Genomic DNA, 283,737 nt, shown 5'->3' on the forward strand with positions numbered 1-283,737 from the left:
GCAGGTAGAGCTGTCTGGAAAATGAGAGATTTCCTCCCCCATGTTTTCAGTAAAAAACAAACATTTGAAATACTTTGATTTGGAAATGCTGTTGTGGTGTTTGATGGGAGTTGTGGTTTAGATGCTTTGTAATCCCATTCTCCTCTATAGGCTGGGCTCCCTTATCAGACCACGTCTCCCATGATGCACCATGGTCTCATCTCTTGGAAAGAAGAGGCAGTGTGCATCCTGGGAGATGTTCAGCTGTAGAGCCAGAGCTACAGAGAAAGGGACCACGTGGAATCTGAATTCCTGTGTGGCAGTCTGGAGACATTTCAGAATCAAAATACTATTATTTATTTTAAAAAACCCTAAATTTTCTATAGAAAGCAGATGCATTTTGCAAAAAACAATTAGTTTTTGTCAAAAATCAAATTTTTCATGAAAATAAGATTTGACAATTTTTACACCCATCCTAATTCTGCACTCAGTGGGGTTCTATGAGAGAATAGAGGCCTGGTCCTGAGAAACTAGTTACAGGATTGGGGCGTATATAATTCCTCTCGCCCCTTGGTTTCAATAACCTTGAAATATTTATGGATTGTTATTGTGTCCCTTCCCTCCTTCCTTTACATTTTTCCTTTCAGATGAAGCCCTCTGATCATTTTTGTTACTATTCTTTGAACACTCCCCAGTTTGTCAATATTATTTTGGTGACGCAATTTCTGGAATGGAATGCAACATCCCAGCTACAGTTGCACCAAAGCCATTTATACCAAGGATACTCGGTGCGTCGTAACTTTGAATACACAGCTTAAAATTGCATTAGCCTGTTTTGCCGCAAACCCCTGTGCTCACATTTTCTAGGACTGGGGCCTTAGAGTGGTACATAGGAATTATGGGCCAAAATCGAGACAAAGAAACTTAGATTAAATATTGGGAAGAACCTCTTGAGAGTGAGATGTATTAGGCTGGGACTCATCTCTCAAGGAAGTGGTAGGAGCCCCATTCTGTGTTGAAATCTGGGGAGGGTTTTGTAGGAAAACCCTTTTTCTCCCCCTTCATTTATAATCTCTCTGTATGTTTCTGCCATACACACACACCTTCTGACAGGTCTCCTGAGGTGATGAGATGGGCTTGTCCTAGTGTAGTCTCTATCTTGCTTTTTTATTCCGCTACTCTTAGACTGGATACTTTCCAAATTTTGTTCCTCTTCCTTTTGTTTCTCTCTTCCATACTACAGGAACAGCAATCCGTGCAGAGGGAGATCCCCATCCACTCTGCTTTCCTGCCTGCACTTCTGTCCAACCCAGGAAGTGGCCTTTCCTCCAAAATATCAAACCCAGGAAACAACCACTTACTTTGTCCTGAAAGGAAAGTGGGACATCCATAGATCCTTATCTCAGACAAAAACTCCTTAAGTTCCTTGTAGTTCAACTACCACCTGCCCCTTTTCTGTGCATGTTGCAAGGTGGAGACCATAAATTATATATAGAGAGAACATAATTACCGAAGTTGGAATTTGACCAGGACACTACGTTTAAACACTTCTGACAAGAAGTGGTATCAGATCTTTAAATAGTGGAAGTACGCTGGTCTTTAGTTTTGTCTAAGGACAAGTCTACGTTACAAAATTAAGTTGACCTATGTTACGTCGACATACAGCCACCACAAAGTTGAATCGGTTTTACACGTCCTCCCTACATTCCTTGTGTCCTCAACCACGAGACTTCCACCAATTTAACTGCCTGTGTGGAGCACTGGGGGGATGGTTTCTGAAAGGCAGCAACACAATGTATACTGACACTGGGTTGACCTAACCACATTGACTTAAGAGCTATGCCTCTTGCGAAGGCGGAGTTAAATCAGTGTAGTGGATAAGTTACATCGGTGAGAAACTACATTTTAGTGTAGATCGGGATGGCCAACCAAAAGGGGGCTCTTTAGAAGTTAATATTCAGCTCCTTGTATAGGCACCAACTCTGGGGCTGGAGCTGCAAGCATCAACTTTCCAATGTGCTGGGAGTGCTCACTGCTCAACCCCTGGCTATGCCATAGGCCCTTCCCCCACTCCACCCCCTTCTCTGAGCCTGCAGTGCCCTCGCTCCTCCCCCCTTTCCTCCAGAGGCTCCTGCATGCCACAAAACAGCTGATCAGGAGGTGCAGGGAGGGAGGGGGAGGCGCTGATTGACGGGACTGCCGGTGTGTGGCAGGCGCTGGGAGCCAGGGGAGTGGGGGCTGCTGACATATTACTGTGGCTCTTTAACAATGTACACTGGTAAATTCTGGCTCCTTCTCAGGCTCAGGTTGGCCACCCCTGGTGTAGATGCTTAAGAGTTTGGTACCATAAGCTGCTTTGCGGCAGCCTAACTCTGTAGAGTAGACCAGGCCCAAGACATCCCCCTACAACAGCTCTTTGTTACTGCTTTAGTACTGCTGCCATAGAACCCATGACCCCTACCTCAACACCACCACTTCTTGGAGCACGCTGGGTTTTTCCTTGGTGGTCTTCTATTGTGAGCACTGACCAGCACTTGTGTGATTTAACAAGATCAGTTAAAGAGATAACTTCAAGGGCAGCACAGGGAATTACAGAAAAATTCAGAATGAGTGGAAGTTATACCCCAACTTAGTCAATATATGCTTATTGCAAATGTTCTCTTTAGTTTCTTTGCACTGTTCACTTAGTACTGTGTTCTGGGAGCTGTGAAACACCATAGTAGAAAGAGTTATTGTTAAATGTTCACTGTTCCTGTAAGCAAGGCATCACGTCTTTTTATGACAACAGATCCAACTTATACAGTGGGGGACACAAGGCACAAAAGCAAACCCCCAATTTTATTGGAATGGATAGATAGTGGATTGTCAAAAGCCTTAGAGCCCTATTCCTCCCTATTAAGTGCATAGTGTTCTTCACAGAGCAGCTGAAGTGGTCAGATATAGGGCTGTTTTTTGTCCTTCTTTGCTCACCTGCTCTGCTACGCCCACAGAAATGTACAAACAGCTAGTTTAGGTGGCTGGTGATGGCAGAGCATTCTACAGTTAATCATCAATGAGGATTCCTTCACTTTCCTCATTTGTTCACCAGAGACCGAGTTTATTAACCTTTTGGTCATGCTGCAAGGGCTATTTGCTTACCCAAGTTTTGGTTTAGTGGGATGCGTGGTTAGGAGAAATAGAATGGGCAAGTTTATAGTCCAAAGGGAATCCAACTGAAGACACTAGCTGTGAGAGGTTGGTCCTAGCTGTGCAAGTACAAGAACAGCAACTACTTCCATTTTTAATCTCACTAAGGCCTCATTTTATAAGCACTTTCTAGAGAAAATAGAGTGGAAATTACTGACCACTCGGTTTTTGAGTAAGATGACCTTCAAAACAGCACAAGCCATTTGAACATGGCACAACCTTGCACAATTAAGATTCTTAACCTATCTTAATTCTTGTATTTGTTTATAATAAACATAGTGCAACAAAAACATTAAAAACAAGTAAAAAACATTGTTTATTAAAAAAAAAAAAAACATTCCTTCCAAGTTCCGGCAGCGAAACAGGTGCTGGGAGAATTTTCTTATCGGGATTTGTGGGGTCTAAATCTCAACCTAACCATAAACCCTACTCTACGTCCCACTGTATTTTACTGCTATTTGAAAAGGCAGGAGACAGAAGTTAAAGAAAAAATTAGAGTGTCAGCTATCAGAATACTCCTGAAATTGATTTGCCAATCATTTAAGCAGCCGCATAGTCCCCCTGCCCCCGATAAGTAATGCAAGTGCAGCACATGAAGATTTCTAGACTCTCTATTTTTAGGATTGCAGTTTGAAAGCAGTTATGTCTCAGCTAACTAATGACAGGGACAAGGAAAAGGCAATTAGCCAATGGTTTTGGGGAGGAAAAGAAGAAAGGAGCTAACTACTCATGAGTAAAGTTACACTTGACTGTAAATGGATTGGGGCCTTAGACTGTAAGCCCTTCGGGTCTCTTCCCACATGACTGAAATGCCTAGCGTATTTTGGCTGCTATATAAACAAACAGAGCAAATTAAAGTTGCCAGTTATGAGCATCAGTCAAAGTTGCTGTTGGTAACACATCAAACATGGCTACCAGCTTAAGTACGATTTTGAAAAGTTACACGGATCATTTAAAAAAATATATGTGAAATCTGCTCCAAATTAATCAATTGCACTGATCACTGAAACCTGTTCATCTCTGGCTTTCCAATTTCCCACATTGTCCCTCTCTTGTCTATCCGAACATTTCAGTTAAGATCTTCCTCTGCCACTCAGTAGCATCTTGCTCTTCAAGTCTCTTTGGCTTCCTCTCCTGCCTTTTTGCCTCAGCCCTGGTCTACACTGGGCAGCAAGGGGTGGGGGGGGAGCGGGGAACGGACAGACCTAAGATATGCACTTCAGCTATGCAAATACCATAGCTGAAGTCGGCATATCTTAGGTAGACTTACCTGGCCGTGAGGATGGTGGCGAGTAGACTGCTGCCACTCCCCAGTCGACTCCGCTTCCGCCTCTCGCGAGCTGGAGTTCCGGAGTTGATGTGGAGCGCTTTCGGGGATCATAAATCGATCCCTGATGGATTGATCACGACCCGATCCAGTGGGTAGTGAAGACCTGCCCTCAGATTCAATTCTAATGGTCAAGGCTTTGCTCCTGTCGACAGTTCTGCTGTCATTTCTTTCTGATCTTCTTGCACGGTCACTGCTGTTTCCTTCTCTTTCTTTTCCTTGTTCCTTCTTCCATGCCACCCCACACATATAGACCTCCTTTTCCCAGTACATCAAACTACAATCCTTTCAAAATTCCTTCTTACAAGAACTCTCCTTTCAGAGTGACCCTATTGACTAATCAAATGTAGAAATACATAGCTCAAGACAAAAAGAAAAGGAGTACTTGTGGCACCTTAGAGACTAACCAATTTATTTGAGCATGAGCTTTCATGAGCTACAGCTCACTTCATCGGATGCATACCGTGGAAACTGCCCGATGCATCCGATGAAGTGAGCTGTAGCTCACGAAAGCTCATGCGCAAATAAATTGGTTAGTCTCTAAGGTGCCACAAGTACTCCTTTTCTTTTTGCGAATACAGACTAACACGGCTGTTACTCTGAAACCTGTCATAGCTCAAGACAGTATTTTAAAGTAATTAAAAAACCACCACTGAGATAATACATCTGCCACTCATAACTGTTTTAGAATATAAGATGCAAAGGACAGTATCGGTTATGCACCTTACTGGAAAAAGAACAAAACCCAAAATTTTGTAGTATATGATGCAAAGTGAATTGCATGTTCTCTTACAGCACCAGACTAGTGAACAGATGCATTACATGGGTTTTACACCTTCTTTTGAAACATGAGGCATTGAATATTCGCTGTGAATGCCAGATTATATAGACAACTTGTTCTCTGAGGCCTTGGCTAAACTAGAGCGGAAATTCGATCTAAGCTACGCAATTTGAGTTATGTGAATAGCGTAACTCAAATCAACGTAGCTTAGATCTACTTACTGCGGCGTCCACACTACACAATGTTGACGGGAGACACTCTTTCTCTTCACTAGACCCACTAAATCAACCACCAATGCATCGATCACTGCTCGTGGATCCCCCGGTAAGTGTAGACAAGCCCTGAATAATATTTCCTGTACTTCTCTAAGGAAAACCTACCTACACACTATGTACACCATAAACAGATTAAAAGCAGTAAACAGCTGTTTTCAAAAAGTAAGTGATTCTCTTTGATCTAGATATTCACACATGAAAAAACAAGAATATTTGTTTCATGTAGGTGGTTTATTGTAAGATAATTTACAAATATTTTCAGGTTTTCACCATGAATTCTTCACAGAATGATGGACAAACAGTTTTATCAATATGGATATAAGCAGGTTAAACCAACTCTCTAGAATAGCTCCTCGTTTCTTTACCTATAAAAATACAAGAAATATTTAAAGTTTACACATATATCAAGAGTATCTTTAAGTGTGCATATTAAATTATCTCCACTGTCTTTTCATGCTGCTCCACAAGCTTTGAACAGTTTTCTCACTTCAAATGCCCTCTGTCCTCCTAATTCCTCTTTAAACCCACTTCTTTCATGATCCTTTTAATACCAATCTCTGCACTCCTGCATTTTAACTACTGTAAATTCTTCAGGGGGTAGGACAGTGTCTTGTCTGTGTCTTTGTAAAATGTTGTGTATGCTTATGGTGCTATAACATTTAAAACGAATGATTATTTAAGAGAGTTCAGTGGCTCAAGGATATTGGATTAAACCAGAAATAGGGGCTGAGTATTTGTGGACTTGTATACATTGTGTGAAGTATGGACTACTTTTAATTCCTTCCCTTTCCCCGCACATTAAAGCTCTCTAGAACCATAAGGCACAATATTATAAGCCTGTTATATAAGTGGCAGTGTAGAGCAATACTGATATTTAAAAACAATTTTCCATGGTACCACTGTTGACAAGATGCTATCTACGCTCAAATTACAGATGGGCCCATGCCAGTCACTCCCCAAACGATTGCTCCAAAGATTTAGGAGAAGACGGCATTTAAAATTCAGATTTCAATGTTGCAATTCAGACATATTTCTCATTTAACTGCTTCAGGATCATCAGTGCTGAACCATTTTTTGGAAGAATCTAGTTTCTATTTCATCACTTTACCTCTTGACTTTGGCTGAAACTTGCATTCCGATTATCCCCTGGTAATGTTGTTATGGGAAAAAACAGAACAAGCAGGTTAAGAAGCAACTCATGCAAACTAAGGCAAAGTTATTCTTGTGATTTAACCAAGAATGGGTCACTGAGTAGCCAAATTAAATACAAAATAAAAAGCTCATTAAAAACGCGCACACATGCAGTTGTGGCACATGCTGTTTTCTGCCATTTCTGTACACACATTAGTTATGAATGCATTGATTTATATCTTTAATTAGAACAGAAGTCTAATCTGCTGATTAGATGCAATATAAATTAATTCTGGGCAAGTAAACCAATTATATGGGTTTAAGCACAACCACCTCTTATCACCCATAGTGCACAGTATTCTGCAGTTCCTAGCAGAGTGGCAAAGTTTGGTATTTGTCAGCAAAACACACAAGATCTAAACTTGTTTTATTTAATTAAAATGCACATTTACATTCAACAAGCTAAAGTTCCATCCAACAGAAGTTATCCCTCACCTTCCAATCTACATAGCAGGCTGATCTATACAGAAGAAAGGCCAATCTGCTATTAAGCCCCCCAAAAACAAGAATCTACACTACACCACAGAGAGAGATTTGGGGCTGTTTGAGCCAAGTGTGGATGAAAAAAAGCCCAGGTAATTACATCTATAGAATGGGGAAGGGCAGCGAAAAGAGCCACTTTCCATGAACATGATGCAGCTTCATGGCTACAGAAGCTTCTCCACCTGCCAGCAGTTGTTGAGGCAAAATTTGAGCTGAATGCAGGCTTTAAGCATCATACCAGTCATTGGAATTTATTAAAGCAGAATAAAGAACGCTTCAAGTATCAATGCATCATTTTTTCCTTTAGTTTTAGGACAGCTGTTCCTCCACCCTACCTATTAATACAATGTAAACAGCAGGACATTTGAACATTAAAACGATCTGAGTAAAAAGCCTTGTTGCACATTTACACATACTTACAGAGCAGCAGCACCAGAAATGATCTCAATAAGCTCCTTGGTGATGACAGCTTGACGGGTACGGTTGAATGTCAAGGTCAATTTGTCAATAATCTCAGCTACAAATAAAAATGTTTTAAAAAAATTGAAATTTAGATGGTTGAATCTGGAAATGGAAAAAATTAGATACACTTCCTTCTGATTATTTGAGCAGATCACAGTACAACATGATTAAAATCACACCACCACCAACTGGGTGACCCATTGCAATTTACTAAATATTGTTAACCACCAAGGAATGGAAAAATAAAGGGTACTACATGCCAAGATGTATTCTGGTAACTTATTTTGTCAGCTGAAGGTCGGCTTTAATTATAATACCTCAAACTAGCGAATGCAATGTGGTGTAATTTGTTAAAGCAATCAAGTATTTACCGTATGAGACCTCACTACCTGCTGTTAAGTCTCCCGTAGCTGTGCTGCAATGTGCTCCACCATGGGCAGCTACACTGAAACGTCTTCTCAAAGGGAAAAGCTGCAGTTGTATAAGCAAGTTACCACTGTTCTGACCAGCAGAAATATCCAATTGGGAATCTACCTGGTCTCCCATTAATTCCTTTTTGGAGCTGGAGAGGGACCTCCCTCATGTGTTGAGGGAAGGAGGCCAGCAAGGAAATGTACCCAAACTCCTGTTACCCACTCCCTCACATAATAGGGGCTTTCTGAATTCATTGTGCTATTCTCCACACAATGTGACTGCATATTTAAAAACATCCTTATCTCTAAGTACTAAAACTGAAAGCAATTTGCTTTCCCTCATTGGCGGCAATTGCTCACTTTTTGCTTTGCACTAAGCTTAGACAATAAACATGGACACAGGAGTCATTTCTGATTGATGCACCATCATAATGACGAAATGTTTGGGCTGTAAACACTGAAAGGGAGATGTTTGGATTTAAACAGTAATTTCCCCTTCAATTTAAAAAAAAAGAAAAAAGGATAGAAGCTCTTGATCTTAGGCTGTGCAAAACCATTTTGTTTTACACACACACAAAAACACTTACGTTTTGGGTCTAAATTATAGCTAATCAAATAATATTTACCTGAATATTTTAGTTAGCATTTTGGGTTTTTTTTAAATCAAGTCATCCAAAAAGTACCTTTGGCTTCAAGTTCCATCCCCTTTGCCACACTGCAGTACCTTAGTCCAAAAATTTGGTGGCTGTGGCCAGAGGAGGAAAAAAAATTGATTCAACTCCTAAATTTGATTGCTTGTCCACCAACCTGCTGTGTGATCTTGGGTAAGATATTTAAAAATTTGCTTCAGTTTCCCCATCTACAAAATTGAGGCAACAGTAATTGCAATGGGTTTGAGAGGCTTAAATAAAAGTTTACGGAGCTTTTCAAAATCTCAAATCAATAGACACTGAAAAAGCGTGAAGTACTCATGGTAGTCACAGGGCCAGCCCAGTACTTTTCACTGTTACATAGGAATCCTGCATTCCACTTCTAGCCAGAGCCTCTTGCTTTTCATATCAGGAGAACTGGGTACCAAGAATATGATGTAACTGAACAGCGGCCCCCCTTTTCTTAGGCACTGAGTAAGGCTGGTGTGTGTAGAAGGGCTGTATTGGCTGAAGAGACAGCAACTAGGATTGTGGGACATGAACAGCAGGGGTATGGGCTAGAACAGCGAACACTGAAAATGTACAAGAAAGATGGTGAACTTCTGCTTAATCCTGCTAGACACCCCCAAGAATATTCTTACAAGCATTTTTGCTAGCGTTGTCCATAGCAGTCATTCTGGCACTCTGCTCGCTGGTGGTGGATTCCTTCAGAGAGTAGAAGAGGATGTTTGCTAATATAAACTCCTGGTAGTTTCGCAGCACATCAGCATCAATATCATCATAGATACTAATGCTTTCTGTAAGAATAGGTAAGAGTGGAGATTAAAAAACAACAAAAACTACTGACGTGCTTTTGCTTCCTAGCACCCAACCTTGCTCAAACTGACATCAAAATTTTAACAACTTCTTGTTTGACATAAAACAAGCAAAATCAAGTCCCTGTCAACAGAGGCCAAATCCCAAACTAATGTTAATGTGGTAGATGTTGCAAGACATTTCAGTACGTAACCCTGTTTTGCTTACATCTGCCTGTTTGTGTTATGACAACTAACTGACAGACCATGAAAGACATGGTCTTTTAAAAGAGTTTTATTCACTGAATTGGACTGCATAGTTAATTTTACTACTTACCAGCACCAGCAACTGCATCAAGAGAGTAGAAAGGTTTTTCATCTGTCTTGTAGGAGATGACAGACCTACATGAGACAAATGATTTTTAAAGATCTTTATTTATTACTGTAAAAAAGAAGTCTCCACTGTAATCCTAATCTAAAAATTGGTGAAAAACACTTTTGTTTTCCAAAACCTGAGATTAGCGTTCTGTGGTGCTGTTGTGAACAGCTGACACCTCAAACAACCGAGAACAGTGCACTTCTTGTACTACTTTTGTTGTAAAACCATCGACTATAACAGGAATAAAGAACAGAACACAGAATATAGCTCTTGGCAGGTATGTGCTTTCCAGTAATTGTTAAAGCACATCTAAGCTTACCCATGTATTATGATGGTTAGAAATCTTGACCTTTTTAAACCAAAAAAAAAAAAAAAAAAAAAAAAAGCGCATGTAAGATCCCATGTTTTTCAGATGATTTCACTGGACCAACATAATTCCACTTCCATATATTGTATGAGTCTACATAAAACATTCCATTCCACTACTTTCTGTACACTCTTAAAACAAATGAAAGACATTTGAAGACCAGTCTCAGTTTCTCTTGCCTGAATCGATTGTAGATGACAGATCCTTCATCAAATTCGTATCCAGAGTTTAGCAGCTCTGAGGCAATCAATGAAGCATCTCCAAAGCTGGGAGGTTTTCTTCCCACTTCTTTGAATGTCACCAGGAAATGTTTATTGTGTGTCCTAAAATAAAACCAAGCCTGTGTAAAAACCGAGCCAATGTGCTGTTGTAGAACCCAATTATAGGCCTTGATTTAGGTAAACACTTAAGCCAATGCTTAACTTTAAGCACACAAGTAGACCCACTGACTTTAAATGGGACTACTGGTGTGCTTAAGGTTAAGCATCAGTGCTTTTCTGGATCGGGGCCTAGGTGAAAGGAATTTTTAGTTATTTAAAGTTTTGCTCGCTGGAATAGCTTCATGAGACGTACCTCTAACTTTTACAATAGCGAGAGTCTAGTCAGCAATCACACTCATTCCAACATAGTTCAATACAGTGCAACAATTAACATAGAACACAATTCAGCAAAAAGAACTTCAGCATAATTGCAGGAATTTGTTTTACAGAAACTTGATTTTTTTTTACAGCCATTTTAAAATACATTAGCCTACGCATTCCAGGCTGTTTATTAAAGGATAACCTGAAGTTTCTACTATAGAAATTTAAAGCAGTTGTCACCAAACCATCGATCGTGATCGACTGGTTGATCCTGGAGACTCTCCCAGTCGATCACGATCTTCAGCCGCAGCAACACAGCAGCCCCATGCTGCTCCCCAAAGTGGCCAGCACACCCCCATAGGCTCGCACGGGGGAGGGAGGGAGAGGTCTCTGCGCACTGCTCCTGCCTGCAAGCACCACCCCCGCAGCTCCATTGGTTGGGAACGGGGAACTGTGGCCAATGGGAGGTCCAGGGGCGGTGCCTGCAGGGCGGGGCAGCGCGCAGAGTCATGTGTCCCCACCAGGAGCCGCAGGGGTGCGTTGGCCCCTTCCGGGAGCAGCATAGCCACGCAGTGCACTACTGGATGGCAGGGTGGCCCGGCTTGTGATGGGGAGGAGGTGCCGATGTGCCTGAGTGGGGCCGAGGCAGGCAGGGAGCCTGCCTTAGCCCCACTGTGCCACCGACCGGGAGCTACCCAAGGTAAGTGGCCCCCAGTGGGAGCCTGCACACCAACCCCCAGCCCCGAGCCTGCTCCCGGAGCCAGCACCCCATACCCTTTCCTGCATCCTGAACCCCCTCCCAGAGCCATCAGCCCACAACCCCCCTGCACCGCAGCACTCTGCCCCAGCCCGGAGCCCCCTCCTACACCCCTACTCCTTCCCAGAGCTTGCACCCCTCACCCCCTCCTGCACCCCAACCCCCTGCCCCAGCCTCAGCCCGGTGCCCTCTCCCACACTGTGAATGCCTCGGCCCCAGTCCAGAGTCCATACCCCAGCCTGAACCTTAACCCCCTGCCCCAGCCTGGTGAAAGTGAGTGAGGGTGGGGCACAGCGAGCGACTTGGGGGGATGGGAGGAATGGAGTAAGCGGGGCGGGGTAGATCCTGAGTTGCCCTTAAATTCAAAAAGTGATCTTGGGCATAAAAAGGTTGGAGACCACTGATTTAAAGCATTACTACTCAAAGATTACCTTTGAAGCAGGCCTCTTAATTTGTCACCCACTCCAACCACCATGACCTCTTTCCCCGCATCTGAGAGGGTGCTAATTTCAGTTTTCATGGCTTTAGCAACAGAGGTATGGATAGCACCACAGAGACCACGATCAGAGGACACACCAATAATGAGGTGTTTCTTCTTGTCTTCGGGGACCTTAATTTCTGCTTTCTCATAGAGAGCTGGGGGAAGAAGAAAAGAGAGAGTAGGAAAAGTTGCATTCAAGTGTATTCATATCTAGCAATCTCTTAAGAGACATTTTGACATTGACTAAAAATAATATCACCTATTCTGACTAGAACCATTTCTAAAGGGACCCCATACACATTTTTGTCTGGTTTTTTGTCTGCCTATTAATGATATAATTAAGATACTTTCAGTTTCACTGTTGTGTTGACGCATTAGTCTTGTACATCATACTAAAGGTGGCTCAGGTGCATGCTCTTCCCCACGCTTTGCAATTGCATGTTTACCAGTAAAAGCAAAATTTAAACTGAAGATGTACCAAACAGGCAGACAGGAATGCAGAAAAAGGACAAGAGAGGAAGTGGGCCCCAAATTATTAGGTGTTGTTTCCAAGCTAACCCAAAAGACCATTATAAACATAGAAAGGGAGCAGAAATTCCCTTATGTTTTCTAAAAAGATTTTAAAAGGTAGGACGTAATATTTAAGGAAAGCTAACAGAAAATGAATTTAAAAATATTTGAAGTTCACATCATCTCCAAGATATGGATTCTCCTTTTGAAAGTCTCCCTCAGAAAGTTTGATAAGCACATAGGGGATTTAGGAGCACAAGTCTTATTGAAATTCTCCCCCTCTATTCTGATGTCAGATACCACACAGAATTTCTCTTACCCAAGGCTCCCACTCCATACACTCTAGCTGGTTTCAGTTCCCTCTCGGCTCTGGCATACTTCGCTGCAGCAACCATCTTCATGGACTTTGTAATTTTCTGGATGTTCTTGATGGACTTTAAACGCCTGGTAACTACAAGCATTTGAGGGTTAAAATTGGGCTAAAGTTTCTAGCAGTCACAAATTAATCAGCTTCTATAAGAGAGAGAGAGAGAGAGGACAACATAAAAAAATCAAATGAGATTACAGATTACATTTAAACTAGCAAAACAATAAGAGCAGTAATCTAGACAGAATGTGAGCTCCACTTTTTGCTATAAATGGAATAGATGGTCAGTTTTCAGAACAGAGAGAGATAAATAACAGTGTCCCCCAAGGATCTGTACCAGGTCCAATGATGTTCAACATATTCATAAATAATCTGGAAAAAGGGGTAAACAGTGAAGAGGCAAAGTTTGCAAATGCAAAATTACTCAAGATAGTTCAGTCCAAAGCAGATTGTGAAGAGTTACAAAGGGATCTCTCAAAATTAGGTGACTGGGAAACAAAACAGCAGATGAAATTCAATGTTGATAAATGCAAAGTAATGTATATTGGGGGAAAACATAATCCCAACTACACCTAAAAACAATGGCATCTAAATTAGCTGTTACAACTCAAGAAAGATCTTGGAGTCGTTATGAATAGTTCTCTGAAAACATCCGCTCAATGTGCAGAGGCAGTCAAAAAAGCTAACAGAATGTTAGGAACCATTACGAGAGGGATAGATAATAAAACCGAAAATATCATAATGCCACTATATAAATCCATGGTACGCTCACACCTTGAATACTGCATTCAGTTTTGGTCACCCCATCTCAAAAAAAACAAACAAAAAAAAAAAAAACCCGATATATTAGAAATGAAAAGGGACAGAGAAGGGCAAAAAAATGATTAGGGGTATGAAACAGCTTCCACATGAGAGATTAAAAAGAGTGGGACTACGCAGCATGGAAAAGAGGAGTGTAAGGGTGGGTATGAGAGAGGTCTATAAAATCATCAATGGGGTGGAGAAAGTGAATAAGAAAGTGTTATTTACTTCTTCATATAACACAAGAACTAGGGTCACCCAATCAAATTAATAGGCAGCAGGTATAAAAAAAACAAAAGGAAGTACTTCTTCACACAACACACAGTCAACTGGTGGAACTCATTGCCAGAGGATGTTGTGAAGGCCAAAACTATAGCTGGATTTAAAAAAGAATTACATAAGTTCATGGAGACTAGGTCCATAATAGCTATTAGCCAAGATGGTCAGGGATGCAACCCCATGCTTTGGGTATCCCTAAACCTCTGAGTGCCAGATGCTGAGACTGGATGACTGGGGATGGATCACTTGAAGATTGGCTTGTTCTTTCATTCCCTCTTAAGCATCCGGCACCGGTCACGGGGCTAGATGAACCATTGGTCTCACCCAGTATGGGTATTCGTATGTTCCTAAATACACGTGTATGGCACTAACCTTGTAGTGCAGTGGTACCCAAACTTGTTCCGCCACTTGTGCAGGGAAAGCCCCTGGTGGGCCGGGCCAGTTGGTTTACCTGCCGCATCCGCAGCTCCGGCCGATCGCAGCTCCCAGCGGCCACAGTTCGCTGCTCCAGGCCAATGGGAGCTTCTGGAAGCGGCGGCCAGTATGTCCCACGGACCGCGCCGCTTCCCGCAGCTCCCATTGGCCTGGAGCAGCAAACCACGGTCACTGGGAGCTGCGATCAGCCGAACCTGCGGACGCGGCAGGTAAACAAACTGCCAGGGGCTTTCCCTGCACAAGAGGCGGAACAAGTTTGGGAACCACTGCTATAGTGCATTTACCTGAAAAACAGACTCTTTCTACAGAGGAGAAATTTTTCATATCTCCAGAAACAGAGACTGATGCAGCCAGGGTTTAAGCTAAAGCTCGATATTTATGTAGGCCTTACATTTCCCCTTCTGTCTCTACCTTTTTCATGAATGCACCTCTCAAGTCATCATGCCTATTCCCTGTAGTAAATGCAGCTCAATATTTTAAAGACACACAGTCCGGTCAAATTTGGTCCCAAGTTTAGATTTTGGCAAAGCAGGCATATTTTTATACAAGGCAGGACTTTTAGAAATGTTACTATGAATAAATAAACCAACAGAAAGAAATGGAAAAGGATTTCAAAAAGATAAAGACTAACTAAATTCCCCTGCAGTATTTGTGATGGAGATTGGAACACTTTACTAGTGCATGAAAACCTAAAAGAGCGATCTGATAAGACTAGAAACAAGTAAAGCTGACAGGTTTGTTTTTATTGTCCAAAGTGAGAGAAATACACAAAGTCTACTAAAAGAAACATAGCAAAAAGTAAATTCGATTTTTAAAATTGTTTTAATAAGCAAAAACGTCAGCAGGGATTTTTTTGAAGTTACGCTTTTAACTTAACAACGGCTATAAAACAAATCAGTTTCCTTAAAAAACATTTACCTTTTATTGAATGATGTCTTTTTTGAAGGAAGACTGATAAATTATGGGTAAATTCATGCTTATGAAAACGAGAAGCTGACAGCACTGAATAGAAATGGTCACAGGGTAAGCAGCTTCTCTTTACAATTTAATCAGTGGCTGCCGGGTTATTCTCCCAAACACAGATCAGCCAGCAAGTGATTTTGTGATTACAAGTTACAAGGAGCGCTGATCTTCCAGAATCAGGTCGTGGCTGAAACCAATTTACCCTTGTTTATCAAGCCTATATTTAAACCTTGCTTATTTGGAGGGTTGGAGTATGAGTTTATTAATGCATTGTGCCACTTAGTCCCAATATTATTATGATGCTAATTTTGCCATTTTCAAAAAGAAGCTCAGCACTAAATGACTAAAATGAGTAACTACAATATTAAGGTTTGGAAAATAGAATAAAGTTAAAAGCAGGCACAGCAGCCTTCTCTCAAAGTCCTTGGTTTTTGTAAATATGCATATGAAAAATAACTTATTTCTTATATTTAGTTCAAAACTACTCATGCAGTTGCCTTTTTAAATTTCAGTTACATACCCTTATTCTGGTCTACCCACACCACCAATAGTTGCCATTAATGGAGATTTTCTGTTTAAGTACCTTCTGCAAACACAGGACTGTGAAGACCCTCTTATGACTGTCATTTTAGACAATTTATCACCGAGTCTCCCATCGGGCAGAGCTGGTCTACTGACCAACACAACTTCAAAACCTCAAAGTCCACATTTTTTAATTTAAAAACAGACATTTTCTTTCATAATCAATTTACTGAACTGAGACCGTTACAGTTTGAGTTAATATTGCATTTTAAGAATGCTCCTCTGCAACACATCCCATTCCTCCCATCTCCTACCATATTATAAACAAATCAGAAGTACTTACTGTCCTTTAAAGTGGCCATATTCCTGACTTGGCCCCTGAAAATTAACAGAAACATTGTGTGTTAAGTGCTACTCCAACAAGTCACCACAGTTTCCTATCTTCCAGAGATGAGAGAATTGTATTTACCAATGTAAAAGTGGGTTGTTGCTTCTTAATGAAGCTACTACAGAAAACACACTTCATTCTATGTGGATTCATATCCTGCACCTTATTCATATCTTCTCTTTTTCTTTTCTTCCCATGCAGAGCACATCTTTGTTTAATACTTTATTGCTATGGAATGCTGATTAAATGTATCTTACAGCATTGCACAGTACCCACTATCCTGAAGAAGAGGGTTTTTACCCACAAAAGCTTATGCCCAAATAAATCTGTTAGTCTTTAAGGTGCCACTGGACTCCTTGTGGCTTTTGTGGACACAGACTAACAAGGCTACCCCCGATACTATCCTATAAACGGGGTAGAGCAGGGGAGGAAATCTCAGAAAAATGAGTAAACCGACATCCATAACTTCAAAAGATACAAGGGCATCTATGATAATTAATGAGTAACTAGATGGTATCTCCCTTCAGGATCTGACAAGATCACTGTGATGTTCGCAGTATCTATCACCTACAAGAGTAGGTTAGCTTTTCTCTTTGTTGCCAGGCATTGTTCATCTAACCCTAAAATTTATAACCCCCCCCCCCCCCCGCTCCTAAAAACTCACTTCTTTCAGCTGACCTCCCACCACTATCTGTCCACCCGCTCACATGCTTCACCTGACAGACCTGTAATTTAATGCATATAATTTCACATTACAATTTAAAAGAAAAACATCTAAAATAAAATGTCAGACAAATTGGACTAGACTTAGCATTCCCTCTCCGCACCTTCCTTAATCTGCATTTCATCTATCAAGTATGCATGATCTTTGGGGCAGTGCACTGGTAGGTTAAGGCAGCAGCAACGTCCAGATAAGCAATCCTTCATTCAAGCTACATTACGGTGAAATCCTCCTTATCGGAGCAGCCCCCCCCTAAGCTTTCCGGAACAGCCCTGCGAACCCCTCCCCTTAACCTTGCGCATTGCTCCTGTCCCCGATCAATCCCCAGCAGCGGGGCCGGGCCTGACCGAGGCTCAGTGCATCGCCCCGATACTCCAGCTCCCCGGGAGGTGACTGCGCTGGGGGGAAAGGAGCCAGGGGAGCTCCCGGGGGCCGGAGCTGGGCCACTCCTGGTGCAGCCCTGCCTGCCCTGTTCACTGACCGAGCAAGAGCCAGGTACTGGGGTGTTCGGGTGCCCCCCTAGCCCGGGGCCAGCCCCGCCCGCTGCAGCAGCACCCCCCGCACCCCTACACGGACCCCTCCCCCCTTATCCTCAGCCCCCCGCCTTGAACCCCCACCCCATCCCATCCCGGCCGCCCTCCGCTCGTCCCCAGGCCCGATGCTCCCTGGGCCGCCGCGCCTCCCTCGCCGCCCCTCAGCCCCGCGGTGCCGCTCCGCCCCGGCACCCGTAGACCCGGCTCGCGCCCCGGCACCCGTTACCATTGCGGCTGGCAGATCAGGACCGCGGCGCCTCGGGAGAACATGGCGACGCCGCTCCCCGCTGCTGGCTGCTGCCGCCCGGCTGAAGGTCAGCGCCTCCGCACGGCGCAGGCGCCGCGACCGACAGGGGCGGGGCGAAGGGCGTCCTCGTGGCCGGCCGGCGGAAGGCGTTCCGGGGTCGTGTCCTTCCGCTTCCGGTCGGGGCTGAGGGGGTCGGGAGGCCGCCGCCGCCGCCATGGGGAAGTCGGATTTCCTGAGCCCCAAGGCCATCGCCAACCGCATCAAGTCCAAGGGGCTGCAGAAGCTGCGCTGGTACTGCCAGATGTGCCAGAAGCAGTGCCGGGATGAGGTGAGCCGGGGCTGCGGGGCCGGGCAGGGGAGCTGGGGTGCAGCGGGCGGGGAGGCGAGACCGGGGGCTGGGCCTGGGCCTGGGCCGTAGCTAGGGTAGCGGCCCCTGGCTGGGGTAGGGGGCTGTGCCGAGGGGAGGCTGGCTCGGAGACCCATGAGGGCGGCGCAGGGCCAGGGCGCGCCCCCCCCACGCCTGGGGCGGGCAGGGCTCGGCTCGTCGCTGTCCCCAGCGAAGCGCTAATGGGAGCTCGGTGCCGTCGAGCACGGGAAGGGGGCGTCGCTTTGCGCAGCAGCCTCGTGCAAACACGACCCCTGTCGAACGGGGGGTGCTCAAACCCGGGGTCGCAAGGTGGTTACATGCGGGTCGCCAGCTCCCCTTAAATTAAATCCCTTAATTTATAAGTTTCAGAGTAACAGCCGTGTTAGTCTGTATTCCCAGAAAGAAAAGGAGTACTTGTGGCACCTTAGAGACGAACCAATTTATCTGAGCATAAGCGTTCCTGAGCTACAGCTCACTTCATCGGTAGCTCACGAAAGCTTATGCTCAAATAAATTGGTTAGTCTCTAAGGTGCCACAAGTACTCCTTTCCTTAATTTATAAGGGGGGTTACAGTCAGAGGCTTCCTTTGTGAAAGGGGTCACCAGTGTAAAAAAAAAGGTTTGAAACCCACTGCGGTTGAAAGACTAGTAATAAAGACTTACATGTATCTATAGCAAAGGAAGAGTCTTTTACATAACTAATCTTTTTTTTCTTTTGCCTAAATCATTGCTAATCCATATCAGAGGAGGCTATACATTCAAATACAATTCAGTGAACTAAACAAGATCCATTTTAAGTCAATTCGCTGCATTATAATAATCCAAACAAAACAAATTAATAAAGTACACTGGATAAGATTTAATTCTTTTGCTTGACATTTGTTTCACATGCCTTTGAAAAACAACTGTAAGTGTATTCATACACAGAGTGAAAGGCTGATTTCTGCTGCAGCTTTTGCAAGTATTACTGTCCTCTGATGAGATGTGTTTATTAACTTCTTCTAGTAATAATCTTGACAATTTCATAATAACATACTAGTGCACTAGATTTTCTCTCTTCTTTCTTTCTCTCTTCAAATCTGTTAGAACTTGTAATGAGCTTTTTCTTCACTTTTGACACTTTTCAGAGTAGCAGCCGTGTTAGTCTGTATCTGCAAAAAGAAAAGGACTACTTATGACACCTTAGAGGCTAACAGATTTATTTGAGCATAAGCTTTCGTGAGCTACAGCGACACTGACATTCTGCCTGTGTGTTCTGCCCCAAACGTACAAGTCCCATATCACTTTGTTTATTGAACGCAGACCATGTGCTTAATGCTGAACAGAACACAGGGTGATAACCCCTGCCCGTACATGCTTTCAGGCTGCTATGGACACTCAGTACCTTATGATCAAGCTCTTCGGTCCCAAAGTGACACATACTTATACATATACTCAGTAGGACTAATCAGGTGAGGAAGGTAACCACTTTGTTGTTATATCTTCAGAATTGGGACCTAAAGGCTTGATCCTAACGTGCTGAGTGCCCAACTTACATTGAAATCAAGGGAAAATGCAGGCTCTCGACCTGCCCCTCAGGACCAGACCATAAAAATATATCAGGATAATAAGCATCAGCTGACTGGGAAATAGAATAATCAAATAGCAGCGCAGCATTATTAAAAAATAACATCTCTTATGCAAGAGGAGAGTTAAAACTAGGTAGGCATCACAGAAGAATTGTTTTAAGCAATTTAAAAGAGAAGAGCATAGATTCTTGCTGCGTTGGAATGGAGAGGGCATTCTGGGCATAAAGGACCATTTGAAAAAAGGGAGTGGCTGGTGTGCAGGCGATATGTTGGTAAAGCCAAGGGAATCTCCTTTCACTGTAACAGTAATAAGGCTTATGACAAACATTTCACACTCCAGAAGCAGGAGTCATACAGTTGCTGCCTTAGCTCTGTTCTCCCACATTAGCTGCACTATGCGATGATGGTATTACCAGGGGTGAGTCAGTTTTATTTTTTAAAACTCTAACTTAGGTTTTTTTGGTGTTTAAAATGTCAGTTTACTGACTTCTGTAAGTGAAGATAATGTTTATCTTTTATTTTACAGAATGGCTTCAAATGTCATTGTATGTCCGAATCCCACCAGAGACAGCTGCTACTTGCTTCTGAAGATCCTCAACAATTCATGGATTATTTTTCAGAGTTAGTTTCTCAAAATTCCCCACATAGGCCTTGATCCTGCAGTCGAATCTGGGAGGTTGCATCCTTGTGCCCTCTTGGAGTCCCACTGAAGCAACTGAATTTTGATGAATTTTAAAATTTTACTGTAGTGTTACTTGGTAGATATTTTTAAAACAGCAGTATGAAAAGGGAGCAGTGCAGAAGTAAGGGTGGCAATACTGCAACTCCCCCCTGCCTCCTTTTGGGTCAGACCCCTGCAACTCCCCCCCTCCTCCTTTTGGGTCAGACCCCTACAGTTGTAACATAGTGAAATTATGTTTTCAGATATTTAAATCTGAAAATTTATGATTTTAAAAATCCTATGATCGTGAAATTGACCAAAATGGACCATGAATTTGTAAGGGCCCTGGTTATATAGTAAGAAAATGTCACTTGGTAGAAGTTACTCTTATTATGAATTTGTATTATCGCAGTGCCTGGGAGTCATAGTCATGGACCAGGACCCAATTGTGCTAGGTGCTGTGGAAACACAGAACAAAAAGACAGTCCCTATCCCAAAGAGCTTACAATTTAAGATAAGAGATGACAGGTAGCTACAGACAGACAGGGAAGTACAAGGAAACAAGGGGACAGTGTTTGTCAGCATGATAGGCAGTGCTTTCAGCACGTGAGCTGTGTAATTGTCAAGGTTTTTTTAGTCATCATAGCAAAGGAGAGTTTTGAGGAGTGATTTGGAAGTGGATAATAGGGTAGCTTTGCTGATGTTTATGGGAAGTGCCTCCCATTTGTGAAGGACAGCATGGGAGAAAGCACAGAAGTACTTATTTGAAAACTTAAGTGTGTGATGGAGGTTGGCATCATAGGCTGATTGGAGGTGAGTGTCAAAAGCTCAACAGAGAATGAGAGATGATGGAGATTGATTGTAAAGGGCCTAGAAAGTGACAACAAGTAGCGTATGTTTGATGCAGTGGAGAAGGGGAGATAGTGGAAAGATCCAAACAGAGATGTGACGTGGGCAAAGGGACGGGTTAGGGAAATTATCTTAGCAACAGCATTCTGAACGGTTACAAATGGGGGAAGAGTGCCTCTGTCAAGACCAGTGAAAAGGATGTAGCAGTAATGAGACGTGAGATAATGAGAGTTTGAATGAGTGTTTTAGTTGTGTGGGTGGATAGGAAAAGCCATATCTTAGACAAGTTATGTAGAAAGAATCAGCCATATAAGGACATAACCTGGATGTGAGTACACAGAGTGAGCTCCAAATCCAGGATGACATTCAGGTTATGGGCTTGAGTGGCTAGCAGAATGGTGGTGGTGTCCACAGTGATCAAGAAAGGAGGTAGAAGGGAGGGCTTGCAGAGGGGAAGATTATGAGCTCTGTTTTAGCCAAGTTGAGCTGTCAGCTAGGCAGCCAAAGGAATTGTCAGAGAGAGATTTTAGTTGAGACAGAAGGAGGCAGGTCTGGAGCAGAGAGGTAGATCTGTGAGTTGTTGGCATAGAAATGGTAGCTGAATTTGTGTTACTGATGAGATTGTCCAGAGATAAGATGGAGAAGAGGACCAGCGACACAGCACTGTGGAAAAGTTGGAGGGAGGATGAGGAGGATCCTCTGAAGCATGCACTGAAGGAGCAATAAGTGAGGTTGGAGGAGAACCCTGCAAGGTACAGAGTCACAGAAACCAAGGAAGGACAAGATTTCAAAAAGAAGAGCGTAGTTGATGTCAAAGGCAGCTGACAGGTCAAGGAGGATAAAGGGTATGTCTACACTGCACACGCCTTATGGTGGCATATAAAGTATATACACTGCACTCCCATCACCCCCAGCACAGACAGAAATAGCATTGTAGATGGTGAGGAACTGATTAGGTGAGTGGAGTAAAGTCATGCCTGAACCCTTTGGGTATGTACCCTACGTGGCTATCTACACACCCAAGTAGCGCCTCTCCTGTTTTCACTGCTATTTTTAGTAGTATAGTGTCCTGCTAGAGTCGCTGGCAGGGGGAGGCAGCTGGGAAAGCTCTGGCAGCTCCCCATTGCCAGAGCCTTTCTTTGTTGCAGGGAGCTGTTGGAGCCTTCCACTGACGCATGTAGCTACACTTCTCAGTGTACTGCATTGTGTAGTTCCGTATACCTTGCACGCCACCACCCGTGGTGTGCAGAGTAGACATAGCCAAAGTGTATGTGAGTACACTGACACGTTTGCACAATTGTATAAATACAGGCACGCACACTGTGCATATAGACTTTTGTAGGTGTGTAGGGTGATACACATATGATACCATATTTTAAAATGTTCCAGTGAAAGAGGAAATGGATTATCTGAATCTGGTGATGTTCTTTTGAACTGAATACACCTCTTTATTTTGTAAATATTTTTCCGTTGTCATTTATAAATGCAAATGCTACGCAACTGTAAAAGCATTATTTAAATAGTCTCCTTTGTATTCCATCAGGGAATTCCGAAATGATTTCTTAGAACTGCTCAGGAGACGATTTGGTAAATATTTTGATTATTTTTGTTAATAACCCTGTATAGTTCAAAAACAAAAATTCACATCAGTTTCTCCCCAGTAATGGACTTGTATTTAACAGTAATATATTTTCATTTTAGGAACGAAAAGAGTCCACAATAATATTGTATACAATGAATATATCAGCCATCGAGAGCACATCCACATGAATGCCACGCAGTGGGAAACCCTAACTGACTTTACTAAATGGTTAGGGAGAGAAGGTAATTTTATTTCCTATAAGAAATGATTAATTACTGGCAGTGCAGTCACTCAATAATCAATAAAACCTGCTGATTAGTCCAAAATACTGAAAATCCATAAGAAGTATGCATATACATTTATTGTACTCCCATCAGTGCCACATAAATAGTGATACATGTGATAAATTTCAAACCTTATGCTAACTTCTGAGGCTTTTCCTGCTTCATCTGCGCTCTGCCCACTAATCCACATCCACTGGAACTACTACTGAACTCAGATCAACTTTCAACGGCTGCCATTTAAAACAACAACGAACTATTAAAGAAATATTCCTTCCAAATATAGAATTGCTCCACAAATTAAGATGGCTTGAGGCCCTGAGTAGTCAATATTAATTACTGAACTTCTGAAAGGTTTAAGGCTTGATATCTACAATAATAGATTTTCTGGTAAATGTGCATATAGAGAAAATATGGCCTGGTGTGAAGGTTTGAGTGGCACTCATTGTAATGACCTGTGTGATTAATGTGGCCAAAGCAAACTCATTCTAATAAAATTACACGTGTGATTAATTAGAACTCATTCTAGTAAAATTTATGCTATGGCACACCATTCTGTATGTGTAGTTATATGTGTATGGATTTTTGTTTTGTCCTTGTTGAAAAAAGCATTTCCATTCCCATATTTTATTAAACAAAGGGAGCTTATGTACTTATGTCACTGTTAGCTACACTGACCTATTTCAAAGTAAATCTGATTAGCTGAAAGAAAAGATTATGCGTAAGATAGTTTAAAAGCAGTAATTCAAGAATAGTACATGGAGAAATTGTGTGCTACAGGTAATCAATACATCGATACACTAAATACAGTCTATGATGCATGTCTTGGCATTTACTTATTCCATAAACATAATTTCTTAAATGTAAGCATTTTTTTTTTTTTTAGTTTGGTTTTGGTAGTAACTGTTGAAACATGATCTATGCTTGTTTTTTTAAGGCTTCTGCAAAGTGGATGAGACTCCTAAAGGCTGGTATATCCAGTATATTGATCGGGACCCAGAAACTATCCGTAGACAACAAGAACAAGAGAAGAAGAAGAAACAAGATCTTGATGATGAAGAAAAAACTGCTAAATTCATTGAAGAGCAAGTTAGGAGAGGCTTGGAGGGGAAAGAACAGGTGAGAAGATATTATATATACCAATCTTCACATTCAGAAGTGCTCTTATTAAATATTTAATTTAATCCACATAGGACTGCTCTGTCAAATCTTCCAATGGACTCACATCTGCAGTTACTTAGCTATGATACAAATGGTCAGTCTTCACGCTCCAGGTTACAGGTCAATCACCAGCTCGGGTTAGGGAGGAATTTTCCCCAGGTAACTAATGCTGGATTGGTAACATGTATCATGGGTTCTTTGCTTTTGCATTTTTTTTTTTTTTTTTTTTGTCTCCTCTGAGCCATGAGGGATAGGCCAGGGGTTCTCAACCTTTTTCTTGCTGATGCCCCTAGGGCCCGGCAGGGGAAGAGCGGGAGCCTGGGTGGGGGGGAACCCTTGAGCATAGGCATAGTTTTACCTCTATTTTGGGGGGGGGGGGGCAAGGGCTGACTGGGCTCGAGCCAGCTCCGCACAGCAAGGTCCAAAGAGGGAGCAGTTATATGGAAGACCAAGATGTTTCATTCATTGGCCAAATTTACATTTCTGGTGTGAGGGGAAACAGAAACAGCTCTTTGGGGGCAGGGATTGCCACTTTATGCAGCGCCCAGCACCATGGGACCTGACCTAGATGCTGTTGTGATACAAATATTCTAGTAATCCGAAACTTCTAATGATCTCAACTACACTAGAGTTTCTTCAGAAGGTTCAGTTGGGGTCCTACAACCAACCAGCTACAGCAGCATTTTGTAGCCTACCACATGGATCCTCCATTTGAGTATCAGGTGCTGTGTTCAATCGCACTGGCAAATTAGGTAGGTAGGTGGGTGGCTGGCCCTTCTAGTCTCCATTCCCTCCGAAAGGCAAGTTTTGGAATTAGTTCCTATGTCCATACAAGAAGCATTCTACCTTTAATGAGGAAAATGTTATTCTTATAGCTCCAGAAACCTTTCTGTTCAAGGTAAGTCCCTCTTTCCACAATTCCTGGAAAATAGTTCTCCCTTCATTTAGCTCTAACCCTTGGAAGATTGTGTCATTACTAGAGCTCTAAAGACATATCTCCAACATATACAATTTTACCCTGTTCATCTTTTTCTATCCAAAATGCCAATCCCTTAGGACCTCAGGTTGCTGCAGGCAAGTCGTAAAAATCCCAAACCAGTTAGCCTCCTCGGCTTCTGGGAGACTATTCACAGAAGTCCCTAGAGGCATTGTGGGGATGGGGGGAATGTATGAGTCTTATCTGAGGAAGACTTGCACAATAAGTTTCCATTCCTCTTCATTCCATTCCTTCCTTTTGATAGGAGGGTGTCTGTGATTGGGTGTCTGCACCACACTGGCAGAAAAGGGGTTAAAAGGAGCCCTAGGGAGGGTGCGCAGGAGGTAGCCAATCACAGAAGGGCTTATGGGAGCAGCCAGTCAGGGCCGGGCTGGCCCATATAAGAAGGACTGCAGAACAGAGCAGGGTCAGTCACTCCCTGGAGCTTGAGAAGGGAGGAGGAGTGGCTGCCTTGCAGGCAGAGGACAGCAAGCACCCTGGACCACGTAGTGCTGCAGGCAGGGACCCAGAGAACTAAAGGCAGCTCCTGGCAGGCTGCAGGGATCTGCAGATTGAGGCCCTGATGCAAGGGCAAAGAGGAGTCACTGAAGGAAGTGGCTAGATAGTGGACTGCAGGTCCCCCCGAAAGGAGGGGAACATGGAGAGTGTCACTGAAGAGGACGCTGCGGTCATGGGAGTGACGTGGGACCAGGAACAGAGGTGACAGCAGTCAAGACACCACCAGAAGAGGGTACAGCACTAATTTCCTGGACAGCTAGCAGGCACTGCAGTGGTGAGGCATGCCCCGTCACAGTGTCCTATCAAGGTCCCTCACCAAAGGCTCTTAAGCAAAGCAAGCTGTCATGGGATAAGAGGGAAGGTCCTCTCCTGGATTTGTAACTGGTTAAAAGATAGGAAACAAAGGGTAGGAATAAATGGTCAGTTTTCAGAATGGAGAGCGGTAAACACTGGTGTCCCCCAGGGTTCTGTACTGCGACCAGTTCTATTCAACATATTCATAAATGATCTGGAAAAACAGGTAAACAGTGAGGTGGCAAAATTTGCAGATGATCCAAAACTACTCAAGAAAGTTAAGTCCCAGGCAAACTGCGAAGAGCTACAAAAGGATCTCTCAGAACCGTGCGACTGAGCAACAAAATGGCAGATGAAATTCAATGTTGATAAATGCAAAGCAATGCACATTGGAAAACATAATCCCAACTATACATATAAAATAATGGGGTCTAAATTAGCTTTTACCACTCAAGAAAGAGATCTTGGAGTCCTTGTGGATAGTTTTCTGAAAACATCCACTCAGTGTGCAGCGGCAGTCAAAAAAGAGAACAGAATGTTGGGAATCGTTAAGAAAGGGATAGATAATAAGACCGAAAATATCATATTGCCTTTGTATATATCAATGGTATGCCTACATCTTGAATACTGCATGCATATGTGGTCGCCCCAGCTCAAAAAAGATATATTGGAATTGGAAAAGGTTCAGAAAAGGGCAACAAAAATGATTAATAAGACTGGGACTTTTCAGCTTGGAAAAGAGACGACTAAGGGGGGATATGATAGAGGTCTATAAAATCATGACTGGTGTGGAGAAAGTAAATAAGGAAGTGTTATTTACTCCTCATTACTCAAGAATGAGGGGTCACCAAATGAAATTAATAGGCAGCAGGTTTAAAATAGACAAAAGGAAATATTTCTTCACACAACGCACAGTCAATCTTTGGAACTCTTTGTCAAAGGATGTTGTGAAGTCCAAGACTATACCAGGGTTCAAAAACTAGATAAATTCATGGAGGATAGGTCCATCAATGGCTCTTAGTCAGGATGGGCAGGGACGGTGTCCCTAGCTTCTGTTTGCCCGAAGCTGGGAGTGGGCGACAGGGAGTGGATCACTTGATGATTACCTGTTCATTCCCTTGAGGGCACCTGGTATTGGCCACTGTTGGAAGACAAGATACTGGGCTAGATGGACCTTTGGTCTGACCCCGTATGGCTGTTCTTATGTCACTGGGTTGGTTCCCAGGTAACTCTTTAGTTTATAAATATCTCACTTTCTATTGGGGATTTTCTATTTCTGCCTATTATTGTACTGTAATAATTGAACTTCTGATGGTTTGAGTTGAAGGACAGAGCTCAGCCCTGGAGCCTCCAGCAACAGCATCTGAATTCCACTTGTGGGAGGCATTAGCCCACGAGTACTGGAAGGAAGTTGCTAACCGAAGGAAAATTATCATGTAAACATTTCTCATTCTCAAGAAATTAGCTACTAAAATCTTCTTTGAATTTAAATGGGAGGGAAAAGCAAGATGGTGATCAAAGTGACAGGACTTTTAAGGCCCGATCTTACATGACCTTCTAATTCCAAAATAACAAATGTTTTAGATCATCAAAAGTTTGGGAAACTAAATTCCAGAGATGAAAAGTAATTTTCTTTAGTACAGTGCTGTATTCTAGAGGACTTTTTCTTTGGCGTGGTTCCAGGACTCATTAACCTATTGATGCATGGGATTGAAACTTGCAGTTTTAATTCCAGGTATCCATAGGTAAATTTTAAGCAGCATTAAAATAAGTATTTTTCCTAGTTTAATATTCGAGTATACTGGCTTATTGTATGGGGGAAGCAGTAGATATGATATATTTTGATTTAGTAAGGCTTTTAACACAGTCCCACATGACATTCTCATAAGCAAACTAGGGAAATGTGATCTAGATGAAATTACTATAAAGTGGGAATTTGAAAGATTGAAAACTGATTGAAAACTGATTGAAAGACTGTACTCCAGTGGTCCCAAAATGTGGGGCACCCCCCCTCCCCCCAGTGGGCATGGAGGAATGTTTGGGGGGGGCGGGGCTTGGATTAGCCTCCATGAGGGTTAGGAAGGGAGCAGCACCATGCCCCAGACCAGCTCTGCCCTCAGCCTTGCTCCTCCACCAGGTTCCATTCAGCCCCCAGTCCTGCTCTGCCTCCAGGCTGAGCTCCACCTTTCACTCGCTCTCCACCCCCAGCCCAGTTCTACCCTCATTCCCTCTCTGCCCTCGACAAGTTCCGTCTCTAACCCCAGCCCCAGTTCACCTTCAGCACACACTCCGCTGCTGAGGAAGCCATGGCTATGCAGTAATGGAGGGGGGTCCCGGACACATTCCGGTTTTGGTAAGGTGGTGGTGGAGGGCGGGGGGGTGTGACTGAAAACATTTGAGCGCCCTTGCTGTACTCAAAGCATAGTTATCAGTGGTTTGCTGTGAAACTGGGGGTGTGTATCTAGTGGGGTCCCACAGGGGTCTGTCCTGGGTCTGGTACTATTCAATATTTTCATTAATGAGTTGGATAATGGAGTGTAAAGTATTCTTATAAAATTTACAGTTGACACCAAGCTGGGAGGGGTTGAAGTACTTTGGAGGGCAGGATTAGAATTCAAAATGACCATGGCAAATCAGAGAATTGATCTGAAATCAGCAAGATGAAATTCAATAAAGACAAAGGCAAAGCACTAAGGAAGGAAAAATCAAATGTACAAGTACAAAATGGGGAATAACTGGCTAAATGGTAGTACTACAGAAAAGGATCTGGCAATAAAAGGGATCACAAATGGAATATGAGTCAACAATATGATACACTTGAGAAAAAGGTAAATATAATTCTGGGGTGTATTAACAGGGATGTTATATAGAAGACACAATCATTCACTCGATATGGCACTGGGGAGGCCTCAGCTGGAATATTGTGTTCAGTTTTGGTTGATTTGGAAGATTTAGATTAGATATTAGGAAAACCTTTCTAATTACAAGAATAGTTAAGTACTGGACTAGATTACCAAGGGAGGTTGTGGAAACCCGATCATGGGAGAACATAGTCAGGGATGGCCTCGATTCTTGCCTCATCACAGGTGGATGGACTAGATGGCTTCTTGAGGTCCTTTCCGTCCCTACGATTCATTGAACCTGCAGTGCCTCAAAATAGGGAAGAGTCTCATCATTTCTGTATCATTTGGAAAGCCTGTCTCTCTGTTATAGCCGTGTTGGCTCAGGAAGAAATAGGGCTATTAATAAAAGGCAACTTTCCTTTCCTATTGGAGCCAGTCTGTTTCAGATGATATCTATATAGAGAATCTTCATTGGAGAATTCTGCACAGGGGTCTATAACAAGATGTCTTCTAGTCCTGATCCTCCTAACTTGTCAGGCCAGAGTGGCTAGTTTGATAACTGTAGCTCACGAAAGCTCATGCTCAAATAAATTGGTTAGTCTCTAAGGTGCCACAAGTACTCCTTTTCTTTTTGCGAATACAGACTAACACGGCTGTTACTCTGAAACCTTTGATAACCTTATAATAGTTGTAAAAATTGAGCTAATTAAAGATCCCCAGCAATGATATCACGTCAGTTGTTCATTCAACCCTTGAAGTTCGTTTTATTTTTCTTTTGCAGGAAAGGCCTGTCTATACTGAACTAAACAGAGAAAATGATGAAGAGAAAGGTAGCTGGACTTTTAATATACATGTTTAGAATTTATGGAGGATATTTGTGATCTAGGATTAAAGCAGTGGACTGAGCATTGAGGCTTAGCATTGGTAAAGTGCTTTAAGATCACAGATGAAAATCACTATAGAAGAGCGAAGTATTCTTCTTGTACTGTATAAAGCAGTTCATTTTAAAGGATGAGCCAAAACATTTGAATAGTAAATCTTTCTGTATTTGTGTTGCTTCTAATTTGCAATTCTTCGCTGTAACACCCTTAAATACAGTTAGATGTGAAGGATAGAAATAGAGTAACATCTCTTTACTTTTTTAGTTGCATTTAATTTAAACAAAGGAGCCAGTACTTCAGTAGCAGCATCGTCTAAAACAAGGTGAGGAAAAGACACCAAGCATCCCATGCTGTTTGTGTCCTATCTTATTGTTTGTATTATGGTAGCACCCACAATGCGCTAAGTGTTGTTCACGTGTACAGCGAGACAGTTCTTGCCCTAAAGAGCATGCAGTCTATTTCCTGATCCTGCTGTGTTATACAGAAGGCCAGACTAGATTATCTAGTGGTCCCTTCTGGCTTTAAACTCTATGAATCTATTGGCCTGGTAGGTGGAGCCCCATGGAAATCAGTGGGCTTCCTCGCATCCACTGACTAGGAGCCAGATGCAGGATCAGCTCCTAAGAAGACAAGCAACATATGAAAAGTCAGATAAAGGGCTAAAATATACAATCAGAAATATTTAAATGAGCATCCGATATCCCAGCTGCCTTTCTACTTATCCACTACTAGTTGACTAGTTTAGTCTTGTAAACCCATGTTTGACTACTGTGGCCAATTGTCTTCAATGCATTTTCCTGATCAGCATTCAGGAAGGTGAATCCAAATAAATCTTTTTAAACTTCATTGAGTTTCGGTGTAACCACAAGCAGTGCAAGACAAAGGGATCAATAATATAAGCAATGTTAATAAGAAGTTACAGCAGTCTGTGAAAACATTTGGCTAGCAAGAAACCATCCTTTCTCATAGGACAATATTGTAATTAAACATATTACAGGTAAAATGAAAGCTCTCTTCTCATCACAGGGGAAGCTTCTAGATAAGATATCTGATGTGAGATATGTGAGATGGAAAATTAGACTATAAACTGATTCAATATAATAGAGGGATTTTAAGCTTTGAGGTATATTATAAATTACACCTAAAGATTCCACTCCCAGGTAGTGCTCAAGGTGATTACAGGATTTAAAATACAAACTTCCCTGAATAGATCTCCTGCAAGTAAGAAGTACTGTTCTGAGTGTTCTCCAGCTATTTGCTGAAATTAGTCTGTCTAGACCTCTGTGGAACTAGTAGGCCAAGTGACCTAAATTTCTCATGCCAAGTTAGAGATGCTCCCAGGCACAAGATTTCTGTAACATTAATGCAGAAGTAAAAGAGACTTGTAGAGAGTGTATCTAGATCATGATAACCTGCACTATTTTATTTTTAATTATCCTTAGCACTTATATAGCACTTTACATCTACAAAACACTATTTGAACACAAGACAATAAACATTGTTACCAAAGCAAACAAACTGACTTCCTGCAAAATCAGAAATGATCTTTCTTAAAATAGGTCAAAAAAACGAAAAATTGCAGATTCAAAATAAACAAGAACGAATCCATATCCAGGTATAGGATCTTGATCACTTTGCTCACTGTCTGTAAACGCAGCAGCTTCCTACAGAGAAGCAAGAACATATGGCCCAATTCAATCTGAGAGGTTTTGTTAATGAACAGGCTTTTGTCCACCTATTGTACCTCTGCCCACAGATAAATTTCTCCGTAATGTGTGCTAGAAGAAACATTTTTGTACTAAAATGGTTGAAGCATCCATCTAAGTCTTGGACCAGTGGGTTGGTTGGACCATCAGATTGTTTGCCTCTTGGAGTTCCTGCAATCCAAACGCAAAAGTTGGTACAATTCGTGCCCCAGAGATTATAATCCAATGCCTCGATCCTGCAAATTGATCTGCTCCTGTGTCCATACAGGTCCCCATTGAAATCTGGTGCAGGATTCATGTAGATTAAGTGGCAGGATTGAGGTCTAAAAGATCAGCTGCACCTCTGCACAGCCTGTTCTCTGGGGGCATCTCTGTAAAGGTGTAAGTTTAAGACTTCCCTGATAACCTGAAACTTCTATGCTTACGGTTTGTACTGTTCGCTTTTTTAAAACATCATCTTAATCTAAACCCTCTTCCAGCAGTGTCCTTGGACCAAGTGCATTGAAGATGGTGGGAGGAGCAGGATCAGTTAAACGGAAAGAATCTGCTCACAGCTCAGGCCAATCAAAAGAGAAAAAGAAGAAATCTGCACTGGATGAGATCATGGAGGTACAGTGAGAATGTTACCTAGAGATCCATGCCTTTGTAATCCAAGTCTAAATCACTAAGTGCACTCTACTTGGGGCTACCTTTGAAAAGAACTTGAAGCTCCAGGTTGGGTGGAATTCAGCAGCTCACCACTTTACACGATCATCGTGGCTTATCCCACGTAATACCAATGCCTCCTATTCTACCCATGCTCTATTTAATTCTGGATGCAGATCAAGGGGTCTGGATTTTTCAAGTGACCTAGCTTAGTACATCTTTTATAAAAAAAGTTTTTTTTATTCTAGACAAAATTTTATAAATGTCTAAAGAGAATTGCCTTTCATCTTAATGAAAAAGAGTCCTATTCAATTAGATCACATAATGGCAGAGAGCTAAAAAGCGACAAATTTTAAAAGTGCTTATATACTAATGCTAGAAGTCTGAATACTAAGATGGGTGAACGTAAGTGCCTGGTATTAAATGAGGATATTGATATAATAGGCATCTCAGAAACATGGTGGAATGGTGATCATCAATGGGGGACACAAATATTTTGTACTCTTGTATTAAGGAATGACAGAATAGGTCATGCTGGTTGGGGAGTGGCACTGTATGGGAAAGAAAGCATAAAGTTAAATATAGTACAAATCTTAAATGAACCAAACTATACTATAGAATTTCTATGGATAGAAATTCCATGATTGAATAATAAGAATGTAGCAATGGGGATATATTTCTGACCAGGATGGTGCTGGTGACTGTGAAATGCTCAGGGAGATCAGAGAGGTTATGCAAATAGAAAACTCAATAGTAACGGGGGATTTCAACTATCCCCATATTAACTGGGTACATGTCACCTCAGGATGGAATGCAGAGATAAAATTTCTGGACATCATAAATGACTGCTTCTTGGAACAGCTAGTCCTGAAACCCACAAGAGGAGAGGCAATTCTTGATTTAGTACTAAGTGGAGCACAGGTTCTGGTCCGAGAGGTGGATATAGCTGAACCAATTGGTAACAGCAACCATAATATAATTATATTTAACGTCCCTGTATATGTGTGTGTCGGGGGTGGGGAGGGGGTGTGCGCGAAATACCAAAGAAGCCCACCACAGAAGCATTTAATTTCAGAAAGGGGAACTACACAAAAATGAGGAAGCTAATTAAACAGAAATTTTAAAGTACAGTTCCAAAAGTGAAATGCCTACAAACCGCATGGAAACTTAAAAACCCCCCACCATAATAAAGGTTCAACTTAAATATATACCCCAAATTAAGAAAATATAGTAAGAGGACCAAAACAGTGCCACCACAGCTGAACAACAAAGTAGAAGAAGTTAAATTCTACTGAGGAAAATAGGAAGGAGTATAAACTTTGGCAAGTCAAGTGTAAAAGTATAATTAGATGGGCCAAAAAAGAATTTGAAGAGCAACTAGCCAAAGACTCAAAAACTAACAGCAAAAAAGTTAAGTACATCAGAAGCAGAAAGCCTGCCAAATAATCAGTGGGGCCACTGGATGATCAAGGTGCTAAAGGAGCACTCAAGGAAGATCAGGCCATTACAGAGAAACTAAATGAATTTTTTGCATCAGTCTTGACCGCAGAAGAAGGATGTAAGGGAGATTCCCACACCTGAGCCATTCTTTTTCGGGGACAAATCCCAGATTGTAGTGTCATTAGAGAAGGTTTTGGAAGAAATTGATGATAACTTATTACTATTTAATTTAAGACCAGATGGTATAATACCTACTGTGCTAGATGGACCATTGGTGTAGTAAACACCTTCACTATTCTGTTTTGGTTTGATACCTAAGTGCATGGAACTTGTTCAGGTTTTTAGGGGGAGGTGGGAACCTTGCACTGATATGAAAGGCCAAAAAAAAATTTGACTTTTTTTCTTCTGTAGTTTGAAGAAGAAAAGAAAAAAACAGCCCGAACAGATTACTGGTTGCAGCCTGTAAGTATCTGAATAACTACATAGTTATCAGGCCAAATTCTGCCTTTGGGAACATGCACACAGCCCCTGCTGGTTTGCAACATGTATAGATCCAAGAGCAGAATATGACCAAAAGTACATTTTTATTTTCCAAACAGAGATATTATCATAAGTTAATTTCTCTCAGTTTGCAAATATTTCACTTTTCCTGGCTGCTGTGCAATATTTACTATGCTGGAACATTATACTTCAAATATTTAAGCTCCTTTATATAGTGATGGCTTACTTTGTAGTTAAAGGACAGTTGCATCTAGAGGTTATCTACATGCACTTTTAACAGGGTGTCTTTTCCCCACTCTAGTGGTCAGACCATATAGAGATTTAGTAGTAAGATACAGCCTTTGAACTAACCCAACTATGTCTCCCAGCTCAGGAAAGAGGGTTAGGCTGTTAGATCCAAATGTCCTGGTCAGGCCTTGCTGCCAGTGATCCAGGAGGGCTGCCTTGTAACACACTGAATTCAAATTTAAGTATATTTTGAGTCAGTGAGGGCAGGAGATGCCTTTGTGGTGGGGTTCCTGCCACAATGAAAGTTCTATAATGTCTTGTCTTAGAAGTGGCACTGCCTGCTGACACTACACAGCATAACATAAGTGTCTGCTTGTGGGGACAACTGGAGTTAAAAGCTACTTGTGATATAAACACTGAGTTGAGAGTAAGTTGTTTTTGTTTGTGTATTTAGCTTTTTCCTCTTTCCTTTTTCCCCTTCTCCAGGAAATTGTTGTAAAAATTGTAACAAAAAAGCTTGGTGAGAAGTATCATAAGAAGAAAGCAGTTGTTAAGGTGAATCTACAGCATTTTATCCGATAAAAGTTTGTGAATAAAGTGATTGGACACAACCTAGTCCACAACAATTAGAAAACATCTGTTTATTTTGTTGCTTATGGTGGTAGTGGTTGAACCCCAACTATCAGAATGAGGGCTTCCCTTTAACTTTCTCAGAGTTTACCAGATTCTCAGTTCCTTCTGGGCAGTGAGTGACTTGGGATTTATTGCAAATCAAAATAGACGCTTGTGGGCATCCACTCACCTCTTCATTCTTGATGACCATTTTTCCCTATTAAGTTTACTCTTGTTACTGTTTTCTTCAGACTCTGATTTCATCGATGAGTCTTTTTAGGCCATACAGTCATCTTAAAGCTGTGTTGCTGGGGAGTGACCAAGAGCAGTGCATGGTATTTCAGTCCTTGAGACTGAGTCAGTAATCTCTGTCCAGCATTGAAGTGTAAAAATCCCAGATGATCTTTGAAGGAGGGTCCCCTAAATTCACAAGTTCTTCAGTCTCGTGGGCCTTGCCTAATGGTCTGAAGTATCTCATCATCCTCTGAAGTAGCTAGCACTGTCCACTGTCAGAGACAGGATACTGCACTAGATAAACCATGGATCTGATCTAGCATGACAAAACCGATGGCCTACATTTTCAAAACTGAATAGTGATTTTGGATGCCCAATCTGAGACTCTTTAAAGTGGTCTGATTTTCAGAAAATCATTGTGCAGCATTTTCTAAAAATCAGGTCCATTTCAGACTTCTCAAGTTGGGCACCTGAAAACACTTGCCACTTTTGAAAATTTAGACCTATGTTCCTGAATCTACTTGCTATTAAGACTACTTAAAAAAAAAAAAAAAAAAGCAGAAAATCAAAGAATGATTCTGTTTTGTAATTACCCCGATGTATTTGCATCATTCATGTTACATGGCCATTTGCTTTTAAACCTCTTACCTGTATTTTTTTAATAAGAAAATAATCAAGTTATAGGTATCTTTCCCTTTTTAAAATAAATATATTTAATTTTCCATGACAGGAGGTAATTGACAAGTACACAGCAGTTGTAAAGATGATTGATTCTGGAGACAAACTGAAACTTGACCAGACACATCTAGAGACAGTAATACCGGCACCAGGTAAATTTATTTGCAAACTAGCTAGCAAAGCTGCATCTGATGGACTGACTTTCATTCTTTTGAGCTATAACTCATCAATTGTCACCTGAGGGTTATGATGACAAGTGTCATTTTACTACTTTTGTTCCTGGCCAGCATTTCTTATCCACATTGTATTAAGATATTCCTGTCATGTACCAAGTATCCTCTGGTTGCTGTTGGTGCAAATATTGCATTTATTCTTTTTGGTGATTTCACAGAGCTTTCCAAGAGGAATTATGCTCCTTCTAAGAAGGATAGGAAGCATTTTTTGGTTTGACTAGATGAAAGCATCTCTCTTCAGCTGCCAGGAAGTATCTGTAGGAGTCTGCCAAAGAGCTTTACTGGTTGTCCTCAATGGTTCTTAGCATGCATTTTCCCTCCATGTAATACATATTATAAATGTAAGTGTATTGTTGAGGTATTTGTCACTTTAAAGTTTCCTCCATTGTCTGGAGTTCGTGATTGTAAGGTTATTTCTGGATATTGGGTTTTTGGCATTGATTTATTTATTTAGGAATAGTTTTATGATGGATGAGGGAGAAATTACAAGGATTTTGAAAAAACAAAATAAAAATGAAGACGTAAATATTGTAAGGTAATTGAAGCTTGCAGGGCCCCCTAGAGATCCCTGTTAGTCATAAAGTGCTGGATTGTGGTGGTTCCTTCACAGGCTCTCCCCAAGATGGAGAGGATTCAAGGAAACTCTCCCCTCCTCTTGTGTACCTGCGCAGAGAGGTGCCCACAGTCAGTGCTGGGCTCCTGGATATTCAAGGACCAGGAAAGTCTGTCAGCAACAGTGAGGTACCCCAGAAGGGGAGTGATCCTAGAAGGAAGGTGATTCCTGCCCAAACAGCAGGCCTAGCTGGAGAAGGAGGGTGAATGCTGCATTCTTTCAGAGGGTGTCAGAGCTCCCATTGCTACATACCTCACATGTGCACTTCTAGTGAATTATGACAAGCTTCTCTGTGCTGCTTTTCAGCCTATTAGATAAACAGGCATCGGCAGCTTCCTAAAAGCAAAACAACCTTCATCTGTATCACTCAGGCATTTTAGGATCAAGCAGTCCCTGAAGAAAGGCTGAGCATTGCTTCCAAGGGAACAATGTCTTCTATAGTTCTTTTAGATACAGACTTCCCAAAGTGACTCTGGCCTGTGTTTTCAGGAGAGAGGGGCTTGATCAAAAGACACTAAGAGTTCCCTATGGGTAAAGTTCTTCCTGTTTACTGTTTCAGGAAAGAAAGTTCTGGTTTTAAATGGAGGTTACAGAGGAAATGAAGGCATCTTGGAATCTATAAATGAGAAGAACTTCTCAGCAGCAATAATCATTGAATCTGTATGTACATTTTCAATATATGTAATATTCTTTCATTTATAGCACTTTTCATCAGTAGATCTCAAAGCCCTTTACAAAGGGTGAATATCATTATTGCCCCTTTGCAAATGGGGAATCTGGGACGCAGATTGGTGCTCAGGGTCACCCAGCCGGCCAATAGGAATAGAACCCAAATCCTTTTAGGTTCTAATCCACTGCCCTATCTACTGGGCCTCCTTACCTTTAAAAGACAATGGGATACTGAATTTACAAATTGAACTTTAAAGATAAATTTGTAAAATATTTAATAGCTTTAATTTAAATGTGGTCTATTAATGATACAATAACTTTTCAACTGAGAAAGCAATACACTTAAAATGTATGTATGTATGAAATAAGAGAATTATCTTACTGTATTTATCAAGCTGGCTTTGTAGTTTGATGGATTTTGAATCCTTGCTGTTCATGCTACTTATAGTTAAGACTGTGTTTGCATTTTTGTTACAAACCACCTTTCTCAATGGAAAATATTCTCTGGGCTGAGCCTTAGTGTAAAAGGCCTTTTTTCTTTTGTATGAGTCCTATAAATCTCTAAAGAGAGATTTAAGGTTAAAGTCTGGCCCCACTGAAGTCAGTAAGAGTAGCTGTTGATTTCATGGGGCCAGAATTTCACTCAGGTTACTAAGTAAGTTAGAGACCTTTTTTTCTAGAGGTGTTTACTTGGCTTCTTGTTTCAGAGCTCCTGCCAGCATCAGCACAGAAATAAGGATGGCAGGGTTCGGTATTGCCACCTTTCTGTGCTGCTGCGTGCAGAGCTGGGCCCTCAGTCAGCAGCCACCTCTCTCCAGCCGCCCAGCTCTGCAGACAGCAGCGCAGAGGTAAGGGTGGCAGGGTACGGTATTGCCACCCTTACTTTTGTGCTGCTGCTGGCAGGGCGCTGCCTTCAGAGCTGGGCACCCAGCCAGCAGCCACCGCTCTTTGGCTGCCCAGCTCTGAAGGCAGCTCAGAAGTAAGGGTGGCAATACTGCGACCCCTACCCCCCGCGACTCCCTTTTGGATCAGGACCCCCAATTTGAGAAATGCTGGTCTCCCCTGTGAATGCTGTATGGTACAGGGTAAAAGCACACACAAGACCAGATTTCATGCGGGGAGACCAGATTTCACAGCACGTGACACGTTTTTCGTGGCCGTGAATTTAGTAGGGCCCTACATATAACTTTTGTATGCAGTTACTGCTCTTGAACAGACAACCAGCGTAACTGCCCGTGCATTTGGTCACTTTAACATATAACATAGGACCTGACATATTGAATCAAACCCTTGGTTCATCTAGTCCAGTATCCTGTCTCCAACTGGCCAGCGCCAGATGCTTCAGAGGAAAGGTACAAGAAGCTTACAGTTGCCAGATGTGGAATAATCTTTTCCCCCCAGGCAGATCTCATTCTAATTCCTAATGGTTAGGGAGTGAAGCATGTAATTGTATATCCCTTCCAAAATTTACCATTAACTATTAAAACTGTGAATATTTCTGCCCATATAAATGTCCAATTCCTCTTTAAATCTTGCTAACTAGTAAGTAATTCCATAATAATAATAATGTGCAGTCTTCTCAAAACCTGGCCTTTCATCCTTCAGAGACTGTGGACAATGCATTAATGTGAAAGTTGTACATTAGGTAAAAATCAATAAACAAATGAATACAGCAATGTGTAAAAATGCCAAAGTTTCTTTCATTTCCTGTGTGCTATTCACTTAATAGCTATCATTTTCTTAAACATGGCTAAGTGTGGACAGGTTTGATTTGATTCAGTTCAGCTATATTGTAATTTTAACTATTTATTATGAGATTCAACAAACATAGTTCTCCCTGCCCCCCACCCCAATCTTTCTTGCAATTTATTCATCTGCAGGGGCCTTTAAAAGGACGGAGAATTGAAGGCATCCAATATGAAGACATTTCCAAACTCCTTTGAGACTCAAAGCAATGGGTCAAAGCTGACTCCTGGAAACATCAAATTGGTGTCCACTATGCAGACACAGGAGACTCTACTATGTCAGAGTTTTTAATTTGTGTATATAGAAAAAACAACCTAGATTTATGTAAAGACCACTATAAATCTGTTAACATTTGTGAAAATCTTGTCTAATCTTTGATTCTGTATCAAAGTTGTATTATGTTGTAATATTTTAATTTGTTTTTCTTTTCTAAGATTAGGGGATACCTGTGTGCCGGAATATTTTACTTACTGAACTATGTTAAACGTTTTATAAAATATCACCAGCTAGAAAGGGCCACTTGAGGCAGGTACTGTATGTAACGTAGCCTATAGTTTGCATAACATACTTCTGGATCTGCCGCCAAAACCAAAATTCTGGCTTTAGAACAAGCAAAGAGATTAAAAGAAAAGCAGGAAGGCAGCAGTGCTGTAGGGGATTATTTTTCTGGGTTTTGATGATGTACATAAGAATGGTTTGGTTTATTAGTTTTAAAGTGAGTGCAATAAATTACAGCAAAACCTGCTTAATCAGTACTCTGCTAAACCGCACACCCAGTCAGGACCTGATCCTGGCATCCTCTGTGTTCCCATTAACTATCATGGTTGTACTTGCCTCTGTAGTGACTCCAAGATTTAACCCTTAATTGGCATGATTTATGGGGCAGTGCAGTTCTGTGAATGTGAGCAGTAAAGAAATGGCACATCTGGTTGTCTGCTCGGTTAATAGAAATGAACTGATGGTTGTGCTGGCATAGATTCCCCAGGGCCTAGTCTTTTGTTCACTTTAATGCTGCTTTCCTGCTCTATTGTGGATCCTAAATGAGTCACTTTTCTTTGAATAATTTTTAAAACGTGTAGCATTCTGTACAACATTTTTTTATTTTTAAAGCAATTTGTGGAATAAAAGCACATCTCTCTCAGCACAATGTATCCCTTAAAAGCCTCTGGATAATCAGTATTATTGTCAACTGGTTCTCCCTAGTGGAATCAAGCCAAGAGTCCAGATGCATGTCTTGCTTTATTTGTTGAAATAGCTAAACTGCATAAACTACCATGGGAAGAGGATGAAACATTACATTTGGGCTGATAGGTCTCTGATTAAATCTCATGTGTTCTTGGAACATGAGATGGAAACGATCTTGACCCAGCTAAAATAGTTATGGAGAGCAAATCCACCTATTGGATACAACTGGGTTTTTAGATGCACTTGAGTCTGTGCTGATCCTCTCTTAGTAGTAGTTCTTTTGTAACACCTAGTCAGGACTGAGGCGCTGTTCTGCCAGGCACTGTACAGACCTAGGAAGACACAGCCCCCTAACTAGAAGAGCTTAAAATCAACTGAAGACAAGAAGGGAGGGAGGCGAGCAATAGGGGGTGAATGGAGAGGGTGGATGAGGGTAACTGGTAATAGTTACGTGGCTTTGTTTTGTCATAACTTGATGGAGCTGAATCATTGAAGTGACTGGGGATACCGGAGGGAGAGAGGCGGTGGATAGGAGGGAGAGAGGCATTTACATGAGTTTGGCTCAGGCTGGAGGGGAGGTTTTGGGTGTGGGGAGAGGCTGTGTAATTGGGTGAGAGGATGGAAGTGAGGAGGTGAAGGTGTGACTGGCTGGGCAGAAGGATGGGGATGCAGTGGGGGAATAATAAGAAGTAGAGCAGCAATCTGTTTCCTAATGATGTTACAGACAGGAAAATAAGGGGGGCTGGTGCCCAGAGCACATCTCATTGGTTTGGAGAGGGATGGGGCGACAGTACCAGATTCTCCTTGGCTTGTGCTGGAGCTGCTGCTGGTAGCATATTCTGGGGGGTCAGAGGCTGCCAGGGCTCTCCTCTGGGAGAGTCTTAGTTTTTAGCGGAGAACACTGGGGATTGTATCCAGAGGGGGTTGAGGTAGGTTGGCTGGAGAGCCCAGAGTTAGTCTTGATTTAAAAAAAATACAATAAAAAATCTCTAACCTTCTGCTCTTTTCTTGCCTCAGTAGTTTTAGGCTGAGCAAGTTTCCTTGAGAAGATCTGACTGTGGTGTTCCTGATTAACAGGCAAATCTCCTCCTTCCTCTGGTCTAATGGCTGGACCGCGCAGGATGCTATGCCGATGCGTGCGTTAGCTGTGCCTCAGTCTGAGCAAGCTGCAAGTTCATGTCACCGTGTCAGTGAAAGAGGCACACGCACTGTCTGGCCTGCTGTTGAATTTATGGTCTCAAGGGGACCCCTGCTGGTGAAATAGTAGATTGCAGGATTTTTCATATGCCCACCGCACTGAATTGTTTCTGAGATCGCATTTCATTGCAGATAAAATGGCTCCTTTTGACTCCCAGAACAGATGTGATGCGCTGCAGAGCAGTAACAAAGTGGCTTTAAAAAACCATCCGTTGCAGCTGAGTTTGTTTTAGGAAAGTTTTCCCACTTGTTCAAAACTCTTGATTCCTCCCAGCATGGCGGAGAGGAGGTGGCATCCCTGTTGTAGAGCCAGAGGAAGCTAAAGTACAGAAAGAAAAATGACTTGCTCAAGGCCACGTGCTAGAATGGAGTAAAGCAAGGAGTAATTTCAAGATAACCTTGCCAAGACTGGGAAGAGGTGGAGAGACGGGGACCTGAAGTTGGGCTTCAGGCATCTAATTACGTGAACCGATTTCAAAAGCACTGAGCTTTCTCATTAACCTCGATGGAAGCTATTGGAGGCTCAGCACTTTTGCAGGTCAGGTCATCTGTTTAGGTGCTTAAATACCAATTCAGGAACCTAACTTTGGGTACCCATTTTAAATAATCTTGCACTCCCTACCCTCATTCCTTGAGCCCAAATGGTCCACTCCTGCATTTGGAGGCTGGACTTGCACATTTACTGAATAATATTATACATATTTAAGAGGATTTTCAAAGCTGGCTTTTGAAATACTTGATGCCATTACAGCATTTCCATTTACTGAATTGTGGCATTTCTTTTTTGTGTTGGGCGCTCCCCTCTTGCTACCTTCTAGAAGGAAGTCCAGTTTATATTTCTGTGCAACCTGACATCTTCACTGTGAATTTTAATTGGTTAATATTGCAGAGCAGGTGTGAATTTAGGTTTGTTTCTGTAGTTCCTATATTTTGCATGCATTAAATAAAACTGGTTTTGCCTATGCTGATTTCCGTGTTGAAATGAAAGCCCAGCCCAGCCATTGCACTTCATGCACCGGGTTCCATTGCCCAGGAGTAGTTTATTTCTTTAGTCAGGAAGCACATTGAGAAGTAGCTGTGCTTCAGTTAACGGGAAAGGATGACTATGGTGATAGGAGTCGTCCCATTGATAGAAGTGAAGCTTTCTGGGTTGGTGATTTTCTGTAGTTGGAGCACAAACCTTCTCCCTCACCGTTACCTGATATATATTCTTGTGTAAGTTATATGAAAATTGATATTGACATATAATTCTCCAATGGTGGCTACGTTGGTGTGTTTAGCTGATGTGAAGTGGTATGGAAGCACTAAATATTGTTCTGCATTTGATTGCCTTAAACTATGAGACAGAGAATACCGTTGCGTCACTTTTACAAGCCTTCTGAAAAATCTTAGTTGAAATATTCAATCCAGTGATAGCAACCCAAATCAGACCTTGCAGGGAGGAGACAATACTTGATTCCAACAAGTAGCTTTATTATAATAAACTTTTAAACATGTTTATATTCATTACATACAGAAAAGCTACCCACTGTGTTTTACCACAGCGTGCTTCACTTTGAAACACTTTCATTGAGCGATGGCCCCTTAAGTTAGATACGTGCTAGCCACCTTTCATTACATTCACCTGCTGTGTTACCCTGAGAACAGCTAGGAGTCTGAACATTTGTCTGGGTGTGGAGGGGAGGGGGGAGATTTTTTTTTTCTTTACAGATTGGTTGAGCTTGTAGCCTTTCAGGGGTTCTTCAGAAAGCTGTACAGGAGGGGAACAAGATAATCTTTATAGTGGCCATCAATGAAACCCTTCCCGCTGTTGTGGACAAACCAGCAGTGCACATTGGTTCCAAACACTTGGTCTGTCCTGTAGTCCTTCTGCAACCCGCTGCAATAAAGAGAGCAACAAAGATAATGGGTGGTGATGGGACAAGTAGAAAAGATAATGCAGCAATCGGGCCTGAACAGCAATAGTCTGACTTTAGCAGGAGTCGTCTGCGTGCGCCTATGGGCTGATCATCCGGTCTTAAATGACAGAAGATTCCTACCTCCATAAAAGCCTAACACAAACCCTACGGCAAGCTGTAGTAACCAAAGCTGTGTGATTGTACCTGCCTCCCTGGGAGATGCCTTCCAGCTGCCATTTGGGGCTGAGCATGGAGGCAACAGATGTTTCTGATGCCACCTCACCCACTTAAAAGAATAATGAGAAAAATCAAATGAACTGTGGCTTCTGGAAGTGAAGCTGCAGTAAGCCATGCTGCTCATGGGTAGCCAGAGCACGACAGCCTTCCATTCGGTACTTCCTCTCTCCACAAGTAGCTCCGCTGACTCCAGAGGGACTGTTTGCAGAGTATGATGCTACATGAGTGTCAGAATCAGGCCCTGACAAAGTAGACCACCTGTGCGGAGGAGCACTGTCTATGCTAGCTGGAAGAGACTCAACCTGAAGGATCCGACAGAGCAAGGTTTCCATATTTGCTTCCCCTCTGCTATATGCTACATGGAGAGAGTCCTTGCTGTCCTTTTATGTTTCATTCTCATGAAAAATAAGCCTCAAACCCCAGTGTAATGTATGTGCTGCTAACAAAGCTTCAGAAGCGTTGAGTGGCAAGAGCAGGGAGAATGTAGGAAAACAACTGGCCAGGTGTGTTCTACCATTAGGTGAAGTCCGTATCTTTGACAGTGGAGTAAGGACCCAGTTATGCCACCTTGGCGCACATTGAATAGTACTTTACTACACCCACACTCCAGCTGATTGCAACAAATAAGGTTGGCACAACTGGGTGCTAAATGAATAAGCTAGGGCCAAAATTTGTGTGTCTCTGCATAGGACAACTCTGCCATCACCTGTATGGGGCGGAGATCTCTGCATCCAACTGCCTAGGATGGTAACAGTATGGACCTAACCAGTGGATTTCCATGTGGTGTTGGATCTCCTAGGATCTGGCCCTTTGTTGTGTGTTCCTGCTCTGTAGGGACTGTGTTCCATTTTGCTTCCCTTGCTGGATTTGGGATACCTTGTTCAGAGTACATTTATTCTCACTTGCAAGCGAGGTATAAAGCTGTACTAATTGGGAGAACTGCAGGTATTTCTGACTCCTGAAGAGACATGCTACTGTCTTGTTTCTCAGGGGGAGGTAAAGGATGTAACTGACGCGCTTTGCGATGTGTGTAGGTTTATGCCAGTGCCGCTTTCCTCTGTTTGAAAAAGACTGCACCACATACAGGGTTTCCACAGGAAGCTCCGGAGAGCAAAGTGCAGGGGCCGCCTTGCCTGGGAAAACCCCCCACAAAGCCAAGTCGTCTTGATCTTCAAGCTGAAACCTGCAGGTTTCCCACCATGCTTCCTCCTAAAAGCTGGGGAGAGGTTTCCTGCTAAGTTGGCGAAGCCTAAAAACAGCGGATTCATAAGGAAATCCTGCTCTATTTTTACTGTTGAGAAGTCCCGGGCCTCCCTATTTGCAACACAGGCCACTGAGGAGTCATGCTGCCATTCGCTCCCCCACTGGGCTGATCCCCTCCTGAGACCAGCATTACTTTCTGAACTAATACTGAGGGTGAAATCCACTGCATAGAGTAGCTGCTCCTGGCCTCCCACCCAGCCCCTTCTCCTGCCACAGCCATGTATTCGCAGCAACACAGAGGGGTTTCCATGGACCCCTAGTGCAGAGAGTACACCAGGTAGCGGACTGCCCAACCAAGACATAGGCAATGGAGATTCTGTAGTTGTAACAAAGGGCAGAATTTAGCCAGTGGGTTTTTTATTACTAGTGGTGGTCCACAAACAGGAAAAAACCTAGCTTGACTTTCAGTGCTGTGTTGGGTCTGCTGTGCTGACAGTTAGGAAAAAAAACAAAATATGCTTTACTTGTAAGCAGAGAAAATTGGGGTGGAGGGTGGGGATCACAGAGCAAAGAAGTCATTGTTAGAGAATGACTATGTAATTAAAGAAAAGGAGTACTTGTGGCACCTTAGAGACTAACCAATTTATTTGAGCACAAGCTTTCGTGAGCTACAGCTCACTTCATCGGATGCAGTGATCCGATGAAGTGAGCTGTAGCTCACGAAAGCTTATGCTCAAATAAATTGGTTAGTCTCTAAGGTGCCACAAGTACTCCTTTTCTTTTTGCGAATACAGACTAACATGGCTGTTACTCTGAAATATGTAATTAAAGATATTTTCATTGACTACATTCAGAAGGGAGGTTACTAAACATTTTAGGGCCTCATCTTTTTCTTGGCTGAGTTTGCTCAGAATTCCTACCTGGTGACAGTAAGTTTGTGTCCTTTCACTTCCATGGTTGCTTCTGGTTTCTCTGGATCCCGACCGGGTCTTTCATTGTAGATGTGCACGGCTGGTTCAGACATGAATTGGCCTGGCCAAAGAGAAGGTTAAAACTGCTTGCAAGTCACGGCCTTCAGCTATCAGATTATAAAAATCACAATCCCAAGCATGCAAATTGGTCTCTGTAATGCCTTAGGACCTTCTACATTGTGGAGGTTGGCGCTCTGCTTTAGAGCCAGCTGACTGTTTCCGCTTAAGCAGAGCGGGGCTGGGAAGATCAGTCAGGCAAGCTCATGCTGACTAGTTCTGTTCTGCTGTGGAACTTTCCTAGGGATTCCTGAATTTTAAAAGGGTGAGGGTGTTTTTGTTTTGTTTTTAAAGGTGACCTGCACAGGAAAGAACCATCCATCTCAGGGTATCCCCCATTACTGTGGTATGGAAATGGTTGTCAGGTAAATTAGATTTGTAGAGGGCAAGATCTCCAGGAGATATCAGGAGTCTTCTACTCTTCCCCCTTCCCTGAGAAAGGGGACTCTGCTGGGGAAAAACATAGATGTGAGGTGGGGAGGGAGAGTCATTAATTCTTCTTCTCCTCTTCCCCTAACCAATTGGCTATGGTGGGGAGGCTTGGTCACAGAGCAGATGCCCTGCAAGTGGTCAGACTCCAGATCAGTCTGACTTATTCTATAAATTCATTCCACAGTTGAACCCCAGGGACTGAGAATGATTTCTCTTTGGTTTTCACGTGCTTCATGCTGGGTTTGGTAAGTTGCATAGTCACACGGAAGCACCGAACTGGAGTTGTGACAGTCTGCTGATGTACAAAGTCTAAGTCCATCCAGCGGTGTCTTATATTAAGTGGCAGCATGTAAATAATTAAATCACCTTGGAACTAACATACCTAACTGCTCTATTACTTTCCTTTTTTCTGTCCTCTGTTCGGATCATAATGTCTTTGGGGAAGGGGCCTTATCTTATTTCATGCCCTGTGACTATTAATGCATTATCATAAAACTGAGCTTTGAGCTCTGGAAGTCAAGTAGATATGAAAGGGCACCTGCTGAACACACTGTTGGTCTTGCCATAAATGAGGACAGAATTTGGCTAAAATACAGGGGGCCAATCCTCTGCACCTGTAAATCAGCTTAGCTCCATTGACTTGAATGGAGCTACCCCAACGAACACCAGTGGAGGATCTGGCCCAGTGGTTGATAAAGAAAGATTTATCACGGGAAAGCCAATTAATTATTTTGATGGAAAGTTAAACAACACTATGCTAGATATGGGATTTTTTTCTCCTCTTGTTGATGATTTCCTTCTTCCCCAGCACACTGAGTTCTAGCCAAAACCAACAGAATCGTATCCCTCCTCCTGCCACCCGACCATAAGGCTTTACCTATCAGACCATGTGCGCTGGGTGAGAACCGGTTTGTAGGGGGAATGTAGATCCCTAAGAAATCAACGTTGACCGGGTGATTCTTCCACACACGGTGAAGCAAAACCATGAAGGACATTTCCGTGTCCATGGCGATAGTGACAGTGCGCTCTTTCTTCACAGACACAAGCAGCCTAGCGGAAGCATAAAACAGAAATGAGAGCCGCGTCCCTGGTTCTGCTGAGGCACTTCGCTTGTTGTGTACAATGAGGTGTGAAGAATGCAGCACCCAATCAGTCCCGGTTTTTAATGAGGATTTACAGAGCTTTTGTTACCACCCAACAAATCCGTGCAAGGGTATGATCACATTTGGAAAACCGAGGCAGAGAAGTTCACTAACTTGCCCAGCTCTACATAGCAAAGTCAGTGGCAGAGTCAAGATTAGAACTCACAAGTTCCTATTGCCTAACACCGGGCTCATTCACTATGGCAATGTAGGGTCAATACAAAAAAATCAAGGTGCCTTTATCATTCATAATCATAAACCGTTCATAATGGCTTCATTGTTGAGACCATTGCTTATCATGCTGATTTCTTGGTGCTGTCCCCATTAGTTTGTTGTATCCATCCATTTCCCCCTATGTTATACTTAGACTGTAAGTTGTTTGGGGGCAGGGACTGTCCTTTTGTTTTGTGGTTGTACAGCACCTAGCACACTGGGGGCTTGATCCCTGATTGGACCCTGAATTCTGCTACAGAACAAATAAGAAATATTAGCGTCTATAGCCACAGGGATAACTGAGCTACTCAGACACATGCAGCTGCTCAGTGGGTGAACCAGGACTTTGTTCTCTTCATTTTGAGGAAGGATTAGAAAGCCAAGCCAGGCTCATTTCCCCACGGAAAGTTCAGGTGTAATTCTTGCCCTTGGATCAACAGGGATCAACACATTCCAAATAGTTTCCACAAAGTACATTGGAAATGCGCCTCCTCTTACCTTTTCCGAATGATACTTCCTGTGTCGGACCAGGACAGAGCGGTGCTGTAAGATCCGTCTTTCAGGATGATTGTCTCTGTGCTGATCTCTACTTTCAAGCCTTTGTTTTTGAAATAGAATCCAATTTTGCCAAAATAGGTGCTCAGTTTTTTATTCTCTTGCTTCTTGGCCCCAGTGAGCTGCCCATTGATCACGATCCCTATGAAAAGTAGAGTATGTGGTGTTTCCCAGGAGTTTTTGACATGTAATCCAGAGACTTATTCAAGTAATAGGAGACAAACAAATCATAAGACCTAAAGCACTCTAAGCAGAGAGGGCCACTTCCCAATGCACAGTTTTGGGACTTAGTTATTTATTTAATTTCCTGCTCGGCCCCAAAGACGACATTTATTTTCTTCCTTTCTCTCTCTCCCGCTGCTTTCTTCTTTGTGCTCAACTGAAAGTGCAAATGGAAGAAATGCAGCCCCACAGTGGCAGGTTTCCAGTGGAATGGATAAGATATTGTTGGTGTATCTGCAGAAGTCTATCCATGTATAGCCTATAGATCAGAGTTAACGGAACACATTAGATACCATTAATTCTAGTGTCTGCAAGTGATCCAAAGTGTGTGCTTGTGTAATCGCTGCAATTTACCTGCTGATCACGACTTTGTAGGCATGTTATGATGCTCGTTTTGAATTTCCTAAGATCATAGCAGCCAGGGTTGTAAGAAGGTGTGAGCTTTTTCTATTTTACATCTAAGTACATTTCATCTAACTGCCCAGGCTCACCCATTGCTCAGTCCAGTGCCAGCTGACAGTCTAGGGACTGTACTGAGTTGCTGATGGAAAGCTACTAATAGGCTTCAAAACCACAGTCCACACAGAGTACAGCAATGACTGCCAGCATTGCCAGGCAAAGAGCAATACTGGGAAGCCGAGTATGGGAAAGCTACTAATAGGCTTCAAAACCACAGTCCACACAGAGTACAGCAATGACTGCCAGCATTGCCAGGCAAAGAGCAATACTGGGAAGCCAAGTATGTAGGAAGAAGTTGCTCTGAAGATTGCTTAGTATCCGTGTTATGTAGAGAACATTACAAGCATCATGCCAGTGTCCAGGGAACTGATACCATGTTCCGACTGAGTGTTCACATTATTGAGATTAAGCCCAGCAAGCCTGTTCTGCAACTTATGTGTGCTCTAATGCTGATTTCATTTACATCTACATAAATCAGAGGTAGCTGCATTGAAGTCCATCTCAGGTCAGAGGAAAATTGGCTTGATTAGAACCGACAGTCAGTAAAGCAAGAATCATCACAATGAACCTGGTACATATTCCTTTCCCCAAACCAAGGCCTTTCAGATTCTTTGGGCTGCATGGTGCTATATAAATGGAAGCTATTCATGTTCTCTTACCAGAATCAGGATCTGAAACCAAGTTCAGGATCTTTCCAGGCTCTGAGTCAATATTGAAGCAGATGTTCTCCTGGCTCTTTAGCAGATGGATGATGAAATGTGGGTCATTGTCAACTAAGGTACAAAAATAAGTAGGGAATAAAAAAACAAAATGAAAGTAGGAGTGTGACTACGTGTGTGAGATCTGAACAGTGTTTCCTTACTGCTCTATACGTTTAGTTCTACCTATGCACATAGATAGGCACAGCTATGTCTATTTGCCGATTTCAAAGTGCTTCCACTCTACAATGTTAACCAATGATCCCACAACACTCCTGGGAAAGGAATAAGTAGCATTATCCACTTTTGGTAGATGGGGAAATTCCCAAGCAATCCTTACAGAGGCCTGTTACATTTTTTTTAAATGAACCAAAAATCCCCATAGGTCTGTGATGGGGTGTAAAAACCCTGCACTGGCGATGAAGGGGTTAAAGAGCAGCTGTGGGCAAGGTTGGCGCCGCCCTGCTGGCCCTGTCAGTCATGTCGGGAGCATAATAAAGGCTTAAAAGCAGAACGTTCCCAGCAGTTGCTGGCCAGCCCTGGGAGACAGCAGATGGCAACTCTACAGCTCCCAGGGGAGACTCCTGGAAGCCTTCCCGGCCTCAGCGTGTAACTCACTGCGTTGAGTTACAGGGTTAACTGATTGAGCTGCCTGCTGGAAAACACCATGTGCTACATCATGATTGTGAGAGTCTGAGCTACCTTCTTTTAAAAAGCTTGTATCCAGCAGGTAATACTAGAGATGAGGTTGATCCAGAAGCCCAGAGCTGAACCCCCTCATTCTTCCCCCCCAAACAACTGGGGGCAAAGTTCAGATCTAAATCCAAACTTCAGAGCTGGGACCCATCTCTACATCTTATGTCCTTATTCTGACTAATGGCTTGATCCCCACCCCTCCCCTTGCCATTGAAGCCAATGGGAGTTTTGCCATTGACGTCAACAGGAGCAGGATCAAGCCCCTAAATACAGAATAATGCAAAGAATTGCCAGTGCAGAGAACACCCCGGAGTCGGGAGCTGAACTATCTTGCTCATTTTTTTCCTTTCTAAAACAGTAAGTTTAACTATTTCAAAGTCTAAAATTAACCCTTGGCCTTGCCCCGAGCACGCCTTCAAAGGGGGGCGGGCGGTTACTGTTGCATATGTCTGCATTGTTATTAAGACGACGCTCTACCAGATCTTTTGTGTGAGTTAAACATTAAATCATGGCAGAGACCCAAGTGTTAACAAGACCCAGCAGCCTTCAGAGAATCCAGAGATCCTTATCTTCCACGCAACATTCATGCTGTCATTTACAATGGGAATTAACTCTGGAAATAATGTTGCATTAGCTTTGCTACTACAGATGAGCCAGAAAGAGAGTCCTTTGGACAGACTGCGACTCCCAGTAGCAGATGGCAGGGAAGACCTATTAGATCATCTAATCCATCCTAATGATCATCCCCTAGAGTATATTTTCTAGGGCTTTGTCCATTCACGCTTTAAATCACTTAAGTGTTGCACCATGCTTCTAAAGAACTGCTACTTACTTGAGTGCCATGCATATTTTGGGTGTAAACTTTGGGGTGTCTGTAACGACCCCCTGCATGGGTTATGAATACGGTTTCAACTTGAGAGCACTGGCCTCTACCGCTTTGGCTACAGGAATAGCTGCGTTAACTGGTAGCAATCGTCGACTGTTATTCTCCAGTGAAGCCACAAGATGAGCATGTGATGTCTGTTTTACCAAAGCAAAATGTACACAATACTCCCATTCCAAAAGCAAACTCAGGGCAGTTGAGAGATCTCTCTGTACAGAGTTAGGGCGAAGTACCTTTATTCATCAGCTTCAAATTCATTGATTCCAAGGCCAGAAGGGACCACTGTGATCAGCTAGTCTGACCTCCTGTATAGCATAGAATCATAGACTATCAGGGTTGGAAGGGACCTCAGGAAGTCATCTAGTCCAACCCCCTGCTCAAAGCAGGACCGATCCCCAACTAAATCATCCCAGCCAGGGCTTTGTCAAACCTGCCCTTAAAAACCTCTAAGGAAGGAGATTCCACCACCTCCCTAGGTAACCCATTGCAGTGTTTCACCACCCTCTAAGTGAAAAAGTTTTTCCTAATATCCAATCTAAACCTCCCCCACTGCAACTTGAGACCATTACTCCTCGTTCTGTCAACTGCCACCTCTGAGAGCAGTCTAGAGCCATCCTCTTTGGAACCCCCTTTCAGGTAGTTGAAAGCAGCTATCAAATCCCCCCTCATTCTTCTCAGCACCATGTCATTTAGACTTGGGCCTAAACTGCAAAAACAGCCTCTCATTTTGGATTTTTTTGGTGCCCAGTTTGGGTCATTTAGAGCTGGATTTTTCAGAGGGGTTGAGCATGCACAGTGGCTGCTAACTTGAAAATCTCTGAAAATCAGGCCTTACTGAATCCAGCATGGCGACATCCAGAATTACTGGATGCTTTAGACCAGGGATCGGCAACCTTTGGCACGCGGCCGATCAGGGAAATCCGCTGACAGGCGGGGACCGTTTGTTTATCTGCAGCGTCCGCAGGTTCAGCTGATCGCAGATCCCACTGGCCGCGATTCACCATTCCAGGCCAATGCGGGCTGCGGGAAGCGGCATGGGCCGTGTGCCAAAGGTTGCCGATCCCTGCTTTAGAATATGTGGGCCCAAATCTTTGTGACATGGGTGCTGAGAACAATTGCAAGGCAGCATCAAAGTGAAGAAATGAGGCTTTGAAATTCCCCTTCTGTAGCAGCTATGCAACAAATATTCTGTGTTTCTTTGCCTTTGCCTTTTGCAAGTTCAGATTCAGAGCCAAATCTGTATCCAGACTTGACTGCTGAGGCCCCCTCTTGAGAGCATGGGGGGATTTTGCACTGCTCTCAAACTGGAATGTGGACTCTACCAGTGGAGGCCAGTGACCTCTGAAAGTGGGTGGGGGAAATGGCACGTCAAAACCAATGCAATGCAGTGACTGTCCCTAGTTGAATGGCAAGCAGGCAGTGCTATCTCCATCCATTTGGATAAACGGGCCATTTGGCTTCTTCCGCCACTGCTCTCTTCCCCCTACCCATACACACACACACACCTTTGTATACAAAAGCTATACTAAGCAAAGCAAAAAGGAGTAAAGCAGATAGACAGCCCACTGTCTTTTACCTGCAGTTATGCGAGGATCAGAAGATATAGTTGGAGCCCTGCGAGCACTTAATAGACGCTCTGCTGTAGCTGTGGGTTTCGCCCAGGGTGGGATGGACTGATCAAGGCCATTGGAGACTACACCTAAAGTACCTGTTTGTGAAGAGGTTACATGAAATTGGAAATTAGTAAAAATGGCTGCACTGATAAAGGATCATCGTACTTTTCACTTTAGCACACAATGATCGGGATTCTGATCCAATTTACTGCAGGAGAATTATGCCAGATTTACATGGCTGTATCTCAGAACAGAATCTGGCTGATTTACAATTAAGGGCTTGTAGAACTGATCAATGAAATTGTTTTTAATTGTTCACTTTATTAATAAACTTCATAAGTAAAGTATTATGAATGAAACTACATTCATTCATAAAACCAGGTACTCCAATAACTGGCTAATTGAGTTTCACTTTTAATCCAATTGCTGCTTAAATCACTGGAACTTGCACTGCTTCAACATTATAACTTCTGGTTTCAGAGTAACAGCCGTGTTAGTTTGTATTCGCAAAAAGAAAAAGAGTACTTGAGGCACTTTAGAGACTAACAAATTTATTTGAGCATAAGCTTTCGCGAGCTACATCCGATGAAGTGAGCTGTAGCTCACAAAAGCTTATGCTCAAATAAATTTGTTAGTCTCTAAGGTGCCACAAGTCCTCCTTTTCTTATTGTAACTTCTGTTCACTGTTTGCCATTCCTTACACTTGTCGATGTTGTAACCCAAACTCCATTTTAACTTGTCCCAAACTCCATTTTAAAATGCTCACTTCAGTTTTGCAAAACCCTGCTGTAACCTTATTAGTGTAGTTTAGATGTGTGAATGAGGTATATATGGATGATGGAATCAACCTCCAGCCCCAGCCAGTCCTGATGAAATAAAGTGTAAACACCAATGGCTGAAGATGCAGACAACAGCCCTGACAAAGCAAGACGAATCCACCCTCAAAAGAAAAGAACAAAAGTCCAATTGAAGAAATATCAAAGCCAGGTCCAAGGCTGAAAGTCATGTCTGCAATTGACGGCTGACCAATCACACCGAACCCAGAGGCAGCGTGACACAGCAAGACCTATAGACTCTGGATTCAAACTAAAGCCTACAAAAACGGTGGGTGAGAAGGAAGACTTTGGAGGGTAACATTCTGCTGCCAACATGGAAGCACATCGGTGCATGCCCAACAGAGACCCAGCTCTTCCTTGTGCCCGGCTTTCCTGGCCAGTTAGCTGCCACAAGCTACGAACCCAAGCCACGAACTCAAGCTACATTCAGGACTGATAACTATACAGCAGCTGCAGAACAGCTGATGTGTGTGTGTGTGTGTGTATACATAGGTATTAGATATTAGTTATTGGTCTTAAATCAAATTGTGTTATTATAATAAACGTGACATCTTGCCTTGTCCCCTGAAACGATCCTGTGCAGTTTTGTCCGTATAACAGGCTTGCCTACATGAACATTTAGTCCATGGCAAGCTGGGGTGTGAATCTATCCCACACTAGGGTGTACATGTGAACCCTGCTGACGTGCACTAACAGTTCCTTAATGTGCTTTGATCTAGTCCCATTTCGACGCGGGCTAGATCAAAGTGCACTGAGGAACTGTTAGGGTATGTTAGGGGGTCTGCACAGACACTTAGGCTATGCGCTGGCGACCCGTAACTAACATGAGGAAGGTGTGATTTCTCCTGCTTGTGTACATATACTTGCTCTAGCTCTCCGCGAGCCAGCGTGAGCATGAACAGCAGTGTAGCCTGGGTCATACAGGCAGCAGCAGAGGCCTGGCTTAGCTGGGCCAAGTACAAATGCCCCTGGAGCCGCTGGGTACACGCCTGGCAGGGTTGAGCCACCGTGCGGCTGCTGCCGCTACCCAGGCTCCCGCAGCTACACTGCGAAGTGCCTGGCAGTGTACACCCCACTTTGCTGTGGATTAGATGTCCAAGCAGACAAGCCCTTAACGCGCTCCGTGTGAGCCTATTTTTGAAATGTAGGGCCTTTAACCTTTACTCACATGAATAGGCCTCGATTAGGCAAAGACCTTCAGCATGTGCTGGGGTTAAGCGCTTTCTTTAGCCTTTAGGCATGCGAGAAATAAGAACTGAGGTTATTTTGTACAGGCTCACCCTAATTCAGAGCTTACTCAGTTGTTACTCAGGCAAAACTCCCACTGAGTGGGAGTTTGGCTTGAGAGAAAGAATGAGTTAAAAACTGTACTGGGTCTTCAGAATTTTGCCCCACATTCATGCTGCTGCGTATTAGGCAATGGAAAAATCCAGCGTCCAGTCTGGTCTCACAATGCCATAATACGAAATACGTAATTAACCAGTTCTTTTAAAAAAATGAGTGAATTCAATGCTGGCCAACGACCGCGAAGCTAGTCCGGGATAGGACTACCTAAGGCAGAAGCCAGTCTAAATCTGGGTTGATTCTGGCTTATTCAAGGTATAAATGGGTCCCTTGTTGCTCAACGAGAGTTTTGCCACTGATTTCAACGGCAACAGGATCTGACCCTTAATGTCTAATGTAATTGGGAAATATGTAAGCATGCTGAAAGAACAATGGCCCCCATGTTAATATCAATTAAATCATCCATACCTACTAAGTAAAGCAAACCGTGGCCTGGAGTAATCAGCTGATGCAATGTATACGGAATGCCCATTGTAATAGGTTTAGCAAATGGACATGGGTATGGCCGCGCAGACGTGTTTAGTAGAAGTGGTGAGCTATAGCACGTGGTATAAATAAAAATCTTTTCATTCTCCATGGACCTCAGTTGAGGATTTACAATGTAAAAGAAAAACAAATTAACCAACTGTAACATCTTGCAGACTTAAAAACCGCCTTTGATTGCAGGAGGATGAGGACATATCTGATATCTTTCCAGTGAGAATGCAGGACTGGTGGGCCTGGAGTTTCTGCATAGTTATAAAAAGTTCTAAAGTGAAAGGCAAAATTGACTGTGCTGTTGCAGCTACGTACGTTGCTTCCCTCTCATCTCAATCTAGCAGAATATCTCCTGTTTATTAACAAATGATAAATCACCATTCGCTATAGCCTCAGGGAGTAAAATTTGGTTTTCAGTGCCTCATTTTCGCCACAGTTCAGACAGACCACTGAACAGCCAGAGTGAAACATAATCATACAAATATCTAGCTCTTTTCATCTTCATAGCTCACGATGCTTTACAAATGGGGGAGGAGGGAGTGTCATTATCCCCATTTTACAGAGGAGGAAGCTGAGGCACGGGGCGAGGAAGTGATTTGCCCAAGGTTACTCAGCAGGTCAGTAGCAAAGACAGGAATTAAAATCCTGCGTCCCAGTTGAGTGCCCTATGCTGATAACAGCTATTAATATAGTCTGGACTGGATTTGTCATCAGTTGGCTTTGCAGTGATGACTATACTCCTCATGTTTTTTTAATAAATTAAGAGCCTGACCAGTGCCCACTGAAGGCAGTGGAAAGGCACCCATTGACATCAATGGGCATTGATAGGTCAGGCCCCAACAGGACAAACAAGCCCTGTCCCCCTTTGGCCCAACAGAAGGCTGCTGTAAAATGGGGGCTGGAGAGTAAAGCAGGAAAGAGAGCACTCTGGAAGCCTAATGAGCAAAGACACACTATCTTTAAGAGAGTTCCAGTTCCAGTGGTCTTGTGACCTATCCACACCCATCTCGGAGGTCCTCCAGAGACCACAAACAGCCACTCCATGACTCAATCAGCTCCTCTATATAAGGGGAGCACAGGGAATAGACCAGAGGTTCTCAAACTGGGCGCCAGGACCCGTCAGGGGGTTGTGAGGTTATTACATGGGGGGGGGGTCACAAGCTGTCAGCCGCCTCCCCAAACTCCACTTTGCCTCCAGCATTTATAATGGTGTTAAATATATAAAAAAGTGGTTTTAATGTATAAGGGGGGTCATGCAGAGAGGCTTGCTATGTGAAAGGGGTCACCAGTACAAAAGTTTGAGAACCAGTGGAATAGACGTATCTGTCCCTACAACAAATAAAGCTGTTGTCATTGTAGGTTTACAGAAATGCTCAAAATGGGCAAATGTGGTGCAGTCAGTCCCCACCGAGGGTAACACCGACAAAAAAGGTATGTTGAAAATTTAACTCTACAAGGAGCTGATGGTTGAACTGCCCATTTAATTCAGGGCCTTTCCCTTAAAATACAGACCCCAGCATGAGCACTAACGTCGGCCATCTTAGTGCACCTTGTTAGTCTGCATAAGTGACAATGAACAGCTTATTTCCACTGCAAGGTGGTTTGTTAAACGCCAAAATGGGACAGATGGAGACACCCACCTGGGCAACAGCCTCTTTTTGGATCTTGTGGCGAATCTGCCAGCATTCTCTCATTCCTTTCAGGATTCTCTATCAACATGGCTGTGAAAGGGGTCACGATGTGATGGTCGAGTGACATCTGTAAGATCGATCTGGTGATGTTCCTTTTCAAAGCAGCAGTGGGGGCCAGGTTTCTGTGTTGAAAAATAAATAGACCCCCTTGTTACCAGCTGTGCCGGGCAGCTGCTGCTTAAATCAAGCCGGTGATCCTTGTTATTCCTAAACAGGGGAATCAGAAAGGTAGGAACCAGCTAGGACCTAGGGAATGTGAATGGCAAAGATTAAAGTCCCGATCCAAAGCCCACTGAAGTCAATCGTGAGACTCCCATTGACTTCAATGGACCTTGGATTGGACCCAAAGAGCCTGATTCAATTCCCACTGATTTCAATGGGGATCTTCAATGGGAGATGGATCAAGACCTCTAAGAACAAGGGGCCAAATCCTTTTACTCAGTCTTTGTTCATTAACTTCACTCATTCAATCCCCAGCCCACATTCAGACCACTGACCTGTCGCTAGAACAAGCTGAACCAAAACCTTATGCCTGCAGTTAGAGAGGAGAGGGAAGGAGTGAGCCAAGGGTGCAAAGCTGACATGCTCTTTGGTTTAGATTTATATTCCTCATTTGTATAATAAAATGTACAAATTCCTCTGATTCTGAGAGGTGCCGATAATCCTCATCTCCCAGTGACGTCTGCCAGCCCCTTTCCAGGTCAGCTAGGTCCCTATCAAAAGTCCCCATCTGGCATTTCTCCCCACCTCTCAGCTAGGAGCTGGTTGATGGTCAGATAGGCCCACAGCTTCTCGGTGAATTTGGGGTCGGCATGTGGCTCTTTCTTCAGGAAATCCTCCAGTCCCTCAACATCTGCCAGGGTCTCCAGGACTAGCTCGGCGTTCGACTAAGCGAGGAATGAAAGATACCAAGATCACAGTGTGAGCCGGTGAAATGAAGCCACCACGTCACGCCACCCCCACGGCCCCGGATCAGGACCCAGGCAGACATTTAAAAAACTGGGGCCCCCTTGTTAGGAATCTGATCCCCCACATATTTAGAAAGTGATTCTGCTAACAGGGCTGTGTTGGCCAGCACGAGTAGGGCTGGGTGAAGGGGGTCTATTGCACCTCTCCCCCTCCCCCAGTGACTGTGTTACAGCAGATTGAAAAAGCCGGGAGAGCTCTCCCTGCACGTACCAAGGAAGAAGGGAAGCTGTAGGTGCTACTTGGGGTGGGAGTGAGGAAGGGGGTGGAGAGCTCTTAGCAGAGGAGAGGGAGCTGTGCTGAGCAGTACACCGCTTACAGGACAAATCCTGCTCTCTCCTCTGTGCTCACCCCGGAGCCGGGGGGTACTGCACCGGACCGGGGGAGTTCTGCCGAGCGAGCAGGGCAGGCTCTGGAGAGCCTGTGAAGTGCGAGATGATCCCTTGCACCTGGCGGATCCCATCTTCGGTGGGGGCCTCGGGGAGGCTCTTTGTTCACACTCACAAAGCCAGGATAGTGCATCCGCCGGCCATTGCCTCCCACAGAGGGGGAGCAGCAGCTGCTGTGGAATGGCTCCACTGAGCCTCCACCAGCTGCGGAGGAGGAGTGCGCAGTGAAGGGGCTGAAAGCAAGGATGTGGCCAGCACTGAAGTATTGTTGTGGTATACGGTGACCTGGTTGAAAAGGGATCCTGGCGGCTCAGGGAAGCAGCTGGCATGTCCCACCTCTGGCTCCTACGTGTAGGGGCAGCCAGGGGGTTCTGCACACTGCACCCTCCCCAAGTGCCACCCCCGCAGCTTCCATTGGCAGGGAACCGCAGCCAATGGGAGCTGTGGGGGTGGTGCCTGCAGATGGGGCAGCGTGCAGCAAAGCCGCCTGGCCGTGCCTCCATGTAGGAGCCAGAGGGGGGGACATGTGGCTGCTGCCGGGAGCTGCCTGAGGTAAGCGCCATCCAGAGCCTGCACCCCTAGCCCCTTCCTGCACCCCCACCCCCTGCCCCAGCCCTGATCCCCCTCCTGCCCTCTGAACCCCTCGGTCCCAGCCCAGAGCACCCTCCTGCACCCCACACCCCTCATCCCCAACCCCATGCCAGAGCCCACAACCTCAGCCAGAGCCCTCACCCCCCCCGGTGTCCCAATCCCCTGCCCCAGCCCGATCCTCTCCCACCCTCCAAATCCCTCAGTCCCAGCCCAGAGCACCCTCCTGCACCCCACACTCCTCATCCCGAGCCCCACCCCAGAGCCCGCACCTCCGAACCCCTCGGTCCCAGCCTGGAGCACCCTCCTAGACCCCAATCCTTCATCCTCAGCTGCACCCCAGAGCCCGCACCCCCAGTCAGAGCCCTCACCCTCCCATACTCCGAAGCTCTCAGCCCCAGCCCGGAGACCCCTCCTGCACCCCAAATCCCTCATCTCCAGCCCCACACCAGAGCCCGCACTCCTAGCCGGAGCCCTCACCCCCTCTCGCATCCCAACCCACTGCCTCAACCTGGAGCCCCCCCAGCACCCTGAACTCCTCATTTCTGGCCCCACCCTGGAGCCCGCACCCCCAGCCAGAGCCCTCACCTGCTCCAGCCCCCCAGCCCCCTGAGACAGCCCGGTGAAAATGAGCGAGTGAGTGAGGGTGGGGAGAGCAAGTGACAGAGGGAGGGGGGTTGGAGTGAGCGGGGACAGAGCCTTGGAGAAGGGGCAGGGCATGGGCCAGTTCTCAGAGGACGACGGGACAGGGGGCAGGGCAAGGGTGTTCGGTTTTGTGCGAGTAGAAAGTTGGCAACCCTATTCTGGTACAATGTGTTACTATTAGGAGATTCTACTGAAGACAGGAATAGTGATAGGAAAGTCACTCCCCACAGCCATTGGCATAAACCCGCACAGAGGCTGGGGTACTGCAGACAGTACGACCTATTCTACCCCTCATGCAGAGAAGGCCGTGCTCCTGCGAGCCGCAAGAACGGTGTTCTCCAGGGAGCCTGACTCACTGACGTGGCTGTGATAATACTCTGCAGGTGCTGCACATTGTCGGAGTCAACCTTTCCCGCCACCACAATCTCCGACCCTCCAAAGTAGTTATCGAAACTGTTCTGGGTGACATCTGACACTGATCCCTGAGGATAGTTGAACTCCACTTTCTTGAGGAGCGGGGTAGAGACCTGATTGTAGAATTTCTGCAGTTGGAAAAGACACAGGGGAGAGAGGGTGGTAAGTCTGTTGTATTTGACTCAACCCTCGCTGACATGCTAACGCAACAGCAAAAGGTACAGGTGACAGAATCTGGAACCCAACAGGGCAAGACTGAGCTGTTTATTTTCCAGGAAATGCAATTCCCCTTTTGATTAGACCTTGAAATGTCTGTGTATTTACAAACACAGCTCCCAGGAAAGTCAATGGAAAGACTCAGGCCCACAGTCTGTAATGACAAACACCTAGTTTCTTCCAGGACCCAGAGGCAGAAGGAAGTGTGAATACTGGTGCATATGGGCCCAAATCCTAAAGCAGGTGTGAAGTCAATGAATAAGGACTTGATGATTTGGCCCTTTATTATTTATTGCTTATAGATGTGAGCCCAGGCTTCAAGCACTTTCCAACTCCATTGATCAGAATTTAGTCTTCATGACTAGACTCTTCCTCTATAGAGTGGGCTGAAGTAAAATCCTGGATCTGGACAGCCTTGAACACAGCTCCAGAAACCCCACTTTGCAGTTCAGAGTTTATCTCTATGGGCTAGTCTTCACTACGACGCTGCTGCAATCAATGTCTAGTGCAAACCCGCTAAATCGATGGCAGAGCGGTCTCCGGTCGACCCTGGTACTCCACCTTTCTGAGAAGAGTAAGGTAAGTTGACCGGGAGAGTGTCTCCCATCAACACAATGCAGTGACGACACTGGGGTACATCGACCTAAGCTACGTTGATTCCAGCTACGTTAGTCACGTGGCTGGAGTAGTGTAACTTAGGTCGATTTACCCCTGTAATGAAGACAAGCTCTTTGTTATAGAAGGTCTTGGGTTTACAGACATGATCGTTACCCTGTTGAACTCTCAGGCTAGTCTCTGCTCTCAGTGGGACCTGTGTGAACCAGGAGTAACTCCATCGCCTTTGAATGAGTTATTCCAGATTCACAGCGGGAGCAGAATCTGACCCTCACAGTTTAAGAGGTGGATGGAAGGAAATGCACCTTCATTTGGGAAGAGGTCTCCTGATTTCCAAAAATCCTCTGTGCCATTCCATGATTTTCATGAGAAAGCCTGTCCAGGAAATCATAGTCTACATCGAATCCAATCCCGAGAGAGAACAAAGAGACATCTTCTGGTATGTTCTGTTTCACGTTCTTCTGGATTTTAGTCAACTTCAGCTCACCTTCAGGGGAGAGAGTGACTTTCAGTCATCTCCTGAATGGAGAACAAACCCTTCAACCCAATTAAAAATGATTCATAAGAATCCTCAGCTAGGATCTAATCCCATATTCCTTGAATATCCCAAACTCTCAGTGTCTGTAGTGGGAATGTTGGTTTGCTATTTTAACATATGGAGATGAATAGGGCTGTTTTCATCTCACAGAACTATTGTTTTAGGCTCTCTGCAGACTCAGCAAGACACCACTAATGGTTTACACTTCAGTTCATGATTTTAAGGTTCTCTTTGCAACCTTGAGGGCTAGAAACGTAACTTTTTTTTTTAAACAGAAACTTCAGTTGTAGAGCAGCCAGGGGTGACTTTTGAGGCAATTTCTGCAGTTGGGGCCTGATGCAAACCCCACTGAACTTAATTTTCTTTCTGATTTATTCTTCATATTGGGGGCAATTCCTAGGACGGAGCAGCTTCTTGGGGACCAGCCACCACAGTGTGGGCTGAGATCTCTGGAAGAGGGGATTGCCTGTGTGATGGTTGTGACCTCCTCTGTTCCAGGACTGGAGTATGTATGTAAATAAAGCACATTACCCTTAGGATATACCCAGCCTCCATGTCATTCATTTCTCATCCACTAGGAAGCCAACCTGAAAAGCCCCAGAATTCTGCTACCACTTGGCGGAGGGGCAACATGATGTCTGAAGCAGGACACTGGCGTTGGAAGAAGGGACAATAGTATTTTCTTAACTTACTTGTAGAGTGTCCATGTGCTGGTTGTGTTTCTTAAGCCCATTCAACTGGCCTTTCATGTCACCTAATGCAAGATCCTTACCTACCGTAGGGTCGCCATCTGACACCAATATGATCATGGAGACGGAGTTAGGGTCCAACATTCCCAAGTTGCTGGCTTCCTTTAGAATGAATATTGCTCGAAGAAGAGCTTCGTTGATGTTTGTACCTGGTAAAGAAGTGATAAAATGAGCATGTTTGCTACGCAGCTTTCCTTCTTGAAATAAAGGCTTAGTGCTGAGAAAATAATACATAGGAACATAGGACTGGAAGGGACCTGAGTACCTGAGTCCAGTCCCCTGCTAATGCCGGCAACCCTGTCATAGAATCCCATTCTATAACTCATCAAGTTCATCTTCAGACTAGTTGGGTTGTTTGCCCCCACTGCTCTTATTGGGAGATTGTCCCCGAACTTTACTCCTTTGATATTAGAAACCCTCTTCTCATATCCAGCCTAAATTTATTCATGGCCAGTTTATCCCCATTGATTCTACCCCTCTCACGTATTCAAAGACAGGAATCATATCCCCTCTGAGCCTTCATTTTTCTAGCCTCAACAGGCCAAACTCTTTGAATCACTTCCTGTAAGAAAGACCCTCCATTCCCCTGATCACCCTAGCAGCCCTTCCTTGCACCTGTTCCAGTTTGAATGAGCCTTTCCTGAACATAGGTGATAAGAATTGTACATAGTATCCAGCTGAGGTCTTACCACTGCCTTGCCCAATGGCATTAATACGTCCACAGATCCACATTTTAGGATCGCACTTGTGTTAGCCCCCCTGGACAAAGACCTCAAGGACAGTTAAAGGCCTCCCCAGAAATAGATGCTGAGGGGTGTGGTGCATGGCCTTTTAATTAAACGCTGCTGGACTTCCTCACTTTAAGTATATTAGGTCAGATTTTGCTTGTTTAGTGGAGTTACTCATTGAAATCGATGGAGTTGTCTCAGATTTACACGAGTATAAGTGAAAGCAGACTGTGGTCCATTCAGTGGGCCTCATTCACTACTATATTACTCTGTTTTAAGCTACGGTTCACCTAGGATTTAAAAATCCCCACCATACTTGGGAGAATTTAACCAAAAATCCCAAACCTTTGGACAAATGCCTATTAAAGGGCCAAATTCTGATACTGGTTAAAATACATTTTGCTTTGCACTCCTCTAGCTCCTTTCCCTACAAGAAGTTCAAATATGAATGAATGAAGCTTCAACGCCCCTGTAACGTTGGGAAGTACTATTATCCCCCTTTAACAGCAGGGGGATGGAGGCACAGAGAAGTTAACTGATTTGCTCAGAGTCACATGACGAAATCCAGGGCAGAGCTGGGAAGAGACCCAGCTCTTTTGACTGTCTGTCATTGGTTTTAAAGCCAGACAGGGACAATTAGATCATCTTGTCTGACTCCTGTATAACACAGATGATGGAATTTCACCCAGTTACCCCTGTACTGTGCTTGATAACTTGTATTTAGCATATGTTCCAGAAAGGTAGCCAAGCTTGATCTGAAGACATCAAGAAATGGAAAATCCACTACTTCCCTAGGTAGTTTGTTCCAATGGGTAATCCCCCTCCTTGTTTGAGCCATATTTCTAATCTGAATTTGTCTGGCTTCAGCTACCACCGAGTGGTTCTTGTTAGGTCTTTCTCCTGGATTAGATAAGAGAGCCCTGTACTGCCTGGTATTTTCTCCCTGTGAAGGTACGTATACACTGTAACAGAGTCATCTCTCAAACTTCTTTTTGATTAGCTAATCAGCCTGAGCTCTTTCCACCTCTCACGGTAAGGCATGTTCTCTAGCCCTCAGATCAGTTTAGTGGCTCTTCTCTGCACTCTCTCCAATTTCTAACAACTTTTAAAAACTGTAGACACCAGAACTGGATGCAGCATTCCCATATCCAACTTCTCCTGGTGCCGGTGGGTGCTCAACCCCCACTCCTGCCCCCGGCCCGCCCCGACTCCACCCCTGCCCCGCCCCCATTCCAACCCCTTCAGCAAACCCCCCCCCAACTTCGCCCCTCCCTGCCCCTATTGGACTCCTTCCCCAAATCCCCGCCCTGGCCCTGCCTCTTCCCCACCTCCTCCCCTGAGTGTGCCGCGTTCCCGCTCCTCCCCGCTCCCTTCCACAGCTTGTTACACCGCAAAACAGCTGTTACACGGTGGCAAGCGCTGGGAGGCGAAGCCGGGGCGCGGCGCGCTCAGGGGAGGAGGCAGAGGCAGAGGTGAGCTGGGGTGGGGGGGGTGGGGTGGGGAGCTTGGCTGCCGGTGGGTGCAGAGTACCCACCAATTTTTCCCCATGGGTGCTCCAGCCCCGGAGCACCCATGGAGTCAGCGCCTATGCCTGGGCTGGAACCCAGTGTACAGGGTGGGCCTGGGTTCCCCTCCCAGCCACTGGGAAGTGGCAAGGGCATTAGAGACACCAGCCAAACAGCCAGTCTGGAAAGACTTTGATTTCCCCAGAAGAGGAGGACCTTAGTGACCTGGCTGGAGGGCCCAGCCATGAAGAGGCCCCTGCGGTTCCTGAGGCTGAGAGCAGGACTGCAAAGCAAAACAAGATGGGAGAAGATACCACCGGAGTGAGCGTGCAAGCGGGCAGAGCTAGTTCCCAGGATGGCCAGCAGGAGGTGCCGCTCACAGTGAGTGAGCCCCGTGACAGGGAGTTTGGTGCCCACATACCTGTAAGGATCTGGACCCAAGTCCAGAGGTGCTGGGGGCACAGAGAGATAGTGTGGTGGCACCATTGCCTGGTCTCTTGCTGATACATGGGATCTGTGGGACAGGCCCCACAGAAGGAACACCCTGCCTTTCCCAACAGAATGACCAGGGGGCTCTGCAAGGGTGTCTTCATTTTGCCCCCCTCCCTAGGTCCCTTTTCCTTGTGCATCTTGCCGCACGAGTGGGAAATCTGGCCTTTTGTGAACAGGACTCTGCCTATCTGTCTGAGGCATTTCTGAGGCATTTATCCCCATGGTACCTAAGTGACGAGAGTACCTCATTATCAAACCCACGTACCCCCATTGGGATGGATCTCCTGGATGTATTTCTTAGCATCCTCTGTCTGCGGTGCTGTGGCTGCAACTAAATCATCTCTCCAGGTGCGAACATTGTGGTTGAAGTCAACAATAGAAAAGTGGTCATCAGGCCGGAGATCACCCAATATGGTCTTCATCGCCTCAACCGTCTGAGACAGGAAGGGGTCCCAAGAATAGGCACATTTAGCTCTTTCCATTATTCAAAGCACCCTATAAACGCTAGCTAATGAGTAAGAAAGTAGGTGAACAGCAACACGAGTGATGGGCCCAAACTGGAACCTTTTATGAGGCTGTCTCTCGGCCTGCTTCCTCGGCACTGTGGAAATCCAGGTAAAATGGGACCTGGCTTGACAGAATCCCGGTAAGGAGTCTGCAAAACCCAAACTTGTCCTCCTCAACCCAGCCCCACTGAATACTAATCATGAGAGGGAGAAGCCATGAGCAGAGAGGACCTCGCTCTGGAAGTTGTGTAACGTTGGTATTGTCACGACACTCAGGAGACAAGATTTCTACTGCTAGCCCTGTCATGACCTGCAGTGTGAGGCTGAGCAAGTCCACATCCCCTCTCTGTAGCTCCATGGCCCCATCTACAAATTCACCCTCCTTTGCAAAGTGCTTCGAGATCTACTATTTCAGAACTCAGTATGATTCAGATGACCCTGTTTCTTTCTTAAAACATTTTAAGGACAGTAAATATGGTGGGTCAAATCCTGAAGTCCTTTGCTCAGGCAAATGTCCTGTGACTTTTGTGATGCTTTTGACAAAGGACCTAAAGATCCGACCTAGTGATTTTCAGTTCGGGCAAGAGCAAGGTATGTGGCAGTCAAGCAAGCAATAGCTACACGTACGGGAGAACACGAAGGCAGGGCCTTCTGTCTGCACAGATCAGGAACTTACTTGTTTCATTTTCAATCCCCACATTGAGCCGCTCACATCGATAACGAATAAAATGTTTTTGGGCAGTGGATCCAGATTGTCAGGAGCAAAGTAGTGAATAAAATAGCCATTAAAAATCTGCAAAATACAAACAGTGGTAACCTGAGTTCCTGTAAAGATTCCACATGGCCCAAGACGGTAAATGGAGTGAAAGGTTTCAGCCCTCTTTACGGGCCACATTCTATTTTCACATAACTCTGCTTGTGTATTGCACTGATCACCATAATGCAGTGTCTGAGCGCCACTGGCTTTAAGGGAGAGCAGAAATTGGCTCTAAGGACTTGCTTTGGGAACGCCTCTGCACTGGCCCGGGGGGTGGATGAGATGGTGTAAAAGAGCTATTTCATCTTTAATGACTCAACCCTGCAACCCTACTCCAGGCCAACATGATGCTAATGAAGTGCCAGTTTGCCTTCTCACAGCTTCTGACCCTGTTCCTTTCGAGTCAGTTAATCAGTACCCCAGTACGGTGTTGGGGAGCACTGCAATGTGAGAGATGCTGGCTTTTGGGCAGGACAGGGAGCTGGTCCTGACCACTTGTTGTTAGGTAACTGTATTCTGCCTGCCTAAAATCCCCCTGCTACTTCAGTTGGATGCAGGATTCTTGATCACTTCTGTTGTTCAGCCATGCTGTGCTTTGTTCCCGCTTTAATGCAACGCAGAAAGAGCACCAGAGATGGGGATCGTGGATGGTCTGCTCTGCTGTGGCAACTACTTCTGATGTTCCATTTTGGGTAAGGCCAGTTCTTGAATTACACTCAGGCTTGGGGGCTAGGGCCCGGCCCCCTCTGGCTTTTAGGGGCTACCTCACTTGTCTTATGGCCCCCTTACTTCTCACTACTATCTAAATTAAAGCTCTTGACATTCAGGGCTCCCTAGACTTTCAGCACTGTGTATGAGAGCAACATATGGTAACAGAATAAACTTACTTCCAGTTCTCCAGCTTTGGTTTCTCGCTGCACATCATACGCCACCACAAAATTCCCATCTACTGCCGTGGCAGAACAGGTGGGGCATTTTCGTTGCTGAGCCACTGTTGGTTTGAAGGACACGTGGGCCTAGAGGTGAGATGTGAACAAGGGGACTCCATTACAAAGTCAACCACACATCCCACGACAATGGCATCATTCTGAGAGATTAGGAATGAGTCCTGCAAGAAGCAATGGACTAGACTTTTGTATCCAGAGGACAAACAATTTCATTGAACACCTTTGTAATTTTCCAAGTAAAACGGAGTAAAAGTGGAGAGGGATTTTTGTTGCTTCAAAGCAAAGATTGCTCTTTGGTTTTCTTCGCTCATTTTCTTCACTAATAGCAGCTCTGTGTGCAAACACACAGAGTCATATGCCTGTATTACAGACAGACCTGGACAAACCGTTTGGCACGAGCAATTCATTGGATGAATTTAGCTCTTGTTTCCTGTTTGCAAGGAAAAAAAATATTTGCATGACACCCAAGATTTTTCACAATAGCCATGATTTCCATGCATTTGTTATTTGTAATGGTTTGTCTGAACAAATTGACAACCTATAGATTCCCTATAAATTGAGGGCTATGAATATTAGTAATTAGTTATCCGTGATTTGTTGCCTATGTCACATGGTATTGTTTCTCTTTCCTGATTGGATTAATTCAACTTTTTTAAAGTGGAAAATAACGAATGACCTATAGTCAATAGTGAACATCATGTTAACTCAGAAGTAGCTATGTTTGCCCATGACTATAGTTAGACTGTACACTCTTCAAGGCAGGGAACATCTTTTTATTCTGTGCCCTGGTCCATGCGTGGGATCCCTCAGGATTATCCTGTATTAACTGTTATTATTATTATTTATTATTATTACCACAGATAAAATCTCCAAAAATAGCCACAGAACCTGATCATTGACATGAACAGTTGAGAGCATGAACATGGCCGAATCGAATTGTGGGCTGGATTTTGCCAACGGGTTTGCAAATACATTTTCATGCTATTCAGTTTGCTCCAATTACAACCCTGGATGCCCCAGCCCAAACCTTTGGCTAAGTGGGTTTGTGGATAAACAAGATGTGAAGCTGCTCATTGACATCAGGGGTCTGACCTGCAATTAACCTGAGATTTCAGTATAACCTCAGTTATAGACTGTATTTGTGTGTGTATCTGAGCCTCATGAATATGAGGGACTGTAGTTGTACTGTCTATTTTATTTATTTAAAAGTCATCCATCAGCTTGGTATCTAAAGGCCAAACCAGATATCTGTGTAAGGCCAAACACAGTGAGAGTAACAGCTCAGCAAGTTCCCCCCACCCAACACACAGACCTGCCAAAACACCATAGTCTTGATCTATATCATCTCTGTTATTTTACTCAAGACCTGGGCCTTTTTTCTATCGATCCCTTTATGTATGTTCAAATATTGATGCCCATCAACACAGAATTTGAGCACTCTTCAGAGGATAAAGCCAGTTATACCAATTTGTCCGGTGTTTTGTGATGAGAACATAAAGTATGTTCACAGACGTCTACTGATTCTCAAGAGGTCAAAGGCTAGGGCGTTAAATCATTGAATCAACTAGCCCTCAAGAACATGGCTTGTCCACACATGAAGGTTATTCTGGAATAAGGTATGGTGTGAATTTAAAGCAGAATAGCTATTCTGGAAAACTCTACATGTGTACACTCCAGAGTAAGAATACCTTTTTCTGATTTTAGTTTAATTCACTTCCATCTTGAAGCTAATTGGGGAAAAGGCACTCTTACTCTGGAATAAGATAGTCCACACATGTAGTTATTCAGGAATAGCCACTCCAGAATAACTGCTTGTGTAATCAAGCCCTAACACAGCATCTGATTATTTCTGAGTTCCTAATGCAAAGTATTGATCAGCTCTGGGTTATATGTCATACATTATCTATCTATCTATTTTATACTGCTGCCATCCACATAATCTGAGCACCTTGCATATAAAATCAACAGCAAAGTTACAAGTGGTCTTCATGGAGTATCTGGCACGTCTCTCTGTTCAGACGTGGTGTAGGGTGCGATCATCAAATGTCTGCATTCTGAATGACAGATCTCCTCTTTCCGAGTGCTTTCTATATGGTGAGCATGTATTACTTTGCCAGATCCCAGCGGGACTGGGAGACTCTTATCCCCTGTGGGAGAAAATGTTGTCCACATACAGTTTCTTGGTGTCAGCTACTGTTTGGACCATTACCTTTTTCTCTCCCTTAGAGATGGTGGTGATTCCCGCAAAGTGATCTCCTAGCGAGTTAGGAACATGCACATAACGAAGTCCCTGAGGCTCAATAATGCGGACATCCACCTAGAGGCAAGAAGGGAGGACAGTAAGCGTGGAGCCTCATTAGAAATGCCCCAGTGTCTCATGAGCACTTCTGCGCTCCCCAAAGCACACTTGCGACAACACCCAGCCTCAGAGAGTGGCCACAGGAACAGAGCCAATTTGACTATTGCCAGGCGTCCAAGCAATGGTTTGAGCATATCAAAACAGCAGGGGGAGCTCTCACGCCACACAGGAGGAGGGGAGGTGGAAAGAAATACTGATCCCCCGCCCCATGCCCGGGAATGGAGTGGGAGCGCTTTGTCTGCTGTTAGCAGAGGAGAGAGGGGGGAAGCTCCCTTCTGTTCCCCCTCCTCCTCGCTTTAATCCTTGGATCCAAGTTGCAGGTAGTGCAGATTGGACAGTGTGTTGTTTCACGCTCTGGTCTCCAGGAACAGTCCTAGGTGGGTTGCTGGCCAGGGCAGAAGACACTCCCCCACACCCACCTCACCCCTCTGAGCAGAACAAAATCTGGCCAGTCAGCAAAACAAAACTAAATAAAGCCAAAAGGCTGGGCAATCAGGAAAACCCTGAGTGGCACAGTGCCCCCTGGAAGCTGGCACCCCGGTTGCACCAGCCTGGCTGGTCCCATTGCCAAGGGAAGACTGACTGGCAAGTAGTCTCCCCAGCTCCTACGAGTTGTCTGTTCCTGCTGTCGGAGGTAGGGGGAGATTGGATAGTGAGCTGCTTTTCCCTTCTGAAGGGTGTGTGGGGAGACTGGAAAGGGAATTGCTTTCCCCTCTAATCCCAGCCCTGGAACTAGAATGTTGGTGGAGCCCTCCTTGGTTCTACTACTGGGTGGGAGATCAGGCAGCAAGTCAGCTCTGCAGCGGGGAAACAGGATTTAAGGAAGCAATCAATGGGAACATGTCCAAGCCCTCAGTCAGCACGAAGCAGCCCACACTCCGCAACTCGGGAGCATGAGCAGTGAACATTCGCTTAGGGCCTGAGCCAAAGCCCATTGAAGTCAATGAAAATTTATTTTATGCAAAAATCCTGCCTGCTTTTGTAGGCCACTTCACTCTGGAATTAGGGATGGGGATATTTTGAAAGGTGTTATACAAATTAGGGGCAAATCCTGCCTCTCTGACTCACATGAGTCACCCCTACAGACTTCAGTGGGACGACTCATGAGGGAAAAGAGCAGGATGTAGCCCTGAAGTTGTATATAAGTGTGCAGTAGAGTGCATCGCACAAACTGTCACTCGCACTCGTATTTTCTGCGAGAACCAACCAACTACGTGCCACTTGCAGTGACCTGGGTGAGAAGCAACACAGAACATTGTAGTCCTTGACTCTCCTGTACCTCTAGGTGCTTTGCAAGTCTTCCAGGCTGCAGAGAGATAACATACTCGTACGATCCCAGCTTCCTCCGTATCACTTCTTGGTAATGAATTTCAAACTGGACCTTCATTCCTCCGGGCACGTTCAGTTCAGCTTTAAAGTTTTCCATGTCAAGGGCACTGCTCCTGGAGGTGTTGTCAAAACACAAAGCTGTATCTCTGTGTGGCAAGCACCCGAATATGAAAACTCACCCAGTACCTGCTTCAGGAATAACACCTGCTTTTCGCTAAAGGCCTGAGTTAATAAATTGCAGGGAGACCTAATAGCTGATTTGGCCTTAAATTTGGCCTCTAAAAGGGAACCACACTTACATATCAACTTAATTAGGCTTTGTCAATTTGAGGGTGGAAACACAAGGTGAGCTCTGGACAAGTTAACTATTGTTCTTGCTGTAGATGAGCATAAACACCTGTCAGGGATGGTCTAGGTATATTTGGTCCTGCCTCAGCATGGGGCAGGGTTACCAATTTGGGGAAGTTTTACCAATTCCTGGAGGTTTCATCACATGACATGATCTTTAATTGAAAATAAATCTTCCATTCCTGGAGACTCCAGGACAATCCTGGAGGATTGCCAATTCTAGCATGGGCGCATGGACTAGATGACCTCTCTAAGTCCCTTCCAGGCCTTCCTTTCTATGATAAACCAAACTGGAGATTCAAAGCAATGGAATAGAGCTGATCAGCAATCAGAATGTCTGTTCCGCAGCAAATTCCAAAACTTCCTGCCCAATGAAATGTCCAAAATAATTTAATTTCAAGTCAATTAAAATATTATTCTGATCTCATCTTTTTGATTTTCTGTTATTATAAATTATAATATAACTGTTGAAGTGAAAACTTGTTTCAAAACAAAAAATCAAATTGTTCAGTTTCAATAGGGAATATTTCAGCTTTATCGAAGAGCTTTGTTTCAATTTTTTTCCGAAAGAAAATCTGTTGGAATTTGACACATGCCCACAGAAAGTATCGATTTTGACAAAATGGCATTTTTTACCACAGTCAAAATCAAAACCCAGATCTGAACTTCCACCCTGAATTCTAAGACATTCCAAATCCAGATCAGGATCTAGATTTGAATTTCGCACTTTGACTCCGCCTCTAACATTTGCAGATTGCCGGTTTCTGTTTAAAAAACAAAAACAAATTAAAAGTAGTGGTTGGAGTAGAAGTCTGAATCAGGACTCCTGGGTTCCACTTCTCATTCTGCTACTAAGCTTGGGCTTGTCACATGATGATGAAGTTCACCCTTGTGCAGAGAGCCAGTATAAGTTCTGTGTTCTGATTAAGTCCAATGTAAATCTCAAAATAGAGCGGAAGTGGGATTTAAGTGGTGCATGGGCATCATGCTGACCCTATATTTGTAGCATCTTAGCTATTTCTGGTAAGCACTTAATAAAATAATTACTTAATATATAGGCCCTGATCTGGCAAAACACTTAAGTTCTGACTTCAGTGAGACTATTCATGGGCTTAAAGTAAAGCATGTGCTTTGCCGGATCAGGGCCTAAATAAAGACACGGTACTTATGTTCATGAGATTTCCACCAGATATCCTATTTTGGTGTCAGGACACAGACCAGTCCCACAGTCTGGGAGTTAAAGATGCTAATAAAAGGAAAAGGAAGTACAGTAGCATAATAAAGAGGAGAAATCTTTGTACCTTACTATTCCAGCAGCTTTGCCTTTGGCCCTGGCCTGAGCATATTGTTGTCTGGCTGCAGATTTTTCTCTAATTGAACTAGTAAACGTTATGCCATTTATGTTCCTAAGAGAGAAAAACACAGACAGATCATCTCAGAGACTATTGTGGAGTTTCTTTATTTTAATGAGAAATCAAGTTGAATCAAACCTGTTCCTAATCCAGTGGGCTCTTTTACTTTAAAAAGAAACAACAAAGCTTGGAAAAATATTATTTTATATACAATAAAAGTTATGGACACTTTCCCTGTTATCCTTCCACCACCTTCTTATTTGATTATTGAAATTGTCATGCACAGTAGATACAGCTCCCCACTACTTACATAGTAAAGTTGTGAATGAAGGCTCCTTTGGGAATCTGCACATCAAACACCACATTTTGGGAATGTTTAGCTTTATTTTCCACTTTGCTTTGGATCATGGTATCGACCAAACGGGATGTTATGGTGGACTGAACTTTGTAGCTATAAATACTTATCTTGTCATCACCTGCTACCTGCAATGGAGAAGAGAACTTTGAAAATTTGGGAGAGAGATACACTGGGTATGTTTTGCATGGAGGGATGGTTCAATCCATACTGACAATTACAGTGTCTGTATTTAGCTACAGTTCATTACAAAATGGCGCCCTCAATAGATCTTCAACTCTTGTAGATCTTAGGCGTTTGGGAAGAGGTCATCTAACAAGAGAGTACTGTAATATACTGGCCTAGTACATGAGCTCGTATTGCATGCCAGTTTGCTACTTTCTAGTATCTAAAGCTCTTTTGCTTAAGAGGGAGATGGCTGAATTTCTTGTGCAGTAGGTTCTCAGGTTCAATCCCAGCTAGTAATTGTTGTGTCCATGGCTTTGTCTACACACTAAACTGGGTTTCCTTAAACTGGTGCAGACCCGTGTGGAGACTCTTAGGTCAGTTCACCTCAGCTTTAGCCTGTTAACTAATCAAACCAAAATAAGCCTGGTTTAAACAGGACTAAGAGCCTTGCTGCCTTTTGCTCTGGTTTAACTGAACTGGTTTAGAATCGCTCCTTTAATGTAAAACAATTCAGCTTTGAGTGAGGACAAGCCCTGTGTGTATTTCACTAACTCTACATGTAGGAAGGATTGGGATTTATAGGCCTCCTGGAAAAAGTGTGTTTTAGAGAAAGACTTAAATAAGAGAGGGAGGAGGCAACTTGGCAGACCAAGTCAGATGTAAGATCCACCATAGCAGTTTGTTGAGAGGGAGAACAGCATGATTTGCCATGAGGTTTATAAAAATATTGCCTTTTGGGAGGAAGGGAGAGCACGTTTTCCGTTCATTTTTGTTCTTATTCCGACATCAGTACAATATATATCACTACGAAATCTTGTACCAATCCCCCGAACAGCATTGTGCAAGCAGTCAGCTGTTTGAAGAAAACAGGTTAATACCCGGTCAGTGAAACAAGCAAGGCATTGAACAAACAGCAGGATTGATTTCCAGATAATGGTTAACTGGAAAATCATTTGTCATCATTTTTTTTCCCAGAAAAAAACTCACCAACTCTTCAGAGTCCTCATAGTTTAATGTGCTCCTCTGGGAAGAAAAGAAATAGAGAATGAGACTTCAACAAGCCTGAGAATTACAGGGCTAGTGATCATGAATTAGCTATTGAAGGGATCAAAAGCATATTGCCCATATATTGTTTCACAAGATGATCAGAATCAATGAGAGTCACTGGGTTTATTTCTTAGTGTCTGTCTCTTTGCTTTATTTCCTGCACTTAAGGGGTGGATTTTCAAAAGTCCCTGAGGCCCAGATCCTCAAAAGGTGCCTAACTCCCATTGATTTCAAGTACCTTTGACAGGTTTCAGAGTAGCAGCCCTGTTAGTCTGTATCTGCAAAAAGAAAAGGAGGACTTGTGGCACCTTAGAGACTAACCAATTTATTTGAGCATAAGCTTTCATGAGCTACAACTCACTTCATCGGATGCATTCAGTGGAAAATACAGTGGGGAGATTTATATACACAGAGAACATGAAACAATGGGTATTACCAAACACACTATAATGAGAGTGATCAGGTAAGGTGAGCTATTACCAGCAGGATAGCGGGGATGGGGGGATGGGGATGGACCTTTGTAGTGATAATCAAGGTGGGCCATTTCCAGCAGTTCCTCAGACTTTCTTGTCCACTGCTAGAAATGGCCTACCTTGATTATCACTACAAAAGGTTTCCCCCCCGCCTCCTGCTGGTAATAGCTCACCTTTTCTGATCACTCTCGTTTCAGCGTGTATGGTGAAAAGAAGAGGAGGACTTGTGGCACCTTAGAGACTAACAAATTTATTTGAGCACAAGCTTTGCATGGTAACACCCATTGTTTCATGTTCTCTGTGTATATAAATCTCCCCACTGTATTTTCCACTGCATGCATCCGATGAAGTGAGCTGTAGCTCACGAAAGCTTATGCTCAAATAAATTGGTTAGTTTCTAAGGTGCCACAAGTCCTCCTTTTCTTTTTTGCAAGTACCTTTGAGTATCTGAGCCTAAGTGAAGCATAAGTTCAATTGGACATCACTGACAATCTGGCTCTGAAACCTAGGGACTTTTGAAAACAAAAGTAGGGCTGATTGAAAAATGTCCATTGAAATGGTTTTCTGATGGAAGTTTGGGATTTTGACAAAATGATTTGTGTGTGAGTGAGTGTGTGTGTGTATGAAAAGGGTTTGCTTTCTGTGGAAAATTTTGAGTTTTTGTACAAAAAGTTCTGGTCAAAAACCAAATCTTTTGCCCCAAACCAAAACTTTTTCGGGGTGGGGTGGGGGGAATGAAAACTTAAGGTTTTCTGCCAAAAATTTTCAGGTTTCATTGATTTTTCCGATGAAAAGTTGAAATTTTCCATGGAAATTTTAAACAAAATGGATGTGTTTGTTGCTGTTTTCATCCATAAAAATCTGCAGAAAAGATAGTTCTGACCAGCACGACTATTTAAGCCATACAAGGCTTAAAAATAGTAATTAATGAGCTATTTTTTTTACTGCCATATGAATATCCCTGTTTGGAATTTATGTCAAGCAGTAGCTACATCTTGAGGCACGCTCCTGACGCTCTAACAAATTAAACCCATATGAGTGACACTGGCTCCTTCAATGTGACAAAAACCCAAATTGAGGTAGACAGCAAAAACCATAGAAGAAACTTATAATGATAGGTGGTTCTTTTCCTAACGTCTGGTATCAATTTAGGTCAGTAAATTTGAACTAAGAATTGATTCATGGGTAACTGCAGGATTATGTGCGATGCAGGTAAATCTGGGTGTATAGGGGAGGTGACATTCCTCATAAAAAGATCCTCTAAAGAGTTATAGGTTGGGTAGCTCACCATTTCACTGAGCATAAACATGGCCCAAGTTTGTGTTTGGAAATGCAATGATTTAGGTTTAGGTACACTTAATCATGCCTCAGTGTCGGGAGGCTGGACTAGATGACTTCTTGAGGCTATCTTCCAGCCCTACGTTTCTGTGATTCTAGGAGGAGACAGAGATGGGCCCAAGTTGAACTATTCAGATCCAGATTTTAAATCTCCCAAAGTTTGGTGGTGGCTGCACCTGGGTTTATCCCATTTAAAGCTAAGGACCATGTGCAAAATTTCAAACTGGGTTGAATTTGGAACACCTCCAAGGATTCATAGTGTCAGGAGCCCAGTGTTCAGCTGTTCACTGGATCTAGTGTTTGGTTTGTTTATGTTTCTCATAGCAATAGGTCAACACCAGAATTTTTATCTAACCCCTCCAAACGTTGGTAGCTGGGATCAAACAGACCCTAGATCCAAACCAACCCTGGTTTTGATTGTGCAAAGCAGAACCCTGGCCAACAAAGTCTTGCAAAAGCAAAACCCAGTGTACTCAGTCCATCTGTAGTTACAAGGATCTGGCCAGTAAGAAGGCTCCATAGTCCCAGATCCAGCAAAAGGCTCATAGCCAAGATTTTCCAAAGTGACTAGAGATTGGTAGGGCATGAATTTTTGGTTGCCCCACACCTTAAAGGACCATGAGTTTTCAGACAGCTCTGAGCTCCTACCCTCTGAAAATCAGATAGTGTCTCAGGTGAGGCATCAATGATAATCTAAGACATGGAAGACCTGGGTTCACGTCCCTGTTCTACCATAGACTTCTTGTCTGAGCCTATTCAAGTCACCAAGCCATTCTGTGTCTTGGGTCCCCATCTGAAAACTAAGGAAGAAAGCATTGCCCTACCTCACCAGGGTGTTGTGAGGCTAAATACATTAAAGACCAGGAAGTGCGCAGATACCCAGGAATGGGGGCCAGATAAGTACTTACAACAGACAGAATAGGGGAATATATAAAAGCCCCTTCCAGCTGACCTCCAGATACTTTATTAGACCATCTGTTTTGGACCTAGAGATCTTTGATCTGATGGTGGCAATTCTGTCCCCTCAAAATAAACCAGACCGTGATCTCTAAGGGAATTTAATTTTATTACTGACGTGAATTTTCTGCTGGTGAAAGATGCAGCTGGAATGCAGAACAGAAGCAGCATGGACTTCCTCATACTGCCTCTCTGTTGTGTCTCAAACCCTGACCTGGGGTAACCATCTCTGGTGCAGAAAGGGGACTCAGGTTTCCATGACTCAAGCTAGTCTTTGCCCTCACTGCTGAGACGGCCAACAAAGGGCCTACTGTGACAATGCGGGAGGCGTGGGAGGTGGAAATTTGCCCATTAAGAAATGGACTCCCCCCTGGAGCTGGTTGAAATTTGTCATTCAATATAAATAAAGACGTTTTTATCAAAGGGAAAGTTTCACAGAAATCATTTTGAGTTTCCATTACTCAGGTTTTCTTTAATGCAACTTGTGTTTTTTGATGATCATTTTATCTGTGGTTTTGAGGGGTTTATTTCCTCTGCCAATTTTCACTTATCCTAGGCCTAGTCTACACATAAGTGATGTATCGCTTTAACTCAGGGGTGGGCAAACTTTTTGGCCTGAGAGCCACATCAGGTTTCTGAAATTATATGGCTGTGCCTCCCCAAACAGCCAGGCATGGCCTGGCCCCCGCCCCCTACCTGCCTCCCCTGCTTCTCGTGCCCTAACGGCCCTCCCGGGACTCCTGCCCCATCCAACCCCCCGTGTTCCCTGTCCCCTGACAGCTCCCCCAGGATCCCTGCCCCATCCATCCCTCCCTGACCCCTGACTGCCCCTGACTGCCCCCCACCGCCCCATCCAACTCCCCCTCTCCTTCCTGACTGCCCCCCCGGGACCCCTGCCCCCATTCAACCCCCCTGTTCCTGCCCTCCGGCTGCCCCGACCCCTATCCACATCCCCGTCCCCTATCCATCACCCCGAACTCCCCTGCCCTCTATCCAACCCCTCCTGCTCCCTGCCCCCTTACCGCGCTGCCTGGAGCTCTGGTGGCTGTCGGCACGACAGCCGTGCTGCCCAGAGCACCAGGACAGGCAGCCACGCCACCCGGCTGGAGCCAGCCACACCACCGCGCAGCACAGAGCACCAGGTCAGGCCACGGCTCTGCAGCTGCGCTGCTCAGCAAGAGCTCGCCGCCCCGCCACCCAGAGCATTACGCCCATGGCACAGTGAGCTGAGGCTGCCGGGGAGGGGGAGCAGCAGGGGAGGGGCCGGGGGCGAGCCTCGCAGGCCAAGAGCTCAGGGGCCGGGCAGGCAGGTCCCGTGGGTCGGATGTGGCCCATGGGCCGTAGTTTGCCCACCTCTGCTTTAACTACACTGTTATAGTTAAAAGTGGTACAACCCATTTCCCCCAGTGTGCATGTTGTTATGCTTGGATAAAGGTGTTCATATTGGTATCGCTTTTTTTCATATGGGAAGGGGAATAAGCTAGACTGGTATCAGGCTCCTTTATACTGGTACAACAGCATCCATACTCTGGCTTGTGCAGGTATAGCTGTATCAGTTAAAAAAGCTCACACCCCTAATTGACATAGTTATACTGGTAAAAACCTGTGTGCAGACCAGGCCCATGTCACTTGGGTCCTGATTCTGCAAGTGTGCATAAGCCTGATTCTCATTTACACTAAAACCCCTTTATACCACTCTGGCGGTGTGAGGGGGTCTTAAGATGGGAATTTACACTCAGTTTAAGGCCTGGAGCAGTGTAAAAGAGCCTTAGGGCTTGTCTACACACCGCCGCAGTGTGGACTACGGGGGTGTGAACTGCAGAGTGCACTAACTTCCCTATGACAGGTTTCAGAGTAGCAGCCGTGTTAGTCTGTATTCGCAAAAAGAAAAGGAGTACTTGTGGCACCTTAGAGACTAACCAATTTATTTGAGCATAAGCTTTCGTGAGTTACAGCTCACTTCATCGGATTCACTTCATCACTTCCCTATGTAGACCTTGCTGGCACACACTAAAAGGTACCCACTACACCTTAACATAGCCCTGTTTGAAACCGGACTACATCAATGCAAACCAAGTTCCTTTTCGTTCACACCAACACGGTCTACATGGAGCAGTTCAAGCACAATGCGCTCACATGCTCTCCAATATGCAGCCCTGTCGTCTGCCCTGCAGCACTGTGGAGATAAGCTGTTAGTGTAAATGAGCCTCAGAGCCATATGCCTGTCAACTTTATACACCAGGAGTATTCCCATTTAACTCAATGGGACCTTTCACATGCATGACATTAAACCTGGCCCCAATCCTGCAAACACGTATCCACATGCTTCACTTTTGTCCCATGAGCAATCTTATTGCCGTTAATGGGATTACGCACGGTCGCGAAGTTATTAAGTGTTTGCAGGATTGGGGCCAGGTGGCTTTTCCCCCCTCCAAAATAAAAATAAAATGTTAATTTTTTGAAAACTTTAAATTTTTAAATCAAAAAGTCTTTTGATAAGCTTTTGATATAAAAATCATTCCACAGAAAACTTTTAAAAATCCATCTATTTCAATAACTGACAGAACCAAATGATCAGCAATATAGTCACCAAAAAGAAAAGAAAAGAAAAGAAAAGAAAAGAAAAGAAAAGAAAAGAAACTTTTTTGACAAGTTCTACTGATCCACCAAGTACTTTTCACATACAGCACTGAGCAACGATCACCTGTGATTGGTTTCCCATTGACCTAACCTGGAACCAGTAGCCAATCAGCAGGGCTGGAAGAAACCATACCACATTACCAATTCCTGAGCCCTAGGTTTTCCTGGACATTTTGGCGCCAATTCTGCAATCAGGTTTCACCTGGGCACACCCCTCCTCTGCATGGAGCTCCTTTGAAGTCAAAGGGACTTTTCACATGCATGAAGTTAAATGTGTGTAGTGTTCTGATTAATTATTTGTACTGCGGTTGCTCCTGGGGACTCCAATCAGGTCCTGGCCCCATGTGCCAAGCGCTGTACAAACAAAGAGTTCTTGCCCAAAGCAGCACCCACCAGGCTCATGAATGCATGGATCCTCCCGAGTACCCCTGATTGCAGAATTGTGGCCTTTGTAATGGAATAGAACATCAGTCATTTGCTTCAAAATATTTTTCTTTTCAGTCCTCTCTCTCTCTCTCTCTCTCTCTCTCTCTCTCTCTCTCTCTCTCTTCACCTTCTCTCCTCCCCGTTTCTACATTTTATGGTTACTGTACCTGGTACCTGCCATTTCTAGTCATGGGCTTTGACAGAAATCCATCGAGCTCCAGGTCAAACAAGTTCTCCAGATCCTAAAGGAGACACAGGGAAACAGTAAAGTGTTCACCTCACGGCAGATTTCACTTTCAGAGCTCTCTGTTTCAAAACTGGCAACACACTCATTGAAGATATGATAACAGAACAGATGCAGAAAACAAATCCATAGCATTTGCCCATAACTTCAGCTTTTGTTGCAGATAGATTTTAGTTTGTCATCTTGGGGCTTGATTCATCCCTCCAGTTTTGTGCTAGTGTGAATTTAGTTCCTGCTAGGTGCAAGTGGGGAGCTGAGAGGAATTATGATTCTGCGCGTCACAGTTTCTTCCCAGGGCAACAGATCTATAGCCAGTCCCCTTGCACAGTGATGAATCTCCAGGCTCCATCTACCCCATTATTTAATATGATCACTCTTGGCCTCCACATGGGGCTATTACTTCTGAAGCAAGGACATATCTCAGGGGACCTGAAATATCCATAAAGTACAGTAGGCAGATTTACACCACAGTGGGCCCAATCCTGGCCTCCAGTGTGGACTGACACAGATTCTGTCCTCGTTTACACCAGGGTCCAGAGTATCGCCATTGAAGCCAGTGAAGTTATTCTGGTTTTACATCAGTGTCACTGAGAGCAAAATTTGGCTCCTTGACATTAGAAGGAGCTACTCCAGATTTACACAAGCAAGAAGGAAATAGGCCTAGTATTTTGTACCCAATACAGAACAATCAGGATCAACAATCTCATCATGTCATTAAAAACATTGTACCACAAAAGAGAAAACATATCTGTCTAACTAATTATTATTAACATTGGAGAGGGACACTAAACAACACAGAGCTTCAGACCATCCCTGCCTCCTGCACCATAATGTTTCAAATGTGCCCAATAAATAATAGAGTTTGGCTGAGAACTGTAACAATCAGACCCGGATCTGAACTTCCCTGAGAATCTGAAAGCATTTGGGTCCAGAGATTTAGTTCAGCTCAGGTCTAGAATTATGACTTTATTTAGAAATGTATTAAGGAACTGCTCATTGGCCCTGGTCCATTAACATCAATGGGAGTGTGATAGAAGGCGGCGGATAGAAAACAGGCCTGATGCTGCAGTCCCTAATATGTCTATTATTAAGCACCAACACTGCTCCGCTGTATATAAGACACACATTCCCTCTCTGGAGGAGCATACATTTTAAGGCCTCGACTCTGCAATCAGACCTGTGCAGGCAAAGACCTTAGCCCATGTGAAGCCTCCCAAAGCTGGAGAGGATCTGCACTGCTACACTGAGCCAGTTTCAGGATCGGGGCCTGCAAGACAGGCAAAGCTCAGACGAGAACGGGAATTCTGCCTGAGTAAGGCATACAGGGTCTAGCCAATAGCTACCCCTAATTTAATATAGGCATATTAAAGAGCAATACTGGGAATGGAAGACAAGAAGCTGTTATCCGGACGATACATGATTATAGCAGAAGGAAAAAGAAATTAAGAGGTAGCAGCAAAACTATTAAGAGAAGCAACAGACCTGATCCTGAGCTCATCAGTAGGAGCTCGGATATTGACTTCAGCGAGTGTAACAGGATCAGACCCCCTGTGGAATTACTTACATCTGGGATTTCGTCGATGACGAGATCAAAACTTCGTATTTCAGAAACAACGAATAAAAGCAGAAAGCAAATCAGCTGCTTCATTGTCTCCCTGCTTGCTTCCCAAGAGCTGCTCGCATAGGGGCTGGATAGCGGATCTCTTCTTCTCTGAGCCAAGTTCAAGGAAAAGACTGGAACTTATGCAGTATTTTGAACAAAATTTTGAAATGCTGACTTTGTTCAGGTCCCCGGTAAATATTTACCCTGTAACGCAACCCAGAGCTGAGGGGGCATGGGCGAGGGTTGTGCAAATATGGGTCACGCAGCCATACCCCTGATAACAGCTTAGCACCGGATAGGCTCCATTCTTGCCTTTGGATATTCCTGGAGGGTTTAACTAATTTGCTGCTAGATGCAGGTTTTGGAGAATTGAAAATGGGAAAGATCAAAGTGAAAGCTGACTTGAAATAAATCTGTTTACAGTAAACAAGGCAATAGCCAGTTCTCAAAGATACTGATGGAATAATACTCTGCCCGTCTATGAGGCTGCAAACCCCTGCAAACCCCTGAATGTTCGTAGTAATAGCAGCTGCCAGCCATCCTGAGAAAAAAGGCTCCGCCTGGCTTCTTAGTGAATAAATATTTAATACACACACAAACGTTTACAGACAGCATTCAGAAAATTTCTGAATAACTTCTTAAACAAAACTATTGGACATTAAACTGGTTTTTGTTCCTTCCACCGACGTCCCAGCTTTGTTGCTGTTACATAATTCAGTGCAAAGTTTCAACACTTTTATATTTTAGCACACACAGACAGACATATTGCACTCTGATCTGCTTAACAATGATTTCTCAGTCTCTTTAGTGTGGCCTAAAAAATAAGCATGTATGTCCCCTGGATCCTCTAAAGCCTGAAGAGGATAGCTGCCTCTGAACTGCCCTCCAAACATGTCCACAAGCAACAGCCCAAAGATCCTTGCAGCTAACAGCAGTTGGCTATCAGGAGGGAGGGATCGCTCAATGGTTTGAGCATCAGCCTGCTAAACCCAGGGTTGTGAGTTCAATTCTTGAGGGGGCCATTTAGAGGTCTGGGGTGAAAAAATTGGGGATTGGTCCTGCTTTGAGCAGGGGGATGGATTTAGGTGACCTTCTGAGGTCCCTTCCAACCCTGATATTCTATGATTTCCAGTGCCCAGACTAAGAAACAACTGTCTTTTGAGTTTCTAGCAAAATAAGAAATCCATGGCCTGTATCCGAAGTGGTAGAGGTATGAGGATACAACAGACACGTCTGTTGCTTCTGCATCAGTCACCCACTAACTCCACAGAGCTGTCTTCAACTTCCATATTTAGAACCTTTTCTCCCTGAGCTTTGATCAACTCAGCTCTCAGATTGTGAATGTGTGGAACCTGCAAGACTCCTTGCTGTGAAATGGAGCCCCCTCCAGGCTCACAGCTTGGGCTGTCACCCCAGGGTAGGTGGGGGCTCCAGCTGTGAGTCCCATGTGGCTGTCAGTGCCCCACACTCAGCTGTCAGTTCCCCACAATGCTCCACTTCAGTCCATGCAAGTGCTCCTGGTGAGGACACACACCACTGGAAGAAGGAGAGTAGTGTGGACACCAACATCAGTTGAATTACTGTGGTGGCTGTAGATTGACCTAAATTAAGTTGACCTAATATTGTAGTGTAGACAAGCCCTAAGAGAAGTGAAAAAACAGTAAGGTGAGTTGAAGTGACCCTGCATAGTTGCAGGCCCCCTATATAGTGAGGAATAGGAACCCTAGCGGAAACAAGAGTTGGGGGAAAAGTTTTGGTCAAAACTTCTTTTCAGATAAAAATGCACATTTGGCAACACAAACATTTTGTGACTTCATGTCACGTTCACCTAATTGTTTAGGAAAAAAACACTCAGAAATAATCAAAATGTTTCATTTCAACATTTGCAGAATAAAATGGTTTGATTTTTTAGTTTGAAACAAAGTTTTCTTTCAAAATTTCCTTTAATTGTAGTTTAAAAAATGCAGAAACCATTTAGAAATGGTCAAAATCCAAATGAAACATTTTGATTCTGTCAAAATGTTTTGTTCAGCTTAAACCAATTTTCTGTGTTTACTTTTAAAAATAGCCAACAAACGGAAAAATCTGTTATTCAGACAGCTCTAGTGTAGACAAGGCTCTGTTAGCTTCCTGCATTTTGACCACCATGCCACCCACAGTTTGGACTGGAGTTATGGATGTTCAGAGTTAGGGATGATCTAAGAAAATCAGGCCAATGTCATTCTAAGTGACCTGTCTCAGGTTGCACAGAAAGGCAGTCAGAGATGCCAGATCAGACTCTAACCCCTAACTGTTGCGTATTTGAAAACTGGTTTGGAATTGTAAGCTGTCATGTTAATTTGTAAGGGATTTCCTGATTCTGCTTGCAGGCTAGGGGGTTCTGCAGGGAAGCAGGAGATCTGGGCCAAGCAGCTACAGCAGTCAGTCTGCAGCCAGATGGCCTAGAACAAGGCAAGGAGAGTTGTACATCTCTGCTTTAGAGAACTGTCTAGTTTGTCTCTCTGTTGTGGGGTTCTTATGTGTTATTCTGGATTCTCAGAAATAAAGTAGTGTTACATTGTAACCTTCCAGCAAGAGCATTTTATGTTTTTATCTAATTTCTCTGTGTGTATGCCCTGAACTTGTAAACTAAGGCCTGGTCTATACACAGCTTTGTATGGGTATAACAATTTCAGCTAGGGGTGTGATTTCTTACCAATATAATTATACCTACACAAGCTTTAGTAAGGACACACTTGTACTGGTACAAAAGTGTAGCTTATTTCCCTTCCTGTATGAAAATAAACTATACCAGCATAATCACCGGGATAATTGCATCCACACCTGGGGCACTGTGCTGCTTGAACTATACTGGGGCAGTTAAAGTGGTACAACTCTTATGTGTAGACAAGACCCTGGTCCTGTAAGCTTGTTCAGCCGGTTTCTTTGAAAACTCAGGGAGACCCTCTGCATAAATCACCATTTTACAGTGTACAGCATTGGGGCCTAAAGGATTTTCCTTTAAAAACTGACTTCCTGCCTTTCTGTGTTTTACTTTTCCGCCTGTATAAGGCGTTCCCCCCCAAACCATTGTGGGTTAATTCTTATGTGGAAATACCAAACCCATGTGATGTGTAACCACTAGATGGCATGAACTGCTCAAAGATCATTTCCAAAAGAGCCTGGAAATGCTCAGACAAACAAAGCCCAGGGCACTCCGGGAATCTCCATCACTGGAGATTTTTAAGAGCAGGTTAGACAAACACTTGTCAAGGCTGGTCTAATATTTAGTCCCGCCATGAGTGCAGGGGACTGGAGTAGGTGACCTCTGGAGGTCCCTTCCAGTCCTATGAGTCTATGAATGTATTAAACAGAGCTAGATAAACTTTCCAGTGGTGAGAAAAATCTCATAATATACGTAGTTGTTAATTAGATTGTACAAGTCACTACTAAATACTAGCCCTGCTCACCCTCCCTGGGTAAGATTGCAAGACGCACTCCATTCTAGGGGCTAAATTCTATCAGCAAATGCTCATGGACAGCTCCTGGTGAAGTCAATGTGAGTCACGGGTTGTCACAGGATGACTAGCACCTTTAAGAGGTAGTGGGGCCAGCCCCACCTGTGCCTTGCTCAGCTCCCTAAGTGGGGAAAGTTATTGCAGCCACAGGCAGGTAGGTCATATAACTAAATCAGTCCCAGGCCTAGTGATGACAGAGAAGCCAGTGATGACAGAGAGCCAGGGAGGAGACAGTGAGTAGATCATTTGAAAGAGGCTTGCCGGCTGAGGGGGTGAGGAGAGGATTAAAAGGATTGAAAGGGGCCAGCTCTGACACTGGCCAAGAAGGAGAGCAGTGAGACTCCTGACCTATGTGGGGAAGCCTACGAGAAGTATCTTAGGCCGTGCCTGCACTGCAGACCGTTTGCCGCGGTGTTTTGCTACGCACTACAGTGAAAAACAGGCTGCTTCCCTTCTGTGGTGTGTAGCTACGCATGTCAGTGAAAGGCTCTGGCAAGGCCGGGGGAAAGCTGTGGGGAAAGTGTCCAGCAGCAGGGAGCTGCCAGAGCCTTTCCCCACTGCCAGAGTCTTTCTCTGCTGCTGGAGCCTTTCCCTGCAGTGGAATAGAGAGCCAGGTAGGGTACTTACCCACAGGGTTCAGGTGTAATTTGACTCACCTAAGCAGTGCCTCACTGCCTACATCTCCATTTATACCGTGCTAGGAGGGTGTGTAGTGTATGTATTCTATACACCACCAGAAGGAGTGTGCAGTGGATAGGTGCCAATTCTGTAGGTGCTCCAGCCCCGGAGCACTCTTGGGAAAAAAACAGTGGGTCCTTAGCACCCACCGTCAGCCCCACTGATCAGCGACTCCCCCTCCCTCGCAGCGCCTCCCGCCCACCATGTGTCAGCTGTTTAGCGGTGTGCAGGAGGTGCTGGGGGGGGAAGGGAAGGAGTGAGAGCAGGATGCACTCAGGGGAGGGGGTGGAATGGGGGCTGGGAGAGGTGGGGTGGGGATGGAGCAGGGATGGGAAGAGGCGGGGTGGGGATGGGGCTTTGGGGGAAGGGTGGAGTTGGGGCGAGGTGGGGCTCCAGCACCCCCAGGGAAAGTGGAACGTCAGCGCGTATGGTGCAGTGTAGACGCACCCTTACAGAGGCCCTAGAAGGAGGGCTGTAGCACTCCTGGCTCAGGGAGGGGGAATCTACCTGAATTAGCACACGAGGACAGTTGTGAGAACTTTGAATCAAGGGGAAACAAGGGGTGGACTTGAGAGGCTAATCATTAATAGAGAAGCTGTCAGAGACTTAGTAAATGAGACCCCTTCCTAGGGGGAATCTCATTTTAAAGTATTCTGGCCTGGGAGTGACATCCTACAAGAGTCAGACAGGGGAGCAGAGAGCAGCACTCCTGCAGGGCTACGCCATGGCACAAGGCGGGCACCCTACGAGATGGTTGCCTGTCACACTGGTGCTTACATCAGGGCAGACTCTTGCTATAAACACATTATCTTTGCTTGCAGCTGCCTCGAAATCTTCAAAATATCTTTTTTGAAAGGGGTGCTGATGGGTAATTAGGAATTATTTTGCTCACTACAAACATAAGGCATGATATGAAATGTTCACATTTCCCGTTGTAACCTGTATTTATCTCACAAGGATTTGAAAGGATACAGGAAAGAATGGAATGCATCTGTAGGCCAGCACAAACCTGTTACTTAACTCACTATAGCACAGACATTCCCACTGCCGCAAAATGGGGAGGAACTTCAAAGCCTCCTGATGTGCAAATAAATACATTGCAGTGGCTTCCAAATTCTCATCTTTTGCACAGCCACCCTTAAGCGAACTGCAGTAGGATATGCAGTGGCGGGGCGAATAACAGGGGCTGCGTTTTCAGCCTGCGATGGCTTGATGTATAGCACTGTGGCCCAGTATGGTTTGAAGGAGGGCATGTACTGCAACCCAAATAAAACAAAGACCTGAAAGTTTACGGTCCCACAGTTCTGGGTTGTAAAGCACAAAGAGAAAGCAATTCAGGGCATCCATCAGAAATTATTAATCATTCTAATTCTAATTACAATACCCAGAGTAGGTCATACTTTCCACAGTACGCATCCGATGAAGTGAGCTGTAGCTCACAAAAGCTTATGCTCAAATAAATTGGTTAGTCTCTAAGGTGCCACAAGTACTCCTTTTCTTTTTGCGAATACAGACTAACACGGCTGTTACTCTGAAACCAGAGTAGGTCAGAAACATTCAGATGAAACATTTTTTCACTGGAATTTCCTGATTTGTTGAAATTGGATTGTTCTGTGGGGATGGTTCAATTTCAGCATATATTCAGCAGACCTGGCCTCCCACACAGGTTTCAAAACCTGACTGGTTTCCTGCCAGCTCACCCACCCGGTTCCTTAACAGCCCAGCTGCCAGACTGTCTCAGTGAACCCCAGGGCCTCCAGGATCCACGACTCCAAGACAGCCAGCCAGGGAAGGTGTCATGGTGCAAGGGGTCCCTTTTCATTCTGAATCGGAATGGAGGCAAATTTTGAAATATCGAAATCCTCCAGAAAATGGAATTATCTTTTTCCTCCCAGTGACAATAATAGTAACAAAGAACTACTTAAATTTCCTATAATCATTTTCAGGAACATAGGCATTGCCAGACTGGATCAGACCAAAAGTCCATATAGTCCAATATCTGGTCTTCAACAGCGGCCATATCCAATGCATCATAGGGGATTGGCTTAATCCCAGAAGCATGAGGTTTAATATTATTTTTAATATTAAAAATATCCAATTAATATCCAATTTTTTAAATCCTATTTAATCATGATAACTCTGGATGTTCTATAGATATTCAAATGTCCAATCCCGCTATGAACCTTGCTACTTTCTAGGCCCCAATGATTTCATGTGCCAATGAGTTCCACACTCTAATTATGTGTTGTGTGAAAAAAATATTTCCTTTTCTCAGTTTTGAATTTCAATTCTGGAAATTCCTTGCCATGAAAAAATTGGTGGTTTTGAATTTTGCCCCTATTTGGGACAAATTTTTTTTCAAAAATGAGACGTTTTTCACAGGAGGAGGATTTCCATTTTCCAGCCAGCGCTAATCAGATTTCCCCCATGTATTCTGATCACTGTCTATACAAATAAGTACTGTACTTAATATGGCTCCCACCACTGTAGCATCTGGGAACCTCACAATCATGAATGAATTTAAATTGATAACCCACCCCTGTGTTATACTTTATCACTGTCCCCAGCTGACAAATGGAGAATTGCGATACGATGTAGATTAAATTACTCATCCAAAGGGTGTGTCTACCCTGCAATCCTGGGGTGTGATTGCCCCTCAGATGGATATGCCTGAGTTCACTTTGATCTAGTTAGCTTGCATAATGGAGTAGTGAAACCATAGCAGCCCAGACTATACAAGCCCAGCTGGAGCCCTGGAAAATGACTCATGCAGCTAGCTCATGCTGACCCCAGTGCAGGGGTTGCTTCACCATTCCAGTACCTGAGCTAGCTAGATTAAAACCAGTAGGAGTATGTCTACATGAGCTGCACTCACATACTGTGCTGGCAGTGTAGACAAACCCTTAATCACAAAGAGGAAGGCTGTAGTAAAGCAGGGGCTAATCCAGATCGCTGGAGTTCCAGGTAATCACTTAACCACTGCCATTCTTCCTCTCTTTATACGTGTGCATGAGTGATATGCTGTCCTTTGTCTGCATATGCAGGTTCTACTAACCGCATTGGAGACTGTTTGGGATTCACAGGCTGCAATGCACTTTGGGGTTCTTGTGCATGAAAAGTGCTGTCTAAATAATCCAAGGCATTACTTACCATAGACTGCCCGCCCCAACATTTATTTAGCCAGCAGAGTGAAAATCAGGGCCCCCCGTTCGGCCTGTGGGTTTGCCTGCCTGTGTAACTGAAGGCGGAGTATGGCTCAGTGTGTGTGTCTGTATGTAAACACAGACAGTTTCATTGAAATAATGCGATCCCTCCTGGATCAGGGAGCGCAGAGGCTTAGTTGTCAGGTCATGCCTTTGCAGAACATTTCTGTTCATACTGGCCATGGACATGCCATGCAATGTAGTGCAGCAAGCCCCCACCCACAGAACTCCTACTGATTTTGCCACGGGTCCCGTAACGGAAGACAGCACCCAACCTGTCTAATGTGAGTAAGTAAGCACGAATAATTGCTTATCTCCACCTTGGTTGACATCCCAAGCTGGATGCCAAGCACGTTGGCCCCTAGAAAGAGAACAGCATGTTAGAGGGCGGAGGGAAATGTACTCAGCTATGATCCCCTGCCTCGCGTTCGAACATCAGCCCCACTTTGAGCTTGAACAGCAGATATTGGTGTCATTTAGTGACAGCCTTGGGTGCCTTAGCTGAGGACATGAATACAGACCTAATCACATTAGACATAGCTATATTCTTTCTGGCTTATTGTCTTCAGTCTGTTGGTTACGCTCCCCCAGCCATTCACCCTTTGGCCTGATCCTCTGCTCCTTTACCCAGCTGTAAATCAAGAGTAAATCCAGTGACACACCATTGTGCTTTCTCCCAGGCTGCCTCTGAGGCTTGGGAGGAGCTCTCTGGAAACAAAGTTGGCCACCTTCAAACTTTCCTTTGCTGTGAGGCCTGCAAGTAGCTTGACGGTGGTTATGCATCTGGCGTGCTGAGACCACCGCTGTCATGCTGACAGTACTGTCTCATTGCTTCCCCGTGCTCCCACACCTATTGTCTCTTGTCTTATACTTAAATAGTAACCCTCTTTTTGTTCTGTGTTGTACAGGGCCTAGCCCAGTGGGTCCCGGTCCGTGACAAGGGCTCCAAGGTGCTACCACAAGACAAATACATAAAAATAACAACAAAGTCAAGAAAGACACAGAGGTGTGAAACCAGTGCAGTGGGGCACTATGTGTGCGGGGGGCTAACAGGGCCTGATTTGGATCTCACGCACACTGCTCTTACACCAGTGTACCTCATTTGACTTTTGTGGCGTTACTCCTCATTTACACTGATGTAAGCGAGTTCAGCATCAGGCCTCTCAGGCACAACTTACACCTTCTTTTTTGGCCTTCCCGGTGTGGGAGCTACCTCAGTGTAGACTCAACTAGGGCTGAGTTTAGCCCGGCACTGCAGAGCCTGGTGCAGGGATGGCGGGAGATGGACGGCACCTCCCCAGACTTCGATGCACAATGCACCCACCATTCCTGTCACTGGCAGGGGTCAGAAGGGAGGTCTAGTTGCTGGACCGACTCAGGAGCTGTCGGTTTAATTTGCAGCTCACCCACAGACTCCCTGTAGCTTAATCTACCTTGTGCCTCAGTTCCCCGTCTGTGAAATGAGGATAATACTTTCCTATCTCACAGGGGCGTTGTGAGGATACCGCCCGTAATGGCTGCGAGATGCTCAGGTACTAAGTGACAAGGGCCATGTGTGTACACAGATAAAAAGGTAGGCACAAAACCAGACTTCTTGTAGGTTTTTCCTGAAGATGCACCAGCTATTCCACATGCTGCCATATAATGTCTCTGCATCCTGCTCAGGTCTGCTCTGTACTCGGGAGAGTTTTCTTAGGTCACTTGAGTGATTGTGATCTGATTTTATGGAGGTGTTGAGTGATGGCAGTTCCCATAGATGTCCACGGCAGTTTTCCTGGATGCACAGAAAATCCTATATATAGCGCAGGTCAATCAATCCCTCTCATCTTGTGGATGCAACAGGGCGCTGTTACACTGCAGTTATGTGCTGACTGAAACCACTCGAGGGCAGTCCCTTAGCAGGAAGGATGGCCTTGTCATTAAAGCACTAGAGTGGGCCTCTGAATAGCTGGGTTTAATTCCCACCGGTGCCACGAGCTTCCTATGTGACCTTGGACAAGCCACTTAATCTCTCTGCCTCCATTCCCCATCTGTAAAATGGGGACAGTAACGCTTCCTTTCTCCCACTGCTTGTCTATTTTGGTTGTAAGATCTTTGGGGCATGTGCTGTCTCTTACTATGTGTATATACGTGTCCAGCTCTCAGCGTAGCAGGGGCCTACATCGCATCTGGGATCTGTAAGTGCTACTGGAATATAAATAAATCTTCCCCCAAGGTGATAACTCCTGGGCTAAATAAACTCTAGGGCTGAAGGTTTGAAAATCTGGTGGAAGGGAATAATGCCCCGTCCTAGCCAGCTGGCACCACTGACTGAGCACAGAATGTTTCAGACAGCTGAGAGGTGTGTCTGCTCACAGCCCTTGCTCCCGCAGGGCTCGGGCTCTGCTAAGGCTGAGATCAACTGGGGTTTTAAAGCAACATGATTTTGGACAGGATGGGACGGGGAGGGGCTCTTTGCCACTGGCACAGGAGAAGAGTCGGGAGGTTGGAAGATGGAAGGGGGAGCGGGGCTCTTGTCACTGGGGAAGATTCAGAATAGCTGGCAGGGGACAGCAGGGCTCTTGTTGTTGGCCAGGGCTCGGGGAGAGGAGTCTAGAATTTCTCAGTGCAGGTGCTGACAGGGAATGAGGCGGTTCCAGGGGCTCGATGCATGTTCTGCGGACCAGGGCAGATTCTGGCCAGAGCCCAGTGCAGAGCCACTGGAAGGCCTCCTGTGGCAGGTGTCCAGCAGCCCTGGGAGGTGATGGGAGAACAGTAGCTCCTACATACCTATCATGTTCCCTGGGGGGGGCCTGGAGTAACTGGAGTAGGGTGAGGTGCAGCACTTCTGACTGCTCAGATTATCTCCTGGGTGGCGGTGTTGGAGAAGAGCCTATAGCTACCAGGGTCTGACCTGGGCTGGGGATTGGGGAACTCACCAGTGTGTGGCCTACGGAGTCAGACCCAGGGCTTCCGGCACTTCTTTTACTCTTTGGTAAAGCGATAGCAAGGAATTCCCAGCCCTGGCTGCGAGCCTGGAAAAGGGGCTGGTCCAGAGATGGGGAGGAGGAGGGGAGGCGGAGGAGAGAGACTCCCGTCAGCTTCTCCTGCAGACTCTTCATCCCAGCCTGCTGCAAGAAGCAGCCCCAACACTGAGAGGGCTTTTCTTCCATCTGGGGTCTGGGGGGGGGGGGAATCCCCTGGCTGCCCCTTTAACCATGATTTTTCTGCTGTGGCTCTGCTGGGGAGTCTCACTCACCTCTGGGCAGCAGGACTCGGAGCTCCTAGCTAGGTATCTGGAAGAGAGGTTGATGGTGGATTCTAACTTTCCCAACCATGTAAGTTTTAAAGCGATGATTATTTTGTAACATCCAGGGTTGTGTATCTGAGTCATACCAAATGAGTTGCCTGAAGGTTTAATTTAAAGAAATCCTCCTAGGAGTCCTGTGTATCTGTGTCCACCAAGGGCAATCAGGTGAGAGCAGCTCCCAGCACCTTTGCCAGAAGACCCAGGTTACAAGGCAGATGCTGACTATAAGAAAGATTTTCCTAACTTCTCTCCCATTTGTTATAACAAACAAAGAAAGGTATGTGATTTCTGTGTTGAAATTCTGTTTCCCTCGGAATTCCCTGGGTGTTTTCTAACCTTCCTGCCCTCCTGTCTCTAATTTGTCCTGCCTGTTTTGTTATTGATCTAAAGATGGATTGAAAGAACTGTGTAGCTGGGATCCGGTTCTCTTGTTCACACTCAGGAGCATCATATAGTTCCACAGGCAAATAATTGTGTGGTAGATTAACCCAGCTATGTTCATTAATGTTCCCATCCCCAGATTAACTGTGGTTTATATTACTGCCATATGTGTATATGGCACTGTGTAAAACCATAAGAAATGGAGAGTAAGATACCACTAGCAACAAATATTTATGCAGTTTCCCCTTCCTTTTATGTTAGAGTTGATGTCGTTAGTTCACGCAAAACTACAGGGTGTGTGTTTGTGTCTTAGCTCCCAATTGCCTTATATCCCCAATGCAAGTCACCTTTACCGCTTCTCATTATCTCAAACGCTTGTCTCCTAAAGCCTCAGGCGTATTCCGTGTGAGACTGGAGCATGTCGCACACACATATATTGGACCTATCTCACCCCACGGTCAGATCTCCCAGGTAGAGAGCTCTGGCGAAGGTTAGTTACTGGCTTGGAGAATTTACGGGGGAAGTCAGTGCTGGGGGAAGTGGCGATTAGTGATTCAGTCACTGACACTGAGCCAGTAATGAACATGGTGGTAGGGGGCACTGTGCTGCTGGTGTATCATCTGCCCCTGGATGAAGGAGATAAAGCTGAGGTTCTGGCCGGCTGTGCTAATTAAAGATCCGACGGCACAGTTTGCAAGAATAAGGGAGTTAACCCCAGTGTCCTGGCCAAATTCCAAGTTGAGTAATTCTGACAGTCTGAACGTTGGATGCAGCTTTTTTTCCCGGAAACTCTTGTGCAGCGTTGCTGCTTGCCGCGGAGTCGTTGCTTTTCTGACCCATGCTAGACGAAGGGATCCCCATGCACTGTTAGTATTTCAGCTGATAAAGTGCTTTATAACCCTTTGTGATGAAAGAGGCGATATAGGGGCGAGAAAGGATTATGCCACTGGGTTATGGGGTGGCCTATAGTTACTTTTCTTTTTGTGGGGGAAATTTTTCCATGACTTGTGAGGGACAGTTGCAGGTGGGAGGAAGGATTGTCCAGGGTTAGGTTCCCTGGCTTTAATCCCTTGTTCCCTTACAGACTTCCAGTGTGGCCCTGGGCAAGTCACTTAGCCTCTGTAAAATGGGAATAATAGCACTTCCCTACCTCACAGGGGTGTAGTGAGGATCAATACATTAAAGGCTGTGAGGTACTACTGTAATGGCGGGCCAGAAAAGTACCGTGGCCGCATAGAGAAACTTACCTCTGAAAAGTCCCATTAGCAACTGTGATTTGTTTGTGAAATGCCCCAAAGGAGAGATGAGAAGCCATGCAAAAGTCTAGAGTGGTGGGTCAGGCTGAATATTGTATCGTGCTTCTATTTAGTGAATGACAATGCAAACCACTGAAAACACTGAGTAGGGGAAAGCTGCATTCCCTGCTAGGGAGTTACTGAACTTTGAAGCCAGTTTAAGGGGGTGGGGGTAGATGTTCCCCTGGGTCCACTTTCCTTCCCTTTGCCCTCCTGCAGCCACCTCCCCCGCCCCCTCCAGAAATTAATCCCTAAAGTCCTAATCTGGCAAACTCTTAAAACACGTGCTGAACTGTGCACTCGTGAGTGGCCCATCAGGGTCGCTCTCCTGGGTATAGCTAAGCACATGCACAGATCTTGGCAAGTTCACAGCCTTCCTAACTAATGTGGATTTTATCCACAGATCCAGATCGGAAGATGAATTTTAAAAATTCCTATGTCTCTGAAGTGAAGCAAACAGGGACATAGTCCGGGTGGGTAAAGTTAATCATTTCCCAGCTTCAGGGCTATTTTCAGTCCTGGGGAGAAATAGACTTTTGTGACCATTTGGAATGATGTCACTTAAGAAAAGGGTAATCAAATCTCATGTTTCAGAGAGTAAACTAATGACTGCAGGAGGGTCGGGGGCTGGAGGATATCCCAGCCCTCATTTCTCGCACAACATGCTCTGTGACCCTCCTTCTGTGAAGGGACCACTGCTTAAAGGCAGAACACTGGAGCAGCTGGTTTGATCTGGTAGGACAAATCTGACAATTTCGACATCCCTGGATTGATTTCTGTCACCAGAAAGGTTTTTGTCTGGTTCAAAACTACCTCTTGTTCCCCAGCACATGAAGAGGAAGTGAAAGAAATAGCGGGCGTGACCATGACATAAACACAGGATGCTCTAAGAAAGGAGGAAGGGACTCTATAGTTACTACAGTAGATCAAAGAGGCAGGCTGGCTTCTAACTATTCAGCTGCTTTCCCGGTTATGTTGTCTCTGCTATTCTGGGTAGTTCTGATTTACTTTCACAGCAGATAAATAGGGAGAAAGTCACCCAAGTGCTGCATGACTTAGATTTTTCTGACTTGAGGCAGGATGTTTTGGCTGCATAGGTGGCATGTAATGGAGGCTGGGGGAGGCTAAGCCTCCCCAAACATTGTGCCACTGTGGCAGGGATGAGGGGAGGCAGTGGCAGATTACTGTACGGGCCCATGGGGCCTGTGCCCAGGGGCCCTGGCCAATTTGGGGCCCCTGGAAAAATCTCTCCCCTGCCACGGCCCCAGAAAGGAGCTAGCGGGGGTGTGGCCTTGGAGGGAAGAGGCGGAGTGGGGACAGAACAGGGGCGGGGCCATGGGTGGAATGGGGCGGGGCTGTGGGTGGAAGGGGAGGAATGGGGTGGGGCCATAGGTGGGGTGGTGGCCATGGGGTGGTGCCATGGTCCCGCTGGGGCTGAGAGCTGGACCCTGTCTGGGGCTGAACTCTCAGCCCGCCTCCGTGGGCCTGACTGAGCTCTCAGCACCCCACTCCCTGCCCCAGCCAGGGCCATGGGGGCGGGGCTGAGAGCAGCGAGTGGGGTGTGGCCTCGGCCGGAAGAGGTGGGGCAGAGAGCTAGCCTTCCCAAGAGGAAGCTTCACTTGCTGCCCATGATTGGCTGTGTGTTATTAGCCTGCTGCCCTGGGTGGAATTTCGCCCCCAAACAGCATCTCGCCACTTCCATGAAATCACAGGAATTTTGGCTGAGACTGAATTCCTCTCTGTACCTACAGAATAGGTTCAGCCTGCCAAGCAGCAATGTGTGCTTCTCCTGCTGATGTCACTCATCTCTGATCTGGAGGGGCTATCTCTTGATAGATCTCTTAGTGATAGTTTAGTCTCCCCAGCCCATTCAGTGCTTGGCCCTTCTACTAAGATTGCCGGCAAGGCTATCAGTTCGTATCTATTGCCTCAGTGATGATTTTTCTGGTATGGGACAACTGTTCACTGGGTGCTGGAATAATACCACTAGACTCATTCCAAGTGTGCATCTCAAAGGTTATTAGATGATAGCAGCTTTGGGCCACTACTAGGATGTGTTGGATTTGAACCAACTCTTCAGAGATAGATTTTATCTGACTATCGATAGGAACATAAGGATTGCTCTGCTGTGTGAGAACAATGGTCCATCTAGTCCAATATCCTGTTTTTGAATGTGATTAGTACCAGATACCTCAGAGGTAAGGGCTAGAAATCCCGCAGTAGGAAGTTATGGGATAACCTGTGTACATGGAAAGTTTCTTCCTGACCCACATCAGATAGAGGTGGTCTTATGCCCTGAAGCATGAGGGTTTATATCCCTTCCAAAACTTTCTTTTTGACTTAAGTCTCCTGAGTGCTCCGCTTTCCCGTATACTACCATTTAGCAAGATGTTGGTCAAAGCAATGGATGAGAAAAGAGTAAAAGGTCTAACATTGGAGACTGTTTCACTTCTCCCCTGTGCTCTCTTTAGCTTTCCAACAGTTGATGTAAACAGAAGTGAATTTTTTCTCTTTGGCAAGAAAATCTGTTATGTTAGTGTCAAATATCAAGGATAAAAAGTGTCATTGCTCTCCTTTCTGTCTGGAGTTTCACCAGCATTTTAATAAACAGAGTGATTTCTTTGCATTAAGGCTATCCTGGTACTAAGTGATTTTGGGACTGGCTTTGAAGACATCGAGACACCACATCTGCACTGCTATCCTTAAACCAATGGAGAGGGACTGCCACTTTGCTAGTGAAGGATGTATTTTTATGGATTTTTTTCTCCCCTGTAGATTCTAATTTGGGACTTACACAGCATACAGCCGAGCCAGCGAAGCTGTTGCAGCTGGTGGAGGCTGATACAATGGATGCGATTGTGTTGGAGCTGCGGCTGGCACTTTGTTTCACAATCAGCCTGATGGCTGGTTTTAAAAAGCCTTGCTCCATCGCTTACTAGGCAACGATAGCTTCCCAGTGACAGGTGTTAATGTTGATAAAACTTAGCCAGAGAGCGGGTTTTCAGGTGATGTAAATCAACATAGCTTCATTCAAACTGATGGTGCTATGCCAGCTGAGAACCTAACACTCTATGTGTCTTTAGGCTAGTCAAATAACTGCTCCGTGCCTCAGTTTCCCCAGTTGTGATCTGGGTACAATAATAAGCACATAATTACCCATGGCCCTTGTGTGTCAGTACACAGTCCCTCCACTCCCGCACCTCCCGCATGTAACATGCTGCTTTGAAAAGCACTCGGCGACACCTTGCCTGGGAAAACCAAATTCCATTCCACAGCTTTGATCTGTGGGTCTGTTGTAATTTTTTTTTTTAAGTTTAATCTTAACAAAAGGGTCGCTTAACCCCGGCTGCGTGAAAACAATTGCACTAACCAATGTCTGGATCAACTCCACTGCATTTTTTTTAAACAACTGACAAATCTTCCTTTCATGAACTTGAAAGGGGCAAGGCACAAGTTACAATATTTACTTAACCCTTTGCAGGTGGCACGCAGAGTCCCAAGACAGGGCCGATTTCTGCAGAGGCTGGTATGTATCCTGTAAATTCCTGTCATTTATCCACACAGCAGGTATCACATGAGTAGTGGCAATTGAAGCATGTCCCAACACTGCCCCTCAATCTTCTTCTGCCTGTATCTGTAGAAACAAGGATGAACATTGCTTAGTCTGAGTCCAGCTGGGATCCAGCCCCTCTGCTGTGCCATCCAGCGAGATAGTCAATCATTGGTAAATATGGTGGTGGTGGCAGCGATGTGGCCACTTATCCACTGAGCCTGGGAGTAACACGTCTCACATACTGTAGGCCACTGACTAGCCATCAGACAGCAACAGCTGTCAATCACTATGATCCTCAGCCAGGTTTGAACCAGCAGCATAGAGGGGAATGGGTCTGTATCCCTGGAATGACCCAGTCTTGTTTCTTACTTTTAATAAGAATTAGACACTAGGTCAAGTTGTTTTGATCTAAGCAACCACCGCCAGTGAAAACGCAGGCGTATATTTACGGCTCTCTTCATACTTCCCAGCACTTGAAGTAAGCAGGAATAAAATCCTCTGTTTGGCAAGTTTCAGAGGGGCAGCCGTGTTAGTCTGTATCAGCAGAAACAACGAGGAGTACTTGTGGCACCTTAGAGACGAACAAATTTATTTGAGCATAAGCTTTCGTGGGCTACAGCCCACTTCATCAGATGCATGTATTTTCCACTGCATGCATCTGATGAAGTGGGCTTTAGCCCACGAAGCTTATGTCCAAATAAATTTGTTAGTCTCTAAGGTGCCACAAGTCCTCCTCATTCTTTCTGTTTGGCAAGAAAATCTTTTCTCTCATGACAGAGAAACGCCTTGAAAAAACAGCGCCTCACCCTGCGAAATAGCAGCGCTCTCATCCGCTCCCTCTGAGTGCACCCGCGTTTGTTTTTGAAAAGGAATGGTTTCCTGAATGTCTCTCCTCATCTTCCTAAGGGGCTTTAATAACAAGGAGTGTAGAAAACAAAACAGGGAGTGCACATGGACACAGCTATAGGTCAGAATTTCATGCAGTAAGAAGTTGTGCAAGAACTCTAGGGAATACAGAAGATTTTCAGACAGGAACTTGGGCTGAACGCCAGCCCAGAGCCTAGCCACCTGGTTTGAAACTACCTCAGCACCTCTCCGCTACTGTTCACACAAAGAGCAACATGCTGCTTGCAGGTCTGGGTGGATGAGTCAGCAGTTTCTCCTCTCCAGCTGGAGGGAGAGAGCTGTGTGTCTGTGTCTGTCTCTCCGACCGTCTGTTCAGCAGGATAGGGGTTGCCGATTTCGGTTACATGTATTCCTGGAGGTTTCATGCCTTGACATAATCTTTAATTAAAGATTAATCTTTAATTCCTGGAGACGCCAGGACAATCCTGGAGGCTTGGCAACCCTGCAGCAGGGACCTCTACCATCCGAAGGGGGAAAACCTTGAATGCAGGTTTCCCTTTGTGGTTGACCTGAGACCTGCAGCTGTTCCAAGTTATAAGCGGTAGCCCCCCTGCCCTCAATAGCGTTCGAAGGCATTTGAGGCTTCAGATGAATCCAGGTGAAACTCAGTGGTTTTGTCTCAGTTTTGCTGCTGCGTTTGGGGAAGGTTTTGAAGCTGACCTTCAAAGAGAAAGTCAGGACGGCGGTGCGAGCCCAGGAGGTTCGAAACTAAAGAAGATGTTGCACCTTGCGTGGCTCTAAATTATAACAGTTCCCCCCTCTACTCTTTACTTCCGCTTCTGATTGGCCATCCGATTCCTTATTGGAGTCACTTGCCATCCCAATAATAGCCAGTTAAATATTCAGAACATCATGGGCGGCGCGTGACTCCCGCATTTGGGGAGGCTCGGCCTAAGCGTTGTGGCCCCACCCCAGCTCTGCCCTGAGGCCCGCCCCCTGCTCTGCCCCCATTTGGCCTCCTCCCCCACAGGCCCCGCCCACACTCCCGCCCCACTCTGCCCCGGCCCCAGCCCCCACTCGGCCCCCTCCCGCGAGGGACCCCCCACCTGCTGCTCGTGCCTCTCTGCTCCCTCCCCCAAAAGGGGTCCCCCTGCTGGCTACGCATGCCTCTCTGCCCCCTCCCTCTAGGGGCCCCCTGCCGCTCATGACTCTCTACCTCTCAGGAGGTGAAGAGGTGCGAGCAGCGGGCGGGGGAAGAGGGGGTCACATGGGAAATAGTGGACAAGCACGAGAGCCGGGTGGGGGGGCGTCACTGGGGAGAAGCATGAGAGGTGGGTGGCGGGGGTCCACAGGGGAAGAAGCAAAGCATGGCAGAGTGAGGGCAGGGCCACGGGGGAAGCATGGGAGCAGGGCTCCGGGGCGTGGTGTATGCGGGGCTACGGTCTGGACGCCATTTTGGAGGCAGCACTCCAGGGGAGGCTGAGCCTCCCCTGGCCTATTATACCCGCCGCCCATGCAGAACATCGAATGAAAGGACCCACAGAGAACTAGTTGAATTTAGAAATGGGCCTGAACCAAAACTCCAGATCAGAATTTCCCTCACCTGGCACTTTAGGGGAATGAGATTCCAAGGCCCCGTCTATATTAGGCAAATTCACATTGATGTAACTACTTCCATGCATTTACACCAGTGCAACACTTAATGCAGATGCCCTGAGCCACTGCTAAGCAAGGGGTTACACGGATGCAGCGTAAATCAGAACTTTGCCAGACCTGGATTCTTGCAGGTGCTCCCTTCCTTTATAATGATCAAGTCTGGAGTGTTCCAAAGTCAGCCCAAACCGGAGTGCCTGTTTCTGACACCTGCACTTCCCCCCTTCTCATATGGACCAGTCTTTTGCTCTGAGAATAGGCCTTTTCATTTCAATGAGACCATGATCACAGAAAGGGATTGCTCATCGGAAGAATGGCAGAAAAGGGACCCACATTTGCTAGTCCACTCAGGTGCATCTGTGGGTTTATTTATGTGATAGCGTTATCTCTTTGGCAGCCTTCCAATGTTGAAGGATCAGCCTTTTACTGATCAAGCCAACATGATGCAGAATTTTTTCTCGTTCGTTACTTAGACTAGTTACATTAAGCTTAAGTCTTCCAAATATAAAACGTCTTGGATTTATGGGGATACTGCTGTCCAAGTGCGTATTAGCCCTGAGAAGCACTTCGTCCGAGGACTTGCGCATAAAAGTACATTCCCAAGATGCATAATTTGGCAATCAGCTCTCGACTGCTCCAATTCCTGTTTCATCCAAGCTGGATGGGGTCCAGAGTGTTCTAAAAAGGACATTTTGCTAGATGAGCCTCAGCCGTGTGCATGTTTTCTATTAAGGCTGTTCCATCTATCATTTGAGAGCTATAGAGCAAATCCTCGACTCAAATAAATCTGCCTAACTCCACTGAATTCAGTTTAGCTATGCTTGGTTCACACCCGCTGAGGATCTGGCCGTATACATTTTAAGACTTGGTTGCATGCATCCTTACTTGGCTCCAGTGAGAATTTGGCAGCATAGTGTAATGGCTACTGAGGAGGCCTTACATAAAATTTCCACAAGCTAACAAGGAGATTTGTCTAGGACCGCGGTTCTCAATCTTTCCCAGCCCATGACCCCATGTCCTGCCTGGACAGAGTTTTGGGAATCTCCTCCTATCTGGCCGTAAAGAAAGAGAAGGTGGTTATAATCCTCAGAAACCCATTCCTGACCCCCATGTTGAGAACCCATGATCTAGGACGTGTCCAGATTTCACAAGTACTTTTCATAGCATATGTCTCGGCTCGCTCTGTGTAGAGGCCTCACGCTGGCACTGGGCAGAATGAATGTGGATTGTGCCCTTGACAGGGCATAGGGAGGTACTGTGCCCTTTGTGTAACCTTTCCCCACTGATCCAAAGCCTTGATGAAAAACCCCACCATGCCTAGTGTTCACAAAGGGGCTCTAACACTCTTCATCTTACAAACTTTTATGAGGCTGTTTGTTTTCACCTCATATTAAATCCTTGTGTGCCGCAAAGAAATGCCACAGGGGTGGGTTGTTTGGCTTTTAAAATAGACGGTAATGAGAAACTGTTCAATTCCTACAGGAGACCAGGCCGCGGATGGCTGAATTCACAGTCAAATCCACAATCATTTCCCGCTATGCCTTCACTACCGTTTCGTGCACCATGGTGAACAGCGGGTCTGAGGCCAAGGAAGGCACCTTTGAGATGCAGATCCCAGCTGCAGCCTTTATCTCCAACTTCACCATGTACGTGGTGCTTTTGTTTCTCCATGAGTTTCCGCCCCTTCTTGTCTTGCTGCGGGATGAGAGGGTGTGTGGTGACTTTTGCCCCCCCTCCTCTGGCCCTGCTAGGCACAGGCTGGACCATGAGTCCAACAGCATTGGAGGGATGCCGATACCCCAGAAGAGCAGGGCCCCACTAATGTATTTGATTCCCTCATACTGAAGGCCTGCTGGTAGGTCTGACAAGCATCCCCGAATTAGAACCTCACCTCTGGAGCCTGCCAGAGTGACTGGAAATCTCAGGAGAACAGGCTTTCTTGGAGAGTTTAACAGGGTGGTTTGCCCCATGGCTGGAGAGCTTGGGGCTAAGCCAGCCCTAGAGACAGGATGAGCCACACTTGTCAGGTGCTCCCAGGATTAAAAAAAAAAAAAAAAAAGAGCGGGAAGTTGCAGTAAAGGGAGGAAGCCCAGGAAAGTGTTCTGGGGTTTGTAGGTACTGCCCGCTGCAAGAAGGCTTCTGCAGTGTTCGGAGTCAGCACGGGAAAAAAGAAAGCTGAAGAAGCAGGAGAGAGTGGGAGAAAGCCGTCCAGGCAGGGGGGTCTGGGCCAGACCCTGTCTAAGTAGGGCAGTGGCTGTAAAGGCCAGCAGGGATGAAGACTGTGTAAATTTGAGTTTTGTGTTATTTTGGGTTGATCAAGACACGGAACTGCTTGGGGCCTGGAGCGCCTGTTTTGTATCAGAGAGCTAACTACATGGGACCCCTTGTTTGAATCACCTTTGAAATGTGAGTTCTTAAAGAGCCTTGAAGAGGGGGATCAGGCAGGGTGCCACAGAATGACCTTTGCCTAATGGGGCACTTCGGAGGCTGCCTGTGTTACTGGGAGACTTCAGGTACTTCCAGGTGGGCTGCATGAGAAAAGGCTTGTTCCACTGCTGGATTACCTCCCATGGGGTATTCTAAGGAATATTTATTCACTGGGTATCCAATGTCCTAAGACCCATTCCTAGTAAGAAGCATTTAATTAGCTTGAAGCATTTAATTTAATTTAATAAAAGCATTAATTAACTTGAAGCCTTTAAATCATGATTTGAGGACTTCAGTAGCTCAGCTAGAGGTAGGGGTCTATTACAGGAGTGGGTGGGTGAGGTTCTGTGGCCAGCCATGTGCAGGAGGTCAGACCAGATGATCATGATGGTCCCTTCTGATCTTAGTCGTATAAGTCTATGAGATGAAAGTCTGTTTGCAAGCGATAGCAACACAGAGATTGATATACACTGATACAAAGGTAGGATTTGTTGCCACGAATAAAATGCTGGAGGTGGGTATCCCTTGTAAATAGCTTTGTCCCCTGCTTTCCCTGCTGTTGTCCTTTATTCACTTGGAATTACATGTTGAGCTGCAGAAGAGGGATGGTAACTGATGTTTGGGGACTGCCCAGATGAGTTAGGGGTTCTATCATTGCCTGCTTGGTAACTGCGGGTGCCATAGTGATAAGCTGCTACAGCCTACAAGCATAAAGGTCTCAACCCTGGTTTCCACCACCTTAGTTACTCCTTGCAGGGTGATTTCAGCTACCCCTTTTGGTCTTGAGTCCCCCCCACAAATCCATCTCCCTGTGAGCTTAACTACCAGGCACTCGGACTTTTCCTATCTGGTTCGTCATCCCCAAAGGAATGAAATCTGCTCCCAGTTATCACTACACTGTGGCACACATACTCCATGCAGTTTGCACAACAGAGACCTGCTGGGGATAAAAATAAACAAAAAGTTTTATTTCATAGAAAAATCATAGCGGTGAAGAGGAAGCAGTAAGGCCTGGTCTACACAACAGAGTTAGGTCGACATAAGGCAGCTTACATTGACCTAACTGTGTAAGCGTCTACTCTACAATGTCCTCCCACCGATTTAACTTGCCTGCTATGCCCACCTAATAACTCCACCTCCGCGAGAGGCATAGTGCTTAGATCGATATAGTTAGGTCAATGCAGTGTCCATGCAGACACTGTGTCGCTTACATCTGCTGTTGCTGCCTTTGACAGCTGGAGTCCCGCTGCCCCGGGCTGACAGCTGCTGGGTGGGATTCTCTGATGTCATACCTGGTTGGCTTTAGTGGAGTTATGCCCACAGAGCAGCTGGCCCTTTAGCCTATGCCCAGCACAAAAACATGCCCAAGCATTGTCACTGCACTAGGACGAGCCCCACGTCTGGATTTGTCTCCATGGCGGTGGATCTATAAGGCTGACATCTCTTAACCTTACAGGATCATTGGAGACAGGATTTACCATGGGGAAGTCACTGCGAAAGAAAAGAAAACCAGAAATGAGGACAAAGAGAGGAATAATAAACATTCTAGTCCCACAGATGGTGGGTGAGTATTGTTTCCCCTGGCTGCCATTTTGGGCAGAGTTCTGATGTTTCTTCTTTATACCATTAAAAGGTATTTCCTTTCTTTCTACTGTGTGGCCTATTTATTTTCCTGTGTTAGGGCCTGTGATATATCTAGTCTAATATAGCCCCCGCTACCATTGGAGGTGAACATCTTACAGCACCCTTTGGAGGCAAGACAGTGCTGTTATTCTCATTTTACAGATGAGGCACAGAGAGGCTAAGTGACTTGCCAAAGGTCACATAGGAAGTCTGTGGCAGAGCAGGGAATTGACATTGGGTCTCCTGAGTCCTAGCCTAGTTTCCTAACCACTGGACCACCCTTATTCTCCCTCTCTCTGCTCTGAACTTCATTCCTTTTTTAATCATCTGTCATACTCCTAGCTAAGCTTACTAATAAGAGCCTTTTAAAATCTCTCCTCCTGCTGTTTACGTACCTCTGAGTATTTCTGTTGTCCATCTTTGCATCTTCATTTAATGGGGAACACTAGCTGCTGACACAAGGGACACACCCTCAGGAAACCATTAACTTCAGGGTGTGGCTCATGATGTAAAAACAGCTTGTGAAGGTCTCTTTGAATTTCCCTTGCAGGGAGACCAGAGCTGAGACTTTCAAAGCCTCTGGCACTATTCCACGCAAGACCCACGCCATCTTCATGCTGCATTATGAAGAGCTCTTGCAAAGGCACCTGGGAAAGTATGAGTACACTGTCAGCGTCCGGCCCCAGCAGCTCGTGGGCAGGTTACGCGTGGAGGTGAACATCCTAGAGAACTCGGGCTTCAGTTCTCTGGAGGTGCTGCCACTCCAAAACAGCAAGCAGAGAGGCATCAAGAAAGTCATAGGTGAATAGAGTGTGTGGCCTACAGTGGTGATTGCGTCGCTTCTTGTGAACTGGACTGGGCCCGGTTAGTACATGCGTAACGCCGACAGACCCTGGTCGTCGGCAGCCGGGCTCGAACCTGGGACCTAATGTGTGAGCCTCTATTGTCTGAGCTAAAAGATACCTTTCTCTTAGCCAAGTGTGTAGGAGGCTCATCAAGCTTTAGCTGGTCTAGTCACCACTAGAGGGAGACAGAGTGCCACCCCAAGCAGGCATGGGTTACACACGGTTGGGATGGAAGATCTCCAGGGAAATCCCAGACTGATGGTGCTGACTGTTAGAATCATAGAATCATAGAATATCAGGGTTGGAAGGGACCTCAGGAGGTCATCTAGTCCAACCCCCTGCTCAAAGCAGGACCAATCCCCAATTAAATCATCCCAGCCAGGGCTTTGTCAAGCCTGACCTTAAAAACTTCTAAGGAAGGAGATTCCACCACCTCCCTAGGTAACGCTTTCCAGTGTTTCACCACCCTCCTAGTGAAAAAAGTTTTTCCTAATATCCAACCTAAACCTCCCCCACTGCAACTTGCAACACGGAAACTTGTTCAATAGATGACACTCTTCCCTCAGAAGTGGCCATAAATCAGTGCCCCCGGGTTGCATTGGGTGGCATTGAGCTGCAGAGGGAGCCACCTTTTTTGGTGGAGTCATAAAACTGAGGCCTGGACCTTACACAACCATGAAAGACCATAGGGAATGTCTCACAAGGTAGGGAGCGGTCTGAACCCGGGTGGCCTGGCCATATGCCAGCGTGTTTCATATTTCAGTGCCACTTCATTTAGAAACATTATTCCTTACTTCTCCGCTGAGCCACCGTGGTGCAGCGTGGTTGGCACATTCCATCCCAGAGGTGGCTGCAGTTCAGTGCTAGGTAGCTGCTTTCTGCAATTCGACTCTCTAACTATTTGGCAGTCTCCAGCCCTGCTAGGGCAGGGACGCAGTATAATAACAATGACCATTAAAGATTTTCAGGAGCTATAATGGTGGGAATTCTATTCAGTCTGCCTTCAGAGGTCCCTGGCTTTTGTGGCTTTAAGCCAGCATATGCGTACGTGCATGTCTAAACAGAGAAAGAAAACTTTGAATCCTATTAGGGCCTGATCTCCCTATTAGGGAAATTAGGGCCTGATCCAAAGCCCACTAAAGCCAATGGGAGTCTTTCAAATGACTTGGATGGGCTTTGAATCGGGCTTTGAATCAGATGCGACGTTCCTGGCTCCTGGGAACTGCTGAAGTAACTTGTGTTTCCATCCAAGCAGACCAAAGCAAACAGGAAATCCTGCCTTTCGGAACACAGGAAAGGTCGGTCTTTTGCCAAAGCAGCAGAGAGCAGGTGCAATGCTGGGGGCGGGGGGAAAAGGGGGGGAGGGGGGGTCTAGCATTGCCCCATAGGCTGCTCAGAGCTATTGTTTTTTGCAAATGGGCAGCATAGATCATAGGATGCTATGATTTTGCCTGGAAGCCGCTGCATGTTAGCAAAAACTCCAGGCTAACGTCAAGTGGGAGATGGTCTTGCTCGATGATATAAGCCTGAAGGATCATGGATCTCAAACCCGGGTCTGGGGGTCCCCAGATCACAGCTGCCTCCTGGCATCTCGCTGGTACCAGCAGGGAGCACGGGCTGGCGGATCCTTGCTCACAAGAGGCACTGCCCCAAAAGCTTCCAATTGGAGGAGATGTCCAGCCTTTCTGATTGGCTCAGACTCACTACTTCAGCCAGAAAGAAGCAGAGGAAGTTGTCTGAACAACTAGGTGAATCCCTGGCTGCTGCTCCGTTGGACCTTTCCAGTTAGCCTGACTCCTAAGCCCTGTTTTGTTCCTAATTCATGCCTTCCTGTCCTGTTCCTGGTTCCTGCTCTCCTGCCCTATTCCAGATCCCTGCTCCTATGCCCCGCTCTTGGCTACTGATTCTGGTTCTGCCTCTTGGCTTGATGCCTGCCTCTGGCTCTGACCCTTGGCTCAACCCCCGACTTTGTCTCTGTTGCTGACCTGAATCTTGCTCTGACCACTAGGTCTGACCATCTACATCCCGGTAGGGTCAGATCCTCAGCGGGTGTAAATCAATATGGCTCCAGTGAATTCTGTGGAACTGCAGTGATTTACACTATGTGAGGATCTGGCCTGAAACGTGTGACTATGGAATAAAACAAAAGTCTCGGTCCTATTCCTATCAAAGCTGAGGCCTGAGGATTGGGCCTGAATGCTGCTGTTGCCCAATGAGTTCAGTGAGCCTTGGATCAGGCTTTGGATAAGGCAAAGCATCTGCAGCCGCTGTCGGTAGGATAAAATGATAAAGGTTGTCAGTCCCCTTGATTTAGCTTAGCTGAGGTGAGGAAGGATGTTTCCCCTTGGGATAGTAGTGTATGGTGAGGTGCATTTCTGGTGTTACGCTTTCCTCCAAAGCATCTGGCATTGATCAAGGCCAGAGACAGGATAACTGAGCAGACACACCCTTTGTTCCAGCACGCATATTCCTGTATTTAAATGATACATGGAAAAACTCAGTATTGGAGCGGCCTATCCAAATGTGACTCTGTGGGCACCGAACGTTCTGTGCAACATAGCAAGGGGTTTAAAACATTTAATAGGAAAGTTGGACCCATCCAGTTCTATTATTATTAAAGTCTTCTCTAGCCATTAAAGTCTATGTGAGATATCACTTTCAATGTCATGACCAGAGGAGGGGACTGGAACCCAGGATTCCTGGATTTTATTCATACATCTGATACCCACTCAGTTTTGTGGTCTAGATTGTCACCCTTATTCATGTTGCCTCACTCCTCCAGTGACAATATTGAAACCAGTAAGATTACCTCAGGGATGAGGTGCTGCTCAGTGTAAAGGGGACAATCTGGCCCTCTCTAAACTTGAGCAAGTCATGTAGGCTCTCTGGTTGGCTGTCCCCATCTGTAAAACAGCTATAATGAGGCCTACAGTATTTCTCACATAGGTGTTGATTAAAATTTAAAAAGTGCTTTGAGATCCTTGAAGGAAAGGCCAAATTAGCAGTATAAATGAGAATAAGAGAAATGTTTTTCAGAAGCACACAAGTCCCATTTTCCAAAGTGACTTAGGCTTCCAAGTCATTTAGGTGCTTTCTGAACATTTTCCCCTGATTTATTCTCAGTGATTCAAACTGCCGTAGCTTGCAAACCAAAGAGAAGCTTCCACCTTCCCCCCACCAGATGCTGACCCTGACAATCTAGCGTGGGGTAAAAAATCAAGCTGGGTTCTTTCTGCCTCTGTAACCCCGCCAGCAATGTCTGGGCATTGAATGTTTGTGAGTGAAATGCCTACCTGCTGTAGTGATTGGCACTGTGAGCACGAACAAAATGAATGAACATTTCTCAGATGGATCTAGCAATCAGAATGTATCTGGCCATCTCCCAGTCAGGGATTAGCCTGAGACATCTCTGAAGTGACGAATGCATCTTCAGGATGCATGTGGAAGAGTCAAATTCCTGTCACCTGGCTAAATGTGCACTGGCTCTGCAGTTCCAGCTGTAACAAGATCCTGGTGTGTCCATAAAGCACTTAAAGCAGGATGCAGATGGGACTTAAAGGCACACCGAGAGGAGGTGCTCTCTGCTGAGGAAGGACAAGAGTCCCCACTCTCACATTTGTGAAGTAGCATAACAGTCTTTGTTGTTGCAGTGGCAATGGTGAATGTTGTATTTCTGGCTAGGGATCTGAGCCGCAAAGGTCAGACTCAGCTCCAGACTTCTCCACAGTTTGATACAGGGCCTAGGTTTGGTTTGTTTTAAAGATATAGGCCGTTTGGGGGGTTCTGATTAGGTTTCCTCTCTGACTGACAAAGCGAAGCCAGGCCTCTCTAATATGTTTCCTTTGTAAGCAGGCTCACAAACATACAAACCAGCTGGGTTTATGTTTTTTTCCAAAAGGAAGCCAGAGGGCACATGAGTTTGGGAAAATGATTTCCTGAGCTGGGCAGGTGTCTGCTCCCTTTCTGCCACTGTAACACAGATAAAACAGCGCAGAGGAAGCTGAGGCCAGGAATTTCTGCTCTTACAGATAACCTCAAAACAAAGCCACTTTTCACATGACGTCTGAGCCCAGAATTCCCTGCTAAGGGCCCATCTACTCATCTGCCACCCTTCTCTCCCTATGAAGCAGTTTGGTGAGAATGTTTTGCCGGTCATGTACAATAACGTCACATTCCCAGGTAAAACCAGACCCTATGGTAGTTACCCCAGTTTCCTTTCCATTTTGCAGCTGGTGCTCAAAATCACAAACTGCAGGGAGGTTTTGCTTTGCCCCCCTCTCCTTCCACCTCCCCAGACACTCCCATTTTAAAGCTCAGGATGAGCTCTGGGCTGGAGTTCTGTATCTGGACTCTCCCAAACTCTGATCAAGTTTGAATTTGGCTTCACCTCTAAACTTCATTGCTTGGGCACTTCACTCTGTAACATCAAATGAAGACAGATGTTCAGGGGTCAATTTTAGCATGGACGGTTTTGCTTTTGTCGTCCTGATTTGCACCTACAGTTGAATTCTGGGGGTAAATCTAACAATTTGCCTTCATTCCTAGCTTATTGTGGGTATGAATCAGGCAGATGGAAGCTCAATCACTTGAATCATGCAAGCCATTCATTCTGCAGGTCAAATTAGATCAGAGATTCTCAAACTGGGGGTCAAGACCCTTCAGGGGGTCATGAGCTTTCAGCCTCCACCCCCAAACCGCACTTCTCCTCCAGCATTTATAATAATGTTAAATATAAAAATAGTGTTTTTAATTTATAAGGGGGGGTCGCACTCAGAGACTTGCTATGTGAAAGGGGTCAGCAGTATGAAAGTTTGAGAAGCACTGAATTAGACCTATAAAAAGGGAGGGCCGAGCCCTTTTGGATATTTACCCCTAAATATAATCTCAGATTTTCCCCTCTAGTTCAAATGGAGGCCAGGCTAGTAAGGAGCAGACCGTATTTGCTATATGTCCATTTTATTTGGCAAGTTTGGTCCACATCATGACGGGCACTAGCTAGTTTGTTGGACTTCTCAGTGGAAAGGACAAAGATTGACTGGGCAGAGTCTGAGCCACTTCCTCCACCATTCCTGCCCCTGTTGGTGACTCTCTAGGTGTCCTTGGCAAAGTCACCTAACCCCTCTCTCCAGGCCTCTAATGTACGTCATGATCGTACAATGAGGATAACACTTTCCCACCTTTGTGAAGTGCTTTGAGATGATGAAAGGTGCTGGATAATTGCAAAGCTGTACCTAGCACTTCTTGATCTCAAAGCACTTTACAAAAGTGATTAGATGTCATTATCCTCATTTAACAGATGGGAAAAGTGAGGCACAGAGAGGCTATCTGACTTGCCCAAAGTCATACAGGAAGTTCGTGACAAGGCTGGAACTAGAATCCATATCTCTAGATTCACCAGGTGGTGTACTTACCTGTATCCAGGTAAGAGCCCCCTGAAAATTTCTGTTTGAGGGAAGTGCATAGGGGAAGCTTGCATAGCCACTGCCTGTGATATATGATGTGGACAAAGAGGGTGCTTCCATTTCCAGTGTGATCTGGAGCATTTTACTAACACTGAAGTAGGAGAAGAGAGGTGTTTTCACCTCTGTATTTGGCACTGGTATGACCACTGCTGGAATCCTGTGTCCAGTTCTGGTGCCCACAACTGGCACCAAATAAATTGGAAAGGGATCTGGGGAAAGCCATGAGAATGATTAAAGGATTAGAAGACATTCCTTATAGTGAAAGACTCAAAGAGCTCAATTTCTTTAGCTTAACAAAGAGACAATGACTTGATTACAGTCCATGAAGTATTTACATGGGGAACAAATATTTGATAATAGGCTCTTCAACGTGGCAGAGAAAGATGTAACATGATCCAAGGGCTGGAAGTTAAAGCTAGACAAATTCAGACTGGAAATAAGGTGTAAATTTGTAACTATGAGATTAATTACCCATTGGAGCAATTTACTCTGGGTTGTGGTAGATTCTCCATCACTGACCATTTTTAAATCAAGATTGGATGTTTTTCTAAAAGATCTGCTCTAGGAATTATTTCAGGGAAGTTCTCTGGCCTGCGTTATACAGGAGGTCAGACTAGATGACCACAGTGGTCCCTTCTGGCCATGGAATCTGTGAAATATATCAGCCTACCCTTTAAACTCTGATAAAACCCTGGGAGGCGAAGGTGAAGCTCTCCAAGTAAATCAGAAAATGCAAATATTCTTTTAACACAGTGTTATGAATTCTGGACAGTTCCCTCACGTTGTCAGTTAACCAAGATCTTTGAAGAGAGAAAAGATGGATGAAAAGAAGTGTCAATCCCAGCACATCTGGTACACTGTATCTGAGGAGTGTATGTTACTCTAGGCAATTCATCACATTACAGAGCAGCCTTATAAGTAAAATGGAATCAACACTGAGATAAAATCCAATAGAAGAGATATTCATTTATGACTCCTCTTGCATTCTTCTGGGGCTGGAGATAGCAGTGATAGCAGATGATAGCAGTGATAGCAGATGACAGAACAAGGAGTAATGGTCTCAAGTTGCAGTGGGGGAGGTTTAGGTTGGATATTAGGAAAAACTTTTTCACTAGGAGGGTGGTGAAACACTGGAATGTGTTACCTAGGGAGGTGGTGGAATCCCCTTCCTTAGAAGTTTTTAAGGTCAGGCTTGACAAAGCCCTGGCTGGGATGATTTAGTTGGGATTGGTCCTGCTCTGGGCAGGAGGTTGGACTAGATGACCTCCAGAGGTCCCTTCCAACCCTGATATTCTATGATGCTATGATTCTAAATCTAGAGTGTACAGTCGTTAAAGTCACGACTCTGGGTAATTCTCTTATAAACCCATTAAGCCTAATTGTTAAATAGTCTTAACACTTCCTCATTTGCCTCATAGTGTCCTCTTAGGGTGTGTCTACACTGCAGTTAAATACCCACAGCTAGCCCATGTCAGCTGACTTGGGTTCCTGGCCCGCAGGTTGCAGGACTGTAAAATTGCCACGAGGGGGAAGGGTCCCAGAGCCTGGGATCCAGCCTGAGCCCGAACGTCTATGCAGCAATTTTTAACCCCACAGCCCAAGCCCCAGGAGCCTGAGTCAGCTGACCTAGGCTGGCCGCAGTGTAGTCCAGTGTAGATGTACCCTTAGGACACAAATCCGGTCCAACAGCACAGCTGGACAGGAAGCAGCTTTTTCAAAGAGGAGGTGACCCGGGGCCAGGATTTCACCCCTGGTGTCTTGAAATGCTTCTGGGTTTGTTTTAGATTCTGGAAACCCTGCATTAGATTCCTGTAAGTGTAAAGGGAGGGCTTGATCCGCAGCTGGCATCGGTCATTGTCGCCCTATTGATCTCATGGAGCGATGATGATTTACACCAGCTGATCATCAGAGAAATTCCTCCTAGACCCTCTTGAAGCTTAAGAGGAAACCCTTCCCTGCCTCCATATACTCTTCCCTTTCCTGCTTCCTCTGGCTGTTCCATGCAGGCCCTGTTGGCCTCCAAGGGGTGAATGAAGGTACCCGTCCATGTTGCTCCTGAATTATATGGAGAGCAATAGGGGCACTCTCTCAGTGGTCTAAGGGAGACCTTCCTCTTCCATGGGATGAGTTCACTGCTTTCCCTGCAAACTTCAAACTCTCTCAGTGCTTCCATTTCCAGGAGCGGCCAGTAAAAGAGAAAGGACAATCCCATGGTTAAAGTGCTAGCCTGGGACTTGGGAGATCAGATTCAGTTCTCTGCTCTGTCACAAACTACCTGTGTGAGCCTGGGCAAGACACTTGGTCTCTCTGTGCTTCAGTTTCCCATCTGTAAAATGGGCATAATGGCACTTCCCTGCCTTGGGAGGGTGGGGAAGGGTTTAGAATAAACATTGCAAGTGCTCAGATACTATTGTAATGGTGGCCATATAAGTACCTCTGGTTGACATCAATGGACCTATACCAATTGACATCAGCTGAGAATTTGACCAAGTTTTCAACATGTACTAAAAATGGATGTAGGCACACCCAAATTTTGGGGAACTACTAGACCAGATCTGAACTCTGGTACAATCTCACTGAAATGCAGCTACCTTTGCATGGAAGAAAGGGAAGCAAAGAACTGCCCCACTCAGCAGGGTTTTAGCCCAGAACCTGGGGACAAACGACTTCTCTTAAAATTTGGTAAGAGTACTTTAACAGCCACTCAGAGAAGACCCAACCTTCAGGTTTAAGATCACTCCCCAAAATAACATCAGGGCCGGGAAGTTAAATAAACCTGTCCATCCCACGATAAGGTTTCAGGGCTGGATGCAGTTACAGTTGCAAAGGAAAAGGGTAGTTCTTATTTTAGTGCAGCTATTTTGCTCTTCCCTGATTTCATAACGTCATGGTGAATCTGTCTGACATAAATAGAAAAGCTGTAATATCACTGGTTGTGTTTTCCTACCAGATGACGTCTCCCCACCTCCTTCTACTGTGATCGGCCAGACGAAAACATTAGCCAAAGTGACCTTCAGTCCCAGTGTTGTACAACAAGCCCAGATTGCCCACAACGGCATTCTGGGGGATTTTATCATTCGATATGATGTCAACAGGGAGCTGAGTGTCGGGGATGTGCAGGTACCGTACTCATGCCTGACCTTCCTTGTGCTATTGACTATGCCAGAGGTAGCTGAACAGTGTTGGATGCCCACATTCCATAACAAATTTCACCCAATGGAGGGTCATTTCTGCAGCTTGTAGGAGCCTAACGGCCACACCTAAGTGGTGTAACATTGACCAGATTGCAGCCACCCTTGTACTGCCAAACGATGATTAATTACCCCTTCCCCAAAAAATCACAAGACTGACTTAAAAATCATGAGCTTTTATCTTTTAAATAACAAATGTTGGGTTCTCTTTTGTTGTCTTTTGGTTTCTCAGCCTCTAGGGTGTCCTTGCTCGCAGGCTAGAAGCTTATTTTTTTCAAAAGACATGAAAGCTGAGATTCGAATGCAGTCTGATTCTGGCAGTTGAGCCTTTAAGAAACAACCGCTATTGGGAGACTTCTGATCCAATTCTCAGAGCCGGCAACACTGACACCCCTTATCTTGAATGTGACTCAGGGGAGGCAACTAGTCCCTGCACGTGATACTCCATCTTTAGCTGAGTAGCTTTCTTCCAGATCATTGCATGCCTTTGTAGTGTACCAGAGCCACACCTCTATAATCAAGATGAGGGCAGTCATTATACTGCTCATTGGACCACACGTTGGCTTCTCTTGTCACAGAGTATGTGTTCTTCATACACCACTGATATGCAACAGCAACACAAGGGAACTCTCACTATTACATAAAAACATCGGTCCCTGCAGGGAACTAGCTAAATCCCACATGATAGATAACTAAAACTCAGAGCCCAAGCATGCACTTTATCTTTTAGCATTAAAGATTCACATGGAGGGGACAATGGAAAAATTATATGTAAGAAAACAGTCAATCAAAGTCACCCGGCAGCTCTACCCACATACCTAGCAATTTTTCACATGAGCCAAACTGCAGCTATTAGCAAATGACAGATTTCGTGAACGGAACGCAGATAGCTGTGGTTGATGCTCTAAACAGGCACACAAAGAACAATATCCCTTTTAGCTGCACCAGCTATTCACATAGGCTGAAAAATCACCCCTGTGTGAAGACCCGCGTCAGTCCTATTTTGATAGCTTCAGTGGGGAGGTGGCCAGCCACACAGCCTCTGCTCAATGTCTCAGCACACGGGTGCACTTTAGACAAAGTTCAGTGTATGCATATTTTTGAAGAGATTCACAAATTCCGAGGCCAGAAGGGACCATTGTGATCATCTAATCTGACCTCCTGCATAACACAGACCAGAGAACTGCCCCGAAAGAATTCTGAGAGCAGATCTTTTAGCAAAACGTCCACTCTTGATTTAAATATTGCCAGTGATGGATAAATTGGGTAAATTGTTCCAGTGATTAATTACCCTCACTGTCAAAAATGTATGCCTCATTTCCATCTGAATTTGTCTAGCTTCAACTTCCAGCAGTTGGATGCTGTTATACCTTTCCTAGCTAGATTGAAGAGCCCATTATTAAATATTTGTTCCTCGTGTTGGTACTTAGAGACTGTTAAGTCACCCCTTCACCTTCCCTTTCTTAAGCTAAAGAGATGGTTTTCCTGGAGTCTATCAGTACCAGGCCTGTTTCTAAGCCTTTAGTCATTTTCGTGGCTCTTCTCTGAACCCTTTCCAGCTTGTCAACGTCCTCCATGAATTATGGCAAGTGGTTCTGCATCGCCTATTATGAGGCAACCTCACTGCCTTTCTCCCACCTCTGCTTGGCATCCACGTCCAAGCCTTCATCCTCTTTCACCTAGACCAGAGGTTCCCAAACTTTTTTTGCAGAGCCCCCACTTCGGAGATTCATGTCCCATGTGTGACCCCCTCACAGGGGCTGGGGAGGGGAAAGGGGGCCTGGTACTCATGGGGGCCAGAAGCAGGGCAGGAGGGGTGCTTGGTACCCCCAGGGGCAGGATAGTACTCACCACCTGGCAGTTGAAGAAGGTTTCCTCTCTCGCAGCTGTCGGATGGTCTTCGCTGCCAGGACCCAGCTCCCTGCCTGTCTTGCTCCCACCTGCCCAGGGGAAGCAAATGGGGCATGCTGAAGGGCTGGGGTCAGCAGGGAAGGCTGCTCCCTGTGAGTACCCGAGCCCCTGCCAGACACAGCCCCCACCTCACCTCGTCCCTTCAGCACAGCCCTGTCCACTTCCCCTGGACTTTTTCCAGCAGGGGAAACAGATGCCCTGGAGTTGCACTGAAAGGCTGGGGTGCGGGGGGTTCTGGAGGGGGCTCTGTCCGGCAAGGGACTCAGCACTGCTGAGGTGCAGCCTTCAGCTCCCCACTCACAGAGTCACTGCCAGCTTTCCCAGCTGAGGCGGTTGCGGGGTGCCGGTTGCAGGGTGCTGTAACTGTGGCAAAAGGGAAGCAAGACACACAGGGAGCCTTGTCCCAGCAGCGGAAACCACCCACACAGCCCCGTCCGCTTCTCCTGTCGGGCAGAGATGCCTGGCCCTTTAGTGCTGCCCATCCTCAGACAACTCCATTTGTTCAGAAGCCAGTCGAAAGCTGCCTTTGTCTTTAAACCCTGCCTGTCCTTGCCCTTAGTTATCTCCACCATTCCTTGCTTTCTTTAGCCCTACCTTGTCCTCTTTGTGGCTCCTGCCAACGGCAACAGCCTTCCTGTCTCCCTCCATGCCACTGTCTCCTTTAAAATCTCAGCTGAAAATCTCTGTTCCCCATTCAGCCAGAACCACTTAATTCTTTTCTGCCTCTGCTCTGATTCCCCGTTGCACCCTGTTCAGCATTTGGGGATGTCATCAGTACGAAAAATGCTATTCAGAATTAAGGACCAATACTGCTCCCATTGAGGTATATGGCAAATCTGTTGACTTCCCCAGGGGCAGGACCATGCCCTCTAGTTGCAAGCAGCAAAGGTATCCTGGTGATGGGTGTGGTTGACATTATTGTGACCTGCCATGTGTCCTTGACTTTCTCTCCCTCCCTCAGATCCTGAATGGATACTTCGTGCATTACTTCGCCCCCCAGAATCTCCCTCCGCTGCCGAAGAACGTTGTGTTCGTGCTGGACAGCAGTGCCTCCATGGTGGGAGCAAAGCTCAGACAGGTGAGCCAGGTGATGCTATGCGATGCAGAGTGGTTTGCTGTGAGGTTACCATGACGACCACTTAGGCTGGTAGTCTGGCCATCAGGGCTATGGGGAAATTACATGGGAAGTCCCTGGCACCAGGAGGCCCATGAGACATCTCAGCATTTGGAAGGAAGAGGATGGAGACATTACAGAGCTGGGCTCATGCAAACCCTGAGCAAAATCCAGGTCTCACTGAAGCAGGGGTAGATTAACTCACAGGCCCATGGGGCCTGTGCCCAGGGGCCCTGGGCAATTTGGGGGCCCCCGTAGGAGAGCCGGAACCTGTATAGAAGTGGGGGGATCACTGCTGCTGGAATCGTGGCCCCGCCCCCTGCTTTTCCTCTTGCCCCTGGAGCTAGGCTGTGGTAGGGTGAGCATATTTCCTACAGGGAAAATGGGACATCACACGGGGCTTTCCCAAGCCCTGCTCCCCCAGCCCTATGGAACTGGCCTGAGTCGCTCACCTGAGCCCCCCACTTCTCCAACATGGGGCTGGCCTGAGCCCCACTCCACCTGCCCTGGGTGGGGGGCTGGGGTGCCTGAGAGCAGCCCCTGGACCATGTCCCCATCCCCTGAGGTGCGCCACTCAGGGCAGGTGGAGGGTCTGGGGCTCACCGGGCAGCTCTTGCCATGGCTTGACCCCGGCTTCCAGTCTGACCGGGGGGCGGGGCCTTGGGGAGAAGGGGAGGAGCAGGGGGCAGGGCCCCATGGAAAGGGAGATGGTGGGGGGCCCAAATGTTCTTTGTGCCTAGAGCCACAATAAATCTTAATACATCTCTGCACTAAAGTCAGTGGCAATGCTTCTATTGACTTCAGTAGGGCCCGGATTTCACCCCAGTCTCTGAGAGCTGAGTGACGCTCCCACAACTGCCAAGTGGAAGCAACGGCCAGAAAGAGAGGGTGAATGGGACAAAGTCTATGACACAGCTTGATCTGTAGGACCACAACCCTCCCAAATAGCTGTCTCCTTTCCCCTCATCTCATCTCCTCCCCTTCTAGGAAAGGATTAGCCAGAGAGGCCAGTGCTGCTGAAAGCCCCTGGCCTGTCCAGTAAATGGGGAGCCTGCACCTTTACCTAGCACAGGTTTAACCATGCCCCATCAGGCAATGACACACGTCATGTCCAGGTAGGCTAAAATGCCGCTGTGTGGGATCTGCACAAGGGCAAAAGCTGGTACGAATCTGCAGGGGCAGTGCTGGGCTAGAGGCATGGCCAATGTGGCTTGGGGTTGGGACATATTATTAAGACAGGTGAGCGACATATAATCAGCTCAGCCCATCAGGTTCCCTTGCTAGCTCCACCAGCTGCTGATGAGATGTCTGGGTACAGCCCAGAGCCATCTTCTGGGGTCTGGCTGCCAGCACGGGCTCTAACTTAGCAGATGTAAACCTAGTCTTGAGAGTTTGAACCATGATATTTAGACAAAGCCTTGACTACATGCCGCACTTGAAAAGAGGCAGATCTGTACCAGCATGTGCCCCTGAAACCTCTATGGTTCTACATAACACTGGACTGTCACGGCCCATTGAATCGAGCGTTTCACTGTAACGGCCCCTTCTCTCTCTGCCTCGCCGAGCCCTGATTACTAGAGAAGTGCTAATAGGTGAAACAGCTCCCGCTTGCTGCTTCTGTGGTGATCAGCGAGGACTCCAGAAAGACGCCATGGACCCTATGCTCTGGGAAGACTTGGAGTAGCTTTCTCTCCCCTGCCCCCAGCCTGTGTATTTGTGTTTTAAATTCTGGTCTAACTAGGGGGCTGGGATTTGAGTCTGTTTAGTGCAAGGAGCTGACTGGGTTTAGGAGCAGGTCTCCCAGGGTTAATCCCAGGCCATGCTGTTTGGAATAATGGCGTGAACAAGAAATGCTAATGCCCCATAATCTTAGACCTCCTCAGGAGAAAAATAAAACCCTTTAGTGGTAAAAGGTTAATCCTTCAATCCAAGACAATACTGGGGCAGTTCACACCGACTCTTGGCAGGCTGGCCATTCAGTGCCTTAATCCCCTGGCTCAGCATTGCACTGCTTGCTAAACACTTTATCCCCCTTGTCCAGCAAGCAGGGCTGGTGGATGGGTTTTGGCTTTAGCCACTCAATTTAAGAGACAGCACTGATGTTTTTCAGCCAAACAACACAGCAGCAGCATTTCAGGGGTATGTTAGTAAAGCTACTTTCCCCTACATATGTAGTTGGGCCTGTACTCATTCAATAGCCCGTATGTCTTTATTTAGAACCTGCCCTCCTGTGTTCAGTTAGTTAGCTGCATGTTTGCCATACAAGCCTTGGGGGAGGTAATTCAATGTACTAAAAGTCACACTTGATTATAGCTTTCAGGGGAGGTGGTTAGACTTCATAGAAGTGGTGGCTTCTAAAGGAAGATATAGGATAATTATATATTATATAAGCAAGTCTATTGTAAAATAGCTAATAGAGAGACAGGGCCTGCCCAGGTACACATGGGCAAAGACAAATTGCCAGTGGATAAGTGGTGAGCTAGGTGTATGTCTGGTAAGTAAGTTAGTGCCAGCATTGGTAGCCAAATAAATTACCCCATAATGACTGTTCTGAGTGGCTCCCAGAAGATGGGGGGAATTGACAGTTGTGACAATGTGACAGTGTGATTCCAGTATGGTAAGGAAATCCCTCTGCCTGAACGGGTCTACCATAACGCACATTTTTAAACCACCTCCGGCTTTGTGTTCTCCAACTTGACAATGTTGTCTTTAGCTCAACACCATAGACTGTTTTGTGGGAGCATCAAAAACCACAAAGGGGCGGAAACACAATGTCATTGATGGCTAATGGCTAAAGACTAGCAAGAGAGGCATGTGCTAATGCACGTTGGAGTAGGGGAAATGCTTCCTTTTGCTCTTCTACAGCAGAGTTCTCAAACTGTGGTTCATGGCATGTTTGGCAATGCACCGAGACCTGGTAGGTCACATGGTGCTGGCTTTCCTCATTTCCAGCTGCTGAATCCCATGAGAAGATAGCTAAAAATACATTCAGTACTCTTCTGAGATGTCTTTTCATGGGCGGCATGTGACTCCTCCATTTGGGGCGGCTGGGCATCCCAGACCATGGCCCTGCCTCCCGCGGCCTCCTCCCCTTGAAGCCCCACACACACTCCACCCCTGCTCAGCCCCGTCCCCCCACCTCTTCCCTCGAGGCCCACCCGCCGCTCGCACCTCTTTGCCTCCTCCCTCATGTCCCGGCCCGCCTGCCAGCGGACCAGTTGGCCGGCCGCTCACTGCTTGGGCACGCCTCCTCTCCCGGCCCCCATGCGGGCGGAGCGGGAACGGGCAGAGGCGGAGGGCGGGCGGGGCCTCGTGCGGAAGAGAATGAGTGAGAGCAGGGCCTCAGGGCAGAGCACGGGTGGGGCCACAGACAGGGCTATAGCCAGAGCCCCTTTCAGCAGCGGCGCACTCCAAAGGCGGCGGGCTGGCTGTTTGGGGAGGCTTAGCCTCTCCTGGCCTCTTCTACCCTCTGCCCATGTGTCTTTGCCATGTTAGCAGCGGCTATAGCTGCCATGAGGAAGGGTGAATGTGAATGTGCCGGTCAGGACGATCCCAAATGAGAATGGGAGGCATCTGTGAGACACTTTATTATAGCAGCAGAGAAATATAGGGCTGGAAAGGACCTCGATAGGTCATCTGGTCCAGCCACCTGTGCTGTGCCAGGACCAGATATACCTAGAGCAGTGATACTCAGACTGTGGTTCACAAGCCGCAAGGGTCTCTTTAATGAGTCTCCTGCGGTGCTTTGCAGCACATGATAGTAAACCACTGTGTGATCTAATTATTAACCAGTCTAAGTTATTAACCAATCAGGATGCTTTGACTATGTTATTAACCAATTAAGTTATCAAATTGCACTAAGTTATTAACCCTTTTTTGCTGTGAGAATAATATATATATATATAAACAAAATATTTCCCTGGCATACTGTTTAAATACGAATAGTACTATAGTAAAAGAAACAATGAATTCACACTACTGTGTCTCTTTAGGGTAATGTTGATCGCTAATTTGGCTTCTGAACCACTGAGGTCTGGGTGTTACTGACCTAGACCATCCCTGACAAGTGTTTGTCTAACTTATTCATAGAAAACCTCCAGTGGTGGGGATTCCACAACCTGCCTTGGCAATGTATTCCAGTACTTAATCATTCCTTTTGTCAGAAAAAAAAGCTGAATATTGAACCTAAATCTTCTTTGCTGTAGATTAAGCCGACTGCTTCTTGTCTTAACCGTGCTGGACATAGAGAACAATTGATCTCAACCCCTGTAACAGGGTTGATTTATAACAACACTGCACAAGAGATAGTGATTCAGAATAATGTAGCAGGCTTTTGAAATCCTCTGCACTACATGGGAGCGGAATCCTGGCCTCATTGAAATCATGGCCCAAACTCCCACTGACTTCAATAGGACCAGGATTTCACCCACAGCGGGCAGCTCTTACAGGTGACCTCATGCTTATGGTCCACTTGTGCGAGTTCTTTTTCTGCTCCTGTGCTCTTCTTTTCACTAAGTGCCAACTAGTCAGTTCCCTCCATCCCTCTCTCTTTCCCAAGTATCACAGTCTTTGAAGAGACAGGACATACAGCTCCAAATCCATTTAGTGCCAGCAGCTTGTCAATGTTTCTGTGAAAGAAACATTTTTCTCCATTGTCTCAGTCCAGCAGGGAAGCTAGGCCTCCATTGCTTCTTTCTGCTGTGGTTCTAACAGCATTTGAAAGCGGGTCAGACCCTCATGTCATGTAAATCAGCTTTAGTGGTGCTATGATGCTTTACACCAGATGACGATCTGGTCCTGTGTGTGTCACTTTCCCTACACCATTTGGCAGACAGGGCATTTGTGAGAGGCAAGAAATTCCAGAGTAGGATATATGATTATAAAATACTTTATGCACTAGAGATCTAGCAGGTGTCTATTGTTGTTATGCTGGCAAGGAAAGTGCCTAAATAATTTTGTTCCTTCATTTGCAAGGCGAAATGATAGAACATATGCATGGGAGAGATGCATTAAGTATGAGTCTGATGGAAATGGGGTCTATGCAATTCCAGCAAAGAATTGGGAAGCACTAAGTTTCGTACACGGGATCAGCGGCAGCCTGTCCAGTTCAATGTGCTGCTTCTTGCGGTGGCCAAAACTCTGGGCATGGCGACACTACAAAGTTAAGTCAACCTAAGTTACATCGGTATACAGTCGCCGCAGTAATTACATTGCTCGTGTGGGTCTACATTTGTGTCGGTGGTGCGCGTCCTCACTACCAGTGCTTATATCGAGTGTACTGTCAGCGTGGGGCATTGTGGGATGGTTCCTGGAAGCCAGTAACAGTTAATGTAAGCAACACAGTGTCTACACTGACACTGTGTCAACCTAACAGCATCGACATTGACTCTACGCCTCTCACAGAGGTGGAGTTATTAAGACAGAGTAGCGGGGCAGTTACGTTACCAGGAGAGAAATTTTAGTGTAGACACTTCCAGAGTTAGGTGCCTTGCGTCGACCTAACTGTGTAGTGTAGACCAAGCTGTAATGATTCAAAAGAAGGCAAAGACCTTCCCCCAAAGTACCTAGACAGTTGTACAGTGGTGTTTTTTCAAGGCTGGGATGGGTTGCATACTAGGTGCAATTCCCTTGTAACCCCAGCATGTCGTTGCTATGATCCGATTCCCCTACCTCCACTGGCTGTGGATGTTGTGGTAGTGAAGACTGAATTGAAAGCCCCATCTACACCTGCTGTAACAGAATCAGGGGATCCAATTATAACACTTTTGTCCCCTGAGCTGGATACAACATTGTTAGAAGTCGTAGTGTTGGTAGGGTCTGACCCTGTCCCCATAACTGGGTTAAATCCCTAAAGTGTCCAATATTTTAGCTTAGTTCTGAGAATATGGTGGGTACCCATCTACACTACAACTTCTAAGTGTATTGTAACCAGGCCGGGAGACAACAGAGCTGGATCCCCTGACTCAGTTACAATTGTAGTGTGGGCAGGGCTGAAATGTGACTAGCCCCACACCAGTCGTTTTTAAGATAATGCCAGTCATGCAGCATTTCTAAATCTGTTTTCTTGGCAAAGCAGGTTTATCTGGCTCACCAGATTTTATTTTGATTGATGAAAAAGATTTCTCGCCCCTTGAACACTCACACTTACACTAGGATACCCAGTGGGGTTCTTATTTCAAGGTGCTGGGGTGTGAGCAAGATCATACTTAGAGGTACTATGCAGCCGCCATATCTATTGTCCCATTCTTAAGCAATAAGACCCTAGAAACTTCTCTGGTTTGGACCTTTCATTTCTAATTTCTTGTCAAATCCCTGAGTAAAGATATCGGGCAAAATTTCCACTGACTTTAATAGAAGTTTTACCTGAGTGAGGACCTCTGGCTTTGGCCCAGTAAAGATCCTTCTCCAAGCACTGACCAGATATTAGCTGGAAGTACTCAAGGCACTCTGCTCATGCGTGCAAGCGGTATGCCCCTGCATGTAACAGAAGATGCTGGAATCCCCAATCTCACACAATGTGATAGTCAGCCATTTGGAAAAAAGACTCAGAAGGATCAGACTAATCCATTCAGGGTGGTTTTAGTTTTAAAGCTTCTGTTCAGCTCTCTGGCCAAACTTTTAGAAAGTCACAATTAGCTAAGGATGAGATCCCGGTTGAAGGTTCCCAGGGATTGAGGTTTTACTGGGTTTGCTGAGTGTTCTCCTTAGGTGGATTTGCTTTTGTCACCGGTCACATTCTTAGAAAAGTCTGAGCACCTTGTATAAACATTTCTCTGCCTCTCCATGCCTTGACACCCAGCCCCCTTTTGAGTAGTTTCAGGTTGATTCAATTGATTGCCTGGATTCTGAATGCCAGCAACCATCAGGACCGTTTGACACCTTCCCTGCCCCACACAAAAAAAATTCCCTGTGTTGCTGAAGAACTGGCTGTGAGCTTTTTGAGTGCTAATCTGAATGGTGGCTGCTCTCCAGAAAAACCTACTTTAAACTGCCAAGGAGCCACTGAGCAAAATCCTAATCCAAATTTCAGCCTTCAGTGATTTCCAAAGGTACTATGTGAACAGCTGCCAGCCTTTCTGGTTTTATCTGGAGATTTAGAAAATGTGTCTACCCGACCATCTGGAGGAACATAGAGAAATTTTATACAATGTGCCCAGCATAGAATCTGTCAATATAGATGCCTCCCACTCTGGAATAGAGTACAGTAGAGTCACCTCCATCACTCTCATTAGATGAAAATATGAGTGAATCATTGGAAAAATAGGATCTGCCAGACTGGATCAAACTCAGCTAGTCCGGTGTCCTGTCTCTGGCCGTAACCAGCATGAGATGTTTCAGAGGAAGATGCAAGAACCTCACACTAGGCAGATGTGGGCTAATGTGTCTTCCACAACAACCAGAAGCCAATAAAATTGAGGCTAAATCAGCCCAGCCAGGGAAGTGAATGCAAGATCTGGAAGTTCAGCTCTCAGGACTGTTGGCAAAAGCTCTCCAGCTAATCTCAGTTATGTTGATGAAGGGGAGAGGCCAGACCATAGAGGGCTTTATATGTCAGTGTTAACTCTTTGAATCGGGCTCAGAGTACATAGGAAGCAAGGATAATGCAAGTTTTGAAACTGAAATGCTCTCAGGGCCTGACCCAAAGCCCAGTGAAGTCAATGTGGAAGTCTTTTCATAGATTCCAATGAGCTTTGGATCAAGCCTCTAGTTAGTACATCATGAGATGGGATGAGCCCATGTGCTACTGAAGAGATATTGACCTCTCTGCAAGATGAGTCTTTTATTGTGCAAAGTCTTTGCCACCCAGTACACTTACACAAGACATCTTCATGTCTTTTGAGCTCTGACTATGTCTAATACCTTATTAACTAGAGCTATCATGGAATTGTTTCACTCATCACCCACATGCAGCTACCTCTGGGGTGGGTGGGAGGTGGCAGCTGTTTAACAGAGCGCAGAAGCACTTCATAACAAGTTTACAGTAGGCAGCAAAGAATATCGTCCCTGTAGATTGGCTGAATGTGGGCAGGATACAACGATCTATATTGCAATCTGCTTGGAGACATTCAGCACATTTGCAGGTGCATCCCTGGGGCTTGATACAGAAGAGACATGGAATGTGTGTAAGGGAACAAGCAAACTGGAAGATGTTTTAAGTCATGGAACATCTGACTCTGAATAGGCCATGACAGGCAACCGACAGGCGGCAGTTGGAGCCTGCCCTTCCAAGTGGGGGTGGAAATATGTACTACTACTCAGGCAAACCCACACATAGTCTACTAAGGACCGATGCGTCAGGCAGAGTGACAACAGGTGATGGCATCGCACCAGGCGTCACTAGCGAAGTTCCCAGATCTGGCTCAGTGGGATTTGCATGCTAGAATGACTTGAAAAGTGCCGAAGAAGTAAACATCATCTTTTCTGGTGATGTCCTTGCTTTTCCATTCATGTCTGTTTAAAATGTTTCTCGCTCTGTGGCTGGCAGTAAGGTCCCATATGCCAGCCAGCTACTACGCTCATAAAAGCCGGCTGGATTCCATGCAGTACATTGCTGCCGGTAATTGCATTGACAGACTTTTTATTGAAACTGCAGATGCTTGGTAGGGTGAGGAGACAGAGGAAAGACTCCAGTGACAGCTAACGTTTGCAGGTCCACCAGTTTGAAGCCCATTCTGCAATCCTTCCTCAATTGGGACAATGTCATCTAGTGGTTAGGCCAGCGCTGGGTTCTGTTGGGTTCTATAGGGGGCGGAGTGGAGCTGGGGCTAGAGGCGGAGCTGGGCTGGGGGCGGAGCAGGGGGCGGAGTGGAGCTGGGCTGGGGGCAGAGGTGGGCTGGGGCGGAGCAGGGGGCGGAGTGGAGCTGGGGCTAGAGGCGGAGCTGGGCTGGGGCAGAGCAGGGGGCGGAGTGGAGCTGGGCTGGGGGCAGAGGTGGGCTGGGGCGGAGCAGGGGGCGGAGAGGAGCTGGGGCTAGAGGCGGAGCTGGGCTGGGGGCGGAGCAGGGGGCGGAGTGGAGCTGGGGCTAGAGGCGGAGCTGGGCTGGGGGCAGAGCAGGGGGTGGAGTGGAGCTGGGCTGGGGGCAGAGGTGGGCTGGGGCGGAGCAGGGGGCAGAGAGGAGCTGCGTCTGGGGGCGGAGTGGAGCTGGGCTGGGGGCAGAGCAGGGGGTGGAGTGGAGCTGGGCTGGGGGCAGAGGTGGGCTGGGGCGGAGCAGGGGGCGGAGTGGAGCTGGGCTGGGGGCGGAGCTGGGCTGGGGGCGGAGCAGGGGGCGGAGAGGAGCTGGGCTGGGGGCAGAGGTGGGCTGGGGGCGGAGCAGGGGGCGGAGTGGAGCTGGGCTGGGGCGGAGCAGGGGGCGGAGTGGAGCTGCGGCTGGGGGCGGAGCTGGGCTGGGGGCAGAGCAGGGGGCGGAGTGGAGCTGCGGCTGGGGGCGGAGCTGGGCTGGGGGCAGAGCAGGGGGCGGAGTGGAGCTGGGCTGGGGGCAGAGGTGGGCTAGGGGCGGAGCAGGGGGCGGAGTGGAGCTGCGGCTGGGGGCGGAGCTGGGCTGGGGGCGGAGCAGGGGGCGGAGTGGAGCTGGGTTGGGGGCGGAGCAGGGGGCGGAGTGGAGCTGGGCTGGGGGCAGAGGTGGGCTAGGGGTGGAGCAGGGGGCGGAGAGGAGCTGGGCTCGGGGCAGAGGTGGGCTAGGGGCGGAGCAGGGGGCGGAGTGGAGCTGCGGCTGGGGGCGGAGCTGGGCTGGGGGCGGAGCAGGGGGCGGAGTGGAGCTGGGTTGGGGGCGGAGCAGGGGGCGGAGTGGAGCTGGGCTGGGGGCAGAGGTGGGCTAGGGGTGGAGCAGGGGGCGGAGAGGAGCTGGGCTGGGGGCAGAGGTGGGCTAGGGGCGGAGCAGGGGGCGGAGTGGAGCTGCGTCTGGGGGTGGAGCTGGGCTGGGGCGGAGCAGGGGGCGGAGTGGAGCTGGGCTGGGGGCAGAGGTGGGCTAGGGGCGGAGCAGGGGGCGGAGTGGAGCTGGGCTGGGGGCAGAGGTGGGCTAGGGGCGGAGCAGGGGGCGGAGTGGAGCTGCAGCTGGGGGCGGAGCTGGGTTGGGGGCGGAGCAGGGGGCGGAGTGGAGCTGGGCTGGGGGCGGAGCAGGGGGCACAGTGGAGCTGGGCTGGGGGCAGAGGTGGGCTGGGGCGGAGCAGGGGGCGGAGAGGAGCTGGGCTGGGGGCAGAGCAGGGGGCACAGTGGAGCTGGGCTGGGGGCAGAGGTGGGCTGGGGCAGAGCAGGGGGCGGAGAGGAGCTGCGTCTGGGGGTGGAGTGGAGCTGCGGCTGGGGCCGGAGCCGGGCTGGGAGCAGAGCAGAGCTGCAGCTGGGGCTGGAGCAGTGCTGGGTGATGCTCCCTCCGCGCCCCTCATGGGGGCTGGCCCGGGCCCCGCTGCATGTCCCCTCAAGCGGTCCCCCCCAACCCAAGGTGGGCACACCCCCCAGCTTGGAGAGCACTGATCTAGAACATGAGCTCTGTGGGGCAGGAATTGTCTCTGATGTATGTACAATATCTAGCACCAGGGAAACTTAATCTCTGTATGGGCCTGAGACATCACTGTAGTACAGATAACGGTTGCTGGAGCACCCCCCCAAAAAATTAGCGGGTGCTTAGCACCCTCAGGCAGCTGGCTTCTTCCTGCCCCCCAGCATCTCCTGCCTGCCAGTGGCCCTGCTGATCAACTCCTCTCGCTCCCTCTCTGTGCCTCCCGCCCGCCACAATCAGCTGTTCCACGATGTGCAGGAGGTGCTGGAAGGTGGGGGAGGAGCGGGGATGGGGCGCGCTTGGGGAAGGGGGTGAAATGGGGTGGGAAGAGGTGGGACGGGGCGGAGCAGGGGCAGGAAGAGGCAGGGTGGGGGTGGGGCTTTGGGGCAGGGGGTGGAGTGGGGGTGAGGCCTAGAATGAGCAGGGGTTGAGCCCTCCCCCTCCGGGACAGAAGAAACCGGAGCCTATGGCACATATTACAGTGTTTACTCACCTCTGACTAGATAATCATGATGGTCCCTTCTGGCCTTAAAGTCTATGAGTAAGTGTTATCTGGTGGTTAGAGCTCAGGACTGTGAGTTTGCTCAAAACAAGTGTAATAGTCATGTTGGCCAAAACACTGCGTCTTGAACCCAGGTCTTCCAGAGCTAAAAAAAGCAAGAGTTCCCAGGGCTTCCCCTACTTGGTCTGTAACAGACTCAAACCTTCTGTGGATTGGGCACAGAGTGGGACCTGTCTCACATTCCCCATTGGATTACATAAAAATACAATGTTCTCAAAACTTGCCAAAAATTGTAGTGACCACCAGGCTGGTGGCATTCAGTCAAATGCTGTGAGAAAAGACTGTTTCCTTCATGTAGCGTGTGAAAATGAATGTTGGATAATTGAAATAAAAAGCATAACCTCCCTGGCCTCCATTTGATTCTCGCTGACCCGAGTAGCGGCTAATTGATGTTGAAATCCAGTTGAATGCATCTGTTCGACCGCCGAACTCCTTTCGACATTGTGACAGCCGTAGATTTGTCTTGTGGGGTGTAGGGGGAAGGGATCAAGTGCTTGGAATATTTTTCAGGCCTGGGGACTGACTGACTGACTGAGTCTTCTGAGGACAAACTGGGAAAGAGACATTAGGCAATGAATCAAGGGCAGAGGGTAACATCTCTTCCCTTGGCATTGACCTTTTAATTATTAGCTCCATGGAAACTGTTTGTGATGAGGAGGGTTGGAAGATGTGCCTGTTAAAAGATAAGTGATTCAATTTAAAACAAATCCAGTGAGAACAGGAATTTAGGGCTTCGTTCACCAATGTGTTGCTCTGGCTTATAACTATGGAACTCCATTGTTTTCAATGGAGCTACTCCGGTATGACTCCAGTATAACACAGTGGCGATACCTTTAAACCTGAGAGACTTTAACTTGCCCAAGACTTTCTTGCATCGAGTATATTTACAAAAGCATTTACTATTCAAATTTAATCTGGCTGCAGAGTTGATCATTAATGTATATAGTTCTTAGCATTTATATAGTGTTTTGCATGTTCAAAATACTTTATGCACATTTATTAATCTTCACAACAGCCCTGTAAGTGCGGGTAAGGTTCTATTTTCTGTCTAACCTTTGTGAATTTGTGGACACCATTCCCTGTAATACCCAAGTGCCTCACAATCTGTAATATACTTATCCTCACACTGCCTCTCTGAGGTAGGGAAGTGCTGTTATTCAAAGGGGAAACTGAGGCACAGAGTGAAGTGACTTGCACAGGGTAATACAGGAAGTCTGTAACAGAGCAGGGAATTGAACCTAGATGGGTGGCAGCTAATGCCCTAATAACTGGACCATCCTTCTCCCAAGCCCCCTTTGCAGATAGGGAAGCTGAGGCCGAAAAGTAACTTCCTCAAGGTTACATAGTGAATCTGTGATGCCCAATTTATTACAGGACCTGTAGGGAACCACATTCAGGGCAGCAAGGCTGGCCACCACAGTTATCCTTTTGTGACAGCTCTGTGTTGTGAAGAATAGTTACAGCCAAATTCTGGGCCCCCAAATCAAGGTGAATTTGTGCTGGAAGTGGCCCACCTTGATTATCATACACATTTTAAGGAGAGTGATCACTTTAGATAAGCTATTACCAGCAGGAGAGTGGGGTGGGGGGAGAGAAAACCTTTTGTATGATAAACACCCATTTTTTCATGGTCTGTGTGTATAAAAACATCTTCTGTATTTTCCACAGTATGCATCCGATGAAGTGAGCTGTAGCTCACGAAATCTTATGCTCAGATAAATTGGTTAGTCCCTAAGGTGCCACAAGTCCTCCTTTTCTTTTTGCGAATACAGACTAACAGGGCTGCTACTCTGAGACTAGGAGAAGTGATCCCTTCCCTCAGGAGGCTATTCTGCAGTCTCATACAAGTCACAGGCAGGAAGATTTTCCTGATACACAGCCAGAACTCTCCCTTTTCTTAGTGTTCTCCCCTAGCTGTATCCCCATGTATCGCACTGTGTAACTCCTCTCCTTCCTTGGTAGATATTTGTGGGCTGTTAGCAGATCCCCCAGTTCTTTAATCACCCCTTAGCCAAGTTATGCATAGTTAGCTCATTCAGGTGAGTCGTGTATGTCTCTGAGTGATTCATCTATTGGTCAGTGGTTATTGTGCCTCTCCTGGGTGAGCAGGTCTCTCAGGTATGTGTACGTAGCAATTAGACACGCGTGGCTGGCCCATGCCATGGCTTGGGATGGAGCCTGGGCTCTAGGCCCTGAGGATCCTAGAGTTCGGCTCCTGCCCGAACCTTGAAGTCCACACAGCAATGAATCAGCCCGCAGCACAAGCCCTGCAAGCCCAAGTCAGCTCGCATGGGCCAGCCACGGGTGCCTAGCTACAGTGAAGACATACCCTAAATGTCTGATTTCAGTGAAGCTGAGGCTAATCAATTTTTGCAGCAGGGCCCGATCCAATGCCTTTTGAAGCTGATGGAACGTCTTCCCTTGACTTTAGCGGGTTCCGGCTCAGGTGTATGTGTAGGAGTTGTTAAAATATCTGCCCAGGAGGTTAAAGTTTGTGAGCATGCTAAGGAAACGGGCCTGTCACTGAGGTAATTGCTGGGAGTTAATGGGAGCTGCAGTGGGCCACGCTGCTGGGGAAGCCTAACAACTGAGCATTGTCTCCCTTTTGAGCGGCTTGACTTTCATTTCACATGTGTGACGGCCACGCTTCCCCCTTGACCCGCTCTGCACAACAACCGAGGGATTGTGGTATAAATGTCATCGGCAGTGCCCTTCCACTCGGAGAAGGTGCCCCGAGGGTCTGACGCTGCGTCGTCAGCATCTGGGAATGTCCGTGTCAGCATTTAGGCACGAAACGGTTCTCTCTCACATTATCAGGCTTTTCCTACTGACCCTGCCGGGCATTCCCAGGGCTTGCGTCACCCCAGCATGCTCTTGTGAACAGACGAGGAAGGGGAGGCTGGGTGTGCGCCCTCTGTCTGCCTGTGAAGCACAGGCCATTTGCTTGGGAGGGAGGGGTGTGGCCTGGTGGTTAAAATGTGGGGCTGGTGTGGTTGGCATGCTAGAAAAATGGGAAATTTAGACAGTCGGGATTCCTAGGTTCCTTTCCCAGCTCTGCAAATGACTCGCTGTGTGACTAATGAGGCAGTTAGTTAATCTCACTGTGCCTCAGTTTACTTTGCTGTGACTGATTAATGCTTTTAAAGTGCTTTGAGATCTTGGACTAAAAGGCACTATGTAAATACAATCATTATTCGAAGTTTTATTTCTAGGAGCACCATTACATGTGCTAAAAGAAAAGGAGGACTTGTGGCACCTTAGAGACGAACAAATTTATTTGAGCTTAAGCTTTCGTGAGCTACAGCTCACTTCATTGGGTGCATTCCACTGAATGCGTCCGATGAAGTGAGCTGTAGCTCACGAAAGCTTATGCTCAAATAAATTTGTTCGTCTCTAAGGTGCCACAAGTCCTCCTTTTCTTTTTGCGAATACAGACTAACACGGCTGCTACTCTGAAACCTGTCATTACATGTGCTGTTTTCTTAATATTCATGCCAGATCAGCATGCTCTGAGATTTCCAGTGTGGTCCCATAACTGAACAGTGGGGAGGCTGCAGCAGCCAGCAGCAACTCAGCCGTATTGCTCAACACGGGCAGCTGGATTCCTGTTTCCCCTCGTCCCTGTGGCCCTCTGTCTCTATGGAGAGTTTACTCACCTTCATCTCCAGGCTCGAGATGCCTGAGTGCCTCCTGTGATTCCTTGCAAAAATGTTGATGCAAGCATAGCCCGCTGCTCAGTGTGTGTTATGTATCCTCCCCGCCCCCAATAATACACAGTGGCTCTCGATTTCAGCCTCCTAGCTACAGAGCCTGACTCTTCAGCTCAAGATGTTGAGATTCGTAGAAGTGCAGGACTGGAGGGAACCTCGAGAGATCATCTAGTCAGTCCCCTGCACTCAAGGCAGGGCTACGTAATAACTAGACCATTTCTGACAGGTGTTTGTCTAACCTTCTCTAAAATATCCAATGATAGAGATTCCACAACCTCCCTGGGCAATTTATTCCAGTGCTTAACTACTCTGGCAGTTAGGAAGTTTTTCCTAATGTCTGATCTAAATCTCCCTTGCTGCAATTTAAGCCCCTTGCTTCTTGTCCTATCCTCAGAGGTTAAGGAGAACAATTTTTCTCCCTCCTTCTTGTAACAACCTTTGATGTCATCCAGTTAGTTCTGGGGGTTCCCTGTTCAGTCCCTGGTGTGTCAGCCCCAATGGCAGGTGTCACAAACACACTTCTTTTAACTCGTTAGAGGCTGCAAAACTACGGACACAGATTCTAACCTGCTGCACAGCCTCAGTGGCCTGCTTGCTCACTTTCTGCCATGCCGATGCCAATGGCATTTTGGGCTGTATATAAGTAGGAGCATTGCCAGCAGATTGAGGGACGTGATCCTTGCCCTCTATTCGACATTGGTGAGGCCTCATCTGGAGTACTGTGTCCAGTTTTGGGCCCCACACTACAAGAAGGATGTGGAAATATTGGAAAGCATCCAGCGGAAGGCAACAAAAATGATTAAAGGACTGGAACACATGACTTATGAGGAGAGGCTGAGGGAACTGGGATTGTTTAGTCTGTGGAAGAGAAGAATGAGGCGGGATTTGATAACTGCTTTCAACTACCTGAAAGGGGGTTCCAAAGAGGATGGATCTAGACTGTTCTCAGTGGTAGCTGATGACAGAACGAGGAGTAATGGTCTCAAGTTGCAGTGGGGGAAGTCTAGGTTGGATATTAGGAAAAACTTTTTCGCTAGGAGGGTGGTGAAGCACTGGAATGCATTGCCTAGGGAGGTGGTGGAATCTCCTTCTTTTGAGGTTTTTAAGATCAGGCTTGACAAAGCCCTGGCTGGGATGATTTAGTTGGGGATTGGTCCTGCTTTGAGCAGGGGATTGGACTAGATGACCTCCTGAGGTCCCTTCCAACCCTGACATTCTATGATTCTATGAATGAGAAACCTGCCCCATAGTATTCAGGAAGCTGCAACCTTCTCCTCGGCTAACTCCCTCCTTAAAATTTACCCGTGTTGTACATTTGTACTTCTTCACATCATTCAAGGGGCAAGACAAAACTTTCGTTAAACTCTATTTTACTGCTACTTCTTCCTCCCAGTCACTCCTTGTCTCCTCCACCTGTTGCCTTCAGACCACTCTCCTGGGGCAGAGACAGCCTTCTTTGTTACTTAGCTCTACAGTGCCTCGCATGATAGGACCCTGATCCTTGATCTGGCTTCCTCGGTGCTCCCATGTTAAAAATAAGAATACCAGGCTAAATGCAGGGTGACGCTAACCACCCATTTGGCTAGCAGTCTGGAAAATACCAGCAATCAAAGGGTTAACTGTCCTCATACATGCGTTTCAGTGGAATGACTCATTCTGGGCGCTGGCAGCATTTGAAGGGCAGAGACCGCATTAGGTGCAGAGAAATGCTGGGATCTCACTGCAGTGCCTGTGACTCCCTGGAGATAAATTCTGACTTTGGCCTTACAAGGTCCAAATGCAGAAAGCTGTCAGTGTGCCCTAAGCACAGAGGCTGCCACAGGGTAGCTACAGAAGCCCTCACTTCTCACTGCAGCCATCAGTCAGTGCAGGGAACGATGGAGTTTTGCCTTTTGGAGCAGTGCATTTAAAGTCTCCGAGGGATGCCAGCGGTAGAAACTTACTGACCAGTTTCCCTTGATAAAAGCTGTGGCCCCTTGACAGCTCCTGACTCGTATACACCCTGTGTAAGGAACGTCTTAGCGCTCCCAAGGACATGCCTTTCCCAGAGCCCAGGGGGTCTCAACCTGTTTCTTTCTGAGGCCCCCCCAACATGCTATAAAAACTCCACAGCCCAGCTGTGCCACAATAATTGGTTTTCTGCATGTAAAAGCCAGGGCTGGCATTAGGGGGTAGCAAGCAGGGCAATTGCCTGGAGGACCCCATGCCACAGGGGCCGCCACAAAGCTACATTGCTCAGGCTTCGGCTTCAGCCTTGGGTGGCGGGGCTCAGGGCCCCAGACTTCAGCCCCATGCGATCAGGCCTTGGCTTTCTGCCCTGGGCCCCACGAGTCTAATACTGTACCTGCTTGGTGGACCCCCTGAAACCTGCTCGCGGCCCATCAGAGGGCCCCGGACTGCTGGTTGAGAACCACTGCTGTAGCCCACACAGGGGAGAGGAACATGGATTGCAATGCACATGTTGCAATTTCATCAGGATAGAGTTTCATGTCCGTGAGGGGGGGTGCTTTGCCCTCCTCAGCTGCCATGACAAAGTAGCCTGGTCTCAAAGACAAAAGGAGCCATGCAAATATATAGAACAATCAGGGCAATTCATTCCAGCGCTGCCCTGCCATGTGCAGAGCCTTTTCTGTTCCCATCAGTTTCAGTGTGAGATGAGAGTGCCCAGTATTGTGCAGGATCGGGCCTTTAGTTTATACTGGAGCTGAAGTAAACCCATGGGTAGAGGGAACCACTAAATAAGAACACCCCTCCTTAACCCTTTGCTCATGTCTGGACTCAGACCAAACTGAAGTATGTTACACACACACCTTTACATTAAAAGAACATTATTAAGGTTGCAAACTCAAGCATTCAAAAGTTAGAAAATGGTAGAATTACAGGTGCCAGTGTAACCTTAATTCAGCCCCCTTTGTGTATATTCACTGTAATACGGTCTTTAATGATGATACATTATGCCTTGTGTGTGGCCGTTATGATATAGTCTTTAATTACGTCACATGCTAGGTTTTTTTCCCCTATTAGTCCCTCTTTCCCAATTTGAATTTGGCTCTTTTTCAGATCTGTCTTCCTTTCCCCACTCTCTTCCTTGCCCCCATCCTACGTGTCCCAGTCACAATCTCCTTGCCGCCCCAGCCTCCTCTCAGCTCCTTATCCCAATCAACTCTCTTCGCTCCCCTAGGTCTGGCTTTTGCTCCTCTGCATTGAAATCAGGCAGCTTCCTAGTCCTCCTCACTGCATGGTGTCAAAGTTTGACTCAGACTCATAATTTATCAGACCACTCTGTTTTATTAGCAAAGCTGCTCTGCTAATACATTTAGAAGTGAGCCCCCCGAGTGGGGCTTGTGTCTTTTAATTTATACAGTTTTTTGGAGAACAAGTTACAGAGAAGTTACAGACAAAAGAAGAAAAAGATTTTAGTCACCACCCTTCGAGATCCCTGAGACCAGTCACGTATCTTCAATTACCTGCCACCCTTAACAATCTCCTTTAACAGTTTCCAGTTAACTTAACTAATTGCCCTTCACACCTTCCATTCTGATGCCTGCTTCTTAGACGTGCTGGCTCTATCTTAATTGCTTCTCCATTCAAAAGCTAACTGTCCCTACGTGAAAAAAGAAAAGGAGTACTTGTGGCACCTTAGAGACTAACCAATTTATTTGAGCATGAGCTTTCGTGAGCTACAGCTCACGAAAGCTCATGCTCAAATAAATTGGTTAGTCTCTAAGGTGCCACAAGTACTCCTTTTCTTTTTGCGAATACAGACTAACAGGGCTGTTACTCTGAAACCTGTCCCTACGTGTGCTCCCTCAGATACTTTGTAACATGTTTTGGCATGCCCTCTCATATACAATGTATCCAGCATGTCCCCTTATACAACGTTATACTTATACAATGTTATACTTCCACAATGGGCATAAATGCGGGGCAGTGAGAGCATAAAAGAGATAGGTGCCCTCCTCTCAATTCTGGTGCCCAACCCCAGCCTCGTTCTCGGTTTATATTTAAGCCAAATTTGGGCAGATTTTCACAAGGATGGCGAAAGGCACATCCTGACACAAAAAGCTACCCTTCTGCCCAGTCCCTGCTCCAAAGCCTGGTGGCATGAGAGCTGCTTAAAGGAAAGGTCACCAGAATTGTTTAACAGGGGCAAAAGTAAATCTATTTCTCTAGCCTCGTTCTTGAAAATGGCTGAATTGGTTTAGCTGAAAATTTCCAAGAGATTTCATTTGGAGGCAGACACCCAGCTTGGAAAATTTCAGCCCCAAAAAATACTGTTTAGCAAAGTTATAAGCAACTGAAAATAAGATCTGATAATGGGAAGGGTTGGGCACCCTTAAACAGAGCTATCTATGATAGGACTTGGAAATTCATCCCTAAGCCATAGGCCCGGTTTCTATTCCTTTCTCTTTCTCCTGCCTATGCTGGTGTGACACTCTGTTTCTTGGGTGAACACCCTGCACCTCCATGTTCATCCTTATAATATGCTTGTGTGGTATCCAATGCAAAGTTTGTCATGTCGGGTGTCTTCGGAAGGCTCATGATGCACCGAGCATTGTTGTTATAGGTTGTAATTTCATGTGTATAATTATGAGACTGAAAATGTCCTCATGGCTTAAAACAAGCCCAGGCAAAACTCTTCGGGAGCAGAGGGGCAGTTCACACCTCATCAGGGCATGTATGGGATTACACGCTAGAGCAAAACGTGGGACTGCCAGTGTCCCCCGTGATGTGAACTCCCGCCCAGCCTTTATTCTCGTAACACCTGCTGTTAGGTTTCCCTCATTGTTCTAAACGCCAAGAAAATGCTCCAGGAAGTAGCAAATGTCTAGCACGTGCTGCCAGGGAGAGCTGGTCTCAGAGGTCTGGGAAAGCGTTCAAACTCTTGTGTGCTTTTCAGGACCAAACCCTAAATCTGAACCTCCCATCACTGCTAAAATACAAGGGCACCATCTGATCACTGTCTCTATCTCTATTAGTATCGTTGTCTCTGAAACAGTTATGGAATGCTTTCCACAGAAACGTAACAACGGATTAAATATCAGTTATTGCCAGATTGGAAAGGGGGAAAGAGAAATCATCAAAATAAAATTGGGGAAGGGTTTACAAATTGGATGCGGATCACTAGGAGCTGCTCAGGGCACCCGTCGTCTGATCCAAAGCACATTGAAGCTGATGGAAAGAGTCCCACTGATTTCAAATAGACCTTGGATCAGACCCCAGATCACCAGCTGGAGGGATGACTAAGACATTCCATTGCAATGGGTAATTTGTTTGCAATGAAATCGCCAGCTTCAGTGGAGAATCAAGAGGAATTTGGCCACACCACTTGATGGGACATTTGTGCTATTCTCCAGGTTTTCTTTGTATAAAAACCTCAGGTCTAGAAATATTTGATTTCTATCACCCTGGATTACTCCATTTGTCACTCTTTTGGATGAGCACCTTCATGCATTCTGCCAGGCTGCCCCGTATGCCTGTAAATACCTGCAAAGCCACTATCCTCCCCTAAATCTCTCCTTAAAACCTACGCCACAATGCCTACAAAAGACTTGACAATGGTTAGGCAGTGGGTGTGCTGCGGCCACTGCCCCACTACTCATAACTGTTCCCTTGTCCTGCCCCATCTGTCCCCTGTATCCAAATGGTGTCTCCCATCTTACACTTAGATTGCAAGCTTTTTGGGCAGGGACTGTCTTTTCATTATATATTTGTCCAGCACCTAACACAGTGGGGCCCTGGTCGCGAGGTGCTACTGTAATACAAATAATAAGCATCTAGGGAGTGAGGCTTATTAGCTCAGATCCTCAAAGATATTTAGGCGCCCAACTCCCATTGGAATCAATGGGAGTTAGGTGCCTAAATATCGTTGAGGATCTGGGCCCTTGTCATTAAAGCAGTGAGAATTTGACTTGTACTTTTCTTTTCTTTTCTTTTCTTTTCTTTTCTTTAGACCAAAGATGCTCTCTTCACCATTCTCCGGGACCTAAGGCCAGAGGACCACTTCAATATTGTTGGTTTTTCTGACCGAATCAAGGTCTGGCAAAAGGACCATCTGGAGCCAGTGACTCCAAACAACATAAGAGATGCCAAGAAGTACATCCATAACATCTCACCTACTGGAGGTAGGCTTTGGAGACCCAGATGGGATTGACTTGTTCCTTTGATTAATTTACACCATCCTGAGACCTTGCAGATCTCTTCAGGGAACACCAGGTAGAATTATCAAAAGTGTTCTCAGCATTGGCCTCTCTCTGGTGCTGTCTGAGTCAATAGGAACTTCACTGTTCATTTCTCTGGTAGCAGATTTAGCCCAATGCTGAGCATATTTGAAAATCCCACCCTCTGATTTCTCATCACACAAGATTCCCAACTATCTAAGCTAGCCGTTCCCAAACTGTGGCCTACAGAGAGCTGGCTGGTCACATGGTGCTGGCTCCTTCACCTTGTTTCCAGCTGCTAAGCAACTGTTAAGGGGCAGCTGGAGATATATTCAAGAATTTCTTAATGTTAGTTTAGCATGCAAGCAGTTGCAGGAGCTGCCGCAGGGATTGCAAATGGAAGGGAAGGTGTCTTTTTGTTCTGTGTTTGACTTGCTGTTTGACTTTTGTGTTTGTACAGTGCCTAGCATAGAGGGTCTTGGTCCATGACTAGGGATCCTAGCACTACTGTAACAAAATAAATAAATAATAATCCTCTAATTGTAATACAAGAGGAGGTATTTGGTGCAATGATCTCTCTGTTAAGTTGTGGTCCACAGTATAAATACGTTTGGGAACCCCGGTAACCTAATGTACTTGGGGACCCATCATTAGTTTAACGTCTAAGCACCAAATGACCTGCACAAAGCCCTGTAAAATGATCTCAAGAAATTCTGGGAAGACCAGAGACTCCAGCTGGCTAAAGATCTGCAAGGGCTTTCCCTACTTTTCCTTATCAGCCTAAACAATAAGCATTCATTCTAATTGAAGCATTCCAAAGGAAAAATGAGCAAACAGGATGGTCTGTTGCATTGCCTTTACTACTAGCTAAAGAGTTTAGGAAGAGGCAGGGTGGGGAGGGGAACATGCCTAGCTAAACAATTACCAAAGGTGATTACCAAATGAACAAAGCATGTTATCCCAGAGGTGTCAAAGGAGAACCACGTAAGGGCCAGCTGAGGCTGCATTGAGTGGATATGACTAATTACAGCCCAAAACAAAGGGAAATAATTAACGGCATGCCAAACTTTGGAGTTTGGAAAAGAGAGATGCATTGATTGTCCATCTCAGCGAGTGTACCGGTCTGATTTGCTTCTTTTATGTGTCTCATTTAGCAAACAGTTGTTGGGTGGGTGTCTTCACATTAGTATTTGTACACCCATCTACCTTCCCACAAATGAGCCCTTTACCACAAAATGTTTTTTGGAAAAAAAATTGTTGCTTTCAGTCTTCAATGTTATTTTTCTGAGTTATGGTTTAAAAAGGATACTGGTAAGCGTGGGGGATTTCTTTCCTCTGGTTTTGAAAAATATGTCAAGCTACAACTTTGGATTTGCATTTTAAGTGCAAGAGATTCGGGATGTTTGGCTCTGGGGTTTTGCTTTGGACCCATTATGAAGACCATTTGCAAAATTCCATTTGGGGTTCTGGGTTTTGATTCCCAACTTCTAACATTCAAGAATGGAGCCAGGATTTCACTTCAGGACTATCTCTAGTATTTTTAGCCTTGTTTTCCACCTCCTCTGTTGCAGTGTCAAAAGTCAGGTGTGTAGTGGTGCCCACTGACGGAGATACAGACCTGTCAAGAGGTGGCATAACAGAGCCTGCTTACAGGAACAGTACCATTTTTGAGGGAAAGGGCACATCGCAATGAGTAGAACATATCAGATGTTTGCAAGCTCTTGAGATTTTCTTGTCAGCCATGTGCACTGCATTTAATCAGGAAAATAAGCTCATGACTTTGCTGCGTTCCCAGGTACTAATATTAATGAGGCTGTCCAGACGAGTGCAAAGCTGCTTAACAGTTACATCGCTCAGAACGACATTGACGCCAGGAGCGTCTCCCTAATCATCTTCCTGACAGATGGGCGGCCCACAGTCGGGGAGATGCAGTCCTCCAAGATCCTCAGCAACACCAAGGAGGCCATCCGCGAGAAGTTCTGCCTCTTCACCATCGGCATTGGCAACGATGTCGACTATAAGCTGCTGGAGAGGATGTCCCTGGAGAACTGCGGCATGATGCGGCAGATCCAGGAGGACGAGGACGCAGCCGCACAGCTGAAAGGGTTTGTTGAGCTTCGCCCTGGACGCACTGGGGCCTTGGATGAGACTGGGTATGGGTGTGGGGAGGAGTGACCTCAGATAAATTCACAGTAGAGACAGGCTCTAGCTGAAGATGGTGGATCTGGATTTCGGCTTTCCCAGGGAAATTTGTTTATAAAGATATGGGCCATTAACAAAATATGGGTGCCGATACAGGTTCAAAACTCCACCTCCTCCCCCAAAACTTGGGGCTGTTACAGGTTTGACTGTGGTTGAAAGGTGCAGGTCAGATAAGTGTGAGCAGGGATGGTGTCCCTAGCCCAGGGGTTCTCAGCTCAATTTTCTTTGTGGTCTCAGAGTGCGGCCACCAAATCTTGCTGGTGGCTGCTCTGACAATTTTCCCTAAAATACTTAATTAACTTTAGGAAAAACAAACAAGTATGCACATACACGTGTCTAAGTCAGTGTAATTTATTTATGTAGAATTTTTTTTTGCAGACTCAATAATAAAACTAATGTACAGTTGTCTCTATTCTTTACTGACCCTAAACTGAATAGAAACACAAATAAGGTGCTTTGCATGTTATTATCCTTTTTCTTGTTGTGTCTTTTGCTTTTTTGGTTGCTTTTTAAAAAGACTTCCTAGTTACTAAGCCTGCTGTGCAAAGTGATACTAACAAACATACAAATATCACTTTTCACAGCAGACTTACTCAGCCCAGGCAAACCTGGGGACAAATTAAGCTCTGGGTGGCGAGGTGGATATGGAGGCAGCAAGGAACTGGGGTGATGTGGGGGGGGTGACCTTGGGGCCAGAGCCCACCACCGTACAGCCTGGGAACAGAGCCTGAAGCCCCGTGGCTGGAGCCTGCCACCTGCCACCACAGGGCTGGAGCCTGACCCCACCAGTAGTGGGAAGGTGGGGAACTCACTGGCTGTCTGTTCCTCCAGCTTTTGGGTCTCCAGAGGTGGGCAGGGCTCAACCACTGCTGGTGGCCCTGGGGGAGGGGGGCTGCTGCTTTGCAGCCCTCCCCCCGCCCCTGAAATCACTACCCAGGAGGCTGTGGCTGCAAGAAAAGTCCACGGTGGCCGTATTTGATAAAAGCTGCCCTAGCCTCTGTTTGCCAGAAGCTGGGAGTGGGCAACAGGGGATGGATCACTTGTTGATTACCCATTCTGTTCATTTCCTCTGGGGCACCTGGCATTGGCCACTGTCTGTAGACAGGATACTGGGCTAGATGGACCTTTGGTCTGACCCAGTCTGGCCGTTCTGATGGTCTTATGGTTGTAGAGCTCTTTCCATGGCTGGATGGCTACTTGGGAGTTCTTCCCCCCGCTCAAGATACAGTGTACCATAGTACAGCTTTGATGCCCTTCAGAACAAGACTTTGGTTTAAATTCTTTTGACAGAGATATTGCATGTGTGCCTAAATCTGGATGGCTGGAGAGCTGGGAGACACTTACATCATCTCGCCCCATGGTGCAAGTGGAGAAAGAAGGACTCGTTGCCCATTTAAATAGATGTTAGACAATGTTAAGGTTCTGAGACACAAACAGCGTCTGCTTTCTGTGAAAAATTTTGATTTGAGTTTTTTATTGAAAAATATTTCACCTCAAACCTAAAACATTTGAATTTGGAAATGCTGCAGCATAGCCTCATGGGAGTCATAGTTTGGTTGCCTCCTGTGCTCTTGTGGCCTGATAGAGCTCCCGCCGCTTTCATTCACCTCAATGTGGGGGTTCCCTGACCGGACTACATCTTCCATGGTACACCATAGCCAGGGATTTTCATATAGCACTGCCTCCCCTCTTAAAGAGGGAGACCACGGTGCACCATGAGAGATGTAGCTCAACCTGGAAGCCAAGGCCGTAGAGGAGAATGGGCGCACGAGTCCCCCAAACGACAACCCCCATGAGGCACTGTGGCTGTATTTCCACATTGAAGTTATTCAGGTTTTGACCAGCATTTTTTGGTGTTTGAATTTCTGCCAAGTAAATGAAATTTTCCATGGGGGAAAAAACTCCTAGTTCCCCTAGGTATCCATAGGGGTGAGCCTGCACATTTCCAATCATAGTTGTGTTGCTCTGTTACACTATACTTAGCCTGTTTGCCCTCTGGACTTTAATACATTGTGGAAACCCATCCACCAGTGTCTGATCCTGAACCATTGCAAGCGGCGGGAGCTCTATCAGGCCACAAGAGCTCATCAGAGAAAAGACTTGCTTGTAAAGGTAGTGGAGTGTTGTCCAGTGGTTGGAGTAGGTAAAATGGAGTCCAGATTGCTGGGTTGTCCTCTCAGCAAAGCCACTGACCCTCTGTGTGGTTTCAGGCAAGTCCCAGTGTTACTTGTGCTTTGTTGTAGTACTCTGTGAAATGGATTGAATAATAGCACTCTTAGGGTTAACTGATGCTTCCAAAGGACTTTGAGGTCCTTAGGCTGAGGGCACTAGAGTGCTCAATATTATTCTAAAAAAGGGAACTGAAAAGCTTTTTATAAAGAGAAAAATAAAAATGTTCAAAGTCCCAGCTCTTTAACAGCCTGTATGTGCAGGCATGAAAAAGGAATGTAGCTTGGCCACAAAAATAGAGTTGAAGTCAGTTCTTTGTTCGTTTACCTTTCAATACCTGATTTCAGGGTTCTGTGAGTCCTGCCTTGCAAGAGAAGAGGAGGCTGAGACTAGAAAGCTCAAGCCCTGTAGAGAATGCAGTGCTCTCCAGGTGGCTTTAGGTCTCAGTCAGGCCACCAGTTGTAGCAGGAGAATCATGCAGCCGTACACGCAGGTCTGGGTCCCTTATAAACGCTTTTCAATCCAACCAAGTGGGAGACATTCCCAGGGATGTGTTAGGTCCTGTAAGAAAGCCCTAAATGAAACACCGATATATTACGGGTGTATAATCTCCAGGTCTAGTAGAAACCATTCTGACTCTCACAGAATCATAAAACAAATTGTGGTGAGATCTTCTCCTTCCAGGCCTCCTGTATCAGAAAAGATCATGTGGAATATAGCCTCTAGATCCTAGCACAGGATCCATGCTCAAAGAACCAGGGAAAGGAAAACTCCTACCAACATGCCTCTGATATTACCTTGGGGGAATATCCCACCCCGAGTGCAAATTCAGCACTCTGTGCATGTGTGTATCCCTGCGTACAGGTACCTGTGTGCGCGTGTGAGTACCTGGCTGAAAACACTAACCTGTGGGAAATGTCACTTGTTTCAGGTTCTACGACGAGATAGGGACGCCCCTTCTCTCCGACATCCGGGTTGATTATCCCAAAGACAGCGTGGAGCAGGTCACTCAGAATCTCTTCCCCAACTACTTCAATGGGTCTGAAATTGTCATTGCTGGGAAGCTCATCGAGCGCAACTCGGGCAAGCTCCACGTAGAGGTGACGGCCAGCAACGCCAACAAGTACATCCTCCTGAAAACCGATGTGGCCATAGACGTCCCAAGCAAGAATGACATCAGGGGCTCTCCTGGCATGGAGGATGGCAAGGAGGCTCAGAATTATGCTGAAAGGGCATGGAGTTATCTCACCATCAAGGAGCTGCTGACCTCCTGGTTGAAGAGTGATGACAGGGAGGAGAGGCAACACTTGATGGATAAAGCCAAGTCATTGGCCTTGACCTACAACTTCATCATCCCCTTCACCTCCCTGAAGATGAAGGAGTTACAGGCAGACCGGCCTAAGGAGATTCATGCCAGTCCTTCTACTGAGGGGATTGGGGAAAGAGTGCAGAGTTTGCAAGGACACAAAGTACCACCAGGTACAAAGAAAATAATTATAATAATTGGACACATTCCTTCAAAATAGGCACACCTCAAAATTGATTTAATTAGAAAGGATTGTCTAGTGGTTAAAGCACAGGACTGGGAGGTAGGAGACTGGGATTATAATCCTGGTTTTGCTAATGCCTCAACGTATATCCTTGGGCAAGTCATGTAATTTCTCTGAGCAGTGTTTTGGGAACATTGTTATAACATTGCTTAGTCTGTTATTGTACCCATAACTCTGGCTGCTTTCTCTTCCCCCTCTTCTAGGTGTATCCAAGCAACCAGACAAAGAAAGAATTAAAATATCCAAAACGTCAGGTCAGTGTCTATTTCCCAATGCTGTATACTTTGTAACTGAAGATAAAGAACGGTTGGTTTACAAAGCCACAACTCTTAGTGCCTTTGGCATAAACCCTTCTGGAGCAAACCAGCAAAGATCCTATTCATTTGATTACAATACAGTAATTTGGAAGAAAAAAGAAAAAAAGAGAGAGGATCAGGAATTGCTAAAAATTAGCAAGAGTGCTAATTAGGAAGCACAGCGGGGTGGTATATTAGGAAGACATAGGTGCATTATTTAAAACAGCCAGTTCATTTTAGGAGTCATAAGGGCTTTATTTCAATATTTTAGCTGGTCACAATAACTTGATTTTCAGAATAATGTTGCTGAAATTTTAAAAGACAGTAAAAAATGTCAAAAAGTTTTCACAATATTTTTAATTGTTTTTTCAACAATCCTTTAAAACATTACATAGACCTAAACCAAGACCCAAGATCTGAACTTCACCAGACACCAAAGAAGATCACGCCTAGCTCTGAAGTTCACAGCTCAGGCCAATCTCTGTATGGCTGTGTTCCGCCAGCTGGCGCTGCAGGAGTGGGTCACTTGCTGTGTGGGAAATCTACCTGCTACTGCATCAAATTAATATTGATGAGCAGGAGGACCTGCCCAGACTCAACTGTTAACGTTCATTGTGCCTGATGGTCATGCTAATCCTATGGCTGGTCAAAAATTGTCCCTCTAAACTGTTTATTGATAGAAAATTGGGTTTTGGACTAAACAAGAAGTGGCTACTTCCCAGGGAAAACTTTGATTTTTCATCGAAAAACTGAACACTCAAAATGTTTTCAGCGGAAAAAAGAAATGTTTCAATTCTGAAGTGCTGCCATGGTACCTTATGGGAGTTGTTGTTTGGGTGCCTCACACACCTATTATTCTCCATGGGCCAGGATCACATCTCTCATGATGCACCATGACTACGCAGCAGCCCTTCACCAAGAGGGGAGACTGTGGTGCATCATGGGAGATGTAGTTGAGCCAGGGAGCCTGGCCTATATATAGGATAATGGGGGCATGAGGCACCCGAACTACAACTCCCATGAAGTACCATGGCAGCACTTCAGAAATGAAATATTTTAGTTTTTGACTTTTCACCTTAAACGCAACATTTTTTGTGGGGAAACAAAACAAGCTATCCATAAACCCTTTAAAAATGTACCAGTAAATCTTGAAGAAAACAGAGATGAGGCTCTTTGAAACCTGTTTCGTGAGATTCAGCACTTGGATACTGGTGTTCCGTGAACGTCTCTTACCTTTGTTCTCCTTTTCATGTCTTCTCAGCGGATGGAGACCCTCACTTTGTCATTGATTTCCCCTCCAGCAAGCTAGCTGTCTGCTTCAATATTGATGGGCAACCAGGGGACATTCTCAGACTGGTCTCCGATCATAATGAGTCTGGTAAGATAATGAGGAATCCTGTTGGAGCTACCCCAGCAGCTGCTGCACTGGGGAAATTTGAGCTGCAGGTATCAGTCCTACAGTGAAAATACTTAGCAACAAGGTGCTTTATGCATTAAACTTACAACAAGCCGGAGAGGGAGGAAGGCTCTGTCACCATTTTACAGATGGGGAGATGGAGACACATAAGACCCCAGTGGCTGTCCATGGCTTAGCACCAATCACATGCAGAACGTGCTGAAGGGTGCCCAAACTTTGCCCAACCGAGGGCTCCACTGGCAGGGGGCCAGGACCTGCAACTACTTCATGTCAAATGGAACAGATTGCCACCACCCCATATATTTAATATGGAGATCGGGACCATGGAAATACAAAGACCCAGAATGCAATGCTCCAGCTTGATCTGAGCAAGCAGTGCCTGTTAGGTAAGACACATGTGGTCTGTATGCCACACTTGACTAGCTGGAGCAGGCACAGCTAAATAAAAGGCCATCTTGAGTTTCAGATGCTAAACTTGGGGCACTTAACATGAGCCAACAGCCTCCCACTGTTAGAGATTATGCTAGGGCTCTGGGCCCCCCTTTGCTCCATCTGCAGGTTTCACTAACTGATTCTGCTTCCACAGCCCACTGCTTGCAGAGTCTTCTCCAGCAGTGGGGTGGGCAGGTTTTGTATCTGACCTAGTCATTAGCATTTAACTGTATGCTGCTTACTTAGGGGGCTGGCGGCCTTCAGTGCTAAGTCCCTGTCAAACTGCAGTAGAAGGGTCCCTGAGCACTGAGGCAGTTAATGACAGTTTGTTTTAACGGAGGGTCTATAGTAATTGCACTAAAACAGTTTTTGCCTCTGGATCAGTCCTGAGAAAGCTAAATCACAAACGATTAAGTCTCTGCTTTGCATAGACCAGTGTGACCCCCTGACTGTCCAAAATTCAGATCTGACCTGGAATTCCTAAGCAAAATGGTTAGTAAGTGGATTATTTGCTAAGCAGGAAAGCCATGGAGTGGCGGCGGGGGCGTAAACATGAAAGGCAATACGAAAGTCTGTCTGACAAGGAAAAAACGAAACAAAACAAAGTCACTGGAGAGCTATTTTGTGTGGTACTTTTGTAGCATTGGCCCAACTTCCCTGTCCCATCTGTGTCCAGCCTCTGCTTTCTTCAGTATACACCGAACCCCTTGCAGACAGACCACTGGCTTCCTTCACCGGCTAGGTTGGCTGATTTTTTGTGGCTTGAGAGGAGAGTGTGCTTGAGGGAGAAAAGCGTCACCCAGGTTCAAATAAATGGCAGTTAAGTGTATGAAGAAAGGAATGAACGTTTCCCCTGTGACCGCAGGATAGGGAGCTTTTCACCTCTGCACTGATGGCGCGAGGCCAGTCGTGACCCTCCCTTGTTACCTTCCGAGGCCGGTGTCTGTCATTTTGCAAAGAAATGAAAGTGACGTCACACCGGCCGGTTCCCCCAGCCCTCCATCGGTTCTGACCCCACCCAGTCTCAGCTGCACTCCCCCGTCATCTCTTCACCCCCCCTTAGCAGGCTGGGTGCGGCAGGGAGGGAGTTACAGAGGAGCCGTCCCATTGCTCACAGGTGGGGAAAGGAGGAGAGGGAGTGGAGCAGCCCTGAGCTGCTGGGCTTTTTCCGCTCCCCCGCCCCGCCAAGAGAACAGTGTGGGTTCCTGAAGGGAGAGGGAGAGAGTGCTGATCGGCGGCTTATACCCCAGGAGGCGGGGCAAACGCAGGCAATCAGAGGGAAGGTTTCCCTTAGCCAGGGGTGAAACGTGCCCCTCAGCGACCAGGCTCAAGTTGTAGAATTTTTATTTGCCGGGTCTGCAACCCCTTTGAGCCATGCACACTGTAAGCACGGCCTCCCACCCCTACCTGTGGCTTCTCTGGTGCAGAATTGAGGCACGCTGGAAGGGCAGAGCGGGAGAAGCGTGTGTAACCCACTGGAGTTACAGGTGCCTCTCAGTGCCCATGCACAGAGACTATGAGTCTGGCGCTGTCCCACTGAGGGCTGTTTCGCTCAAGCTGTAGAAGTTGTGCGTTTAGCTCTGGGAGTCCTGGTTCAGTCCCTGGTATGTTGGCCAAGATGGGGTCCATCACACTTCTGCTGCTGTCGCCTGTGAAGGAGTGTTGGACCTTTTCTGGCCTTAGGCAGTAGGGCTTCAGGGCTGTTGGACCAGAACCTCTCACCATTGCCACATTAGGTGTACTGCAGCCTACAGAGAATGACCCACAACCCTGACTCCTATAGAACAGTGGTATTAGGCCAGATCCAATTCCTCTCTTATCAGAAATAATTCTACCCCATGGTCCTGTGCAAAATGGGATTAGACCCATGCCGGTTAACACTGTGTGTGATTGAGCAGGGTTCTAGGATGGTGTTTGTCAAAGCAAGCCATCGCCTACCTGCCCTAGGTAGATGATAATGCAGTTTGCAAATACCATGCTAACTCAGCGCTCAAGTAAAATATCCTCTCTCACACTGACCAGGGCAATGGTGGCAGAATTCTGCTAATAGACTGGGGCCTGTTTTCAAACTTGGATGTCCAAATATGGTGTTAGGGGCCTAACTTGCGGCAATCAAGTTTGAAAATGTTGGCCCCATTGTTTTAAACAAGATGTTAGCTGGGAGAACTAGGATCCCAGCATGAGTGGTACTTCAGTGTCCACTCAAAATGAGGTTTTCATTATGCATGATCCACCGCATCAGCTCGGAGCGATTCATTCACTCACATTTTAAACCACTGTTTTTTCCCTCTAAAAGGTGTAACTGTGAACGGGCAGTTAATTGGAGCCCCGGCTCCTCCCAATGGCCACAAGAAACAACGCACCTACTTCACCATCATCACGATCCTCAGCAATAAGCCAGAGCGATCCTACGTCGAGATCACACCCACCAAGGTCATCCTGGATGATGGGGAAAGACTCATTTTGCCATGTAACCGGAGTGCCACGGTGGGGAGCAGTGGCCTGGAGGTGTCTATCTTTGCCAATTCCAATGTCACCGTGGCAATACACGGCACCATCAGCTTCATCATCCTGATCCACCAGTACAAGAATCCTGCCCCCTACCAGAGGAATCACCTGGGATTCTACATTTCCAACAGTAAAGGGCTCTCCCCTCATTCCCATGGACTGCTAGGTAGGTGTCACGCTCTTTCAGTTGTAACCCGTAGCAAACTGTTCAGATGGGTGATATGGGAGAAGCGACTATTTCAAAGGGGTTTGAGGGACAGAGGCAGGAGGTGGTGAGCCTTGAGGAATGGGATGGGTCAGCCGAGAAGTGGGACTCTTGCCTCGATCCCGTCATGACTAGCTTGTCTGCCATCAACGTTCTCAACGTTCTCACCCCTCTGTTCTCCATGTGACCCGTCTCCCACTAGTGTATCTATCGATTGTAATTATACAGCCCCCATTACTATAATATCTGAGCACCTCACAGATGTTAACATATTTATCCTCACAACACCCCTGTGAGGTAGGGAAGTGCTATTTGCCCACTGGGGAACTGAGGCCGAGACAACAAGGGACTTGCCCAAGGTCATACAGGAAGCCTGTGGCAGAGCTGAGAATGGTCTCCTGAGTTCTAGGGTGGTGCCCTAATCACCACACTCTCTTTCCGCCCTTTGTTTGAGCTTTGTGGGTCTAAAACAAGTGATGTTACCCTCCAGCGGGCTTAGCCCCCAGAGAGGAACAGGAGGCTCTCTGCTACTGGCAGCTCAAGAAGCAGTTTCCAAGTTTAACTGGCCAAGGCCTGTGTTTCTGGAGGTGAAGAAGGAGCAGAGTTCTCGTCCCAGTTCCCTGTGTGTGGGTGAGAGATTAACAAAAGAATTGTAGAACATAGCTTCTTTCCACCATCGCTGGGAAACCCTTCAGGAGCCCCAGAGCCATTGAAACCTGGTAATTTGGCTGCTGCTTTGGAGACCCCTTTAAAAGACTCTGTCGCAAAGCAAAGCGGCTGCTTTAGGAGTAAGTTTAATCTTTCCTTGCAGGTCAGTTCTTGTACCATGAAGTCAAACTTACCCAGGACCCTCTGGGTGGAAGTCCCCAGCTGGTCAGTCAGAACTCAACAGAAGAGCCGAACCCGAGGCCAGTGAATGTGCTAAAGGTAAAAGGTAGGCTGGTTCCTGTCGTGTGGAAGCAGAGAAAGATCTACAACGGTGAGCAGGAGGTCGATTGCTGGTTTGCCAAGAACAATGCAGACAAACTGATCGATGGAGACTATAAGGATTATCTTGCTGCTCATCCCTTCGACACAGGAACCAGCTTCGGGATGGCTAACAGACTTTAAGGCCGATCACGGGTTGCAACAGCAGATTCAACAACAATAACCCTGCGGGTGGTTCTTACTTTTTTTTAGTGCCAAAGAAACAAATGTTTTCCCTTTGGAAATCAGCTTCCCCACTTCTGTACTGGCAGGTCATGGTGTTGAGTGCAGGGAGGGTGAGGTTTGGGCTAAAGTGCTCTCCTGGTGAGAAGGGAGGGAGAGAGGAGGTATGTCAGATTTAGTAGTACAGAAAGATACAGGTGTAAAAATAAATGCCCAGGTGGATCTGCGCAATACCCACCAGCGTCTGGCTACTCACAGAATGTAAGACATAAGTCATACAACACAACCTTTCCTTTGATAACATGACATGAGGTACCTGCTATCATAACTATCTGGGGCAGACGTGCTTTTAGGGAAAGCATCCCACAAAGGAAAGCCCACGGGGTCATCAGAGGGTTAATGAACAAATTGAACGCAGACCCAGTGAGCCACAGCAGGGCGTTGGTTTCTTGGCTATCCATACACGTGTTGAATGTGGTGTTAAGTGTGACAGCGTGTACCTCTAGCCACCAGAGAGGCTCACTAGTGATATACGCCCTCGTGAGGCGTCTTGCTGATAGCGTATTGGAACATCCTAAAAAAGCATTTACAGCCTGGAACAGTGACAGTGGTGGTGTAACTTACACCCCTTGCAGCATCTTGACTAAATGTTTCAATCCATGGTCTCTCCTGTCTCGGAAAGGAAGGAGGCTTCAACCCACACCACATCTGCTTGATCATAGCACTAGGCACCTACTCTATTTAACAGAAGCTTTCTTAAATTCTCTGAATAGGAACAGTCAGCCAGGCTCCAAATCCACTGACCACAAAACGGTCCCAGCTCTTGTATTGAAATACAAATCCCATATAACTGTTACAGTCTGGGCCCATGGCAGAATGTGATCTTTATTCGTTCCCGATCCCCAAACGCTTATAATCTGACACTCCTCGTCTCTGCTTCCGTGCAACGAAAGCAATTGGCAAAACGAGGTTGTGAAATGGGCCGTTAAACAGATACCCACGCTGCCGGGGTGTGTGGAAGCTGAGCAAGCCACTCACGAGGATTTTGCCTAACCAAAATGTAGAGACTGGTCTATTTTAAAGCGAGGCATCATTTAATAATGCTGTGCATCACCCTCCAGGGAGATCTTTTATTAGAAAAGGCTGCTAGAGAGGACATCAGCAAACATGAAGACATGTGCATGGGAGGCCAGAATTGAACTAAAGTTTACTGTATCTCCCCGGGGGCTCAAAGGGAAGGGGGAGAGGGGTGAAAGCACCTTAAGCAGCCAAATGATATCCAGGTGTTCGGAGAGCACTGAAGAACTGCTTTGGCCTAGGAGAAATAGACTAATTCAGAGCTGATATTTGTATATTTAAACATTATAATCACATCTGGAGTCTAGGACATCTTTCACACACAGCATCCTTGTCCGTGTAGAAACCACCACTCCCTAATGCTGTATTGTGGGGAAGCACTGGGCTAGCAGCATTGCTCAGTTCAATCTCATGTTTTAGTGAATTTTCTTGCTTGTGGCAGAGAACGCTACCATTAGAGCTGCCCACCTAAAGCCCCGCTAAGGTACCTCAAATGCAGCGCTGCTGCCAAAATTCTGCGAGTGCTTTGCAGTGAAATTTGAATCTGAGGGCTATGGCTACGCTACAGACTTCGGCCAGCATAGATCTGTCAGTCAGGGATGTGACGCGGGGCGATCCCTGACTGATGTGGCTGCGTCGACAGAAGCCTGTAGCATAGCCAGAGCTATACCAGCAAAACTGGGCCTTTACTAGGGTAGTTTGTTTCACTCCTGGCGGGTGGCTTTACTACACTGGTCCTCTTGCTAAAGGACCCTCCCCCAGCCTTAGGGAAGGATCCACAAGGTCCAGGAACTCAAATAATTACAGGGGACAACCAAAAATGTAACAGGGGCAGGTGTGAAGGCAAAGGGTCAAACAAAGGGAACCTGAAGGGGACACCGAGCAGAGAACCCCGGACAGCACCCACTGCTCCTCGAAGATGTCAAGGGAGCCCACGGACACCGCCCAGAGGGATTCTGCCCAGATATGTGAGCAAAGGCCTGGCAATAGGCCCCCCAGTCACAGGAAACCCTCTCAGCCAACCTCCTCTCCCTGGTCTTATAGATGGCTACTTTGGCCAGCGCCAGGAGGAGGCTGACAAGGAGGTCCCGTGGCTTTGTGGGGTCATGGATAGGGTGTGAGTATATGAAAAGGTGAGGGGAAAAGTGCAGCCAGAAAAGTAAAAGGATGGTCAGGAGGAGCCAGAACAGGGGCTGCAACCGGGCGCCCTCCAGGTATACGTGCACCAGGGTCTCCCGCACGCCGCAAAAGGGGCAGGCGTCAGGGACAGGGCGCCAAACACACGGCTGTGCTCAGTATAGCTGTGTCCACACTATAGTACTTTGCCAGGATAGTAATCTGGGACGCCCACAAAGCCCTAGTGCAGACATGGTCTGAGGCTACCGCACTGGGCATGGCTCTCTCAGGAAACAATCCTCTGGAAAGAGCAATTGGCAGACACTGCGGAACCGTGTTGCGTGCTGCCTTTCTCCTGAGCAGTAAGCACGGCGTTGGTTAGCAGGCCAAGGCTAAGCTTAGCCAGCACCTGTGTAGCGCCCATGACCAGGAAGTGCTGCGGGGAGGGGAATCTCGCAGAGGGTGGGAAATTGTGCCAGTTAAACTGGCTGCTTACCCTGAAAATCGATGGTGATGAACCACGGTTGTCTGACTCCTGCACTGACTTGACTGTTTTAATTGCAGCAAGCGACCTGGATATTGGTCACATAAGAAACATTCCTGAGCTCATCAGACACCTTTGGACTGTGGTTATTGCCACGGGATTTCCCTGGGTTCGCACTTTCCACCTCCCCTCACCCATATTTCAGCTCTTTAGAGGCAGGGGCTGAGTTTTCTACATAGTGTTGACCTGTTCAAATGCATGTTCCCTTCGAGGGCAGCTTAGTTAGGGCAGGTGTAGGGTTTTATTCCATTGTACACCCCCTTCTTCCCCCTTTCTGTACATAAATATGTATTGCTAAAGCTTCGAGTGCATTACACGTCTCCCCCACCCCATTAGGGACATGCTATTTCAGTTGACCCCAAAAGGATGAAATCTAACCCCGTAGGTATAGGGAGCACGGACAACAGCACAGTTGAGATTTGGTCAGTGGGGATCCAGTTATCACTTTTCACAATAAATATACTTTACAGTGACCGTTGAGGTGATGTTTTTATTTGGTGTGAAGCAGCAGACACTTGGTTGAACCTGCCATGAGACTAAGGTTATGCACATGTTTTATGTTGCTGGATAGGGGAAGAGCACCCTCAGGCGTCATTCACCTGGAAGAAGCAGCTGCCCCAAGTATCAGGTGGTTGATTATAATGGCCTTCGTGACCACAGTGAAGATGTTTAAAAATCAGTAGCAGGCTCTGGCCCAGAGACCGATGCAAACAATAGATGTCAGAGTCTTGCCGTGGAGTGGTGGAAGATGGGTCCAGGGATGAGGGAACTAGCCAAAGACATGGGAGAGCTCTTCAAGTCCCAGCTCCACCAGCCTTCCTCAGGCAAGTCCTTTGGGAAGCCGAGACACAAAGATGAGAATAATGGTACTTCCCTGCTTCCTGGAGGTGTTCTAGTCTACACATTCTTCCACCACACTCATCGCCACTGTCTTACAACAGCGCTGCAGGTGACATGACTAACAGCTATGACAGCCGCCCAGGGAGAGGAGTGGGTACAGTGAGGTAGATTTTTTCAAAGTTGTTTTCTATATAATGATTGAGGTGTTCAGAGATTACAGTCATTTAAGCAGCATAGATTTGAGTGGAGCAGGATGGGACCCTAGGATAGCAGCAATCGCAAATCCTAGATTCTCCTCTGAATCAAGAGCTTCTGAAAGGCACCCCGGTGTCCGGGTGGCTCTCACTTAATATTTCCCTGCCACTGCAGGGACCTCAGGCACTGGTGCACCTCGGTCGCTCCTGTTCTCTGCCTGTGGCACAGAAGAGTCTGGTCTCCTGAGGGCTGCAATACTTGGTCTAAGTAGGGTTATTGACATTGATGTGCGGGGGCTGCGGGGTGCTGGTGGCGGCCTGTGATATGCAGGTCAGATGGTCTGGTCTGTTAGGCCCTTCTGGCCTTAAGCTGTAGGACTTCCCTGGAGAACGAAGCCACTCCCTGCAGAACGATTAGCACAGGGCAAGAAGTGTTTCAGCTCTGAACTAGAGGAAGTACTGGTAGGTCTGAGGATAGCTCAGCTCCATTCCCAGCTGCTAGTTGTCCCCTCTAAGATGCCAACAAAGGCCGGGGGGGGCGGCAATTGTAGAATGAACACCTATCTGTCATGCTCCAATTGCCTAAAGCACAAGCCATCCTGCCTTCACACGCTATTTATATTACTGTAGGGCCTGTGAGCCTGCGTGATGGACCAGGCCGCCCATTGTGCTAGGTGCTGTACAATCGGAGCACAAAAAACAGCTCAGTGCAAGGAGACAATATTGGCTAACTAGACGAGAGAGAGACAGGGTGGGGGAACAAGGATGGCAGCATAGGGCATGTTAGTGCCACTGTGTTGGGGGGACTGTTATTTAGGCAGGACTCAGCTTAAGGAAAGGGAAGAGGAGAGGTCTGGGGGAAGCTCAGGTGAAGAGACACTGAGGGAGGGGGAGGCTTGTAGCGAACAGCCATTTAACGTTCTGCAGTTCTGGCGGAAAAGTCCAGGGGTTCCTGCTTCTGCCCCTGAGGCTAGAGCCTCTGGCTCTCCCAAGGCCACTTGGTGGGGGCAGGGGGTGAAAGGGAGGCACCTCTGTCCTAGTTCCCCCAGTGACATACCCACCCATCAGCTTCTTTCACCGGTGACACTGCACATCCTGGGAAGTCCCATGGCTGAAGACATGGGCAGGTATCTTACCCGCACGCAGTGTGGACTTTAAGAGAACATTGGGGGGGAGGGGGAAAGAGAGCGCAGGGGCACCTGGCCTTTTCTACACTGGGCTGTTTTCACCCATTCTTATTTAATGAGTGTCATGAAATGTTTGTAAGGTCTTGGTCCAGGCCCTTCTGCAGCCCGGAAATTCGGCCTTTTTGCTAACTTACCCACACAACTGCAAGTTTTCCACTGAGGGGTGTGAAACTTGGATTTTACTCATCTTCGCGAATAGCCGTCCGGCCAAGCCGTTTAGAATGGCCAGTTCTCGAGGGTTTGTTCCAAGAGCAGTACAGGTGGGTAGGAAAAAAAAATGGGTCATTTGACTCGCATTAATAGGAAATTCAAAAAGCCTCCCCTTTCAAGACATTTGGAATACTGTGCACTGTTCGGTGAAGGCTACATGATCCTCAGGATTTGCACCTACAATGTGCTTTTCAAGCAGCAGAGTTTAAAAATTCTTCACACACGCTTGGGGCAAAACGTTTTTAAGGCAGGCTCCAAAATCCTTATTTATGCTTCTACAGAAGGGCTTGCAAAAATGAAGGCTTAGTTTGCCACAAGCTGGGATGTAAATCTACTGCTAGCCTGCCATGCCCGAAGTTCACATTTGGATCCTGCTGCTGCACTACAGTTCCCAAGTGCCCTTTAATCTACTCTGCTTTGAAATGAGGTTGATTAACATGCACCGGGGCATGGTTAGTACATGACCACAGGCTCCACACTTCTTGCCCTGAACCAAGGACTCATTTAGACAATCCTTAATTGACCTATAAACCAAGGTGCTAAGAGCTAGATAGCGCCCAGTGAAGGCACTAGGCTCTGCAGGTGGGTGCATTTTGAGAAGCATGTCATCCAATGTGTGTTTGGTGTGATTTGAAGCCCTGTCTCTCCCTTGAAGTCAATGGGTTTTGGATCACAAATTCTTCTCAGCAGCATAAATATTTCTAGTCTTATACGGCACATTATTATGTGGTCCTGCCTTGAGTGCAGGGGACTGGACTAGATGACTTCTCAAGGTCCCTTCCAGTCCTACACTTCTAGGATACTCAGATTACTGTAGAATCTGAATGCTTTCCAGTTATGCATTAAGCAAGTCGATTCATATCAGTCACGTGGGGTTCATTCTCTCTCTTCTCTCCTGGGGGGGAGAATTGTGCATGCAATGGAACGTTTTGGTAGGGTGCACATGCTAATCTGTGTTTATGGCAGGCTGAAGAAGGGTGTCTTGCATTTGGAGCAGAAGGTGGCAAGGTTTGGGGCGGTCCTTAGGTCCTTCCTGAGGGAGTTTGTTCTCCAGATGTTAGACCAACCTTTGGGAAAGCTGTCTCCTGCCCAGATGAACTTTCCTGTTTAAATAAGGCTTTATTTTAGAGATCACTTTAGACAGATTTTTGAAAAATCTGGCTTTAGAAAACCAGCTTTTCCCCACATCATTAACCCAACTGACTGCCCAGATTTTTAATGAGATTAACATCTGGGCCAAGACAGGACAGTTCCAGTTCAGATATGGCAATGCAAAGCAAGCGGCAAGTCCCTGCGATTGAGAGTTTAGAAGGGGAGCCATCTCCTTTGTAACATCCTCTCTTTGTAAAACGTTAAGCCCAGGAATGCATTCCAAAGATGAAGCAACTTTAAGTCAAACTTTTATTACAATCCCTACAAAAGAGTAAAAACGTCAGATGCAGTGGAATGATCAGTCCAACCCCAAAGACATTTTTAAATAAGTTTTACAAGTGAGCTATTTACGAGCAAGCTGTGCATGCAGAAAGCATCACAGTGCAGTTAGTACAAGGTAAATCTTCCATCGTATAAAAAAGATCTAGTATTTTGACTTATGCTACCACCATCCTGACAAATTCTACAGCCAGCTGGCCAGCCAGAGAAATCTCTCTCTACGGTCCCAACCGTGATAGGATTAGGAGTGTCCAGTTTAGAGACAAATACAGGTACAGCCGGAGTTAATGGTGTATGAAGAGCCAGCCATCACACTGGGCAGCAAGAATGCAGAAGGTACAGAAACGCCATCAGGAAAATAACTGCAAAGGGTAGATCTGGTTCGACCCAGCATGTGATCTCCATTTAACTGTGCAATAAACTAGCATTCCCACCCCAACTTCCAACATCAGATCAAAGTCCAGTTTTCTAAAATAGTCTCTACTGCTGGTTTCTTGGTTGGCACTCTCTCCATTTGGCTCAGTTTGACGTCGCTGTTAAAGTACCCCTTGATAGCCTGGCTGTGTCGCTTTCTGGCTGGTTCCTTGGAGTCCTGAGATGTCTTGGTCACTTTCAGACTGATCAAAATCCAAGTCAGGACAGAGCAACACCTAAAGGAAGAACAAGAACAATTCAACTCTCAGAGACTTATTGCTCAGTGACTAAAGAGTCTGTTTGGCTGGAGATCTCATACCTCTTCATGCCTTTTAACTGGACATACCATAGGTAACATCTCCCAGAACGGCACTGCTCTGAAGGATAAAGATAGGTCAGTGATCAATCAACAAAGCTACCCTAAGTTTGATACAGGAGTTGGCCAAGATGCCTATTCCTCCGCAATCAAGTGACAGACTCAGCAAAATCTAAACTCAAACCCTCCTCAACCAAAACTTTCTTATTACAGAGCGAGGCATTTAGTTACCCCAGCGGGTAGGTGTGTGCAGGGCATCCCATGCTGTTTTCAGCTTGAATAGATGAGTGTTCAAAATCAAGTGAAATCAGGTCAGCTGAACAGCAGAAGTCAGATCTGTCAGCTCGCCAGCTGGCTGGCTAAGTGGTTTCTGCTATGCATTATGCTCACCTATGTTAAACTATATTTTATTGTACCCTATCCTCCCTCCCTTGGTTTGCTCAGTCATTTCCCCAACCCACTGTAAAGATCTTGTCTTTAGACTGTAAACTCTTTGAAGCAAAGAAATGTTCTTCACTCTGTTTGTACAGTGCCTAGCACAGTGGAGTAAAGGCCTCTAGGTGCTATTGCAATATATTTATCATTCTTTAAAACAGAAAATCAAAGGTAAACAACGTTTATTCAGGGATGTACAAGAAAAATGTTGGACTCCACCACCACTAATTCAACGAAGTACAGGAAAATTACAGATGAGCCTGCTTTCTTCTGATCAGCAGACACAAAATCTCATTGGCCTGCCATTGTTGTCTTCTGCACCGGCCAAAGTCGCGTATGTTGAGTTACTTAATTAAACCACTAAAATGCAGCCACCTCTGGGGTAGGCTACAACTTTTCAACAGCATCCAGCAACAGTTAAGGATAGAAGAGAAGGCAAATATTTCAATCAGTTGAGTTTAAGGAGATGACGTAGCTAAACCCCTACGGAAATATGGCCAGGGCTCGGTCGATTCCTGGATATAGCGTGTATATCTGAGATTCTGACAGCTTCAGTTTTACTTCTCTAAAAGACAGCCCCTCCAGTGGTACAGTCCAGCCCACGCTGCACAAGTTGAGAGTTGGCTCAGTGAGACGAGCAACAGCTCCTAAAACAGAGCTTCCTGCATCACCTTAATGGAGCTCTCCCATGTAAACGTTGATCTGGCCTGTCCCTGCTCAGCTTGAGAGATCTAACAATATCACAGCCTGAATTTTTATGCGGGTTATTAATCATGTCATCTGGATCTCTGGACTGTTTCCTGACACAGTGCATTAGGGATGCAGTATAAAATGTGCTGGCTTTATGAAATGCCCATATCAAGGGAGAATTTGCTCATGCTTTGTTTGGCCAGAGTGTTTTAAATGCAACAGACAAAAAACTGGCAGAGGACAGATTATTAAGAAGGCCTCGTCCCTGGTCCTGGACCCGGATATCATGGGGGACATAAATTGCATGATCCCGGTGCACTGTCATAACAAAGGAACACGCCTTTCATTCGTTACCATTTAGGCGGCACGGTGGGGCCAGTAACCACAGCAACAGGAGCGCTAAACAGGGAAAACAAACTGCTGCAATGAATCAACATTTTCAAAGGGATTAGAAAGGCCCACACAGTCCAGCCCGATCCACACATTTTATGACGTCTCCAGCAATCCACAGAAAATCCAGCAATGTTTAAGAGATGCTGTCCGGTCACACTTGGCTTTTACAAGACACTGAGACCAGTAGAAAATAAAAGGGAAATGTTATTCAGGTGCTATTTGTAACAAAGACGCTGGTCCCTCTTGGGGTATGTTACGCTGCTAAAGCTGTTCGTGGGAATTAGTTTGATAGGCTAGCGCAGGGATCGGCAACCTTTGGCACGTGGCCCGCCAGGGAAATCTGCCGACGGGCCGGGCCGGTTTGTTTCCCTGCAGCGTCCACAGGTTCAGCCGATCGCAGCTCCCTCTAGCAGCGGTTCCCTGTTCCAGGCCAATGGGGGCTGTGGGAAGTGGCAGCCAGCACATCCCTCGGCCCACACCGCTTCCTGCAGCCCCCATTGGCCTGGAACAGCAAACTGAGGCCAGTGGGAGCTGCAGTCAGCCGAACCTGCTGACGCTGCAGGTAAATAAACCGGCCCACCTGCCAGCGGATTTCCCTGATGGGCCGTGTGACAAAGGTTGCCGATCCCTGGGCTAGTGTGTAATATAATGGCGGAAACAGCACAGGGTGGGCTTGGAGTGGGCAAGCAAGGTGGGTATGTACCCAGGGTTTGGCCCACTCTGCTCCATCTTCCCTGCTATTGTCATCTGCCCTAGCTGGATTCAAGCTGGCTCGCTCAGGCTAACCTGTGCAAGCTTCTGTTGTGTAGACAAACCCTTAAAGAGAGGTGATACTTCAACACAAGCTCGTCCTTGACAGTTGCATTGGTTGTGTTACAGCAGTGGTGAGGGGGCCCACCGTGCTAAGTAAGACAAACAAAGGGTCAGAATTTCTGCTCCAAAGAGCTTTCAGTCTAGACAGTAGAGGCACCAAGCCATACCAGGTCAGTGGCAAAGCTGGGAACAGCACCATGGTTTCCCAACCCCTCAGTCACTGTGCCATCCTGGTCTTGGACCCCAATGATTCACCAATATTCTCATGTCCACTCTTACAATCTGGGCTTGCCTAGTGTGTGCCTCTTTATACTCAAGTGCCAGAGAGTTGAGAAGGAAATGAACCCCCCCCATAAGTGTTCATTCATTTGACTGCTTTCATTCCCTCCCCCGCACAACACAGTTAAATGCTTCTTTTGCATTGTAATTTTAAAAACACCTCTGAGCTACATCCTGTACAGAACACACTTCCCATCAGCTGGATCTGTTGTTCCAGTGTTCCCTTTGAGTGCCAATATTTACACAATAGATATGCCCAGGGTAATTTACATATTTTGATACAGCCCTCTAGTCAGAAGCAAGAGACAACTGATTTGTTGATGTTTAAAACTCTGCCATTTCACCTAGTCCAACCTCAAGAGCACCGGGTCACGGCTGCAGGCATACTCTGCCAGTCTATTTTGTTGTAGACAGCAGGGTGGATAATGACAGCTGCAGTAACCCTGAACTCAGATTCTTCATATAATTGATCTATCACAAGGATAGAGCATGCAGAAAGAAATGAGCGTGACATGCAGTCACATCCGGTAAGAAGAAGAAAGCTGATAAATCCATTTCCCCCCAAGAGATAGGTGGAATCAGAGCTACTTCAGAACCTGCTCATCTCTAATGTTACAATGCTTTAGACAACACAAAAACTTAGTCTCTTTTAAGAAGTCAAAGTGAATTTTGTGCTTATGAAAGATCGGCCACTCATTCCCCACTCCTCACCCAATGACATACCTCAGTTCTGATCTGAAATACGGCATGCTACGTTAATCAGCGTCTCCTTTAAGTGTCTGCCAATTGTGCCGATTTATGTACCCAGTTAAGAAAGGCTGGTGCATCAGAACTAATGGCACAGCTTCCCCACTCCAACCCCAAAGTAACCAGTGCACGTCATCGGGACGATAAAGGTCCTTGCTAGTAGCGGTCACAAAGACAACCTGAAAATGTGAAAATAAGGACAGACAAAGATGTATTCCTGCTTTTTAAATCTGCTTTCTGCCACGGGGAAAAGCCACAGACCCAGAGAGATCAAAGGAAACATTAAGGGCTTTGAAAATGCTACTGGTTTTCACGGAGTGGAGAAGAGTGATGCCATTGACATGGTCTGTGGTTTACTGTCACAACAGACTCCAGCTGAGGCAGGAGAACAAGGAGCCTTCATTTCAGCCTGCATTTACTCAGCTCTTGTGCAATGAGGGTGACCATATTGTCCAAAGGGAGAACGGGACACCCCCAGCCACTTGCCCAAGCTCCCCCCGCAGCAGGGGGCCATTGCCCGGTCACTGGAAACCTGCCAGCCCTGTACATGCTGGAACACTGCCTCGCCCCCAGCCCAGCCCTGCCTCCCCCCGACCCCACGAGTGGGGCTGGCATCTCTACTTGCCCCTCCCCGCAGTACGTTCCTCCGCACTGCATCCCACTGTTTTGGCAAAAGAGGCCATTTGTCCCGTTGATCAAGTCGGCAAGAGCAAACGGGACAAATGTCCACTTTTGCAAAAAAGAGGCAGGATGGCCAGGACAGGGCTTTAAAAAGGGACTGACCCGGCCAAAACAGGACGTAGGGTCACCCTATCCTCAACTCAACGTGTAACGATTCAGACAAACATTAGTGCAGATCAGACTGGAAGTCAGATGGGAAGGGAGAGAACTGCACAAGGGGCGATGGGAAAAAGCCTGTCCTGGAGCTAGATTTGGGGTTTAAGACTAGCCCGGAAGGAAAATTTTAATAGATCCCCATCGAGAGGACGAAAAATCCCCCTGTAAGTGCTCGTTTTGGCCTAAGCCACAGCCCTCGCTCCACCTTACGCAAAGCCCTATGTCACCTCCCTTCACATCTATAGCTCAAGAGTGAGAAAGCGGGCCCCGCCTTAAATGCCCATACACACATGAGATGGAAGATCGGGCTCTGGGCTGGCCAGCTACTCACTGTCCCCCATTAAACAGTGGGATTTCATCTCTGCTAGGTACCTTCTCACAGCGTGGGGCATCTCAAGCAATAAAGCAGCCCTGTACAAAACAGCTGGTGTAGCCATAAGCAGTGCTGGTTTTAAGACTAGGTTAAAACAGGGACCCATTTTCTACTGCGAGCGGATTCCGAGCTCAGGTGAAAAGAATGAAACCCTTTATTGTGAAGATAGGTTGAAATCCAAGTAAGCCACATGACGGGGAGTTGTCGGCGCCTGCTGCTAGACAGGCCTGATGAACTCTGATAAACTCCAGGCACTTTATCATGAGCAACCCCTGCCAAGCATAGAGACGCTTAGCACCTGAAAGGAGGGAGATTAATAACATAGCAGAGAGGGAGGAAATTCTCCTTATTGAACAATCAGGAGAGCAAATGAGTCAATTAATAGGGATGGATCTCAACCAAATCTCCATTTCCAGCCTTTGATTTTGGATTTCGGACACCCCACCTTTGTGGCCTGGGCAATTAGATTTGCCAGGTGGGTTGTTATTTTATCTACCATTTAAAAGGTGACTTGTGATATTGTTAGGATGTGGATATTGTTAGGATATTGAAAGGATGTGGACAAATTGTAGAGAGTCCAGCAGAGGGCAACTGAAATGATTAGGGGGCTGGGGCACATGACTTATGCGGAGAGGCTGAGGGAACTGGGATTATTTAGTCTGCAGAAGAGAAGAGTGAGGGGGGATTTAATAGCAACCTTCAACTGACGGGGGGTTCCAAAGAGGATGGAGCTCGGCTGTTCTCAGTGGTGGCAGAGGACAGAACAAGGAGCAATGGTCTCAAGTTGCCGTGGGGGAGGTCTAGGTTGGATATTAGGAAAGACTGTTTCACTAGGAGGGTGGTGAAGCACCGGAATGGGTTACCTACGAATCTCCATCCTTAGAGGTTTTTAAGGCCCAGCTTGACAAATCCCTGGCTGGGATGACTTAGTGGGGTTGATCCTGCTTTGAGCAGGGGGTTGAACTAGATGACCCCCTGAGGTCTCTTCCAGCCCTAATCTTCTATGATTGTACAGATAGGCGGTCACATGGCAAGTGGCTGTATGGAAGTTTCATGGAGACCAAGAAAGAAGAGACAGAAGTCCCAGATTTTCTGTGAAGATTCCCACTTCTGTACTCTTCATCCCTGTGGGTTGGAAAACAGGAGCTCTGAGTTTGCAATGTGATACGGCCAATGCAATTATGGGTTGAAACTGGTGAGGCATAAGGACACAGAGCAGGAAGGCAACAATCCCCATATAAAGTTCCAGTAAGAGGACACTCCAAGTACAGGGATGAACCACTCCCTGGCATAACTCCACTTCGCACCAGAGAGGATGGTCCAAGTCAAGCAACAAAAGTTATCTGATTCTTTCCTCACAAGAGGTAAAACTAAAAGTTTTGCTAAGTAACAACAAAGTGAGAGGAGGGGGAGGAGAGGGAGATAGTAAGTCAAATATTCGAAAGATACAATATTCAAATAATATTCAAATATATAATAAGATGGGAGATGCTAAGGGAAAGCTTCAGCTAAATATCAGAAAAAAGCCTTCCCAACAGGCAGGTCTATTAATGGAAGCCCATCATTTGGAACATTTAAAGCTAGACTGTCAGAACATTAGAAAAATGTGGTATAAAGAGAAATACTGCATTGGCAAGAAGATGGAGTAGAGAATAGTTGATCTTTCCTGACTTCCAGAGATTTGGATAGCAGTCTTCTTTATGGACTAACCTGACCTGAAACAGGTTGTTGTAAAGAGTTTTATGGTGTTCTGTTCATTCCTCAGCACGACAAGACAGATGGCAGGGTATATTTCCATATGCGACTGGCAACAATAGCAGTGTACTGGGTATTGAGTCCTGCTCTGTTCTCTCCCAGACGGAATGGCTGCCGTACAGTTGTGTCTGCATATTTAAAAATATCCATGGGACACTCCGTGCTACAGACCTCCACTGTCTACGTGTACTGTTGTTGTTGATGCCACATGAAGGTGAAAGGGGATCTCGGAGGCTCCAATGTTTTGCTGTAAAATAAAGGATTAGTTGTGCTATTTGTGGGAGGGTTAAGATCAGATCTCAACTATGCACAGAAGTTAGTTTAAACACAACTTTAAACTGGTGCAACTTCTGTGTTTGGACATGGCTTCAAACTTACAAAAACGGGACAAGTGGCACCCGTGTCTGCCCATTATGAAAGACGTTACGAGTTACAGACATTGAATGAACCTCCACAGCCATCCCTGCTAAATGGGATTAGAGGAGATGGCACTCCCGAGTATCAACCACGACTACGAGGCCAAGATCATGCCATAACCAGAGAAGCGTTAATTGGGTCTGGCTGGTTAGAATTTAGAGTAATTAGCAGTTTTGCGCATGTGGGATCTGTACAGGCTTGTCTACAGTTTTTGGTACCGCTTTTAACTCTAGTGGTTAAACAAAACAAAAAAAGACACACACGGCACCCCTAACCATGGTTAAACTGGTGCAAGAACTGTTCAGACACAGCCTCACCTGGCTGAACTTGCCTTTCAACTCCTATGAACTCTAAGAGGTATCTGCTCTCAAGAACAGGCTTCCCATTGTTGGAAATCCCCGGAATGCAAGGTTCAGATGTTTTGGAACACACCATAGCTCAGATTGCTCCCATTCAGAGAACGAGGCTGGCTTTGCTGCACCAGGACGTGCATGACTCATTTCTTGGCTGACCAGCTGTTAACATCTGTCTCTGCTTTGTTGGTCCCATAAGAGGAAGGAATCCACTAACGCCATATCGCCCTTTAGGAGTGGGAGCTTATCAGATACACAAGCTCTACAAGAATTCTGGCTTGAAGTTATGTAAACTGCATCAGTACCAATTAAGAACATTCTTACTTGCCACCTTGCAGTGTGTATTTCAGTGCAGAAGCCACAGCCGGGTAGTAATTGGTTTGGCAGTCCCACCTGTATGATGCAGAAACCAGTTTTACTTACTAGAAGATGTGCTCTGACTAAAGCCATGAGGGAAGTAAACTTAACAGGTACTGGAGCTGAAAGTTATTCTGTAAGCAGAATGTGAAATACCTTGTATTATTTCTGTTCCTCTTCTTCCCCTCTTTCTCTAGGAGTATTTAATTCCACCAAACAGCAGCTATTTCAGAAGCTAGCCTGTAACTGCTGAACTCCTTTTCAGTCTAGTGGGTCTTGCCAATGAACAGCAGGCAATCAGAATTTGTACATGTAGCATTTTGAAAATAGGGGTGGGGAGAGGGAAGAACAGAATTAGATCCAGCTAGTTAGATTATGGCCTTTGCCCAAAACCCAAGCACAGACATGGATGTGACCTGTGTCCGGTGAACTCTGTTGCGTTAGCAAACAATGAGAACAAAATCTGCCTGTAACATAACAATGTTTTTTTCCTTTGGACTTAAAGCGTGAGCATCCAACTAACCCAAATATATACTGAGGGTGACTCACACCAGAGTTAACTGGCAGTTTGCTTGCTGAGAAACAAAGACACCTGGCAAACTCTGATTCCCCCCCAAGCATGTTTTCCTCCAAAATTCAACAAAAGACGAGACATTAGCAAGAAAAAAAATTCCTTCTGACTACAACTTTAAACATGTTAACTAGGCGTGAGGGCCCCAAAGGAGTCGGAAGCGACACCTGTTGGAGTTCTGTTGATTCTCAATGGACTTCATACGACATTCGCTCGATTCACGAATTAAGAATGATTTTTCAGGGCATTAATTCAACCTGGAATCTGGAAAAATATCAAGCCACGCCCTGTCACAGCATTCAGCTGTCATTACTGATCAGGCTAGTCTGTTGATGGTGCATGAAGTAGACTAGAATCCAGCTTGGTTTTCCATAGCTGGAGTGATGTAGGAGGGGCTGAGTGTAATACATGTATGGTGTCAGCGGATAACACTGGTAGCGCCCAAGAACACCTATGGATCAGATACGGGATATTTATTGCTTTCAACAGAGTTGTGCCTAGAGGGCCCAACTGCAATCGAGGCCCCATCATGCTAGGCCCCGTACAACCATCTAGCAGTCCTTGTCTAAACAGAGAAGACAGAGTGGGAAGGGAGCTGAAGAAGCAAAGTAACATTCCAGGTTACAGCTTGGCAGTGGCAGAGTTCGGAATAGAAACCAGGTCTCCAACTCCCTGTCCACCAGCCCATGCTGCCTCTCACAACATAGAGAGGTGATACCATTTTAAGTCCTTTCCAAACATAGCCATGCTCTAGAACTTTGCTAGGGTCTAGAAACAAGGGCCTGCCCTTCTAGAACTCTTGCCACCTTTTCTCTCCTGGCATTTCTGGTGCAGAAGCTTTCATGCACTCACCCACTCCCTAGCGTCACAGAGCAGACCTGAGGGAGTCAGACACATCCAGCATCTCAAGACTTGTCCATGCTCGCTGGGAGAGCTGCTTCCATGGGGTGAAGTGGCTCAAGATTCGGTTAGTGCTCCCGTTTCTGCAGCATTAACAAGGGAATGCTCAAGGAGAATCCCGGTAAGACTATCCCCCTCCCCAAGGGGAAGGCAGGCACGGCTCTGTGACACAGCTGGCTCTAAATTCAGATCACCTACCTTGTGTCATTACTACCCACTGCAGTTACAATTAGCGGTGTTCGTTTGACTTAGGATTGGCTGTCTGTGCACATCTGCCCACAGCACATTCCCTGGGCTTACCTGGGATTCTTCATTCCTCACGGGGTTTTCTATGGACCTGCTGCCTTCAAGGCTGTCTTTCTGCTTATATTTCCTCATGATCAAACTGTCCACGACCCAGAACATAACAGCCTTGGAGGGGAAAAAGGAAAACCATCAAGTTGTTCCAACAGCCCCGACTTTGGATGACCAATCTTTAGTGCAGCCTAAACTGCAAGGCGGTAGCAGCTCTAGGTAGGTGCTATAGCTTTAAAGCCTTACCGTGACCACCAACAGCTCACATACAACCTGATCCTACCAAGCAATTCGCGTCCTCGACCCCACTGACACAAATGGAGTAGAGGACACTCTGCAGTCTACAGGATTAGGCCCACATGTCTGCAGGAGTTTGACCAAGTGTGTGTTTTGGGAGTTATTTTCTCTCCTCTGCATTGAAGCCTGGTCGGTTTGTCAGAGCAGGCGTTTGCTGGAGGACCCACTGGAAAAGAGATTAAACAGTAGGTCAGGGCGGTACTGGGTCAGAGGGATTTCCCACCATGCTCTGCAGCTGTAACTGGCTGAAGCATGATGCATCCAGAGTCAAGGCTCACCCATTCAGCTTCCCAGAACTGTTGTCAGTGCTTGCACTGGCTTTCCACATGTTTGCTCTTGAGCCAAGCAGAAGTGGCAGCAGGGACAAATTATGGCCATTCTGGGCCTGGGGCAAATCCTGCATGGGGCTCCCATGGCCCCACCTCCCATGGGTGGCAGCAGGTTTCCAAGTGAAGATGAATGAGGTTGCTCATCCCCCTTGGAGGTACTGCCTCATGAGTCGGCAGAGTCAAAGGCACACACACTGTTTGTGTTTTCAAGCTTCCCCCACCACCTAGGAGACCAAACACAGCTCCTCTAAAAATGAAAGCCAAGTTTCTGAGCTCACCATGTGGCTGCAGGAGCTGGCATGTTATTTGGCTCAGAGAAGTTATTTGCCAGGACGTGCTTGGCATTCACAGTTACTAAACCATGACAGCATGCACGCCCAGGTGGATTCTGGCCACAGTGATTGTGGTGACAGATATTTAGGAGATTAAACCCCCCCTGTAGTTTCTGTATGCGAAACGAGTGCCCAACAGAAAGGCACCAGCTCGGCAGCTGTAGGTATGTGCAGGCTTTTCTCCACCTAGTTAGAAACTGCAGGGGACAGCAGCTTTCCAGGCGGTCTTCTGAAGGGGGAGAAATATTAGTTGCCTTGAGCTCTATTGACTCATGCATTTTGCAATCCTATTCAGATGAGCGTTGCAACGTCCTGCCTCACTGAATGCAACCTCCTCTTGTGCCAGTCTCACTCAGACCACACGACTCTCCACTCTGAATTTCCTCTTTGCCTTCCTCATCAAGTTCAAACAGCTTGTCTCTGCCTGGAAGGGTACTGCATGGCTCCTCTGTTGCCCTACTCTCTACTGGGAGGCAGCACGGCCTAGTGACAGAACACTGACCAGCACTCAGAAGACCTGGGTTCTAATCCCTGCTCTGCCACTAGATAGACTGCTGGGTGAACTTGGGCAAGTCACTTCTCCTCCCTGTGCCCAGTTTCGCCATGTCTAAAAAGTGGGGATAATGATACGGACACCCTTTGAGATCTACTGATGAAGAGTGCTCTGTAAGAGCTAGGTATTACTGACTGCTTCTAACTGGCTGGCTGCACTTCTCCCAAGCCATCCTACTTCTGTTTTAGCGCCATCTTCCATTGCATCCCTTATGTTTGGGATTCTCCATCTCCTTGTGTGGGGCACCAGAGAACGCACCAACATGCTGGAGGTCAGGAGGAGCGGAAGAGCACCCATTTTAACCACAGGGTCTTAGCAAAGTTGAGACACATCCCTAGGAAAGGAACTCTCCAGCAATAAATGTAGTTGTTCCTGGGATTTCTTCAAATCCCCTAGGAACTTAGAAGACAGTTTCCAGAGAAAAAGGAAAGGGAGGGAAGTGGGGGTGTAGCTGGATAGGACCAATGTATAGTCCACCTTGAACTTCTTGCATCCTGAGTTGTGGTGGGTGGAAAGACATTCTGAATGGAGCAGGATGTCATCTGCCATGGCATGTCGTGTCAGACTGCAGTGGGACATTCCATTTCACAGTTCAAAAAACATTCCTGGTCCTGTCAAAAATGGCCTAATCAAAGGTTCAAAGCCTGTGAAGGCAGACACGGAAAGGATTTCCAGAGTGATGGTTTAGAGACGATCAACAGTTTGTGGGACAACAGAACATTTGGCTGGACTTCAAGCAAGTCCTATTTTAAAAGAACCTTCTGTAGCATGAGGGCTAATTTTATACAAGATCATCAGAACAAAGTTACCCTATATTTATTTCTAAGTATCTGAATTACCACTTCCTCCCTAAGAAGTTTTACATCAGACTGAGTGGAAGTTTTAGCCAAAAACCTCAATGGACTTTTTTGTTGATTCTTCCCAGTTTTGAAGGCTGCGAACCGTTGGGAAATCTATTTGGACAAAGAGGTTTGCAGACACAGGTCCTGATTCTGATAGCACCAGCCTCTCCCAATGGGTGGGATTCTTGTCTATTTGGTAGCATTTACACCCACAAAGCCTGGGCCTATTTGACTCTGGCTCATCGACCACAGAGTAGACGGCATTCATCTTGCAGGACAGGGCCTGTTTTGGAGTTATCATTGGTATTTAACATGAGTGACATCACTAGAAAACTACCACTCAACTGTTATCTCTGCCTTTTTGAATCAAATTCCATACACGAGCCAGTTTGGCTATTCTTTAAGAGCATCATTAAAGAGGTGAATGGAAAGCCTGTTGGTTGATAAGGCCGGAGTTCAGAATTCAGTGCTTTTCATGACAGGATGCAACTAACAGCTGAGTTTTGGATGCCTGGGACGTCATGAATAATTGCAAGGGAAGCCCAGATCCTTCATTCATTTCTTGTCAGGTCCAATGGCAGAGGAGGTGATTTTTAAGTACATCAGGACAATCTGTCCAAGTGATCACTTAAGCAACAGACTTTTGTCTGTCTTAATGGATCACAGTGAAAGTCTGGAGGCCATATTTTGCTCTTTGATTCACTCATAGAACCCAAGTCACCTTATTGTCCTCACCTTCAACCTACCCTGTCCCAGCTCCACCTCTGTCATTTTCATCTTACCGTTTAAGTAGAGTCTTCTAGGCAGGGAATCTGCGTTTCAGAAAGTGCCATGCACATTGCATTAAGTACTTAAAAAAAACCCCAAAAGCAATCACCACCTTTTATCTTGGAAACCCTAAAACCACATCCCCGTGCATTCTATGTGCTGTATTCTAACAAAAATATGCAAAACCAGACAGAATTAATCATTAGCTATGGTAGAGATCTCAGAGTTTTGTGATGTTCGAGAGGCTTAATTTCAGCACTCCACAACTCGAATTCCTCCAAGTAACAGTGTTGATACAATTTACTAACTAGGAGACGTTAGTGTCTCAGCAATAGGTGACTTCTGAGTAGGCTGAGACAGGCAGGGTGTCTAGTGGGTACAGTAATAGCTCGAGAATCCCGAGAGGGAGGTTCTATTCCCAGCTCTGCCAATGACCTGTTGTGCCACTTCTCTGCTTTGTCTTATTTCAAGAGAATAAGGACTGCGTGTACAGCACATCTCTGTTGGGACACCTAGGCCCAACAAACTCAGTGTTTTCAGAGGAGTCTTTGGCTTCACTTACGTTGACTGTAAAAGGCACAATGAACATGACCAGAACGAGCTCCAGCTGAGGATCTGGGATATAGTCCAGTAAAATCTCCTGAAGCTGCAAGGGAAACAAAAATTAAACAATGTTGTTAAAATACATCTTGGTTGCATGCTATTAACCATGAATTGCAGCGACCTTCCCACACTGGCAGATTCATGGCGGGGGCAGCTGCTGCCATTTTTACCCCGCCGCATAAGCTAGAAGAACACAAGCTATTCCACCCCACCTCACCCCAGACATTTCTGGCAGCCTGAGGCCAGGCAGATATTTATTCATTTATTAAAGTGCTGGTCTTCCACACTTTAACATTATAATAACAGGCAGATTTTCCTTGGATTCTCTCAGCCTGGCTGCAAGACAAGCTTATGGGACACCAGCCTTGCATGAGGTGGCCTGGAAGACAACCAGAAGTGTACTGCCAGCCTCCAGATTCCAGGTTCACATACCAAGAGTGGAGAAATCTATATTAGTGGTTCAAGTTTAGGAGTTCTCTACTACATGGATTCAGAACACTGGTTCCAACAGGAATGAAATATTGATGTGTCCCAACTTAATGTCTCCCACTTGTTCCATCTCTCTGGACACACACAGCTGCCATCTACTGATAGTCTTTGTATCATGGCAGCAGCTAGTGGTCAGAACAGATCAGAGCCCTACTGTGCTAGGTGCTGTTCAAAAAATAACAAGACAGCCTCTCCCCTGAAGTAGTTACAGTGTAAACGAGAGAAGAGAAAAGGAAGTATCATCTCCAATTCACAGATGAGTTAAGGAAACAGAGAGATTAAGTGACTGGCCCAAGGTCACAGAGTATATCTGTGGCAGGGCTGGGAATTGAACCCAGTTTCTCCAGAGTCCCAGGCTACAAGCTCATTCATCCAAGGGCAGAACAACCTATTCAATTAGTCTCTCTATTGGTCAGCTTGTGACATTTCCCTGCCATGAGCCAATAGGCAGTTCCCCATATGCAGTAACCAGTAATGGGTTATTTGAGGGCTCCTTGTGAGTTATAGTCTAATAAAGAACTAGCGCACACAATGCAATAAAAACACTCACTCTCCCACTCCAGAGGAAAACATAACCAGTCACTTACCTTTGTCCAGCCAGGGATGAACAGGGCAAAGCTTACCACAGTCTTCTCAAAGACCATTATCAGCAAGTAGAGGATGCACTGGCCAATCCAGGCAGCAGCTTGTGGAGGGTCACCTGGAAAAGTAAGTTAAATTTAGCCTATAGAACAGGAGTAGAAAACCACAAAGAGAAATATCAGAGTACCCTAATGTAAAACAATATGGACTGATAACAGGAGTTAAGGAGACTAGCACAGGAGGAGAAGGGGGAAGTGTGTGTACAGTGCCTCAATATCCCAGCTTGTACGCGTATCTCTGGCCCCTCCTAGAAAGGATGCTAATCTGCGTGGGTGTTGCAATGATCCAGGTGGAGGACTAGAGGGGAGATAATTCTTCTGACAGCTACGGGAGGTCTTCCTTCATGGCAAGCTGTAGGAGCTTACGGGTTTTGGAGCAGAAAGTTGGTGCTTTCTTCAGACATGAAATTAAAAATGACTCTGGTCTCTTTTCAGACCAGAGCCAGTGCTCTCTTCTGGCCTTAAAATCTTTTAAGTGCTGGTCCTAGTACTGATCTTGGATACAATGCACTGCTACGTTGATAACAGATCATTTATTCCTATTCTGTGCTGGGATAACGCCATCCATGTCTGAAATGCAGCCCCTTCCGGTGTGAGCTGTCAAATATGCGGTCACATGCTACACCAGGCGGCAAGCTCAGAACACAGCCTCCAACTGTACATTCAAGGGGAGATTTAGGCAGCACCTGGGATTTCCCCCACATCGAATCTGAAAATGTCAGGGGTATCTGGTGATCTAAATGGTCACTGCCTTTTGGGTGATGCTGACAACTGGGGCCTAGTTTTTATAACTAGCACTCCATCCAAGATAGATTTCATTTTACATGGCGTGGATGTATCTGATATCTGTTAGCTGCTGATGAGAGCCGACGGCTGGGGACGTAATACTGAAGGTCTGAGACACAGGGCCTCCATCATCCCAGGTTTTCAAGTAATCCAATCTGAAAATCAATGCTAGTTAAATATGGATGATAGGTACTTAAAGTGAAAATTAAAAGCATCTTTATTATTGTTCGCAACTATAATGGAACCATATCTATTACAGACAGTAGCGTCAGGCCTCAATAAACATCCTGCCAGCTGTTCATTATCTTCCTAGGCTCATTACAATCCATCAGGAATGCAAAATTGGGGTTGGCAATATCTGGCTCTCTTGAGACACAGGTCACATTTCCTCCTGACACTCAAATATTAAAGAGCCTCTGGTGGCATCTCTGTTTCCAGTACAGACCAGAGTCCAGAACCACCGCTGTGCAGAAGAGTTGAAGCAAAGCTCCTCTGAAGCTGGGAGGTGATTCGAGGTTTGATCCAAATGGGTCAGGAGGTCTCTTGTCCTTCCCTTCTCATCAGAGCCCCCCAGCCCTTGAGGGAATCCCTTGCTCACTTCACCCCCACCCATTGGAGACGTTTTCACATTCTGGACATCTCCGTTACGGTAGAGAACTCTCCTTGAGTACGTGTCAACTCCAAGAGGCACAAGGGAAGCCATCTAGATCTCTTTCCCCAGCAGACTGGTAGCAAAATGCATGACTAGCCCGCCAGTGACAGCACATGCAACCTATTAGTAAGAGGCCAGGGCCAGCTCATGTTCATATTGTGAAGTGTGATTCTGTAAACATGATGCAGGTCAGACAATAACAGGGCTGTATCGGCTGGGGATGAACTAAAGGCCTTTGTCAAGCTGACACCTTGCAGGAGCAGTAAGAGAGAAGCACTGAAATGTTTGACCAATGTGTCTGATGCCTCCAAGGCCGAGGAAACACGTCTGAGAGCCAAGGCCTACTAAGCCTGCTACACACTTTTGGGCGAGCGTCACAGATCTATAGCCCCCAGTGCTAAAGGCAACTGGCAATAGAAACACACTGAAATGTTTGACTGATTGATACAAACCAGCACGCCTGTGGGTTCGGGTGTTATTACAATGAACTCTGATCAAGCCAGCACAGGAATTCTGGCTGGCTAAGAACCTGGAGTGGCAAAGGCATCACCTCAGTAGTTCCCTTCGCTATAACTTTTGGAAGGAAGGGAGAAGGGGAAAAGCCAAGAATGGATGACTGCAGATGGGAACTGGGTAAGGCAGGCTGCTGAAATGGGAAAAGGTGGGTGGGTCATGGCAACAGGGACCATGAAGAGGCAAGAGGGCAAGGGGAGGAAGAGGCAAAGGTAGCAGGACAGGGAAGAAGGGGAGAAGAGAGAACAGAAAAGGCAAGAGGCTTGGGAGGAAATAAGGCCAAGAGGAGGAGAAGTGTGGGAGGAGTAAAAGGGACCCGAGCCAGTCAGCATGGACATTACCTTACAGCAGCTGAAGTCTTGAACAGCGTGTGCACGAGCTAGTTGGGGAGAAGCTTCCTGGTGGTAGTTGGGGCTGGGAGAAGCTGCTCCCCTTGCTGGCTTTGGAAGAGGGTTTCAGTATTTCAAGAGCAGCGCAGATCCAACAGACTCATCAGAACCAAGGAGCTGGGTTTTGTCCATTCCTTGACTTGGGTTTGGTTTTTTGTTATGTACTGACATCTGAGACATTCCCACACAATTCCTTGCATCTGAAGCCTTGGCAGGTAATGCTATTCTAGTCCAAAGCCCAAGCGTAGACAAAAGAGATCCATCACTTCCCTTCTGCCTTTGAACTTGGCTTTCCCTTTTGTTCAGAGCACTCTCAGATGATGTGCACTGACCCCAGAACTGAGGCTGGATCTTGAAACCTTCACTAGCCCCCAGCAGCCTTCACTAGCCCCCCAGCTGCCTGCCCATTACACTCCACAGCTGACACGGTACTTGGCTGCATCTGCAACCATTTAGCAATGCTCATCTGGAGATCAGATGCTTCATCCTGTGGATGGCTACAACTTTTACAGGCTACCTGTGTGAGGCTGGCAGACCAGTTGAGTACTGACAATTTCATTGCTGGAAAGCAGTTCAGCCCACCAGTGCATTAGTATGGTTAAGATGAGTATTGGACTTCTAACAGTGTGTTTAGACTTTATGAAATGCTTGTATGTTGCTATATGTATTAATCCTACTTATAATGTCTATATCCTAGGGCTATTTAAGGCAATACTTCAGTGTTGGCTGTATATAGCTGTAACATGCTTGTTCTGAACTATGTAACTCTCCAAACAAAAAAAATGTTTACCCAGTGCAAAGTGCTAAATCCCTATGAGAGGTATTACCTCTGGCCCATCTGGAAGGGCTATCAAAACTAAATGGGCCATTTAGGGACATCACAATGCAAAGATTTTATTAATTGTCCCTGCACACCCATTAAGAGGCTACCTGCAAAAAGACTGGTCCCACCAGCTTGAATTGCGGAAGGAGGAAATAAAAATAGCTGACAAGACAAGCTTTCAGCTCTTTGGGTGTTTGGACTCTGAGAGCTTGAGCTACAAAACAGCAGTGGGGGTCAACCTGGGTGGGCCCTAAAGGATACTCAGAGCTGACAGATTGCTACAACTCTGTCACCGTTTGGAACCATAGACTAACTCATTTGTGACTATATGTTTGTCTGCTTTAACCTGTAAATAACTCGCTCATTTCTTTTTCCTAGTTAATAAATCCTTAGTTTACTATAGGATTGGCTACAAATATTGTCTTTGGCATAAGCCCTGAGGTACAACTGATCTGGGGTTAAAGTGACTGGTTTCTTGGGACTGGAAACAACCCAAATATTTTATAGAATCATAGAAGCGTGGGACTGGAAGGGACCTCCCGAGAGGTCATCTAGTCCAGTCCCCTGCACTCAAGACAGGACTATGTAATAATTAAACCATTCCTGACAGGTGTTTGTCTAACCTGTTCTTAAAATCCTCCAAATGACTGAAATTCCATAACCTCCCTAGGCAATTTGTTCCAATACTTAACCACCCTGACAGTTAGACAGTTTTTCTTAATGTCCAACCTAAACCTCTCTTGGTGCAATTTAAGCCCATTGCTTCCTGTCCTATTCTAGGAGGTTAATGAGAACAATTTTTCTCACTCCTCCTTGTAACAATCTTCAATGTACTTGAAAACTGTTATCCTGTCCGCACTCAGTCTTCTCTTCTCCAGACTAAAGAAACCCAGTTTTTTCAATCTCTCCTCATTGCTTGTTTTCCAGACCTCGAAACCATTTTGTGATCTTTGGTGCACAGCAAATAACTATCACTAAGCACAGCTTGCCTGTGTGGCAAGACAGATGGGCATGCACAAGGGGACTACCTGTGACTCTATGGTAAGGCTCAGAGTGCTTCAGGAGTTCCCATTTGTTACTGGGTTGGTGAAATCTAATTGTAGAACACACCACCAGTTTGTCTGCCCTGAGGCTGGCCTTCACAGCTGTGAACTACTCCGGACAGGGTGACTGTCTGCTCACTCTTTCCCTACTGTCCAGAAGGAGTCTGACCAGGTCAGTGCAATACCACTGATTGTTATCTTACCACAAGTGACTGTCTTTTTTTTAAATGTAGCAGGTGCCAAGCAGCTTCACAATCTACATTTCATCTTTACTAGCAAGGACAGTAAAGTCACCTCAGTCCCTGGAAAAATCACGGAGCAGGTCCTCAAGGAATCAATTCTGAAGCACTTAGAAGAGAGGAAAGTGATCAGGACAGTCAGCATGGATTCACCTACAGAAAATCATGCCTGACTAACCTAACTGCCTTCTATGACAAGATAACTGGTTCTGTGGATGAGGGGAAAGCAGTGGACATGTTGTTCCTTGACTTCAGCAAAGCTTTTGACATGGTCTCCCACAGTATTCTTGCCAGTAAGTTAAAGTAGTATGGGCTGGATGAATGGACGATAAGGTGGATAGAAAGTTGGCTAGATTGTTGGGTTCAACAGGTAGTGATCAATGGCTCCATGTCTAGTTGGCAGCCGGTATCAAGCGGAGTGCCCCAAGGGTCGGTCCTGAGGCTGGTTTTGTTCAATATCTTCATTAATGATCTGGAGGATGGTGTGGATTGCACCCTCAGCAAGTTTGCAGATGACACTAAACTGGGAGGAGAGGTAGATACGCTGGAGGGTAGGGATAGGATACAGAGGGCCCTAGACAAATTGGAGGATTGGGCCAAAAGAAATCTGATGAGGTTCAACAAGGAAAAGTGCAGAATCTTGCACTTAGGATGGAAGAATCCCATGCACCGCTACAGACTAGGGAACGAATGGCTAGGCAGCAGTTCTGCAGAGAAGGACCTAGGGGTGACAGTGGACGAGAAGCTGGATATGAGTCAACAGTGTGCTCTTGTTGCCAAGAAGGCCAATGGCATTTTGGGATGTATAAGTAGGGGCATTGCCAGCAGATCGAGGGACGTGATTGTTCCCCTCTATTCGACATTGGTGAGGCCTCATCTGGAGTACTGTGTCCAGTTTTGGGCCCCACACTACAAGAAGGATGTGGAGAAATTGGAGAGAGTCCAGCGAAGGGCAACAAAAATGATTAGGGGACTGAAACACATGACTTATGAGGAGAGGCTGAGGGAACTGGGATTGTTTAGTCTGCGGAAGAGAAGAATGAGGAGGGATTTAATAGCTGCTTTCAGCTACCTGAAAGGGGGTTCCAAAGAGGATGGATCTAGATTGTTCTCAGTGGTAGCAGATGACAGAATGAGGAGTAATGGTCTCAAGTTGCAGTGGAGGAGGTTTAGGTTGGATATTAGGAAAAACTTTTTCACTAGGAGTGTGGTGAAACACTGGAATGCGTTACCTAGGAAAGTGGTGGAATCTCCTTCCTTAGATATTTTTAAGGTCAGGCTTGACAAAGCCCTGGCTGGGATGATTTAACTGGGGATTGGTCCTACTTCGAGCAGAGGGTTGGACTAGATGACCTCCTGAGGTCCCTTCCAACCCTGATATTCTATGATTCTATGACAGGAGAAGAAGTGTTATTTACTCCTTCTTGTAACATAAAAACTGTGGGGCTCACCAAATGAAATTAATAGGCAGCAGGTTTAAAACAAACAAAGAAAAGGAAGTATTTCTTCACACAACACAGTGGCAACCTGTGGAACTCTTTGCCAGAGGATGTTGTGAAGGACAAGAAAATAACAGGGTTCAAAAAAGAACTAGATAAACTCATGGAGGATAGGTCCATCAATGGCTATTAGCCAGGATGGACAAGGATGGTGTCCCTAGCCTCTGTTTGCAAGAAGTTGGGAATGGGAGACAGGAGATGGATCACTTGATCATTACCTGTTCGGTTCATTTCCCCTGGGGCACCTGGCATTAGCCACTGTCAGAAGACAGGATACTGGGCTAGATGGACCTTTGGTCTGACCCAGTATGGCTGTTCTTAAGGCAGGTTGGAGTAACAGCCAATCTAAATCTTCACCCAAAACTCAAACCAAATTCCAGCCTTTTCCTGGCTTTGAAATCTGCTCAGGTTTTTCCTCTCTCATGTTCCATTTGAAAAATTCAGCTAGCTGTTCTTCATGATTTTCTTGTTTGCCAAGCCTATTTATAAAGAAGGCTTGCTCACTCTAAGAGCACTTTATCTCCGTACCTGCGGGAGAGCGATCAAAATACAAATTCAGCATTATGAATTTGTTGCATAGTACTTTCTAGATGCACTGTACAAAGCTGGGTTGAAAGAAAGGAAACTTAAACCCAAATATCTTCAGCAGCAGCAGAAGCAAAACCATACTGGCCAGGTTGGGGTTTGTATAGATTTGTTTTTAAGCCTTACTATCTCACTACCTTACAATCACTGTGACCACCTCAAAGACATTAGTCTTTCATCCTTTAACACACCCCGGAGGCAGGGTAGTATCCACATTTTACAAATGAATTGAGGCATAGAATAGATTCGGCAACTTCGCCAAAGTCACACAGGAAATCTGGGGCATATTCACAGATGTGTGATGCTGGCAGACCAGGTGCCAGCTCATGCCAGAGTCCCAGGCCAATTCCCGTGTGCATTAGTATAGATCAAAGTGATGGTTAAATGTAAAAAGGGTATTTGGTGTTTAAACTTCATGAAAACTGGTGGGATGTTACTTGCATTGTTCTCACTTATCTGTATCCTGTTATAACGTAGGAGCAAACATTCACATTGTGTTTATTCCTGTAACTAAATAACCCATCAAAGGAGAAAGAAGCCTTGTAGAATGCAAATGAAGAACTTTAACAGAAAAGTGCTAATTTCAAGGAAAGTGGCCATTTTGGGCGATGATCAGAGGTCAAAGGCTCAAAATGCATTCCTCACTTTCTATCAAAGTGAAAGGCCACATGGGTAGTGACACTGCCAGCTTGTTTTCTGTGAAAAGCTCCTTGAATCCATACTTGTAAAGATCTTACACTTCTGAACTGTTTGGACTCTTCCAAGGAAGTGTACCAGATGCAACGTGGAGATATCCAGAGACAATCTGGGTATCCAGAAAAAACTTTTGGGAAACTGGTATTATTACATCACTGCCACCATTTGGAATTAAACCTGTGCATATATTCTACCTGCTTTCATCTCTCAATAACTCTCATTTCCTTTTGTTAGCTAAATCAACCTTAAGTTAGTTTACTATAGATTTGGCCACCACTGTTGTCTTTGGTGTAAGATCTAGAGTATCAATTGATTTGGGGTAAGTGACTGGTCTTTTGGGACTGGAAGCGACCTAAATATGATGTGATTTTGGGTGCAAGTGACCATTTTATCACAAAGTCCAGTTTGTCTGGGTGGCAAGATAGATTGGAGAATCTAAGGGGACTGTCTGTAACTCCATGGTAAGACTGGCATAGTGATCCAGGAGTTCACATTTGTCACTGCCTTGGTGAAGTCTGATTACAGAACACACCACCAGGCTTGGGCATCTGCCCTGTTTTCCAACAGGCCGTCCTGAGGTAGGCACTCATAGTCGTGAGCCACTCCAGACAGCATGACACCCAGGAATTATACCCCGATCTTGCATGTCGATGTCCTAATATAAATAATACATTGGACAGGGCCCAACTGCAGTCAGGATCCCATTGTGCTGTACTGCCTAGTCTCTTCCTCAAAGCGCTTATACCCTGTCGAGTCACCAAGTAGAAGAACTTGCCCAAGGTCAGTGACAGAGGAAGGAATAGAATCCAGCTCTCCCAAATCCCAGATTCAGTGCCCTACCCACTGAACCACACTACCTCTCCATCCATCCCCTCTTGTGAAAGTCCTTAAGAGGCAGAGATAAGGAAATTTAGCTACAGATTCAGTCACCACAGGGAAACATATAGTCCCAGAGAATGGATGCTAGTTTTATCCCCCCTCAAAAGCTTCCAGCTATCACTGCAGAACAAAACAGTCTGATATGGTACTTGTACGGGAGGACTGCAGAGCCACACAGAAATTGGGGAAGTAATTTTCCTTCATGTAGAAGAGGAAGAGAATAAGGCGGAGACCAGACTAAGCCTTGTGTTTACTTTGAGGCTGCCTAAACCCTTTAACTAGAGCTGTGCAAAACTCAGCTAGTTTGAGCCACGTGGCCTTGCAAACCTGCCCTTCACTTTGGCATTTCTGAGAGAAACAAACAGATCCAAAAAAACCTCAAAGCAAAACCCAACAGTCACACTGGAAACAGACAGCACTGCACCTTTTGGTTATGTTGCGATATCAGACACTGGCCTGGACTCCCGAAACTTTCAATAAGCCGGGCCAGAGTTTAAATCAGGCAAGTTTTGCCTGGTTCAGGGTTTCCACTGTGGATGCCTCAAGTCTCTAGCCCGGTGATCTCAATGCAACACTGCCGGCATGGTTACCCTTTACGTCGTTATTCTCCATCACATACCGACTGCACAAGTCAACAGAAGAGCTGTCAAAGAGGCACAGACCCCACTACTGAGATGTTCCAAGCAACAGGTGTGGCTGTTTTGTCCCTTCTCTTCCATGTTCTTCATTTTATTTTCAAAACTGAGGAAAAAAGTTTTAATGCAACAGAGGAACAATCGGTTCTTCAGCATAAAGAAGTTTCAGGGTTAGACATGCGTTTGTTTTTATCCTCTGCCCAGAGGCTCTGGGGATTTTGGAGTTGTTCTTCGCAGGAGTTTGGTCTCCTAGGAACAAGAGGCTGCTCAGTGCCAAAATATCTCATTGGCCTGGGGTAAACGTCAAACTGTTTTATGTTTTTTCGTAAGTGGCTGCATGGCTGACTGGCTCTGTCAATGGAATTTAGATCTTCTCATTTTCAGCCGTGAGCTCAAATCTAGCCTGGGGAAGCAATCAGCTGAAGTGATCAGGTGCCCATTGGCCTGCTAGGTGAGGTGACTTGGTCGTCCGAGTCCTATTTGGCAAGGAAGAGTGCCAATATTACAAGAATCATTAAACGGGCATCACAGAACCCCTTCTTTTCTTCTGATCTACAGTGCCACACATTGTGATGGATCTCACCTCTCAGATAACTGGGTCCCAAACTACCTTCCTAAGCACACACAGGAGACTCTAGGCACCTAGTTCAGAGCCATAGGTCATTGAGCGCAGACTGCTTTAATCAATGGGCAAGATGCTGCATTCTGCTTTAGCTAAAGGCTCCAGATGCTTTTCACATAGAACACGTTATAATCAGACCTTGAGATTCCACAGCCACGGAAACAGTGCAGCCTCCAAGTTGAACTATAGATGGGGTGGGGAGGAGGGACGGGCGAAACGCATTATATGCCACAGTTGATACTTGAGAATCTAGGAGAAACAATGGATCCATTACAACCCCTAAGATTGCAAGGAACGGTGGCAAACTCAGGACATACACAGAGTGCCCTCATCCCCAGTCACACCTGATTCAGTCTGATCCTATCGGAGCTTACATTACACAGGTCCCTACCTTTGTCGGCCTCGGAGAGTGCAAGCTACAGCATTTGTGTCAGACTACAGGGAAATCTAGATCGCAGCACGTCATTCATATAGCATGGATACTGCTGGGAAAGCTGCCTCCTCTCTCCTGCACACACAAATTCAATAGCAAGGCTAGAACAATGCAGAATCTCACACCTACTGGCCACTGGCAGATGCAAAAAAGTCTTAATGGTGCCAACAGCAAATGGTTAACACTCATGTGTCAAACTTAATGAGTAGATAAATCGTTTCCCAGAAGAATATGAAGAGTGAACAGTAAATCCACGCAGTGTGGGGTCTGGGCAGGAAGCTTTTGTGCTGCCAGCTTTTGAGACTTCTTAGTGAGCCAAGAAATCCCCCAAGTGAGTCTTCTCACCCACTTCCACAAGAGCCCGTAGGCTGGTCAACTCCTCATTGAGATCAATACTGATTGGTCCAACAAAATCAGCATGGACACTTTGTATCTGTGACCACCAACAGGAGGAGAGAGAGTGAGCCACAGGGGATTTGGTATTAACTCCTGCACAAGTCAACAGAAGAGTTGTCAAAGAGGCACAGACCCCACTACTGAGATGTTCCAAGCAACAGGTGTGGCTGTTTTGTCCCTTCTCTTCCATGTTCTTCATTTTATTTTCAAAACTGAGGAAAAAAGTTCTAATGCAACAGAGGAACAATCGGTTCTTCAGCATAAAGAAGTTTCAGGGTTAGACATGCGTTTGTTTTTATCCTCTGCCCAGAGGCTCTGGGGGTTTTGGAGTTGTGCTTCGCAGGAGTTTGGTCTCCTAGGAACAAGAGGCTGCTCAGTGCCAAAATATCTCATTGGCCTGGGGTAAATGTCAAACTGTTTTATGGTTATTCTTAAGTGGCTGCATGGCTGAGTGGCTGGGGGGAGGGATAGCTCAGTGGTTTGAGCATTGGCCTGCTAAACCCAGGGTTGTGAGTTCAATCCTTGAGGGGGCCATTTGGGATCTGGGCCAAAAATTGGGGATTGGTCCTGCTTTGAGCAGGGGGTTGGACTAGATGACCTCCTGAGGTCCCTTCCAACCCTGATATTCTATGATTCTATGGATCCTCAGACCCATGCACTGCTCCCTCGGACACAGGCCCAGATAGCCTCCTCACAAGTCCCATAAAGCCAGACTCACCTCCTGGAGACACTGGAAAGAGGTGATCATCTGACTTGAGCAAACATTCAATTCCAATCCTGTGTATAAAAGGCTTCAAAGATATTCTTGCACTGTAGCTAGCAAGTGTCAGAAGAAAGCATACACCTTCTTCTCTGCTGTAGTCCCCTGAGTCTTCGCTCACGTCTCTCCATGGTACAGGAATGTCCTCCTCCTCATGTCTCATGTGTTCCAGCTGTGCTGTGGGTGAGAGCCTCCCGGTAGCTTGCAAAGCTTGAATGCCTCATGAGCAGCGGTGCTGCTCTCACTCCAAGCCATTACCACACAACAGAATTACTTTTAATCCATGTGGCTTCTACTGCACTGAGCTGTCAGCAAACCCCATACATCCCTGTCTGATAGCTTTATTCGCTGCCTTTATGAAGCCATATGTGCACTGAGCATATACAAAAGGGTTAACTGCAAACCCAATAGCTATATAGAAGCCAGAAGGCAAATGGAAATTGAGAGGGTGATGGTTTGAATACTCTAGAGTAATAATTCTGCTGGAAGTACGTTTGCATTTAAAGGTAACATTTAATTGAACACAACACGGACGGAGAGCGCTGGCTTGTCAGCTCTGGAGAAGAACATCTTATTTAACCACAGGATCAAGGGCAGCAACGTACAAGCCTCTCGCATAGGCTGCCTCAATGCGACTCATACCCAAGGCGCAGGTGCCAGCTGTCAGAGCAGATTTTCATCACCCTTAGCATCTGGCAAGACTGCCAACAAGGGTGCCAGCCAGGCCCAATCCAACATGAATATGGATAGAGTCTGAGGCCCGATTTCAGTGGGCACTGGATCACACAGATTGGGCAGGGCCCTGGATCCATTGCTCCAGTTCAGACCCCTCTCTCGAACCATTGGTAACTGAACTGAGAATAGAGCTGTACTTCAGTTTTCATATTGTACAACTGCAGGAGTTAATACCAGTTTAAGTCCCATGACATTACAGTGATTCTCCAGTGCCCTGTGCCTTGTGGAGGCATCTGCACCCGGGCACAGTGGGTGCCTGCGAGTGCAGAATTCCAGTTTCACACCCGCTTTGCCCAGATGGAAATGCTGCCAGGAGGGGCAAGGCAGTGAGAGATCAGGCCTTTGGTAGTGTTGGACCATTAGGGTTTTTCTCCCCCACCAACTCACTTTCCCCCACATACAGGAGTAGTGAGCTAGAATGCAAAGTCAGCCCCCTTCCCCACAGCATCTGGATATTTTTGGTAAGATTTAAGCACTAACAGACAGCTCTCCCTTGGCTGCCCAGGACGTGGGAACACTTGTTATGGAAATATTGTATAAATACCATGACAACAGGCCCAAAAGCATCCCACACAGGTCCTCAGTTAAACTCAACAGCTGGCACGGAGCATGCTCTCCTACAACTAACTTTGACCAGCCGAATTCAATAGGGTTCTGACCAGAATGTCTTTACATCTCCAGCCAGCAAACTGACTGAATCATCATGCTTAGAACCTCTAGAGTCATTACAGGTTCATATCCCAGAAATATCCACTCAAGCCCTCCTTCCTGGAGAGAAAACTAAAGGGCATCTATAGGAGGGGGATGAGGATATAGGGAGGGGGATGAACAGGTGAGAAGGGATGTAAAAAATATTTTCAAACAAAATTGACATGCAACGTACTAACTTACACCTTGAGCACGGCACTTATTCATTGTTCCCTCTCCCCAGTTCTTTGTTAGCACATTGTCTATTTGAGACTATGCTCTTTGGGGTACGAACCATGATTTCGTGCGAGTCTGAGGTGCCCGGCACAGCATGGCTCCCTATTGCTTGCAAACCCCTGATCGCCCACTTCATTTTAAGTGATCTCCCACAGCATGCATGGGTTCCTTATGCTTAACAATTTGTCCCAACTTGTATTTAGCTCAGGCGAGGTCTACACTAAAAAAGTTAAGAAAAATCTACACTCTTGAGCAATGTAGTTAAGCTGACCTAAGCCCAGGTGTAGACAGCACTAGGTCTACGGAAGAACTGTTCTGTTGACCTAACTCCTGCTTCTCGGGGAGATGGATTAACCACAGCAATGGGAGAACCCCATCCTGTCACTGCAGGGAGTGTCTACACTGCAGCGCTACCATGGCAGCATTTCTAGTGAAAACAGAGCCTTAGACTTAGGTTACCTTCCCCAAGCCTGAAGAAGGCTGAGGTTTTAGCACTAGGCAGGGAGAGGACAGATTGTACTTCAACGATATTCCAGGGGGAAACCACAACTGGAATTTGGACAGGACAGGTTGGAGAGAAGGTTGGACAGGTGCTCCTTATGGTGTTGCTTCTCCGTGGAAGAGGAGTGCAGCTGCAGCAATCTGTTTCACTTTACACAAAGCAAGAGCAGCTCTTAAGGATCCAGCAATTTCCCAATCAAGCCCGCAATCCACCGAAATTTGATCTCCAATGTCTCAGGTCATTGTTAAAAGATTTTAGTCCCCTAAGAGTTGTTATTTTCCAAAAGTATGGAGGAGCCAGGAACAGCTAACACAAAAATCAGTCAAGCCAGACAATAGATGGCACCTAGCTGTTCTCCTGGTTAGCCAACTGGCATTCTTCCTTCTAAGCAAAGAGGACTTTGCTCTAGCTGGGCTTAATTTTAAAAAGCAGCTTCTGCTCCCTCCTCCATGCCTGAAGCTGAACAGAAAACACAGGGAAGTTTTCACCCATATTAACAAAGCTTTAACTAATCTTAAGAACTAAGAATGGCCATACTGGGATCAGACCAATAGTCCATCTAACCTAGCATCCTGTCTTCCGACAGTGGCCAGTGCCAGGTGCTTCAGAGAGAATGGACAGAACAGGTCATCATCAAGTGATCCATCCCCTGTCACCCATTCCCACCTTCTGGCAATCAGAGACTAGGGACTCTTCAGAATCTTGCAGAGGATTAATGAAGTTTCTTTATAAAGTTTTAACCTCTCTCTCCAGAAGCGTGGCTTGAACTACCAAAACAAGTCACTCTTTTGCTGTGAAAGCCATGGATCTTTTTATTAATTTCAGAACCAAATATGTTATAAAGTTTCTCCCCAGTGATGTCATGCCAAGATCTCAGAGCAAGCCAAACACTGAATAAAGCCTCAATACCCCTATTGGCTCAAGGTCTCTCTCTAGAGAGTGCCCCAATATGAAAAAAATTTGGTAGAGAGGTTGAGCGACTGGTTCAAAGTAACAATGGCAGGGCTGGGAGAACAGAACTCCGGCACCCTGGCTTAGTTACCATTAGACAACCTCCAGTCTGGTTTGGAAGCTACAATAATGCTGACAAGTTTGGTGCAGAGTCTGGAATCAAGCCAGGGATATGGATTCTTCCCCTACTTTTCTACCATCACACCAGACTCCCACTTGCTGTCTCCAAGGGAAACGCTTGAATTTCTTGAAGAGCCAAGCACTCACATGGAACTTCACACAGGGGAGAAAATACATTTTTGTTTAAAATACCAAGAAAGTTTAAAGCATTTGTTTCTCTTATATACACAAGAATGTCACTCTGCCTCTCAATGTCCCAACCATCCAGGCCACGTCAAATTACTGCCACTTCTTGCTTTAGTTAGTATATCTAAGATCCATCCTTCTTTCTCCCTACAGACCCCCCCCAAAAAAACAACCACCCACCATCCTTTCATCCAGGGTCACATCCCCCAGCCAGATGGTTTCAGCCTCCTCCTTTTTGGCCCTCTAACCACTCATCTGTCAATTGACACAAAAAGACAGCAACCAAGTTACATTCTTGCCCAGATGACCCTCCCCACTTTGAATTGGCTCACCAAATCAAAGATCAGGCTTCTTGTCTTCAAGGCCCTGCATAACTCTTCGGCCATTTTGTCCTTTGCTTCTCCAGCAGCTACCTTCAAACCTCCCATGCCACTGTCTAGGCAAGAAGTGCCCTGCCTTAGGAAGTTCACAGCACTGCTATACTCTCTCCATTCAAATCCCTCTGGAAGACCTAACACTCCACAACGTCTGAGGACAGTGATCTGGGCAAGAATGTAACTTGGCTGCTATCTGTGTGTGTCAATTGGAAGGGTGAAGATGAGTGGTTAGAGGTCCAAAAAGGAGGAGGTTGCAGCCATCTGGCTGGGAACCGTGACCCCAGATGAAAGGTTTTTATGCTGTAGGGAAGAAGGATGGATATTAGATGCACTAACTAGCTACAAGAGGCACAACTGCAGGGTAATCTGGGATTGTGTTTACAAAAGTATGAGCTCTCTAACACAGCTTCCATAAAGAAGGTTGCTTTGAGACATACAAATCCCACACTTCACCCCCACCTATGCCTGTTTTTCTAACTGACATTAGACGCTTCTGAAAGCTTACACACGTTTCAGGAAGAATCATGACTAAACAAGTCCGTTTAAACTAGCTCTCTCTTGGTTTCTATCGGAAGGAACCTAACCTTGCAGGATTAGTTTATTTGTACAGCACTTTCAAGATGTGAAGCACTAAACAAGGGACTGATCCAAAGTTCAAGTCAATGGGAGTCTTTACACTGATTTCACTTTGGATCAAACTCTAATTGCTTAGATTACCAGATGAAAAGCAATGGGGGGGGGGGAGGAGTCAATCCTGTTTTCATTAAAATATCCCCAATAATTAAACCTTTAGGGGGTGGGAAAGTGAGAATGTAGCTTTTACTGATGGAATGGTTCAGGAACAGAAGGAATTCTGTAGGACATGCTGAAGTTTCAGTGGGTCTTCAAGATCACAAAAAAACCCCAATCTTTTCAAAGCAGTAGGGAAGAATTATTTTTTGGTCTTCCCCCTCCGAAAGACAGAAGTACTGTACTCCCTTAACTTCATCTTCTATTTAGAAAGACAAGTGCTACCCTCTAGTGGAAATGTTTAAAAAAACCAGGCTCACAGATCCCAAAGCAGGGGATGAAATAAAGGAAGGATGATGGTAGAATCTCAGAACTTCAAACTGAATATCAGGAATACACTAAGTAATTTCTGAATCCATGATCTAGAAATAGAGTTTTGGGGCCGGATTCTATTCTTTAGGACCTATGCAACCCCAAATGGATGAGACTGCTGGCTGGGCATTTCCAGCTAAGGATCCTTGATTCAAAACACTTCCCCCATCCAAGTGCAAAGCAACCTTGAGTAGTCAACATTTAGAATGTGCTGAAAAGGCTTACGTATTCTCCTAGAGAGGCAGGTTGAATGGGTGCCTCACCAATGAGTTGCAGAGTGAAATTTTTACTTTTGCTGAGTAGGAAGAGCTTGTGGATACTGATCTATTTGTTACCTAATGATTTCATGACATTTTTAATATGAAAGCTAATCTCTAGCACAGGGATTCTCAAACTAGGGGTCAGGACCCCTCAGAGAGTCATGAGTTTACTACCTGGGGGATGGGGGGGAGGGTCGCGAGCTGTCAGCCTCTACCCCAAACCCCACTTTGCCTCCAGTATTTATAATGGTGTTAAATATATAAAAAAGAGTTTTTAATTTATTGGGGGGGGGGGGTCGCACTCAGAGGCTTCTTATGTTGAAGGGGTCACCAGTACAAAAGTTTGAGAAACACTGCTATGACTGACAGGTACCTCTGAGAATTAACTATTCATCTGAATCACAGAACTGGAAGGGACCTTGAGAGGTCATCTAGTCCAGTCCCCTGCACTCTAGGCAGGACTAAGTATTATATCTAAGTATTAAAGTATCTTCTTTGAATGCACCCAGTGTTAGTTCCATTAGCCTGAATCTTCCAGTAAACATCAGAAGCGTGAACTTGCTGTGTCTTTTGTGCAAAGATGATATAGAAATATTGGAGGGAAAGGAAGAGGATCGGGTAGTCCTACACCTACCATACTCTCCAAAGGCTAGGCATGTGTACTTCCGATGCTCCACAAGCCAGGAGACAACCTTCACACCGAACCAGATCAGCAGCATCCCCAGTGTGGCATCGAGGATGAAATTCATTAGGTAGCTAACAGAAGGGGGAGAAAACACCCTGTGTAACACTTGAAGATTCAGGCTCAGCTGGGTTCTTAGCTCCCAGGGAATCAGAATAGATTCTGATAGATACTTTGGAAATCCCCATTCAGATAAGACGAGCTTCATTATATTCAGCAGTCCCAATTCTCCTTCCCTGTATATTGGTGAGACAATGAAATAACTGCATTAAAGCCAACAGTGCTGTTGGCATAGAATCTATATAAGTGAGAAGCCACAAATGAAAGGAGAATTGGGTCCAATGCCTCCCCTGTTCCCCCGCACCTCCCTCTCCTCCCACAACTCATCTGTAAAGTTCTAAGAAGATTCTGTTCATGATATATTACAGGATCAAATTAGCCTGAGAATATCTTCTGTGGCATTTAGGAAATCAGTATCCAGTTTTGATTTATTGTATAGTCATGAACGGTGTGAGATTTTCTTTTCAGAACCCCAAAGAGTGCCTTAAGATAAAGCCCAATTAATGAATATTTCAATATCTAATCTTTCCATCTTTTAATCTATAACCACCTTGGGAACACTTTAGCAAATCTTCCCTCCCCATACACACTGGCTTATCACTGCACTGTTACTCAGTGTTAAGAGTAATTCTCTGGGATTTCAGTAGCCTCATACATGTTTTAAAGTTGCACATGTGCTTAAGATTTTTAGAGGATTGGGGACTAGGCTTTGTATATTTTCTGACACAGAGTCCATGGACAAAGCCTTGAGACACTAAATTACCTTGTTCAGGGCTCAGATTACATGGATGTAAGTATTTCTATAGTCCCTAACATTAGGGTTATCAACTGTCTAATCACACAAACTCAAACACCCTGCCCCTTCCCTAAGGACCCCCCTTCTCCAAGGCCCTGCCTCACTCACTCCATCCCCTCCTCCCTCCGTCTCGCACACTCACTCCCTTTCACTGGGCTGGGGCAGGGGGTTGAGTTGCGGGAGGGGGTGCAGGCTCTGGGCTGGGGCCGAGGGGTTCGGAGTGTGGCAGGGGGCTGAGCCTGGGGCAGAAGGTTGGGGTGCAAGCTCTGGGAGGGAGTTTGGGTACATGAGGGGGCTCAGAGCTGGGGCCAGGAGTTGGGGTGCAGGAGGGAGTGTGGGGGTGTGGGCTCTGAGAGGGAGTTTGGGTGCAGGAGGGGACTCTGGGCTGGGGTGCAGGAGGGGGTCAGGGGTGCAGGCTCTGGCTGGGCAGCACTTACCTCGGGTGGCTTCTGGTTGGCGGTGTAGCGTGGCTAAGGCAGGCTCCCTGCCTGCCCTGGCCTTGAGTGGCTCGCGGAAGCAGCCAGCCAATGGGAACCGCGGGAATGGTGCTTGTAGGCAGGGGCAGCATGTGGAGACCCCCTGCCCCCACCGGTGGCCGCAGGGGCCTGCTGGCTGCTTCCTGGAGCCGCTGGGCCTAGGGCATGCGGAGAGCCTGCCTTAGCCCCTCTGCACCGCCAGACTTTAAGCGGGCTAAAATCACCCGGACTGGCTTCAGTAACCTCCAGGAGATAGAGCCCGATTCCGGGAGACTCCCGGCGAAGCGGGAGGGTTGGCAACCCTACCAAACACTGACATATATGTTAAGGAAGTGGGGGGAACAGAGCTCTGCTGCGCTTTTTTGTTTAAACTATAAAGAATCACAGACTTTGCAGATACTCTATTAGAATCGTAGGTTCAACTTTGGGCCAACACCATTTAAAGAGATACTACCAATTTTTTTCTGAGGCAAGTGTTTTTTGTTTTTGTTTTTGTAAAGGCTATAGCTGGGTTTTCAGAGATTCTAAAGCCGGACGGGACCATTGCGATCGTCTCGTCTGACCTCCCGTATACCAAAGGCCAGAGAAGTTTCCAAGAATTCTAATGGAGTTAGTCAAAACCACTGAGGAGGAGTTAAGTCTAGTATGAATAAAGGATTTGTGGTAAAAGAAAGGCAAACTCTTTCTTTTGATTTACACCCCTCCCCCAGCCTTCAACAATAGTGTGAATGCAAACGCTAGTGCAGGAGAGCCAGAAAGTGACACTGAATGAAAACCAGATGGAAAAACAAGAGTAACAGATTTCAACACACCTTTATGGCTTTAACAGTATGAAGTACTAACAGCACAGGTAAAGGCAGACATTTTAAACTAGGATTCTCCTCTATAAGGCCTGATTTCAGAACGTCAGACGTGCAAGAGACAATTACACATTTAGCTTGCATATGTGCCAAATGCAATTACAATGTGCAAATACATTGTCCATCAATATGTGTATGGCACTTTACTCTGAGACCTATGGACACTGTACAAGGACTGGGAAGACCTTCCCTCTTCTGCCCCAAACAGGTCACACAGCAAGTCAGTGTCAGAGCTGGCCACAGAGCCCCTATCTCCAGAATCTCAGCCACCGGACAGCACTGCCTCCCAGACAACTGCATCGGCACTCCAGGAGCGCAGCTGCCCGTTCATTTTTGCACTTCCAGTGGAGTGCCAGATACTCTGGATGCCCCAGATGCCTCCACCCAGACGAGAAACACAGACTGGTAGATCGGAATGAACAGCATTCAGAGGATCTAAGTCAGTGTCTGTTTCTATAGTAGAGACAATAGATGCAACTAGAGAACATTAATGCAAGTCCCAACTAGAGAACATTAATGCAAGCGTAACACCGAGAGACCCTGGGCGTCGGCGGGAAGGATCGAACCTGGGACCTCTGGAGTTTAGTGCATAAGCCTCTACCTCATGAGCTAAAAGCCAACCAGCTGTTAGCTAAGGCTGTAGAGCAAACTCATTAATCTCTAAGTGGTCTCGGTGCCACTAGATGGGACAGAACACCACACCCAGAAGGTGTGTGGGTTACACAAGCACACTGCTATACTCACAGAGAGCAGGGATCTTCTGCAGTATGACCCGACAGGAAAACATTAGCAAAATGGATGAAGAGGGCACCTATTGCTTGCTTGGAGGTATCATAAAACCTGAAAAGAATAGATGCAACAACCTTTCCTATAGCAGCAGTAGAGTATTAGCTGGCACACGAATCACACTTGCGAAGGTGGGGACCTCAGATCAAGTCTGGCACAAGGAGCTTTTGTAATCCACAGGAGGGATTCCCAGAAGCCCTCACTGAAGTAAATGGGAGCAGAGGTAGGCCGGTGCCAAGTGCTTTTGAAAAACCCACCCCCACAAGGAGCAGCACGCGCGACTCATGGATTTACACCATTACCAAACATTCACTTCAGAGAGTTCACTGGACATGAGCCCCCAGCTCACGGAATGCAGCATTAGTGAGGGCGCTATTAGGAAACAGGGTGGGGATGGGGCAGGAGCATTCAGCCTACATAAGCCCATTCAGCCTGAGACTGCCAGCAAGAAGGAAGTCAGTGCCAACTGTGATGGTGGTTTTCCCATTTGCATACTGGGAACGGGACTGAATCACCAACTTTGTTCAGAGCCCATGTGAGATGACATGAGACTGTGAAATCTTTTGGTTACTACTGATCTGGGCCGGATTTCAGCTGGTATCTTAGTGATGAGAGGTTCTCCTGCACGGCCATGAGGCCATTCAGTCCTTGATATTAGACCTGCTTATACAGCTCTTAGCTACAAATGCACAGGTGTAACAGGCTTCTTAACTTGGCTCTCACTGCAGCGTAACGAACGGTATGTTGGGAACTGCATAAAGCTTTCTGGAGCTAATGAGTTGTTAGTGAGCTGGTAATGCCTGGAGACTTCTCAACTAACAGTAAAAGGTACTAAACAGGGCCAAATACACCGCAGCATTGAGGATTACAATAGTGCAGTTAATTTCATCCATACTGTGATGGGAACATTATAGGAAGTAACACCACCGAGAATTTCAGTCTGTTCACGGTTTCCACGTTAAACATTTAGGAACAGGAAGGACCTAGAAGCCCATTAATTATCAGAGTAAACATAAAAAGCCGTTCGGAGAGACAGAATCTATTCCCCTTAGTTCAGAGCTTTTAAAAAAAGCTATTTCTCACCATATCCTCCAGGGACGCCTCTCTTCTTTTGGTTCCTGAAAGCGCTTTACTGTAAAGACAGACAATTAAAGGGCGGAATTACAAGGAAATGAGACCCTACTGTATAATTGGACTAAGCAGCAAGATTAGAAGGTAGGTTGATTAAGACAAACCCTGATATTTCTTTAGAGTCTGTTTTGCCTCTGTTATACTCAGCCCAAGACACACCAAGGCCTTCTCTAACCTAGGATAAAAGGGTTATCCATACATTTAAGCAATCTAGTGTAGACTTTAACAAATGCGACAATGGTCACATGAGAACCATGGGGAGAGCCTCAAGCAGGGGTGGGCAAACTATGGCCCGGGGACCACATCCGGCCCTTCAGACGTTTTAATCTGGCCCTCGAGCTCCCGCTGGGAAGCAGCATCCAGGGGTTTCCCTGCTCCGGCGCTCCAGCCAGGGAGCAGGGTCAGGGGCTTGCCCTGCTCCATGCATGCTGTGGCTCCGCGCAGCTCCCAGAAGCAGTGGCATGTCCCCACTCTGTTATACCAATAAAATAAAAACCAGCAGGATCTTATTAAAGGGAAAAAGGCAAAATACCACATTTACTGTGAATACAGAAAGAATCATAGTAAGCAGTTAGTTCTAGTTATAACATTCCATTCAATCTCATATTTATTCACACATTCATTCATACAAACACACACACACACACACACAGGTTCTGCAAGGTTGTTATCATAGTTACCAGCCTTAGAGTTGCTCGTGCCAAGCCACTGGCCAGGTGGCCTGGACATGAGGAGGGAGCAGGGCCTTGTCAGATGCTCATCTGATGCTCCTGGAAGTTGGTTTGCAGAATCAGACCCCAAAGTTCTCACTTTTTAGAGTCTATTTTTATAGGAATTTCTTCCTATGGCAGTCTATGGGAATTGCTTCATCATGCTGTTGCTGAATCAATCAGCAGATAGCACATTCCTGACAGCTCCAAGATGTTATCTTGTTCTTTGGTTCTCCCATTCTTGAGGCTGTTGGGTGGATTCCAGTCTGCCCTCCGGGGGTCCTCTGGTTATTTCCACTTGACGCCTTCTTCAGCCGATGGACACTGGATTCTTAGGCTGGCACCTCCCTGATCATTCAGTTATTATCCACACCAAGCATCCATCCACATACATCCTCTATCTCTATTTTAATCACAATTGTTAATACAACAAAAGGGCGGGGAGTCTCTGGGTGCTGTTTCTGTTGTTAGAGTATTGTTTTGAGTGTTGTTTAGAGTGTTGTTAGAGTATTGTTTTGAGTCTCTCTCTCTGTGAATTGCTTTGAGAACAGACTCTGTCTTAGAATGTACTAACACAATTAGCAGCTTGCAAGTTTCACACACAGAGGGAGAGAAACAGTACCAAAAACCAAGAGACCTTTTAATTAGTAATACCCTGGAATTTAAACTATGGGGAATCAAACTCATTTGTGATTTTAATACAGAACTTCTTTAATATGATCCAACACCTCCGGTTCCTACATGTAGGGGCAGCCAGGGGGCTCTGCACGCTGCCCCTGCCCCAAGCGCTGCCTCCGCAGTTCCCATTGGCCATGAACCGCGGCCAGCGGGAACTGCAAGGGCAACGCCTGTGGATGGGGTAGCACGCAGAGCTGCCTGGCAGCGCCTCCGTGTAGGAGCCGAGGGGAGACATGCCGCTGCTTCTGGGAGCTGCTTGAGGTAAGCGCCACCTGGACCCTGCACCCTTGACCCCCTCTCATGCCTCGACCCCCTCTCGTACCCCAACCCCCTGCCCCAAACTTCATCCCCCTCCCGCCCTCCAAACCTTGGTCCCAACCCAGAGCACCCTCCTGCACCCCCAACCTCTCATCCCACACCCCCACCCAGAGCCGCACCCCAACCCCCAATTTCATGAGCATTCATGGCCCGCCATACAATTTCCATACCCAGATGTGGCCCTCAGGTCAAAAAGTTTACCCACCCCTGGCCTAGAGTCTACCATTTAGATTTGGCCAAGACGGGAGACTCAGAGCCAAGCCACGGGATCCAGTTGAGCTTTGCAAGCTGGAGCATGAGTAGAGACACGAGAACTGATGATACACCTATAAAACTATCAGACAGTTAACACCAGAAATATGCTCACTAGCTTGGCTCAGGCTCTGCCACACGGAGTCAGGCATGCCGCTGACCCCAGGTGCGTGCTGTTATTAGCTTGCCTACTTTTAAACATAGCACTGCAATTTCAAGGATATGAAGGATGTGAGCGCAGTATTTCTTGCCACAAAAAACTGGACGTTAGCAGACAACCCTACAGTGGCAGCTGGCTGCACTGGGTTACCTCGGACGTCTAGGATTTTATCAGTCTAATCTGAGCTATAGAACTTCTGATTCCCATTCCTAGCTCCCGGTAGTCTCTTTAAGCCTCAGAGATGGTGACCGGATTACCACTGTTACCCTATTAAGTTCCTAAATGTCAGTTAAAGATGGTTTCTAATTGGGAGTGAGAAAAATGATTCAGAAGAGAGACAGACACCTGGCCCACTCCAAAATGAAGTGAATTTTAGCACTATAAACCTCCAAAAAAATGGAAAGTAACGTTTTAAAGCTACAAGCTTGATTTAAGTCATGGGAGCCATCATCAATATGTTATCCAACTCGTGCATAATAGGAGTTAACAAATGGTTGACTGCGACTGAGCATGCAGCATGTACAGTGAGGGCAAGTTCATCTTGATAAGAACAATTTCATTTTCACATCTCCCAAGTCTGAAAGCGGAGGGGTTTGTATTTAAAATACGTCACTGCCGCAGGACGGAAGCGACATACTGGACTAAACCAGGGGCATGGCAGAACAGCTCCTGAAGGCCAATAACCATCAAGCTGGTGTTACTAAAATCAGCGCAGAGAAGCATTTACAATCGGTGGGAGCTAAACTTAAGTGAAGACACTCCCACAGCTAGGTCGATGTAAGGCAGCTTACATCGACCTAACCATGTAGCGTAGACCAGGCCCAAGAGCATGTTCAACCTGTCGGTCCACTTGGGAGATAGGTATCCACATCCTGTTTTAAAGAGAGGAAATTAAATCAGAGAGCTTAAGTGACTGGCCCCAGGTCACACCAATAGTCAGTGGCAGAGCTAGGAATATACTGAATTTCTCCAGACTCCCAGCCTGGTATTGTAACCCCTTGCCAACATTCCTTTCTCATGTATAAACAAAGGGCGCAGCGATACACAGATTCTCACTTGAGACTCTCCTGGAAAAGAGAACTAGGTTAAGGGTGGAGTGGATGCAAGATGCAGTTGTAGTGCAGATCAACACTTGTCTGGGCACAGGTAATGGGATTTTGCGTTCATTTCAGAGAGTGCTCATGCACACAGACTACATCACTATGCTTCCCTTGTCAGCCCTGGAGGGAGAGGGAATTACATTAGCATAGGGAGAACCTGCGAAAGCAGCAGGATCAGGGAGAGATGGAGAAAGACTTCCTCAAATACAGATGGATGTTGCAGTTGAGAAGCTGATGTCCGTAGCTGTGCTAAGCTGGCTTCAAACGTGTTACCTCATCTGAGGTGCCTGCTTTCCATAAGGTGGTTCCACTGCAAAGGTCTCCAGAAGTGCCTCACACTCACGTACCCCCCCAGAGACTGGAGTTTTGAGCCATCTACTTCAACTGCACACCGGAAGTTAGACAGACATACGTGTGTGTGTCTGTCTGTCTTCGGGCTGGCTGGCACATACCGCTCTTGTGCTTCCTCCCACAACTCCCAGAGGAGGAGGCCATTCTCAGTGATTTTCCTATTGATGAAGACTGAAAGTTATCGAACAACTGCAGAAATTCATTTCTAGCCCAGCCACTTATCACTGCTCCCACGTTTATCATCCAGGGGGGGCTCTGTGCAGATACGTTCCAAGGTAGTAATGGGCTAGAGGCACGTTTGGACTGGAAAAACTGTTTGTCAAGATTGTTTTGGCTTGTACTGTACATGGCGACACAAGCATTGTAAGGTGGTCTCAGAAAGGGCAAAGTCGATATCCCAAAGAGCTTACAGAAATTGTCCGAGTCGATGTTTGTGCAGTGCTTAGCAGAATGTGTTATGGCCCCTAGGTCCCAGTACAAATGGTAACTACCTGACAATCTGAAAGCAGTGAGTATAGCATCAGATCCAAAAACTATGGCCTTCCAACTAAGTCATATGAATCAGGAAGTTTATTCTAAAGAGAAAGTCAGTAATTAAACACAGAAGTTGGTCTGATTTAGTCAGTGTTGGTCCTGCTTGATTTAGTCGGTGTTGGTCCTGCTTTGAGCAGGGGATTGGACTAGATGACCTCCTGAGGTCTCTTCCAATCTTTATCTTCTATGATTCTAAGATGGATCACAGCAGGCCGTTTGTTTTGAAAAGCTTTGCCAGCTTGAAGGGGGACCCCAACACAGTTATTTGGAGTCAGTGATTGTTTTCCTTCCAGGTCAGAAAGTTTCAGACACTACAACTACCAAAAAAAAGTGTTGCCCCCCTCTCATCCCATTTCCCAGGGGTGTACTCCAGCTGAGCCTTCAGTGATAGATTGATGGATAGTGCCATCTAGTGGGAGGCTGGGTGATGCCATGTCACCAGGATACCAACACACGTGAGCATCAGTGAATAAGCATGATGTATAATCCCATTAGAGAAGATATTGCTAGGGGATATACGGTGAACTCTAATAGCTGAACCCTTATCAATGTACTAGACGTGCCGGCTGAAGTAGCTAGGCATGATTATTAATTATATTAGCAATGGTCAAGTAGTTACTAAGCTGATGACAGAAGGAGTCTGAACAGGCCTTAAAGTGGGGATAAGACCGGCGACCTTGAAGCCACTGTACTTAGGCGCTGCAATCTACTTGCTTTTCAAAACATTAGAAGATTCAAAATAGGTATGTGCTGAAACCGCTGCCTATCATGCCATCAAACACTGTCTCATTTTCTTGTACTCCCCCATCCACCTGTTGTCTCTTCTCTTATACGTTGGTTGTAAACTCTTTGGGGAGGGGGGTAAGCACCATCTTATTATGTGTTTGTGCAAAACCTGCACCAGGGTTCATCACTAGGAATCTTATCATGATACCTGCAGAGATCTGCAAGCATGGAACAGGGAAGTAAGTGACGCTGGGAAATTCTGTCCTCAACTTTCAACGGAGGCTCTCAGAAATGCTTTACTCACCCTCACAGTAGAGGAGCAAGGATAAGTTATTTGAGGTTTGTAAAGAGTATCCTTGTTCTAGAGACTGTGGCACAGGGAAATTCAGTGATTTATCCAAAGTCAGATAGGAAGTCTGTAGGCAAAGCCACCTTGATTGCACTCTTTGCATGCCAAGGCAATATAGATATGTCATAATAAATACCAGCAGTGGTAATGATTGGAGATCTGGGTAGCCAGACTCCTAACCTTGGGTTCCAACTACTAGTCAAGCCTCACCCTCTGCATTTTTCCATAAGGTAGGAGATTTTGTTGACAGGAACAGATGATTTGCCACACTGTATCAGTCAGAAGTCCATCTAATCCTGTAATACATTAACAGTAGCCACTACCAAATGCTCCAGAGGAAGGTGCAAAGAACCCTTGTAATCAACAATTATGGCATAATCTGTCCATATGGGAAGTTATTTCCTAACCTTCCCCACCACCACTGAGTGGACCTCAGGTATTTTTCTTCTCTCCTAGTGTTGCCCACTCGTGATTTTGTTGAGTCTTGCAATTTGGTGTTTTTAGAGCCCCAGCTCTCAGAATCTTGTGATTAATAGACAGATTTTACTTTCATAAATTTCTAGCCCTCATAGTTAGGGGAAAAAGCCTGAAAATGTGACCCCTGAAGGCTCAAAACACCAGAAGGCAAATAAAGATTCTAAAGATCTGTCATGGTTCCTTCCCCACTCTGAACTCTAGGGTACAGATGTAGGGACCTGCATGAAAACCTCCTAAGCTTACTTTTACCAGCTTAGGTTAAAACTTCCCCAAGATACAAACTATTTTACCTTGTGCTCTTGGACTTTATCGCTGCCACCTCCAAACGTCTAACAGATATATAACCGGGAAAGAGCCTGCTTGGAAACGTCTTTTTCCCCAAAATCCCCTCTTACCTTTACACCCCCTTTCCTGGGGAAGGCTTGATAAAAATCCTCACCAATTTGCATAGGTGAACACAAACCCAAACCCTTGGATCTTAAGAACAATGAAAAAGCATTCAGATTCTTAAAAGAAGAATTTTAATAGAAGTAAAAAAGAATCACCTCTGTAAAATCAGGATGGTAAATACCTTACAGGGTAATCAGATTCAAAACATAGAGAATCCCTCTAGGCAAAACCTTAAGTTACAAAAAGACACAAAAACAGGAATCTACATTCCATTCAGCACAGCTTATTTTATCAGCCATTTAAAGGAATCAGAATCTAACGCATATCTAGCTAGATTACTTACTAAGTTCTAAGACTCCATTCCTGTTCTGTCCCCGGCAAAAGCATCACCCAGACAGAGAGAGAGGGGCTTTGTTTCTCCCTCCCCCCAGCTTTTGAAAGTATCTTGTCTCCTCATTGGTCATTTTGGTCAGGCGCTAGTGAGGTTATCCTAGCTTCTTAACCTTTACAGGTGAGAGTAAGTGATCCCAACATTCAGATGGTGGAGTCTAACTTAGCTGTTACCACTCAAGAAAGATCTTGGAGTCACTGTGGATAGTTCTCTGAAAACATCCATTCAATGTGCAGCAGCCATCAAAAAAAGCTAACAGAATGTTAGGAACCATCAGAAAAGGGATAGATAATAAGACAGAAAATATCACATTGCCTCTATATAAATCCATGGTACACCCACATCTTGAAGACTGTGGGCAGATATGATCGCCCCATCTCAAAAAAAAAAAGATATATTGGAATTGGAACAGGTACAGAGAAGGGCAACAAAAATGACTATGGGTCTAGAACAACTTCCATATGAGGAGAGATTAATAAGACTGTGACTTTTCAGCTTAAAAAAAGAGATGACTAAGGGGGGATATGCTTTTTTTGCCTCTGTCTTCACAGACAAGGTCAGCTCCCAGACTACTGCACTGGGCAGCACAGCATGGGGAGGAAGTGACCAGCCCTCTGTGGAGAAGGAAGTTGTTCAGGACTATTTAGGAAAGCTGGATGAGCACAAGTCCATGGGGCTGGATGCGTTGCATCCCAGAGTGCTAAAGGAGTTGGCGGATGTGATTGCAGAGCCATTGGCCATTATCTTTGAAAACTCATGGCGATCGGGGGAAGTCCCGACGACTGGAAAAAGGCTAATGTAGTGCCCATCCTTAAAAAAGGGAGGAAGGAGGATCCAGGGAACTACAGGCCAGTCAGCCTCGCCTCAGTCCCTGGAAAAATCATGGAGCAGGTCCTCAAGGAATCAATTCTGAAGCACTTAGAGGAGAGGAAAGTGATCAGAAACAGTCAGTCAGCATGGATTCACCAAGGGCAAGTCATTCCTGACTAATCTAATTGCCTTCTACGACGAGATAACTGGTTCTGTGGATGAAGGAAAAGCAGTGGACGTGGTGTTCCTTGACTTTAGCAAAGCTTTTGACGTTGTCTCCCACAGTATTCTTGTCAGTAAGTTAAGAAGTATGGGCTGGATGAATGGACTATAAGGTGGGCAGAAAATTGGCTAGATTGTCGGGCTCAACGGGTAGTGATCAATGGCTCCATGTCTAGTTGGCAGCCGGTATCAAGCGGAGTGCCCCAAGTGTCAGTCCTGGGGCCAGTTTTGTTCAATATCTTCATAAATGATCTGGAGGATAGTGTGGATTGCACCCTCAGCAAGTTTGCAGATGACACTAAACTGGGAGGAGTGTTAGATACACTGGAGGGTAGGGATAGGATACAGAGGGACCTAGACAAATTGGAGGATTGGGCCAAAAGAAATCTGATGAGGTTCAATAAGGATAAGTGCAGAGTGCTGCACTTAGGACGGAAGAATCCAATGCACGGCTACGGACTAGGCACCGAATGGCTAGGCAGCAGTTCTGCAGAACAGGACCTAGGGGTTACAGTGGACGAGAAGCTGGATATGAGTCAACAGTGTGCCCTTGTAGCCAAGAAGGCCAATGGCATTTTGGGATGTATAAGTAGGGGCACTGCCAGTAGATCGAGGGACGTGATCATTCCCCTCTATTTGACATTGGTGAGGCCTCATCTGGAGTACTGTGTCCAGTTTTGGGCCCCACACTACAAGAAGGATGTGGAAAAATAGGAGAAAGTCCAGCGGAGGGCAACAAAAATGACTAGAAGACTGGAACACATGACTTATGAGGAGAGGCTGAGGGAACTGGGATTGTTTAGTCTACAGAAGAGAAGAACGAGGGGAGATTTGATAGCTGCTTTCAACTACCTGAAAGGGGGTTCCAAAGAGGATGGATCTAGACTATTCTCAGTGGTAGCAGATGACAGGACAAGGAGTAATGGTCTCAAGTTGCAGTTGGGGAGATTTAGGTTGGATATTAGGAAAAACTTTTCACTAGGAGGGTGGTGAAACACTGGAACGCGTTACCTAGGGAGGTGGTGGAATCTCCTTCCTTAGAAGTTTTTAAGATCAGGCTTGACAAAGCCCCGGCTGGGATGATTTAACTGGAGATCGGTCCTGCTTTGAGCAGGGGGTTGGACAAGATGACCTTCTGAGGTCCCTTCCAACCCTGATATTCTATGATTCTATTCTATGATATGATAGAGGTCTATAAAATCTTGACTAGTGTGGAGAAAGTGAATAAGGAAGTGTTACTTACTCCTTCACGTAACACAAGAACTAGGGGTCATCCAATGAAATTAATAGGCAGCAGGTTTAAAGCAAACAAATGGAAGTATTTCTTCACACAACTCACAGTCAACCTGTGGAACTTATTGCCAGGGGATGTTGTAAAGACCAAAACAAGAGCAGGGTTCAAAAAAGGACCTCCATGAACTTTTCTAGTTCATCAACGGCTACCAGCCAGGATGGGTAGAGATGCAACCCTATGCTCTGAGTGTCCCTAGCCTCTGTTTGCCAGAAGCTGGGAGTTGACGACATAGGATTGATGACTTGATTGCCTGTTCTGTTCATTCCCTCTGAAACACCTGGCACTGGCCACTGTCAGAAGACCAGATACTGGGCTAGATGGACCATTGGTTGGACCCAGTATGGCCGGTCTTATATTCTTAAGTGCTTCTGTTGACAGTGCACAGGATGGAATGCTTCAAGACGGCATCTAGTAGGCAGATCCCAACCCATTTAGGGCTTAATAGGTCCAATTCAAAGCATTATACGCCACCTAAAAACCAGGCAGCAGGTGGAGATCATGGAACTCTGGTGCCAAGCAAGCAGCCACCTTCTGCACCAGCTTCAGGTATCAGGTTGACTTACTGAGTAGCCCCACAGAGACTACGTTACTGTTCTGCGTTCTAGGTCTCAGAGGTATGGATCACAGTAGCTATCCATGTGTCTAGTGGTTTATTTTTTAATACCGCTGAACTCTTCACCTCAGCGATATCCAGTGGCTGTGAGCTCCACAGGCAAAATATATGCTGCATGAAGCAGAACTGAACCAATAATTAATTCTTCAGTTTGGGAGCCAAACCAGTTTGGTGCTAAACTGATTTATTGGGGTTTCTTACCAAATGAAAAAAAAAATTGTTCTGGGTCAAAACAAAATTTTTCAGCTGACCCAAAATGAATTTCTTTGGGTTTTAAGTGGTTCTTTTAATTTTTTTTAAAAATTAAAAAGTCAAAAGCAAGAAAAAAGAAAAAAACTAAAACTTCAAAACATCATGACAAGGACAAAATGAAGCTTCTTGACTTTTTAAAATTTATTTTTGGCCTCTCAAACGAGATTGAGGTCCCACTACAGAATCGGGTCCCAGACCGGTGGGAAGAGTCCTTTTAGGAACCAAGTAGACATGTCGTGTGAGAACTCCAATTTGCCCTGGACAAGCTGCACCTTGATGGAGGAAAGCACGATGTCTTGATGCTTAAGGTGCAGCAGGTAACCAAGGATGGACTGTAAAGACGACCTTATTGGGGAAATGCCACGCCTCTCCACCAGCAGGCAAACCGCTTCCACTTTGTCAGGCAAGTTTCTCTAATGGAGGGCTTTCTGCTTTCCAAGAGGACTTGCTGTACCTGACTGGAGCAGGTCCTTTTCTCCAGGTTCAGCCAGGCAGCACCAAGCCATGAAGGTGAAGGGAGGGAAGGTTCGGGTGCACGAGCCGACCATGGTCTTGCGAGAGGAGATCAGGGCGGCTGGGCAGTGGCCATGTGGGAGTCACAGCCAGATCCATGAGCATGCCAAACCAATGCTGGTGAGGCCACGCCGGGGCCATCATGATGACTCGCGCCTTGTCTGCTTTGACTTTTGCCAGGATCCTGCTGACCAGCGGAATTGGCGGAAATGTGTACATCAGATTCCCTTCCCATGAGAGAAGGAAGGCGTCGGTGAGGGAATCCCTGCCTAGGCCCTGGAGGGAGCAGAACTGCTGGCACTTCCTGTTCTGCCTGTTGGCAAACAGGTCCATTTGGGGAGTTCCCCACCTTTGGAAGAGTACCTGGACGACTCCGGGTGGAGGGACCATTCGTGGTGGGAGAAGGACCTGCTGAGGCGATCCGCCAGCGCATTCTGGACACCGGGGAGGTGCGACACCTCAAGGTGGATGTCATGCTGGATGACAAAGTCCCACGGTCAGAATGCTTCCTGACAGAGTTGACGAGCAGGCTCCCCCTTGCTTGTTGATGTAGAACATCGAGGCCATGTTGTCCGTGAGCATCTGTACCACTTGACTGGAAAGATGTGGCAGAAAGATTCCACAGGCTAGGTGGACTGCTCTGAGGTCCCTGACATTTATGTGCAACGTCAGCTCTTCTAGGGACCACGTTCCTTGGGTTTGCAGCTCGCCGAGATGCGCTCCCCAGCTGAGGTCGGAGGCATTCAATGTTAGAGATACTGAAGGTCGAGGACTCTCGAATGGAACTCCTTCCAGGACCACCCTCGAGTTGGTCCACACTGCAGGGAGGTAAGTACCTTCAGTGGGATCGTGATGACTTTGTCCAGATGATCCCTGGACTGGAAGAAGACTGTCAGCCACTGTTGGAGAGATCACAACCTGAGCCTCGCATGGCGGACGACATAAGTACATGCCGCCATGTGACCCAACAGCCTGAGGCAGACCTGGGCTGTGGTGAGGGGATACGCAGAGATGCTGGCAACGAGACCTGGACCCTTTACCTAAGTCCTCAGAACGGTGCCAATCACTAGGCGAGCAGCTTGGGCGGTCCCAATAGTGGGGCTGAAGGGACAGGCGCACCTCCATGGGTCTGCACCGCGTCATCAGAGATCAGCGTCTGGAGCCCAACAAGTGGTGCCAAGTCCGGAGCCTGGAACTTCGTTGGGCGGGCCACCCTGTGTCCGAGGTGTGGTAGCTTTGTGTGGGTGAGCACTGGCGGGACACTCCCTGTGGTGAGGAGCGGTGTTGCATTGATGGGGACTGGTGGAAAGGTCCCAGGGCAGGTTTACCCCTGGAATGGGGCACCGCCGTAGCCAGCGTGGGTGGCACCGGTAGCGCTAGGATGTCTAACCTGCTCGACCTGAGCTGGGGCCCAACTCCCGCTTGGAGGCGAGAAGCTGCCCCTCACGGGTCTTTGCTCCCCTCCAGCCCTCTCCTTCCCTTTATGGGATGTAGGGGATCGTCCCCTCCCAGACTTTCTTTGCTTTGACCCAGGTACCGAGGAGGGAGATCGGCATTGGTCCAAATACGGCACCAGCAGAGTGCTCCGCATCAATGGAGCGGTGCTGGGCAGAGTCCGATCTGGATGTCTCCGATGCCAACGCTGACTCCACAAGGAGTGCCAGAGACGTATGTCCCGCTCCTTTTCTGTCCAAGCTTTGAAGCCTTTACACATACGACACTTGTCGCTGATGTGGGTTTCGCTCACGCACCTCAGACAACTACTGTGAGGATCGCTGATGGGCATCGGCTTTTTACAGCGGTCACAGGGTTTGAAGCCTGAGGACCAGGGCATGCCCCATCCCTCGGCTGAGTCCCATCCAGGACTAACTAACTACTACACTAAGTTAAAAATTGTTAATAGTTTTCCCTATCTACAGGAGAAAAGTTTGCAACAATGGTTGAGAGAGAGAAGGTTGCCGAAGCAGATGACATTCCAGCACCATTACTGGCACTAAGAAGAAACTCAGGGTGGGGAGAACTGGTGGCGCCCTTTATACCGCGGCATACAGGCGCCACTCCAGAGGGCGCCACAGCCAGGCCCCTACAGATACCGCTGAGGGAAAAACTTTCAGCACCTGTGCATGTGGCAAGCACACACACGCCTACAATGGAATGGACATGAGCAAACACTCGAAGAACCACCACTATTTGTGCATTTCTCACGGCCACTCCCTTCCACTCAAAGCCAACTTAATGGGTTACCTAGAATGTCCAGCTAGTGCAGCATGCTGCAATTTTTCTTCCAAGAACCACCAACCATGCTACGGATCTGCAATTTGCAATCCTGTCAGCAAGAATCTGGGTCTATTGCAAGCAGTCTTCGAAGCCTTGAATGGGCTCACACCCAGTTACCCACAGAATGGCCCTCTCCATTCCCTTCACTTCACAGCACACTTGGAGCAATCCAGTGGGATGCTTTGGATTATAAACACTAGTGTTCCAACTCATGGGAATATGGCTCATGGCTTTCTCCTGATATTGGCCAGGCCTCACCCTGCTCAGCTTTTGAGCACTGATGCTATTAGAGCCTCATGTGGGATGGACAGTTGGGGATCTCATCTCAACACCCTATGCACCAGAGAGAAAGCAAATTTAATACCGATCAACTCTAAACAGACAACAGCAGATAGAATTCCAGTTTAAGTTGAAACTAAATAAATCTCTATTAGATGATCCACGTGGACCAGGACACTGGACATTAAACTACGTTTGCTGGGCTGGAGACCCAACTTCCAGTCTTCTCTCCCCATGATAGCACTCCTTCAAATTGCTCATCATACAGATCAGTTTGTAAATGCTAGGCCTCATGGTGATTCTAGACTCCAGAGATAGTGAATGACCTGCCAGTTTATCCAGTCAAGCTTTCTAGCATTGTAGCCTCGGGACCCAGCAAAGCATTAGCACATAAGAACGGTCATACTGGGTCAGACCGAAGGTTCATGTAGCCCAGTATCCTGTATTCTAATGCCAGATTACCTCAGAGGGAATGACCAGAGCAGGTAACCAGCGAGTGATCCATCCCCTGTTGCCCATTCCCTTCTGGCAAACAGAGGCTAGGAACACCATCCCTGCCCATCCTGGCTAATAGCCATTGATGGACCTGTCCTCCATTAATTTATCTAGTGCTTTTCTGAACCCTGTTATAGTCTTGGCCTTCACAACATCCTCTGGCAAAAATTTCCACAGATTGACTGAGTTGTGTGAAGAAATACTTCCTTTTGTTTTAAACCTGCTGCCTATGAATTTCATTTGGTGACCCCTAGTTCTTGTGTTATGAGAAGGAGTAAATAACACTTATTTACTTGCTCCACACCAGTCACAATTTTATAGACCTCTATCATATCTTCCCCTTAGTCGTCCCCTTTTTTCCCAACCAGAAAAGTCCCATTCTTATTAATATCTCCTAATACCCCTAATAATTTTTGTTGCCCTTCTCTGTATGTTTTCCAATTCCAATATATATTTTTTGAGATGGGGCGACCACATCTGCACACAGTATCGAAGATCTGGGCGTACCATGGATTTATATAGAAGTAATAGGATATTTTCTGTCTTATCTATCCCTTTCTTAATGATTCCCAACATTCTTTAAGTGCCATTTCCAGTCTAGTTTGGAAACATTCCAAGCTGCCACCACTTCTCTTTGGAGATTATACAGGATTGACACGTTATTGCAACAGAATGTGCATAGTGCTTGCTATCAAAGGATGGAAATGGAGCCTTTTTTGCAATAAAATTAAATTTCAAGGCTACTTGTGTCTCTTGTTCTGTGCATGAGAGAAAGGATTATGGGCCAGTTCAAGGCTGTTCAGCTGGAGAAAGATACTTCAATCCCACGTCTAAGATCTGTTAGAGCTGCAGTGCAGAGAAATGTATCAAACTGGAAGGGAGTAGCTGTTTAACAGCACCTGCAGACCACTGAGCAAACTACCCAGCTGACCATTAACCTGGCAGCAGGAGCTTCCGTGATCATTCTCATTGCTGTCCTAATGGAAAATGACACGTTATGTATCTAGAACTGCTCAGGCTAGAAAGACAGTAATTCTGTGTGATAAGATGACAAAGAAGAGGTAAGAAGTTAATGGCGTGGTGCCTTGTTGAGCACGGCTTGTCACGCCTCATTAGATTTAAGAGAGTTATCCGAGACTGTAATTATCAGAGACAGTAAAACTGTTGTATTAAAGATAAAAGCAAGTATTATAGAGAAATAATTAACTGCTTAATAGGGCATTTACTGGGTAGAGCTGTGGCAGGCTGTCTCTGAATTAAAAGCTAGAAAGCCAGCCAAGATTACTGGGGTTTAAGCAGGCAACTAGTTCAGCAGCTGTGACCTAAAAGGTCATTGGCGACGTTAAATCCACATAAAGATGACTCTGGGTTCTTTGAGAGCTGAAAAACCCTCTGGGAAGAGATGAGTTTTTTCTTCCAGAGTGCAGTTTCCACAATATATTTCCAGTAAATACAGACTGAACAGTAACTGGATGATGTTTTGGGAAGAATACAGGGACCTTCTGCAAATGAAGTAAAGCCATGACACACGCCCATCTACTGAATGGATGGTGCAGAATGGACTAGTGGCTTCTAGGCAATAGGGCGCTGGACTGGGACTCTGCAGATATGGATTCTAATCCCAGTTGTGCTTGTGGCCTGCTGCGTGACCCTGGGTCAGTCCTTTCATCTCCGACACCTCTCTTCTAATGCTTGTCTATTTAGAGTGGTGCAGGACGAGTTGTGTGTCCATCTAGTGCCTAGTACAATTAGGCTCGACTGAATTCGATATCTGTCCAAATGATTTTAAAAAACTGAAGTTTATTTGATTTAAATTTTCACAGTGCTGGGAATTTCTGGAGTAGAGGCACTCAAAAAGCTAGATCTTTATTAATGGTTAAAACAAATTGCCAACATCACATGTTAAAATATACAAATATCCTTAAAATCAACAGATCAAACCCGTTTTTACTATTCATTCATTCATTCATTCATCTATTTGTAACAAGCCTAATTCAAAAGTCTAAGTCATAGATTTTGACTAATTCAGTCTCAGGATGCATTTTTCTTTACTTATCTGTAAATGTTGATTATTATTGATCGAAATAATTTTCCCCTCAGTTTGTATGCATACAGTCAAATCAACATTTGTGGATAAAAATCTAATCCTCCCAAGCCTACGTATAATGAGTCCCGATCTCATTTGGTGCCTCTAGGTGCTAGTGTAACACAAATAATGCAGATTGCATGTTTCATTTACTAAATGTGCATTTACTGAGTAGAAAAGCAAGTAAGAACCAGACCGAGCTCACATTCCTAATCTCTTTCTAATAGGTGCATAGGTGTGAGGATTTCTGTAGCATGTCTGAGCATGCACGAAAGTTAAGGTGGAGTCCAGCTTCATTCATAACCCCTCTTTCCTTTGCTTATAACTTGGGCATAGAGTGTCTTTGGAGCCCACATTTGTCATGCTTGGTGTCAGCCCGGAGATCAGCTGTTTGGAAAGACCAGTCAAAAACTGGTCCAGCAGTTTGGAGTTCTGAAAATATAAACACATGCACAGCTGACTGGGACCTCATGAGCAGAAACTGTACACAACTCAGCCACTAACCAAACTGACTGAATCTGGGATAGTCCTCCATTATATGGGTCTATGGGCAGAGAACTATTCAGCCATTCAGTTGTACACAGCGCTTGAAAGTGTTCCAGAAGCTTTACAGGACAAATAGAAAGACATGGGAGCTGCCCCAAAGTGGTCACAATCTAATTTTGAACATGTGACTAGCAAAAGTAACAGTAGGGGAGGGGACGAAGTAAAGCAATGAACTCACAAGTGTAGTCAGTGCAGAGGTGTTTGTCCCATTTCAGCAATTGTTAATCCAAATAGGCTGTAGTGGTTTCATAAATCTTTGAGCAAAGGAACTTTGGTTCTTTAGCTCAAGTAATAGATGCTCATATTTTTAAATCTAGAAGTCTCAAGTTCAATACTTGATGGCTCACCCAAGATCATTGTCACATGTACACCTTGATGGCCGCTTAGACTTGCTTCTAATGGGCATCCTAGAAAGATGACATATTAATGGAGAAATCAGAGTTTTGCATCCTGAAAGTTAGTGAGTTTGAATTTTTTTTTCCATTATGTCATAAAATACTAGAGTAACTTAGCCTGCTGGGACATATGAGATGTAGGGCCATTCAGCGTGAAACATTTGGACTATCAGAACCACTGAATCATTTTCTTCAAACTTATTTCGGTTTGTAGATCTTAAAGACTCACAACTCAAGCCAAGTTTGAAGACAACTAATATTAGAAGTTAGTGTTTATCCTCACCAAGGCCTAGAAACATGTTTAAAGGAACGGTGACCACTTCAGTAGTATTTAAGTCAGGCCAGTTTTGAAACACTTCGTGCACGTTTTAATTAAGTTGTGTTCCTCCCTCTCAGTTTTACAAAACAAATGGATCAAATTTAAAGCAGCATGTGCAATTAGTGAAAGGCTTTAAAGATCCATTTTCTACCTGTTGAAATCAACCATTCCAATTAAGAAAAAAGTTTCAGAGAGATCTAAAGAGAAGACTGCCCTCTTTAACACTTAACATTAAAATGGGATGGAAACAGGATGCTTAATAGACAGGAGGACAAGTGCCAGTGATAAAACAGACTTTTGAAAAGACTGATCCTCTTCATACCTCATTTCAACACTGAAGTGGCTCTACATGATTTGTCTCATACAAAATACTGTAATACACCTTTCCAGGCTGGAGGAATACAGGCTGTTTCTAATCTTTCCAATTATTAAAGTGATTTTTCTTAATAATGGCCTGTAGCTGAAATGGGTCTCCAGATTCACATTTCTGCTATGAGTGATGCATAATTTCACTTTAATACCATTTCTTTAAAATGCATGGATCTGTAGACTGAAGAAAGAGTGAGCTCAGGTCTATAAAAGTAGGTTGTTTGTTCTGGCTGATAGTAAGTAGTCTGTTCGGGTCTTTCCGGTAAATTAAGCTCTGCAAGTAGGTTTCAAAGTGTAGAGGCCTATTATAATAAGAACAATATCAATAAAACACCAAACATCCTCCTAACCACACAGTAAGATTTTTATATTGTGCTTTTCATCTGTAGATACTACAATGCTTTATAAAAAGGTGGCCAAGGATTCTTCACTCTCCCAAATAGGTAAACTCAGAAGCGAGGGGACTGCCCCAAGGTCACATGTAGGTCAGTGGCACAGGTCCGCTGGCAACAGAACCCAGGTTTCTCTCTACTCCCATTCCAGTACTCTGACCAGCAAGCTGCATTGCCCCAACAGGAATCACGGTTCTCACTAGGTTTCCAGGGACCATCAAGGGCAACCTCAGTGACAGCAGGGATCAAAATCAGTTCTTGCCATTAAACCACACACACACACACCCCAACCAATGAAAAAACCAACACGTTCCTGGCTTTGAGCTGAAGGCAAACCCTCTGTGAGCAATATAGGGCTTAGGAGTTAACTGAGCAGTCCTGATCACATCCAGTAGGGGTATGAAGTGAATGAACTAGCCCATTCATTTTTATCCCCAAAAAAGCCTTCTTCAACTCTTTTCCTAAAATTCTTGGCTCTTGCCTCTGTTTCATGGACCATAAGTTGCGTAACATGAGGACTCCCTGTTAGCCAAGGTCTCAGATTTTAAAAATCTGATCCGGTTGTAAAAAGAAAGTCCCTAGCCAGATTCCAGGCCTGACCTTCTGACACACACATGCCAGGGCTAGGAAGTTATCACTCTCATTAGAAGGCAGGAATAAAGCAACCACATTCTTTCTCTAACAGCCAAGAGTAATAAGATGACCCCTACCGAGCTCAGAGGAAACAAAGGATATTTCCCCCTTTATGTACATTATAGTCTTACACTTAAATGTTTCTATATCAATTTACACTGAAATATTCTTTTTTTAGACACAGGATTCGCCTTCCAAGCCCCAGACAGGATTAAGCAAGTCAACAGGCAGGATACACAGGCCAAAACCTGGGGGGGGCATTATTAGTCTAAACACACGGCTTCCCAGATGGCTTGGTCTGAGAAAATGGAAGGGGAGAGAGAACAGCTGTCTGAAGCAACTAATGAGCGAAAGGCTCTCAAGATCAATGGCTCCTGAGCTGGAGGGGTTCTGGACATACATCTAAGACCCGGCTAACTGAATAACACCAGTTACACAAAACAGAGTGCTGTTCCAGAAAGGGTAAGGGGACATTTATCTGTAGAGAAGAAACCGTGGATATGTCTATGCTAGAAACGCTGCGCCTGTGCCACTGAAGTGTAGACACTTCCTATAGCGACAGAAGGGGTTCTTCCATCACTGTACGAAATCCATCTCTCCTACAGGTGGTAGCTAGGTCGATGGAAGAATTCCATCGGCGTTTAGGTCAGCTTTACTACGTCACACTGGGCATGAAACATTTCACAGCCCTGAGCGATGTAGTTAGGTCAACCTAACTTTGAAGTGTTGGCCAGCCCTGAGCCAAAGTTAGGACTGTATCTCTAGCTTCTTTCTAGCAGGCATTGCGGCCCAGTGACTAGAACGCTGGACTAGACTCAGAAGACCCTGGGTTCTAGTCCCAGCTCTGCCAGTGGCCCACTGGGTGACTCTGTGCAAGTCTCTGCCCCTCAATTTCCCCATCTATAAAATGGAGATAGTGCTACTCTTTTGGAGGGCATTGTGAGATCTATTGTGGAAAAGCACCGTACAAGAGCTAGGTGTTATATTATATGCTCATTCCCCCCTGAAGCATCTGCAACCAGTCATGGTCTAGATGAACCACTAGTCTGACCCAGTAAGGCCATTCTGATGTTTCTTATTATAATGTAATTGAGAGCAAAACCAATAGTGAAAAGCCTGAAGCTGGGAAACTACGTCACAGGATCATAGCATATGATCTTTCCCCTTTCTGGTTTAATCAGTTCAAGTCCTGCCCACATTCTTGGGAAAGATTCATTACAATATGACCGATTGTCCATGGTCTGTGTAAAGTGAAGTGAGCTTGGCAGCTTGCGTTCCAAGTACTCACATCACAGAATGACCATTACACTTGACCTCCTTGCTGACCTTTTCACGAAGAGGCCAGAGATCCAATAGGCCATGGAATTAAACTGGTCAGGGAAGCTAAACTATCCTCTTACCACTAGATGTGCTTCCTCTAGGTCAGGGGTTCTCAAATTTCATTGCTCCGCGACCCCCTTCTGACACCAAAAATTACTATACGACCCCAGGAGGGGGTCTGAAGCCAGAACCCACCCAAGCCCTGCCAAAGCCCAAGCCCCACCACCTCGGGCAAGGAGACAAAGCGAAAGCCAAGGGCTTCAGCCCCAGGTGGGGGAGACTAACCTGAGCTCCATCACCCAGGGCTTAAGCCCTTGGGCTTTGGCTTCGGCCTGGGGCTCAAGCTTCAGCTTCGGGATATTCTTTCCTGACAAGCAGATTACCGTTGGTGATGTTGAAATGCCAGTAGTGATCCTGGGTAACCCAGCCAACCCTTGCTTCCTGAGTCATCAGCCATACACCAGCCACCCCAACAGCACCAAGGAAAGATTCAGCTACTGGCTCAGCAAGTGCAGAATGACAGCTCAATGCACTTTTGGTAGATCGAAGGGGCTCTGGCGTTGTTTACTCACAAGTGGGATCTCGGGGGGGGGGGAAGGAGAGACATCTCAGGGGTTGTAGCTGCCTCCTGCATAAATGTGTGTGAAGCAAAGGGAGAAAAGTTGCTGCCATGGTGGAGGTGGAGCAGCTGTCTGCTGAGTTTGAACATCCCGACCTGAGGGCTATCCGAAGAGCTCAACACGAAGCTATATAGCTCAGGGAGGCTTTGAGAGAGCACTTTAAAAAGGAGACACAGTAATGCATTGTGGTTTACTGTGCTCTATGTGGCCCTGCAGTTTTGAGGCCTGTTAGGAATTGTGTGGTGCTTGGTGTACATCTATGAATATAAGCACTATCAATGCACTTGTTAATTTTACAGTGCTTGCTGTACATTTATTATTATTACACTGTTTGTCTATGATCCTATGAGTTGCGTCACACTGTTCAGTAACAAGTGTGTGCTTTCAGAACTGCTAGGCACTCTGCAGCATATGTTGTGAACTAATCACAATTAATTAAATTTTCCAAATAATAGAATTGTATTCAGTAACAAAACCAGTGTAAAGAAAAACCTGTGCAATTTAAAACCAAATACACTGAAAAATTCTGTTCCATTAATTTATTAAGTTAAGGGAAAGAACATTCATGCCCATTTTACCTATACACACTGACCTGGAAAAGCCACGGTTGCAGTATGTGAAGCTGTGGTTGTCCTTAAATTCCTCTGGGGTGGAATGGTAGGGTAAGAACATGGTCCCTGATGCTACATGGAATCATGAGGGGGCCCTAAGAATGCACTGTAATGGAGTTCTCCATGGACTGCAAAGGGAGGCAGGTCTGCGACTGCTGAACCTGTAGGCCCACAAGAGTCAGTGGTGTCTGTATTTTTTGGTTTTTCTCTTGCGTATGTACTTGGTGTGAAAGCTTTTCCATTACAAGCACTGTGCATATTTTACTATACTGAAATTCCATAGGAGGAGTCACATTTTTCCCCAATAATGTGCAATACAAAGTCTAGCTCGGGGGAGGGCAAACTACGGCCCACGGGCTGGATCCAGCCCATCAGGGCTTTCAATGCGGCCCGCGGGATTGCCAGCTCCGTGGTGCAGCGGGGCTAAGGCTGGCTCCCTGCATGCCCTGGCCCCGTGCTGCTCCTGGAAGCGGCTGGCACCATATCCCTGTGGCCCGTGGAGAATGGGGGGCAGAGGGCTCCATGCACTATCCTCGCCTGCAGGCACCGCCTCCCACAGTTCCCATTGGCCAGGTACGGGGAACTGCGGCCAATGGGAGCTTCGGGGATGGTACCCACAGGCAAGGGCAGTGCATGGAGCCCTCTGCCCCCCCAGGGGCCACTGGGACGTGGTGCCATCTGCTTCTAGGAGTGGCGTGGAGCCAGGGCAGGCAGGGAGCCTGCCTTAGCCCTGCTGTGCACCACTGCCACCCCAGAGCCACTCGAGATAAGTGGCACCGGGCCAGAGCCTGCACCCTGAACCCCTCCTGAATCCCAACCACCTGCCCTGAGCCCCCTAATCCCCTGTCCTGAGCCCCCTCCTGCACTCCGCACTCCCTCCTGCATCCCAAACCCCTGCCCCAGCTCTACATTCATGGCCCTTCATGGCCCTGCATACAATTTCCTCACCCAGATGTGGCCCTCAGACCAAAATGTTTGTCCACCCCTGGTCTAGCTGCTAACAAAAAATAATAATAATGTGTTGTTCTATTTAAAATGTAGATCCTTTGCATTAAGTAAGAGATTCCTTGACCTGCTAGGAAGCCAGCACTTTGTCAGATGATGAATTTCTTTAACAATTTCCTCCCCAAACTGCTTAATTCCTGGACACAACCACCATATGTGCAACTATGTTTTCCTTTTCCTGAAACCCCTCCAAAAGGGAGCCTCCCTAGCAACAGAAGTATGAGTGAGTCAAATGCCATTTATATAGTAATTTATGAAAACGCCTTTATGAGCTACACAAATTGAAGATGTATGTCCCATTTCCCATATAGAGACCCACTCATCCAGATCAATTTCTTTGTGCAAATCCCTCTCACAACTTTTAATCTGGGTTGTTTCCTCAACATCTTTTTCAATCAAACTGTACATATCTTAGAAATTAAATCTTTCATTCTAGCTTGCGCCTGGGTCAAGTCCTCAAATGCGGTTAAAGGTCTAGATAGAGCTGTCTTGTATCCAGATTTCACAATAGAATGTTTGAGTTGTAAACTCTGAAAATATGGGATCATTATTTACCTTATTACATATTTCTTAGTATGATTTCAAAACAGACACCTGGAAACAGCTGTCCCAACTGAGTTATCTCAGCTCTTACTCACATTTCCTAGGAATACATTCCTGATTATTAATGAAAATAGCTTAGGGTGAGGGCCTTGACAACGGGAATCTCAAAAAACTTATCCAAAGCTATTAAGGTGATCTGGATAAATGGGTAATTTAATTTTATCTTTGGTAACCTAATTTATTTTTTAACCCAACAATCACTATGAATAGCTATATCTGGGCTCCAGTCTTGTTGGAGTTTTACCCAGTGTTTGGATGGTCTACTGTTAACTCAATGGACCACATCTTTTAATGGTGATACGTGATAATAATAATAAGAGGCCAAATTAGGGAAAGCGAGTCCACCCCACTTTGTAGACTTAAAAAGAACTTTAGAACTCAACCTGTGTCTTTTGTGTTTCCATATGAGTTTTAATAGCTTATCCTGTCATTTTTTAATGTCATGTCAGGGATACCAACAGTGATGTATTGAAACAAAAACAACAACTGTGGGAGGTGTGTCTTTACTGAGGATACCTTACCTAGCCAAGAAATTTCATACAGACGCTCCCTGGGTTACGCAAGACCCGATTTACGCAAATCCGCACTTACGGAAAAAGTTCCATAAGCTACAAATAGGAGGGTTTTGTTGTTGTTTTTGGGTTTTATGCATAACAGTCAGGTATATGTTTCCGACTTGCGCAAAATTTGAGTTATGCAAGGCATTCCGGAATGGAACGATTGCGTAAGTCGGGGAGCGTCTGTATTCCATTCTTCCAACTCTTTTACTATGTTATTTAACACTGGAGGGCAATTTGCCTTAAGATTTTTATCTTTCTCCACAATATTTATTTCTAAATATTTTAAAGATTCCTTTACCCACTTAAATTTACATAGTGGACAGCAGTTTGCTTTGACTCCTTCAGGAATGTTAATTGATAACATTTCAGCTTTATTGTAGTTTATTTTGAAGTCCGATACCTGCCCAAATTACAAAGTCATTTGTTCTGTAACTTTGAACAAGGCGTCTAGATTCTGCAAATATAATACGACATCATCAGCACACAAAGCTATTTTGTGTTCTACTCCAGAAGGCATTTTGATGTTCTTTACCAAGGGGCTGTTTCTCACATTTATTGCAAATGTATTCCCAGGGGAAACAGGAGGGTGGAGGCATGACAGATAACCCTGTCTTATATCTCTAAACAAATTAAAAGGACTGATCACTATTAGTCAAAGCAGACCAACAAGGGTGAGTATGTAGGACCAACCTGCCCCATAAAAGGGATTTCCAAAACCAAACCTCACCAAAATCTGTCTAAGGTGCTCCCACTCCAGACCGTTGAAGGTTTCCTCAGTATCCAAGAAAGCAGTGCACAGAAAGAATTGCTAGAATTAACATTATAGGTCAAATTCAGAGCTCTTTTCATATATCAAATAGATGCTTGCCAGCAACGAACGCAGATTGGTCAGGGTGAACATAGTTGGGAAAAACGACACTCAAGCCGTTTGCTAGCACCTCTGCATAAATTTTAGCATGTGCATTAAAGAAATAGGTCTATATGGTGCACTTAAGACCCTTTCCTTCTTTGGCAATGACCACAATTTTTGCCTTTTCCATGACTCTGGACCCTTGCTCCCCTACAATATGCCATTAAACAATTCAGTCACAACAAGGACCAACTCTTGCTTTAGAGCTCTGTAATACTCCCCAGCAAACCTGTTAGGATCTGGAGCGTTACTGGATTTTTAATTCTTAATTACAACTTCAACGGCCTCTTGTAGATTTAGGTCTACCTTCCAAAACAGTTCTTTAACCAAACTCTCTTCTTCAAGAGTGCTCGTCTTTTTGAGGTATGATATCTTATGAGGTATGATAAAGATTTCCCCACTCCTCCACCCCAACATTACCACCTTTCCAGGATCCCAGAGAATACTTCTATTGAGCCAATCCTTATTTTCTTCTCTAAATTTCTGAAAATATTCTTCCAGCTCTTGAATTCTGAGGGATTCATATAACAAAGGTCTATTAAACCACCAGGCCCTTTGTTTTTGCACAGAGCCTCAGTCTTTTAGTCTGATATATGCAGGGGCATGATCAGACCAAGTTGTAACTCCCAGATTAGCTTTTTTCCCCAGATATGGAATTTTTGACCTGGTCTCAGTTTAAAGCCATGCCTCAGAGAGGAGACCAGGGCTATGAGCTCCACCACTATCTAGACCCATTTTGGTTTTTATCAGCCCCCTCCCCCACATCATGATTGAGCTTTATCGCCACAAGACTCCTGTGAGGCAAGAAAGCATTATCTGCAGTTTACAGACAGGGACCTGAGGCACAGGTAGGTTCAGTGAGTTGTTCCATCACAAAGAAAGTCTAGCAGATCCCAGAACTAAACCCAAGACCAAGTCCTAGTCCAGCGACTCAGTATTACCAACACCAGAAGTACGAAAACCACAAGTCCTGCACCAAAAAAAATCATGACATTTAAAAGATTTGGGGTTTTATTTGCCTTTTGGGTAACCTCTGGTCACATTTTCAATCCTTCCTCTGTAACCATGAAGGTTAGAATCTTTCTTTTAAACAAAAGCTGAGAGTTTCCTATAAGCAAGAGACTCTAGGAGGTGGGGCTTTAGGACCTCAACTGTCCTAAGTGTCATGTTGCAGGATTTGGCAACCCAGGCGTTATGTCTACACTTCAGCTGGGATGTGCAATTCCAAACTGGGTAGATGTATACGCATTAGCTCTGCTGCAGCTAGCTCACTCAAAAGAACAATCTGGCTGTGGCGGCATGAGCTGGAGGCGAGCCGCCCAACTATGTACCTAAGATATCAGATGGGGCCGGACTTGGGCAGCTAGCACAACCCACTGCGGCCACACTGCTATTTATGACACGCTAGCTGAAGTGGCGCTAAAGTGTGTACGTCTCAGCAAGCTGCGAATTACACCTCCCAGCTACGCTGCCCTGAGTGACAACTGCTAGACCACCCTTCTGCCCCATTCAGTTCGATAACCTGTAAAGCCAGACAGCACCTCCAGATGTCCCACGTGACAGCTGTGCAAAGGGAGCACTTGTTATTCAGTGTTTCTCCATCAGTCATTCTTTGGACCACTGCATAAGAGATATCCTTTCATGGACTGTCTACCTCCAACCCCTCAAAATGTTTCATTCTGCAGTCCAGCCACTGAGGTTTAAGAAATGGTTTTAAGTGAACAGGTGCTTACATCTTAAGGATTTGATCAATTGGAGTCAGTCAACTGGACACAGTCCTCCTCAAATGCAGAAGATGAACAGAAGTGGATGAGTGAAGGAGTCACTAACTGACCTGGGGCTGTAATTCGTTTAAATTTTAAGTTCTGGTTAAACCTGCCTATCAGGAAAAAATACAGGGATAAGTTGTGATGTGCAATGTTTCCTCACAAGCTGATGCAGGAAGCCCGGCAGGAGGGGTTTGGGAAAAGGGGTTAAGCAGGCGCTTTGTAGTTCACGAGGGAGCAAGAGCAGCTTTAAGGATAATAATCTTGCTTTGATTGGTCTAATTAAGTTCCTAATTACGCTCCTTGTTCAGTTAGAAGAAAGCAACACTGTCATTCCTAATTCTTTGAGGCTTTGCAATACTTGCGTTAAAGAAACTAGGAGATTTATGTAGTTTTGGTTCAAGTTAGATCTCTATAATCATCATATTTATGCTCCTCAGAAGCCAGAATCTGCATGCTATAATTTAGGAACCAGCCTGTTTTGCATCTAGTTTACAATAATTTGTTTAAGCCAGCCTTCAAAAGATGTAATCACAAAATTAAAGATCAAAATTGAAAAGCTTGATACAAAGTTATCAGTTTTTTAAAATTAGACCTATTTAGCCAGATCCTACCCTGATTTTTGTGCATGGAACATGTACAATATGCTCCGTAAATTACAGTATTTTACGAATAAAAGATCTCCTTTCAAATGTACTTGACAAGAGGAAGGGAAAGTTTCTATCTCAAACCTTTAGAAAAGTCCCTTTGTTGTAACAGCTCCAACAACAGAATGGAAACTGTCAAGTTGAACAACTATTCCTCTTGTAGTAAGTTGATCAGTTGGTTGCACTTGGTTTGTGATGTTTGACAGAACAACAGACGTAAAAAGCCCACCCAAGACACACAAGAAGGATTTGAAGAGCGAAAGATGCAAGTGCACTAATTCAAAGCCTCTCACATCAAACCTTAAGCTCTAGTTCAGTGCTCCTTGTCCCAGTCAGGCTAACATGTCCATGCCACTGTGCCGTGAGGGGCAGGGGGACCATTGCTACACACAAGTAAGCTCCATATGGGCCAGGGAGGAAGCTGCATTGCAGTAGAAGACCCTCCCTTGCTTTCCAGGTCACCCTCAGCAGCGAGATATTTTCCAGGACGAACTCCTGTGGAAAATGTGGGGACAGTGGTCAGTATAGGGGGCCCTGCAGCTGTTGGCTCTTCCCCAGGCACAGAAAACCAGAGGACAGTACGGCCATGAAACAACCAGTCCCCCTTGCCCCTGTGCTTACTCACCATTTTGAGGCGCCTGTGGGTTATGTGCACTTGCTTTGGGACAGGCAATTTCTGCTATTGTGTAGACTGCGCTTGTCTACTTTAAGTACAGGGGAATCATTGCTCTGTCTGGTGTGAACAATGCTGCCTCTGTTAAGTGTTGCATTTTGGCTTTACAGATGCAACCTTGAGACCTCAGCCGTCCTTGTTATCAACGGCTGAAAGACTCCAAAGAATTAGGAAGCGGCCACATAGAAGCAAAGAGGACAATGTGCATGAAGTGATGCAGCAGTCCGTTAATGAAAATCAAAAAGTGCAGGAGTGGTGGGAGAGCGAAAGGAGGGTCCGCCAGCAGAATGCAGATTGCTGGCACCAAAGCACGGAGCGGCTGCTAAGCATCATGGAGCGCCAAACGGACTCAATACTGACGCTCGTAGCCATGCAGGCGGAGGACTTCCACGCCCGCCCCCCATTGCAGCCCTTGTCCCAAAACTCTTTCCCTTGTGCCCCCATGTCACCTCCAACCCGTTTTCCCCAACATCCAAGTTCTTATTGCCACCAGCTGCCTCCAACACCTGTACCTTCACCACCCAGTCCTGCAAACTACGACCCTTACCCACTGCACTCAACCCCCCTCACCATGCATTTTAGCCAGCCAGAAGTGCAGGACTCATTGCACAGCACTCCAGACAGGAAGGCAGAGTACGAGAACAGGACATACGCAAATCTGTGATTGTACCGTTCCCCACGCCACCCCCTGGCCCTTTCTGTTTCCCAAACAGTTGCCAGTCTGCCAGTGCATCCCACGTAGATGTTCATGAATCTGCCACATCGGTTCACACGGGTCTGAGTAATCACCCAGTAACAGCCTTTCCTGTAAATCTACTCTCTCCTCTGAATGGCAGGTATTAGGCGAGTATATATGTGCCATCAATAGCACCCGCACACTTCGGAAACATCCTTTTTTTCAAATCCTGCAGTTACTGCAAGGATATTTCCCAGTTTAGCTGGGGTTGCACTGGAACGTGTCCAGTCCTGACACACAGATTTCTGGGTGCATAATCTATGCTTCTTAGCACCACAACTCACTGTGCTGCTCTAGGCTAGCTTTCTCAGGGCACTGTAGGACATATTGCCAGTCCCTTCTGGGATGGTGGGCGGTCTTGGCCTGGGAAATTAATTTCCTAACTCAGCCCAACCTGGAGTGCTCTCTCCTGGTCCTGTAAGAGATGGATCCTGCTTATCCTAACAACCAGGACCAACAGCCGATTGTTTCCATAGAGGCCATGTTTCTTTGGCATGCCGTAGCAGAAGCTGTCTCCTAGAGATGGTGGTGCATATTTCAGCTTGTTCTGTAACTTTAGATACCAGCAGGGTGAAGGATGTGGTATGAACCTGAACAGAACCGAACGAGTTTACAATTAACAATTTACACTTCATTTCAGACAATATTTCTCCTCTCCTCTGGAGTCCTCTTGTTTGTCTTGCTCCACTTTATCCAAAGCCACCTTTGTTATGAAAACTTCTTCTCAAAGACACTTTGAAGACCACTGCTCTAGGACTATAAACACTGCTGCTTGATGCTGTTTTCAGAACAAATTTTCCCAATATATTGCCTCTATTCTGCATCTCCAGCAAGCTAAGTAACCTTGCTATGAAAGAGGAGCAGAAAGTATTCTGACCCACTCGCGCCCAATACACCATCCTCGTTCTTTACTTGTATTCTACCCTCCTGACAATGCAGCCAAATGCCCTGTTGCAATTACAGATTGTTGCAAACAATCCTTGAAGCTAACAGTTCAGCCTCTTCCCTGATCAGAGTAGACGTAGCGTGTTCCATTTGGACAGACATGCTCTGTTTCGATTCACTGCTTCTAGTTTATCCATATGCTTCTTTATTTACACAAAATGACTCACCCCTCATCACTGGGAATCCTTCCCATGTTGTTGCCATTAGCAAATTGGCAAGTTCAAAGAAATTTCACGCTATTTGTTCTTTGCTGCTAGCGGGCCAGAGGGACATAACAGTTGATCTAAAGTGCAGGATTTGTGAAAAGCTTTTATAAAACATAACCACTAAACTGTTTCAGTTAAAGCTCTAACTGTAACAGATTTAAGCCATCTCCCTGCACAGTTTGGAAGCCAGATACTGCACCATGTGTTAGCATCAGTTAAATTGGGCAAAAACAGACTGATCCGGTGAACTGTGTTAGTCTATTTTCATTGACCAAACTCAGCAAAATACAGACAGTAAAGAGACAGATTTTCCAGCTTGAATAATTCAATTATTTTAGTAATCCAGGAAAGGAATTTCAGAGGTTTTATTAAAATGTTTATTCTGAAAAACTTCCCCTTAAGATTGCAACCGCTGCGTCCTGGTTTTGAAATTATTCTCTCCAAAAGGTCCAGAGATACAAATAAGCCTCAAAGTTTGGATGTTTCTCCAGATCTTTTCAGGTCTTACTTCGTCATCTCTACTCCTGTTCCAGCAACGACAGATGCCTAGTTCTATTTCTGGCTGGTTGTGCAACTTTGGGCAAGCCACTTAACTGTCCTGTGCCTCAGTTTACCCACCCTAAATCACTGTTGGCAATGCATACCTACCTCATGAGGACATAGTAAGTTTGGTTAATAATGTTTCACTTGTCTAAAGAAGTAGAGCTTTATAACCATTCATGGAGCCTCATATTACCCCAAGGAAGTATTCACCCAGCTATCTTACAGATAAGGAAACAGAGGCACTGAAAGGTTAAACAACTTATCCAAGGAAGTCTGTGGCAAAGTCATGAAAAGAACCCAGAAGACTCCCTGCTCTAGCCATAGGCTAAGATGTATTTTGAGATATTTGGAGGACAAGGACTACAGATTGCAAATTAGTCTCCTCCTATTTACCGCACTGATCCCAGCTTACCTCTAAAACCTACACTACCCACTTCCAGATACATACCTTTACTTCCGTCTCCTCCCCCACAAACTAGTCTGTATAGTTATGTAAACAAATCTTTTATTCAATGGCTTCCCAGAGTCAGATGCGCTCAGAAAGCCTCTCTCCAACTAGAGTTGGCAAGTCTGGATACATTTGATGGGAGAAGTTTGCTTCTGAGATTTTAGAGAAGTTTCAGATACAAGTTTTTCCTGCTCCTCTCCCTATTCCACCTGTTGTTGTTTTTTTTCCCCCTGCAATACCAGGTTGATGCATGGGGTGGACAGAGCAAGCGTCTATTCCATCCCCCGTTCCAAAAATCAATTTAATATACAGTCCTCAAATAAAGGACACGTCAGATATTAAACTGATAAGACCAGATTTAAATTTTTTATTAAAGTTAATGTTTAAAATCAAATTTACACAAGTTAAGAGGAAAGGTACTGTACATCTGGGATCAGGCTTGGGTTATGGGGGATTGCAAGTATTAGTTGCAAGGTTCATGAGGTACATACATATCACATAACCAGCATAGATCCAGATTGGGGTGTGGGAGTTTTTAAAGCGTCAGTGGATAAGTGGGCTCAGGTATGCCACCCATGGAATGTATTAAGAGTCCAAGTCAGTATTGGTGTAGAGAATAAATACATGGGTGGGGTGCGTCCCTCCGTTGATCAGGGAAGGTAGTGGGTTATTTCCCTGGTCTGCATTCTCGGTTACTCTTAGAAACCATAGCCAAATTCAGCGCTTCGTTGTGCTAGGCGCTGTATAACATTGTGACAAATGGTCCCAATTACAAAGAGATTACAGTATAAATAGGTAAGACAGAGGGGAATCAGAACCTCAGAAAGGTGCAGTGACTTACTCAAGATCAGCAAGTTATTGGCCTAGGCAGCCTGACTCCTGCTCCGGTGGCCTTATCCAGACCATCCCCCTGGCCTCACTCTTACTCATTAGCACCTTAACAGTAAGCTATCAGTTGCATTAGTCAGGAGCCTCAAATTAAAACTATCCAGTGAATTCTCTCCCCATCCTCCACTAATACCAGGCTCTTGTTCCTCCATTGTTAGCAATAATTTCCACCTCTCTTCATTTGAATTGACTATTTGGTAAACTCTGTTCTGGGGTTTTAAATCTCCAGTGACTTTGTAGCTTAAGTCATCTTTGGTATTAGAGCAATATCTGGAAAACATACAGTTCCAATTAAGCAACATTGTATTTGCTGCCAGTCCATTCTGTTACGTTAGTTTTATCTTCTCACTAGTATAAACCAACAACGAATGACCTTTCCCTCATCACGACAAAGCACTGAACTTGGCTATGGCTTCGAAGAGTAACCGAGAACGCAGACCCGGGAAATAACCCACTTTGATGACTTTGTATTTAATTACAATCAAATTAGGATCTGTGGCAATAATCTTGAGAACAAGTGTCAGGTCCCTTAATATGTATTTACCCAGAATCTATTGTAGCCTCCTCAGCAATGTATATATTATGAGTTTGTGTTTGGAGTTTGTTTTTTTTTTGTTTTTTTTTTAAATTATGCTGAGGAAAAAATGGTGCAAGCAAGATAGGAAATCCCGTGTTCAGGCTCACAAGTCAAACCTATTGTGCAGGGTTAGCCACAGTGTAGACTTTCAGTTATAATCCGCTTGTGCCACACAGAACCCTTTAATGTTAAGCAGGGAGGGAGGGTTTTTTTGGTCTTTAACTCAAAGAGATCTGTGTTTATACTCTGGCCGCAATGTTTGACTTCTGGAGACAGCTCCCATTACAGACAGATATTAATTCTACTGGGGCTACGCTCCATTATCATGCACTATGTGTAATGATTTACCCCTGTGCAAAGCGGGTGCAAGACACTACCATGTCAGTAGTAAGTGGTTACACACTGTAAAGCCACACATAAAGGTCTCTGGTCTCTACATCCTGATGAAGACAGCCAAAACCCAGCCTTTCACAGTCTTTTTGCACTTGCCATTAACATGTTTTAAAGTTATTTTTATTTGGAAGGCACACAGCTTATCACATTCCCAACAGCAGTGCTAACCCCAACCCAAGACCATTAGAAGACAGAAGTAACTTAAACCTACTCCATCATCACCACCCTGACACTCCAAGATCTACTATAGATTGTCCACTCCTTTGAACACTCACATTTTAGGTGTGCTAACAGGATCTTGTCTACTTTAACAGCCATTAGGAATAATAGGGGTGTAATCTAATGCATCTAATCATTTCCTTTATTTAAAATATGTTTTCAGCACACCAGAGACCACACTGTATAATATAATCAATTACTGATCTTTGGAGTGTGTACCAGGATTTGAACTTAAATTACATTTTATTAATCCCTGCTCCCATCAGACACCTTTTACAATATATAGAAACAATAGAAATGCCTCTTTGCAAAAGGTCAAACAGAAACATCCTTTAAGGACACCTTTTCTCTTTCCATGTTGGCAACCCAAAAATTGCAGCATTATAGCCCAATAGAGGCTCTTGGACTAAAACATACTCTGATGAGAAAGTAATTCTCATTGTCCAACCAGAAATGCAAGAGGCAGTATAAACAGATTAGAGTTTTACCTTTGCTCCCACTGCGTTGGCGATCTGAGATATTCGCAAGCCACAACCCATGGAAGAAAACCTAAATATGCACGAACACAAAGTTTACAGCCTCCCTTTCAAAAGCATGCCCGTTCTCTGCAAGGTACACCTGGCGTCTCACAGCCTAGCAACAGGGAACAGCCTTCCCAAAAAATAAAAAATCAGACCAGACGTTTAAAGTAGTTTTTAAATGTAAACACAAGACATGAGAACACAGGAGTTGGACACAACCCACCTTTCCTACATCAGAGACATGGTGAGAGAGTGGGGGGATAGATCACACAACAAAAAACCTGTTAATACCTGACCTTTGCTAAAGTTTTAAGACACTTGATTGAAAGCAGGCTTGGAAGGATTTGATTCTTTTTCCCAGTAAATGTTGATTTCACTGAACACACACAAACCGACAAAAATATTTCCCCCCCGATCATCAAAATTCACAGAGAGGCAAAGCAAGAAAAATGCTGCTAGAGAACTTACTAGAGTTTGATTTAAAGCTATTCCAATTGTATATTTTGACCTGGGACGCTGACACCTTGTCTTTTAAGGTTAAAGTTTTAACTTTTGGAATCTGCTGCCAAGCTTAGACTTTCAGCTTTACAATCCTTTAATGTTAAACAGGAAGGGAGGGGTTTTTTTGTCTTTAACGCAAAGAGATCTGTGTTTATACGCTGGCTTCCTAGGGACTCTTGTGTCAGTAGGTGCTGGAACTAGGGGCACGGTTTCCATTCTGTATTGGATTTACAGTTTGCTTCAATGGCTCTCAGCAGCCCCTCTATACCAGGAGTTCTCAAACTGGGGATCATGAAGGGATTACATAGGGGGTCACGAGCTGTCAGCCTTCACCCCAAACCCCACTTTGCCTCCAGTATTATAATGGTGTTAAATATGTAAAGAACAGGTTTTTAATTTAAAAGTGGGGTCGCAGACAGATGCTTTCTCGGGGGAGGGCTAGCTCAGTGGTTTGAGCATTGGCCTGCTAAACCCAGCGTTGTGAGTTCAATCCTTGAGGGGGCCATTTAGGGATCTGGGGCAAAAATTGGGGATTGGTCCTGCTTTGAGCAGGGGGTTGGACTAGATGACCTCCTGAGGTCCCTTCCAACCCTGATATTCTATGATTCTACGAAAGGGGTCACCAGTACAAATGTCTGAGAATCCCTGCACTATACAAATTGTTCCCGTACCCCTGCCTGGGCCTTTTACGTGTCTGACGCGCTCCCACCAGGGCCTGCAAAGTGTTAAAAAAAAATATTAAATGGATAAAAACCAAAAAGTTGTAAAAACAGACCTCCCGGTAGCTGCAGAACAGAACACGCGAACGGCGCCCAGCCCAGCTGTGAGCAAAGCCCGGGCGACTAATTGATCCAGGCGTTGGCGGCTTCTCCCCACCCCACGCGGAGCAGGTGTAGCCCCGGGGAGAGGTTTGGGGGAAGCGGGGGGCGGCTACTCACACATCAGGGTGCTGAAGGCCACCGTGGCCAGCAGGGCTTGGACGAGCACCCCGAGCCTGCCCAGCAGCGCCCCGCTATCGCAGCCGTGGGGCTGGATTTTCACTGGGGTCCCCAGGAGCCCGGTCTCGGTCACGGCGGCGGGCCGGGCGGGGCCCGGAGCGGGCTGCGGGGAGGGGGGAGGAGGCATCCCGGCCGGCTCTGTGCAGCGCCGAGCGCCAGCGCTGCTGCGTCCTGTGGGGGAGGGAGCGGCCCCTGCCCGGGGTCGGATGTAGCTTCCCTGGGGAGGGGGCCGGCAGGGACGGGGCTCAATGGGAGGCGGGCTCCAGTCCGGACACGCCCTGCCCCTTCCCGGCCAGGCTGGGGGTGAGGGGAGAGGGGCTGTTGTGGAGCAGGGGGGAGGATCCGGGTGGGTCATTCTGGGGAACGGGGAGGGCCAGGTTGGGGGGTCATTCTGGGGAAGGAAGGGGGGCTGGTTAGGCGGGAGGGGGACCATTCTGGGGAAGGGGGAGGGCCAGGTTACAGGGAGGGGGGCCGGTTGGGAGGAGGGGGTCATTCTGGGGAAGGGGGAGGGCCAGGTTGCAGGGAGGGGGCCAGGTTGGGGGGGGCAGGTTGCAGGGAGGGGGGCCGGTTGGGAGGAGGGGGTCATTCTGGGGAAGGGGGAGGGCCAGGTTGGGGGGTCATTCTGGGGAAGGGGGAGGGCCAGGTTACAAGGGAGGGGGGCCGGTTGGGAGGAGGGGGTCATTCTGGGGAAGGGGGAGGGCCAGGTTGCAGGGAGGGGGGCCGGTTGGGAGGAGGGGGTCATTCTAGGGAAGGGGGAGGGCCAGGTTACAGGGAGGGGGCCAGGTTGCAGGGAGGGGGGCCGGTTGGGAGGAGGGGGTCATTCTGGGGAAGGGGGAGGGCCAGGTTGCAGGGAGGGGGGCCAGTTGGGAGGAGGGGGTCATTCTGGGGAAGGGGGAGGGCCAGGTTACAGGGAGGGGGGCCGGTTGGGAGGAGGGGGTCATTCTGGGGAAGGGGGAGGGCCAGGTTACAGGGAGGGGGCCAGGTTGGGGGGGCCAGGTTGCAGGGAGGGGGGCCGGTTGGGAGGAGGGGGTCATTCTGGGGAAGGGGGAGGACCAGGTTGGAGGGAGGGGGCCAGGTTGCAGGGAGGGGGGCCGGTTGGGAGGAGGGGGTCATTCTGGGGAAGGGGGAGGGCCAGGTTGCAGGGAGGGGGCCAGGTTGCAGGGAGGGGGGCCGGTTGGGAGGAGGGGTTCATTCTGGGGAAGGGGGAGGGCCAGCTTGGGGAAGGGGAATCATCTGGGGAAGAGGGAGGTCAGGGCCAGGCTGGGGAAGCTGGTCAGGGAAGGTCATTTTGGGATGCAGAGGAGCTGGTGATGCATAACGGTCCCTCTACCAGGCTGGTGCCTAGTGAAGCAAGAGATCCTTCAAACCCCAGTGATACCCCTGGGTCTCTCTCAGTTTGTCATCTAGAGCCCCTTTGGGTGTGAGCTGCATCATTTATAAAACCAGGAAAGCTCTTAAACACCAATAAGATAAAATTCCTTTACCTCAAGCCACCCACAGCAAAGCTGACTATATGTATATCGATAAAAGAAAGGGATTCTCCGGTCCCGTCTACACCATAACCAGTGCCAGGGTTGGGATGTGGCTAGGACAAGACAATTCTCTGGCACAGTTAAAATACAGGAGGGGGTAGTGAAGAGGGGGCAGGACCTTGTTGTACCAGGTTCCTGAACTGTGCTATCTCCTGGGGGCCAGAGAGGAAAGGGATTTTGTCCCCACAGGCTCTGTGGCACTCCAGCGGATTTGCACCCCTCAACTCGTGCAAATCAGCCCTAAGCCAAGCAGATCTGGCCCCAGGAAGATCTCCTCTGCGAAGAGGCCATAGAATAGTGGTGGAGTCTGAGCAGCCAGCGTAGGGGGAGAAGCTGGGACTTTCCCGTGCCCTGGTAATGAACATTGGAGGCCATTGACAGCTGCCACATATTACAGTCGACTAGTTGGCTCTGATGTGCCCCAGTGTGACTGAACGGGTGCAGAGTGGGATGCAGGGGACACAAATACCAGTGCCTTTGCACCAGCCTAATTTACACTGATCTCTCCTTTAACAACACTTAATGTCGATCCTATCGACCTTTCAGCTGCAGCCAACCCCAGGCTTTCCCAAACCTTAAAAATAGTGATAAAAATCCACTTGGGGTTTAGTTGATTTGGGTTTGGGTTTCTGAGCCTTTAGGATGCACTAAGGTCACGTTAAGCTTGTCCCTAGAGGGCTAGAAACGTGATTTTTTGAAAAAGAAAGCTGATAATTAGCTATTTATTCACCCCGACCCACCTCAGTATACAATCAACAGTATACTAGACTGTCCTGATCTGAGAAATGCAGTGCAAAATAAAAGCTGACCTAAAAAGAACCGAGTGTTAAATGAGGAGGCTGACCCTCCCTTGAGTCACTAAAAGCGGAGTTCTTCTATCCGATTCCATTATAATATTGGGTCTAACATGCCACAAACTGGGAAATCTAGTTTGTTGGATTTCAATTTCACAATCTAAATGGCACCTTCTCAAATTCATAAAATTGACCCCCTTTCACACTTACAATCTCATATAATCACATGACTCCTGGAGCTGGGGCTTTCAGAAAAACCACAACTATTGCAGTCTCGTGATAAAGTCACAGGAGTTGGCATGGTTCAAAACCAGTGAAAAACAGTTCAGTCCAATCTATACTGCAAGAGTGATTCATGTTTTAACTGTCCTGTTGGAAATATGTCATTAGTACAGTATAGGGGGAACCTAAATCTAAGGTGTTAGCATTAGTCTTTACCCCCCTCCTCCCCCCCGTACCAGTTTCTCTTTGCTGAGAGCAGCTCCTGACATTCCTTTGAAGAATTCAGATCTAGGAGCGATGCCACTGACTTCTGCTTGGGGGTCCCATGCATTCTGGGGAAATTGAAATATGTCATGCTCAAAGAGAAACCAGCTCTTACCCACCAAAGAAGGGACTTCCAGGCCTTGTTTACACTCGAAAGTTTTCCCAGCAAAAGTTCTGCCGGCGTCCTACTGACAGCTATTTCAGCAGAGAGCATTCACATCCGGCTGCTTTTGCATGGACCATGCGTCCTCCCAGCATTAGCTTGCCTCAGCCAAAGACATGTGGCACTATAAGAGGCATCCCAGGGTCCCCTCCCCACCATCTGATGCACTGCCTCCTGGGAAATGTTTGCAATGTATTGTGGGGCTGCTGCCGTGTGTTACAGGACACCGCTGTCAGGGACCTGTGAGAGTTTGGGGTCAAATGCCCACAAATCCCTCTGTTCCATCCCATAATCTACTCTTTTTCATGCCATTTTTCAATCTCCCCATCCAAACGTTAGCAGTTATTTAGTATTTGTATTACCATAGCTGAACGAGGAGCACCAGTCATGGACCAGGCCCCCAGTGTGCTAGGCATGGTACAAACACAGGACAAAAAAAACAAAACAAAACAGTCCCTGACCCGAAAGAGCTGACAATCTAAGCAAAAGACAAGATAATAGATGGGCAGACAGACAGGGGAGTACATGGAAACTATAGGTCAGTACTGGGCAGCAGCAGTGGTCTCAGCCCACGAGCTGCATTGTCACAGTGACAGGTCACCAGAGGTCTCTTGCCTGTTTTAAGGACAGAGCAAGTCACTCTCTTGTATCTGTGGAAGACCAGCACCCACCGGACATCCAGCGATGCAGAGGAGGAGGACGTGAACGAAGCTGACCCGAGCAACTGCCCACGGTGAAGCAGTGGTTTGGGGCCTGTATGAGCATTGGGTAGTGGGACCGGATCATGACGCACACCTGGGATGCTCAGCAGCGGCTCCACGACTTCTGGATGCAGAAGGCCACATTCCTGGAGTCGTGCACCAAGCTCACCCCAGCCCCGTTGCCCACAGACCCCAAGAGGAGTTCATGCAAGAGCTGGGAGAGGGAGCTGAGGGCTGCGTCATACCACAAGGGGGAGCCCTGAGATGGCCCTTTCATATGGGGCCGGCTACAGGACTTCGGTCACTCAGCAAGCTGGTTTCGCTGTGCCAGCAAAAGCTGAGGGTTTTGTTGGCAGGAATCCAAACGGAGTGTGGATGCACGCACCGCAGTGCTGACAGAAGGGAAATTTTGCCTGTAAAACTTTCTTGTGTGGACCAGATGGGCTGCTGTCTTTTTCTGCACAGAAGGCAGCTTATGTCCCAGTGAGGAGTCCTTCAAAGGCAGAAATCCCCCAACCAAAAACACTGGTTTCTCTGGGGACAGAAAGCTGTAGGTCCCTCAGGGTCTTTGAGCCTCAAGGCTTTTCATTAGGCTAGGAGGTGTGGCCTAGGGGTTAGAGCCCATGACAGAGACAGGATTCCTTTTTGCTTTCAGTTTCCTTGCCTGTTTGTTTCATTTAAATGTCCGTGCTTTGTAATGTCAGCTGCACCGTCCTCTCCATCACTCAAGTCGTGATCTGGGGTTATGTTTCACTCCTCCCTTTCCTTTGCCCAACACTTCCAGGCTATCCATCGCAACATATATCAGGTCTCTACATTTCTTTCCATCCCCCCCTGCAGTACTCTCATTCAGACCTTTCCTGACCCAGTCACTGCAGCAGCCTTCTGTTTGGCTGCCCTGCCATACACATTGCCCATGCAAAAACCAGCAACTAAGATCTTCTTCCTTGCTCATCATTTTGATCATAATAATAAATAATATACTCCTGCTCGTAGTATACAGTGGCTTTTCATGAGGGGATCTGACAGCACTTTACAAAGGAAGTCCTTGTCATCACCCCCATTTTACAGGTGAAGAAACTGAGGCACAGAGAGGGGAAGTGACTTGCTCAACATCACCCAGCAGGCCAGAGGCAGAGCTGGAAATAAAACCCAGGTCTCCTGAGTCGCAGGCTAGTGTTCTAGCCACTACACCACACTCTCCCTATGTTGCCACTGCTTTGAATTTCTCTGCTGCCTCCCCTTCCCTAGGGTTAAGCTGTCCTGCAGTGGCCTGAGAGCATGGGCAGGCTGTTAAGAACCAGGGTACAAACTCCAAATTGGTTGTGAATTCTAGACTGAGATTTCACCAACTAATTATCAAGTGTAAACACAGAGTGCGCTCGGGGATATTTTAATCTGTCTTGCCACCCAGGGAAGCCTATCTTTGTGATAGATAGTCCCTTACTCCAAGTATCACAACAATATTCAATTCGTAGACAATTCTTTCATAGAATATCAGGGTTGGAAGGGACCTCAGGAGATCATCTAGTCCAACCCCCTGCTCAAAGCAGGACCAATCCCCAGTTTTTGCCCCAGATCCCTGAATGGCCCCCTCAAGGATTGAACTCACAACCCTGGGTTTAGGAGGCCAATGCTCAAACCACTGAGCTTTCAATTGCACTTTAGATCTCACACCAAAGACAATGTTTGTAGCCAATCCTATAATAAACGATCTAAAGATTTATTATATAGGAAAAGGAAACAATTTATTTACAATGTTAAAGCAGGTAAACATATACACCCCAATGAGTTCCAATCTTAAATTTCAAAAAGTAATAGAAGCTTCTATGATAAGCAAGCTCTGTATGTCCTTTAGGGCTAACCCAGCCTAAGCACTGGGGATCTTTAGCTTATGGCTAGTAATCTCAGCTCCCCAGAGTTCAAGCAGCATAAAGATACACTTCCTGCTTATTAGAGGCTTTTTATTTCTTTCCTCATTTCTGCTTTGAGATGCAAACTCAGCACATGGGAGGGATTCACTTGCAAGACTCATCTTCATGTTGCACTCTAGTCTGTCTGGTGTCGATGGGCCTTCCTTGTCAGGCAGGACGTAACATCTTCTGTTGGAGACCAGCATTTCACACCACTCAATGTCTCTCTCCTGTCTGGTGATTTACGCAGTTACAGAGGCTTACAATGCAAACACTCAATATTGCCTTACGATATGGCATACAGAGGCCATAAGTGAGATTAATGCAGGCAGCAACTCACAAGCATACAATAAAGTCTAAACGCATTCTTAGAATTCGACCTAGTTTAACAATACTAACACCCAGGCGAGCCAGACTGATTTCAGCTTCATATTTGTCAATATTTCATTGAGGCCTGGGGATGTTGGCCTGACTTGGCACCTGACCCGCCGGTGTCACACAAGCTTCCTGTCTTTGCCTTCAAACCTCTACCCCTTTCAATTATCCACCCTTGTCTAGCCTGGCATTATGCCCCTTTCCACTTCAGTCATGCCTGCCTCATGCACCTTTAACCCACACACCTGCTGGATGTGGTGTTCTGTCCCATCTAGTGGCACCGAGACCACTTAGTGATTAATGAGACTGCTACAGCCTTAGCTAAGAGGCACGTGGCTTTTAGCTCACGCAGTTGAGAACCATGCACTAAGCCCCACAGGCCCCAGGTTCAATCCCGCCCGACGACAACAAGTGTCTGTCAGTGTTACACACCCATTTGTCACTTTCTCACACGGTCTCCATGCTGCCCTCTTTGCACAGAATGCTTTCTGCAGCCAGAGATGACCCATGCCTGCTGATGGGGGCGGGGGCACAACCCTGGAATAGCTCGATCAGACCCCCCTCCCAGAAAGCAGCAGCCCCTCCCTGTAGCTCCCAGCTGTTCCTCCTGCCTCTGCCTCTCCCTGCCTGGTGCAGTTCGCTGGCTCAGCTGCCCCATAGGAGGGGTCCTGGCTGCACAATGTGACTGAGCAATCGGGAGGGCTGTGACCCCAAATGCCCCCCACTCGTCACCTCTTACCGCAACACACCAACAAGGTCTCTTCCCTTTCTGCATTTAGGTCCTACTTGGAGATTCAGGTCTGCTCTGATGCCTAGGGAGGATTCAGCTGATAAATAACAAACAGTAAAAAAGGATTTTTTAAAAAAGTTGACCTCAATTGCCAAGATGTGGCCAAGCTCCACCTTGAGCACTTGACTTACATGTTGTCCCCTTTCCTTCTAACTTCTGTCTATCTGTCTTTACAGTGGGAGCCCTGAAGCAAGGATGGTGGCTTTTTAGTTTGAAAAACATTGAGCACATTGTGGGTGTTTCCGAAAAGCAAATAATAAATGATCTCTAGCTAGGGTTGCTAACTTTCTAATCGCACAAAACCGAACACCCTTGCCCAGCCTCCTGCCTTTTCCCCGAGGCCCCGTCCCTGCCCGACTCCTTCCCTGAGGTCCTGCCCCAAGGCCCCTTCTCCAAGGCCCCGCCCCATCCCCCCTCCCTCCATGGCTCGCTTTCCCTCACCCTCGCTCACTTGCTCATTTTCACCGGGCTGGGGCAGAGGATTGAGGTACGGGAGGGGGTGAGGGCTCCAGCTGGGTCTGTGGGCTCTGGGGTGGGCCCATGGATGAGGGGTTTGGGGTGCAGGAAGGGGCTCCGGGCTGGGGAATGGGGTTGAGGAATTTGGAGTGTGAGCCAGGGTTCCGGGCTGAAGCAGGAGGTTGGGATGTGGGATGGGGTACAGGCTCTAGGAGGGAGTTTGGGTGTGGGAGGGGGCTTAGAGCTGGGGCAGGAAGCAGGGGCACTGAAGGAGGTTCAGGGTGCAGGCTCCAGGCAGTGCTGACATCAGACAGATCCAGGGAAATGACTGGCATGTCTCTTTGGCTCCTAAGTGTAGGCACGGCCAGGAGGCTCTGCGCACTGCCCCACCTGCAGGTGCTGCCCCCGTAGCTCCCATTGGCCATGGTTACTGACCAATGGGAACTGTGGAGCTGGCACTCGGAGCAGGGGCAGCGCACGGAGCCCCTATGGCTGCCCCTACACCTAGGAGCTGGAGGGACATGCCAGCTGCTTCTTGGGAGGTGTGCAGAGCCGGGTAAGGAGCCTGCCAGCTCCGCACCAACCAGACTTTTAATGGCCCAGTCAGCAGTGATGACTGGAGCCACCAGGTCAAAAACCGGACACCTGGCAACCCTATCTCCAGCTCACACCTTGCTGAAGCGAATGGGATCAAGGAGGAATGAGTGCCAGTTTATCTGGACAAACTGGCCCGCAGTAGGTCTGTCCACATAGTGAGGGCAGCATCTCTTGCAGCAGACAAAGGGAGAGATGTAAACGTGACCAGCAAAAGTGGGAAAAATGGGTTTGTTCGGAGTGGAAGTCTGATCTGCCCTGGAAGATGTTACGGGGTGTCTATACTAGGCCACAGATTTTCTACTGTTTTCATCACTGGTTCAGTTCTGTTGTTGATATCCGTCCTGGGAGTGCTCAGGTATTGGGATTTGCAGCACCTAGGGTCCTTAGCCAAGATCAGGGCCCTATTGTGCTATGAGCCAGACATACACATAGTAACAGACCATCCCTTCCCAAGGGATTGCACAGTCCAAGGCCCCTGTCAGGAATCAGGACCTGCTGCCGAACCTGGGACCAGCTAGTTGACCTGCAGTTGAACACTCTGACTGACCAGAACCCCTGGATTGGCAGAGAGGCATCACCAGACCTGATCTTAAGCCCAGCAGCAGGGCCAAGCCAGTGGCAGCTCAGTGCTCAGCTGCAGTCACGCCTGTTCCCATCCGCATTCCCCTGCTTGGTTCTTGACCCCAACTCTGACGCCTACCCTCGGTCTGGGCCAGTCGGCCTGTCCTTCTAGCGCTCTGGTCCCTGACAGATCCTGTAGACATGTATGCCTATATTTTCAGTCCCTGCTAACTTCATTTAGAGTTAGGACTGTTCCACACTTCTGAAAAATCAGGCCACTTATTTAATTGCCTGAATATGGAATTTTAGGCACCCATGATTGAAAGTAATTTTCTGTGCCTCACTTTCCCCATCTGGAAAATGGGGATAATGACACACGCCCGCTTTTCCCAAGCAGTTGGAGATCTCCTCTGGAAGCAGCACAGCAGCATGAGGGCCACAGTTTGTCAGTCCCCTGGTAAAGTACGTGAGGTGATTGGGGATATAAGATCACAACCCTGGGCAAAATGTTCAAGATTGTCAAGGATGGAAGCCTAACGGTAGACTCCAAAATTCATATTTATTCTTCTACTTGGTGTTTCCAAAGGACAGAGCACTCAAGAGCTCCTGTGGACCTGGCATTGTTTACACACTTTTGGTGACCGAGAAGACAGTGAGTGAGAAAACCAGTTGTTCATTTGGGGCCTAATTTCCCATTCACTTCCACTGAAGCAGGATTGGGTCCTGTAACCATGGTTTGGAAATATTTACACCTAAAAAGTGCGGTGTAATTTGAGTGACATCCCTCATTTGCCTACATGCCGTAACCTCATGTTCCATGCAATGGATTGTATGTCTGCGCATCCAACCGCCACTGAATATACACAGTGGACCCAATTCTGCATCCTCACTCGCACACCCAGCTAGAATTGTATCTGAGTAGCAGCAGTAGAAAGAATAATGCTTAGTACTACAATTGGGCCAAAGGTTTAAGCTTGCCCTGATCTGATCTGAAACAACAGCAGTGGTGGCTGGAGACATCCGTGCAAAATAAGGGTGTGGCATTGTGATAGATAGAGCATTGTGTTCTCAGTGATCCTGTCACATTATGTATTTTGCTGTTCTGGCCCCATGTTAGTTTTCTTCCAAAGCTTCTGCATTTAGCTTTCACTACAAAGGGCTTCCCATATTCTTAGAAGATCATAAGATAATAGCAAGCAATTTCAAAAGCAGCCTCCTTTGTAAATCAGTCTTAGAGTGCTTGGAAAGTTGGGGATTCACCGGGGCCACGGGTGGTTAATGACAACTTGCTTGCCTCTTTTCACACACCTGATTGCACTCATATCTGATACCCGCTTGTTCTTCCTGCCGACATCTCGTGCCTTCGTTCAGCCCAGCCATCTGAGTTACCCTCTCGCTCTCTCAGATTTCAAAACAATCTCATCGAAGCCCAGGTTTTACAGGATTTCCTCAGTTCAAGGCATGTAATTCTGAGAATTTTTTGGCTCTGTGTCAGACAGGATATTAGTAGCCTCACCAGGGGCTTTAAAGTGTTGACATTCACCACCCCTAGCACGGAAGCCAAGAGAGCACCCTTAGTGAAGCAAAATGGTTTTATGTAACTGACTAACATTCTCCTGTTTTCATCCATTTAAAAGCCCCCAGTACTTATTATTTATTATCTATTAGCAGTATTATGGTAGTGCCCAGTCGTGGGCCAGGACACCGTTGTGCTAGGTGCTGTACAAACACAGAACAAAAAGACAGACCTTGCCCTGAGGATCTTAGGCCCAGCTTTACTGAAAGCAATAGAAGTTAGGAGCCTAAATACCTTTGTGAACCGGAGCCTTAGTGCCTAACAAAACCCAGTGTACTCGGCAGTGGCAATCAGAGGTTACCGTAAATAAGAAAATAAAATGCTTTCCTAGTGAAAGACATTGTATGTGACTCTTTTAAAAAGGGCCAGATTCTCAGACGGTGTAAATTGGCATGATTCTACAGATTTCAATGGAGTGATTCTGATTTACACTAGCTTAGGATCTGGCCCGAAGTCTACTGCCAAAAACAAGTGGGGAACTAAATGGCTATTTTACTCACTGAGATCTGAGCTTCTGAATTACTACAGTTGATATCACTAGATAAGGTGGGCCTCAACTTGCAAAATTTGGATCTAGACCAGGCAATAGAAAAATCAAATCTGAATCATGTGGCTTGAGTCTGGCACAAAATAACGCTCAATCCTTTTGCCCTTTCCCTATAAAATGTTATTGTGCTGGAACACAACTGTGAAGAGTCGAGCTGACTAATATGATGCTGACCCTGACTTTGCAGCAAGTCATGGTCAGCTTTGTGTTAGCCAGGCGTGGTTAAACCATGCTTGGAGGGTTAGACCTACCTGCCACGATGTTGAACATGACATTGTCCTGATTCAACTGATCATCATTGCATTAGCTAACTTGACTCTGCGTTCACAGTCACAATAGAATTTTGTGAGGGACATGGGCCCTCAGACCCCACAGTAAGTGTAGACCCCAAAGAAAGAGCCAGCAGCCCCTCCCCAAAAGGAGTCCTAAAGAGACCAAGCAAGGCAGCAACCATGAAGAAGACCAGATCCTTTCTTCTAGCACAGTGGGGCTGCTTTGAAACCAGCATTATTATTATTGTATTATTGTAATACATTGGAGCCCCAGTCACGGATCAGGCCCCCCTGGTGCTACAGGCTGTACAAACGCAGAACAAAAAGATGTTCCCTTACAGTCAAAGTATAAGACAAGAGACAACAGGTGGATACAGACAGGGTGACAGGGGAGTACAAAGAAACAAGGAGACAATATTGGACAACATGATAGGCAGCGTTCTCAGCACACCAGTGGCTGAATCATTGTCAATTTCTTTGCAGAGAGACAAGATGGGTGAGCCCATCTTTGGACCAACTTCTGTTGGTGAGAGAGACAAGCTTTCAAGCTTACATAGAGCTCTTCTTCAGGTCTGGGAAACTAACTCCCCCACTTCCTTCCCCCCCCCCCCCCCAAGACTGGAGGGGTGTTAACGGGCCACTTCACCGTGAATGGCCCCTTGAAATGTGGGTTAACTACTTGTGTTAAACAATCTATTCCAATCTTGTATTTAGCTGTGACACGTCGAGGGCGTGTCTTCGTGTATAGCACCAGGCAGCTGCCTCGCTGTAACGCTTTAGTGAAGACATTTAGTGAAGAGTTTCTCCTGTCGGCGTATTCCATCTCCCCCAGAGCTCTCCCATTGACATAGCATGGTCTACGCAGGGGGCTAGATAGATATAACTATGTCGCTCGGGGGGGTGTTTTTGCTCAGGGTTTAGCTGATTGCCATATTTGGGATCGGGAAGGAATTTTCCTCCAGGGCAGATTGGAAGAGGCCCTGGAGGTTTTTTCACCTTCCTCTGTAGCATGGAGCACGGGTCACTTGCTGGAGGATTCTCTGCTCCTTGAAGTCTTTAAACTACGATTTGAGGACTTCAATAGCACAGATATAGGTGAGAGGTTTTTTTTGTAGGAGTGATGGGTGAAATTCTGTGGCCTGCGTTGTGCAGGAGGTCAGACTAGATGATCATCATGGTCCCTTCTGACCTAAATATCTATGAATCTATGAACATAGTTATGCCAATATAGGTCTGTAGCATAGACCTGGCCTGAGTTATTAAATGATGCAAATGGGCTAGATTGACAGCCACCTGGCTAGCTGGATCACTAGATTAGTAGATACATTAGCTAGTAACTGCTTGGAGGTTTTCTGAAGAGCCGTTGTCTGTAGCAGGAATGAAAAGGCTATCCAGGAATTACATCCAGTTTTATAAACACAGTAAATCCTTTTTGCCTGAGGAAAGCAGTCAGCGAGCAGACTCCTTTGCACAGAGCAGGAGCAGCATTACACAGCATATGCTTTCCTCCAGACAAGACCGTTTCCCTTGGGAAAAACCATTCCCTTGTGAATGAGCACACTAGTGCCATGAACAGATTGCACCATGGACAGGAACCAAATTATATGCCTAGCACCCAGCCCAAGTAGCCAGTCCAGGTGCACTGCCTAGACAACTTGAGCCAAATGGCTAAGGAACTGGCCCTCTCTCTTTTAATATTATTCCAACCTGTGCAACAGTTCTTCCCATGGCTTTTATGGGCTGATCCTGCATATCCTTACTCGTGAGTATTCCTAAAAACAGAAATTCTGCAAAATTCTGCCAACTCCACCTATTCCTATTCCAGTGAGAGATGACAGTAAAATCATGGTTTTCCTTAATTGCATAGGTCAGAAAAGAAAGCTTACATTCATGTGACAATTGTATAATTTTGCATTCATATTGTGATCACAATCAATAGACGTGACGCGTAAAGCTGTCAGAAAGTTGTGATTCTTTTGGTTCAAAATTTATGGCCACAGCTTGATAAAGCTGCGGTTTTGGTGCAATCAGTTCGAAATGGCGCACAGGGTCACAGCCCCGCTCAGATCTGGTCTGGCCACCCCTCCATCCTGACGGGCCGGTGCAGGTGTGTGTAGAAGTGCACTCCAGGCAGAGTTGTGATGGGGTTGCAGGGGCAGCGGGACCTTCAGGACAGAGGTGTGGGGGCCCTGAAGGGCAAAGGTGTGTGGAGGTCCTGCGGGGGGTGTGCAGCTGTGGGAGTGCAGCACCTAAACTCTTCTTTTGTAACTGACAAGTTTACAGCAGGGTCTTTACCCTCCAACAGAGGCTAGATTATTCCGCCCTGCACACACACACGTTCCTGCAATCCCTAGGGCAGTGGGGTGGGAGGTCTCTGAGCCCCTGTGACCTAGAGCTGGCCCCTTGTCATGTGGTATACGCATCCCGTCCTCCTTTGGGGCAGGGCAGGGTTGTGTTACCACCGTGGTTACAGTCTACCAGACTGTCCTTAGGCTGAAAGCGGCATGGCCCAGAGGCCGGAGTCAATATAGCAGCTCTTGGAGTCAGGGCAGGGCAGCCTAATGGCCAGAGTCAATACTGAAGCCCTTGTGTTCAGGGGGTCGTGGCCTAGCGGGCAGAGTCAATACAACAATCCTCAGACACAGGGCAGTGAGAACTAGCAGCCAGTACCCAAGGGGCCACCACAAGGGGGAGTGGTGGCCCAGGTAGGGGGGCCTGGCCCCACCCAACCCCACCAGGCCCTAACAGTGGTGGAGTGGTCTGCCACTGGGTCAGTGGGGAATCCCACTGAAACACGCTGCCCTCACACGGGTGGGAGGTATCACTCGCTCACCCTCCCTGTGTCACCTCCTACGGCAAAGCTGTAGTCCATGGGACATCAGGGTCTCCAGGCTCCTCAGCGCGAGTAATTCCCTGGGGCTCCTACTCTCAGGATCTCCGGCTCCTGCAGGCAAGGGCTGTGGCATCTCTTCAGCTGGAGTCATTTCCAAAGATCCTTCCTCTCTGGCGGTCAGCCTAGAATGAGCTGGGCGGCTCTCTTTTATACTAGGGCAGCAGTTGGAGCATGCCCAGCACAGACAGAGGGGCGGGGCTTCTGCTGCCCATAGCGTGAGGTTAACCTTCTCCTGCCCAATGTGGGGTATACACACCTTGCCACACCCCCACTCAGACCTCTGGAGGCCCTGTGCGAGCTGGCATTGCCAGGACTCCGCTGTCCCAGCCCTGTGCCCTGCAGAGGCATAAGGCCCCACCTCCACCTGGCCACACTCACTGGGGCCTCCCTGAGCCCGTCCTCCAATGCAGCTGGGCAGCCGCGGAAGGCAAAGTCCTCAAGGAACATGCAGGAACCTCTGTTTCTGGGTGGGCCTGGCCTGCGCCCTCTGGCGGAGGCGGAACTGCACCTGGCCAAAGCTAGTGGAGCGAGTGGGAGGAGTGCCCTGGAGACCCCAGCCCTGGCATACCCTGGTCCCCAGCCCCATTCTCCTCCTGGTCTGCCTGGTCCCAGATCTCTACCATGCTATGGAGTCATACTAAGGAAACAATCGCAGTACATCTGCAGACTGCAATGATTACATTATGGTGTGGGTGAAACAGAATATTTGCTTTTTTTATAGGACATTATTGTAATTTTTTTTTCTCCAGGAGAAATTGCCTGTGGAAATAAGCTCCCCTTGACAAAACTTCTTTTAAGTGACACCTGAAATGGATTCCATTCAATATGCCCCTAGCAATAAAGCCGGCTGATTAAAAGAGTAAAACGATCGTTATTCTTGATAATTACGGTTTTGTTTTTTTACAAAGGATGACGTATTTAACATTCATTTTTGGTTTATATTAATATGGCAACACAATTGTCTTTCATCCAAGGCTTTCTAGTTTAATATGCATGAAGGGGCAGTGACAGAATAAAGCTCGTTTATTTCCAAGAAATGTCTTACTGCAACACTATCGATGATTAACAGTGAAAGAATTTTCATGATTTTTGTTCACTTTTCACCAGTTTGGGTGAGAAGCCAGGGTACAAAGGGTATCCTTAGCACACTTCATTTGGCTTAGAGCAGGGGTAGTCAACTATTTTTTGTCAAGGCCCAGACTCCAGAGAAACATTGTTCAAACCGCCAGTGCCCCGTGCATCGAACACAGACAGGGGTGTGTAGTGTAGGCAGGGTCTATTGCTTATATTTTTAGTGCATTAAATGAAAAATAAAATCAAACCACTGTATAACCTAAAAATAACCCCCCAGAAAGATGCAATGAATCGGAGACTTTGGGAAAGTACACAGATAAAATGTCAAATAGATGCCAAGATTCGCATTAAAACACTTGCAGGCAGCTGTGCTAAGTTTTGAAATTGTTATGAGTTTACAAAAAGAATTAACTTTGGTTTTGTCAAATACAATTATTGTAGGCATATAACCCCCAATTGTCCCCCCACCTACAGCTCACCTTCCCTAACTCCCTGATTGTCCCCCCCCCCGCAAAAAAAAAAAACAACCTCCCCACTCACCCTGTCCAGAGAGTAGGGTGACCATTATTTCCCTATACTGAAAACGAGACATACAGGGCTGCCCTGAGCCACCTGGAGTTGCTGCTCACCCCCCCAAAAAATGTTCCTCTATGCCCCCAGTTGAGCCAAGTAGCAGAGATGGGGCAGGTGGGAAGAGGATTGGGTATGGGCTGGGATCTGGGCAGCAAAGCAGGTGTATGTGTGAGTATGTGTGAGTACTTTGGGGCTTGGAGCCAGCAGGTGAAGCTATTAGACTATGCTTCAACGAGCAGTGTGATGCCCCTTTGGGGGCTGGGATAGCAGAGGGGCAGGAAGGAGGCTCTGGGTCACGGGAGGGACCAAGGGCACTCCAGATAACAGCCCTGGGGAAGTGGGGGAAGGCCAGGATGTGTCAGGAGCAGGCAATTGGAGGTGAACTGGGGAGGGAAAGAGGCTGTTTGGGGTGTGGGGAAGGCTGGAGAGGGCTCTGGGGACTGGCCCCAAAGGACAGGGGTTGGGGAGGACACAAGGCCAGGGTGGGGACTCCGGGGACTGATTGGGGGCGAGGGACACAAGGCTGGGGTGGGTGGGGGCTCTGTGGACCACTCAGGGACGAGGGTCATGAGGCCAGGAGGGGCTTCTGGGGACTGCTTGGGGGCAGGGGGCAAGAGGCCAGGGCTAAGGGGAGCTTCCGGGGAGCGCTCGGGGCCAGGGGGCATGAGGCTGAGGACCAGCTGGGTGGTGGGAAGCTGTACTGTGCTTGGTACCCCCAGCACAAGGGAATGCTGTGGGACCCTGTCAGGGACTTACCAGCCGGGTTGCCCAGTAGGGCCCGTGGCCCACGAGTCACGACTCCATGGCCCGGCCAGCCTCGCCATCTCCATGGAAAGTAGAAGAGAGTTTGAATTAGGGCCCCTACAGTGCTGCTGTCTAATTGAGCTGCCGAGTGACTGGAGGGACAGGGTGTAGCGGAGACACATTAGGCTGCCCACGGGGGGGGACGGGACGGGTGTGGACATCTACCCCCCTAAACGTCACCGCTTGCCACTCCCCATTCCTGGGCTGCTGCTGGTGGGGCTGAGGCTGGACAAGCGGCCACCCAGGAACACGGTTGCACCCTGCAGCCTGGCCCAGCAGCCCGCCCCCTGCTGGGGGGTGTGTGCGCTGAGGCGCAGGCCTGGCTCTGCCCAGCTCCAGCCCCGGCTCTGCTTCAGCCCACGCAGTTCATTGAAAAGCATCTGACAGTCCGGATTTGGCCCGCGGTCCAGCTATTGACAACCCCAGGCTTAGAGGAAGGTGGTTGCCTAGTTAAATCACAGGACTGAGACTTAGGTGATCTGAATTCAAATGTTGGTTCTGCCACCCTCTTCCTGTAAGTCATTTAATCTCTCTATGCCTTGCTTTACCCATCTGTAAACTGGGGTTGATCAAAATTCTTCCTTTAATCATAGAAAATAGCCATAAATACTTGGAAGGCAGTCAGGTACAATGGTGACAGGGGTCATAAGTATTAAGGTGTGAAAACTCACTGATCAGTTTCACTCTCTGGTCCCAATCAGTTTCATGTCCTTGTTCTTTCTGCATTTGCTCAATACTGTTTTGTTTGCATGAAACAAAGAGATGTAGATCTCTGGTCTGGCTCAATTCCGATCAGAGAGAATTAGTAATTAATTAGTAGTGGTAGTTACTTGTAGAAGCCCCAGCTAAGATGAGAGGGGCTGTGCAAACACACTATAAGAGTCAGCCACTTCCCCCAAAGACTTTACAGTCTAAATAAACCAGACAGATTGTAAGTACTCAGCAGGCTTTAGATCGGCCTCCAAGGTTAGGGGAGGGAGAAGATATAGAGAAGTGTGAAGCAGCTTGCCAAAGGTCACAAAGCAAGTCAGCGGCTGAGCCAAAAACACAACCCAGGTCTCCTGACTCCCAACCCAGTACCCCATCCACTAGACCACACTGCCTTCTCTTAATTGCCCAGCATACACCCCAGTGCCATCCATTCTGCTTCAGATACCTGGGCACCAAGGAGGCAGCACTGTGCAGTTATCTAAGATAAGGTGCTGTCCAGGGGTTCTACCAGTTGAACCAATTGAATTCAGATACATTTGTACAGTGACATGCTTGGGGTGGGGTAGCTTGCTTAGTGTGTCTTGCCTGCTGGCTCATTGGGTGGCATTGACGAAGGCCTTGTCTACATTGACCAGCATAGCTAGTCTTGAATAACTATTCCACTATAGCTGAAATATTCTGGAAAACTCCCTGAGTGGATAATCTAATCCAGAATAACAGTGATTTTATGGCACTTTTATTTAAAACTAGAGCATTCACATAGGGAGCTATTCTATAATCAGTATCACAGAGTAGTTATTTTGGAATGGCTATATTGGCCAATATCCCCTAAGTAGACAAGTCCTAGGTAGAGATTTCTCTTGGTGTTTGTGGATGTATGAAGAGCGCTGAGTTTGTGGCTATTTAGATGATAATAGAGCAGGCTGCAAATTTTCAAAGTTTGCAATTTTCGTTAATTTCTTTCTTGAAATTTCAAATTGTGTCCAAAAACTAGTCAGTGAGAAATTCCTACAAAGTTTCATCCCATTTTTCAAACATCCGGAGCTGGAACACTGCATCCAAGCTTTGGGGAAGTTGAGTTCCATGGTCTGATTCATGGACCGTCTCTGCAAGAATCACAAGGGTGTATCAAAATTCCATCAAACCTGAGAGAAGTTTGGAGATAGATCTGAACGTCACAGCTCAGCCTTGTAGATATCAGCTATTGGAGGAGAACATCTCAGTGGGGGAAACGTAACATTAGTGAAGTAGCATTATGGATGTTATGTAGTTGGTGGTCTAGTCTTTTATCTTTTGAGCTCTGGGTTCAAATCCTGGTTTAAGATACTGGAGGCTCATTAAGCATCCCCACCACAAATGGATATTAGTGCCCATCAAAAAACAACTCTGTTGTCATTCTCTGTTGATGAAAAGGTGGTGGAATAATTCCAGATAAGGACTGAACTGTGCTGGGAGAAGCTTGCTCAGCACTTAGCTTTCAACAGTGCCCCTTGTCCTTCAATTTCATGAAGCTCAGACTGACACCCATGCACACAGGATAAAGAAACACCCAAAAAAGTGCAATACAGCACTTCTGAACCTCTAGCTAATCCAAGGTTCCCTGCTCCCTGGGGAATCTTTCTCTGTTCTGTTCTCTTTGCTGAGTCTTATCACACCCCTGCTAAAGACAAGATTTTGATACCACTGTAAATATTTATGGAAAAGGTTCATTAGAGATCAGAGTTCATGTAGTCTGAACCAGAGAGGAGCTTGATTCCTACGTCTCTTGTTGGGAATCTTGAAATGAAATGCTAGTTTGCTGTGACCTGAAGAATTCCCCCTGCTTCTAACCCTCTCTTCCCTTGGAGTACGGAAACCATACATTGCCTACCATCAGTCCTTGATGTTTTATAAACGTTATGGCTCTGAAATCTTTTAGTTCCTTTAATGAGTTGTTTTTTTTTACAGCTGCAGCAGATAAGCCATTTGGATTCAGACTGCCGCTTGTCACTGGGAGACAAGACCTCAGATATATCTCCCGGGACACTTTCAAGCAGCAACATTACCTCAGTGTGATAGGCAGGGCCTTTCTCAGGGTCACACTCGGGCAGTTTCAGAGCCTTTCCCCCTTTCAAAGGTCTCTCAGGGTGTTGGTAAGTCTTTGAGGGTGGGGGAAGCTTGTCAGCTGTTTCCCCTCTCAGCTGTTCTGTAACAAGAGACAGCTGTTTTTAAGCCACAGCTGCTTTCCTCCTGGTTGCTACCCCTTGCTGTGACCAGTTCTCCTTTTTAAGCTTTCTTCCTCCAGCTGGCAGAAACTCTGCCCGTGTGTCAATTTGGCAGGGATTGAGCCCAGAGGAGCTCATTAGCCATCTCCTGATTGGGTTTGTTTAGTTTTGTGGTCGTTGTGGGTTTAATTTCAGGATTTCTTTTGGCCAGCTCTGAGGAACAGAGACCTGTTTATAGAATCATAGAAATGTAGGACTGGAAGGGACCTCAAGAGGTCATCTAGTTCAGTCCCTGGCACTGAGGCAGCACTAAGTATTATCTAGACCATTTCTGACAGGTTTGTCTAAACCACGGGTCGGCAACCTTCGGCACGCAGCCCATCAGGATAATCCACTGGCAGGCCATGAGACATTTTGTTTACGTTGACCGTATGCAGGCACGGCCACCCGCAGCTCCCAGTGGCCGCGGTTCACTGTTCCCGGCCAATGGGAGCTCTGGGAAGCAGTGGCCAGCGTGTCCCTACGGCCCATGCCACTTCCCGCAGCTCCCATTGGCCGGGAACGGTGAACCGCGGCCACTGGGAGCTGCTCAACAAGGGAGCAGCTTGGATAAGCCTGCCCCTGGGAATGGGAACCGCGAACCGTAGCCACTGGGAGCTGCAGGGGGCCATGCTTGTGGACGGTCAACATAAACAAAATGTCTCGCGGCCCGCCAGCGGATTACCCTGATGGGCCGCGTGCCGAAGGTTGCTGACCCCTGGTCTAACCTGTTCTTAAAAACCTCCAATGATGGAGATTCCACAACCACTCTAGGCAATTTGTTCCAGTGCTTAACCACCCTGACAGTTAGGAAGCTTTTCCTAATGACCATCCCAAATCTCCGTTGCTACAGTTTAAGCCCATTGCTTCTTGTCCTGTCCTTGGAGGTTAAGGAGAACAATGTATCACCCTCCTCTTTATAACAACCTTTTATGTATGTTATGTCCACCCCTTGATCTTCTCTTCTCCACACTAAACAAACCCATTTTTTTCAGTCTTTCCTCCTAGATCATGTTTTCTAGACCTTTAATCATTTTTGTTGCTCTCCTCTGGACTTTTTCCAATTTGTTCATATCTGTCCCAAACTGTGGTGCCCAGAACCAGACACAATATGGCATGGAGGGGAGGCAGCTTCAGGGAGTGGAGCACTCCCTAGACTGAGTTATCCCTGCCACATAGTAGCTAAGCGGGCCTGGTCCTGTCTCCCATCCAGATACTGAACCCCCCTGTTGCAGTTTAGTTTATAAGAATAACCAAGAGCTCCAGCAGAGGCACCAGCCTCCCAGTACACTACTGCATTTTATCAGTAGCTCTCAAAGCACTTTACAAAGAAGACAGCATTATGCCCATTTTGCAAGCGGGGAAACTGAGGAACAAAGAAGTGAAGTGCCTTACCCAAGGTCACCCAGCAGGACCAGGCCAGAGCCAAAAATAGAACTCAGCTCTCCTGAGCCCCAGTCTAGTGCTCTATCCACCAGGAACCCAACCTTGGTTTATTACAGCGTCTGAGGGTTGAACCCGTGGCCTAGGGTTGTGGGTTTCCCCTCCAGACTCTGCCTCTGAGGAGGGGTTTGTTCTACATGTGAGGAATGTGATGGGGTTTGAAAATGTGCGGTATGCCACCCACATGAGCAAGGCTGTTGTGTTTGGTGCCACACTCGGCCTTGTTGAGCAGGTGGTTGTGGAGGGGATTGTTATGTGGGGTGTTTTTGTCCCTGTAGTGCTCCTCTTAATGCCTGCTGTTAAAGTCACTATCTCTAATGCCCCTCTTTAGAGCACCTGGTAAAGACTGGGTGAGTTATGATAAGATCACTAGGAGGAATCCTTTGGCTGGAAAATCCCAGAGGTTTGGTCCTTTCAGAGACAGGTTTTTTATGATATTAACCAATGCTTCCAAAGTGTTAAAAGTGTCTCTGAAGTTCAGGCTTGGGGAATGCGATTACACTTTGTTTGTTGCCTCTGAGGACATGGCCTATTTTCGTTGTGGGCGTCTGACACATTTAGTCAATCAGTGCCCTCAGAGGAGGCAGCCTGCCCCTGGGAATGGTGACCTTGTGCCTGGGAATGTGGTTGTTTCTGAGACTAAAGCACAGAGTGAGTGGCTGTGTCAGATATTGGGTCTCAATAGGCTTCATATGTCTCTGGGGATGTTGTTTCTGGGGCGGTTAATGGCCCCTTTACAAAATGGAGGAGATGGCTTTACTCGTTCTGTGGCTTCTTGGCCTGAACCTGACTGCAAAATGGAGGTTGAGCTTGTTGCTATAGAATCTGCGGCCTTGGTGGAGGATTCTGGCTTGCTGGCAAAACCCCCAGGCAAAAAACAGCCACTCAAGGCAAAGGGGGCTCCAGTTTTTGAGGGTGAGAAGAGGGCTAGCTTGGTTAGTACAGTTGGGGAGCACGCAGCTGAGGTTCTTTGCTTGGGGGCATGGAAAAGTCTCAGGTATTAGTTTTGCCCCCTTGGTCCCAGAAGCCCCCTCCCTTGGTCTTACCGAGGTTTCCCCCTCAAGGTCCGAGGTGACTCTGAGTCTGAGAATGTGAGGGATGATGAACTCATTGATCCTTTGGGTCCTGAACTCCCTGACGGGGGATATACTGTGGATACTATTGGTAGGTTTCTGGGTGAGACTAAGGGGAAACGTGGGGTAGAGGTGGCTGATTGGTTTCCTTTCCTTAATCTATTTTGTTGTCTGCTCAGACTTGTCTCTGTGTCTTAGTTTGACAAACAGGAGAGGTACAGATTGACAAAACTGATGGTGAAAGTCCGTGTCTATTTGCCTGATGGAAGTGTTGGGGATTAAGGGATAGAGGCGAATTTGGTGTTTTTGTCTGAGATTTTGGAAGCTTTTTTTGTGGCTGTCTAGTTTTATTTTTTCTGATGCGTACTGGTCTGATGGATAATTGTGTATGTGGCTCTCTGAATGTGAATGGGTGCAGGGACATTAAAACACAAATGGCTTCTTTTTGAGTACCTGTCCCAGAAAAAGGTGGGCATTTCATTTTTGCAAGAGACGCACCCAGCTGCAGGCAACCCAACCGATTGGCTGTCTGGTTGGAGAGGAGAGGTTTTTCTGAGTCATGAGTCCACTGCAAGTGCAGGGCTTGCCATTCTCTTTGCAGACCAGGTGAAGCCTGATTCGGTGGTTGTGTGGGAATTTGTCCCAGACCTTTTATTGATGGTTCAAGCTACTTTTGAGCAACGCCGTCTTTTCTTGACTCATGTCTACACTCCCACTGTAAGGACCAACAGGGCATGTGGTTTTTTTTCCCAGTGCTTGGATGCTCTTTTGACAAACTGTTTGACGACTGATATTTTAATTTTGGGGGGTGATCTGAATCGCGCTCTTAATGAGATCTTGGCTAGGAATCATTTGCAACCACATCCACTGGCTGCTCAGCAACTCTTTCCCAGGCTTCTGGCCTGACTGAGGTGTGGCGACATTTTCACCCTTCTGCGACCTTTACACCTGGTTGAAGACTAGTGCCAGCTCTTTCTCTGTGGCCTCTTGGGACTGTTTTTATATTTCTACTCATCATTTGTCTCATTTGCTTTCTGGTTGCATTGTCCCTACTGGGATTTCAGATCATGGGTTTGTCTTACTTGTGTTGTTTCTTCTTCCTAGTCAAGACTGTCATCCATACTGGCATTTTAACACTCGCCTTTGACAAGATGTTCCCTTCCATGGCCCTTTCAGTTAGCTCTGAGGAGCCTGCCTTGCCTCAAACGACATTTTCCCCTCCTTGACACAATGGTGGGAGGTGGATACAGTTAATATTCAATGTTTTTGTCAGCAATACACGCAGTGGACAACCCTGGGCCTTCACCTGAGTATGGGGGAGTGAGTTAGAGTTGGGGACTGTGGAACTTGAAAAGCCTTTCATGGCAGTAATGACGCTGGGTTGCATAAGAGCTTGAAATATAAAAAGCAGCTCTTGAGGGACCTGTTGGATACCAAAGTACAGGGTGGACTGGTTGGGGTCCGATTTCAGGGCCTTTTCTCAAATGGACACCCCTACTTGGTCTGGAAAAGAAACATGCAGAGTGGAAGATGTTTGGCCATTTCAAGACATCATCAGGCCCAGTCCTTTCATGCCCTGGGGGATTAGTAACTTTGCTGTGAATTTTTTCTCAGACCTGTATGCCACAGAGCCTGTGTGTCCGTCTGAGCCTCAACGGCTCCTTGAGGCTCTTGAGGATCTCAGCATTGGATGTGAACAGACATGAACAGAACTTGACACTCTCAGAATGGACTTCTGCCCTAAGTAGCTTTGCTCCAGGGAAGGCATCTGTAGAGTTTTATAAGGCCTTATAAAACTTACTGGACCCTTCTTGGGCCTGACTTGCTCCAGGTTTTTTGGAAGAGCATCAAAGAGAAGATATTGCCACTCCGTTGTCATTGAGTGGTTCTTACACTGTTGCTGAAGAAGAGAGGGAAAGAAATGGAGACCTGTGTCCCTGCTTTGCTCTGACCATAAATTTTTTTCAAAGGCCTTGGGAAATAGTCTGAAAATTATGATTGGTTCGGTCATGCACCATGATCAGCCCTTCGTGTCCCCAACAGCTCCATTGTTGATAACCTTTTCCTATTACAGGATGTAATTTCAGCCTAAAAAATGTTTGATGTGCATGTTGGGTTGATTTCCCTTGATCAAGAGAAGGCTTTTGATTGGGCAGATCATGGATGTTTGTTTCGCACCATTTGTGTTTTTGGTTTTGGGACCAGGTTTGTCTCCTGCATTCAGTTACTGTATAATGATACATATATATGTAGAGAGAGAGTCATGCTGGAACCAGATGCTATTTTCAGTCGGAATTTGGAGGGAGTTATGGAAAAGCTGGAGATGGGGGTTGCAAAGGTTGAAGTGGTGTTTGATTCAACTATCCTTCTGAGGATATAGTTTATAGCAGGTTATAGTCACTAATAATTTAATTTCCTCTATGTTGTGGCATAAGCGTATTGTTCCCAGATCCCCTTCCACTCCTTTTAGAAAAAGTTCAGAAGGTTCTTTTGGACGTTTTCTGGGAGGACCATCACTGGCTGAGGTAGAGTGTTTTATATATGCCTGTTGCAGAAGGGAATCAAGGTCTCATTGATCTTTTCAGCAGAGTCATTACTATTTGGTTACAGTTCTAGCAGCAGCTGTTGTTTGTGAATGAGCTTGTTCCTTAGAAGCCACTGGCCTTTGCCTTTCCTCGGTGGGTAGAGGATTTGGGTTTTGATCGTGAACATTTTTTTGTTGCACTTTCGGTCCCTTGGTTTTGAGGTGCTACCTGTTTTTTATTGAAGCGTTTCTAAAACTTGGAAATTTCTAAAGCAGAGGCCTTGGAATAGGCGGCTGGAGTTCCCGGGCTGCTCGCTAAACCCCTTGTTTATAATCCTGCCATGAGGATTCCTACTCGTGTTTCTAGGAGCCTTGTCTCTTTCTGGATTGCAGCAGGTGTAACAAATCTGATTCATTTTATTGATTTTACCAATTTTCCATGGGTCCCAGCAGATATCTGGCTGTCAAGCTTGGTTTTCATTCCGTTCAAAGCTTATGCTCAAATAAATTGGTTAGTCTCTAAGGTGCCACAAGTATTCCTTTTCTTATTCCGTTCACTGGGTTTCTGGTTTTTTATCAGAGGTGGAATCATCCCTTCCTAGGGGCAGTATGCCAAGCTAGACAGTTGACTCCTGGAGCCAGGCATTCCTGATTATATTACTGTTTCTATTTTCCAGCTTGTTACTGCTGCTTGCAGCTGGGATATTGACAAGCCGGGCAGCTTGCTTGCCTTCAGTGGGCCTTGTGAATTTACTTTTAACAGCTTCGACCATAAGTCATTGTATACCCTTGTGGCAAAAATTCATCATTTTCAAACATTTGTTGATGTATCCCAATACAGTATGGAGAAGACAGCTTCTGATGACAGACTTCACCAGGCAGCCTGGCAAACTGTATGCAAGCCTCCAATTGCAAAGAGGATGGGTGGTCTCCTACGGAGAATTCTTCATGGGGCTACTGCCACAAATGGGTCTGGGCATCGTTTGACTCTAGAAGTGTCTGTGTTGTGTTGTGATGCAGAGGAGACACTTTTTCATATGTTTCTTACTTGTTCCGGGTTACAGCCATTATTTGTTTTATGTCAGAGTATTTTTCGCTGACTGTGCCTTGATTTTTCTCCTCCTGTATTTATTTTTCCTGTTAAGTAGCGGTTCACGAATAGATCTGTGGTGCGCCCTGCACACTTTATTTTGGGTCAAGCAAAGATGGCCATTTAAAAAAAGTAGACTTTGTAAATTATTTGGTGCTGGGGTGGCCTATGGTCTTTGGTTTTTAAGATTTTTAGTGGTTTTACGCCTTCATTTGGAGCTTAGATATTACACTCTGAAGTGATTTGGATTAATTTGTTAGGCAGTGGGCTACTGGAAATGCACTTTGATCTGTTTGGGATAGACAATTATTTCTGAATTTGTAACTTACTTTCTTGTTTTTACTGTGTTTCTGTGCTGATTTTATTAAAAGTAGTTTAAAAGTCAGAAGTCTCTCTCCCCTCCCCCAGCAGATGTATGCTCTTCATTCAGTATCAGGTTAGCACAGGACAGCATAGTTTATGATGACTATGGGTTAATACAAGAAGTATCCATTGACTGTGCCCACTTCCTGGCTGAAATATGTTTAAAGCTTTTCTACCAAGAAATGCTTCAGAGAGACTAAAGTAAGGTTTAAGAGGGGCAATTAATTAATAAGTACTGGATCTGCAAGAAGAATACAGACACCGGCTGAGGTTTTTGTAGCTATATAATTTGCTGGGTACTGCCCTTCAGGAACATAGCAAGGAGAGGCAGGAAATAGCCCTAAACAATTACATTCAGTGCCAAATGAGGTGGAATGAAGCAAAAGCAGGGCTGACTTGTACTGGACTTTTTAGGATTCCAAGAACAGACCAAGAGTGGTACCCAGATCTCCTGAGTCCCAGTCCAGTGCATTAACAACTAGACTGTTGTTAGTTGTGTGATGTAGGCTCTTTCGGGGGACAGCTGTTGCAAACAGCAAGAGCATTTGCCCTCTGCTTTAATCTCTCTAGCCAGAGCATACTTTTGGTGTGGAGTTGCTTCCTGGGACCTGGGCAGTGGTGGTTGGACTGAGATCCCTGATGTGTGACCACCTTTTTTCAAGGATTGGCGTAAATCGGAGATGCTGACTCTGTGGGTGCTCCAGGGCTGGAACACATACCGGGGAAAAATGGTGGGTGCTGAGCCCCCACCGGCAGCCTCCCCAATCTGCGCCTCCCCCTCCCCCCAGCGCCTCCCACCCGCCGCGGATCAGCTGTTCTGCGGTGTGCAGGAGATGCTGGCGGAAGGGGGAGGGGCGAGAGTGGGGCACGCTCAGGGGGGTGGAACGGGGCTAGGGTGACCAGATGTCCTGATTTTATCAGGACAGTCCCAATTTTGGGGTCTTTTTCTTCTATAGGCTCCTATTACCCCCCACCCCCTGTCCCGATTTTTCACCTTTGCTGTCTGGTCACCCTAAACAGGGCAGGGTGGAGAAGGGAAGAGGCGGGGCAGGGGTGGGGTGGGAAGAGGCAGGTTGGGGGTGGGGCCTTGGGGAAGGGGTGGAGTGGGGGAGGGGCCTAGGGAAGAGAGGGGGTTGAGCCTCCCCCCCCCCACCCCGGCACGGAGCAAGTCAGTACCTCTGCTGTAAATAAACAAATTACACTAAGAAAATACCCTAAATCTGCATCGCTGACTTCTCCTCCAACAAGAAGTTGACCCTGCAAGGGCCTGAAATCTGCTACTGCTTGTCAGGAGGACATGGTATTATGTAATGTCTCTAACATTCTGCAGAGCCGCCGCTCTTCTACTGTTTATTTGCACATTATTAAATCCAGTGTTTCTCACAGGCTTCCGACGCACAGATGGGACGGCTCAGATAAGACCTGATCTGGAGTCAGTGGAAGCCTTTCTCCTGACTTCAGCGAGCTTTGGATCAGGCCCCTCAATCTAAAAAAAATAACCAGACTTGAGTGAGTCATTCACTCTGGCCCAGGCGTGTGTGCAATACATGTTGAGTGGATATATGCTCCTGCATATCCAGCAGCCAGATGTCTAAACTGGTAGACTTTCTGCCCACAGTTCATCACATGTAAAACGGAGGCTGTAAATGGTATATTTGGACCCAGCAGGGAAGGAGATCGACACAGACACGGAGGGAGCAGACAGAAACAGCTGGCTGCTGTGCTCGCTGTGTTGTTGCACAAAACCAGAAACCACCTCCAAAATGAGGCTTTGTTCAGCAGAGGGGGGCGGACGCTCAAACATTTAAAGGGACAGGACCTCCACCCTACTTAAAAAAATTTCCCAAATATATATACATAATCGTTTACATGGCTAACATAAACACTATGTAACCTAACTAAAAGTTGAGGGTGGATGACCGCAGACTCTCAGCTTGCAAGGAATTATTCTTCCCTGGCATAGTAACTCACGAAGTAAACAAATTATAAATTCAGCTTCACAACGAGGTTTTGCAGTAGCATGGGATAACATGGTGATGGTGGTGCAGCATTGTTTTGAACAACAGGAACAGTTGGTGGTAAGGAATCAAATAGCTCTGGTATGGAATCAATTGATCTGGTACCAAAGTTTCTCCCAACAAGTCATCGAATTTAGGAGTTGTAACAGAAGAATGTTCCCTTACAGGAACAGAAAATCCTACTGGAACATCCCTAGGCTGCGGTATTTGTTGAGGCTGCATCTGGTCCATATGCCATTTCCATAAACTACAAACAAATCAGGTCCTGTGCATTTTACAAGTTCTCCAGGTCCCCCTTTCACACCACAATCGTAGTTATGAGTCCACACTGCGGCCACGCTACTTGAAAAGAATGGTAACGAATCTCACAACAGTGAACAATTTGCACAGCTTGTGATTTGGCTGCACATGGGGCAATATAAGGACGTGACAAGTCCCAGCAGGTACGCAAGGATCATTTCAAGGACAGAGTTGCCTGTGACTCCTGGATAGTAGCAAGTTGCATGTGCCTGAAGACAAGTAGGAAATTGTCCAATTTCTGCTGATGACTCAAAATAGACTTGTTAGCTTGTAAGGCATGTTTAAGTGTTTGTACAAAGCATTCCGCTAGTCCGTTTGTGGCAGAATGGTTGGAGTGAGTGTATCTGCTGAATTCCATTCGGAGCTAGGAACCTCTGAAATTCTTCAGAACAGAATTGAGGTCTGTTGTCACTTACCAACTGTAATGGTAAACCAAACTGGCAAAACAAGTTAACAAGATATCCCATGATGTTTGTAGTTGTAGTAGAAATCAGTCTGAAAACTCCTGGCCATTTCGAAAGGGCATTGACGACAACTGAAAACATATAACCTTCGAAAGGTCCAGCAAAGTCCACATGAATATGTGTCCAAAGAGGCTGAGGCCACGACCAAGGGTGTAGATGAGCTGGGCCAGGATCTTGCTGAATTTGCTGACACGTAGTACAGCACTTCATCTTCCTCTCAAAATCTTTGACAATCGTCAGTCAACAGACATGACTCTGGGCTACAACTTTCATCCGTACAATGCCAAAATAACGTTTGTGAAGATAATCCAAAACCTGAGACTGAAGTGGTTTCAGAATGATCACTTGCATTCCTTATAAGATCCAATTGTGATTCACAGATAATCATGCTGATGTGACACAAATTGTGTAAACTGGGGATTCTTTTGAGCCAACACTGTACCTTGTAGTACCATTCCCTTCACAAGAGAAAGCACACCATCCTCAGTGGTTTATTTGTTGATGTCTGAGCTGGTGATGGGTAACCTATCCATCAAATTGAGGTAGAACTCTTCAACTGAAGTTCCTTTGGTTTTACCAGAGCTTGGTCATGGCAGGTGTGATAGTCCATCAGCATTGCCGTGATGATTGTTTTTGTGGAATTGAATAGTATAGCAATGAGCTGAAAGTAGCAATGCCCATCATTGCATGAGAGCAGCAGCTAATGATGGAATTCCATGTTTCGATCCAAAAATTGAAAGTAATGGGTGATGATCCATCAGCAAGGTAAAATGTCTACCTTACAGATAGGTATGGAGCTTCAAATGCTCAGAGCTTCTCGCTCTATTTGCATATAGTTTTCTCAGGAGTGGTGAGTGTTCGTGAAGTGAAAGCAATTGGTTTCTTCATGCCATTAGGGAAAGGTAGGAAAGAACTGACTCACTGCACATAGGGAGGCATCACAAGCCAATTGCAATGGTAACAAAGCATCAAAGCGCATAAGAACTTCTGCTGATGCCAGCAGTTTCTTTGCTTCCTTAAATGCTCACTCACACTCTTTAGTCCATTTCCATTTTTTCTTTGCTTGTAAGAATTCATGTCAAGGTGCCAGTATGGTCACCTGATTAGTCAGAAATTTACCAGGGTAGTGAAGCGCGCCTAAGAATGAACGTTACTGTGACACGTTTTCTAGCAGGGCACTTCAAGAACCACCTGCTTTTTCTCTGGTGATTTTCTTCAGCCCGTGGCATCACTAACATGTCCAAGGCATGCAACTGAAGGGTCTTAAAACTCACATTGTTCTCGAATGTACTCTCCGTCCATGGTCTTTCAAACGCTGCAAGACAGCATCCGAATTTTGAAGATGATCCTCTTCATACTTTCCTGTAACAAGCACGTCATCCAAACAGCACTGACTTCCGCTCAGTCTCTTCAGAATCTCATCCAGGACTTTCTGGAACAAGGCAGGTGGTGATGTGATACCGAAAGGCAGCCTGTTGTAACAAAATAAGCCTTTTTGTGTGTTGATTGTGAGATATTTGTGAGATGCCAGAGGTATGCACTGGGCAAATCCAATTTACTGAAAGACTGTCCGTCGCTAAAGGTAGCAAACAAATCTTCAGTATGAGGTAGTGGATACTAGTCTGCTCGTAAAACTGGATTCAGTGTCACTTTGAAATCTCCAGGAATTTGGACTGAGCCATCCTTGATCATTGGTATGATGGGTGTAGGTCACTCCCTGTGTGAAACCAGTGACAGGACTCCTGTGTTCACTAAATCATTCAAATCAGTTTCTACCAGAGCGTCAGAGCATGAGACACAATTCCGGGCTTGCAATATTTTGGCTGGATGTCAGACTTACCAGTGAGCTTCACTGACACATTGCTCATCTGTCCAAGTTCTTTTTCAAAAACTTTGGAGTGTCTGTTCAGTATTTCCTGAAGATTTTGAGGACAGAAACAGCCATCTGCCATGCTGGCTTTACTGTTCTCACAGCAAAACGGAAACCAATGCAAAAGTGAGGGACCAGGGAGGGGCGAGTGTGCAAACATTTAAAGGGACAGGACATCACAATAAACACAAAGGCTAGTTTGAGGCCTGCTTGGAAGCTGGGTCCTTTGGGCTAGATTTTCAAAAGCGCTCAGCTGTCATGGTGACACATATGGCCAGATTTTCAAGATCTTAGCGCCCAACAAAATAATCTCTCTTGAAAATCTGGCTGCTAATTTTGGCACCTAAATGGAAGATGAGCTCTTTCAAAAATCTGGCCTCTAATGTCCTCCAACTGCAGACAGACATGTAGCTCCTTTAAATGAACTGCTGTTGAAGGACCCGTTTAACTCAGGGACATATTCAGTGCTGGGTTAAACTTTGAGTTAATTGTACCTCATTCTTACCCTGTATCAGAATTGATCTGTTAGTCTCTTGGTGAAACAAAATGATCATTTGACAGTTTTACACTGATAGCTTTGCAGTTCAGGTGAACTAAATAACCACAGAGCTCAGCTGACTGACCAGCTCCTAATCCCAAATTGTATTTCTCTGTTCAGTTACCAGGCATTGGACTATGTTAGTGAAAAGCCGATGGGAATGTTCTTCAGCTGTTCATGGAATATGACTCCCTGGGACACCAGGTTTCCTTCATGGCTCATAAATTTGGGAGTTTCACATCCTGAAATGGTAGAAAAGAAACAATTTGCATTAGCAGGAGTGGCAGCAGCTGTTATGATTAAGGCTGACGAACTCTTCCCATTCTAAGCCCCTGTTTTTGTTTGCCCCAAATTGGCAAAAATCTTCCACATTTGGTGTCTGACCAGACGTGTTCTTAAAGTCTGAGCAAAACTAGCTCAGTCATTTCTCAGCTGGAGGAGGATGGTGGGGAAAAAAATCCACTTTTCCCATTATAAAAACATTCTCCCTTTGGTTATGTGTTTCCAGCACCTCAGGAGGTGGCCTTTTCCCTGAAGTTAGCTGGACTGGAGCTCCCTCTTGCAGAACCCATAAGGTTGGTGAGATAGAAGGTTCCGCTTGTGTCTAGCCAGATATTTCCGCAGTATAGCATTACTTTTGTTCTCCTGGCTCTTTTGCTTAAATAAACACACACTAGAGAATTCCATTAAAAATGCTACTTTAAGAGAAAGTAATTAACGTGTACAAGGTGTCAGGGTTATGGCGGCGTGGCTTTGACTGATTAAAACTGTGCCATCGTCATGTTCTCTTTTTTGATGGAATGGGTAGGGAAACGGATGATCTTGCAGATACGGCATTGGACTGGTACTCAGGAGATCTGGGTTTGATTCACAGACTTATTCCATGACTTTATGCAAGCCCCTGTGTTGCAGTTTCCACATCAGTGAATTGGAGATAATAATACTGCCTTATGGGATAGAAGTGCTGTGAGGATAAATTCAATATTTGCAAGGTGCTCAAAAACTGTGGTAAAGGGGCTGTCCTAGAAATACATAGCTATTTCAGTAGATCAGCCTGATCGACTCCCAGGGATATGGGGAAGCTGCCTCTGTTCCATACATCTCTTCCCTGAAATCTGCATGAAACACAGAATCATCAGTTTTCAGAGTAGCAGCCATGTTAGTCCGTATTCGCAAAAAAGAAAAGGAGGAATTGTGGCACCTTAGAGACTAACCAATTTATTAGAGCATAAACTTTCGTGAGCTACAGCTGAGAGAATTACAACAAAACATCAGATGAGTGAGGAAAATTTCAACAGAGTTGAAAAGCTGCCTTGTGAGATATATGCTGCCTGTCTCTGTATCACTGCAGGTGAAAAAGCTGGCAAACTGGCCTGTAGTATATGTGCAAACAGCACTTAGTATATGTACATGCAGCATATAATCCACCTGGTATGAAGGAGGCCAGGATAAAGTGAATACCCATTAGTTAAGGCCAGAGAACACTCAACAGAGATTGGATGGATCAAAGGATTGGTAATGGGGGGTGAAAGTATTTCACCTGTAAGTTACAGGTTCAGTGCCATAGACTCTGATCCTGCAAATGCTTATTGAACGTGGTTAATTTTACCACAGCTTGTAGACCTGGTGACTTCAGTGGAATGGCTCATGGTAGTAAATTTAAGCACGCGTGTAAGAGTTTGCCGAATCAAGGTTGTGGGTAGTGACTGAAAGTCACAGGCATCTAAAGGCTCTTTGGTGGCCTTTGTGAAATGTGTTTAGTTCTTATCTTGATGCCCACATCACGAAAGCCACACTGCATTAGCCACTGATTGTCCTGCGTAGGCGCTGTCTCGCAGAGAGGCTCTTTGGAGGTTTGATCCTACACCACTGGAGTAAATAGGAGCTTGGCCATTGACTTCAATGGGACCGACCCCAAGCTCTGGCATAGGACTCATGTCTCTCTTTGGCTTCTGTGAAGCACCTAATGCATGTTTGAGCACAACAAAACAGTAAGAGGCCAAGGACTGACTGGAGATGGACTGTGAAACTCAAGGATGATTCTTCCATTAAAGGCAAAAATTGATCCTGCAACATTAACCACTGAAAAGTCAGGAAATGCCAAGTTGCCCATGCTACCTTAACTATGTCTTTTAGGTAGGCTGGGCCATTTATTTTTATTATTATTTATGGTAACTGCAGCCCCCGTTGAGATCAGGATCCCATTGCGCTAGGTGCTGTACAGACACCTAGTAAGAGACAGTTCCTGCAGCAAAGAGTTTACAATCTGAATAGACAACGGGTGAGAGGGGAAACAGAAGCACGGAGATGTAGGGTGATTTACCTAAAGTCACACAGCAGACTAGGGGCAGAGTTGGGACTTGATCCCAGGTTTCCTGAGCGTGCCACTAGTGCGTTATCCACTGGGCCACCCTGCCTCTCACACAATGCATTATGTTGTGAACTTTGTGGCATGCCAACTTTAGCACACAGATCAAAGAGGCCTCAATATTTTTTGTAATAGGGAAGAATCTTTTTCACTCTTCTCTCATTCAAAACTCAGTGAACAGTTTGTGTTCCATATTTCTATTAAAAAAGCCCCAAATTTATCACCCTGGGGCAGACACCAAGTAGGAAACCTTTTAGGCCTGGAAGGGAATGTTTTGGCAAAGTTTAGCTCCCTTGAAAACAGGGATTCAGAATGGAACCATTTTGCAACCTGAATTGTACTGGTCACTGCTGCTCCTGCTAGAATATCTGTGCATGTCAGCTACTTCCTCTTCCATAGGCTGCTCCTAGTTCTGTGTCTGTTACAGGGAGGTGTGTGATATTAGAATTCAGATCCAAAGTGCAGCACTTCCAGAATAAGGGGAGCCCACTCCTGCGGACCTTCATGAAGGGAGAGAGTGCTTCATCTCTATACACGATCATATAGCGCCTAGAGATGTATATGGCTTCCTAGAATAGCTAGATCATCAAGGCTCCAAGGCAGGATAAAATCCTGCCATGGGGGGCATCCTTTTTCTTTTTTTTAATGTAAGAAAAATCTCTTGCTAAAGCAAAGGGAGTATTTATTTTTGCAACCTGAGAGGGTTGCACTGAACACAGATAGGGGGTTCTTTTTTCTGTGCAGTGAAGGAAGTTGTAACTTCTAATGTACATTGAGCTCCTTAATGCTCCAGCAGGGCCTCTAGGGAACCTTGTTTGAAGACGACCACATAGTAGGTAAGCAAGTCTGTATCCATGTTCACGAGGTCCTGGCAAATGCTCCCGTGCTTTGCCAATCTGGGGCAAACACGCATCGATTTTTCTGGCATGCTATTCAGTCCGTGGGGAGCTGAGCTGAGATAAGCCGTCATTCTATTTAGGGATTGACTTGGCTTATGGAGCCGGAGGCCAAAAAGCGACTAAACTGCAGGTAAAACAGGGCTCTTCGCCAGAACGAATCATACAGAAGCGCAATTAAGTGAACAGACGCATTCAGTCGGTGCCTTTTTCATAAACCACAAAAGCAGTATTTACACTGGGATTTTCCTGTCGTTCACCCAGAAGGAAAACGTACCGTGCTTCTCACCAGCAAGAAGTTATAGAAACTTGGCATACATCAGCCCGATTTACAGGTCCTCAGCAGATACGTGTGTCTGAAGCTAGCTCTATACTTAAAAGTTTCAGTGGCATAGCTGTGTCAGTTAGGGGAGTGATTTTTTTATTTTTTTTTTACAACATAGTTATATCAGCAAAATCCCTAGTGTCGTTACCGCCATGCTGGCCAAAAAAAAAAAAAAATGCTTTTGCCAGTAGAGGTTATTTCACTCATCAAACAGCAATAAGCTTGACCAGCAGAAGCATGTGCGTGGGTAAGGCTTGAAAGGGGGAGTAGAATGTAGCTGTTCAATAGAGCTGGGGGAACAGCTTCTCCTCAAAACACTTTTTTGCAAAGGGAAAAGCCTTTTCTTTCCTCCCTGCAAAACAAAATTTTTTCCACAAATGGTCATGTCTTTCAGAAACATTTTTTCTTTAAAGACACAAACCCAAACCCAATACAGATCCTTCCCTCCCACCTCTCTCTCTCTCTCTCTCTCTCTTAAAAAAAAAGAATAAAAGTCAAAAACTGGGGGAAGAATCCATTTTTGGTAATTTGGAGGTTGAGGGCGGGTTCTTGGGTTATTTTCAAACAACAAAACAATTCCCAGAAAAGTGAGGAAACCTTTGACGTTTGTTTTAAATGTACAATGGGAAAACTAGTGTGCATTTTCCCGTCTTCTCTAGCACTGACATTAAAAAGAGGTAGAGGAAATAGAGGAGGAAAGCGTCTCCAAGCTGTAAGGGAAGAGATTGCTGGGAACTTGGTCAATTTCTAGCTAATATATCTACAAAGGGCTCGGTCTGTTGCTGGCGTGTACAAGGGCCACCTACAAGTTCAAGGACTGCAATTAATTTCCATGCAGTTTCTTTTACTGCCTTAGCTAGTGAGTGGATTTTCTGCAGTGCTCAAAGGGATGATGCATGTATGGTTGTCAAAGTCTTGGCTAACACACCAGAGACTGAACTGGGGACCTCAGAGCATGAGCTGCTACAGCTTGAGCTAAAGAACATTTTAGCTGGGGCTGCGACGGACTCTTCCCTTTGGATTGGACCTGGAGAAGGACCTGTAACATTCACTTCCCAGTGGGTCCCACATGCATATCACCTTGACACTCCTGCCCAAATTGTCCCCACTTGTGAACCTTGGCTTCACAGAAATCACTTTTATGGAAGGAGGGAGGTATGGTGGCATGAAGGCAGCTGACCTTCCTCCATTCCGTGCAGGAGTGGGGATGTGTGTGGATCCTGATGTACCATCTCTCCGCCCCCTTAGTAAGGGTATGTGGGGCTGTACAATAGGTGACAGTAGAGAGAAGCCCAGATTTGAACTTTATAACCCCCTAAATGGGATAAAATGAACTTGGGATCTGATCCCTCCTGAAACTGGAGGTTCAACCTGTGGGCCAAAGGCAAACTTCCCTTGAATTTGGAGCAGTGATGTTGGAACAATTTGTATAGTGGGGGCACTGAAAGCCACTGAACAAAACTGTAACACCTGTATATAATGCAAACCACCTCAAACCAGGGGTGCTCCTGCACCCTCAGCACTCCTAGTTCCAGCACTCCTGAGTTGGGGTGTCTGAATTTGGTGTTTTGATTCAGCCATTAAGAAAGGCTGAAGCTGTGAACTTTGATCCACTTCTGGATCAAGCCTTTTCGTGTAAAATGTCCCAAGCTCGTAAGAAAGTCTCTGTCTGAAGAGCTCACTTTCTAAAGATACAGGATGGTGCCAAACAGAACTGACAAACAGTGCGGGGATAGCTGGGGTGCTTCACAGAGCGGGTGTGGTTTCAGACATTTTTTGAAGGAGGAAATTGCAAATGTAACCCACTTGTCAATACATGGTATGTGGCAGTCTGTGCAAACACATCCAAGAATGTTGTGGCTTGGGTCCATCTCTCATATGGCCTGGTGTGCTGTCTCATTAAATAACGATCCCAGCCTTTGGCTGTTTTGTCTAAAGTGAGTTTTCTGAAAACTCCCCTTTCTTGGGAAGGAATTTCTTTGGTATGAGTTATTTGCAGAGGTTATTTAAAAAAAACCCAACACATTAATTTATTTACACCAGAAAATCTGTCCCCTGGTTGGGCCCGTTCCCATACTCCCTCTCTTCCCCCATCCATCACTTTTAGTGCTCAGCCTAAATACAGACTCTTTCAGTGATGGCTCTCTTACAGCGCACAATAAAATTGATTCATGACTCATTTTCCTCTTATTATCTTTCATTTGCTACAGCTCCTGATATTGCTTAAAGTGGACATTAGCCCTCAGTTACCAATACATTATCCTAGCACAATGCATGATCACACTTAGCTGAGAGACCACTTTTTCTCTCGAGTCCCTTGACGCTTTCATCACATTTATTCCCTAATATCATTCCACTGTGCGTACTCCCAGAGATCATGTTGCTTTCGTGTGAGTTCACGATATCCACAGGCTACATTAAGAGACCTTTATGCCGCAACAGTTAAAAAAAATAACCCTCATGAGTAGGGAACTCAGCTAGTTTCAGACAGGACTATGGCAGGTCTATACTTAAAACACTGCACTGGTGCAGCTGTGTCGCTGTAGCGCATAAGTGAAGATGCTCCTATGCCGACAGGCTCTCTCCTATTGGCATAGTTAATCCACCTCTCCCATCGCTAGAGCTCTGTCTACACGGGGGGCGGTTAAGGTCAATATAACTGCGTCGCTCAGGGGTGTGGATTTTTCACACCCCTGAGCGACGTAGTTAGACCAGCATAGGTCGGTAGTGTGAATCTGGCCTCCGTTAACGTGAACGCCATACTTTTTAGAGTGTGCCAGCAGGGTCCACACGGAGCAGTCGGAGCACAACACATTAGCGTGCTTTACAAATCACACCCCTCTGGTGTGCTTTGCTGTGCCATGTAGACAAGCCCTAAATGGGGTGACTTCAGTGTCACTACTGTGACATTCTATACCTTGGGGGAGCGTCCTGTTACCCCCATATTTCTCATTTTTATATAACCGTGACTTTACATATAAAGCAGGCCTTGTAAGGTATCCGGGGAAAGGTTATGATCTGCTGAAAGGCATTTCTCTAACCATATATGTGTATCATTAATGCATATGAAGTTATGAGAATTGTGTTGTACGCTTGTCACTAAAACATACTGTAAATTGGGGATTCAGCCAGATATTAGTTCCCCAGAGGCAACAGCAAGGAAAGTAACCAACACCCGGGTGGGGTGTCAAACAACCCATCAACAGCCATTGTCCGGCAAGGGAGCTACAATGCAATGACTCACCTGCATGGTGCTCAACAATGCCCCTCAGACATGCCTGGACTTGTGTTCTACAAGCACATGGAGTGAGGGTATAAAACAGACACAGTGCGAGGTGCTTGGCCTTTCTCCTTCACCCACCTACGCTGCAAGCAACAAGGACGCTCTGAAGACTCCAACTGCGGGGACTGGTCCAGATTTCAAGGGTGAAATCTGTATACTATGGACTGCAATATCCAGTGGGGTAAGGAAAACTGCTTAATCTAGATGTTGCCCAGTCTAATAGGATTGAGAGTTTAGACTGTGTGGTTATATTTTCTTTTCTTTTGGTAACTAACTCTGACTTTTTGTCTATCACTTAAAATCTATCTTCTGTAGTCAATAAACTTCTTTTACTGTTTATCTTTACCAGTGAGTTTGCCTGAAGTTTGTGGCAAGTGTGGTCAGGTTTGCAAAGGCTAGTGTATAACCACTTTTCCATTGTTGAAGTGGTGAACCAATTAATAAATTTTCACTGCTCATCTAGAGCAGTGCAAGATGGTATATTCCTGAGGTACAGTGCTGGGGGTTGCAGGTGGGATTCGGCTGGTGCCTTTCTCTGTTTGATTCATGAGTGGCTCTGGGAGCATTCATGCAATCTAGCTGGGTGTGGGGCTCCACATATGGTTGTGCTGAGTGATAACAGCACCTGGAGGGGTTTGCTGCTGGTCACTAGCAAGGCATTGTGAGAGACAGCCCAGGCTGGAGGGAGTTCAGGGGGCACAGCGGTCCCATGGTCCCAGGCTGCACCCCAGGAATCCCGTCACAGCTATGCCTGAGGATGCCTCTCTATTCCTCTAACGAAGAAAGCTTGGGACTGTTGTTCCCATGTAGCAAGAGAGCAAAACCATTCTGAATTCCAGCCAAATGGGAACGTTTTGTTTAGAATCAGTATGGGAAGGTTTCAAGCTTTGTTTTGTTTTTTAACTTCTTATGCAGTTGGATGGATAATGCCAGTGCTGAATCTCATGTAGATTTTCAGGTTATTCACATAAGTTCATCCTCCAGGAGAAAATTAGAGGGGAAAAACTCCAGATATTGAATATTTATTCAAAATATAATAATTCTGGTTTTCCACTCACTTCGGGCTCAGTCCTGGAACGTACTGAGTACACCAGGCCCACTCCAGCAGAGCACTTTAACTTTATTCATGTTAGTAGTGCCAGTGGGTGCCTATTGAAGTCAATGGCAAAACTCCTATTTCACCCATTGATTACAATGGTACTTAGGCACATGCTTATATGTTTCAGTGGATTGGGGCCCTATTGATTAGGAAGTGACCATGTTTCATAGTCACATTTGTAGCCGTATTTACACTCTATATTTTTTAAAAACCATCACAGTTGTTGCAAAGGCTGTAGTCGACTATAGCATAGAAAAGAAATATCCTCCTACCTCTTGTATTTGGGGTCGGTTATTTATTGTCATTCTCTAAAGGATGAATATGTAAAGAAGCTTTGTTTTATTATTTGCAGGTGTTTTAAATCAGCTCAGTTTTGACCAGTTGTTCTAAAGCTTCATACATAATATATATATATTATTGTCTTAAAAATACGAACTACAGAGTTTCTTTGACTCAACTAGCCTCCACCCACCAATTATAAAGCTTCATTAAGCAGGTTATCATTAAAATTACCCAGTGACTACAAAGAAAAAACAGGGGTGCTATGGTGGAGGCAGTGTGGTCTAATGGCTAGAGTATTGGACTGGGGTTTCAGGAGACCTGGGCTCTATTCTTGGCTTTGCCACTGGCCTACTGAGGTGACCTTAGGCAAGTCCATTCACCTCTCTTTCCCCAGCTGTAAAATGGGGCTGATGTGACTAGCCTCTCTCATAAAGAGATCTACTGATGAAAAGTGCTATATGAGATTAAGTATAGTCACCGAGATCACCTTTCTAAATCCCAGCCCTGGTTGTTCTGAAAGGAAGCAACGGGGTGCCCATTGGATGTAAACTCCCATTAGCTCCTTTGAAAATCATTCTCTGCATGTGGCTGGTTACTTTTCTTTCTGCCATGTCTGCATTGTCTGGCTTTTTCACCGTCTTCCATATTGTATTGTTTAGAGCTGGTCAGAGAAGTTTGACGGAACCATATTCTGTCAGAATATGCATGTCTGTCCAAATCGAAATGCTTCGTGAAATGGGATTGATTTTGCTAGAATTATGTTTTAGAAGGACACTGCGTGGGGGGGAAGCGGGGGGGTGGGGGGGGGCGTTCCAACCACGTTGAAATGTCCCATTTCAACATTTTAGGAATGACACCTTTTGAGATTTCATTTTGAAATGCTTTTTCATTTTTCATTTTCAATTTTGTATTGTGGGATATATAAACAAAACCCCCTGAAACTGACAAAACTATTTTGATTGTTGTCAAAGTGAAACATTTCAAAGGACCCCGGGTTCATTTTTCCCCCTCAATTTTCCTTTGCAGAGAATTTTGCCATTTTTGATTTTTTCCAACCTCTGTGAAATGAAGCCAAGTTTGGAAATCTGGAAGTCGTTGGTAAAGTGGAATTCCTGCCCTCCACACAGCTGTGGTATTTTTTTCTAGTGAGGAGAAGAAGGATAAACCATCAGGAACCTGATCTTATTCCTGTTAAAGTTATTAGCAAAACTTCCATGGGACCAGGATTGGGCCAACAAGGCTAATATAATGAATAATTTGGATCTCCGTCCCATATCCCAAAGTATCTGAGCTTTATGGGGTAATTCTGCCCTTTGCATGCATGCAATGGCGATATGAAGTCAATGAGAACTGCACGCACAGATTTGTAGATTCCAAGGCAGAGGGGGGACTGTTGTTCTCATCTGCTCTAACCTCCTGCACAACACAGGACTTCCTTGAATTAATTCCTGTTTCAACAAGAGCAAATCTGATAGAAAAACATCCAAGCCTAATTTTAAAATTTCTGAGCGCTGAGCAGGCCCGTACGTCTCCCTTAGCAAACCTGCGTGGTCTAGTACAGGGGTTCCCAAACATTTTTCCCTGAGGCCCACCCATGCAGCTTCAGTGGGCACTGCAGCCCACTATTAACACACGTCCATCAGGCAGAGGGGCACCGCGGGGCGTGCAGGGACCAGGGCCAGCGAGAGGGCAAAGGGGCCAGGCAGGTGTAACACCTCGCCCCCACCGACACCCGCCACCTCAGCAGCCCGCTGAGTGCCTTGCGCTTGTCACCCAGCCAGCACCCTGGCATGACCCACAGGCACCCACTGCCCAGGAACAAGGAAAGGGTTTGGGGCAACCAGTGCCGGGCAGAGGCAGGCGTTTAGGCCAGGCCCAACCATTGCCCATGACAGTCCCAATCACAGTGTTGTCCAGGCGGAAACAGCAGCACCTCCTAGGCCTGGTCCATGGGCGGGCTGTGGGGCTGATACTCCAGGGGGCCCGACAGCCACAGATCACGGGGTGTGGTGGCTCAGAGTGGGAACAGCCGCAAATCCTCCAGCCTCCTCAAGCTGCCGCCTCTCGGGGCTGGCCCCTTTTCCTCACCCACCGCCCAGCAGCTCCGCTTTGCCCTCTGCTACCCGCTGGGGGCACTAGGCTTCTCTAGCCCTGGGTGGGGGCTATCACCGGTTGCCCCTCCACCAATGAATACAGTTTGTGGGGGCAACCCTCCCCCAGGTGGACCGCCAAGAACTGTATCGTGGCCCACAATTTGGGAACCCCATGCCTAGCACATCAACACTTTGTACTCCCAGAGGTATCCACTGAAAAGAGGTATGTCTGCGGGCTGCATGCATTTTCATATGTAGGGGGAAAGCCTGCACTGGGGTTGGGGAACGTCACTAGTTTCAGCTTGCAGTGTTTCCTCCAAGTTGTCCCATCGGGGGTATGACTTGGATTTACATCTGTATGGCATTGATGGCTCATCACAAACTCAAAGACGTCCTCATGGCTTGTCAGACCGATGGAGGCCAAGGGGAGGGGCAGGGACTGTCTTTTTTGTTTTGTTTTGTTTTGTTTGTACCACATCTAGCACAATGGGGTCCCATGACTGGGGCTGCTAGGTGCTACAATAGTATAAATAACTGTCATCTGTACCAAGGAGCAGAGCCTTTGTGGCTCTCAGGGCTACCTAGTTTAGTGCTAGATTAAAGAATTTTGGGCCCTGTACGCTATGGAAATTGCACCCTTTTCACTCAAATTTGGCCCAGCCACTTCCCCCTCATGACAGAGGGGTGGCCAGGCCAAACCTGAGTGGTGCTGTGACCCTGTGTGCCAGGTCACAACACAGGGGCAAGAGACTCAACGAGATGACAGCTGAACTGTGGCTGAGGGTTGGCCAACTATGCTCCCCCACAGCGTGTTTTCCTTGTACCCGGTACAAACTAGCTTGAATTCTCTGGCCTGTGTTATACAGGATGTCAGACTAGATCATCTGATTGTCCATTCTAACCTTCAATTCTGTTAATCTCAATCTACGAAGCACGTCTAGTCCTACTCCTACTCTGCCACTGACCTCCTCTGTGGCTTAAACAAGTCACTGCACCAGAACGCCCTCCGCTCGCCCTCCCCATCTCCTTTGTGTCACTCCAGCTTCACAAAGCAGAGAGAAAGCTGCCTTGCCTGGGAAATCCCTAGTGGGCATAGAGTTGGCTTTGGGCCACCCTGTCCCAGCCCACTCGCCCGCCCCGGCTGTGCACCCCAGACCTGCGGCTTCAGCCGGGGCCGGGGCCAGAGCTGAGGCTGTGCCCCACTGCCACAGGGCTGTGGATCCTCACCATGGGGCTCCAGCTGTCCTTCCTTCCCCCTGACCCCCACCTTCTCTCCCCCTGTTATTTTTAGTAAAAGTCAGGACAGAATACGGCTCCTGTGAATTTTTGTTTATTGCCCGCAAGCTGTCTGTAACTTTTACTAAAAATAACCGTTACGAAATCTTAACCTTAGCCGTCACTGATGCTTCAGAGGAAGGCGGTCTGCTGCTAATGAAGCAAACCGGCAGTCACAAACTTTGCAGGAGCCTTATGTACATCAGTGTATGTTTGCCCGTCCATGAGAACCTTTCAGTTCCCTGCCAAGGGCAAAGCTGCACTGTCGTAATGTGATAGCGACATTACACTTGTCAGTCAAACACGATATTATAACATTAGTTTCCCTCCTCGACACTTCGAACATCTCGCCTTGCAAACAACAAATGTTTGCCCTGGCGTGGTCTTGTTTGCTTCACTTCCAAAGTCCCACTTGCTGTTCAGCCTGCTTTGCTTTCTCTTTGTTTATGCCAGTGTAGTGAGCGGTCTCCTGGGAGTCCTGGCTAAGCAGAATATCTAATAGTAACACATTCAATTAATATTATACCATCAGGTCTGATTTATTTACTGAAATGCTATCTGAAGTGCAGCACTTTCCACAGAGCACTTATTTGTGACAGCATCGGCAAATGTTCCTAAGAGGCACATTATATGGAATAGACGCACATTAAGACGTCAGCTAAGAAAGATCTGTCAGGACACTTCAGTCTTTGCAGTGTAAAACCAGCTCGTGTTTTACCATATGAAACCGTACAACAACCTTGGAGTGAAAACTGAAGCTAAGCAAAGAGAAGGCTGCCTCCACCGAGAAGAACCCCCGTGCCTTCATTGGGCAGCTAGGTCTTGATTTTAAAACCAGTCCTGATGTGTTACATCGTGCCAGTTATTGGAGATTTTATAGGAATAGGGATACTTTATACTTGTAACAAGAGCTGGTCGAAAAGCGTTGTGAGGGTGTGGTTTTTTTTCAGAAAAAATGTCCCACCTGTCCTACACCCTGTATTCTAACTCAGGCCTGGATTCTAACTCAGACCATCTTCCCTCATGCAATCTGACTTTCCTAACAGAAGGAATCATCTGTTTTGGGCCATTGCTGAGTCAAGGGAAAGAGCAACAATAAATATTCAGACCATGCCTCACCACTCCCTCTTTGTCACATTGGGTCAGTGTTTTCCCAAAGAGCGGGCCACATCCCCTACGGAGAGCGCAGTGGCCTGCCTCTGTGTGGTACGGGGGTTGTGTGCACGGCCAGACCTCTCTACAGAGTCTCAGTATTCCCTTCTTTTTTAAATTATTAGCTAACAGTTATGGTGGTGAAGAACACTCTCAATTATTATTTGTATTATCATAGCACCTAGAAGCCCTAGTCATGGACCGGGACCCCAGTGTGCTAGGCGTTGTACAAACACAAAACAACGCCAATAAAAGGATGGTCTGCCCCAAGAAGTTTACAGCTTACCATCACAGGTGGATGCCAGACAGATGGGGGAGTACCAGGAAACAAAGAGACAATATTGGTAGCAGATAAGCAGCGGTCTCAGGACATCAGCAGCTTACCTGTTGTTGAGGTTTTCGTAGTCATCACGGCAAAAGGAGAGCTTTGAGAAGGGTTTTGAAAAAGCCTAATGAGTTATTTTTGCAGATGTTTAGAGGGAGAATCTCCCAGGTGTACAGGGCAGCATGGGGAAGAGTACGAAGGTGCTTGCTTGACTTAATAAGTGGGTGATGGTGGCTGGCATCATGGACCAATCAGAGAGGAGCGCTGACAGATTGATAGCGAATGAGAGCTGAGAGAGAGGGTGGGGATAGGCTGTGAAAGGCCTTGAAGGTGAAGACAAGCTGCTTACGATTGATGCAATAGAAAAGGGGGAGCATTGGAGGAATACAAAGACGGGGGTGAGAGGGTCAAAGCAATGGGCTGTGAAAATGACCCGGGCAGCAGCATTTTGAAAGGATGTGATCAAGGCGAGATTGCATTTCTCATGGCCAGAGACACTGATGTTGTAATAATTGAGGTGTGAGATAATGAGAGTGTTAGTGAGAGTCTGAGCTGTGTGGCTGGATAGAAAAGGCCATAGTTGAGAGATGTTATGCAGAAAGAATTGGCAAGATAGTTGGATGTGGCACAAGCATAACTGGTACACCAACGTCAGCCTGAATGTGCAGAGAGCCTGAAACAGTAGCTCTGAGACATGAACTGCCCTAGTCACTCCAAATGGTGTTATCTCCGATAGCAATACTTAAACTTGAAATGTCAACGTTGGTAACTAGTCCACTGTTCACCCGAGCAGGTAAAAAAGGAGAGGAGGTATCATGCTGGGAAGATCTACAGTGGCCTTTAGGGTGAAATTTACTCCTGTGTAGGGGAGCAACAGTATGGCTAGGCATCACTTAAGTGACAGAAGGAGATTTACGTGAACTAAAGTGGTGCATAGGCCCTCTGCATGGGGAAGAATTGCATCCTTGGAACAGCTTCTGGGCACTATTTCAGGGCAGTCAGAATTGGGGCAATGCATTTTCACTTTTTTGGGTGACTCCCTTTCCCATCCTGCAGCTACGTGTGGAGTTTGCTAGATTTTTTTTTGCCTTAATTTTTATTTTTTGACTGTGACTTTGTGATTGATGTAGTAGCTGAAGTTGTATGCATGATTTATGAGCCAGTATGAATTTAAAATATGCCAGATGCCTCTGACTTGACCAAATCTTATTGCTGCACTGCAAACCTCAGCCCAGAGTGGCCTCTGACTTACCCAAACATGTCCTTGACATGTTTATTGGGAGTCAGTAAATTGAACAAAAGACGTGCATGTAATGTTAAAGGTAGAGACTTTTAAAGAAGAAGGATGGTCTTGTGGTGAAGGCATATGCCTGGAGTGCAAAAGATCTGGGGTCAATTTCCAGTCCTGTTACAAATTTCCTGTGTAATCGGACAAATAATTTAATTCCTCTGGGACTCACTTCCCCATATGTAAAATGGGGATGATCATACTTCCTTTTGTCATCCTACATCGTCTAAGTAGACAATGCAGATAAGCTGTGGGAGGCCAATGATTTCCCCTCTCAATGTGTCTGTGCAGAACCTGGTACATTAGGATCCTGATCTCATTTGGGGCCTCGAGATGCTACTGTAATATATTTATCTGGCTCTATTCTCCAGAAGTCTAAATAAAGTATGGGGGAAAATTATAGACTCAGAGCTTCGTGTTGGGGTTGTCAAAGAAGCCTAAGGGTGTTAGGCACTCAACTCCCATTGAATTTTCCTATCAAAAACCCAGCCTCAAATAGATCCCTGTAACCTCAGAACTAAAAGCTTTTAAAAGATGTTTTGCTGATCTGAATTCTGTAGGGAAATCAATTGGAAAATTGAACTGAGTGATAATCAGTAACTCTGAGGGTGCATTTAATGGGGATATATTTTTAGGAATGGATTGCTTCTTACACAACAGTGATTTTTCAGTATCTCAGATAAGACTGTCTGAAGCTGACAGTCACAACTGTGGGAAGGCAAAAACTGGGAACATGGGATTTGTTTATGCGTAACATTATCACTGGGGTTAATAATGCACATTTTATAAGCTACGTCAATGTCTTTAATGCTGCCGGGACTCACCTTCGTCCTCTCCCACGCAGGAATAAGGCTTGAGCCCGCTCTCTTAGACATCAACACCAATTTTACTGTTGACATCAAGTGGCCAAGGGTCGAGCTGTTAGTGTCCTTAGGGAAGTTAAGATGATACTGCCCTTTATCCACCTGTAACGTGATGTCTCTTGATGGGTTGTTGGCGGGATATTGAACCCAGGACCCCTAGCTCAAACACCATGAGAACCGGCTCTCTTAGCTCAAAGCAGTAGCAGACTCATGAACCTTTATGTGTTCCAGGTACTAGACCAGGGGTGGCTCTGGAGTCACAGTCGGCTCTTCAGAAGTTAATATGCAGATCCTTGTATAGGCCCCGACTCTGGGGCTGGAGCTAAAGGTGCCAACTTTCCAATGTGCCGAGGGGTGCTCACTGCTCAACCCCGGCTCTGCCACAGGCCCTGCCCCCACTCCACCCCTTCCCCTCAGCTCCCCTGAGTTTGCCATGCCCTTGCTCCTCCCCGTCCCCCTCAGAGCCTCCTGCACACCACGAAACAGCTGATCGGGAGGTGCGGGGAGGGAGGGGGAGGCGCTGATCGGCGGGGCTGCCGGTGAGTGGGAGGCACTGAGAGTAGGAGGGAAACTGATGGGGAGCTGCTGACATATTACTGTGGCTCTTTGGCAATGTACGTTGGTAAATTCTGGCTCCTTCTCAGGTTCAGGCTGGGCACCCCTGGACTAGAGGGTAACAGAGCCTTACTGTGTGAGTGTAGGTTATGGTCATATATACTTTGGCATACGTGCAATGTCCAATGTTTGTTTGGCACTCTGTTCCCCTCAAATGGGGGCTGGGTGATTATATATATGTGGTTGAGCCCCCTACAGCCACTGCTTTTAGCTTCTGCAGTAAAGGCTTATGCTTTAAGACTCAAAGATCCCTAGTGATTCCCCACTGCCCACGATGCACCCGAAGGCATGGTGTTACATATGCAAGCTGGAGATCTGTGTGCATGAAACCCTGTCTTGCCCACGTGCCTCAGGCATTGTACGAATGCCACTTGGGAGTGTACATTTTAAAAATGTCTGTGTCCAACTGTATTAATCCCGGGGGTGGGGTGCGGAATGATTTAATGAAATAAGGGCACTTGCAAACAGTAGCTTTGTCGTACAATACGTGCCGATTTTATTGTACTGTGCAGTATTGACTACTGTCAGAAGACGGGATACTGGGCTAGATGGATCACTGGTCTGACCCAGTATAGCCGTTCTTATCTAACCTCTGCTCCACTACATGGTGCTAGCCAACATTCATAAGAAGCCTGAATTCTTAGGTCAGATTTCTTGTGGCATGTTGGATAAGGGCTACGAATGGGACATGCATCAGTGCCATGCGAAGATAAAGGAGCTGAGGCAAGTATACTAGAAGGCAAGGGAGGCAAAGCATCGCTCTGGTGCTTGGCGAAGACCTGCCACTTCTATAAGAAGCTAGATGCTATCCTTGGTGGTGGTGACCCCACCTCCACCACTAAGAGCCCCGTGGATACTTCGGCAGGGCTGGAGGCCGTGGCCAGTGGACTCAACCCCAAGGATGAAGTCATAGACAAGGAAGTCAAGTTGGAGGATGATGTGGAGCACACGGCAGAGTTGTCAGGCAACTCTGATTCCTGTCCAGATTGGGAGCTCGTGGTATACCGCATGACCATCCACAACGTGTTCAAATCAGTGAACACCACAGTACAGAGCAGGGCAGGATCCATCCTTTCAGATAGAGATGGCGGCACACAGGAAACACGGGCCTTTGAAAAATGCTGCAAAATACAGTTGAAAGCCCATGGAATGCTGGGACGGAAAGAACTGCATCATGGGACATTAAGCCTGCACCCATGATGCACTGCGATTCACTCCACCTGCCCACAACTCCTAGCTGCAGAAGGTGGCGAGTAGCACAGTGGGATAGCTACCCACAGTGCACTGCTTTCACTGTCGATGCTAGAGCACCAACGGTGGACGCGCTCTACCGACAGAAGGAGCATTGTGTGAACACACAAAAGTGGTATAATAACCCCGTTTGTTTACTGTTGGCTTAACTTGCGTTGACAAAACTCTGTAGTGTAGACAAGGCCTAACAGAGACGAGGCTTTCAAAGTGGATTACACTAAACCAGAAAAAATACTCTTATTCGAGAATGAGTGTTCACATGGAGCGCTATTCTAAAATAGCGCTAAATTCATACCCTACCTTATTCTGGATTAACTTCCAAGTGTAGGCAAGCCCTAAATGATCTTTATACTAGTCTAAGTGCATCCACGCTAGGGCTTTTACTGGTATAACTATTTTAGTAAAACAGCCCTTATTGGCATAGTTATACCCATGCAATTTACAAGTATAGCCCAAGTCTAAATGTATCAACTTCAGGGGTTTGCATCCATGAAACCTGATCAATTTTTAAATTGATTTGGGTACATGGGTGTAGCTTTTCTAATATAGACCGAGCCTAACAAGTCTGATGAGCTGGTGGTGGCTGCTGCTGATTATTAAAACTTCAAAAGTCTCCTATAAAGTAGCCGCTAACAACTTGGGTCAGATGGGAAATGTACCCCCGGCTTGGCTACAGTGTCACACTCAGAGTGAACTGCTCTCTTGCTCCCCTGAGTCCAATCCCTCCATCCTTTGCTGCTCTCTGCCTCTCCTCTGTATTGCATGTCTGGATGCTTAATTTTTTCTGTTCTCCATCTCTCTTTGGGGTTGTGATGAACTAGTTCATTTGAATGTCGGGGAAGAAGTCTCTCTGCCGACTCGGACTGGTCACCTGGGTAGTGTCCCTCACATAAATATAGAGGAATTAAGTACTAAAAAGCATTACAGCCAAGTAGCAATGGTTGCTGAATTGGTAATATTTGTATGCTCTGAGAGAATAATGGATCTGATCCTGCTCCCACTGAAGTCAATGGGAGTTTTGCAATTGATTTCAACAGGAGCAGGACTGGATCCTAAATTCCACTAATATACCTAGCTCATCAAGCGCTTTTATCAGTATATCTCAAAGGCCCAGATCCTCAAAGGAATTTAGGTATCTAATTTCCATTGAAATCAATTGGAGTTAGGCCCTTAAACATCTTGGAGGATCTGGGCCAAAGTGCTTTACAAAGCAGGTCAGTATCATTATCCCCTTTTTACAGACGGGAAAACTGAGGCACAGCAAAGTAAAGTGACTTGCCAAAGGTCATGTAGAGGGCCAGTTGCCAAGCCAGGAAGAGAACCCTTGGTTCCTGAATCCTAGTCCATTACTCTATCCACTAGGTAAGGCTGTCTCTTCTGGTAGAGACTGTTTCAGAATAGTGAAAAGGATTTTTACTACAAAAGGATGTTTTTTTTTTCTTGACCGGGGAGGTACAATGTCTTAAAATGCTGCCCACAACACATCTACTTGTCAGGTCAAACCAATCCAAACATACTGAGAAATCAGCTTTGTTTTCAAAAGCTTTCTCAAGAAATTTGTTCTTTATTTTTTAACCCAACAGTTTTTCTAGAGGGACAGAACCCTAATAAAGAAACTATTTATATGTCCTCCCTTTTGATCCCTTGGACTGGGAGAGTTTATCAGTTCTGAGCTCATTACAGCCTTAAATATGTTACCTATTACATTTAATGGCATATTGCGGGCTCATCTACTAGTAACTCATAAGCATTCTTATTAAAAGTGCTTAGCAACCTGGCGCTGAAGCAACACAAATGTCAGCTTCCTCAAATGAAAATAAAAATCAATTATGCTTTTAAGGGCAGAGAGAGATTAAGCTGCATATAATGCACATTTACGGTATTGTGGAAACCAAAGCCTTTAGGTGCGGTTAGTGGCATTTCATTCTTAATCTTCCTCCTTAATACAGCAGGAGCCATTAAAACAATGAAAAGTAAATCCACATGCCTGTTTCACCGTCTCCTTTAGACAGATTCCTTCAACTGCTTTATTGTATATTTTTTTTAGCAGATCAAAAGAATTAATTATAGGCACCCAGAGTATTATTATTATTTGGGGACGAGGGAAGAGGGGCCAGTCTTGTTGGAAGAGTTATACTTTGCAGCAAGCTAAGGGTAAGGAGAGAAATGGAAAAGAAGAATTAATTTTCAAGGATCTCATTAAATGGGTGTTGGAGGATTGAACTTTCCCCTCCAGATTTTTGACCAGATCATTGCAAAGAACAAAGAGAGACTGCCCTGGAGAACCAGCTCCAGGAAGTATAACTCTTCCAACAAGACTGGCCCCTCTTCCCTCAAACAGTGTGGTTCAATGCACACTGGGACCATGCTTTCAGAATTTAGTCCGTGCTGTGAGAATACTTACAGTGCAATGCACCAATGCATAGACATCCCACACAACGCCTATTATTTGTATTGCACAAGTGCCTAGAGGCCGAGGTCAGGGCCTTTTTGTGCTAGGTGCTGTACAACGTATAATAAGACACCATCCCTGCCCTGACTCACTTATAATCCAAATAGACATGACAGATGAAGGGGAAAAGGAGAGGTGAAGTGATTTGTCAAACTTCACATAGCAGGTCAGCTAGTTGCACAGGGACTAGAACTATGGATTCCTGGGCCTTGGGCTAGTGTTCTAGCTATTAGATAACACTGCTTTCTTTTTGTCAGGGTCCTGGAAGAAAACCTAAAACCATCACTGGTAAACTTAGCAGGTGACACCAAAACTGGGGCCGTGGTAAATAACGAAGAGAATAGGCCACTGATTCAGAGCAATCTGAATTGCTTAGTAAACTAGGCACAAGCCAATGGTATGTGTTTTAATACTGCTAAGTGTACATGTATGCATCTAGCGACAAAGAATGTAGGCCATAGGTACCAGGTGGTGGACTTTATCATGGGAAGCAATGACTCAGAAAAAGATTTTGCAGTCATAGTGGATAATCAGTTGAACGTGAGCTCCCAATGTGATGTTGTGGCTCAAAGAGATAATGCAACTTGAGGAATCTCTAGGAGAAGTAGAGAACTTATTTTACCTCTGTATTTGGAATTGGCTGCTGGAATACTACATCCAGTTCTGGTTCCCACAATTCAAAAAGGTCTTGATATATTGGTGAGGGTTCACTGAAGAGCCATGAGAATGATTGAAGGATTAGAAAATATGCCTTATATTGACAGACTCCAGGAGCTTCATTTATTTAGCTTAACAAAGAGAAGGTTAGGGGGTGATCTGATCAGTCTAAAAGTACCTACATGAGGAACAAATATTTGATAACAAGTTCTTCAGTATAACAAATGACTGGAAGTTGACGCTATACGAATTCAGTTTGGAAAGGAGGTGTACATGTTTAACAGTGAGGGTGATTAACCATTGAAGCAATTTACCAAGGGTCAAGATTGGTTGTTTGTCTAGCAGATCTTCTCTAGGAATTATTTTGGGGAAGTTCTCTGGCCTGTGTTCTACAGGAGGTCAGACTAGCTGATCACATTGGTCCCTTCTGGCCATTGGCTGGGTGAATATCTGGGTTCAATTCTTGGCAGACAGCTTCCTGTGTGACCTCAGCCAGGTGTGCATATCTCTCCGTGCCTTAGTCTCCCGCTCTGTAAAACAAGGATAAGCCTCCCCTTCCTAGCAGGGGATAAAGGTGAGGATAAAGCTATCAGGATCCGAGAAGCACTTAGATGTTACAAAGATAAGTGCCATAGAGAAGCCTATAAATAATAAAAATAAATAAAAAGCCAGTTAATAAAGGTGCAAATGGGCTTACCAAGCCTTCTGTACCAGATGAATTTCTTCCTTAGTGCAGACATGATCAATAAAAGTAATAAATATGAACCTCAGTATTGAGTCTCAGTGCCTTGGTTTATATTAAATAATACGTACCCCTCTTTCATTTACTGCTGATGTAAAGGAGCTGTTTGGATTCTGGACCAGCCCTTCTAAGGATTCTTGGGCTGTAGGAGACTGAGAGGAGACATGATAACAGTTTTCAACTACATAAAAGGTTGTTACAAGGAGGGAGAAAAATTGTTTTTGTTAACCTCTGAGGATAGGGCAAGAAGCAATGAGCTTATACTGCAGCAAGGGAGGTTGAGGTTGGACACTAGGAAAAACTTTCTAACTGTCAGAGTGGTTAAGCCCTGGAATAAATTGCCTAGGAAGGTTGTGGAATCTCCATCATTGAAGATTTTTAAGAGCAGGTTAGACAAACACCTGTCAGGGATGGTCTAGATAATATTTAGTCCTGCCATGAGTGCAGGGGACTGGACTAGATGACCTCTCAAGGTCCCTTCCAGTCCTATGATCTATGTGTGATATAATGACCAACATTTTCAAACCAGGAATCCCGAAGGTCGTCTCCTAGTAGAGCTGGGAGAATTTTTTTTTGGCCTAAACCCTTTATTTTTTTCTTTTCAATGTGCAAATTTTTTTGAAAATCTTCATTTTTGGATCAACCAGAAACTTTTTTTTTTTTAAACTTTTTGGAATTGCCAGCAAACTGAAAAATCAGTCATTGCACAGCTCTACTCCTAAATCCATATTTAGACAAATAATGGCTTGTCTACACTTGAAAGTTAATTCAGATTAAGGCAGGGTGTGAATTTAAAGCACAGTAGCTATTCCTGAATAATGCTAGTATGTTTGGACACTCTTATTACAGATGAAAAATGCCTTGTTCCCGTTTAGCTTAATCCATTTTAGAACAGGGCACTCTTATTCTCGAATAAGAGTGTTTATCTATGGAGATTTTCAAGAATAATTATTCTGAAATTCTCCATGTGTAGACAAGCCCTTAGTGTCCTGATTTTCTGAGGTGAGGCGTGTCTGCCGTTCCATGTAGTGATATGTTTACTAGCTGTTATATTATGGCTCTGTGGGGAGTCTCAGACCCGTCACAGTCCTTGTTATACAAGGCAAAGTTGGAAGATGAGCTGCGCAAAATCCTGCCTGATTGCTAAAGCTCTTATTGTTGAACTAACACCTCTTATATAAGAAGGCCTAATTCCATGTACCAGGAAACCCCTGCTGGCTTCTAGAGAGTGACAGTGTAAACACCTCCAGGACTAGAACCTGGAGCTTCTAGGCCACTGATGCTTCTGCATTGCCGGCAAGATCTCAGACTGGCTTTCTGCTAGCAGACCCTGTCAAGCTAGACAGTGCAGGAAGTACCGCCCAATGGGGCCTGAGTGGCGGCCCCCTGCAGCCCACTGATTGGCCCAGGACAGTACATAAATCAGGAAGCCATTACAGAGAGCTGTCTGAGCAATATGCCTGTTTGCTTCTGCTCCAGACCTTGCCTTACTCTGAACCTGACACTCTGGATCCTGACCCCATTTAATCCCTGATGCTGCTACTTGTCTTCTGTCTGTAATCCATGCCTGACCTTGACTTCCTGGTATCCTGACCTGCCTTGACTCCAACTCCGCTACTCACCTCCTGCCTGCAACCTAGTGCCTGACCCTGAGTTCTTGGTATCCTGACCCAGCTCGACTCTGCTGTGTGTCTCCTGACTGCAACTTGGTAACTGACTGCTGCCCTTGGCTTGGACCTGACAGACAGTCAAAACTGCATAGCATCGGCAGAATCCTCTCTGGCCAATTGATTTGGAGCCTGTGCTGGAAAGAAATGCCCCATGTGGTGCAAGAATACACAGAAATGTAATATGACCTATTACCTGTGGGGCTAATATCTTTGTGTGGGGTGGGAGGAGAATGTATGTCCTTGACCCACCTACTGCCCAGTCCTGTGGCAAGGTCCCCTGCAGGTCTGGAAGGAGGGAGGAAACTGTTACGGAGGTAGCTGAGTCTCTTTTCCACATGGATGGAGCACAAAGAGAACCATCTGCACATGGATCTCTGGAACATGATTGGTTCCTAAGTAAGGAATTGGCCTCCTAGGGAATAGAATCTTCATTATAATGATTAATAGTAATCCCTAGCTCTTATATAGCCCTCTTCCACTGTAGATCTCAGTGGTGTACAAGGAAGACCAGTGTGGTTATCCCCATATTACAGATGGGGTGGCAAGAATTGAGGCTCAGTGAAGTGACTTGCTCAAGGTCACCCAGCAGGCCACTGGCAGAGCTGAGAATAGAAATCTGGTTTCCTGAGTTCCAGTCCAGTGTTCTAGCCAGTAAGCAACACTGCCTAAATATTGGACTCTTATTGTGAATGTTATGGATTTTTAAAAATTATATATTGTTACTTATTTTTATAACTTCTTTAGATTATGCCCTAAGCACCTGTCTTCAGAGAAACCCATACTTTGCACACAGTCAGACTGAGCTGGCTGAAAATGCTGTGTGACTATGTTTCTCTCCAATAGATGGTGCTGTGAAACTAGCTTTTAAACATCCCAATGTTAACATGCAGAGCACCTAACTTCTCACCATCATTATGGTTACTTTTGGATAATAAAGTTGAATACTATGCCATTTAAAACTCAGTGCCTGGATCTTCAGCAAGGTAAATCAGTGATTTGCACCTGTGGAAGATCTGGCCTTATAGGTACAGGGTAGTGATGTAGGTTGGGATGTAATTCCATGATGGGTGTAAATGATCAGAAAGCCGGTGTGAATGGTAATGTACTTTAGCCTGCACAGCCTTGGCAGTAAGTAGAGGCCTGATTCTCCTCTGCTGTTCACCTATGTTCAGTCATTGACACTTGAGCAATCTGAGCGCAAAGTGTCTGTGATCTGCAACTGTTCTGATTTTAGTTGCATTTTTACTCCCACTTTGCACGGAGGGAAACAAGTGGAGGATCATGACAGATGTGGTCAAAACAAGTGTGATTTACAAACCAAGGCCTAAATTATGCTCAGTGATGCTAGCAGAAATCCAGAGTAATTCCCCTGGAGTCAACACAGATGCCGGTCCCAAGGGAGGGAAAGGGCAGGAAAACCAACTCACGAAAGTATGTGTGATCCAGTAGGGATGGGCTGACAGTGTCTTATAAAACATTACTGCGGGAAGCAACTGGCTGTGGGAGATTGGATTGAATGATCTAATAAATCTCTTCCTCCTCATTTCTGTGACGTCTCTTGCTAGTAGCTTTTCCTGCTACAGCCAATTGAATTCTGCCCCTTTGATTGTTCATGCTCATCGACTAATGAACAGGAGTAAGTTACATGCCCTTGCCCTTACAACTTTTTGCTGATGTGACCTGCTGTCTACGTTACAAGTTACATCCTTTGAAAGCAGGCCCAGATTCTATGTAAGGGAGTTACTCCAAGTACAAATTTGGCTCGTTGCAAATAGCTTGGTCCTGATTCTGTAGTCTTACTTGGGCAAAGCTGCAGGAACTGGCCCTTTAAGAATACATCTATAAAAATTATGGGCTAGATTCCGTAATTTACAGCAGCTGGAGGATCTGACAATTTGCTGATGTTTATGTACGTGTATGTATTATATACAAATATAGCCCCCCAGTTCAGCACTGTATTTTTAGCTTGTGCCTAACTTTAAGCATGTGGATTTCAGTGATTGTTCATGTACTTAACAGTGCTTAGGAGAATCGGGGGCCAGGTATATGGGTATATACACCCATATAATACATGACTGATCTGCCCCATCACACTGTTTTCTGGAGTGAGGGGAAGAAAGATAACTTATGAGTGAGTAACTTATAGCCAGGAGTGAGTTTTCTTGACCTCTTCTCCAGAGTGGAGATTAATGTCATAGAGAATCAGCCATTATGTATTATTTTCTGTACATAGGGGATATATTTTTTTTCCTTCTGCTTTCCTCTAAAAATGAAACTGTTGAAAGTGACAGCATGGGAAATTGGAATGTGTGGTAATCGAAGATAACGGGCAGTGCTAGAGTTTCAGTGACTGGGTGCTACTATCTTGTTGAAGTAAAATAGCCATGATCACACTTGGCTTAGGAACTGATACACACTGAAATGGACAAAGGGCAGCTAGTTGTCCAACTCTCACTGAAAAGTCAATAGAAACGGGCCACCAAACTCCTCTTTGTACCTTTGAAAATCTCCTCCTCTGTACATATTTGCCTATAAATATTTTATTTAAAATTAATTCGGGACATGAAACATTTATTCCCCATTTGAAACTCAAGGTCAGACATTTGGCCAATATCATATATGAGGATTTAGCAACATTAGTGGCAGTAAAACAAACATAGCTAAATTTCTTTTGCCCTGAAGATGTATTTCTTAATATAACAATAGTAGTGCTCCCTTCCATTAAATTAGCATCGTGATTTTTTTCAATAGTGGCTAAGCCCAGGGCAATGCTAGTTTTATATCTAATTTTTTTTATTGAAGATATTATATGAGCAGCATTCTGCATACCCTGAGTTAGTTTTTTGCATTGAGCCTCTAAAATATTATGAAGCCTTTCAAAAATGACCATTTGAAAGATCTCCACTAAACCAACTTGAAGACTAGGGGCTAGATCCAAAGCCCATTAAAGTCAATGGGAGCCTTTTCACTGACATCTGTGAACCTGGGACCTGGACCATTTTATCAGTATCTGAATTTAGGAAGACAGTAGCCACTCGGAGAAGTTCCACATGAAAATTTTTTTTAATCTTGTTTTTCTTAACTGGTATTCTTAGCTGCCTTCCAAAGAGCAAAGGTAGATTGTAAATTCTTTGTGACATGGATCATGAATGATTTCCTTTATGTACAGGGCCAAGCACAGCATCAGAACTTACTAGTCAGTAAAACAATAATTAATAAAAGAAGCGAGCAGGACAAGATCGAGATAAATGGTCAGTTTTCAGAATGGAGACAGATAAATAGTGGTGTCCCCTGGGGATCTTTACTGCAACCAGTCCTATTCAACATTCATAAATGATCTGGAAAAAGGGGTGAACAGTGAGGTGGCAATTTGCAAATGATACAAAACTACTAAAGATAGTTAAGTCCCAGGCAGACTGCGAAGAGCTACGAAAGGATCTCTCAAAACTGGGTGACTGGGCAACAAAATGGCAGATGAAATTCAATGGTGATAAATGCAAAGTAATGCACATTGGAAAACATAATCCCAACTATACATATAAAATGATGGGGTCTAAATTAGCTGTTGCCACTCAAGAAAGAGATCTTGGCGTCATCGTGGATAGTTCTCTGAAAACATCCACTCTGTGCAATGGCAGTCAAAAAAGCAAACAGAATGTTGGGAATCATTAAGAAAGGGATAGATAATAAGACAAAATATCATATTGCCTCTATATAAATCCATGGTATGCCCACATCTTGAATACTGTGTGCAGATGTGGTCGCCCCATCTCATAAAAGACATATTGGAATTGGAAAAGGTTCAGAAAAGGGCAACAAAAATGATTAGGGGTATGGAAAAGCTTCCATGTGAGAAGAGATTAATAAGCCTGGGACTTTTCAGCTTGAAAAAGAGACGAATAAGGGGGGATATGATAGAGGTCTATAAAGTCATGACTGGTGTGGAGAAAGTAAATAAGGAAGTGTTGTTTATTCCTTCTCATAACACAAGAACTAGGGGCCACCAAATGAAATTAATAGGCACCAGTTTTAAAACAAAGAAAAGGAAGTATTTTTTCACAGAACGCACAGTCAATCTCTGGAACGCCTTGCCAGAGGATGTTGTGGAAGGCCAAGACGATGACGGGATTCAAAAGAGAACTAGATAAATTCATGGAGGATGGGTCCATCAATGGTTATTAGCCAGGATGGGCAGGGATGGTGTCCTGAGCCTCTGTTTGCCAGAAGCTGGGAATAGGCGACAGGGGATGGATCACTTGATAATTACCTGTTCTGTTCATTCCCTCTGGGGCACCTGGCATTATTCACTGTCGGAAGACAGGATACTGGGCTAGATGGACCTTTGGTCTGACCCAGTATGGCCGTTCTTATGTTCTTGAGAGTAAAGAGGGAGTTCCAAGGAGATTAGAGGCATACATGACCCCTGCAAAGAGGACAAGTGTGCAGTAAAGAAAGTATCAAATAATCCATGTATTACAGAGAGAAACATCTGTTACATCCAAGGTACAAACCATTGCCACTTCCCCAACTTGGAATATTATGGTATCGCCAGAATTCAGCATGTATACTTACATCCTTAAGACTTGGTGTATTCCTATCCATATATGCTTTCTTGCCATCCTTATGCCATTATGTATGCAAATCAGGAAAACTGCAATAGTTGGCTCTTGAGTTGATCCAGAAAAGGGGGAGTTCTCTGACCCTTCCCCCCCCAAATTTCTACCCTTTTTTCAGAATTTTGAAAATCTGAAACGTCAGAAGT

The 283,737-nt window shown here is 46.0% G+C and overlaps 5 protein-coding genes and 1 non-coding gene across 10 annotated transcripts; 2 read left to right on the forward strand and 4 right to left on the reverse strand.

The window, feature by feature from the left end:
• Positions 1 to 5,760: 5,760 nt before the first annotated feature.
• Positions 5,761 to 17,976, reverse strand: ATP5F1C (ATP synthase F1 subunit gamma). Of its 3 annotated transcripts, none has more exons than XM_077836857.1 (10): positions 17,852 to 17,976; positions 16,327 to 16,361; positions 12,936 to 13,067; positions 12,057 to 12,261; positions 10,467 to 10,610; positions 9,879 to 9,943; positions 9,389 to 9,544; positions 7,643 to 7,739; positions 6,657 to 6,694; positions 5,761 to 5,913 (listed from the first exon to the last, which is right to left on the reverse strand). In XM_077836857.1, exons 1-9 carry the CDS (start codon positions 17,893 to 17,895, stop codon positions 6,688 to 6,690), a joined length of 885 nt encoding a protein of 294 aa, XP_077692983.1. In that variant the 5' UTR covers positions 17,896 to 17,976; the 3' UTR covers positions 5,761 to 5,913; positions 6,657 to 6,687. The 3 variants fall into 3 exon arrangements, with proteins under 3 accessions (XP_077692983.1, XP_077692998.1, XP_077692989.1); XM_077836872.1 differs by having other exon boundaries at positions 12,936 to 13,129; positions 17,852 to 17,954; XM_077836863.1 differs by lacking the exons at positions 5,761 to 5,913; positions 6,657 to 6,694 and having other exon boundaries at positions 7,639 to 7,739.
• An 81-nt stretch (positions 17,977 to 18,057) lies between these two features.
• On the forward strand, positions 18,058 to 40,299 carry KIN (Kin17 DNA and RNA binding protein). 3 transcript variants are annotated; one of them, XR_013348298.1, is made up of 14 exons: positions 18,058 to 18,200; positions 20,333 to 20,427; positions 22,860 to 22,903; positions 23,018 to 23,140; positions 24,117 to 24,298; positions 29,754 to 29,802; positions 30,118 to 30,175; positions 32,039 to 32,168; positions 34,056 to 34,106; positions 34,860 to 34,928; positions 35,950 to 36,049; positions 36,289 to 36,471; positions 37,303 to 37,403; positions 39,293 to 39,329. XR_013348298.1 is itself a non-coding variant. In XM_077836885.1 (13 exons), the coding sequence occupies exons 1-13, from the start codon at positions 18,087 to 18,089 to the stop codon at positions 39,353 to 39,355; spliced, it is 1,179 nt and encodes a 392-aa protein (XP_077693011.1). In that variant the 5' UTR covers positions 18,058 to 18,086; the 3' UTR covers positions 39,356 to 40,299. The 3 variants fall into 3 exon arrangements, 2 of the variants coding, with proteins under 2 accessions (XP_077693011.1, XP_077693021.1); XM_077836885.1 differs by lacking the exon at positions 36,289 to 36,471 and having other exon boundaries at positions 39,293 to 40,299; XM_077836895.1 differs by lacking the exon at positions 36,289 to 36,471 and having other exon boundaries at positions 32,042 to 32,168; positions 39,293 to 40,299.
• Positions 40,300 to 43,271: 2,972 nt separating this feature from the next.
• Positions 43,272 to 81,906, reverse strand: ITIH2 (inter-alpha-trypsin inhibitor heavy chain 2). Its single transcript, XM_077807893.1, has 21 exons — positions 81,823 to 81,906; positions 80,182 to 80,256; positions 74,121 to 74,156; positions 72,921 to 73,093; positions 72,560 to 72,664; positions 70,861 to 71,023; positions 69,432 to 69,539; positions 67,163 to 67,291; positions 66,195 to 66,311; positions 65,278 to 65,446; positions 62,311 to 62,436; positions 61,306 to 61,487; positions 60,112 to 60,297; positions 57,915 to 58,054; positions 57,117 to 57,289; positions 52,783 to 52,914; positions 49,589 to 49,702; positions 48,192 to 48,390; positions 47,216 to 47,388; positions 45,799 to 45,910; positions 43,272 to 43,419 (listed from the first exon to the last, which is right to left on the reverse strand). Exons 1-21 carry the CDS (start codon positions 81,904 to 81,906, stop codon positions 43,272 to 43,274), a joined length of 2,844 nt encoding a protein of 947 aa, XP_077664019.1.
• Positions 81,907 to 92,436: 10,530 nt separating this feature from the next.
• On the forward strand, positions 92,437 to 149,641 carry ITIH5 (inter-alpha-trypsin inhibitor heavy chain 5). Its single transcript, XM_077807894.1, has 14 exons — positions 92,437 to 92,556; positions 97,686 to 97,730; positions 101,739 to 101,902; positions 104,140 to 104,247; positions 104,857 to 105,107; positions 113,564 to 113,733; positions 116,677 to 116,793; positions 137,545 to 137,716; positions 139,548 to 139,857; positions 143,055 to 143,602; positions 143,877 to 143,927; positions 145,231 to 145,347; positions 148,115 to 148,492; positions 149,343 to 149,641. The coding sequence occupies exons 1-14, from the start codon at positions 92,437 to 92,439 to the stop codon at positions 149,639 to 149,641; spliced, it is 2,850 nt and encodes a 949-aa protein (XP_077664020.1).
• A 7,174-nt stretch (positions 149,642 to 156,815) lies between these two features.
• LOC144259608 (store-operated calcium entry regulator STIMATE-like) lies at positions 156,816 to 225,722 on the reverse strand. Its single transcript, XM_077807895.1, has 8 exons — positions 225,536 to 225,722; positions 191,927 to 191,975; positions 190,802 to 190,897; positions 187,818 to 187,939; positions 171,024 to 171,136; positions 169,907 to 169,990; positions 166,230 to 166,340; positions 156,816 to 156,929 (listed from the first exon to the last, which is right to left on the reverse strand). Exons 1-8 carry the CDS (start codon positions 225,720 to 225,722, stop codon positions 156,816 to 156,818), a joined length of 876 nt encoding a protein of 291 aa, XP_077664021.1.
• LOC144259763 (U2 spliceosomal RNA) lies at positions 221,697 to 221,878 on the reverse strand. The gene has a single exon (XR_013344902.1). It is a non-coding gene; the product is annotated as a U2 spliceosomal RNA (small nuclear RNA).
• Positions 225,723 to 283,737: the final 58,015 nt, after the last annotated feature.

The sequence above is a fragment of the Eretmochelys imbricata genome, chromosome 1, assembly GCF_965152235.1.
Source record: "Eretmochelys imbricata isolate rEreImb1 chromosome 1, rEreImb1.hap1, whole genome shotgun sequence".
NCBI lineage: Eukaryota > Metazoa > Chordata > Testudines > Cheloniidae > Eretmochelys > Eretmochelys imbricata.

What these genes read in the sequence shown, in the direction of transcription:
- ATP5F1C (XM_077836857.1), bottom strand. Translation starts at nt 17,895, where the DNA reads ATGTTCTCCCGAGGCGCCGCGGTCCTGATCTGCCAGCCGCAATG. An exon ending in CTGATCTGCCAGCCGCAATG is followed by an intron (nt 16,362 to 17,851) that starts GTAACGGGTGCC and finishes GTTAATTTTCAG; the next exon opens with GGGCCAAGTCAGGAATATGG. An exon ending in CAACGCTAGCAAAAATGCTT is followed by an intron (nt 7,740 to 9,388) that starts GTAAGAATATTC and finishes TTTTATTTGTAG; the next exon opens with CTGAGATTATTGACAAATTG.
- KIN (XM_077836885.1), top strand. Translation starts at nt 18,087, where the DNA reads ATGGGGAAGTCGGATTTCCTGAGCCCCAAGGCCATCGCCAACCGCATC. An exon ending in AGAAGCAGTGCCGGGATGAG is followed by an intron (nt 18,201 to 20,332) that starts GTGAGCCGGGGC and finishes TTTATTTTACAG; the next exon opens with AATGGCTTCAAATGTCATTG. An exon ending in GCAGCATCGTCTAAAACAAG is followed by an intron (nt 30,176 to 32,038) that starts GTGAGGAAAAGA and finishes ACCCTCTTCCAG; the next exon opens with CAGTGTCCTTGGACCAAGTG.
- ITIH2 (XM_077807893.1), bottom strand. Translation starts at nt 81,906, where the DNA reads ATGAAGCAGCTGATTTGCTTTCTGCTTTTATTCGTTGTTTCTGAAATA. An exon ending in GACTTGCAAAGCACCTAGAG is followed by an intron (nt 69,540 to 70,860) that starts GTACAGGAGAGT and finishes TCTTGCCTCTAG; the next exon opens with GTGGATGTCCGCATTATTGA. An exon ending in TGATCCTCGCATAACTGCAG is followed by an intron (nt 49,703 to 52,782) that starts GTAAAAGACAGT and finishes TTTGTACCTTAG; the next exon opens with TTGACAATGACCCACATTTC.
- ITIH5 (XM_077807894.1), top strand. Translation starts at nt 92,437, where the DNA reads ATGATTTTTCTGCTGTGGCTCTGCTGGGGAGTCTCACTCACCTCTGGG. An exon ending in TGAGTGTCGGGGATGTGCAG is followed by an intron (nt 113,734 to 116,676) that starts GTACCGTACTCA and finishes TCCCTCCCTCAG; the next exon opens with ATCCTGAATGGATACTTCGT. An exon ending in GCAGCCGCACAGCTGAAAGG is followed by an intron (nt 139,858 to 143,054) that starts GTTTGTTGAGCT and finishes CACTTGTTTCAG; the next exon opens with GTTCTACGACGAGATAGGGA.
- LOC144259608 (XM_077807895.1), bottom strand. Translation starts at nt 225,722, where the DNA reads ATGCCTCCTCCCCCCTCCCCGCAGCCCGCTCCGGGCCCCGCCCGGCCC. An exon ending in AGGCGTCCCTGGAGGATATG is followed by an intron (nt 190,898 to 191,926) that starts GTGAGAAATAGC and finishes TATTCTTTTCAG; the next exon opens with GTTTTATGATACCTCCAAGC. An exon ending in GCAGAAGATCCCTGCTCTCT is followed by an intron (nt 187,940 to 190,801) that starts GTGAGTATAGCA and finishes CCCTTCTGTTAG; the next exon opens with CTACCTAATGAATTTCATCC.